Below are 266,541 nucleotides of genomic sequence, written 5' to 3'. Positions count from 1 at the left end.
TCTTGTACATTCCTGGTTGTGAGATAGTAGAGTTAAAATTAAAAACTTAATGAATGTGGCTAAATAGTACAAGTTAACACTGATTTCATTTTTTTGAGATGGGGTCTCTGTTGCCCAGGTTGGAGTGCAGTGGCACAATCTTGGCTCACTGCAACCTCCGCCTCCCAGTCTCAAGTGATCTTCCTGTTTCAGCCTCCCGAGTAGCTGAGACAACGGGCACGCACCATCATGCCCAGCTAATTTTTTATAATTTTTGTAAAGATGGGGTTTTGCCATATTGCCCAGGCTGGTCTCAAACTCCTGAGTTCAAGCAAACTGCCTGCCCTGGCCCCAAAGTGCTGGGATTACAGGCATGAGCCACCACACCTGGCCTAGTTAATACTGATTTTGTATAAGCTATGGGTAAACTAGCAGTTTTGGATTTCTTTTGACATTTTCAGTAGGCTTAAAATCACAACAATGATAAGTTTGTAAGGGTATCTAATGACTGTTTCAAACTTTACAAAATAATAGAATAACTCAGATAATCTTTGGGAGAGCCAGACTCTGGGTTTGAACCTGCACAATCAGAAACAATGTCCAAACTATGCCATGGAGCATCTCTGACAAATACCCCATTGATGTCCCCACTAGGTATGGACTTACAGCCTGCACTGTCCCTACTTAGGTGTGGACACTAGCCTGCACCATTATCACTGGCCACTAGATGCCAGTCTCTGCCACAGCACCTCAAAAGCTAGCTACATTTTTAGCTTTTTACTGAAGTCCTTTAGTAGGTTATCTCATTTAATCCATAAAGCAACATGGAGAAAGTGATTGCAATTAAGAAGTATGCCAGAAATATTTCAGTATTCTTTAGACCATGCCACATAAGCTCAGACAAGTTCAAATAGCTAGTATATAGCAAGTCTTTCTCTGGATTGCATTTGCAAAAATTCTGCATGCTCAGCAGTGCTAGGAAGCTCTATAAAATAAAATGATAGTGCAATGAAAAATCATCCCAATGAGGTTAAAAAAGGAGATGCATCCAAAGAGTTCCTACCTAATGAATTTTCTGAGTTTCAGATGTATATATATGTATGAAAGCTATGAGTGATCATGGACCAATACAACTGAAGAGAACAAGAGAATCTCAAGGTCACAGCAAAAAATGTAAGATGCAGAAAGGATTGACATTTCCTGGGACTAAATGCATTTCACTTGTTTTAATCATAAAACTTATTTGCTTCTGTCAAAAAAAAAAAAAAAAATACTGAAACTGTTGGAACTAATTTGGAAGCCCAAGATTGGTCAGATCATCCTGCAAATCCTTTTCTAGAAGAGTTCAAACTTAAACCTGTGGAGCACAAATTGCTGAGCCTCTCTCAGTTCTGTTCAGTAATCACAGTGCATGCACTTTTTGTCCCATACTGGGCTGTTGACAGATGACTCAAGGAAGGCTCTATCCTCATGGAGCTTATAAACCAGTGAGAACAGACACATACATAAATTTATAGTTGTAAAAGGCCATAAGTGCAACAAAAGTTAAAGGTAAGTTGCGGGCTCTAAGCTTAGTGTGAGGCAGTCAGAGGTGGCTCTTTGGAGAAGACTTGAACTTTAAAAGATGGGCTTGAACTTTTAAAAGGCTTGAACTTTAAAAGATGGGCAACTGCATAACCAAACTTGTAGCATAGCTTATGCAGGGAGGTGCAAGTATAATATTACTAGAGGGTAGATTTCAGTTGGACAGGCAGATAGTGGTTAAATCATACAAAATAATTTGGGAGTTTTGCCTGTAGGTAGGTGATGGGGAATCTGAAGGATTTCAAGTAGTAAATGTTTTCATTTTATTTTATTTATTTATTTGAGACAAAGTCTCACTCTATTGCCCAGGCTGGAGTGCAGTGGCTCAATCTTGGCTCACTGCAACCCCTGCCTCCCAGGTTCAAGCGATTCTCCTGCCTCAGCCTCCCGAGTAGCTGCGAGTAGAGGCATGCGCCACCATGCCTGGCTAGTTTTTGTATTTTCAGTAGAGATTGGGTTTCACTATGTTGGCCAGGGTGGTCTCGAACTCCTGACCTCAGGTGATCCACCCGCCTCAGCTTCCCAAAGTGCTGGGATTACAGGCATGAACCACTATGCCCGGCCTAAATGTTTTCATTTCAGATGGCTCTGACAGCCTAGGGGAAACTGAGGATAAGAGGGGGAGAATGGGGCAGAGAGTAGCTCAGAGTAACAGGTAGTATGGACAATTGTTAAATTATGGGGAAGAGGAAGGTTAGAGATAAGCAAAAGTACCCTTTTTTTTTTTTTTTTTTTTTTTTTTTTTTTGGAGACAAAAAACTGGTAGAAAGGCCACCGCAGCCAGCTAATGGTTTGTATTTTCAGTAGAGACGGGGTTTTGCCACGTTGGCCAGGCTGTTCTCGAACTTCTGACCTCGGGTGATCCGCACGCCTCGACCTCCCAAAGTGCTTGGATTACAGGTGTGAGCCACCTTGCCTGGCCAAAAGTACCATTTTAAATAAAAGGAGGAATTCTGCCAATACAAATCTGTGAGCTTGCCATGGGTCACTTGGTTACAAGTGACAAACCCATTAAACTGCCTATAGTGCTTATTTCCAGCATCGCTGGTTTCCAGCTGTACAAGCAAAGTCAAACATTTATTTGTTTCCTTTTATCTGTTTTCTTCTTTGTCTTGCTTCATTTCCAAAGTAGCTCTCCCTGCATTGTTGCAAAGATGGTTGCCAGCAACTCCAGCCTTTCTACCAGCTTAGCAACATAGCGGAAAAAGATCAATGTCTGGGAACAACAGACACTGGGGAATACAAGACCGGGAAGGAGGAAGGGGGTAAGGGTTGAAACTCCCTGTTGGGTACTATGCTCATTACCTGAAGGACGGATTCGTTCATACTCCCAACCTCAGCACCATGCAATATACCTCTGTAACAAGCCTGCATATATACCCCCTGATTCTAAATTAGAAGTTGCAAAAGCTATATACCTCTGTAATAAGCCTGCATATATACCCCGATTCTAAACTACAAGTTGCAAAAGCAATATACCTCCGTAACAAGCCTGCATATATATCCCGATTCTAAAACAGAAGTTGCAAAAGAAAAGGATCCATTTGTTTTTTTTTTCTTTGAGACAGAGATTCGCTCTGTCGCCCAGGCTAGAGTGCAATGGCGCCATCTCGGCTCACTGCAACCGCCGCCTCCCGGGTTCAAGCGATTCTCCTGCCTCGGCCTCCTGAGTAGCTGGGATTAGAGACATGCGCCACCACGCCCGGCTAATTTTGTATTTTTAGTAGAGACGGGGTTTCACCGTGTTGGTCAGGCTGGTCTCGAACTCCTGACCTCAGATGATCCACCTGCCTCGGCCTCCCAAGGTGCTGGGATTACAGGCATGAGTCACCATGCCCCGCCAGGATCCATTTCTTTAGTTCCAGAAAAGTCCCTCTACCAACTCTCATTGGTCTGGCTCAGATCATGGGACCAACCCTAAGCCAATCTCTGATTAGCCAGACTTGGGTCCTGTTTCCATTCCTAGAGCTGGGGATGGGTGTGCCTCATCTAAACCATGCTGTCTGAAGAGCAAGGGAATGGTTTACCACTACTACCCTGCTTGAGAAAAAACATTTTTTGACAGTTTAAATTGCATCATTGACCGCAATGAAGAAAACTTAGAAGTTAGCAAATCATCTCTAAACATTTTAAAGGAATGAAGCAGAAAATGTAAGACAGGCTAGTAATTGATCCAAAGGGGAAATTCTGAAGGCCAGAAGATAGGAGTCAGCTAATACTGTAATAAATAATTTAGATAATATCCATATAGAACAACTGTAGGTCCAATCCATCCAAGTGCAACGCTGAAGGGACGTATTGATTGCATAGGCCAGAAAGTTGGCAAAAAGCTGATAAATCCTGCAGGGTGCCACCTGACCACGTGCTGCAAACAAATAACAGCTATAGAGAGGAGAGGCTTGGTTCAATTTCGGCCTTGACTGGTCTGAAGACTCCAGAGGCGGGACGAATTTGCGGACAGTTCTACCCCATCCCACATGGCGTCAGCTTCCCTTCCATTCTCATGACTCCATGGTCCATGGCTCCAACCTGGGCCTCTGTTAGGCTGTGTCCTGTGGCATCTTAAACTCAGGCAAATTAAAAACTGTTCGTGGACTCTACTCAGCTCCCACCTAACCCTCCATCCAAGTCATTGTCCAAGCCAGAAACGGGAGTCATCTCAGATACCTTTCTCACCCTCACCCCACATGCAATCGCTGGATTCCATTCACCTCCCAAGTGTCTCAGTTCATTCTTCCATCCCTCCCGCCACTGGTTTAGTTAGGCACCTCCATTCTCACCTGGACCATCGCTGTAGCCTCGGAGCTTCTCACTGTGTCTCTGGTTGCAGCCCCTACACGCCCTCCTTCTCACAGGAGCAGAGCGATCTTTCTAAACTGCGAATCAAATCCTTCCACGAGTCCCAGCACCTGGAGCGAAGGCCAAGCTCCTCAGCTTAGAAGCTAGGCTGCCAGCATGTGGAGTGGGAATGGAAGAGTACATCGGGGCACGAGGGGTATTCGGATGAGGGAAGGCCGGTATCGGGCGCTGAGACCTTAGAGTGTTTCCGAGCTGAGGAGGAAGATATTCACGCGGGCAAGGGGACCCCATCCATGAAACAGGCCCTGGGGAGGCTGAAGGAGCGCGGCGCGAGCGAAGGCAGAGGGCGGGGCCCCGAGGCCGGCAGGCGCTGCAGTGTCGGGGGTGGCGAGTCAGCCAGGGCCAGGGGAGGCCTGGGCGGGGCCGGGAGGCCGGCAGCCTCCGGGGGCGGAGCCAGGCGACAGGAGGCCTCCGGGGCGGGGCCTTGAGGACTGGGGCGGGGCCGGGAGGCTGATGGCCTCCGGGCGGCAGGGGGCGGCCTCTCCCAAGGCGGCGGCTCTCGGTTCCCTGCTCCGCGTCTTTCGGGCATACAGTGACCTCGGGCGGCGGGTCGCGTCGGCCGGGCATGGCGGCATGGAGCCCGGCCGCGGCAGCGCCTCTGCTTCGCAGGATCCGCGGGGTGAGCGCGGGCAGCGTCAGGGCTGCTCTCCCCGGGACGGGAGCTGCGGAGGGACCGCGGGTCCGGCGGCTGTCGGGGCTTGAGGACCGGCTCCCGGAGGGCGCGCGCAGCACCTGCAATGGGGGGGCTCCTCTTCCTTTCTCTCATTCATTCATTCTTTCGTTCATTCATTCACTCAGCGATAATGGCATTCGAAATTTCAAGCTCCGGCGCGCTCTGGGGGAGCTCCCGAGCTGGGTGGAGGTTGAAGGTCAGGCGGACGAACACATGAACAGTCATAGTACAGCGGGCAAAGGATTGATTTACGGAGCAGAAGAGAGGAGTCATAGCCCCAGAGTCAAGGCGTGGGTGCGGGGGACTGCAGCGGGGCCAGGGCCTTGGGGAGGTCGACTGGGCCTCTGACCTTGATCCTCCTCCAAATCCCACACTACCGGAGCAGAACCCAAGCAGGGGGCACTTCCCACGCGCTCTCCTAATCTCTCTCCGTTTCTGATCCATCCTTTGCTTCAGCTCATACCCTTCTTTCTCTTTCCTTTCATTTTCCTTCTCCCCTGGTTCTGAACCTGCTTCTCCTGTGCATGAAAAGAAGTTCTTCCACTGCGGTGACTTTCAGCGTGGACAGTGATCATCTGGGGATGTCAGTTGATTGTTCCACTAAAGGCCGCTGCCCACAGATCCACTAAGATAAAAGGCTTCTCCCAAGGATTCTGCAACGCTCACCACTCTCACCCCTTAGTAGACGATTCTGCCTGCCATCTGGTTACTCTCCGCCTTTACCCCCAAGATTGTGCCCCCAGAAGCAGCTCCATCCCACCCTCACTCCCAGCAATCCTGCCCAGCCTCTGAACATCAAGTTTCTGTCCCTCCATACAGACCATCACACTCTGGGCCTTTCTCCCGTCCTGCATTTCTGTCCCTAATTGAATAGTTCTTCCCCTGCTCATTCATTCATCCAGCACCAAGTGCCTCTGAGGGCCTGCCCTGGGGTCAGCTCTGGGATGCTGCCGGACTCATTTCTGGCCTGTAAGACCAGTGGTGAGAGAGCCAGTGCACAGCACATTTTAAAGGAGTGGTGCTCTGAGATTCTGTGACACAGGACCCTGCTCTGAGCTATCAGGAAGGACTGAGGGGTAGAGGGGTGGGACCTTCAGCACCAGCACCCATGAACGGCCCTGGTGTCCTCCAACCTGTCATCTACGTCTAGTCAGGGACCAGTGCCCGGTGCTTCTGTCATTGTAATGCCTCTTACTTGGGCATCTCTCCTGACTCGCTCCTGAAGGCACTGTTTCCTGCAGGTTACTTTGGTACCATGAGACTGGGTTCCATCACCTGGAGTCCCATCTCCTGTCTGATACAGTCCACAATCTTTAGCCTGGCATTCAAGGCCTGCCACACTCCATTCCCAGTCTGCCTTTTCAGCATGCACTCAGCCCAGCCAAGTGACTGCCGACCTGCTTTTCTGCTCCTTCACTACTAAATGTTGAGATGTGTTCCATCAGAAACACGGGCTCCCCTGGCCAGGCGCGGTGGCTCACGCCTGTAATCCTAGCATTTTGGGAGGTTGAGGTGGGTAGATAACCTGAGGTCAGGGGTTCGAGACCAGCCAGGCCAACATGGTGAAACTTTGTCTCTATTAAAAATTCAAAAATTTGCCTAGCGTGATGGTGGGTGCCTGGAATCCCAGCTATTCAGGAGGCTGGGGCAGGAAAATCGCTTGAACCTGGGAGGTGGAGGTTGCAGTGAGCTGAGATTGTGCCACTGCACTCCAGCCTGGGTAACAGAGCAAAACTCTGTCTCCAAAAAAAACACAACCATAGGTTCCACTGGGGAAGGGGTGTTGTTGCCAGTGATAAACAACCTACAGATGTTCCTTCTTCAGGTTCTTTCATAGAATTCTGACTTTGCTCCCCAGTGAGAAGGAGTGCATGATGAAGAATAGCTGGCTAACTGAGCAGTGGGCTGTGAGGTCACATCCCACTGGGGAGGGCGAGACATGTTAATCAGGCCTAAAGAGGATGGGAGTGTGGAATTTGGCCCCACCATCCAGGGCAGTAGATGCTGAATGACCTAGTGGTATGGATCTGAGGCAGGTTGTCTAGCTTTTCTGGCTCTATCTTCTTAACGAATTCTACCCTGGGCACATTACTGTGTGCCTCAGTTTCCTTACCTATAAAACTATCGGCATAATAGTGTCACACGACATTATCATGAGGAATCAAACATCTCTTGAATTAGGTTTGGGGCCTCTTGTCTCTGGAGTCAAATTGAGTTATTAACAATCATCCTCTCCCCGCCAATAAAAGTTTATTCTGTGTTCCGGGGCACTTACATGGACTCCTGATACCACAGAGCCCCTCTGACATAACCCATGGCTATGCTGGCGAGGGCTCAGGGGTCTGCCTTGCAGGGGAATGGCAGACAGGCCTGCACAGTGGCCCAGCTCGGGGCAGCAGCATCTTCCTTTGCCCTGACCTTCCTCTCTGTTCTGTGGCAGCTTCCACTTCACCGTCGGATGTTTGCCACCCAGACTGAAGGGGAGCTCAGAGTGACCCAAATTCTCAAAGAAAAGTTTCCACGAGCTACAGCTATAAAAGTCACTGACATTTCAGGTAAGGTTTCTCTCATTCTTCCCACGCCACTTTGATCAGATTTTGCCCTTTGGAAGGACAGAGGGTCAGGGGCTTGGAGGAGGGGGCTTGCTGCTGGTGAGTGGCTTCTCAAGATGTGTTGCTGCTGGACAGATGGAGCTCGGCTGTCCCCACCTCATGGGATGGCAGTCAGGATTCAGAAACATCAGAGGGAAACTGAGGACAAGGCACAGTTGGGAGGACTCAAGGTTGCCAGCCTGGCTCGGCTCGGACAAGGTCCCACTCTGTCACCCCAGAGCTCAGGTCCATAGTCTGTCATTTGACTTTGAATAGGTTTTGCTTTCATTTTCCCCCATTCTTCTGACGCCCTACGATATCAGAGCTGGAGTGGACCCCAGAAAGGTTTTCTTCAGCTGCCTTACTTTCCCCAAGAAACGAGCCCAGAGAGGCCAAAGGAACTGCCCAGTTCTTCATAGGGAAGAGACAATGGAACTGGAACCAGAACCAGGACTCAGGGGAGACCCTGTCCTAAGGCCAGTTACCAGCCCCAGCCAAGCTCTGTCCTTCTCAGGCGGCCACTGGCACCTAGAAGTTCAGGCTGGCAGTGTGTTAGGAGCAGGCTGGAGAAGCAACTTCTGCACCCGCAGGTTGGGGAAGATAGGCCCTTTATCCACACATACACACGCACATACACACAGAACGACCCGTGGCATGGGCCGCTGGATAGGCATCAGCCTGAATCTCTCCACACCCAGAAGCAGCCTTTGCCACTCAGCATTGCCACAAGGGCTCACTGACTTTACTGAGAACATAACATTTCCAAGGATTGGGGAGAAAGTTTAGAAAGTAGATTCTATTCTGGAAACTACAGGGAATAAAATGATCTAAAGATCTGCTGGGGTTTGGGCGCAGTGGCTCACGCCTATAATCCCAGCACTTTGGGAGGCTGAGGCAGGTGGATCACGAGGTCAGAAGTTCAAGACCAGCCTGGCCAACATGGTGAAACCCCATCTCTACTAAAAATACAAAAATTAACCAGGCGTGGTGGTGCACACCTGTAGTCCCAGCTACTCAAGAAGCTGAGGCAGGAGACTTGCTTGAACCCAGGAGGCAGAGGTTGCAATGAGCCAAGATTGTGCCACTGCACTCAGCCTGGGTGACAGAGTGAGACTGTGTCTCCAGAAAAAAAAAAAAATCTGCTGGGGCTGGGCACAGTGGCTCATGTCTGTAATCCCAGCACTCTGGGAGGCTGAGGCAGGTGGATACCTGAGGTCAGGAGTTTGAGACCAGCTTGGCCAACATGGTGAAACCCCATCTCAACAGAAATACAAAAAAAAAAAAAAAAAAAAAATTAGCCAGGCATGGTGGTGGACGCCTGTAATCCCAGCTACTTGGGAGGCTGAGGCAGGAGAATCGCTTAAACCCAGGAGGCAGAGGTTGCAGTGAGCTGAAATTGCACCACTGCACTCCAGCCTGGGCGACAAGAGCAAAACTCCGTCTCAAAAAAAAAAAAAAAAAAAAAATCTGCTGGAATGGTACATCAGGTAAGGGCTTTGCAGGGGTCTGGGGACAATGCTGAGGCCTTGATGTTACCAGGTCCTGAACTTGCCCCAGGCCCAGGGCAGAGTTAAAGCTTGATCCAGCTCTGGCTCTGCGCAGTCCTGGACAGAGTGCAGAAGGGGAGTTGAGGCTGAGAACCTGGGTTTAACCAAAACTTGGACTCTCTAACATTATAAGAGAAACAACAGGCCAGGCGCGGTGGCTCACGCCTGTAATCCCAGTCCTTTGGGAGGCCGAGATAGGCAGATCACGAGGTCAGGAGATCGAGACCATCTTGGCTAACATGGTGAAACCCCGTCTCTACTAAAAATACAAAAAAAATTTAGCCGGGCATGGTGGCGGGCGCCTGTAATCCCAGCTACTCAGGAGGCTGAGGCAGGAGAATGGCATGAAGCCAGGAGGCAGAGCTTGCAGTGAGCCCAGATCGCGCCACTGCACTCCAGCCTCGGTGACAGAGCAAGACTCCATCTCAAAAAAAAAAGAAGCAGAACGAAGCCTGTGGAGTACATTGCACCTCTCGTACAATGGCCTGGCTGTGTTAATCATGCAGGGGACATTTTCTTGCCCATGTTATTTCATGCTAGAGCTATGTGTTTATCATCATTCATCAGCACCAGCTCTCCAACCAGGTGGAGGAAAGCTCAGGCAGGGGGTGGATGGTCCACCAAGCTCTGGCTCGACTGCTTCACCAAAAAGTTCCCCCCCAAAACCCAGGATGAAACCCTGGATGCTGTGCTGTGGATCCAGCAGTGCTAGAGATAGCCACGAGCAGCTCCATGCATAGCATATTTGCTGTGTCCCCGGCTCTCATACTCCCCTGGTTCTTTCTTTTCTTTGGATAGTATTACACAGTTTTCAAACCAAATTGTGGTGTATTTTTTTGCCCTTCAAAAAAAATGATCATCGGTCCTTTGGAAGGTGGAACACTGAAATTCCATCCTTCTCATCCTCTTCTGTGGTGTTTATTGGCCTCGTGAAAGGAAACATTCTCCACTCCCTAGATTATCCATGCTTTATGCCTTATCTTTCCTGCCCACAAGTGATAACCCTGGGTGGTGCAGCTGCCTCACAAAAGGAAGAGCACATTTTGGATTGTGGCAACCTGTCAGGAGGAGCATGTGGTCAGATTGGAAGCCATGATCTTTTCCTAATGGTCTTAGCAACTTTCCTTTGTGCTGAATGATAATATTCAGACCTCTGGATTGTACAGTACTTCGAGGACATATGGGACCATGGCTGCCATGACTTAATAATTGAAATGCTTTTGAATCGTGTTTATTTTAGGAGGTTGTGGGGCGATGTATGAAATTAAAATTGAATCAGAAGAATTTAAGGAGAAGAGAACTGTCCAGCAGCACCAGATGGTTAATCAGGTCAGTAGAGGCAACAGTGCCCCTTGCCACTGGCCTTCAGCCTCCAAAAGGGCCTGCCAAGCAGGGATGGTGGTTTTTGCTATCAGTTGCAGGAAAGAATAATGCAGTACCACAGTCACGAAACAGGACTCAAGACCTGAGAAAAATCGAATCTGGGAGTATCTGCATTGTGGCAAATAGGAATTTTATTCAAAATTGAAGCCAGGCCTCCCAATAGTGATTTCGTATGTCCTTGTATAATGCTACTAATGTTTACTGTTATTGTCACATATTGATGAGGATATCTAAACACAGACAGTGCTAAAAGATGCATGTTTTTGTAGATCTGAAGAGGGGTTTTTGGCCTCTCTTTGGGACCGCTTTACAGATGGGTCAGTTGGTGCATGGCGTGAGTGAGAATGGCTGCAGCTGCCCCAGGCCCAGTGACAGAACATTTGGGTTCTGGAACATCATGGTCAACCAGCCTAAGGCTCAGTTTAAATATTATCCATATTTATTTTAATTGGAACTTATAACAACTTTGACCCTTGTTCCTGTACCTATGACTTTGCCCCCTCACTGGGTGTGTTTGGCATCATTCTGGAAGGTCTTGCCATTGTGAACTAGTGTTATTTTTGTAAAGCACAGCACTGGTAATGAGCGTCTGTTCGGTGGCCTCTCATGCATCAAGTTCAGGTGTCCTAGACTGCTGTTCACGCGTTTCCCCCGCCCTTCTCTGTGTGCACCCTCCCAGCCGGCCTCTGCCTGCTGGTCTCTCTCTATCTGGGCATTTGCCCAGAATGGACCTCCTGTCTGGGTTGCCCTTCCTTCCGTCCTCCACTCAACTCAAATGCTGCCTCCCCTCCCTCCCCAGCAGGGAATGAATGCCCTTCCCCCGCCCTCCCTGGCTCCCTTTTTTGGCTGTTGCTGGTTTCCGTTTGTGTCCTGAAAACTGACATTCCTGCTGTCTGACCCTGCAACCTGTCAGCCCTCTGTGGACCAGTGCCCTTTGGGATCCATCTTTGTGTTTCTCATGGAACCTAGCCCTTTGCAGTGGATGTGACCCCTACAGCCCTAAGGCATGCTGGTGGTCTGCTGGGTGCTCCAATCACTGAGCCCTCCTGGAAACTCTTCCAGCCCCATGTGATCTCTGGGGTCAGAATCAAGGTAGAAGACGAGACAGGGAAGACCTGGCTGACCCAGATGATCCCCAACCCGTGGCACTGTGGGTTTTATTCTCAGATCTCTGTACAAGCCACCTGGTGAGACTGGACTCATGGGTGCTGGTAATTTGAGTGTGTCCCTTGGCCTGAAGCCACAGTTACAAGTGGCTAAGGAAGCAGATTCTGCAATTGGACTTCCCACTTTCAAATCTGGGCTTTGCTACTTTCTAGCCATGTGACCTTGAGCAAGTTTTTCAACCCTACCCTTTGCCTCAGTTTCCTAATTGAGAGTAACAGTGCTTGCTTCAAAGCGTTGCTGTGAGGATTCGTGATAAAGTACACATTGAGTACTGACAACAGTGCCCGACACAGAGTAAGCCTTTCATAAATGTGACCACCATCACCATCATTGTCATCTCCAACACTGGAAGGAAGCTGCAGCAGTCTGGGGTGGGGAAAGGCTGTGATTCCCACAGTTTGGGGGAGTGTCAGCTCACGGTCTTGGGATTAAAGTGTCTTCTGGTCCCCTACAGCAACATGTGCGTCTCCTCACACTTCCTGAGTAGACAGCCCAGCCACTGTCCTTCATTTCCCCTCGAAAGCAGGCTTAGTGCAGGGGGGGGCTGTGTCCCCCACACCTAACAAAGGACCTGGCACATGGAAGGAGCCCAATCAGTATCTCTTGAGAGTTTGCAGACAGTGAGGAGAGTTGGCTTGTGTTTTCTTATTGGCTTACCCATAGAAATTAAATTTTAGTATCTCAAAGGCGCTCCGTTTTGGAGAACTCACATCCTGACATTGGGGCACTTGTAAAAATATATACTTTTTTTTTTTTTTTTTTTTAATTCCCATGGAGTCTCACTTTGTCACCCAGGCTAGAGTGCAGTGGCGCTATCTTGGCTCACTGTAACCTCTGCCTCCTGGGTTCAAGCAATTCTCCTGCCTCAGCCTCCCAAGTAGCTGGGATTATAGGCGCCCACCACCACGCCCGGCTAATTTTAGTATTTTTAGTAAAGACAGGGTTTCACCATGTTGACCAGGCTGGTCTCGAACTCCTGACTTCAGGTGATCCACCTGCCTCGGCCTCCCAAAGTGCTGGGATTACAGGCATGAGCCACCATGCCTGGCCTTAAGAATATACATTTTTATATTTATGTAGAGATGAGGTTCCACTATGCTGCTCAGGCTGGTCTTCAACTCTTTGGCGATCTTCCTGCCTCGGCCTCCCTAAGTGTTGGGATTACAGGTGTGAGCCACTGTGCCTGGAGCAGCTGCATCCTGAGTTACTCTAGAGGCCTCTCCTCCACTCCCAGTCAGAACAGCCCTTCTGGCTCAGGACTTGGGGTGTCATGCAGCTCCACACTGGGTGTCTGCAGGCAGCTGACATGAGGGGGTCCCCTGAGCCTGGCCACAGTATATTCTTAGGGGGCTGACACTTGTGTTAAAATATATGGACTTGGTCATAGGCAATTTTAGATGATTTAAGTTTGGGGATATTGGCTTTGACAGTCGCATGAGAATGATGAAAATGAAAATCTTCAGGAGCAAGTCTGTTGGCTGGCAGGGTCTGAGCCGGGACCTGGAGCTGCCCTGCTCAGGACAGCTGTTGGGAATGGGATTCTGACAGGCACTGCCCTAAGAGAAGGCAGAGACCTGGAATCAAGGGGAAGGCAAGGTGGTAACTGGACTCCACTCCCAGGGCCAGCTGGTCTCTTCAGGAGTGAGGTAAGGGTGGGGTAGGTGCCCCATCCAGATGCTCTCATGCCCAGGCTGTTTGGGTGGGGGGCTGGTGTCCTGCTGGAGTGAAGCTTGCCTCATCTATTTTGCCTACTCACCCTGTGCGTAGTAATGTTCATCCTGGTGCTATAGAATCAGAATTTTCTGTCCAAAAGGCCTGAAAATGTCACCCAACCCATCCGATACTGGCATCCCTCCTGAGCTTCCCATCAGACGGTCCCTGTGGGATTCCCTGGAGGGGGCCCCCCCCTGCCGGCACCCTCAGGAGTGGACTCGTTCCTCTGGGACCCTGCTGCATGGGGCTTGGCCTCTCCCAGTTCCCAGTGCATCTCTTGGGAAATACTCACTGGGCATTTGCTGTGGGCCAGGCCCCAGGAGGCGTAGATACTGAGGGTTCTGTACCAGGAGCACCTCCCTACCTGTCCTCCTGCCATCCTGGGGGGGTGGCAGCAAGGGCAGAGTAGGAAGTCGTGGTGAGCACTGAGTTGCCTTTTGAGGTGGACAGAGGTGAGATCTGAGCCTCATATTGGCAAATATTGCATGAGGCATTGACCACAGGTGCCCAGCGTCGTGCCTGCCACGTGGAAGGCAGTTGCTAAACAGTTATTGCCGTCTCCCCGCCTCCGGCCTCTTTCCAGCTTTGGGGATTACCCTCCCCTAAGGTGCCTCCACCAATGTCTTTCCCCTGCTCAGAGCCTTTACTTGGCTCCCCTGCTTGCCCAGAATCCAGTCCAGTCTTCCTAGCCTGGGATTGACCATCCTTCATGTGATCTGCCTCAGTCTCCCTGACATGTGCCTACCTCAGTGAATCACGGGAGCTTCTCAGCCTCTCCTCACTTTCTGTCCTGGGCCAGATGCCCTGTCGCTCTTGCCTGCTCCATTTCTGGCTGTCCAGCTCCAGGGCTGCCTCCTGTGTGTGGCCCTCGTGCGTCCACCCTAGTCACCAGTGCAGTAGCTTACCTCGAACACCAGAAGCAGGGCTGTGCTGGCTGGAGTCTGCAGTCCACTGCTGCCCGCATTCAGTCCATTGGTGTTGGACTTGTGCTACTCTCTCTTACCTTCTTCATTACTTTCCCACGCCTTTTCCTCTGCGTCCCCAGCACCTGCTATAGTGCTGTGGGCATGGCAGGTGCTTAAGATTGTTTATCTAAGCTGCTTCTTATTACCTATGGGACTTCGGCCAAGTCACTTCCCCCAGCAGGGCCCGTTTCCTTAACTGTGGAGTGACCGAGGTGATCTCTAAGACCTTGTGTGGCTGTAAGGGACTGTAGTGTATATTGGGAAGCCCTCAGGGGCTGCACAGAATGCAGGGAGAAGGCATCAGGGAGGCGGAGTGTGCAGGGCCTGAGGGGGTGAAGCCCAGAAGGTTCCTCTGTCCAGGGTCAGTCATGTGAAGGTGTGACTGGGCCCTCACCCAGCCAAGTGGACGTAAGGAGGAGAGGCTGCTTGTGGCCCAGGCACAGACACAGTCTCTAGGGAGCATTCCACACCTGCAGAGAGCAAGTGGCCCAGGGACCTTCGCCCAGTGATAAGAGGCTTTTTCCAGGGACATTTCTGCCTGTTTGCAGAGTTGAGGGCCCTGCACTCGATTGTGGAGTTGGAGGGTGTGCCGTGTAGGCCAAGTGGGGCAGCTCATTGTCCCCCAACACAACAGGAGCTCCTGGATCAGGGCAAGTCAGGAACATGATGGAAACCAGGTGTGACCAGGACCTCAGGATACCTGGGTTCATATCCTGATTCCATTACTCACTTGTTTGCCGACTTTGGCGAGGAGTAGACTCTATTTTTTTTTTTTTTAATAAAATACGGGGATAGGACGAGATTGTATCTAAGGATCTACAAACCTGACCACATATATTAGGATTCTTTATATTGTAAGTGACAGAGACCAAGTTAAAATTAGCATAAGCAAACAAAGGGAATTATTTGGCCCATGTAACAAAATTATCTGGTTTCTGGTATATCTAGATTCCTGTCTCTCTCTCTCTCTCTCTCTCTCTCTCTCGGCCTCTCAGCTTTCAGCTTCTTTCCCTGTGTTGGTCTCCTTTTCTCATGCTAAAGATGGGCTTTCTCTCCTTGGTGGGAAACATGGTCCATGGCCACCTCCAATTGATATCATAGCATATTGGCCCAAGACACAAGGCTCCACTCTCAAAAATCCCAAGGGAGATTCTAAGTGGCCCAATTTGGGTCATGTGCCACCCCGGTCCAGTCATAGGCTGGGCCAGTGGCACATCATGACCTCAATATTAGACCAATTGGTAGTTCCACCCAAAGTGTACAATAAAGTAGAAAAGGGATTATTCCCCAAGAGAAGGAGCTCACTAAACAGACTGGAAAAGAAAAATGTCCACTCTACTATGATCATCAGATTTTGGCCTAGTATAAAAGGATCTTATTTTTCCTCTGTACTGATTATAAACTTGAGAGGTCCAAGCCCCTCTCTGATTCTGTAACCTCTCTCCCAGCACTACAGGGGCCACATATCTATTTGACTCTGGTGGTTCCTTCAGATGTGGGCTCTGACACCATTTGTAGCCTGAAACCAAGTCCCGTAATTCCTTTGAAACTTTATTTCCTGCTCTGACCATTGGGGAATTTGTGCTAATTGGTATGATTTTAAAGAACAGCTCATTTTAAAGAATGCTTGATGCTCGAAATAACAAAATACAGGAAGCAGCATGAAAGTTCACTCGGGGACAGGTTGAAAAGTTATAATACATTCATATAATGGAATACTATGCTGATGCAAAAAAGAATCAGGACACCCATACATGCCTAACATAGAAAGATCTCCAAGGTGGATGTTTAGGGGAGGAGCAAAGTGTAGAGCAGGGGTAGAGCAGGGGTGTCCAATCCTTTGGCTTCCTTGGGCCACACATAAAATATACTAACACTAATGATAGCTGATGAGCTTTAAAAAAAATTTTTTTTTAATCTCAAAATGTTTTATGAAATTTTACGAATTTGTATTAGGCCACATTCAAAGCTGTCATGGGCTGGGCCGTGGGTTGGACAAGCTTAGTGTAATGTGTTTGAAATGTTAACCATTTGCATTTTAAAAGATCATGGGGTAAAATATATTAGCTTGAATATGCCTGGTGAATATGCATTTTTAAATCCTTGTAAAGATACACAAGAAACCAGCCAGGCACGGTGGCTCACGCTTGTAATTCCAGCACTTTGGGAAGCCAAGACAGGCAGATTGCTCCAGTCCAGGAGTTCAAGACCAGCCTGGGCAATATAGTGAGACTCTGTCTCTACAAAAAATAAAAAATTAGCCAGGCGTGGTGGCCTGTGCCTGTAGTCCCAGCTACTAGGGAAGCTGAAGCAGGAGGATTGTTTGAGCCCAGGAGGTTGCAGTAAGCCGATATTGTACCACCGCACTCCAACTTGGGTGCTAGGGTGAGACCCTGACTCAAAAAAAAAAAAAAAAATACACAAGAAACTAACAACAGTTCTTTTGGGAATGGGGGGTGGAAACTGAGAAGATGGACAGGTGTAGGAGGGAGACTTCCCTGTATGCCTTTTTGTACTTTTGGATCTTTAAATCATGTTAGATATTATTGATTAAAAAAATTGTTTTTCAAAAAAAGGAAAAATTGCTTAAACAAAGCACAAAGTCTCCTTCAGATGTAGAGCTGTATAAAAATACTCTCAGAGAATTACTGTAACCAATGTCAAATACACAAAAACTGATGATGCTGTTTTCTTACTTAGGCACTAAAAGAAGAAATCAAAGAGATGCATGGATTGCGGATATTTACCTCTGTCCCCAAACGCTGACCACGCCCTGGCTGCATAGATGCTGCTGCTTAAGACCTCGGATGAACTTGACTAACATCATTCTTCCCTAAGCATTCACCAAAAAATGTATATATTTTGCTCATATACATTTCCATATTATAATTATAGAAGATGTATAATCTATTTAGATGTTAATTAAAGGAAACAAACAACTGAAGCTTTTGAAGGGTCATTAGTAATATTTCAGGTTCCTTTACTTTGGCCAAAGGGGTCTTGTCTTTAGACAGTTCTGTCCTGCTGCTACAGAGAGAGAATGCAGTGCCAGCTTTTTGTCTTGTGAAGAGGTTTTCCTGTTTCTTCCCCCCACGAAACTGCTGAGGCTTCTTCATCTTACTGAAACAAAGAAAAGATCCTTTCCTATTGCTGTTCTTTTCCTTTATCATTCTTTTCTTCCCCCTCTAAACTTCTTACGTGAATGATCTGGGACCCTCAATTTCTTATGCTGTGAAACGGACTCTGAGGATTTGGGGATGCCAGGATCCGGGTTCTTTTCCTGTGTTCGAAGATCCTCCACCCCTTGATTTTTGGTAGGAGGCAGAGCCCACCTCCCACGACAGAAGCTGAAAAGGCTTGCTTTCCCTGCCTCCCTCACAGCTGAGGCACAGGCAGACGTTCCAGACTCAGCCAATCAGATGGACCTACCCTGAACTTGGGAGCAAGTGACACTGAGGAGCAGGGACAGTGGGACATCCATTCCTGCTGCAGCCATGGCTACAACATCTGGTGTTCTGCATGGTGGTGGTGGCAGCTGATGGAGTGCTATAAGCTGCTATCTCTGGAGTCTGTGGTGGTGGTTGTGGTGTCTGTGGTTTGGGCTCCAGCCACGGAGCCTTCCTTGTCCCTGTTTTCAGCAGCTGGCCCGCCAGTGTTCCCAGACATCTTGTGACTGCCCCCACACCCTTTCATTAAATTATTTTCTGCTCCCATCAGCCAGCACCCCTGTTACCATGGCAGTGGGAGGTAGACCATCCACTCCTCTCTCACACTCCTTTGCCTTTCAAGGAACCGACCACCAGAGAAGTTAGCGGTCACTATTGGTTCTGAAGGTACCTCCCTAAGAAATGAGGACATGAAGATATAACAACCTTGGGCCCCGGGTTTTTGGGGGCAGAAAAAAATTTCAAATATTCTGTTCATATACTGTGCCCCCATTTTGTAACTGTAAAATATTCTCTGTCTGCACAGTGGGGTTGGGAGGGATTGGCACCTGCCAGGGGAGAACTGCCTTTCTTACCAAGAGTAGAGTCACTCAGTTGTATCAGAGCTGAGAAGGATGGGACAAAACAGAACGATGCCTGAAGGCCCGAGCCACCTCTGAAACAGCTAGACACCCCAGGGATGGCTTTCAGGTGATGTGGTGAGGAAACACCCAAGCTTGGAATCCCGGAGGCCAGCAGGATGGCAGTGGTCAGTGAGAATGGAGAGACCTCAAAATTAGATACACTGATTCCCTGCGTGGAACCTATTTGTCTTTCTCTTAAGAGTGGGCTCAACATAGTGATCTAAAGAACAGAATAGGCCAGGTGTGGTGGCTCACACCTGTAATCCCAGCACTGTGGCAGGCCAAGGGGTGGGGGGGCGTGGATCACAAGGTCAGGAGTTCGAGACCAGCTTGACCAACATGGTGAAACCCCATCTCTACTAAAAATACAAAAATTAGCCAGGCATGGCGGCACGCACCTGTAATCCCAGCTACTCAGGAGGCTGAGGCAGGAGAATTGCTTGAACTCAGGAGGCAGAAATTGCAGTGAGCCAAGATTGTGCCACTACACTCCAGCCTGGGCGACAGAGCGAGACTCTGTCTTAAAAAAAAACAAAAACAAACAAACAAACAAACAAAAAAAAACAGAATAAAGTGAAAGTGACTTTCAGTTTCAGAGAATACATCATGTAATGCACAGTGGCTTTCTCCTTGCTCTCTCCCTTGGCTTGTTTGCGCTGGGGGAAGGCAGCCATGTTGTGAGGACACTCAAGCAGCCTGCGGAGAGGTCCATATGGTGAGAAACTGAGGCCTTTTACCAACAGCCAGCCAAACGGGCCTGCCAACAGCCAGCACAGAATGAGGTCTTCTGGCAGGACAAGAGCCATGTAGATGAGCCACCTTGGAAATGGATCCTTCAGCCACAGTCAAGCCATCAGAAGAGTACAGCCCCAGCTGGCATCCTGACTGCAGGTTGAGCCAGAGCCACTCAGCTGAGCCACTCCCCAATTTCTGACCAAGAGAAACTGTGAAATACATATATGTGTTTGTTGTTTTAAGCCACTGTTTGGGGTTACATTTTTATGCAGCAATTGATAATTAATATATTTGTTCATTACTGAAGGAACACAGGGGCCTCTCATTTATTGACAGAAGGGTTGAAAAGTCAAACTTTAGGCCAGGCGCAGTGGCACACGTATGTAATCCCAGCACTTGGGAGGCTGAGGTGGGTGGATCACTTGAGGTCAGGAGATGGAGACCATCCTGGCTAACACAGTGAAACCCCGTCTCTACTAAAAAATACAAAAAAACTAGCCGGGCGAGGTGGCGGGCGCCTGTAGTCCCAGCTACTCAGGAGGCTGAACCCGGGAGGCGGAGCTTGCAGTGAGCTGAGATCTGGCCACTGCACTCCAGCCTGGGTGACAGAGCAAGACTCCGTCTCAAAAACAAAACAAAACAAAACAAAAAACACAAAAATTAGCCAGGCATAGTAGCATGTGCCTGTAGTCCCAGCTACTCAGGAGGCTGAGGCAGGAGAATCGCTCGAACCTGGGAAGCAGAGGCTGCAGTGAGCCAAGATCGTGCTACTGCACTCCAGCCTGGATGACAGAGCCAGACTCCATCTCAAAAAGAAAGAAGAGAAAAGAAAAGAAAAGAAAAAGAGCCAAATTGCAGAAAGGACACAGGTCCAACTAAGAGTCAGGAACACCAGTGCCACTGGGTCTCCCCTTCATCTGCTGTCCATTCTTCTCTGCAGATCAGCTTTATTATCTCTCACTCTAGATTGGCATCTGCCATACAGTGGTGACTTGACTGCCTGTAGCTCTTAATTTATATATTTTAATGTCCAGGCCAGCCAGATGTGGTGGCTCACATCTGTAATCCCAACATTTTGGGAGGCAGAGATGGGTTGCTTGAGCCCAGGAGTTTGAGACCAGCCTGGGTAACAAGTAAGACACTGTTTCTACAAAAAATAAAAATTAAAAAAATTAGCCAGTTGTGGTGACATGCATCTGTAGCCCTAGCAACTCTGGAGGCTGAGGCAGGAGGATCACTTGAGCCCAGGAGTTTGAGGCTGCAGTAAGCTGTGATTGTGTCACTGCACTCAGCCTGGATGGCACACAGTGAGATCCTGTTCAGGCCATGGGAAGAGCAGACTTTCTTTTTAAGTTCCCAAGAGGGCCTCTGATTGGCTCATCTTGAATCAGAAGCCACCTGGACTAAACCGTTGCACGAGCAGACTTTCTTTTTAATTTCCCAAGAGGGCCTCTGATGGGCTCATCTTGAATCAGGAGCCACCTGTACTAACGTGTTGGAAGAGCAAACTTTCAAGTTCCCAGGAAGGCCTCTGATTGGCTCATCTTGAATTCGGAGCCACCTGGACTAACCAGGTGGAGTCCAGGGATGGTATAAAATTGCAGTCTTTAGCTGAACTCCGGCTTGAAGTGGAGAGAGGAGGCGTTACCAGAAGAAGAGAAGGTTCTATTCTTCGAAGAAGGGCTAGGACAAAGCAGCAGATGTTCTTGACTGGAGGAAAAGGTAAGTGTGGCTTTGTGGGCCAAGCCGCCTAGGAACCTCTGGGCACCAGAAGACGGGACTCTTCCTTCCGCTTCACCCCACCCGCACCCAGGGAACTCTTCGGGCTTGTGAAATGTGTAATCCCCTAAATGCCTCTAAATCTGGAAACAAGTAACCACCCCCCCCCCCCCCACCCAGTTGTTCTTTCCCCCAAATTAAAAGGAAAGTTGGGAGAGGAATCACAGGTTTTCTTTTTAATTGATGGATTAGAAAAGAAGAAAGTGTTTAATCCCAGTGGCTAGAGTATAGCATTGCATCGGACGCAGCCACCTCCTAGCTTTTTAAGTGTTGCTTGTGGAAAGTGCTAGGTTCACCTGAGAGGTCTTCTGAGCTCAGTGTCCTTTTAAAAACAATGTGCAGTTTTCCAGTGGAAAACCCAAAGTGCCCTGTGGTGCCTGCTGACTGGGCAAGTCAGTGTAGGGGAAACCGCCTGCTCCACAGCCCTCCCCTGGGCACATTTCGTTCCTGGGTTCCTGTAGTGCCCCTCAGCCCAGACACAGACTGGTTAGGAGCCAATGGTTTCAATTCCCTTTCTTGGGAATCCAGAGTGGGAAAGGTGAGTGAATGACTCGCGGAGAGCCAGTCCACGACCAGACAATGGCTGCTGGAGCGCTCAGGGCAAACGGACCTGGGAATCCAAATCGGGAAGTGCGGAGATAATGGACTGGAGAGGCCAAAGTTGAACAAATGGACTGAGAAGGTAATGAATGAAGGGTTGTGGCAAGAACGTGCTAAGAGAAAGCAGGCACTGAAATAAAGAAGATACAGTGATTCCCATTCTGGCTGTAAATTCGAACCACCTGGGATAATTACAAATATCCCTTCCTGGGTCCCTGCCAGGTTTAAGAGTCTCATTAGTGAGGGGAGGGGAGAGCGGAGGCACAGAGACCAGCTAAGTCACCGCACGGGTGGACTCTCCTCTCTATCCCCTACCAGCCCCCCAGGCCTTCCCTGCCCACCGCAGTTCCCCTCCGTCCAGCCCCTTTTCCCTCGATGGGGCTACTGTGCATCCATTAATTCGTCTGCTCGCCTCCACCCCCTCACCCATTTGCGGAGAATTGCCCCCCAACCCCTAATTCCGCAGAGTGAACAGCGAGAGCACTCCCAGGCAGCCAGAGCCCGCATAAGATGCCTGTCCTGGAAAATGGTCGTAGCCGGCAGTGGTCTGTTAATCCTCTCAACAGAGAGCAGCCCCACGAGTCTGCGGTCCCACGGGCCGGCTCTATCCACAGGGTGCACCCAAGCACAGAGAAGGTGGAGGTGGAGGGACGGGAGGGGGTTCCGACGCCCTCAATCCCAGGGTCCAGTTGTTGTTGGAGAGCGGCAAGCGCGCCCTAGTCCGTGCTGCTTCTTCGCCACGACTCTGAAATGTTTTAAATAAGACACTCGCTCACAGCTCAAGTCCGCCAGCGGTGGCTTCTGAGCTCCAGCTGCCTTCTTCGGGCCACCTAAAGGAGCGCAACCCGCAGAACGCGCACTCTTGCACGCCCACCGCCTCTCCACTCCCTGCTCGATCAGCCAACATTTGTACCTGCACTGGCGCTAATGATGCTGGTCGGGCTATGCTAGGAGTCATCTCCACCCTTAGGCACCTCATTCCAGGAAGCTGACCTCATTTCTCTGCTCCTGGTAAGATACCCTGTGGCTGTGAATTTAAAAGAGCATTTGTGTAATTTATTTTTTCTGTAAGGAAAAGGTGTTTAGAGTGGCAGATGAGAGTGCACCTAAAAGATGCCCCACAGGTTCTTTTCTTTTATAATAAGACTACAAAGAAGCAATCATAGAAAGAAACAATCATAGTGACTATGGTCAAACAAAACTGCGAACCCAAGTGTCTATACTAAAGCCAACTTGTTGTTGTTGTTGTTGTTGTTTTGAGATGGAGTCTTGCTTTGTCTCCCAGGCTAGAATGCAGTGGCACGATCTCTGCTCACTGCAACCTCTGCCTCCGGGGTTCAAGTGATTCTCCTGTCTCAGCCTCCCAAGTAGCTATGATTACAGATGCCTGCCACCAAGTCCAGCTAATTTTTGTGTTTTTTAGTAGAGATGGGGTTTCACCATGTTGGCCAGACTGGTCTCGAACTCCTGACCTAAGGTAATCCACCCACCTCAGCCTCCCAAAGTGCTGGGATTACAGGCGTGAGCCACTGTGCCTGGCCTAAAGCCAACTGTTAAAGCAGCCACCAGGGAATTCAGTGTGAGTGCAACAACAGACTCCCGCCTCTCTCCGGAAGATATAAAAACAAGTCATTGGGGGCACAAAGACAAGCACATAAAAGAATAAAACAACTGATGTTCAAGTAATGCCTTTAAGGTTTTTGCAATTTATTTTTTTGACACAGGGTCTTGCTCTGTCTCCCAAGCTGGAGCACAGTGGTGCGATCTTGGCTTGCTGTAGCCTCTGCCCGCTGAGTTCAAGCAAATCTCCCACCTCAGCCTCCCGAGTAGCTGGGAATACAGGTGCCTGCCACCACTCCCGGCTAATTTTTGCATTTTTAGTAGAGACAAGGTTTCACCATGTTGGCCAGGCTGGTCTCGAACGCCTGACCTCAGGTGATCTGCCTGCCTCAGCCTCCCAAAGTGCTGGGATTACAGGCGTGATCCACTGTGCCTGGCCGGTTTTTGTTTGTTTTTTGTTTTTGTTTTTGAGATGGAGTTTCATTCTTGTTGTCCAGGCTGGAGTGCAATGGTGCGATCTCAGCTCACTGCAACCTCTGCCTCCCAGGTTCAAGAGATTCTCCTGCTTCAGCCTCCCGAGTAGCTGGCGTTACAGGTATGAGCCATGAGCCACCATGCCCAGCTAATTTTGTATTTTTAGTAGAGACGGGGTTTCTCCATGTTGGTCAGGCTGTTCTTGAAGTCATGACCTCAAGTGATCCACCTGCCTCGGCCTCCCAAAGTGCTGGGATTACAGGTGTGAGCCACTGTGCCCAGCCCTTTTTTTTTTTTTTTTGAGACAGGATCTCTGTCACCCAGGCTTAAGTGCAGTGGCGCATTCACAACTCACTGCAACCTTGACTTCTGGGGCTCAGCTGATCCTCCCAAGTAGCTGGGAGTATAGGTGTGCACCACCATGTCTGGCTTTTTTTTTTTTGTAGAGTTGAGGTCTTACTATGTTGCCCAGGCTGGTCAAATTCCTGCCCTCAAGTGATCTTCCTGCCTTGGCCTCCCAAAGTCTTGGGATTGCAAGCATGAGCCCAGCCTTTTTTTTTTTTTTTTTTCCTAATAGTCTTTATTATTTTTTAAATAGTCTTTATTGTTTTAGAACAGTTCTATATTTACAGAAAAATTCTGAAGACAGGGGAGTTCCCATATGTCCCACATTCAGTTTCCCTGATTATTCACATCCTACCTGAGTATGGGGCATTTGTTACAATGAATTTGTTACACTATTATTAATGACAGCTCATACTTTATTCAGGTTTCCTTAGTCTTTCTTTAATGTCTTTTTTCTAGGTAGCCCCTCCATGAAACCAGATTACTTTTAGTCATCATGTCCCCCTGGCTCCTCCTGGCGGTGGCAGTTTCTCCGATGTTCCTTATTTTTGGTAAGCCTTAGTCCATACGAATATATTCTGGGGGAATTATAGATGGGTTTGACAGAAAGCATTTTTAAAACCAAAAACTACAAAAGAAGAAAGTCACAATCAGTTGATCAGTTGAAAGTTACTCTATTCCAAACATCTTGGCAAACATTAAATAATCACATTTCAGAATCACACCAAGCCAAAAACAACAACAACAACAACAACAACAAAACTGCCTTGAGTTAGGGACAATCAGGAAGCAGTAGCTTGCACAAAAAGGATAAGTTTAAGGAGAACGTTGTTTGAGGTGAGGCTTGGTAGATTTATAAACAAGGTTAGAGAAGGTTTCTACACACATTAACCTGTGACATTAAATATATCTCTAAATAAAACTTTATAAACAAGCAGAGACTTTTCCTTTTATTTAACAGAGCTGTTGGAAGAAAACAAACAATACTTTGAGTAGAAATGGAAATTCCTGATGCTTTGGGAATTGTTTCAGTACTTTTTCTAATACTTCAGGCATTGACTAGAGGAAGTGAGACTAGAAAATATTTTTACCTATTTAGTCAGTATCACGTATCTTCATCTGTTTGTTCTCACTGCTGAAGCACACACTTAAAATAATCATCATACATTTATGCACACAACCCCTTCTCCTGTGCTCTATACAAACCTATTAAGCTATTTTTCTGAATCAAATTTCCACAACTTTAAAGAAAAAAATCACGGAATAACATGTTTTTCAAGGCAGGCATTTTAAAAGCTAACCCCAGGTTGCCCTGTTTTAGGCTTTGTATTACAGTGTTTAACTTGCTTTCTTGGGTAGTTAGTCTGGAAATGAGTTCACCTGATATAGGATGGCTGGATTTTAATATTTTCTGTCTCTAATTCGCTTGGTTAAATGCCTAAAGCTAGTAGTCTAGTGCTGAAGGAAGAGGGGAAGCATTTATGGCTCATTAGAACCAATCCCCATGGTTTCCAGGTCAGCTGATTTTCTCACTACAATACTTAACAGCAAGATGAGAGGCTTTAACCACATCATGTCAGTAAAGCCATTAATAATTCAGAAGAAATTTTAATTACAAACTTAAAATAATTACATAGTTGTAAATTAGTCTGTCACTAAGTAAAGACCACTACATTTCACTTTGGGAGACCTTGTAAAATGTAAGCTAACTCACTGCTGGAACCTTGAAACAGAGGTCATCCAGAACAACAAGCATGAGTCAGTCCCTTCTGCTAGCTTCTCATCCCCCGATTTGAGTTTATGAGATGAGCCAATAATGTAGAGACCAGAAGCTCATTTTTTCTACCTAAAACTAAGTCTCAGTCTGTCACTTTCCTTCTGACCCAGTTACAGCTGCTTCTCTGGTATGTGCTTCAATCCTCTTCACTGGGCACCATTAAACACTGGACTTGGTAGCTGTCCATGCATGTGACCAATTTCACTATCCATCCTCTGGCTTCAGTGCCAATTTTAAGAATGCAAATTCCTACGTGGCCAGATTTCTATAAAGAAGGCAAATTATTTTATTCTGGCTAAAGTTAATCATATTATTAACATCTTCTAAAATTAGCCTTTAAATTTACTGCTTTAAAAAAATTCCAGGCCGGGTGCAGTGGCTCACACCTGTAATCCCAGCACTTTGGGAGGCCAAGGCGGGCAGATCACGAGGTCAGGAGATTGAGACCATGCTGGTTAACATGGTGAAACCCCGTCTCTAACAAAAAAAAATACAAAAAATTAGCCGGGCGTGGTGGGGGGGGCGCCTATAGTCCCAGATAGGCGGGAGGCTGAGGCAGGAGAATGGCGTGAACCCGGGAGGCGGAGCTTGCAGTGAGCAGAGATGCTCCACTGCACTCCAGCCTGGGCAACAGAGCAATTTTTTTTCCGTCTCAAAAAAAAATTCCAGCAGACATAAAATTTAGGTCTAAAAGATGCCAATGATTTAAAAATCTACATAGATCTAAGATCAATGCTTATGTATGAGTGTAGCTACTGCCACAAGGCATTCTAGTCATAACCAGCCTAGGGAAGTGTGAGCTGAATACAGGTCCTGTGCCACAAAACCTCTGACTGAAACAGAACTACAGAAGTGAGAAGCATTAATAGAGGTGCACTGTATTTATATAACCTGCTCTCTTCAGCATTAAAACAACTGATCTACTGTGTCAATCTGGTAGAGATCAGTTGGTGCCATACGTAAAAACCAACAGGTTAACTGACCAAACTTCTCCAGATTTCAATTGGTTCTATGGGATCAAATAGACATGATATGTTAATCATGATGAAAACAATAATCTTAACCATGTTTAAGAAAAAATATATAAAATTTTAGTACAAGTACTTATTTTACTTCTGTACTCAAATAGGGTGAGAATCCCAGCTACTCAGAGACTGAGGTGGTTGGATCACCTGAGCCACAAGTTCAAGACCAGCCTGGACAATATAGCAAGACCCCTGCCTCAGAGAAAATTGAGATTTAAATTTTGTTTGTGATTTCCTCTAAGTGAATAATGGTAAAACTTAACAAACTAGCATAGCTCAATTTACTGAGCTACAAAATATAACATTCAGCTGGGCATGGTGGCTCATGCCTATAATCTCAACACTTTGGGAAGCTGAGGCAAGAGGACTGCTTGAGGCCAGGAGTTTGAGACCAGCCCGAGCAACACAATGAGACCTCATCTCTATAAAGTTTTTAAAAAAGAGAAAATCTTAGTATACTTTAATTTATGGCAGGTGCTATATATGAGAGTTGAAGTCTTCTGTACCTCCACAATGCCACATTTTCTTACTTACAAAGGATGGTTAGAAGCTAGAATACAACTTTTTTGTTATTTATAAATGCTGCCAAAAGAAGAAATGTTTATTGAATTTCAAAGGACACAGTTGTAAATTGGCAGTTAGCAGCTTTCCATGTAAAGCTTCATCTCAGCATGAAAAACTTGATTAGAGTCCAAACTAGCCAAGGAAAATTCAAGTGTATGATGCCTAAAAGTCTACTGTGTGGCTGTCTGAAACATGTATTGTACCATGGTGTTATACATCCAGTCAGGCTTTTGAAGCTACCTGTAACAGTCACTGTTGTAGGGAGAAACAGCTCCACAATTAAAAAATAATCTAAGTGAGGCCAGGTGCAGTGGCTCATGCCTGTAATCCCAGCACTTTGGGAGGCTGAGGCAGGCGGATCACCTGAGGTCAGGAGTTCGAGACCAGCCTGGCCAAGATGATGAAACCCTGTCCCTACTAAAAATACAAAAATTAGCTAGGTGTGGTGGCAGGTGCCTGTAATCCCAGCTACTCGGGAGGCTGAGGGAAGAGAATCACTTGAACCCGGGAGGCAGAGGATGCAGTGAGCTGAGATTGCACCATTGTACTCCAGCCTGGGTGACAGAGCAAGAATCCATCTCAAAAAAAAAAAAAAAAAAAAAAAATTCAGAGTGATATTAAATATACATGTTAGCACCTTTGGCATTTTAGTCCAAATCAATGTTGACAAAGTAGGGACTTAACTCTTTTCATCTTCATTTTTCCAAAAGCAGATTCACCCAGCACCTTCATCTTCCTCTATAATATACAACATTTTTGCTTCAACTACTGAAATGATTCCTTCATTCTGAACTTCAAACACGTAGAGGGCTTTCCAAGTCCCTAAGGCAAGAAGCAGTTCCTTATCAAATTCATTATCAAGGCTGGGTGTGGTTTCTCATGCCTGTAATCTTAGCACTCTGGGAGGCCAAGGTGGGTGGATCGTTTTGAGTCCAGGAGTTCAAGGCTAGCCTGGGCAAAATTGTGAAATCCCATCTCTATAAAAAATGCAAAAACTAGGCTGAGCGCAGTGGCTCATGCCTGTAATCCCAGCATTTTGGGAGGCCAAGGTGGGCGGATCATGAGGTCAGGAGATCGAGACCATCCTGGCCAACAAGGTGAAACACCATCTCTACAAAAAAAATACAAAAATTATCTGGACATGGTAGCACATGCCTGTAATCCCAGCTACTCGGGAGACTGAGGCAGGAGAATCCCTTGAACCTGGGAGGCGGAGGTTGCAGTGAGCCAAGATCACACCACTGAACTCCGGCCTGGAGACAGAGGGAGACTCCGTCTCAATTTAAAAAAAAAAAAAAATAGTAATTAATTAATTAGGTGTAGTGGCACACGCCTTTAGTCCCAGCTACTTGGGAGGCGGAGGTGGGAGAAGAGCTTCAGCCTGGGAGGTTGAGGCTACAGTAAGCCATGACCGAGCCACTGTACTCCAGCCTGGGTAACAGAGTAAGACTGTCTCAAAACAAAACAAACAAAAAAAAATATATATATGTATTTCACTATCAAAATCCACAACCAGAATTCCTCACCCCACTCTCTTGACTGGCTCCTCTATGTAACTGCCTTCTGAGCCCTTCCAGTCTTGTGCAAACCTCTCTGGGATTTTGGATTGGGTTTTTGTACATTCCACTCTGTTGTCAGGCCTGTTCACTTGATTGTGTGAGCCTGCCTTCAACCTCAGGCAGCTAGACTTCAAATTTCTAGGCCTCTTGTTTTTCTATATTTTTGTCTTAATTTTGTTAATTTGTGACTCAGACTGGCTGTGTCTCCCATTTGAGGGTTCCTTTCATACATGTTTTTCATTTTTGTTAAGCCATTTCTTTGATCCATCTCCATCTGTATTTATGTCATTGACTTTCTCTTGTAGTTTTTTCCTTTACAGTTGAGGTGGAAGCCTGCCAACATCCTCTGGGGTTACACCCCTTACACTACAGACTTTTGGTTTTAAGATAGTCTCACTCTGTCACCCAGGTTGGAGTGCAGTGGCATGATCTCAGCTCACTGCAACCTCCACCTCCTGGGTCCAAGTGATTCTCCCATCTCAGCCTCCCAAGTAGCTGGGATTACAGGTGCACACCACCACACCTGGCTAATTTTTGTATTTTTGGTAGAGATGGGGTTTCACCATGTTGTCCAGGCTGGTCTCAAACTCCTGACCTTGACTGATCCACCCGCCTCAGTCTCCCAATATGCTGGGATTACTGGCGTAAGCCACTGTGCCCAGCTGACATTACAGACTTTTGAAGCAGCCAGTTTTGGGTTTGATAATGAGCTCATTGAAGCAATCGGTTCCTTTTGCTGCTTCGGAGCCTTACTTATACATTTTTATGAACAGTCAAAAATTTCCTTTCGATTTGCCATCACAACTGACCCTGGTTTGCCTTCTCCTCAGAAATCTGAAAGACTATTATCAAGCACCTCATTGGCAGAGTATAGTCCTTAGATGTCTCCAGGAGGCGCATACTCTGACTTGAACGTTTTTATTACCAGCTGTGACATTTTTCTGATCATTGATTCATCTGCCTTTACTATTCTCTCCAAGCATCTCCTATTGATTGCTATCACCTGTTGACCAATCTCTACATATGTCTTCACTGATTCTCCCATTCTCACTATCCTCTTTCCCTCTATCTCTTGTATTTTCTGGAAGTTGTTGGAAATATTAGGATGGTAAAATTCCTGCAGTTCAGTGTCAAATTTCTTGAAGAACTGATAAGTACTTCAGTTCTCATTGAGTAGTGCTGTCTTCTGCCATTGGTGATGTTTTCTCAGCTTGGTGTGCCTTTTTCAACATTGACTTTTAAAAACATGTATGTTTTTAAGACATATGGCATCATTTTCTCGAAATACTGATGTGCTCAGCAGTCTTTTTATAATCTCAATTGTCTTTTACTTGACTCAAGTTACTTCCATCAGGTCTCTGTTGGTGGTTGTGCCTTCTGGGCATCATGAAAGTGACATTTCCTCTCCTGTTTTTGGTTTTGAACATGCCCTTGTAACTCCACGGTGATCTGAAAGTTCAAGACCTCAAAGAAGGTAACTTAATGCTGCCCAGCGTGACCACTCATTTTGTTCACAGAGAGGAAAGGAGAGTTTTACGTAACGTATTCTTTCTCCTTCCAGTTCTTTTTAGGTTGGCATTTCTTCCAAAGATTCCTGAGTTGTTTTGTACAGCTGACTTCAATCTCAGTCCTTTCCTTGGCAGATATGATGAATTTCTCAAGACTACCAATTTTCTAAGTTGTCAAATTGATTCCAGAGTTCTGGGTCCAGGTAGGGACGCGAGTCCCTATCCAGCCACCCACTTGCCTCCTGAGCTTCGGGCGGCCGCTGCCCAGCTCCGTATGCTCCTCAGCGGCTCCTCTTTCCGGTCCCTCCTCACCAAAATGGCCGAAGGAACCCGCGCAGAGGCCTGCAGGGCCGCCGGCCTTGGGTACTTGAACGTTGTGAGTAACCCGCCATTCGCGACTCCAGCAGCGCAGGCACACGTTTCCCCAAGGTAGGGGTGTGGAGTGGCCCGGGCGTAGCCACGGCACCAGCCAAGGAGGGCAAGACAGAGAGGTCCGGACGTCGCTCGCCATCTCTCCGGAAGCTCCAGCCGGGCCGGGACCCGAGCAGAGAGCCGCGCTGAGAAGTCGCCCCCTGCCGCCGCGGAGGCCGTCGGCCAGGCCCACGGACTGAGCGACCGGAGGCGGAGCCTGCAGCCCGGCACGGGGAATGGAGCGCTCTGGGGTTGCAGGGGCTGGGGAGCCGGGAGCCGGGCGCCCGGAATAGAGTTCTCCCAGGAGTAGTCCGAAGCAGTGTCCTCCCGGGAGCGCCCAGGGAAGAACCTGGAGGTCCAAGCTGTGAGCTCTTAAGGGAGGCGGCCTATCGAAGGTCCTAGAGGCCCGAGGTAACAGGGCTTCAGGGACCACTAGTGCGTCTTTCCTGCTGGCACCTCAGGCTTGTAACTGAAAACAAAGCAGCACCCAAGGAATGTCAGAAAGCCACAGGAATAAGTTTGAAGGGGCTGCCATTGGTTGAATTTTGTACAATTTGACAAGTATTTATTTTAAAACATTCAATTAAAAATAATCCATGGGTTCATATTACCACGACTACTACACTAATAGTAATATAAAAGGAGAGATAAGTAAAGGTGCTTTTTCAAAACAGTAGAATGACAACCAAAAAATACAGGAATTATAACATTGGAAATTCACCATTTTGCAACAATCGTGGTAATAATTGATTCAGCCTGCCGGATGCGGTGGCTCACGCCTGTAATCCCAGCACTTTGGGAGGCCGAGGCAGGCGCATCACGAGGTCAGGAGATTGAGACCATCCTGGCTAACACGGTGAAACCCTGTCTCTAATAAATATACAAAAAAATTAGCCGAGCATGGTGGCAGGCGCCTGTAGTCCCAGCTACTCAGGAGGCTGAGGCAGGAGAATGGTGTGAACCCGGGCGGCGAAGCTTGCAGTGAGCCGAGATCGTGCCATTGCACTCCAGCCAGGGTGATAGAGCAAGACTCCATCTCAAAAAAAATAAAAAATAATAAAAAATAAAAATAAAAAATGATTCAGCCAAGAATCACCAGTGGAAGCTAAAACTCTTAGGTGAAAGACTGGGAATAGGTTATTCCCACAGTCTTAAAGTAGTACCTCCTAGATTACTTATTAATTATAAAGGGGAAATTTTTCAGGCAATGGAGATATTTGCTGGACATTGCTGTAGCCGAAAGTCAAACTTAGCATTTCCAGTAATAGGACAAACTGAGACTGTGTGCCTCGTGTGAGGAACGGGAAGAACACACATCATCTGGGTAGTATTTCTAATAGGCTTAACCTGATTAATGAAGAAACAATCAGACAAATCAAAATTGAGGAACATTCTGCAAAGCAATTGACTTGAGTTCTTAAAAGATGGCTATGTCTTTTGTATTTTATTTATTTGTTTTTTGAGACAGGGTCTCACTCTGTCTCCCAGGCTGAAGTGCAGTGGTGCAATCTTGGCTCACTGCAACGCCTCCGCCTCCCAGGTTCAAGCAATTCTCCTGCGTCAGCCTCCCGAGTATCTGGGATTACAGGCACGTGCCACCATACCCGGCTAATTTTCGGATTTTTAGTAGAGCCAGGGTTTCCCTGTGTTGGCCAGGGTGGTCTCAAACACCTGACCTCAAGTGATCCACCCGCCTCAGCCTTCCGAAGTGCTGGGATTACAGGCGTGAGCCACCGCACCTGGCCAAAAGATGGCAATATCATGAAAGAACAAAGTGATAGGGCAGCAGTCTGCAGATCAAAGAAGATTCAAGAAACTACAACTTAATGCATGGTGTGATTCTGGACTGGATCTTGGTTTGGGTCTTGGTTTAGGAAGAAAACACAATTATAAGAGACATTATTGCAGAAGTTGGATAAATTTGAATATGAACTCAGTATTAGATAATATATCAGTTTCCTGGGTACAATAATTTTATCGTAGTTATGAAGGAGAATGACTGTTCTTAGGACATATAGACAAAAGTATTCACAGGGGAAGTGTCTTGATGTCTGCAACAAATTCCCAAATGGTTCATATATATATGTAATATATATACATTTATATACACGTAAATGTAGACATGTAAATATAAGTGTGCGTGTGTATTCAGAGAGAAGCAAATACAATGTGACTTTTGAACAAAGTCAAGCATTCTGACTAACCCACATATAAATTTTGAATCCCCAAAAACTTGACTACTAATAGGCTACTGTTGACTAGAAAAGTCTTACTGATAATATATTTTGTATATTATATGTTTTATATACTGTATTCTTACAATAAAGTAAGCCAGAGAAAAGAAAATATTAAGAAAATCGTAATGAAAATACATTTACGGTACTGTACTGTACTTACTGATACTGTAAGTTTCAGTTGTCTTTATAAGATGAATCGTCTGTCTGAAATGGTGGGCAACCACAGCTGAGACCTCAATCCATGGTACGTATCAAGCAATTCAACTTGTTCTTGTAATGTCATGACTTTTCTTTGCTTCTTAGGAGCACTTCCACGATTACTAGAGGCATTCCGTGTGGGTCCCATGGTGTTATTCAAGATTTACAGCATTGCACTAAACACGATGAAAGACATGTGAAAACCACAAGTGATCACTTTTTGCTATAGTATGCAGTTTACTGGAGATAGTAACTGCTCTTGTGGAGATGATTAGCGTCACAGGCATTTAAAGCAGGTACTTGGTTTTTATAAATTTTAATTTTTTATAATAGATTTGTGGACTGGGTGCGGCGGCTCATGCCTGTAATCCCAACACTTTGGGAGGCTGAAGTGGGTGGATCACGAGGTCAGGAGTTCAAGACCAGCCTGTCTAACATGGTGAAACCCCATCTCTACTAAAAATACAAAAATTAGCTGGGTGTGGTGGCGGGCGCCTGTAATCCCAGCTACTCAGGAGGCTGAGGCAGGAGAATCGTTTGAACCCAGGAGGCAGAGGTTGCAGTGAGCCAAGATTGTGCCATTGCACTCCAGCCTGGGCGACAGGGCGAGACTCCATCTCAAAAAAATAAATATAATAGATTTATGTATATTTTATGGTAGAACATGATAAAATAGACTAATATCTACATGTATTTTATGCATTCTTGACAAACTAGTGTTGTTCAAGGGACAACTATATAACAAAATGCTAAAAAATGGTGAATCTAGGTGAAGAATATGTGGGTGCTCATTGTACTATTTGTGCAACTTTTCTATAAATTTGATATGTTTTAGGACCAAAAGGTCTGTAATCCCATGCGCGCCTGTGGTCACAGGGACTCAGGAGATTGAGGCAGGTGGATCGCTTAAGCCCAGAAGGCGGAGGTTACAGTGAGCCAAGATTGCACCACTGCACTCCAGCCTGGGAGAAAGAGTGATACCTTGTCTTTAAAAAAATAATAAAATAGGCCAGGAGCAGTGGCTCATGCCTGAGAGGTCAGGAGTTCGAGGCCAGCCTGGCCAAAATGGCAAAACCCCATCTCTACTAAAAATACAAAAATTAGCCAGGCATGGTGGCACATACCTGTAATCCCAGCTACTTGGGAGCCTGAGGCAGTAGGATCGCTTGAACCCAGGAGATGGAGGTTGCAATTCAAAACCAAATCCTGATTTATGTCTCTACCTTCAAAACACAAGCACAATCTGACCGCTTCTTACTACCTCTTCTGCTCCCAATCAGAGTTCCCACTGGGTTCTTCCACATACCCCTTACCCATCCCCCCGCTCCCCTCTCCCTTGCCCATTTGAGGTGCTTCCCTGAGTTCCCTGGCTGCTGCTCACCTCCCTCCTGGCTTCTCTTCCCTGCCAGTCCCTTAGTGTCCGAGCCCCCTTCTCCCTCCCTGGAGTGTCTCATGCACAGCTGGGGCTTTGCTCAGCATGGACTGCTGACAGCTCCCCTAGTTGCACCCAAAGTGCCGGGATTGCAGGCATGAGCCACCACACCCGGCAAGATGCTCTTTTTAATCTTTTTGTTCTTTTAATTTTATTTTTTAAATTGACAAATAATAATTGTATATATTCTTGGAGTACATTGTGATTTATTTTTATTTTTTTTAATTTATTTTTAAATTTGAGATGGAGTCTCACTCTGCTGCTCAGGCTGGAGTGAAGTGATGCTATCTGGGCTCACTGCAACCTTCATCTCCCAGGTTCAAGCGATTCTCATGCCACAGCCCAGCTAATTTTTGTATTTTTAGTAGAGATGGAGTTTCACCATGTTGGCCAGGCTGGTCTTGGGTGCCCGACCTCAGATGACCCGCTCACCTCAGCCTCCCAAAGTGCTGGGATTACAGGCGTGAGCCACAGTGCCCGGCCTCATAGATGTTTTGATATATGTATAGTGATCAAATCAGAGTGGTTAGCATATCCATCATCTAATTTATCATTTCTTTGTGTTGGGAATGTTCAACATCCTCCTTCTGGCTATTTGAAACTAATGTCTTATTAACTTTAGTTGTCCCACCATGATCTAGAACACTAGAATTTATTCCTCCTCTCCAGCTGTAATTTTTTTTTTTCCTTTTTTTTTTTTTCTTTTTTTTTGAGACAGAGTCTCACTCTGTTGCCCAGGCTGGAGTGCAATGGTGTGATCTTGGCTTACTGCAACCTCCACCTCCTGGGTTCAAGCGATTCTCATGCCTCAGCCTCCCGAGTAGCTGGAACTACAGGCACACACCACCATATCCAGCTAATTTTTTGCATTTTCAATACAGATGGGATTTCACCATGTTGGCCAACCTGGTCTTGAACTCCTAACCTCAGGTGATCTGCCTGCCTTGGCCTCCCAAAGTGCTGGGAATTCAGGCATGAGCCACCGTGCCCGCCCAGATATCTCTTTGATATAATGATTTCCTTTCCTTTGGATAAATGCTCAGTAGTGGGATTGCTGGATCCTATGGGAGTTTGATTTGTAATTTTTGAGGAACCTTTATACTGTTTACCATAGTGGCTGAACTAGGTTTACATCCCCACCAACACTGTTTAAGAGTTCCCTTTTCTCTGCATCCTCACCAGCATTCATTATTTTTTGTCTTTTTGTTAATAGCTATCCTGAGATGACATGATACCTCAGTGTGGTTTTGATGTACATTTCCCTGATGATTAGCGATGTTGGGCATTTTTTCATATATTTTTTGGCCATTTGTTTTCTTTTGAGAAATGTCTGTTCAGATTATTCCCCCCAGCCCCCGCCTTTTTTTTTTTTTTTTTTTTTTTTTTGGACACAAAATCTCACTGTCGCCCAGGCTGTAGTGCAGTGGTGTGCAATCACATCTCACTGTTGCCTTGTCCCCCAGGGCTTAACCAGTCCTCCCACCTCTGCCTCCTAAGTAGCTGATACTACAGGCATGTGCCACCATGCCAGGCTATTTTTTTGTATTTTTTTTGTAGAGAAAGGGTTTTGCCATGTTGCCCAGGCTGGTCCTGAACTCCTGGGATGAAGCAATCTACCCACCTCAACCTCCCAAAATGCTGAGATGATAGGTGTGAGCCACTGCACCTGGCTCATTTGCCCATTTTTTAATTTTTATTTTTGTTTGCTTATCTATTTATTTATTTATTTATTTATTTATTTATTTATTTATTTATTTTTGAGACGGAGTCTGGCTCTGTGGCCCAGGCTGGAGTGTAGTGGCCGGATCTCAGCTCACTGCAAGCTCCGCCTCCCGGGTTCACGCCATTCTCCTGCCTCAGCCTCCCGAGTAGCTGGGACTACAGGCGCCCGCCACCTTGCCCAGCTAGTTTTTTGTATTTTTTAAGTAGAGATGGGGTTTCACCGTGTTAGCCAGGATGGTCTCGATCTCCTGACCTCGTGATCCACCCGTCTCGGCCTCCCAAAGTGCTGGGATTACAGGCTTGAGCCACCGCGCCCGGCCTATTTATTTTTTAATTTATAGAAGCAATTGCACCTTTAGCATATTCCATTGAATCATCTTCAACATTAATTTTTTTTTTTTTTTTTTTTTTGAGATGGAGTCTCGCTCTGTCGCCCAGGCTGGAGTGCAGTGGCTGGATCTCGGTTCACTGCAAGCTCCGCCTCCTGGGTTTACGCCATTCTCCTGCCTCAGCCTCCCGAGTAGCTGGGACTACAGGCGCCCGCCACCTCGCCCGGCTAGTTTTTTGTATTTTTTAGTAGAGACGGGGTTTCACCGTATTAGCCAGGATGGTCTTGATCTCCTGACCTCGTGATCCGCCCGTCTCGGCCTCCCAAAGTGCTGGGATTACAGGCTTGAGCCACCGTGCCTGGCCATTAAAATTGTCTCTCAACTAGGCGTCTCTTTTTTTAACTCTATCCAAATTAACAAAATTTTTAATATTTCAACAGTTTTAGGGGTACAGTGGTTTTTGGTTACATGGATGAATCATACAGTGGTGAAGTCTGGGCTTCTGGTGTACCTGTTCACCCAGATAGTCTACCTTGTCCCCAACAGGTAATTTTTCATTCCTCATCCTCTCCCATCCTCCCCTCTTCTTGGTCTCTAATGTCCGTTATATCCCTCTATATTCCTTTTTATCCCATGGCTTAGCTCCTGCTTATAAGTGAGAACATGTAGTATTTGGTTTCCTGTTCCTGAGTAACTTCACTTAGGATAATCATTTTTCCATTTTTAAATAGCGTTGCTTCGTTTTTTTGCTATTGAGATATTTGAGTTCCTTGTATATTCTGCATATTAGTTCCCTATTGAATGAGCAGTTTGCAGATCCTTTCTCCCATTCTGTAGATTGCCTTTTTACTTTGCTGATTGTTTCAACTTTACTGTGCAGAAGCTTTTAGTATGATATAATCTCATTTGTGTAGTTTTGCTTTTTATCGCCTGTGCTTTTGAGGTCTTATTCATAAAATATTTTCCTAGACCAGTGTCCTGAAGCATTTCCCCTGTGTTTTCTTCTAGTAGTTTTATTGTTTGGGGTCTTACATTTAGGTCTTTGGTCCATTTTGAGTTGATTTTTTGTATAGGGTGAGAAATGGGGTTCTAGTTTTATTCTTTGCCTATAGATATCCAGTTTTCCCAGTGTCATTTTTTTTTTCGATCTTGGCTCACTGCAATCTCCACCTCCTGGGTTCAAGCAATTTTCCTGCCTCAGCCTCCTGAGTAGTTGGGATTACAGGCGCCTGCCACCACACCTGGCCAGTTTTTTGTATTTTCAGTGGAAATGGGGTTTCACCATATTGGCCAGGCTGGTCTTGAACTCCTGACCTTAAGTGATCTACCTGCCTCGGCCTCCCAAAGTGCTGGGATTACAGGCGTGAGCTGCCATGCCTAGTCTGTTTTTTTGTTTTAAGTTTTAAGAGATTTGGCTGGGCGTGGTGGCTCAAGCCTGTAATCCCAGCACTTTGGGAGGCCGAGGCGGGTGGATCACGAGGTCAGGAGATCAAGACCATCCTGGCTAACACAGTGAAACCCCGTCTCTACTAAAAAATACAAAACACTAGCCGGGTGAGTTGGCGGGCGCCTGTAGTCCCAGCTACTCGGGAGGCTGAGGCAAGAGAATGGCGTAAACCTGGGAGGCGGAGCTTGCAGTGAGCTGAGATCCGGCCACTGCACTCCAGCCTGGGCGACAGAGCGAGACTCCATCTCAAAAAAAAAAAAAAAAAAAAAAAAAAAAGGTTTTAAGATATTTAATTTTATCATGGTAAAATATACAGAACATAAAATTTAATATTTTAAGTGTACAATTCAATGGCACTAAGTGTATTCACATTATTTCAATAATTTTTGGCATACAGGTGGTTTTTGGTTACATGGATAAGTTCTTTAGTTGTGATTTCTGAGATTTTAGTGCACCCATCACCCAAGCTGTGTACACTGTACCCAGTAGGTAGTATTTTATCCCTTACCCTCCTTCCAGCTCTCCCCCTGAGTCCTCAAGGTCCATTATATCACTTTTATGCCTTTCTGTCCTCATAACTTAGCTCCCACTTATAAGCCAGCAACATTTGTTCAAAAGATGGTCATTTCCCCAATGAGTATTCTTGGCACCTTTACCAACAATCAGTTGGCTGTAAGTATGTGGATTAGTTTCTGGGTTCTCTATTCTGTTCCATTAGTCTTTGTGTCTGTTTTTATGCCAGTACCATGCTGTTTTGGTTATTACAACTTTGTAGTATATTTTGAGGCCTGATAGTGTGATACCTCCAGATTTGTTCTTTTTGCTCAGGATTGCTTTGGCTATTTGGGGTCTTTTCTGGTTTCATACAAATTTTGGGATTTTTTTTTCTATTTCTGTGAAGAATGTCATTTGTATTTTGATAGGGATTGCATTAAATCTGTAGCTTGCTTTGGGTAGTATTGTTATGTTAATAATATGAATTTTTGCAAATCCGTGAGCATGGGATGTCTTTCCATTTGTATCCTCTTCAATATCTTTCATCAGTGTTTCGTAGTTTTCCTTGTAGACATCTTTTACCTCCTTGGTTAAATTTATTCCTAGGTATTTTATTTATTATTTTATTTTATTTTATTTTTTGACAGCTACTGTAAATGGGATTGTCTTCTTGATTTCTTTTTCAGCTAAATTTGTTGTACATGTATGGAAATACTACTGATTTTTATATGTTAATTTTTTTATCCTGCAATTTTACTGAATTGATCAGTTTTAAGAGTTCTGTGGTAGAGTAAGTTTTTCTATATATATGATCCTGTTATCTACAAACAGGGACAATTTGACTTCCTCCTTTTCCATTTGGATGCCTTTTATTTCAAGTTCTTGCCTAATTGCTCTGTGTAGGACTTCTAGTACTATGTTGAATAAGAGTAATGAGAGTAGACATTCTTGTCTTGTTCCAGCTCTTAGAGGAAAGCTTTCAGCTTTTCCCCATTCAGTAAGATGTTAGCTATGGGTAACTTTTTTTTTTTTTTTGAGATAGAGTCTCGCTCTGTAGCCCAGGCTGGAGTGCAGTGGCGTGATTTGCAGTCACTGCAACCTCTGCCTCTTGGGTCCTGGTTCAAGCAATTCTGCCTCAGCCTCCCGAGTAGCTGGGATTAAAGGAACATGCCACCACGCCTAGCTAATTTTTGTATTTTTAGTAGAGATGGGGGTTTCACCATGTTGGCCAGGCTGGTCTTGAACTTCTGACCTCATGATCCACCCGCCTCAGCCTCCCAAAGTGCTGGAATTATAGGTGTGAGCCACTGCGCCCAGCCTGCTGTGGGTATTTTTAATCTTTTTGAAAGTAGATTGTAGTCACTGTCTAATCTCTTGTATTTCTTGCAAAGCACTCATTGCTAGTCTTTGAGTTCTTAATATTTGTTTTTTCATATAATTTTTTAAAATTTCATACCCTTAGATATGCATATTGTTTTTTATGTAGTAAAAGGTTTTATATGGCTTTAGATAACTTGGTTAACATGGTTTCCTGTTTATTTATTTATTTATTTATTTATTTATTTTTTGAGGCGGAGTCTTGCTCTGTCGCCCAGGCTGGAGTGCAGTGGCACTATCTCAGCTCACTGCAAGCTCCGCCTCCTGGATTCACGCCATTCTGCCTCAGCCTCCCGAGTAGCTGGGACTACAGGCGCCTGCCACCACGCCCGGCTAATTTTTTTGTATTTTTAGTAGAGATGGGGTTTCACCGTGTTAGCCAGGATGGTCTCGATCTCCTGACCTCGTGATCCACCCACCTCGGCCTCCCAAAGTGCTGGGATTACAGGCTTGAGCCACCGCGCCCGGCCTCCTATTTATTTTTTACTTCCTTGAGTATAATTTTGCTGATGTCTTGGCTCTTACTGATAATTTTCTTTATTGGGAGTAGTTTTATAGTTTATGTAAATTTTTTTTTTTTTTTTTTGAGATGGAGTCTCGCTCCGTCACCCAGGCTGGAGTGCAGTGGCGCGATCTCAGCTCATGCAACCTCCGCCTCCTGGGTTCATGCCATTCTCCTGCCTCAGCCTCCCGAGTTGCTGGGACTACAGGTGCCCACCACCATGCCCGGCTAATTTTTTTTTTGTATTTTTAGTAGAGATGGGGTTTCACCGTGTTAGGCAGGATGGTATCAATCTCCTGACCTCATGATCCACCCGCCTTGGCCTTCCAACGTGCTGGGATTACAGGCGTGAGCCCACCGCACCTGGCCTTATGTAAATGTTTTAATGGATTTCAAAAGGAGTTAGTTTCTTACAGATACTTTAAAAGCAAGTAAATAAGTAAATAAAGGAGTGGGTTATTGGTGGTATTACTGGCATTACCATCAGAAGGCCCTTCATATTTGAGAGGCCACATGGGGAGGTGCACCAAGGACATAATCAGATAAAAGACACCAAGTGGCCTGCAGTAGTACTAAAGATGCAAACTGGGGCCAAGTCCTGTGGGGCCCTGGGACAAAGTTAAAATGTTATGTCTTATCCTGAGAGCTGTATCAAACGGGGAGTATTGAGGAGTATTACAGGGAAATAGTATCATCTGATTTGGTTTTTAGAAAGATTATCTGAGTAAGGAGATTGGCTTTGGTAAGCTGGGCAGGGCAATCAAATGGGGGCTAGAATTCAAGTCTTTCAAATAACAATACATGTTGAAGATGCTCTAAAGAGCCTAAAGTCTTCCTGTAGAGCCACTTTGTTGCACCTGTGCCTCTTGTGCCCACAGACCCACAGACTTAGGTCATGCCCTAAGCTTTACTTGTAGGTAGATTCCCACCAGTGAGGACAATGTCCCTTGGATTTGTGGGTCTTAAGGTACAGAAGAAATGGGGGTATATTTGGATAGGGCACAGACTTTGGCACCAAATACAACCTGGGTTGATTTTGGGCTCTGCCATTTCCTAGCTGGATGGTCTTGAGCAAGCCATTCAACCTTTCTGAAGAGTCTCATATTTAGACCAAGACATGAGAGGCCTCTGCCCTGGGTCCCCAGCTTTAGAGGGCTATACTGTGGTCCTCATCCAATATGCCTCTGTCCATAGCAGGAAGGAGTCCTTATCTGTAATTAAGGCTTACACATGATAGTCTGTATGAATAGTGTTCCCCAGAGTTGTGCAGTGCACAGCCTGTACGACTGTACAATGTGGGTTGCTAATAAAAGTAGCAAAGAGAAGCAGAATTGAGAATGCTGAGGATGTAGAATCTAGACTTGGCAGGTGTCAGGATATGACTGGGAGAAAAATGGGAAATTTGGTGGAGAGTTGAGAGGTCAGTTTTAGTTAAGACTTTGGCCTTACCAAAGAGCCACCCAGAGCTATCCAGCAGCCCAAACTCATGAGGGAGGTCAGGGCTAGACATGGCTTTGGAAATCATTGGCATTAGGGTCATAGTTGAGGCCTGGTGGCTGAACAAGTCCTTTGAAGGAAAGCTGATAGTCTGTGGAGAAGACTGGGTGAATTCTTTTGGGGGCATTTGTGTTTAAAGGACAGGAGGTCACAAAGGGGCTCATGAAAAGGGGCGGGGTCCTGGGACAATGGAATGTTCCTGGCTATGCAGTCTGGGAGCAGAGGGCTTCTAAGGCTTCACAGAGGTCAGTGAGGACAAGGATCCCTGGCCTAGAAGCTGACTGTTTCTGGAGAAATAAAGGTACAGGTAAGTGAGTGGTATGGACCTTGAAGCTAGGAGGTTGTCTACACCTGCAGATATGTGCTGGTGACAGGAAGGAGTGGGAAAGGTGTATGAGGCAGAGCAGGGTCAGGCTGGGGTGAACCTGAGAGCACGTGATGGGGAGAAGCCACAGGAAAGGGTTAATGGATGAAGCACGTTCCACAGGAGCAGCACAGGGTGTACATGGAGAGTGAGAGTCGGGAGTACCGAGCAGCAGGGGTGTGTGTGTGGTAAAGAGAACAAACATACAGGAAGATGGTTTGAAGTGTAGCGAGGGAAATTTGGCAGGTTCTGTGGACCTGGGATTGGGCTTCTCAGTAGAGGAAAGCAGATCTCTGCTAAGACCTCTGGAGTGGGGATGAGACGCTGGGGGTATCTAGAATTTAACAAAGCTTTGTCTTTCACGTCTTCTGTGTTGTCTTCATGGCTCTGACAAGAACATGCACTGGATTATGTGTGTTGAACGTGTCTTTAGGGCTTCATGTCCCCCTGCATGGACATGATGTATGTATGGATGCACCATTCCATGGACATGGGATGTTGAATGCCTATTATTTTCAGAGTGCAATGGGAGACAAAGATGACTAAGAGTTCTCCAAGCTTAAGAAGCTTTCAAGAGCATGAGAACATACAACAAAGTTGCTGACTAAGTTGTGTAGCTGGGTTGGGTAAACTAATACTTTGACAAAATTAAGATTCAAAATAGGCAGGAAGAGTGGGTTAAACAGTTCATTTAAGATGGCTACACTTCAACTGCTGTGTGAAGCATTAAAAAAAAAAATTGCATGAATTGCATGAAGACTGGAGTTAGTGGACCTGATTTGGCAGAAGTTCACAAAAGAGGACACTATGTGGTCCAAGACTAGTCTTGGACTCCTTAGTGACCTAAAGCTTTGCATATGTCAAGAATAATAATGATAGCTCTTATTACTGCTGTGTCCCGAATGCCTGGCACTTTCACTTATGTAGCAATTGTTTTATCCTTATATCAACCTTATGAGGTATCATCAGCCTGTTTTATTGACAAAATGACACAGGAAGATGAAATGGCTCATCAAATCACACAATTGGGAAGTGAGGGAGCCATGTTCTTTCCAAGCCACAAGCTCTCAGTAAAACTCAGCTGCTTAAAAAACTAATAAACCTTGGTGTGCATTTATAAAAATAGCATGTCCAGATCGTGGGGCTCCTTGGTGTCTTTGTGCTTGGCTTGCATGAGCCGGATCCCATCTGGAACAAATTGCTCATTTCTAGAGATCCCAATATGAATAATGATGCTCTAGGTGTGAACAGACGGGGGCGCAGTGGGGAGTAGTGGTGGACGCGGCCTGGACCTGTTACAAGAAGGTTCATGGAATTCAGAATGTAGTCATGTGGCAGAGGGGAATTTACTGCAATGCTTCTTAGCATAGAAAGAAATAGACTGAGTGGGATTTACATGGAGGTACATTTAGATTAGTTCAATTAATGATTGCAACAAGTTGGGATGTTAAAGAGTTTGATGATTAAATGCTTCTACATTCGTACTAAAAAAATTGCTAGGCAACTATTTAAAAAGATGCTGTTCTGCGTACTGATAAAGATTAAGTGCAAAAAGATTACAACATTGTATTATTGTATTCCATTTGAAAAAATACATATGGGTCGCATTTACACACTCAGAAAATGTTTGCAACCAATATGTGGTTCTCTTGTGGTGGGATTTCAGATAACTTTTAAGAACTTCTGTCTTCTAATTTTCTATATTTAACATGGAAATTGTGTAAGAAGAGATGGCAGCATATTTATAGCTAACCAATAGTGAAACCAGTCCCAGCGGAAGGAGGAATGTCCTGGCCCTCCCTTCAGGCTCTGCAGATGGCACCATCATGACGGGCGCTCAGGAAGGGGACAGACCTAGGTCTCTTCCAACTCAAGGAGGGAAAGCAGGTTACAAAACACAGTGTGACCCCACTTTTGTAAAACATATAAACATGTTTGAGGATCCCTGGATAGCCGGGTGTGCCAAGGCATTTCCAGTGGGTTCCTTTGCAAGCAAAGTAAAAGGGAGATAAAAACCTCCAAGCCAATCACCTGGCACTCATTATGATCATGGTGTTTTCACTCAGATGCCCTCAGAGATGAACTTTCCCGTCTAGAGTGACTTGGGATGTTGGGATATTGCCGAAGTCCTTATCAACAGCTGGGCTGGTTGTCCCTCAAAGACACTGGATCAACTTCAGTCAGATGTTTCACGCAGAAGGAAGGAGGAAGAGTGAGCAGATTCACTATTCTCTCTTCTCCTTCCTCAATTCCTATTCCCTTTTCAAGAACAGCCACCTCCAGAATTGGCAATCTGAATTAAAGAAGGTAGCTCCAGGCATGGGATCTTACGGGAAACCTCTGCCTCTGGTCAGCAGAATCTCCGGTTCCGTATTAGCCATTCCCTACTAGACTTGCTGTTCAAGCCATCCCAACCAAGCAGCATTTGGTGATCCTTTAGCAAACCTAACATCAGAAGTTAATTTTAGTAGGAGGGGAGTATCTCCCAGTGGAAAGAAAACAAACAAAAAACGACAAAAAACATAAAAGGGAAAGAAAACAAAAAGAGCAACATAGATGAGAAAAAGGCCATCTCCACTTTCCCCCTTTAGATCCCGTTTTCACAGCTGATAGCCTTTGAACATTCCTTTATCCAGGTGGCAGAATGGACAAGGTCAGGTTCCGCCACTGCTATTTTTGAGGGCTTCATTTGTGCATCTACAACATATGGTGGGAGGGTGAGGTTACAGGGTACCTGACAACACATTCCGGTCCTGGTTCAAGGAGGGGAAAAAAAGAACCCACACTGAATTTGAGTGCAAAAAATAAATATAAAATTTATTAAAACACCCACAATATTTTAAAGATACCAGGAGTAATACAGTTCACAAACCCAGCTGTTTGTGTAAATTATAATAAAATACAAATCAAAAAGGATACATACTTGCAATTTCTAGGCACCCTAAATTAAATTTACTGAAACACTGAGGGAGAAGGGAGGGTAAAGGAGGGGTAGCTCAGGAGGCAAACCAATAAAGTGGAAGGAAAAAATATTAACAAAAAGGTAAAAATTATACAAAATAAAATTATCAGCATAAATTTACTGTACTAAGAATATCTACAGTTTAATACACATCCTATTGCCTTGAGACATTGCAAAAATCTACCATTCATCCATCAACCCCAGATAAACTTCATTTCAAGTAGCCACAGTTTACAAAGTCAAGACGGAATATTCAAGTATGGTTGTTAAGTTCACCTCCATTGGAAGCCAAGTAACCAAACAGGAATTCAAAGAGATAAGAAATAAAACACATCAAAAAGCTACAGGGGTTCTAGATTAAGTCTAATGTATTAATATGCCATTATACGACCTGCCCTTGTTTCTTTAATTGGAATACATGAAAAAGAAATGACATCACTCCTGTTTTTCTCCCCTCTTTTCCCCTCAAAAGAAAAAAAAGGGTATTGAAACCAAGAAAATTTGGAATGTTCAAATGAGCCAATTAGTTTCTTAATTTAAATCCCCGTGTGAAGAGTGATGAGTTACCCCTGAATGACGGGTAGTCAAAACGCGAAGAGGGAGCAAACAATACCACTACAAAAAGCATCCCTGATATCAGAATAGAAGCCAATGAGGAAGTAGGCCAAATCACTCGCTGATTCTTAGGCAAAAAGCAACTTTAGACCTTGCATTTCTGTGCTGCGGTCTCTGCTCAGGGGAGAATCCTATTGCTCTGCTCTTGCCCGCAGCTCTGCAGGAGGAAGGGCTGGGAGCACCAGAGGGGGCCGCCCCTCCCCCCGCACTCGCGGAGTGCACTTGCACTCCGTGCACCTGGATGTGGGACTGTATAACTCATGCTGGGGGTATGCACCTCAAAAGTTTTGGTCCAGGGTATGTTGAAGTTGACCATATACTACAGCAGAGGCAGCTGGCTAATAAAACTAGGTTTTGAGGGAGTCATTTCAAATGACAGCAACAATGACTGAGAAAGCTCAATGAGATGGGCATAGGAAATTCACATTTTATTCAAAAGCAAAACTTAAACATGAAATACAGCCAACTACGCTCCTTCCTTTCGGCGTTCCGCTATCTTAACTGCCGAAGAATGAAAAAAAAATGACCCCAGATTTTTCAAGGTCAAGTACGTCATCAGACGGACAACCTGCAGGTATCAGACCCTCATGGAATCTACTTTACTGAAGTTGTCATGATGTCCTGTTTTTGAGGTATTTAAAAAAATTATTTTGACAGTGGATGACACAAAATGGAGCTTCCTGTTGAGTTTTTAAAACATCAACTTCTGTGGACCCAAGAAGAAATTTAGGTTAGCACCAACTAAAAAGCAGCCTCAGTGGCATCGAGTGAGCAAAGAAAGCTCCTTCCTTTAGTCTGAACATAAGGAGTTACCAATGAGAGGCAGAAGCAACGCTGGGTCAGAGAATGAAGCCCCTGCCCACCATGGTCCTGGCCAGTGCCAGGGGAGGAAGGAGATCCATCTGGTCTCTCTTGGTGTGCCCTTGGGACTCCCAGAGATGTCTGCTTAGCACCCTGGGCTGCAGGAGAAAATCTGTGTCCCTGGCTATGAGAATGCCTATCATGCTAGGAGAGGCAGGAGTACCCAACTCCCCTTCCTCAAAAACAAAAACAAACTAAAAAAACCCTTTGCCCTTTCTTTCACATCAAGCCTGAGAAGACAGGTGTGGAACCAAAGCACCTGCCAAGCCAGGCAGGCCTACTCCCGATCACAGAAAGGGAGAGAGCTGCCTTCTCGACTTGCTTTGTTTGGCCACCAAGGGAAGAATAATACAACACAACACAACACTGCTCAGAGCAGATTATAGCACGGTAAACGGGTCTAAGACAGCACCAAAAGAGGGGAGGGGAAAAAAAAGCCAAGAGACTGGAGCCCACCTTGTTTTTGGTTGGTTGTGGTTTCAGAACGTTGATAGCACCTCAGCAAGACAGGATCAGGGACAGTCACATTAAAACACCATAGCACCATTTTATTTAGACTATTTCAATTCATAAAAATGCTTCCTAGTCCACAAAACACACTTCAGTAACAAAAGGAAAGAGATACTGGTTGAGGCACGTCAGGGATATCATAGTTTTCCACCAGCTTTGCCTTGGTTTGAGATCTCATGGTGATTAAACCTCTAGAAGCAAGTCTGGCTGGGTTTCTCTCAATGAAATTAGGCTATCATCGACTCATTGTCAACCATCCTTGCACATCTACTGCTGTGTGGTACAAAGCAGTTAAGCTCTGCTACTTCTTTCCTTTAGCGCTTTAAAAATCCCTTGCTCTCCAAACTACTGTTTCCAAAAGAGGCTGGTGGAAGGACCAAGAGGGGGTGGTGGGGTATCATCTCTTTCCACGCACACCATCGTCACCTGGGTGAGAAGGCAAAGCAGTACCCATGAAGCCGGGGCGTGGGAAACATTGGCCCTGCTAAAAACCAGACCCAAAACCAAAAACCAAAAAACCCCCAAATCCATGCAACGCCTTTAGTCAAGATTTCTGATGGTCAGATGATGAGATTTCTTGAGCTAGCACCAGTTATTTTGTGAGAACCTGCTGCGAAGCGATTTTTATTTTAAAAATCTCGTAGCACAGAACTTTACAAGCACTTCCCTTGCACGCAACAGGCAGGGAAAACAAAACAGAGCAGAAAAAGGAACCAAATGTTTGCACTGCACATGGATGGTGTCCGTGGACAGGGCACACTGGGGAGATGACTAAGACGCCATCGGTTTCCGTTGCTATAATATGACTCTTCGAACTTGGTCATGCTGTTAGGTTCTTTAGTTGCAATGGCTTTATTTTTCTTCTCATGATAAAAATGTCTGTTAATCATCTTTAGGACTTAAAAAATGATAGTGCCAGTAAAAAATAAAAATTTGATTTTTCTCTTTAAGAAACCTTCAGCAGCAAGGGGGGGATAAAGAGCTGTGCATAGTTACTTTTTAAATATATGTCTAAAGCATGCTAATTTTAATGACTGAGATTTGAGGTAGGTTAGACATGTAGTGTACAAATCAGCATGGGCTTGAGCACGGCAACTGCACCGCCTAACTCTGGAAACGCCATTCTGAGGGGAGTGGGGACATCCAATGGAGACTGCCTCTTGACTCACCTCTCAGCAGCCTATTTCCTACTGTAGAAACTGATGAACCAAGGCTGTTTGGGCTGGGGGACAGACGTCGCATGCTTTTAGCTTGTATTGGTTTCTCCTTTCATCTAATGGCTTTCCTACCAAAGGGTGATGAGGGGAAGAGTTTATTTAACATACATCAGGAAGATTCACACATGCCAAGTATCAGAATCACCTGGGTTACACTCGGGACCTTCCAAACCAACAGCCAACCTGGGGCTTCCACGGGTCATACAGACGGTCACATTCTCCAAATGTTTCGTAAAATATTGTATTTCTTGCTTAAGATCATTTAAAATGAAGTTTTCAAGGCACCCCCGCATCTACCTAAGCACGGAGTCAAATGAGACCTGCATAAAAGTACTGATGCGATAAGCAAAATAGCATTTAAAGGACCCAATTTTTCCTCAAAACTAGAAAATTAGCATGCTCATTAAAGACTCTGCTTCCTTTAGCTTGTCAAACTGAAGGTCAGAGGTTTTCCTATAAATCTGAGTTCTGAATAATTCTAAGTCCTGATAAGCTCTTGGGTATTTATTTCAAAAGCAATAATATTTCATTTTTTGTCCTGTAAAATAAATGCAACTTTACAGAATATGGTAAAAGTGGAGGATAGACAAAGCACGTTAAATATTCAGCTACTATTTACAATTTCTCCCACAATTACATGTTAAAACATACTTTTTTTTTCAAGTTGCTGTTTAAATCTAGGCAAAAGTGCTTAAAAAATCTTTCACTATTTACAGTTAAAACCAGACCACATAAATGCTCAGGACATCTTACAACGACCCTCCGCCAGTGCCTCCAAACAGATACAGTAAACACCCAGCAGGCCGGTTCTCAGCTCTTACTCAAGGCACCCGGAAGCTCAGGAACTTGCCTATAGCGGTCATCTGATTGTTAAACATGATTCATGAAGACCCATATCTGAATACAACTGCTCAGTAAACACCTGTTCATCTCAGGGCTTGGTGGTCATCCACCGTGTGGCCACATTCCCCTCTGTGTGTCCTGATGAAGCCCCCCATTCACCACACACACATCCACACGGGTAGCATGAGATCATTTCTGCTAACATCACAAGAAAAACCAACACTCCAACAAAGTTTGACGTGGTGACCGTGAGTGTTGCTCCCATCAGGCCCAACCTCTCTCAACAACGTCACAAAAATTAAGCACCACATTCTCATTTCAAAGAACCGAATGAATGCACCAGAATTTCAGAACAGGTCTGTTAAGGTGGATGAAGAGGGGAAGAAAGGAAAAAAGAAAATGATCAAATGGAGAAATGGCACCAATTAGGGAGGAAAATCATAGCAACCTGTTGAAAATGTTTGACTCTTGCACTTTAAAATTGTTAAGTGTAGGCCCCCGAACCCGATGATAGCATGGAAGAAGCAGGCTCAGGTGTGAGGCATGCACCATTGTCCAATGTGGAAATTCAGGGATCAGGATAGATGCATTAACTGTTGTTACACTGGTCTGCTGAGCTCCTGTAGGATGTGACCTGCCCAAGAGTCAAGAAAGTCCCAGCACAACACTACAGCACCAGGCTCCGCACAGCACCATGCACAGAGCACCACTGGCTTTTCACAGCTTGGGTTCAACTTCCTGTTTTTAAAGATACAGTAGCCCTTTTTCGATATCAGCATAGACTTTGGGGGCATTTTTTAAAAAAAACCTGCCACTAAGACAAATTCCTTCAGCTCAGCATGCATTGGCTTGGCAACGTGGTGGGCGCAGCCCCTAAGAACCTCGCACTCCAGCTCCAGCGTGAGGTGCTGCCTAGTGAACCATAACATCGTGTGACTCCATAAATAACGGACAGAGGATTCAGTGTGGAGACTAGCAAGCTTGAAGCCATCTACTTCCAACCTGGTTTCTGGGGAAAGCTATGCCAGCATCTCGCAGGGCTGGCCTGGGGTCCATCTGCCCCTCGACTCCAAGCTGGGGACTGGAAAAGGGACCCCAGATGGTTTTCTGCAGACTCTCCCATCCTATCAGAGAGGACAGAGGCTGTCCTGAGGCTCCCTTCCCCAAAGGGAAAGGGTGTGTGTCGGGAGGGATGAACTGGGTGGCTACCGTCCTCGATTGGCTCTCGAGGGGCAGATGGTGAGGACCTTGCCAGTGCCCGAGGGGCTTGGCTCGCCGGACCCAGCGAGACTGGGTGGGGGAGCACTACTGGCCTTTCCTGCCCATCCTTTACCATTACTATTGTCGCTTTTAAAAAATCCAATAAATACACATTTTAAATGGAATTTAAAACTACTCCTTTGTGAAAGGACACTATAAACTTTCTTTCCATTATTGTGATATACAAGGATAGAGTTTTAAAAACAAAGAGAAAATAAAAGCCCCCCAAACAAGGGGGGGGGAACAACTTGGAGATATAAATATTAAGATCACGGAAAAATCACCCGACAGCCGTAGTTTCTTCTTCAAAGTGCTGGGGAAGTGGGGGTAAGGGAGGGGCGGGTCAGTTCTGAGGTTTGGACCATAAATACATATATATGATATGCGCATCTATATATGTATATAGAGATAAAAAGACTTCTGCACCCCCAACCCGCCCCCAGGTATGAGGGCAAAAGCACCACAGAGACAGCTCGGGCCGGGCCCGACGCTGAGGTACGCTGGCTCCCTGGCACCTAGATCCAGCGGCTGTAGGGGCCAGTGACCTTCGTGTAGGCATAGGAGGACACGGTGACCGCCGAGTCTGTGGGCACAGCCAGTGCCTGCCGGGTGGGGACAACCCCCTTCTTCTCCTTCTGCTGGGGCTCAGCAACCATGGCGCCCCCCCACTTGCGCTTCTTCCCGTAGAGCTTGGCCTCCTGCTGGCCCAGGCCCAGCCGGGCGGCCTCCTCCTGCCGTGCCCGTGCCCTCTCCGCCAGCTGCTTCATCTTGGCTTCCCAGAGGGCCAGCCCGTGGTTGGGCTGGTTGAGGTTCTTGTGCTGGTAGAAGACCAGCGAGATGCGGGTGGGGTGGCAGCGGTTGGGCTTCTTAAGCGGTGTAGTGGCATGCAGCTCCCGCCGGGCACACTCGATGAGGATGGAGCCATGGGCTGGGGCCACGGCCACACCGCCGATGTTCTCGTCCAGGAAGTTGTGTTCACTGTCCGACCACAGCTCCTCCTCTTCTTCCTCCGCACCACCACCACCCTTCTCCTCCTTCACTGCTCCCTTGCTGGGGGGCTCCTCGGCCGGCCCCTCCTCCAGGCTGAAAGGGTCCCACAGCTTCTCCTCCGACTTCAGGGCCCCAAACAGCTTCTCGCTGGATCCCAGGGGCAGACCAAAGGACTGCCAGGCCTTGTCCAGCTGGCTGGCCCCTGCGGCTGGAATCCTGCCCTCCTCTCCTTTCATGGGGTTCCACAGCTTGTCTTGGAACCCAGGACCACCTTTCAGGGCCGAGTTGAAATCCCCTGCCCCCAGCCCCCACGGCTTCTCAGTCAGGCCAGGCCCAGTCAAGGTGGAGGTGCTGTTCCCAAACTTGCAGGGGCTCCACGGTTTGCCTCGCAGCCGTCCTCCAGAGTGGGAAGCCGCCTGCTGCCCCTCGCCGGGGAACAGCCCCCACTGCCCATCTGTGAAGTGGGAAGGGGCCAGGCAGCTGGCCCCAAAGGAACTGAGCTTGTCGGGGATGATGGCAGGACTCTCCCCAGACGAGAACACACCCCAGCTTCCACCCACACTGTTAGTCCTCTTGGGGGACATGCTTGGGCCTCCTGAGTACTGTCCCCAAAGGTGACTGGGTCCTCCATTCTGAGACACCTCAGGCAGAGGTGTCTTGCCCATCTTGCCAGCGTCTCTGGGCACAGGCTCGGCCTGGGTCAGCGGGTCTACTGGCTCTTGCTTGATGGATCTGTTGTAGCAGTTGGAGCTCTGGGCAAAGGGGGAGGGGTCCCTGGACACTGAGTGGATTGGGGGGGCCTTGGGAAGTAGATACTCCTTGGGGCCTGGGTACGCAGGCTGCTGGTGGTGAGGAGTGGGGTGGTGGGCGTCTGTGGGAACAGCCTGGCTGGGCAGCTCGGCAAACTCAGCACCACCGTAGGCCGGGCTCAGGCTGTTGTGCAGAGCATGGAGGTCTGGCTTCTTCTCAAAACTGCCACTGCTGCCACTGTGCCCCCAGGCACCAGGACCCAGGAACTGAGAGGGGAAGACAGGGTTGCTGGATGGAAAGCCATAGTAGCCAAAAGACGGGAGAGCGTACTTGGAGTGGAAGCCATTGACGGAGGTCAGGCTGGGCTGTGCATAGTAGGAGTGGTAGGAGTACACGCTGTTCATGCTGTAAGGGTCAGAGGGCCGGCAGTTGCCCAGCACCGAGTAGCTCTCCACCACTGCGTTGCTGCTGTACTTGAAGGAGCTGAAGTGGTTCTGCGGCTCCACCTTGAGGGAGGGCTTCAGGCCTTGCTGGGACAATCCACCCTTCAGAGACAGGCCTGGGGAAACAGAAAGCAAGATGGCAGAGGGGCAGACAACACCACACCCTGGAGAGGCCCTGGTAGGGAACTGGGGATGGACCCTCCCTTTTTCCCAGGGATGTTTCCTCTTTTGGGACAGGCAGGTGAGGTGCTAAGGCATGTCCAGCCCAGACCAGGACGTGCTTCCTGGGCCTCGCTCAGCACAGGCCCAGCCCCATCCCCACTGGGGGTGGGAGGAGGCAATCCCTGGTGAGAAGCAGCTCATGCAGGGTCCACAGTACCCCACCGACTCCTCTCCTCACCCTAGAGAACTCTAGAATTTGCACTAAACCACCACCACCCACTCTCTGCCCAGCCCGGTCAGGATCACTGCAGGGACCAGGGCGAAGAGAATGAGAACTCAGATGCCTGCCAGCAACTGCCTCTGCCCATAAGCCCTGCTGCCCTGGCACACACCCACGTGCCCTGAAGTCTGCTACTCACCTATCTCAGAGGGGAGCAAACTAGAGCACAGAGTGGGGCCTCTGATTCTTCAGGGGATGCAAACTAAAGGAGAAACCCAGTGCTCCCCTTCTACCAAGCTCAGTTCCATGCAGATAACCAGTCCTGCTGTACTTGTGTCCCCATGGCCTCCTATCAGGCTGGCTGTCCTGTGGCTGCTGCAGATACCTTTCTGACTGACAAATAAGCAGAGCCCCCAGTTCCAGTGTGATGCAGGAGGGTGCGTGGAAGAGCGAGGGCCCCCATGAGGACAGCACCAATGTGACTCCCAGCAGGCACCCTCCCCCCGCCACACCTGGGTCCGACGTAACGCCCGCCAGCTCCAGGGCCTCCTGCTTGATCTTCTCCGGAGTGCTCAGCTTCTCCTTCTGAATCTTCTTCTTCTCGGCCGCTGCCTTTCTGGCTTCCAGCTGCCGCTGGCGGCAGGACTTGGCAGGCTCGGGCAGGCGTCGGACCTCGCGGGGGAAGGCGGTGAGCACCTGGATGGCTCCGCTGCCAACCTTTGCATTCTGGTTCTCCTCGCTCCCAAACTCATCCGTGCTGGCCATCTTGTACAGGGGGAGAACGTGCAACTGCTCATCCTCGGGAATCTTGCCCACGCAGCGATTGTCTTCCTTGGTCAGGGTGCAGACCTGCCCCAAGCAGTAGGGGAGAGAGGACATGGGGTTGGGGGACCAAGTGCTGGGAGAGAGGGGTCTGAGCACCCAAAACACGTGACCTCGTCTTTCCCCACACAATCCCAATACCAGCCACTACTACTTGTGAGAGTTTCTGGAAAGCACACTGATCTTGGTTCACGGGGCAACAGTATTACCAGCATTTACAGTCCACTCATCAACTTTCAATGCACATTATCTCCTATGATCCTAAGAAGGCTGAGAGGAGATGAGATACCTGACAGGGGGCCTGGCCAGGACCCGGAGGCTTGCTCTGCCCTCTGGCATAGCACTGACGCCACAGCACCACGTTGCCCAGTGAAGCTCAGACCGGCCACCATTATCTTCCTGGTTCTAAACACTCAGTCTCCTTTTGCTCTTAAAATACATTTCCTTTTGGGAGGCCAAGGCGGGCGGATCACCTGAGGTCAGGAGTTCGAACCAGCCTGACCAATATGGTGAAACCCTGTCTCTACCAAAAATACAAAAATTAGCTGGGCATGGTGGCGGGCGCCTGTAATCCCAGCTACTCAGGAGGCTGAGAAAGGAGAATTGCTTGAACCCGGGAGGTGGAGGCTGCAGTGAGCTGAGATCACGCCACTACACTCCAACCTGGGCAACAAGAGCAAGAGCAAAACTCTGTCTCAAAAAAAAAGAAAAAGTTTCCTTTTATTACAAACTCTATGTGCTGATTGTAGGAAATTTAGGCAAGCAAAAAGGAAATAAAATCTCCCATCCCAGAAGTAATCACTTTAAATACCACGGTCATCTAATTGTGGACATACACAAGTACACAATTACTTTTTGGTAATTAAAGGGGATACTATGCCTATGGTCATACAATAGCTTCATTTTTTTCTTAACATAGCATAAATATGTTCCTGTGCATTAAATATTCTCCCCTAATATGATTAAAGAGTTGTGTGATATTATTCTACTGTATCAATGTGTTAATCTCATTATCAAATATTTTAACTTGTTTCCGATTTTTTATACCATAAACAATACCTTTTGAAATACCCTTTTAGCTAAATTTTGTAAGATTCTTAATTGCTTAGAATGAATGTCAAGTAGAACTGCCACATATTGCCAGACTACCCTCAAAAATGATTCGGTTTTTCACTCATACCAGCAGAATGTGTTTCAACTTTCCTATATTTTTCCCACTAATTTCTTTAAAAACTTTTTGCTCACTGTTAAAATCGATCTCATTGTTGGTGTACATTTCTCACAAGATTTGCCTTTTTATTCAAGTTTACTCTCTACTCTTGTGCTGACTGTATTTTCTTATTTTCTATATTCTTGATGCTCTGGCATTTGAGGTCTTGATCCCAGAGAGGCTGCCCCTCCCAGGGCTACTTAACTCCCAGAGATAGCAAATGGCTCCCTGCAAGTGTGCCTTTGCTATATGAACCAGCAAATCCAGAGCTCACACCCCCAGCCATCTCCTTTATCAAACTTACACACCAAGCCAGTATTTCCCTGGCCTTATAGAGAGAGGGCCATGAGGAACCACCCTATAGCTCAGAGCCTGCAAAGTATTCAAACTGTCCAATCCTAAACTTCCCCAGTGTAGCTACCCTGCATCACCCATTCTTTCCTGCAAAATCCTACTAAAGACTCTGGGCCATGCTCCCACCCTTCCTCTTCTGTCTCCTGACTGGCCCAGTGCTCCCCCGAGTGGCCCTGGAGCATGACCTGCCTTCTGTTTCTAGGATCTGAGTATAAACTTCTTTCCTGAAAATTATCCAGGTTTGCATGTCTTATCATATCTGATTAAAATAAATCCTTGGCCCATTTTAACACAATTCTCTCACTGTCTTCCTTCTTTTGTGAGTTTTATGACTTTTGCCCACTACTATATATGACTAGTCATTTTTTAAATCATGAAGTCATCTTTGTATATTAAGGTTATCATTTCTTTATCACTTGTTGCAAATATTGTAGCAGTTGGAGCTCTGTGAATTATTAGCCACTGTTAGTGTTTAGATGACCACCCAGACATCTGAATGTATGTATGTGTGTATGTGTGCATGTACGGCTATATAAAACTACAAATGGGATCACATTACATATACATGCTATTCTGTGATCTGCTTTTCTTTTTCTTCTTATTCTTTTTTCTTTTTGAGATAAGGTCTTACTCTATTGCCCAGGCTGCAGTGCAGTGGTTTGATCATGGCTCACTGCAGTCTCAACCTCCTGGGCTCAAGTGATCCTCCCATCTCAGCCTCCCCAGTAGCTGGGACTACAGGCATGCACAACCACGCCCAGCAAATTTTTGGAACTTTTTATAGAGAAGAGGTTTTGCCTATATTCCTCAGGCTGGTCTCAAACTCCTGGGCTCAAGTGAGCCTCCCACTTCAGCCTCCCAAAGTGCTGGCATTACAGGTGTGAGCCACCGTGCCCAGTCTGACCTGCTTTTCTTTTTTTTTTTTTTTTTTTGAGACAGAGTTTTGCTCTTGTTTTGCTCTTGTTGCACAGGCTGGAGTTCAATGGCACGATTTTGGCTCACTGCAACATCTGCCTCCCGGGTTCAAGTGATTCTCCTGTCTCAGCCTCCCAAGTAGCTGGGATTACAGGAGCCTGCCACCATGCCCAGCTAATTTTTTGTATTTCTAGTAGAGATGGGATTTCACTATGTTGACCAGGCTGGTCACAAACTCCTGACCTCAGGTGATCCACCCACCTCGGCCTCCCAAAGTGCTGGGATTACAGGTGTGAGCCACTGGACCCGGCCTGACCTGCTTATCTTAACTCAAGGATAACTCAAGGTATCCAGTTTGCATTGGCCTTGCAATTGTTATTATGGTACTTTATTACACTGAACAGAAACTTTATATTTTTATGGCACTAACTTTATTAACCCTTTAACTTAGAGGCATTCTAAGTGAGTTTGGTGTCATGCCCTACCCAGCTTGTTTCTTCCCAGACTAATGTGGGTCTTCGACTTCCTCTGCTCTGACCAGCCTCCTGTATACTTTCTGTTGGATTGGCCAGACCTGCTTCCTACCAGTTTGTCAGACTAATGCTATAAACAACAGACCAAAGGAAAAATCCAAAGGATGAGATGTGGCAGAAGCTGTATTTCCTACAAGAGATACTTTGAAAATATCAAAAGGTAAGGGTAGCCTGATTAAAAAAATAAGTAAAGTACACAAATAGGATAGTCACAAAGATGAATTTCAAATGTGTAAGAAAAAATACGAAAAGAATGTTCAACCTCTCTAGTAATAAAATAAACACAAATTAAAATAAGATCGTATGTTTCCCACTCAGGCAGCAGGCAAGGATGAAAGAGACTGACAAAATCCAGTGTTGCCAAGTAAGCAGGAGAATTAGCGCCCCAAGCCTGTAAAAGTAAACATCAATGCAATCTCAAGGAGGTTACTGCGCCACTGCACAAACATGTGAGAAGAATGGCCTCTCCCTGTGGTTTACAGAAGGGAAACGTCTGAAAGCACTTACTGTCCATTGATAGGGGACTGGTTAAATAAATGATGGCAGAGCCATACATACAGCCTCAGAAAATGAAGTCCGTTGACACAGAAAGCTTAAGAAAAGCAGGTCACAGAACAGCAAGTATATATAATGTGACCCAGTTTGGGTAAAACTTCATAAAGTCATACATGCACACATACACATTAGGGTGTCTGAATGGATGGTCATCAAACTGCTAACTGGTTATCTCTGAGATTTCAGGCAACCTTTTTAACATTATTTAAATTTTAAAAAGAATTGTTTAGGAAAAAACAATACTTTTCATTTTGGAAGAAAATACTCCTTTTCTCCACCCCAAACTCTAGAAGCTCTGGGATCCAGATCACCTCATAGTGCTCTTGCTCTCGCCCACTTTCCAGGGTCCCCCAGCTCCTTCGCCTCTCTAACACTGTGGGCATGCCCTTTCTGTGTGTGTTTCACCTAGAGATCCTCACAACAGCGTGCCAGCAGGAGCTGTCCCTTCTTGCTTCTCAGTCTTGGATGCAGGGATAGAAAGCAAGTGGAGAAATGAAATCCCAAGGTGGGTCTATCCATCCCCAGCGGGAATGAGCTACACCCGGAATCTGGGAGCCCTCTTTCCAGGGGAATGTGCTGGTGCCTTTGCCTCATCCTCAGCCCCTGGAAGCCCTGTCTGCCCAGAACCTGACTAAAAGGCAGAGCAGACAGCCAGCATCATCCCTTCAAGGAAGCCCCTACCCAAGTCCAAACCTCCTCTCTTCTCCATCTGCACTCACTCCCCTGGTGATGGCGTCAGCCTCACAGCTCTAACTATAAACCATGTGCTCTCCAGACCCTCCTTGCCCCCTGCCTACTCCACATCTCCACCTGCACATCTAGCAGGCATCTTGAAACAGGACTCTTGTTTTCTTACTCCTAAATTCAGCCTTCCCCTGTTACTCTACATCTCGGTCCATGTTACCAACACTCACCTCGATGCTCAAGCAAAAAGCCTTGGAGTGCTCCTTAAGTCCCGCTCACGTAACAATCCAGCCCGTCTGCAAATCCTCTTGGCAGTCCCTTCCACATCATCCAAAATCTGTCCCATTAACACCTCCCCCGACTCCTGCCCAAGCTGTGTCCCCTCCGGACTGGATGGCGGCCCCAGCCTCCTCCTTTGCCTCCTTCCTCTTATTTCCTCCTGTTCACCTCATTCTGCCCCCACCATCACACACCTCATTCTCTAACTGCAGCAGCAGGAGTGTATCTAACTTTACAATGCAGTCTTACTGCTGCCCAGCTGAGACACCCTCAACAGCTTCCATCACAACCCCACAACCCTGCCCTGGCCCTCAAGGTTCCCTGTGAGCTGGTCCCTGCCGGCCTCTCCAATCCCACTCTCCCTGCCCCTTGCAGTAAGTTACTCCCTTCCTGTTGTTCTCTGAACATACACCCAGTCTGCTCCCTGCTCGGAGCCTGCACGCATGCTGGTCCCTCTGCTTGGAGCACTCTATCCCCAGAAAGTGGCTCCCTCACTCTCTTGCGCCGTTCACATCTCAACTTAAATGTCCCCTCCTCAGAGCAGCCTCTCATCTAAGATAGCATCTCCTGTTGCTTTATCCCTCACCCTACTTCATTTTTCCCTCTTGGTCTTCATTGCTACAGTACATTCCCACACACACTTGGGCAGAAACTTTGTCCATTTCATCCCGCAGCATGTAGAGCAGTGCCTGGGCACAGCTGGTACTCAATACACATTTGTCCAAAGAATGAATCAAGTGTTTGTTTGCATTTAAATCCAAGTGTCCACAGAGACCAGGGCCCACGCTTTAGATAACTGGGCACTCCAGGTGCTTGAGGGGCTACATCCTGCAGCATCCCCCTAAGACACAGACACAAAGCTAGCCTTGTCTGTTCAAGGGTTTTCTGGTGATGGTTTTCTCTGGGAGGCGGGTGAGGGCAGGCCATCTTGCAGGGAACCTTTCAGAGTTCTAAGAGTCCTGTCTCCAGGTCCCTCCCTACCCTCAGCCCACCTTTCTGAACAGACCACGGTGGACTCCCTCCCACAGTTGCCCCACAGGTGGCGCTATGACAGGGCACAAGTTTCCTTACCACGGTGCACCCATTGTAGAGGTTATGCTGGTCCTTGTGGGCGTGGGCACAGAAGTCCATGCAGGCCGTGACTCCTGCGAAGGGCCGTCCTTCCTTCAGCCCCAGACGGCAGTCAATCGCTATTTCCTCGTTGGTCACCTATGTAGATGGCCAAGGAGAGGTGCTCACATGACCTGAGGTGAGTGGCCCTAATTCTGCACCTGGGGAGGCTGGGTCTTGGAAGGAGGGATTTTTTTTTTTTTTTTTGAGACCGAGTCTCACTCTGTCGCCCAGGCTGGAGTGCACTGGCCGGATCTCAGCTCACTGCAAGCTCCACCACCCAGGTTTACGCCATTCTCCTGCCTCAGCCTCCCGAGTAGCTGGGACTACAGGCGCCTGCCACCGCGCCCGGCTAGTTTTTTGTACTTTTTAGTAGAGACGGGGTTTCACCATGTTAGCCAGAATGGTCTCGATCTCCTGACCTAGTGATCCGCCCGTCTCGGCCTCCCAAAGTGCTGGGATTACAGGCTTGAGCCACCGCGCCCGGCCGGAAGGAGGGATGTTAAGGATGATAGTCACCTTGCCCTACGACTGCAGGAGGGAGGTTTTCTGGCTGAGAGGCCCCAGCTACAAAAAAGTTACTTTCAGGCTCCTGTAGGAATTACTTCCTTCTTTGTTATCCCAAGGTCCCTTGCCTTATCTAGGAGATACAGGGGTGACAGGGGAAAGAAACTCGGGCCTCACCAGTGGATACCAGACCAGAGGAGGTGGATGGGTTACCAGGGGAAGGGGGAAGATCAGGATAGAAGAGGGACAGTGTGGGATGCAGGTAGCCTGGTATAAAAAAGGGGTTTTTATCAAAGAACTACATCATATTGCTTTACTTCTGGACTGGGCTCTTCCCATAAGAGAGCAAGAGAGCCCACTCTCCTACTTCCCAACTTCAGAGCCTGAGCAGAGATGTGGACGGTGACATGTGGGCAACAAAAGGCCCGGCCGGGGCCCATTACCTGGTTCTGATAGGCCTGAGGGGCCAGTCGCTTGTACAGGGGAGCGACTTCGGTGGCCAGGTCCTGGAAACTCTTCCGGAGCACTTCTTCCTGCAGAGAGAGGAGCAATCACACATCCAGAGCAGCCCCGCCTGGCAGACCCTGCACCCCGGAAATGGACTGGCATTCCTGAAGCATCGTGGGCGAGGCTGGGAGGGAGGTGTCATCCGGTGTCTTTCCGGTCTTTCCTTCAGGAAGGTGTGGTGCTGTGTCCACTTCACAGCTGGGGATACTGAGGCTCCCAGGAAAAGCTGTGGAAGCCACGGCCTGAAGGTCTAGTCATCCTGACGGCTAAACTACTGCTCCTTCAGGATCCCGCCCAGTTCAGCCCAGAACACATCAAACAGTTTCTTGCTTTCGCGTGCTGAACACCCTAAGTCAGAGGTGAAGCATAGTGGGAATGAAAAAGCCAAGAGCAACAACTGTGGATCCTTCCTCCCAGGCTACAGACAGGAAGAGAGAGGCAGGCAGGATCCATGCTAGAAAGTCCATAGCCAGTGCAGGCCAGCCCAGCCCAGAGCCTGTCAGGAGCCAGGGATACAGACTTCAAAGCTCCAGCTGCTAGACTTGTACTACATTGTGTTATTCACAAACCACACGTAGCTACAGAAATACAGATGAATTCTAATTTTTTTTTTCTTTGAGACAGAACCTTACTGTGTCACCCAGGCTGGAGTGCAGTGGCACGATCTTGGCTCACTGCAACCTCCATCTCCTGGGTTCAAGCAATTCTCCTGCCTTAGCCTCCCAAGTAGCTGGGATTAAAGGTGCCCACAACAATACCTGGCTAATTTCTTTTATATTTTTAGTAGAGACGGGGTTTTGCCACGTTGGCCAGGCTGGTCTCAAACTCCTGACCTCAGGTGATCTACCCGCCTTGGCCTCCGAAAGTGCTAGGATTACAGGTGTGAGCCACCATGCTCGGCCTGAATTCTAATAAAAATTAAAGAAATTCAGTCCCTTAGTTACACTAGTCCCATTTTAAATACTCAGCAGCTACACGTGGCTCCTGTATGGACAGCAGAAAATGTTTCCACCACCACAGAAAGCACTGCGGGACAGCACTGCTCTACGTGAAGCTGCAGCCCCTGGTGACATGTGGCAGAGAGTTCCAGGTATCCACAGCCTCTGTCTGGCCCTCTGAAAACAAGCAGGGCTTGAAGGGCTCCTAGAACACCATGAGCACAGGCACAAAGGGTTTATGAAGCAGCAAGCAGGAAGACAGGAAAGAGAAAAAGAACCAAGCACACAGAATGAGAAATGGAAGGTGGAGACCCACAGCTCAGTTGTATATCCAGTGGGGTGGCCAGGGCTGCCAGCCACTCTTGATCAGGCCAGCCTGGGCCAGTGAGGCTGGGCTACCTCCCTGCCTGCTGTCCAGATACTGCCACCAGCACAGCAGGCGGTGAGGCTAGTGAGCTCTAGGGACACATAGGCCTGGGTTTCAATCCTGCCTTCACCATGAACTAGCCACATGGCCTTGAGGAAGCTATCTGCCTCATCTGTAAGGTGAGGGGTAACAGCACCTAGATCACTGGGGTGGGGGGATCATGAAATCATCTGAGAAACCTGTGAGGGGCTTAGCACATCGTAAGAGCACAGGAAGTGGCGGTTGGTAGAATAGGGAAAGAATTTGAGAGAAATTAAGCCAACGTCTTTCCATTCCTGGTAGTTCTTAGGTCCTGGTGGCCCCAGGGCTCCATTCATTGAAGCAACCACATCTGCTGCTTGTGGGGGAGGGTGAATCTTATCATAAATAAAAATCTAATAACAAATTAGACTATCTGAAGGTCTGTTAGACTATTTTGAAGTCTAAAAGCCAGGTCTGGGGTAAATAAAGAGCTCTGAATTTGAAAATGCTTCTTTTTTCTTATGAGGACCCAAGCTTGGCAGCCAGAGCACAGAAGGTGACAGGGGCTTTGGTGTACAGAGGGTGACCCTGCGCCATGGGAAGTGGGAAGTCCTTCTGGTACTAGGAGCTTGCAGAGATTTGGAAGGTTGCGACTTGAGTCCAGATATTTGGATATTTGTCTATATTCTAGCAAAGGAAGCTAGCACTCCACCCACTCAGGAGCCCAGGCAGGAGGGAGGTGAAATGGCAGACAGCCTGGACAGGCTTGTATCTTCCTTGCATTTGGAGCTGAGTGGAGACCATCGCTTGGGAGGGCTTTTGCCATGCAGGCATCAGAGGACGAACAACAGTGGGGAAGCGGCCTGAGCAGATGTTCCGGCTCCCATAGCCTGAGGGTGCCTTCCCCTGTTGTCTTGGGGCTGGGGGAGGCCCTGCAGGGCAGGGGTCTGGGTAAAGAGCCTGCAGAGAGGAGGTGCTGTGCCTAGCGGTCGTGCTGTGCCTAGCGGTCTTACTGTGCGGACACTAGTCCACAGCCCAGGGACCAGGCCAGGCTCCCAGCATGGAGACTGCAAGGGCCCGGACAACTGCCCTGAGACGTCTGTCTGGCAGCCAGGCAGGGTGGGAGATGCCTCGGGAAGTACAGCAAAGACCCAGAGGGTGGCCCACATGCCGGAGATGACCTTTTCTGCTAAACCTCACACCCAGAAACGTGTCCTGGGAAGATGGGGGGGAGAAATGACTTCTGAGAGGGCCAAATTCTGACAAGGAATTTGAATATGTATCTTCGATATCTGGAATATTTACCTAAAAGAGATGGTTTAAACTGGAAGAGCCTGGGGGCACCCGTAACTGCTAAGTCTAATTTTTCACATTTGGTGCCCTCCACACACCCCTTATTTCACAGCAAGATAAGGTGAGCTTTTAAAAAAACGAAAACAAGTTCCACTTCCTGCGCATCTGAGTCATGGCGTGCCAGTCCTACCTCCCGTTGGACTATGAAGGGCGCCAGGTGAGAAAGGGTGGGAGGCAGCGTCCCTGCCCAGCTCTGCTCACCTCTTTGGGATTGTCCCCTGCGAGGCGGAACTTGCGAGGTGTCTTGCTCCGAGCATATTTGCAGCCGTTGAAGTACATGCTCCAGGAACAACCAAAGGAGAAGGAGGCACCGCAGGTGTTGGGGTCTTTGCCTTGGCAAGCGCAGGTCCGGCTGCAACACACAGCACAGGTCAGGGATACAGATGCAGTATCGCTTCGTTCTGGAGTATTCCTCCTCCCTCAAGAGGTGGCTCTGCTGAGCCCTGGCACCCACCAGCCTCCCAGTGACTGAGACCCATCCTTCCCTGCCCCCAACCCTTTTCTCAAGTTTCCTTGAATAGAAAGCCAGATCTAAGCAGCCTCTTCTGCCCCCACCACTGAGAGCCTGTAGGTTTAACACAGTCTGTTGCTGGGAGCAGCACATGGATTTACTGAAATAAGGGGGAAGAATCTGGTAAAAACCTATTAAGGTTTATACTTTCCCTTAACTCTAATATCTTAACCAGCTCCAACACAGACTACATGAACAGGGAGATGATGTGAGCCCCAGGGTTTGAACGTGCCTATTTCCTATAGCCCAGATGCCAACAGACCTTTCAACAAAATATACTGAGATGAAAATTAATGCTTAATACAATCTGGAAACAACTCAAGTGCCCCAAATTGGGGAATGGATAAGCAAACTGTGATAGATCCACACAGTGGATTACGACTCAGTGATAAAAAGGGACGAGCTACTGACACACACGTCAACACAGATGAACACTGAAAACACTATGTTCAATGGAAGAAGCCAGACTCAGAAAGCGACACCCTGTATGATCCCATTTATGTGACATTCTCACAGAGGCAAACCTACAGGAACAGGAAACAAGACTGGTGGCTGCCCAGGGCTAGGAGAGCGCTTGCTTATAAAGGGCACAGGGCACTTGGGAAGATGGAACTGTTCCATATCCTTTTTTTTTTTTTGAGACAGAATCCTGTTCTGTTGCTCAGGCTGGAGTGCAATGGCACGATCTTGGCTCACTGCAACCTCTGCCTCCCGGGTGAAAGTGATTCTCATGCCTCAGCCCCTGTATTTTTAGTAAAGACGGGGTTTTGCCACGATGGCCAGATTGGTCTCGAATTCCTGGCCTCAGGCGATCTACCCGCCTTGGCCTCCCGAAGTGCTGGGACTCCAGGCATGAGCCACCATGCCCGGCCCTGTTGTATATCTTGATTGTGGTAGTGGCAGCTATGTGACTGTAAACATTTGTCAAAACTATATACCTAAGAGGATGAATCTTCTTGTAAATAAATATATCTTCATTTTTAAAAATGGGAAAAACTCTAACAAGGGCAGGGTTTTTTTGTTTTTGTTTTTTTTGAGACACAGTCTCACTGTTGCCCAGGCTGGAGGGCAGTGGTGCAATCTTGGCTCGCTGCAACCTCTGTCCCCCGAGTTCAAGAGATTCTTCTGTCTCAGCCTCCTGAGTCTGAGTAGCTGGGACTACAGGCGTGCGCCACCACGCCCGACTAATTTTTTTATTTTTAGTAGAGATGGGGTTTCACCATATTGGCCAGCCTGGTCTCAAACTCCTGACCTTGTGATCCACCCACCTCGGCCTCCCAAAGTGCTGGGATTATAGGCATGGGTCATCACCCCTGGCCAAGGGCAGGTTTTATAAATATCTTCGATACCTTCTATTTGTGGGGCACATGTACTTCAGAATCGCTAACATCATTAGTGCCAGTATATCGACCTGGGGTTTAACAGTGAAGTCAAATTAGCAGACCCTCCAGAGCCAGAGCTAGAACCCAGCTCAAGCAAGATCTGTGGATATGCCTTCCTCAACCACAGTCCTAACTGTGCAAGACAAACAGTGCCGCAGAGAGGGCCCCTAGGAGCCTTCCCCCGGGTTGCCCGCAGTCTCCTGTATTTGCTGCCCAGGACCCTATAGGTGGGCCCTGGCCCTGCAACCCCCTGCTACGTACTCATCGTTGAGGCCGCATCTCCGGCTGGTGGGGTTCCCATACTTCCGGAGGGTGTCAGTGAGTTCCTGGTAGAGGGTGTCTCCGAGGCTACGGGGAATGCCCTCCCAGGCCAGGATGAGAATGACGATCACAGCGTTCTGGCAGTGGTGGCCTGCCCGGTGCCGCACCAGGCAGAGCAGCTTCTCCTCCAGCGTGTGCCTGCGGATCACCTGCAGGGATGCAGGTTGTGAGGGGCAGGAGCCAGGTACCCATGCGCCTCTGCATGGTGCCACCCCTCCCTCTGTCACACAGACCCAGGGCGCAGGTCTTAAGGGCAGGGTTCTAGGGACGTCATGCCCTGATGACAGCAATCTCACAAGCTAAGAGACCATTATTAGGGAACAAACAGGGAACATTACTGGGGAACAAATGTTTTGTTAGGGAACAAAAACATAAAAGTTATTTATTTAGAGTGACATAAAAGATAATTACCACAAAATCTAAGGTGCTGATGACTTACATAGGCTTAGGAATAAAAGTACACAGATAAAAACCGTAAGTCAAAATACAGTCAGATTGTTATGTTATCCTAAAACATTTGCAGAGAAAATGCCGCATACCTGTGTGTTTTTAGTTAACATGCAAGGGGCTTGGCACTGTGGAAAACAGTCTGGCAATGCCTCCAAAAGCTAAACATAGGATCACCATATGATCCAGCAATTCCAGGCCTAGGAATACACTCAAGGGACCGAGAGCAGGACTCAGGCAGATCCCTGAATACCCACGTTCACTGCAGCACTATTCACAACAGTCAAAAAGTGGAAGCACCCCCAGCGTCCATCGGTTGATGAACAGGTAAGTACGACACGGTATAGACAGACAACCAAGTATTACTTAGCCTTAATAAGAACAAAATTATTAAGAGAAACAAAATTCTGATCCATGTTACAACATGGATGAACCCCAAAAACATGCTAAATGAAATAAGCCAGACACAAAAGGACACATAGTGTATGATTTCACTGATATGGGCACCCAGAACAGTTCCATTCAGAGAGACAAAAAGTAGATTAGAGTTTACCAGGGCCTGGGAGAAGGGAGAATGGGGAACTATCGTTGACGGGTGCAGAGTTTCAGTATGGGATGTTGAAAAAGTTCTGGAAATAGACTATGTTGATGCTTGTACAACAACGTGAATGTACTTAATGCCACCAACCTGTACACTGAAAAATGGTTAACATGTTAGATTTTATTTCTACACACACACAGTTTTTTTTGTTTTGTTTTGTTTTAAAAAAAGTCAGGGTCTTACTCTGTTGCCCAGGCTGGAGTGCAGTGGCATGATCATAGCTCACTGCAGCTTCGAACTCCTGGGCTTAAGTGATCCTCCCACTTCAGCCTTGTTGAGTACCTAGGATACAGACACATGCCACCATGCCCAGCTAACTTTTTAAAAATTTTTAAGAGACAGGGGGTCTCACTATGTTGCCCAGGCTGGTCTTGAACTGCTGGGGCTCATGTGATCCTCCTGCCTCAGCCTTCCAAAGTGCTGGGATTACAGACATGAGCCACTGCACCCAGCCTGTTTATACACTGTTACCACAATTTAAAAATGTACTACACCAAAAACCATTGAATTGTATGCTTCAAATGTGTGAACTGTATGGTATGAGCATTATATCTCAATAAAGCTACCTTTTTTTTTTTTTTTTTTTTTTTTTTTTTTTTTTTTTTAAAGCGAGAGTCCTGGGCATCTACTGCTCTGCTGCTCAGGATCCAGGTCTGAGGTCTGGGTTCTCATTCACTCCCAAACACTGTCCTGGTTTAAAAAAAGATGTCAGGGCCAAGAGGCCTGGGAGCTGGGGAAGGAGGTGGCTGAAAATTGCCAGAGAATGCCAGATAATTCCGTGGCCAGAGAAGATGCGGGGGCCTGTGGGCAGGGGAAGGATGAGGGTTGACTGGGAAGGGCTCCCAGTGTCAGGCTCAGGGGCAAGGCCTTGAGGCAGGGGCTCCACGCAGGACAGTGAGCAGGGGTCTTACATAAAGAGTTTCATGCTTTAGAAAGGGGGCGGGGCAGAAAAATCGGGAGAAGGGCAAGAAGGGGAGACCAGCTGGAACACCACTGACATAATGCAAGCAAAATGAATAAAGTCCTAACTATGGTGGGGGGTAATGAAACAGGAGAAAGAATGGATTCCTGAGGCTGAGGGACAAGGAAAAACCCTGAGTGACTTCCACACCTTGTGGCTCAGGAGACTGTGTGGGTATGGGTGTGGTTTACTGGCGAGTTAACTGGGAGCACCCTGAGGTTGAGGTACTTTAGAGCAGGAGTCTCTGACCCCCGGGGTGCGGACCTGTACTGACTGGGTCTGTGGCCTGTTACGTTGTTAACTGGGCTGTACAGCAGGAGGTGAGCAGCAGGCGAGCACAGCAGGAGGTGAGCAGCAGGCGAGCATGCGTTACTTGAGCTCCACCTCCTGTCAGAGCAGCAGCAGCATTAGATTGTCATAGGAGCACGAACCCTGTTGCGAACTGCGAATGTGAGAGACCTAGGTTGTGCACTCCTTATGAGAATCTAATGCCTGAATGGTCTTCCATGAAACCAGTCCCCGGTGCCAAAAAGGTTGGGGACCACTGCCTTAGAGCACCTGAGTGGTCTCTAAGGATACCCCCTCCAAGTGGGTCTGGAGGTCAGGAGATGCTGGGTTGCAGACAGACCTGGTCACAAGTGGGTCCGTGCTGGGAGACCCTGAAAGGGGTAGCCAGGCAGGTAATACATATGAGGAAGGTGGGCCGGATGCAGGACTAGTGGGTGGTGCGGACGGCGGCAAAGTGAAAAGCACCTGCCCGTGAACAGGGGGAAGCCAGGCCTTATTGCCATCAACTACCATGCTGGGGAATTCCAGCCCAGTGAGGCTAATTCTTCCAATTTTGCAAGAAAAAAATGGAAATCCAGATTTTACATAAAATCCCTCTCCAAAACCGTGAGTGCTCCATTTTTTTTTAACTGTGGTAAAATATATAATTTATCATTGTATCATTTCAAAGTACACAGTTTAGTGGCATTAGGTACATTCATACTGCTATGCAACCATCACAACCACCCATCTCTAAAATTTTTTCATCTTGCAAAACAAACTGCTCATTAAGGAACTCTCCATTCTCCTCTCCTGAAACCACTGTTCTACTTTCTGCCTCTGTTTCTCTTTTTTCTTTCTTTTTTTTTTTTTTGAGACCGAGTCTTGCTCTGTAGCCTAGGCTGGAGTGCAGTGGCGCCATCTCAGCTCACTGAAACCTCTGCCTCCTGGGCTCAAGCGATTCTCCCCACTGTCTCCAGAGTAGCTGGGACTATAGGCGCGCACCACCATGCCTGGCTAATTTTTTGTATTTTTAGTAGAGATAGGGTCTCACCATGCTGGCCAGGTTGGTCTTGAACTCCTGACCTCAGGTGATCTGCCCGCTTGGTCTCCCTAAGTGCTGGGATTACAGGCGTGAGCCACTGTGCCCAGCCTACTTTCTGCCTCTGAATTTAACTGTTCTAGGTACCTCATGTAAGTGGAATCATACAGTAATTATCCTTTTATGACTTGCTTATTTCACTTAATGTAATGTCCTACCCATGCTGTAGCATGTGCCAGAATTTCCTTCAGACTCTGAAAGGATACTCTGCATGCTGAACAAAACACATTTCTGGCCATGAATTCCTGCTCTGAGGCCCAGCAAGAATGGTGCTTCCCCACTAAAGCATCAATTATATCATTCTTTTGAAATGTGTATTTTGGGTATCAGTAACACCTGAACACAGTATTAAATCAGATACTGTGTAGAACTCCCTGTGTGACTGCCTGGATTCCTGCAGATTAGGCTGAGTACATCACGGGCATTGACACACATTTGTGGACACTGATAAGGCCGTGGTCTCTGCGACTAGGGTTTGCGAGGCACTAAGGTCAACTTCCGCTCCTGGCCAGGAGGAACACAGCCAATCACACTCATGGGAGAGGGTTCAGAGCGCACAAGTCACCCAACCAGTCATGGTTGTGACTGAGGCCATGCTATTTTGGCTTCCCAAATGGCAAACACGCAATGTCATTGGACACAAGCAGACAGCTATCTGTGGCCCATCCTCACAGGCCCGTGGGTCCACTAAAAAAACTAAGAAAACTGCGCAGAGGAGTTCCCTACCCACACACCTATGAAGGAGCCTGGCAGGGTAACACACACAAAAATGTCCAAGTCAAAGGCTGACAGAGGCACAAAAACATCCATACCTGAGTAGAGCAACAGAGACGGCTCCAACTCAGCCACAGACTCCTCAACAGCTCATCCAGCTTCTGGGCAGAATTCCCTGAGCACCAGACCAAGAGTAACACAACCCCCAGCAGAACCCCAACCCTGTCTTCCCACAGCTCCCACCATGGTGCTTGGTTCTAACACCTGTGGCTTCCTAAGTCTGTTTCACTGTGTCCCTAATGAGCCTACAAATACCTGCCTTCTGACCTCTGTGACCTTTACACACCGGTACAGGCAGCATCTCTGGAGTTCTTTCCCAGAGCCCATCTTACTGTACCAGGTGTTGCCTTTGGCATGCCTCTGTTGTTCTGAGCCTTCAGAGTGCAACCAGGGCACGCCTGGAATCTCCCACATTTTGTACAGGCCACCTTAAAATCACAGATGACCAGAGGGCTCTCTGGGCTGACCCACTGCTTCCTAGGTCATCCTATCAACACACATTTGCTGGGTACCCATGATGTGCCTTCACTGTGGCCCCGAATCCTGGCCAGTCAAGTGTAGAACATGTGAGGCACACTGCTTTAAGCTGAAGGTATGGTTGGGGGCTAGGGAGAGGCTGAAAGAGGCACAAATCCTGGTTGGAAAACAAAAGCCAGGCTCTGGACACGGGACCAGGCAGGGTGGGGACATGCACAGGAGGCACTGGATGCCTGTACTCACGTATGGCCACAGAACTGGCTCTGGGCTCCTGACACTACACTGCCACCAAGAATAATCCGTCCTTCTAAGGATCTGTGGGTCACTTTCCCCACAGGGCAGGAAGAAGGAGCACCCAACCCCTCTCCAACTTCCAAAGGAGGTGGAACTCTCTAAACCAAGCCCTCTTATCAAAAGACAGGGTATTTGGCAGCTCTGTAGCCAAAAGAAAACCCCAGAACTCCACCACACTAAAGGAGATGGCTAGGAAAAAAAAAAAAAAAAAGCCCTCAGCACTGCCATTTTCTTGCCACTACAATAGTTCTGTGATTGACCACCCATTTGCTCCTCCCATAAAAAAAAAAGATATTTCCTCTCCTTTTCTCTTCATTCATCAGACATGGGAAGTCCCACCCTCTGCAAACACTATCACAGCACCTTCTATACTCACCCACCAGGGCTCGGTGACACCCATGAGCTATTCCCTACTTGAATGTAACTTCCAGTTCACTGCACCCCACGCGCCCTGATCTGGACATCCGTCCACAGACCCCAGAGCAATGGCATACTGAGGACCAAGTTCCTGCCTCTCCATCCTCCTGCCTTCCTCTCCTAGCCCCAGGAACTGGCCCTGCTCTCTAGGCAAACATGCTCTTCCCAGCCCTCAGCGCAGCCACATGAGCCCTGGGCAGGGCTTACTGCTTTACCACTGTATCCGGGGTCTAGAAATGCATCTTCTTTAATGCCACCCACAGGACCAGCTATTCTTTAAGGGGCCAACTGTCTTGAAGCTGGAAAAGTCTCCAACTCTACCTATGCTCCAAGATCTTCATTTTTATGTCCAAGACTTTGGAATTCCTCAATGACTGCATGAATTAGCAGGAGAAAGTGGCAGCTGTCACTCTAGGGCTGACATCTTTTTTCTGATGGGTTCTCTGGGGAGGTTACACCCCACCATGATGAGCCACATCAGACTTCTCACTGCAATGACCACCTCTCACGACGGTGGGGGCAGCCTGCTTCTTCATACTTATGAATACATGAAGTGATTCCAGATTCTTTGGTTGTACATAATTCTGCAATGCTGACTAAAAATTGCTAAAAATAGTAAACTTGGTAGTTCAAAAGTTCAGACGCCTTTTATTTTCATCAAACACAAAGACACAAAGGCACAGAGTGTATACCAGGTAAAAACAGGCACATATGTCCTATGTATGCTATAGCATATGTCAGAATTTCCTACAACATGCATGGATGGACGTACACTGACAGGGGTTATCTTATCCACCTCCCTCACAGCCAGCCATGGGTCTGTCCACCCAGCCCCTCTGCCTTTGCCCACACAATTCTCCTCACTGGGAATGCTTCCTCCCTCTCCTCAGCCTGACTAATAACGGACCAGTCAGTATTCATGGCCCCCGGCACGCCCACCTCGGGAAACCTAGCCTGAGCATTCCTCCTCCTCTGAACTGCAGCATCAAGTCTGCCTCTCAATGACCCCAGTCTCCACGACTTTATTTCATGTGTCTCTAGAGCACAAACAGGCTGAACACAAGGACCGAGCCCTCGTCTTCCACCCATACCCACTGCCCAGCACAGCACGAGGCTGAGCTTGCAGGCACCCGAGGAACCTGGCTGCTCCTCCTCAGCACTTGTTCTGCAGAGGCAGATGCTCTGCTATTTAAAGATCTCCCTGTGGACTGGGAGGGCAAGGTCAGAAGGACTCTGTTTGGTGACTTAGGGTCTGAGTCACTGATGTTCTCCCTGCGGAGATATCTAGGCTGCCTGGTAGGAAACTGCTTAGAAGCAGGGCAGAGGCAAGACTGGCCCACAGTGCTGCCCGGAGCCCTGGCCTCTCCCCTCAGGTTGGATCTCAGCATGCCCGCCTTCAGGTTTGTCTCTGGCTTCCAAGCAGCAGACAAAAGCACTGGCAGCTCCAGGGCATATGGAAGGGGACGAGGAGTCTGACAGTCCACAGTGGGGTCCACCATCGGGTCATGACAGCATCTCCAGCTTCCTCTTTCCTACCCCTCCGGCCCTGAGCCACAGGGACAGGATGAGCCGAGTGTGAAGACTAACACAGTTCCAAGGCCGGCCCAAGACCCGGGGACTGGCATTTAAACAAGATGAGGACAAATGGCTGAGGCTGGGGGAAATGACCCTAACCCTGAGCCAGATTCCAGCTCTAAGGCTCCCCTGGACAGCCAGCATGCTGTCTCCTACACACCCACCTGGCCCCCGCCCCTGCCCGCTCAGCTACACGCAGCAAGGGGAACCAGGCACAGCCGTGGCTCATGAGTGGGCTCGACACTCACCCACTTTGCAATGGGGCAGCCGCGGGAGCTCTTTCCCTCCTTCCCCGTGTAGATGACCTTCTCGATCCGGATGGCTTTCCCCTTCTCTCCATACCTGAAGAGGGAGACAGAAGCCACCATTAGCACAGCAGAACCCCAAAGGAGAACAACTTTTGGTCAGAAGGCAGCCTCAGTGTGCTTTTGTTTGAGTTTCTGGTTGCTGTTGGGGCAACAGAAAAGAAAGACAAAGGTTTAAATGTTATTTGGTACCTAAAGGCTCTGGAGACACAGTGGCCACTTCCAGGCTTCCAGGTTCACCTGCCCCTTCTCTGCTCCTGCCCATCGGGCCCCCTCTGATCCAGGGCAGAAGGAGAGTCGAGCAGAATGTCCCTGATTGTTACCTCCTAACTCCAGAAGGGAACTGAAACTAAAGGCTAAACACGGGCATTTGTATCTAGCCGTTAGCTGAGTCACCCTGAGAGTTAGCTATTTATAAATATAACAAATACAATAAATGGGGGAATCCTTATTATTCTCTTTGAATAATCCCCAGCTGACATTTGACCATGATGATGACAAACAGCTGAGGCTGGGGAGAAGTGGCTCGACTAAGCCCAAACACCAGCTCTGAGGTTCTCCTGGACAGTAAACACATCTGGTTCCTGTACATGCCACCTGCCCTGGCCCCCATACACACTCAGGGCATCAGAACCCCAGCTCTCCAGGACCGTCTAATCAACCACACTATATTCAGGATGGTGCAACTGCGGCCCCTGGAGTTGAACTGACTTATCCAAGGTCACACAACTACAAAGAGGCAGCAGTGGTCTAAGCACAGCCCTGGACGTCAGACAGACTGGGTTTGAGTGCCAGCCCTGCCATTTTCTTGCTATATAACTGTGGCCAAATTACTGAACTTCTCTAAGCCTCAGTTTTCTCATCTGTAAAATGGAAATTAAAATGATCCCCACCTCCTGGGCTTGGTAAAGATCAAACAATAGTCCACAGGGAGTATATTATTTAAAGTACTCTGAAGTTCCTGGCATGAGGGAAGAGTCCAATAAACAGTAATTATTTTTAATAATGTAAAAAATCTTACAGAATCTTATTTTTAACAGTTTTTTAGTTTCAGGTGCAATGTCATATCACCTGCAGATAATGGTCATTTGCCACCTACTCCTTTCTATTCTTTATATCTCTAGCCTGACTCTTGTCTCTCTGAGACGGCCAGGTGCTTTCTTTTTTTTTTTTTTTTGAGACGGAGTCTCACTCTGTCACCCAGGCTGGAATGCAGTGGTGCGATCTCAGCTCATTGCAGCCTCTGCCTCCCAGGTTCAAGCAATTATCTGCCTCAGTCTCCCGAGTAGCTGGGATTACAGGCGCCCGCCACCACGTCCAGGTAATTTTTGTATTTTTAGTAGAGATGGGGTTTCACCACGTTGGCCAGGCTGGTCTTGAACTCCTGACCTCATGATCCACCCGCCTTGGCCTCCCAAAGTGCTGGGATTGCAGGTGTGAGCCACGCATGGCAGGCCTGGCCAGGTTTCTGAAGGGCTTGCAGGCATCTCTGCTTACTTCCCGACTTTAACTGAAAATGTTTCCAACAATTCATCACTGAGCATGAAACTGGCTAACTTTGGGAAAGAGACAGATATGAAGGGTGCTACTAAGATTCTCCTGTCCTAAGGATTTTAATTAAGAATTATTTTTATAAAATGTATTTTTTTTTTAGACGGAGTCTGGCTCTGTCGTCCAGGCTGGAGTGCAGTGGCACAACCTCGGCTCACTGCAAGCTCCGCCTCCCAGGTTTACGCCATTCTCCTGCCTCAGCCTCCTGAGTAGCTGGGACTACAGGCGCCCTCCACCTCGCCCGGCTAGTTTTTTTTTTTCTTCGTATTTTTTAGTAGAGACGGGGTTTCATCGTGTTAGCCAGGATGGTCTCGATCTCCTGACCTCGTGATCCGCCCGTCTCGGCCTCCCAAAGTGCTGGGATTACAGGCTTGAGCCACCGCGCCCGGCCTATAAAATGTATTTTTAACATATAAGGAGACAGATGATTAAATGTTTTTTATTCGATCAATTAACAGCATACTATTTTAACAGCTTGTCTGAATCTAACTATCCTTGTATTTCTGTAATAAATTCAATTTGATCATGGCATATTATTTTAATATACTATTTCATAGAGCATTAACGTTATCACAGCTTCTACAGTTCAGAATACACATATTCTTTATCTTATCCACTCCACTTCTAGGAATCTCCACCCCACAAATAACTGTACAAATGCACCAAGCTTTAGGAACAAGATAATTCACTGTCTCATCAACAACAGAAAAATGAAACAACTTATATGTCTACCATGAGACTGGTTAAATACATTATAATAAACCTCACCAAAAAAACCATCAATTTTCATGCAATGAAAAACCATGTCCCATCAAAAATGATTAGGTAGAATTGTATGTACTGACATGGAAAGAAATTAAGTGGGGGGGAAAAGCAAGCTACAGACAGTGGGTATATTATAACGGACTACATTTGGTTTAAAACTTCTCTATATACATATTTAATACATTTATATCTGTATATATACAAATATCTTTGTAAATGCTTAGAAAATATTGAAAAATAACATCAAACTTTAGAGCTTTACTCATTCTTTAGACTTTTAAAGCCTTTGGTTCATTTTTGTAATTGAAAAAGAGAACAGAGTTTATAATTTTTTTAAATTAACTAATTAATGTTTTCAAACAAGCTCTTGTCAGCCCACAAAGATTTTTTTTAAATGCTGATCTAAGGTTCCTCTGAGTTCCATGTTCTCTATTTCACTCAAGATCTTAGCAAAAGGATGAAAAGTGTTTCTGATAATTACAACATTAAAATTCTAAGGCTCTGTTAGTCTCTTATAGAAAGTGTTTGGAGACAGGACTCAGGAGTTTATATAGCGTGATCTGGATGAAGAGTTAAAGAACACATAATGCTGCTTTTGTCTGGTTCCTGGACAACTTTCATTTCAACAAGCATTTATCAGGAAGCCACCCATAAGGGCAGGGCCTGGGCCCCTGGTGTGTCCTGGAGATCTCTGTCGGGAGAACAGCCTGAGGTGACCACACTCCTCTCGCTGAGACGGAAGCACTATCGCGTTCCTCGCAGGAGGGTGAGCTGAGGACACTGCCACCGCTTTCCAACCAGGTCCTTCCCCACCATCCCGCCCCTGTGAGAAATGTGTCCTGCAGTGAACCTCGCATTAGACAAATAAAAGGGCCAAGCACTGTCTCATCAGCTAGACTTAAAAAAAAACAACAACAACAAACAAAACAGAACTGACTGTCTCTTTGTGTTTAAAGACAGCCAATCAACTCTCACTTTAGCTCTTTCTTCTTAAGTGCCTCACTTTTTGGCCTATCATGAAGAGGCCCTTCTAGTATTCAGATTAACTATCAGACCCTCAACTAAGTCTGCATAGATAGCCTGAAATCTTATTCTAAAGGATAACTAATTATCCAAGCCAATCATCTTATTCTAAAGGATAACTGGCTCTCCAGGGGTGGTCCCAGAGCCAGCAGCATCAGAATCCCCTAGAAATTTGGTAGGAATGGAACACAGATTCTCAGGTCCCATCCCAGACCTGCTGGGTCAGAAACTTAGGTGGGGCCCAGTCATCTGTGTTTTAACAAACCCTCTAGAGACTCTGAGGCCCACTGAAATCTGACAACCACTGCTCTGAGGCTTTGCCTGTTCAGGATTGTCTCTACCACACAGTAACAAGACCAGTTTCCCCAAATCTCAGAGAACCTGCTAGCACAGTGTTGGTTCTTTGTTTCTAGAACAAGCTTTTAATGAACTCCTAGGCTGCAGGGAATCTCCTTCCCAGACAGAACACACAAGGCTCTGTGCTGGGCACCAGTCTCAGATACGGGTTTGACAACTGACTCCAATTATCTATGAAGATAAGGACTTGGGTACCCACAAAGTATGAAGCTCATAAATAAGTTGGGAAATTTTAGGATCTGCTTTCAACCTTCCCCTCCTTTCTCCAAATCTTTACTGAAAAAGCTAAGAGAACAAGGTTTTCCTGATTTCAGTTTATTTCCCCTCCCTGCCTTCAGCCAACTCCTGACAGCAGAGCAGTCCTGAAGAGAAAGGGTTGAGGAACAGTCTAGGAAAAGAGACAGCCTAGACCTGCCATTCACAAACTATACCCACCATTCACAAACTAGATCCCTACCCAGGGGATATGCATCAATCACTCATTACTCCCCTTGTTCCAGAAAGGATCTTATGAAGATATCTACAAGATAAGGGCAAAAAAAAAGGTACGCTGGCATACAAAATACAAACAGTGGGATTTTGTGTGTATTTTTGAGAGATAAGCCTGGAATATCTTGTTATATGAGAAATCCAAAAAAGGCTTGTTAGGGTCATGTCAAAAACAAAACAAAATAAAACAAACAAACAAAAAAACCCAGAGGAATAAACCTGAATAGGTTCTATGGGCCAAAGATGAGAAATTACCTTCCTCCTGATGGGGTACACAAATCTGGCTCCAAGTTTACTAGCAGGCAACATAAAGATGGAACTGCAATCTGTTACATGATTTGCAAGGTCCTTAAGATAAAAATAAACCAGTTGCTAAGGAAAAACACAAGTATTCCTGGTCTTGAGAGGAATTCCTCCCTTGGATCAGTTTCTGAAGAATCTACAGCTGGCTGTTATTTTTAAAGCAATTGGGGGGTGGGGAAAAAGACATATTTCAACCTTATCTTACCAAATTTCAAAGATCTCTTGATCCTTGTTTCAAAATACTTTTCTATAATGAAAAGTTGTTTAAGAGAGCTGTCTGGAAATCTTATAAAATTGTTACCCCAAAATGCCCCAGAACAAAAAACCTGCCCCAGATCAAACTTGTACATTTGACTCCCCTGCAGCAAATGATAGTGTCAGGATTCCTTACAAAAATCACTGGCCCAGAAGCTGCCTGGTCTAATATGCAAACTACAACACACAGGGATATGAGCACATGCAGGCAAGCATGACAACACTTACACAGCTTCAAATCTGTCTTATGCTCATTGACTCAGAAGTGCCCTCATACCAGGCTAGAATTCACAGATTGGTGAATATAAATGTTCCCAGATGGTCTAGGAAATTAAGAGTGATGACTGTAGATCACTGTCCTCCATGTATCTTGCTTTTCATTTATTCAGAGAAGCTGTTGTAGTCATTCAGTTCAAAATCATGTTCTGTGCTACACAGACAAGAGTATCTGGCTCCTTGCCAGGCATGGTGGCTCATGCCTGTAATCCCAGCACTTTGGGAGGTCAAGACGGGCGGATCACCTATGGTCAGGAGTTTGAGACCAGCCTGGCCAACATGGGGAAACCCTGTCTCTGCTAAAAATACAAAAATTAGCCGGGAGTGGTGGCGCATACCTGTAGTCTCAGCTACTCGGGAGGCTGAGACAAGAAAATTGCTTGAAACTGGGAGGTGGAGGTTGCAGTGAGCCGAGACCATACCACTGCACTCTAGACTGGAGGACAGAGCAGATTCCATGTCAAAAAAAAAAAAAAAAAAAAAGTATTTGGCTCCCACGGTCAGACAAAATCTTGTTCCCAAATTTGCAGCAACTCTAAGCCACGCAGCTTTTAACGTATTTGTATGTATATGTATGGGCAAGCATATGCTTATGTCTACATCATCTTAGCTTTCATTATTAAAATACTAACGCGGCCGGGCGCGGTGGTTCATGCCTGTAATCCCAGCACTTTGGGAGGCTGAGGCGGGTGGATCATGAAGTCAGGAGATCAAGACTGTCCTGGCTAACACGGTGAAACCCCGTCTCTACTAAAAATACAAAAAATTAGCCGGGTGTGGTGGCGGGCGCCTGTAGTCCCAGCTACTCGGGAGGCTGAGGCAGGAGAATGGCGTGAACCCGGGAGGCGGAGCTTGCAGTGAGCTGAGATTGCATCACTGCACTCCAGCCTGGGCTACAGCATGACTCCATCTCAAAAACAAAACAAAACAAAACAAAAACTAATGCTTGTTTGAAAAAATGCAATTAGTGCATTTGTCTGTGAGGTAGTTAATGACTATCTACCTTTTCTGTAGTACTCATGACAAACACTAAGTCTTTCCACACATCAATTCAGTTTATCCTCACGACACTCCTACAGTCTAAGTATTTTTATCATCATCTCTATTTTGCAGATGAGAAAACTGAGTCACAGAAGAGCAGAACAACTTGCTAGGGACTCAGCAGTGAGTGGCAGGGCCAGGACTGGGCCTCAGTCTGGCTCAAGTCCCTGCTCTCAGCCCGGAGCCATAGACTGGAACTCAGAGAGTTTACTAACTGCTGTGGACATGCACATGGGTTTCCAAGTCTCCATCTATATGAACTGCTCAAAAACCACAACTAGTAAACAGAAACCCTAGAGTCCTGAATTTGAATTGGGAGTGTCAATATAAACTCATGATGTATGTAATCACTAAGCAATAACAAGAATGAAAAATCCACAGATTCAACATAGCTCTTTCTACTTTAGCAGCCTAAAAACAATGAACAACCCCGTGTAGTCATGAGTGCCCCTAGTAGGCAGAGTCTGTTTTCTAAATACTTTTTCCTCCAAGAAAAAGAACCGGGACTTCTTGGATAAATGTACAATGTGAACCCAGGATATCTTGTCATATGAGAAATCAAGAAAGTTATGAAAGACTCCTATGATCCTGTCCAAAGGATTTAGGGGACAACCTGAGTAGGTTCCCACTGGCCAGGAGTGAGACATGACATTCCTCTTAGGGGAGGTAAAAAATTCTACCTATGAGGCAGTTTTGGAAAAAAAGGAAAAACCACCTGATCCCAATCAAGGCTTTTGGTCTAACTACCAATTTACAGGACACAGAGGCATGCGAAACATTATAAATGATACCACAATACCACGGGAAAGCTGTCAGCAAAATTCAGGCTGTAGGAAACTAACTCTACAGGACATAGAGCCATATAACCATGTTTCTTCAATAAAAACATTTCAAGATAGACAGAAGCAGGGGTACATGAATTGGGCAGACCTACAGAATGAAAGAAACCCAGAAACAATGGAAGTGAGGATCCCACAGTCAGCCTTCCATAACCCAGTTATCAGGGCTTCCTTTCTGTATGCTTTCTATTACAAGGCAATGAAAAATGAGAGGTGCTTAATATCCACTTCCATTAACAGCACACCCGTTTCTCCTTGGACATCTGTGTATCACTCACCGCTCCTCCATGAGTTCCCGGATAGAGGCGACTGTGGGGCCAGATCCCAGGTGAGTATAATATGGACCTTCATCTTTCTCCACTATTTGTTCTGCAGAAACACAAAGAGTAAACATTTTTGGAATATTAATTAGTCAATATTAATTTAGAAAGGCAAACCACCAACAGGAAAGTTAATAGGCATGCTAGAAAACAGGAAACCCACATGCTTATGAACACGTGAAAAGGTGTTCAACTCCAGTAGAAATCAGGAAATACACATTAAAATCACAATAAAACACCATCACACATGGACCAAATTGGCAAAAATTTAAAACTCTGATAAAACCAAGTGCTGTCTGTGATCTAAGCACTTTGGGATTCCGCCTACCATTATCCAATAAAGGTAGAGTTGCATCCTGCATGACCCACTAATTCCATTTCTAGACACACACTCAAGACCAGCGGTCAGCAAGCTACTCTCCTCCAGTGAGCCACCGCACCCGGCCAAAAACATTTTGTTAAGTGACAGAAGCCCTCCTGGGTAAATACCCAACCAAACTGAAGACAGAGGCTCAAACAGATACTATGCCAATGTTCAGAGCAGCATTTATTCACCACAACTAAAAGGTGAAAACAACATAACCATCCATCACAGCAGGTGGTTGGATATATGAAATGTGTATGTCCATATGACAGAATATTAGCCAAAAAAGGAATGAAGTTTTGATACATGCTATTACATGGATGAACCTTAAGAACATTATGCCAAGTAAAATAAACCAGACACAAAGGACAAATACTGTAGGATTTCACTGATATGAGTTATCTAGAAGAGGCAGGTTCCTGGAGACAGAAGGTAGATGAGAGGCTTGCAGGGGCTGGGAGGAGCAGGAAATGAGGGGTTATTGCTTAATGGGACAGAGTTTCTGTTTAGGCTGATGAAGTTTTGGAAACAGTGATGACAGTTGCACAATATTGTGAATGTAATTAATGCCACTAAACTGTACACATAAACATGATCAAAATGGCAAATTTAAGTTATACATACTTTACCACAATTTAAATAAGTTCTGATACATGCTACAATATGGATGAACCCTGAAAACATTTTTTTTTTTTTTGAGATGGAGTTTTGCTCTTGTTGGGGTGCAATGGCGTGATCTCGGCTCACTGCAACCTCCGCCTCCCAGGTTCAAGTGATTCTCATGCCTCAGCCTCCCAAGTAGCTGGGATTACAGGCATGTGCCACCACACCCGGCTAATTTTGTACTTTTAGTAGAGACAGGGGTTTCACCATGTTGGCCAGACTGGTCTTGAACTCCTGACCTCAGGTGATCCACTCACCTCGGCCTCCCAAAGTGCTGGGATTACAGGTATAAGCCACTGTGCCCCACCAAAATCATTTTGTTAAGTGAAAGAAGCCAGATACAAAACAGGTCACACATTGTATTCTTCCATTCATATGAAATACTCAGAATAGGTAAATCTATAGAAACAAAAAAGCAAATTGGTGGTTGTTGCCAGAGGCTGGGGGCTGGGGGCGTATGGGTAGGAATGAGGAGTAACTGCTTAATGGGTACAGGGTTTTTTTTTTTTTCCGAAAAATTTTAAATATTTTAAAATATCATGAAAATATTTTAAAACTGGAGGGAGATGTGGTTGTATAATATTGTGAATGTACTAAATGCCACTGAATTGTTCACTTTAAGATGGTTAATTTTATGTGAAGCTCAACTCAACTTGTAAAAAGGAACAAACCATTCATGTAACAACACGGATGAATTATTAAATGAGTTTTTCTAAGTGAAAGAAAATAGACCCAAAAGGCTACATAGCAGCTGCTTTGGAAAACAGTGATTTGGCCGGATATTAGGAGGCTAAAAACAAAAAAACTCTACACACAGTGTGCACCTACTGTACTACAGCTGGCAAGTTTGCTTCATATCTAAGATACGACAATTACATGTAATAGAGTATCCTACACTGGGTCCTATGACAGAAAAAGGACCATTGGTGGAAAAACTGATGAAATCCAAAAAGTCTATAGTTAACAGTACTGTACCAACATTAATTTATTCATTTTAAATATACCATAATTACGTAAGACATTTACCAAGCAAGAGAAGGTATATAAAGTATATACAGGAACTCTCTGCACTAACTTCATAACTCTCCCATAAATGTAAAATTATTTCAAAATAAAGTATTTAAAAAGTAAAAGAAAAAAAACACACAGTGAGCCATAATTTGCTGATCCTTAGGAGAAATCATAGTCACACACATTAAATCCCACATACAAAGATTTTCACATCAACACAGTCTGCAAGAGTCAAAGCTGTAGACAGCCTGCTGTGGACTGAATGTTTGTGTCCCTCCCAAATTTGTATGTTGAAGCCTAATCCCCAATGGGATAGCATTTGGAAGTAGGGCTTTGGGGAGGTAATTAGGTCAAGAGGGTAGCACCCTCCTGAATGGGACTAGTGTCCTTATAGGAAGGGATACCAGAGAGCTTGCTTCCCCTTCCCTCTCCCCTCCTGGCTATGTGAAGATACAGCGAGGAGCTGGCTGTCTACATGCTAGGAGGGGGTCCTCGATGGACACTAGACCTGCTGGTGCCTTGATCTTAGAATTCTCAGCCTCTAGAGCTGTGAGAAATCAATGTTCACTGTTTAAACCACCCAGGCTATGGGATTTTTTTTTTTTTTTTCTAGAGACAGGGTCTTACTCTGTTGCCCAAGCTGGAGTGCAATAGCACGATCACAGTTCACTGCAGCTTCCACCTCCCAGGCTCAAGTGATCCTCCCACCTCAGCCTCCTGAGTAGCTGGGACTACAGGTGTGCACCACCATGCCTGGCAAATTTTTGTATTTTTTGTAAAGACAGGGTTTTGCCATGTTGCCCAGGCTAGTCTCCAACTCCTGGGCTCAAGCAATCTGCCTGCCTCGGCCTCCCAAAGTGCTAGGAGTACAGGCTTGAGACACTGGGACTGGCTGGTATTCTTGCTAAAATAGTCCAAATAAAGACACAACCCGTAATTCAGCAACAGTGGAATGGATTTCTCTTGAAATGCAGTAGTCATATTATGGAATATATTCAGCAATGAAAATCAGAAACCTGCAACAGCATGGTTGACTACAACAGCACCGTAAGTGAAAGCAGCACAACACAGATGATATGGTCTAGCTGTGTCCCCACCCAAATCTCATCTTGAATTGTAGCTCCCATAATTCTGTGTTGTGGGAGGGAGCTGGTGAGAGAGAACTGCATCATGGAGGCAGTTTCCCCCATACTGTTCTCATGGTAGTGAATAAGTCTCAGGAGATCTGATGGTTTGATAAGGGGAAACCCCTTTCACTTGGCTCTCATTCTGTCTCACCTGCTGCCATGTAAGACATGCCTCTTACCATGATTGTGAGGCCTCCCCAGCCATGTGGAACTGTGAGTCCATTAAACATCTATTTCTTTATAAATTACCCAGTCTCAGGTACATCTTTATCAGCAATGTGAAAATTGACTAATACAGCAGAATACAGTTAAGATTCCATTTAAATGATATTCAATAACAGACTCAAACTATACTAAGAGATCCATACATAGTGAGTAAAAACTACTAGGTTGAAATATGAAATTGCAGACAATGATTTTTGACCTATCAAAAATGATAATTTTATATGGTTCAACTTCATACAAAGAAAAGCAGGGAAATTACTGTCACAAATGTGGGGAAAAGAAAGATCAGACTGTTACTGTGTCTATAGAGAAAGAAGTAGACATAAGAGACTCCATTTTGTTCTGTATTTGAGATGCTGTTAATCTGTGACCCCACCTCCAACCTTGTCCTTGCAAGAGACATGTGCTGTGGTGACTCAAGGTTTAACGGATTTTGGGCTGTGCAGGGTGTGCTTTGGTAAACAAGTGTCCGAAGGCAGTATGCTTGTGAAAAGTCATCACCATTCTCTTAATCTCAAGTACCCAGGGACATGTACACTGCCAAAGGTCGCAGGGACCTCTGCCTAGGAAAGCTAGGTATTGTCCCAGGTTTCTCCCCATGTGACAGTCTGAAATACGGCCTCGTGGGAAGGGAAAGACCTGATTGTCCCCCTGCCTGACACCTGTGAAGGGTCTGTGCTGAGGAGGACTAGTATAAGAGGAAAGAAGGCCTCTTGGCAGTTGAGATAGAGAAAAGCATCTGTCTCCTGCCCGTCCCTGGGCAATGGAACATCTCCGTGTAAAACCCGATTGTATGTTCTGTTTACTGAGAAAGGAGAAAACCGCCTTAGGGCGAAAGGTGGAACGTGCTAGCAGCAATGCTGCTCTTTATGCACTAAAAAGGTTTATGGAGATGTTTACATATGCATATCAAGGCACAGCACTTTTCCTTAAACTTAGAGATCTTTATTCATATGTCTTACTGCTGACCTTCTCCCTACGATGATCCTATTATCCTGCCACTTCCCTTTTTCTAAGATGGTAAAGATAATGATCAATAAATACTGAGGGAACTCAGAGACCCGTGCCGTGCTGGCATGGGTCCTCTGTATGCGGAGCGCTGGTCCGGAGCGCTGGTCCCCTGGGCCCACTTTTTCTTTCTCTATACTTTGTCTCTGTGTCTCATTTCTTTTCTCAAGTCTCTCATTCCACCTAATGAGAAATGCCCACAGGTGTGAAGGGGCAGGCCACCCCTTCAACAAAAGTTAAGAGAATGGTTACTTCTGGGGGATGGAAGAGGAATGTGGTTAGAAAGCCATACAGGTCTGGGCATGGTGGCTCACACCTGTAATCCCAGCACTTTAGGATGCGGAGGGGAGAATCACTTGAGTCCAGGAGTTTGAGACCAGGCTGGGCAACATAGTGAGACCTTGTCACTACAAACAAACAAACAAACAACAGTAAAAACCTAGCCAGACTTGTTGGTACGTGCCTATAGTCTCAACTACTTGGAAAGCTGAGGCAGGAGGATCACTTGATACCAGGAGTTCAAGGCTGCAGTGAGCTATGATCGCACCACTGCACTCCTGCCTGGGTAACAGAGCAAAGACCCTGCATCAAGGATCAAAGAAAAAAGATAAATAAATAAGAAAGGGCATAGAGGTGACTCCTGGGGGACTAGAAGTGGCCTATTTCTTGATCCAGGTGGTGGTCACACAGGTTCATTTTACAAAATTTCATTAAGCTTTACATGAATGTTTTGGGTACTTTCCTATGTATACAAATCACAATTTTTTAAATGTAAAAAATAAATTAATTCCATACCTATTTTATCCAGATCATTATGCTCAACTTTATGGGGCATACAAGATAGAATAATACCTGACTGTTGCCTTTTAAAAGTGTATGATCTAGCCAAGCAGACAAGACCCACACGTAAGATACCTCATGGCACTTCCTATCAATAGGGAAAGATAAAACTTGCAATGCATAGTGTTAGGACAACTGGGGGAAAAAAGTTTGATCCATACTTAATACCTTATCCCCCAAATCCATTCCAAATGGCTGAAAGATTAAAATACACAAAAATTAAACTATACAATACACATGCTAGAAGGAAAAAAATGGAAATTTTAAAAAATAATCAGGAAGAAGGGTCTTTAAGTATGACACAATTCCGAAGCCACTCCCAAAACCAAATAAATTAAACCCTGATAAATCAACTAAAGAAAAACTTAGTAATAACTACTGAAAGTCAAGCTGAAAGACAAACATCACACTGGGAAGAGAGATCTGGAACTGACATCAGTCAAAAGGCTAATTTCCTTAATATAGCAAGAGCTACTACAACTAAACAAGGTCAACAACACAAGAGAAAAATGAAAAAAAGATACCAATGGTTCTCGAAAAATGCAAATGGCTCAAACACGCATAAAACTACAATGAGATGTCATTATCCTTCTTTCAGAGGAGTCCCTACCAAAAAGTCTGATAAGTCACTGTGTTGGTGAGGATATAGGCAGTATAAAGAATAATTTAGCAATACATTAAAATGACAAATGCATAATCTGTTTGAACTAGCAATTTCAAAGAATTTCAAAATCCTCAAAAAATTTATTTCTAGGAATTTGGTTATAATTGTATATGTAAAAAAAGACCTATGTAAGAACACTCACTATATCACTGTTTGTAATGGAAAAATATCAGAAATAACCTAAATGTCCATTATTATGGACTAGTTAAATGCATTACAGCATATCCATATAATGAAATATTGAGCAGTTGTCAAAAGGAATTAAGTAGCTTCAGATTTACTGACAGAAAATGACCTCCAAGATATTTTAAGTGGGAGAAAAAAAAATTTCAGTACAGCATGTATAAGATGCTACAGTTCGTTTACACACAATCACACATACATTTGTACATAACACACATGTACAAGCATAAAGGTATATACATATGTCATTATGAACTCTAAGAGCAGTAGAGTAAAAGCAAGTTCAGTTGCGTTCCAGTTAAAAAAAAAACAAAAAAACAAAAAAACAAAAACAGTTAGCCATGGAGTGTACAGCCAAGCAGATGACCTGATCGAAGTGGCTTGCCACTGACGGCGTCTACTCATGGAGGCACCTCACCCCTCCCTACTGTCCTGGGTCAGGCTCTTGCCTCAATTATCGCCATTGTCTCCTAACAGTTGGTCTGAGCCCTCCTAAGTCATCCTACCCAATACTACCACAGTTATGTTCCCCAAACAGAAATCTGTTTACATCACTTTCCATTGATGATGCCACACTGGACAGACGACACAATCCAAATTTCAGAACGTGGTCCACAAAGTCCCCATCATACCATCTCTACACACCTCCCTGCCTTGCAACCTGTCCCAGCCACCAGGGGCTCTGCTACACAACCACTTGGTATCCCACATCCTTAAATATGTTTTCTCATTGACAACAGAGCCTTTCTGGATCTCTCCTTTTGGAAAAACTCTTTTTTTTTCCCTTTCTTTCCTTGCAGCTCCAGCTCCAAGAAAGGGCCTAGTTTAAATGCCACTTTTTCTGTGAAGCCCTATTGAACTTTCTCAGGGTGTTTTCCCTCTGGACTTCTAGAGCATCTTGTATACAATGTCAATTATTGAGGCATATATATATACATTATATACTTGTTATGTAACTGTTAATGTGGCACAGAATAACAAATGCAGATCTTGCAGACAGAAACCTGGGCAACTTAACCTCTCTAATCCTCATGCCTCTATGCGTAAAATACACAAAGGGCTTAGCACAGTATTTGGCACATAATATAAGCTCAATAGGCAGCTGTTGTCTAGGCTCCACCAAACAAATTATGTGACTGTGGGCAAATTACACAACCTTTGTGAGCCTCAACGTAGTTAAAATAATGTTTTTACATAATAGGATTGTTGAAGATTAGATGAGATTCAAGGTACCAGTGCTTAAACATTTCATGAATGAGTATATTCAACTAAAGAGTTAGAAATGACTCATTCCAAATGGGCACTATTTTGAACCATAAAATGGAATTACAGAAGGATGCATGTGAAGAGGTGGGGAGAGGAGAAGGCCAAGGGAGAGCAGGGGGAGGGAGAGGAAGAGAATATGAGAATGTGGGTGCTGGAGGCAGTGGTCTGAACTCTTTATAGGTGCTAGGAGACCACATGGTATACAGAAAATAGAACACAAGAATATGCCAGAACTTCTGGGCTTTGTTCCAGTTTCTATTGTCTGGAGAAAATTCAAAGTAACAAACTGACTGCAGGGTCTTATGCTGGGAACAGAAACATCATGTAGCTTTTGCTAATCATCTTCTGCCTAACTCACAAAAACTCAAAACTTACATAGTTAAGGTTAGAGAAAGGAAATTTTCAAGAAGGCACAAACTAAATCTTAGCAACTCCATCCCAATAGCTGGAAAACAAGATACGAAGATCTAAAACCAAGACAACCTAGAACTGGCTGGTCAGGTTTCTCTGGGAAGGCCACTAAAACACAAAGGGCAGAGAAAGCTCCAAGTGCCAAACAAAACCAAAGCCACTTTCAGCAGTTTACAGGGCAGCCCAAGGAGTCTCTTAAAAGCATTGTTTCTTTTACTTATGTCTCCTTCTGAGTATAAGTCTGTATAAGGGAGAAGATATTCTAGAAAAGAAATTTGACAACAAAGTTGCTGACTTACAAAGTTATAAAACTAGTATACATGTACAAATTATCCTCACATAACATATGATAGATATATTATCTTCTGTGTATGCATATGTGTAACATATATATACACTACCACCATCAATTTCTTGTTATGTAAATGTCTCATTTTCATATAGTTTTCATTTTATATATTGAATAAATGTTATGTATGGTACTTAAAGGATCCTGAGCTAGGAACTAAGATTAAGTATCTTATTAAGTATAAGATAAAGAAGATATAAGTATAAAAATCAAAGAAGTAAAACCTATGTACTATTAAATCCGAATTATAAATATCAGGTCCTGTCCACTTGAGAAACACAAAAGCAATGACATTATAGTAGCTGTAAGTACCCCTAGCTCTCTGGTTTTGATTTTTAAACACCATTATCCTTTAAAAGGAAACAGGTGGGCCAGGCGCGGTGGCTCACGCCTGAAATCCCAGCACTTTGGGAGGCCAAGGCAGGCGGATCATGAGGTCAGGAGATCGAGACCATCTTGGCTAACACAGTGAAACCCATCTTTACTAAAAACACAAAAAATTAGCAGGCGCAGTGGCGGGCACCTATAGTCCCAGCTACTCAGGAGGCTGAGGCAGGAGAATCACTTGAACCTGGGAGGTGGAGGCTGCAGTGAGCTGAGATCATGCCACTGCACTCCAGCCTGGTGACACAGCGAGGCTCTGTCAGGAAAGGAAAGGAAAGGAAAGGGAAAGGGAGGGAGGGAGGGAGGGAGGCGGGAAGTAGAGAGAGAGAGAGAGAGAGAGAGAGAGAGAGAGAGAGAGAGAGAAGAGAAGAGAAGAGAAGAGGCCGGGTGTGGTGGCTCATGCCTGTAATCCCAGCATTTTCGGAGGCCGAGGCAGAGGGATCACAAGGTCAGGAGATCGAGACCATCCTGGCCAATATGGTGAAACCCCGTTTCTACTAAAAGTACAAAAAAAAAAAAAAAAAATTAGCCAGGCTTGGTGGTGCGTGCCTGTAATCCCAGCTACTTGGGAGGCTGAGGCAGGGAAATTGCTTGAACCCGGGAGGCGGGGATTGCAGTGAGCTGAGATCGCACCACTGCACTCCAGCCTGGCAAAAGAGCAAGACTCTGTCTCAAAAAAAAAAAAAAAAGAAAAGAAAAGAAAAAGAAAGAAAGGAAAAAAAAGAAAGAGAAGGAAAGAAAGAGAGGAGGAAGGGAAGGGAACGGAAGGGAAGGGAAGGGGAAGCGGAAGGGGGAAGGAAGGAAGGAAGGAAGGAAGGAAGGAAGGAAAGGAAGGAAGGAAAGGAAAGGGAGGAAAGAAAGGAAAGGAAAGGGAGGAAAGAAAGGAAAGGAAAGGGAGGAAAGGAAAGGAAAGGGAAGGAAAGGAGAAAGGAGAAAGGAGAAAGGAGAAAGGAGAGGAGAGGAGAGGAGAGAGGAGAGAGGAGGAGACAGGAGGAGAGAGGAGGAGAGAGGAGGAGAGAGGAGGAGAGAGGAGGAGAGAGGAGGAGAGAGGAGGAGAGAGGAGGAGAGAGGAGGAGAGAGGAGGAGAGAGGAGAGAGGAGAGAGGAGAGAGGAGAGAGGAGAAAGGAGAAAGGAGAAAGGAGAAAGGAAAGGAAAGGAAAGGAAAGGAAAGGAAAAGGGAAAAGGAAAGAGAAGTCAGGTGACCAAGCCAAAAAAAAAAAAAAGGAAACCAGGTGGCCTTGGAGAAATGGTTAATTCAAGGTCTGAGGCAGGAAAAGTATGATGTGCCCTGGATATTTCTTGCTGAACAAAAAGCAAAGAAATGATCAAAGAATGATCTGGGGTGAGGTATATCCAAAGACCACAGGAGCTGGCCTGAAGGGGCATCCCACTAGCCAAATTTGGGACAATCTGAGCAAAAAGAACGCCTGTAACTAAAACACATTAAATATATAAATATTCATCAGGCCATAAGAATGCTTAAAAAAGAGAAAAGAGAAAAAAATAACAAACACTCCATTGTCCTTGAAGATGATTATTCATTTCATTTTCATTTGAACTGTTATAATATGCATAGTTTTTATGAGTTACCACTTAAAGTTAAACCTTGTCACTTAAACCATAGCAATACTATACATAATCACTTTCACTTTTGATCTCATATTCATTGAAAAAGCTTTTAGACTTGCTTAGACATATCTGATATATCACCATATATACATAAAAAGAAAAACATAAGCTAAATACAGTAAATGTGTTGCATGTTTTCCAAGAATACGTTGACTCTTGAGCAACACAGAGGTTAGGGGCACCAACTCCCAGTGTGGTTGAAAATCTGCATGTATCTTTTTGGCTTCCCTGAAACTTTACTAATAGCCTACTGTTGACTGGAAGTCTTACTGATAACAGCTAATTAATACATAGACTAGTATCTACATATATTTTATGCATTTGTGACATACTTACCATTTATTAAGAATTTTTTTCAATATTTCTAGGCTATGTATTTTGTCAGTTTTTTCAAATTTTTTACAAATCTCCAAAAAATGTTCCAGTATATTTATTGAAAAAAAAATCTGGGCCAGGCGCGGTGGCTCATACCTATAATCTCAGCACTTTGGGAGGCTGAGGTGGGCAGACTGCTTGAGCCCAGCCTGGGCAACGTGGTGAAACCCCACCTCTACCAACAAACAAACAAACAAACAAAAATTAGGCAGGCGTGGTGGCACGCACTCCAGTTGTCCCAGCTACTCAAACGGCTGAGGTGGGAGGATCACTTGAGCCTGGGAGGCAGAGGTTGTAGTGAGCGGGGATCACACCACTGCATTCCAGCCTGGGAGACAAAGACCTTGTCTCAAAAAATTAAAAAAGAAAAAAAATGCTCATTAGTTTCCATGTTTCTACACACAATAACTTTGTTTCAATACTGAATCACACTGTACTCTTTTTGAAGATAATTTAAACAGTATTTAATCTTAACGCACATAATACTAACAATATTCATAACTCACCGAGATAACAATATGAAAATCTGTGACCAAATTCATGCATGTATATGGTGCCATAATGGCTGCCTGGCCAACAACTAGTATAAGACATCATTGATTATAAGCTATATCCTGACTTCGGAGAGCTTCAAGATGTTTTTAAGTAGTATAAAGCCACATATGCTCACACTTCTTCCAACTGATGAAATGTGATATTAAGCCAACTCTTATATTCTGACAATTGGTAATTAAGGGGAAATTATGCATTATCCTTGCTTTCTTACTTAGAAAGTAATCAAATGAAGAACAGCACTTTTTTTTTTCTTTTTTTTGGGAAAGAACTCTAAAGATAAGATCTACCCCTCTTTTACAATCTATTTCACTTATTTTTTTGTCTTTAGAGATGGCCTTTGTTGCCCAGGTTGGTCTCAAACTCCTGGGTTCAAGTGATCCTTCCACTTCAGCCTCCCAAAGTGCTGGGATTGTAGGCAGAGGTATTGCACCGGGCCAGATCTCCCTCTTAAACTTCTAAGCGCACAATATGGTATGTTTACTAAGTTGTACAGCAGATCTCTAGGACTTACACATCTTGCATAACTGTAACTTTATATGCACTAAACTCATCTCCCCCTCCCCCATCCCTTAGCAAACACATTCTATTTGCTACTTCTATAACTCTATTTTACAAGATCTCATATAAGTGGAATCATGCAGCATTTGTCCTTCTGTGACTGAATTATTGAGCATCTTTCAGGTTTTGTAAGGTATTAAATGTAAAAAAGGATGGACAGAATTAGAATATCATCAGTTTGCAATCCCTAATGAAAAATTAACTTACACAAGGATCATCAGTAGACATGATATGACTAAAGATTGATGGGGAACTGGATAATCACATGGTGGTAAAGTATCACCTGATAAATTATTTGCTGGACACATAAGGGGAAAACATAACTTTAGACTGGCAAGACCTGGCTCTCGCTCTTACCACCTTAACCTAGTGACAACTGGGCTTCACCAACAGTGGGACAATTAGACTTCTCAATGTGATTTTATATGAGGAGCCTGGCATACTCCATTAAAAAAAAATTTTAGGCCAGGCATGATGGCTCAGGCCTGTAATGCCAACACTCTGGGAAGCTGAGGCGGGCAGATCACTTGAGGTCAGGAGATAGAGAACAGCCTGGTCAACGTGGTGAAACCTCATCTCTACTAAAAATACAAAAATTAGCCAGGCGTGGTGGTGCGTGCCTGTAACTACAGCTACTCGGGAGTCTGAGACAGGAGTATCACTTGAACCCAGGAGGCGGAAGTTGCAGTATGCCGTGATCGCGTCACTGCACTCCAGCCTGGGTGACAGAGTGACACTCTGTCTCAAAATAAAACAAAACAAAAAAACTTTCACCTGAACCTAACCAAGTATTTAGATCTTTCAGTATATGATTCTCTTTTTTCTCATAGTGAAACAAGGTTTACTAACCTTCTTAGTGATGCTTAATGCTATTCGATCTTAAATTCAACAGGTGATTTTACCCTACTTATATTCATTGTTATAACATGTATTTCTGGCATTTTATGTTTTCCATGTTTAATGCTTCCTCGTCTTCTTCGTTTGCTGCAGATGTTGTATTTTCTATTTCCTCCACCAGCACCATCCCTGGTAATCTGGAAAAATCTATAGTATGTTTTTAGAAATGCTAATGGTACTTCTAAAGAGAAAAGTTAGTACCTCTACAATTTCTCCCACCTCCTCCTTTACTTCTGCTTTTCACTGGCATCCTCAGGAACGTATTTCCCTCTGCTACACGTTAAGATGTTTAACATAAAAATATACCTTAAGTAGAGTTTAAGTAAATATCTTTTGTTTTAGAAAAATAACCGTCATTTAAAGTTAGACTTTACATTTGAACAGATTTAGTGTTCATTGCCAGCCTCTCCATACTACAACTTCCCCATCTATTATCATTTTGATTCATCTCTAGAAAATTTGAGTTCTTACATATTCAAAAATGTTTTTATGAAGACTTTACATATGGATGGTGACTTAAGTAGGTCGAACTTGGATCAAACTTTTAAATCTCAATACTCTATTCAGAGAACTGCAATACATATATCCAACAAAGGACCCATATATCCAAAATAAAGAACCCTTACCACTCAATAAGAAAAATAAAAACAATAGAGAAATGGGCTTGAATAGCAACTTGAATGACTTGAACAGGAACTTGAACAGAAAGGACTTGAAGAGGAACTCTACAAAAGATGGCATATGAAAAACTGCTCACCCTCATTAGGCATCAGGGAAATTCAAATTAAAACCACAGTGAGATACTATTATACGTCTACACAATGGCAAAGACGGGATGGCACCATTTGCTGGTGAGAACGTGGAGCAATGCTGGTGGGAGCCTAAATTGTAACAACTACTTTGGAAGACCAATGGTACCTACTAAAACTGAACACACACAATTTCAGTCCTAGGTAAGTACCTAAGCATATACATGTACACATAAATGCACCAAGAGACAGGTATAAGAATGTCTTATATCAGCATGATTCATAACAACCCCAAGTTGGAAACAACCCAAAAGACCATCAGCGACCTACTGGATACATTGTGGTGTATTCAAAAAATGGAATACTGTACAGCTATGAGAATGAATGACAGGGGCAGATAACAAATGTACATACATACAGATAACACAGGGCCAGGCACAGGGACTCACATTTGTAATTCCAGCACTTTGGGAGACCAAGGTGGGAGACGAGCCTGGGCAACAAAGAGAGACCTCGTCTCTAAAAAAAATTTTTAAATTAGCCAGGCGCAGTGGCATGTGCCTGTAGTCCCAGCTACTTGGGAGGTGTGGGGATCGCTTGAGCCAAGGAGTTCATGGTTGCAGTGAACTATGATCACATCACTGCACTCTGGCCTGGACAACAGTGACATCCTGTCTCTCTAAAATTAAATAAATAGGCCAGGCAAGGTGGCTCATACCTGTAATCCCAGCAATTTGGGAGGCCGGGGCGGGCGGATCACCTGAGGTCAGGAGTTCGAGACCAGCCTGGCCAACCTGGCGAAACCCTGTCTCTACTAAAAAAATACAAAAGTTAGCCAGGCATGGTGGCGCATGCCTGTAGTCCCAGCTACTCTGGAGGCTGAGCCAGGAGAATCACTTGAACCAGGGAGGCGAAGGTTGCAGTGAGCTGAGATTGTGTCACTATGCTCCAGCCTGGTCAACAGAGCGAGACTCCATCTCAAAAAAATAAATAAAAATTAAATAATAAAAACATAGATGAATCTCACAAACACATCATTGAGCAAAAACCAGAATATGAAAGAGCGTATGATACATATTCATGATTCCATTGCATGAAGTTTAAGAACAGGCAAAACTGATCAGTGTGCTAAGAAGTTAGAATAGAGTAGTTACCTTAGGACAGGGGTCAACAAACTTACTCTGTTAAGCACCAGACAGTACACATCTTAGGTTCTGCAATCTCAGGGGCAACTACTCAACTCTGCTGTTGTGGTGCAAAAGTGGCTATAGACAATAGATCAACAAATGAGCATGGCCATGTTTTAATAAAACTTTACAGACTCTGATATTTGGATTTCATATAATTTTCATGAGTCATGAAATGTTATTCTTCAATTGACTTTTTTTTTTTTCCAACCATTTAAAAACATAAAAACCCCTTTTATACATGAATGTGGGCCCGGTTTGGTCTGCAGCCTGCCAGCCTATGCTTTAGAGGATTGGGTGGCACGTGCCGGGAGGGGTGGACTTCGGAGGCTTCTGAGGTGCTGGTAAAATTCTGTTCTGCTGTTTACATGAGTGTGTGTCTTTTTTTTTTTTTTTTTTTTTGAGACGGAGTCTGGCTCTGTCACCCAGGCTGGAGTGCAGTGGCCGGATCTCAGCTCACTGTAAGCTCCGCCCCCCGGGTTTACGCCATTCTCCTGCCTCAGCCTCCCGAGTAGCTGGGACTACAGGCGCCCGCCACATCGCCCGACTAGTTTTTTGTATTTTTTTTTTTGGTAGAGATGGTGTTTCAACGTGTTAGCCAGGATGGTCTCGATCTCCTGACCTCGTGATCCGCCCATCTCGGCCTCCCAAAGTGCTGGGATTACAGGCTTGAGCCACCGCGCCCGGCCTGTGTGTGTCTTTTATAAAACTGTACGGAGCTGTACACTTGTGATTCACATACCTTCCTGTACGTGTATTTCAATACAAAATGTTTTTTTAAAGTGTTTTTAAAAAAGCAAAAAAATGTAAAAATTAAAAAAACATTTGTTTACAAAAACCTAATATATGTGACCAACTTTTTTTTTTTTTTTAAACTTGTAGGTGATTCTTCACCCTTGAAATTCAATAAGTTAATCAGCATTATTTGTCAAAATTTCCTCATTTTCCCTGGACATGGTAACTTCTTCTTATAACACTTTGCACTTCAAAAACATTTTCTATTCTACCTTTGACTCTCACGTTTGTTCAGTTTGCACCACACTCTTCGCCGGGAACACTGAGTGTTCCCAAGACTGTTACCAGAATGAATCTGTGTGTGGGGTCCCTACTGTCCCTCTCTTCTGTTTCCCTCGCTGTACGCCACAGCGATACTGTTCATTTCTACATTTTCCCGTTTTGGGGTAAACTTTCAAGACCTTGCCTCTTCCTCACCAATCTGCTTTTTCTGTGAACTCTGATTCTGCTTTTCATAGCTTCTTAATGCACTTTTTATGTGCTTTGTAATGGCAAAGTTCTTCTGGAATTTAATCTATAACTCTCACGACTTCTTTATAACTTAGCACCTCACCTTTCATTTTTTATTTCATAGTGACTGTTTTCTTCAACTTCCTTGAAGATTTAAGTCAGCGGTTTAAACAATTCCTGTATTTTCTCATGTAAATTTCTTTTTTTAGCTTAAGTATTTGTAAACAAAGCTTGTTAACACTAATGAAAATGTACAAAGAATTATAAATTTTCATATTAAATGTTGTATTAATCCCTCCACTTTTCCTACAGAATTTGAATGGCTACCATGTTGTTTGTTTGTTAAGCAATCTTCTTACAGAAGAAGTTGATCTCTAGTTTCTTCCCCTTGGCAGAACTGACATTTTGGATCAATTAGTTCTTTGCTGTAGGGGCTGTTCTGTGTGTTATAGGAGGCTTAGCAGCATCCCTAGCTTCTAGATGTCAGTAGTACCACACCACTTGTGATGACCAAAAATGTCCTCAGATACTGCCAAATGTCCCCCGGGGGAGAGGAATGGAAAGCCTCCAACTGAAAGCCACTAGTCTATACTCATTTGCCCAAAAATAGAGCGGGCAGAATTTCCTTACTCCTGTTTACCTGGACACTGCTCAAATTCTTCCCTTAAAAATTCAGCTACAGGCCAGGTGCGATGGCTCAAGCCCATAATCCCAGCACTTTGGGAGGCCAGGGCAGGTGGATCACAAGGTCAGGAGTTCCAGACCAGCCTGGCCAAGACGGTGAAACCCCGTCTCTACTAAAAATACAAAAATTAGCTGGGCGCGGTAGCACGCACCTGTATTCCCAGCTACTCAGGAGGCTGAGGCAGGAGAATCACTTGAACGTGGGAGGCAGAGGCTGCAGAGAGCCGAGATCGTGCCACTGCACTCTAGCCTGGGTGACAAAGCGAGACTCTATCTTTAAAAAAAACAAACAAACAAACAAAAAAAACTTCAGCTAGATAACTGGATGCTGTAGAGGTTTCAATTATTAGTTTGAAAGTTCAGCAGTCTGAGAGGGGACAGGAGAACTGGGACTAGCTGTGGACACCTGCGACTGGGAAACTTCATCTCCAAGCCCCTCTGTCTGTTGGAGCCAATGCCTCTAAATTTTTATGTGTATGTTGAGGGTTGGGTTGTACTCTGTCCTGATGGGGAGAGATACTCTTAGGATTTCGGTTCATTCCCTTGAAAGGGACTGAGTTAGTCACTCTGATAAGATGTCAAGTTAAAATAAAGCCCCACAGTTGGCAGGATTTTTGTTTGGTGGTTCAGTAAGTATTTTTTCTTTGCACAATAGCCTTTTCGGTACTGTTGGCCCTCAGCTACAAAGCCAGCTCTTAGGATATGATTTCCCATCTCTCCAGCCCACCATCCTCGGCCCAGACCTTATCCCCTTCAAAAGCTGGAGCAAATGGGGAACATGCTCTGCCTGCATTCCCTGGTTTCCACACAGCATGGCTTCTAGGCAGTGGTCACCCATCTTCCAGCCCATTTCTCCAAGTTGTGGGGCCCCTCTGTTATTTTTCCCAACACTGGGAGTTGTGTACTCAGTGTGTCATTCTTTAATTCAATTTGATCTCAAAGTGGCAGACAGCCCTTGGAATTCATGGTTGAAGATTGGGGCTATTCCCAAATTTCAGCTGATGAAACCTTTTCCTCTATTTTTATTGATTTGGTTCCTTTCACCAGGTTTCAGGAAAGGAGTATTTTACCATCTTGCTGTTAAGTCACTATTTTACCTTGTAGTCCCCAAGGCAGTATTTCTTCCTTCTCCATAAAGGTAAAGTGGCATCACTGGGAAATGGCTCAACTCCTCTTAAAGAAAAATCTATTTTATGTCTTGTTTTGATCACTGAGAGAAGTAGTGAAGGGGTTTTTTTTTTTTGTTTTTTTTTTTTCCCCCTCTCTAAAATACATGGTAGAAAGCTCTGGGGGAGAGCTCAGGAGAGCAAAATCCAATTTTTGAGAAAATGCTCGTTATATGGCTTTAGGTCTTTTTCTTAACCCTGTGCACTTAATTCTATACTCATTAAAATATAAAAATATGTTCTGTTCCATTTCTACTCTAGGCTGGGGAGAGAATGAATATATCCTTTCTGCTATCAGCAAGAGACACTTAACACAAGAAACCACGCATTACTACCTAACAGAAAGAGATGCTTAATTTCTAAAAGAACCTTCCACCTTTCTGCACTCTCTACACACAGACTAGGGCATCCACATTTTTCCAGGATTATACACAGGAGTACAGCTGAGGCATTTCTTTTTTATGACATTAGTACAGAAAGACAGTATACAATTAATGTACAGATGTCAAGATCACACAAAGGTTCCATTTGTACCTATCTACTCTTTCCAAACAATCCTGTGCAATTGCCTCAGTTTCTTAGTCCATTTTCTGTTGTATAAACAGAACACCTGTTCTATAAAACAGAATACCTGAAACTGGGTAATTTATAAAGGAAAGGAATCTATCTCCTACAGTTCTGGAGTCTGAGAAGTCCAAGGTCAAGGTGCCACACCTAGTGAAGCCCTTCGTGTTGATGGGAACTCTGCAGAGTCTCAGGTGGTGCAGGCCACATGGTGAGGGGCTGGGTGCGCCAGCTCAGGTCTCTCTTCCCTTTCTGAATAGAGTCACCAGTCCCACTCCCACACTAACCTGTTAATCCATTAACCCATTAATCCATGAATGAATTAATCCATTCATGAGGATAGATCCTGCATCACCCAATCACCTCTTAAAGGCCACTCCTCTCAATACTGCCTTTAGGGGATTAAGTTTCTTTTTCTTTTTCTTTTTTTTTTTTTTTTGAGACGGAGTCTTGCTCTGTCGCCCAGACTGGAGTGCAGTGGTGCGATCTCAGCAAGCTCCGCCTCCCTGGGTTCACGCCATTCTCCTGCCTCAGGCTCCCGAATAGCTGGGACTACAGGTGCCCATCACCAAGCCCGGCCTTATTTTTTTTTTTTTTGTATTTTTAGTAGCGACGGGGTTTCACTGTGTTAGTCAGGATGGTCTCAATCTCCTGACCTTGTGATCCGCCCTGCCTCGGCCTCCCAAAGTGCTGGGATCACAGGCGTGAGCCACTGCACTCGGCCGGGGATTCTCGGCCGGGGATTAAGTTTCAACCTAAGTTCAGGGAAACAAAAACATTCAAACCACAGAACTCAGTTTTCTGATAAAATTTTAGTGGACTTAATGCTGAAGACCATAAGATTATATAGCTAATTAGATTCCACTTTAATGACAGTCAATGACTGCTAGTATGATGCCTCCTGAAAGCCACAGCCACAGGTAGGTAGAATGTTAGGCCTTACTCTGGATCAGGTGTGCTAGATGAATTTTTTAACACTAAACTCTCAGGTCACTTGCCTGTGAAAACATGTACAGCATGCTGGGCCTTTATAATAATGGGCAAATTCACGATGATAAACATTAAAGGTAAGGAGATCATTCCTAAACCCATTTGACACCTTAACAGAGTATAATATGGAGGTAGAATAAGGCTGACCGGTTGACCAAAAAATATGAAGGGTACTTGCCATAGGCTTAGCACCAGTCTAAATGCTTTATAAATACAAGCGGCCAGACACGGTGGCTCACTCCTATAATCCCAGCACTCTGGGAGGCCAAGGTGGGTGGACTGCTTGAGTCCAGGAGTTCAAGATCAGCCTGGTCAACATGGCAAGACCCCCATCTCCCCTACAAAAAATTAAAAAAATTAGCCAGGCATAGTGGTGCATGCCTGTAGTCCTGGCTACTTGGGAGGCTGAGGCAGGAGGATCGTTCAAGCCTAAGAGGTCAAGGCCGCAGTGAGCCATGAGTGTGCCACTGCTTTCCAGCCTGGGTGACAGAGTGAGACCGCATCTCAAAAAACAAAACAAAACAAAATAAAACATGCAGTCCTTGTGCTTAAGGAACCTGGGATTTAACTGCAAAGACTGGTGCACACAGAACAAATAATGTAAGACAAGGAAGAATCCAGCATTAAATCCTAACCCTTCTTTTCTGATGCTGTTAGCCCTCTCAACCTTGAAACTACTCATTGGTTCTTTAACCTACCCCTCTCCTCAATTTCTTCCCACATATTTTCCACACTTTCTTCGAAGCCTCCTGTTTGAGCTCCTCTCCCCTAAATGGTGGTAACTTCCATTCTCGGGCTTCTTTTTGATCTATACAGTCAGCCTGGTGAAATGACCAGGACTGAACATTTCAGTTACCATCAGTCTGCCAAAGACTACCAGTTCACAGATCTGACCCGATGGACACCGCCAGGTCCCACAGACATCTCAAAAGCCAGGTACCCAGACTTGCTGCCCTCCCAGTATTTCTAACCTTGGTGACAGGCAGCACCATCAACCCAGTCGCCCAGCCTGGAATCTCAGAGGTCACCTGTGACCACTCCTCCTCCCTTACTACTACATCCAACTGGTCACTGGAGCAGTTAATTCTTTTCTTATTCTTTCTCTTATCTGCCCCTCCCCTCCTCCTTTCTACTCAAGGTCACTCTAGTTCAGAGGCCCTTTATTTCTTGCCTGAACTACATCTGAGCCTACAAACTGGTTTCTCTGGCTTTGGTATCATCCCCTCTTCCCCTGAAACTCTCCTCTCCAGCCACTCCCAATCTTTCATCTTCCACACCCGTCACACCGGCATGACCTGTATTTCCCCACGTTCTCTCATCTTCCGCATCTTTATGTGCCTTTCATCTGCATAAACTTCAGGTCCCTTCTCCTTGTTCCTCTATTAAACGTCTATCTATCCTTTAAAACTCAGTAAGACATCCTCTCCTGCAGGAAGTTCTCTCTGACACCCTGCTACTCACCGCCAGACTCCCCATCCTTTATATGGTGTCCAAATAGTCATTGTCTCAAAAAATATTTAAAAGATAGGAAGTTTCTCTTCATCTCAATGCAGTGGGGTGGGGGATTTGTGTGATACATTCTCATAAAAATAAAAACTGTAGAAAATAGACTTTATGTGATTGTAAACAAATAACTTTGTGTTCTCCATTCAGGACTATGTCCCATTTGAAATTCCCTGATGGACACACCATCGGCCACATTTGCTGGACAATGCCACTGCCTCACTCGGACTTTCACCACGCTCCAGGCAAAGGAGATATTTTCCCTGTGGCCACTTCTTCAGGGAAGAACAATCAACTGGTTAAAAATACAACATATTTCTATGAAGGCAACCACTAGCATCTACACCTCCTAACCTCCTGCTTTTGCTGTGGTTTAGTCTCTGCAGCTTCCTGTTGGCTGCTCCTCGGAGACATCAGGACAACACTTACAAACTAAAACAGACTGCTTCCTCATCTCTAAGATGGTGACTAGATGAGCACAAAGGATGCTTTTCCCACTAAAATGTCATTTGGATTCATTCTCTGTCCTAAACTGGCTCCTCTTGGGAATTTCCCTGTTACTGAAAATAGACAAAATACACAAAGCCGTAGGGAACAACAGTCTCTATAGCTCCTTGTCCCATTCCTGACAATGGTGTTATAGGATGGTTGTGGGGGGACTCTCCAATGTGCATTTTTAAATATCCACACCTACAAGTCACTTGCAATAATTCAATACAGAAATTCAACTTGTGATAAATATTCTCAAAACTGTAAACATCATATTACCTTTTAGAGAATGGCATTTCCTTTCATGGCTTATAAGTTTACTTCTTTGAAGCTTTAAAGGGGTGCCTTTAATACTTCAAGATTCAGATAAAAAAATCTGTATGAGTCCCATCCAGACCTTCAGAAACCCACCATTTTTATATAAGGGGATTGGGGACTTTGGTTACGTGGTGATGCCCATATTCGCTAAATTGTTTATTTGGCAAAATTATCAAATAACCTTGAATAACAGACGTTTTGTTTTGTTTTTTGAGATGGAGTCTTGCTCTGTCACCCAGGCTGGAGTGCAGTGGCATGATCTCAGCTCACTGCAACCTCAGCCTCCCAGGTTCAAGTTGATTCTTCTGCTTCAGCCTCCAGAGTAACTGGAATTACAGGTGCCCACCACCACGCCCGGCTAATTTCTGGATTTTTAGTAGAGATAGGGTTTCACCATACTGGCCAGGTGGTCTCGAATTCCTGACCTCATGATCCGCCTGCCTCGGCCTCCCAAAGTGCTGGGATTACAGGCATGAGCCACAGTGCCCAGGCCCCTCCCCTGCCCCCCACTCCCCCCCCCTTTTTTTTTTGGCTATAGGAACTTGTATGCTTTTATAAAGTTGTTTCCATATTCAGTTATCAGCTATTAGGTGGCTTCATGGAGTCTCCACATTTCACCCCCACTTTTAAGGAAAATTCTTCCTGTAACTACCTACCACTGGTGAGGGGATGAATTTCTAGAGTATGGGATTGTCCCACTGTCACCCCAGAGTGAGTACCTTGATTTCTAAGCCTTGTTCTGAGCCTGGATTCACAAAGACAAATTCTACCACACCAACTGAAGAAGCACCTGTTCAGGCATGGCGGCTTACACCTATAATCCTAGCACTTTGGGAGGCTGAGACAAGTGAACTGCCTGAGCTCAAGAGTTTGAGACTAGCCTGGGCAACACCATGAAACGCTGTCTCTACTAAAATACGAGAAGTTACCCAGGCACGGTGGCGGGTGCCTGTAATCCCAGTTACTCAGGAGGTCGAGGCATGAGAACTGCTTGAACCCAGGAGGCAGAAGTTGCAGTGAGCCAAGATCATGCCACTGCACTCCAGCATGGGCAACAGAGTGAGAAGCACGTGGCCAGACAATTCTGGAAAACAGAATGGGTTCTCCTAACACGAACCTCAGGCCCTCCAGAAACTTTCAGAGCAAATCTCTTCGTTGCCTCTCTTCATTCTACTACCATTGTTTTAGTGAGGACCTGTTTCCCAACTGACTAATTTCAAACACAATATGACATGGTGGTTAAGAGTCCAACTGCCTAGGTTCAAATCTCACTTTCACTAGTTTGTATGACCTTGGTAAATTACTTAATCTGTTTCCTCATGGCTAAAATGGAGTCACTGACAGTACTTACCTCATAGGGCTGCTATGAGGATTAAGTGAGGTGGTAACTATAAAATACTTGGCAGGGTGCCTAGACCTGAGCAGGTGCTTCATGAACACTTTTACTCTCAACAGCTTCCTAATGCGTCTCCTACCACAGGGTTATCACCCTCCACCAATCCACCTTCCATGCTATTGCGAGTGTGCACTTTCACAAATATTTCTGGGTTATAAAATACAAATTTCATTGTAGAAAATTCGGAAAACACATGAGGGAAAGGTCATCCATATCCCAATCATAGAGACAATCCACTGTTGATATATTTCCTTCTAGTCTTTTTTCCATTTTTTAAAACTTAACTGAGATGATCGTTCAAATTTGTTTCACGTAAGTATTTTCCTCTAATTTAACAATACAAAGTGTTGTTAGCTCCCAGTTTCTGGAGGTCTGGTTTCTCTGATGCTGACAGATGCCTGCACTTTTGCTCACTGCCTACAAGCGAAGATGTATCCTCTCTGGTGGGGGCTCCTCATCTGAGGAATGCAGGAGAACAGAGGTTTCAGGTCATCCTTGCAACATCCCATCCTGCAAGCTTGCTCCTTATGCCAAGACTGTGCTTATGCACTCCTCAGTCTGGAAAGCCTTTCTGCCTCTCCCCATCTGTGTTCACGACAGTTTTCAAAACCGAGCTCTAAACAAGAGTTTCCTAGATAAAACATGACCTCCCATGATGACAACCAAGTCTGTGCTACAGGGTACTCCTGCGATACAGCCACTTCCATACAGCAGCATGGGCCTCAGAGGCAAAAGGCACTCGGCACACACTGGTTGAGTGGGTGTCTAAATATTTTATTGTCTCTTTTTTTTTTTTCCTTAAGTAAACCATAGGCTAGACGCAGTGGTTCACAACTATAATCCCAGCACTTTGGGAGGCTGAGATGACAGGACTGCTTGAGACCAGAAGTTTGAGACAAGCCTGGGCAATACAGTGAGACCTCGTCTCTACAAAAAAATTTTTAAAATTAGCCAAGTATGGTGGCATGCACCTGTAATTCCAGCTACTCGGAAGACTGAGGTGGGAGGATTGCTTGAGCCCAGGAAGTGGAGGCTGCAGTGAGCAGAGATCATGCCACTGCATTCCAGCCCCAGCAACAGAGTGAGACCCTGCCTAAAAAAAAAAAAAAAAAAGTAAACCATAAAGTCCTTTAGTGATGAACCGTTTCTCTTAATTTTATGCTTATTGGCAGTTATACATGGCTAGGTAATTAATATATGATAAATAAAGGAACAGTCAACTTTTTTTTCCTTTACAAAGGTATGGTTTTACTTTTCTTGCCCTATTGGACTTGATAGGCTTGATAACAGCTGACACTCTTGTGCCAACACAACACTAAGTGTTAAACTCATTACTAAACACATAGTAATGAATTTAATCCTCACAACAGTCCCGGTGAGGCACGTACTATTATCATTTTCATTCTACATATGAGGAAGCAGAAACTGTAATGGGTTATGTAAAGTGCCCAAGCACTCCCAGCCAGTAAGTGGAGTTGGGATGCAAATTTAAAAACTAGTTTGACCACACATAATATCCATGTAATTAAATTCAACAATTAAAATCTTGACTAAGGATCAACTATGTCTTAAAACACTAGGTAAGGATATTTCCCACGTTGCAGAAGGAGAAACGAGGTGCTAAACACAGGCAGATGGGACACACACATACACGCATGGAGAAAAGGGTAGGCGGACCCCATGATCAAAACAAGTTTCCCCCATATGCTGGTAAATAAGAGGGCCCTCGAAGTCATGTCATTATTATACAAATGGATAATATACATTTTTTATACAAATGGATAAAAAATTATTATTATTATTTTTTTTGAGACGGAGTCTCGCTCTGCCGCCCACGCTGGAGTGCAGTGGCCGGATCTCAGCTCACTGCAAGCTCCGCCTCCCGGGTTCACGCCATTCTCCTGCCTCAGCCTCCCGAGTAGCTGGGACTACAGGAGCCCGCCACGTCGCCCGGCTAGTTTTTTGTATTTTTTAGTAGAGACGGAGTTTCACCGTGTCAGCCAGGATGGTCTCGATCTCCTGACCTCGTGATCCGCCCATCTCGGCCTCCCAAAGTGCTGGGATTACAGGCTTGAGCCACCGCGCCCGGCCTATTTTTTTTTTTTTTTTTTTGAGACAGAGTCTGGCTCTGCCACCCAGGCTGGAGTGCAGTGGCACAATCTCAGCTCACTGCAAGCTCCGCCTCCTGGGTTCACGCCATTCTCCTGTCTCAGCCTCCCAAGTAGCTGGGACTACAGGTGCCCACCACCCACCCGGCTAATTTTTTGTATTTTTAGTAGAGACGGGGTTTCACCGTGCTAGCCAGGATGGTCTCGATCTCCTGACCTCATGATCCACTTGCCTCAGCCTCCCAAAGTGCTGGGATTACAGGCATGAGCCACCGCGCTGGGCCCAGTCATGTCATTATTAGTCATATCTAAGAATGGACAGGGCCAGTGGGAACCACCATCTCGGAGCATGTCTGTGAGTGCCTGGCAGCATACCTGTTCACCCCCAGATAAGAGCCCTGGGGCCAGCTTTTCCTTGTTCTGCACATGGCTCCTTGTCACCCACCCCTCTGCCTCATACCTCAGGAGTTGGGGAGGGATAGCTGGAGCAGGCGGAACAGCCCAGCTCTCCTCACTGACCAAGAGACAACATCCCAGCAAGTCCATGACTTATTTGATGTTTACGTATTTTTCACAAGTAGGGAAGACAGCCTTTTCCCCAAGACCCGTCTGTGTATCATAAAATCACAATAATTCAATATGCTCATCGCCAGCATCACCGTGTTTTCTGTCAACATCTGAAACGCACATAGCTTTTACAGAACACTCCATAAACAGAGCGTGGGGGCCCAGTGGACCTGGAGCTTACCCCTGCGTCTAGGACTTCCCAGAGACAGTACCCTTAGAGGGGAGTGGTCCTCAGAGGCACTGCACCCTGCTCTGATTCCAGAAGGCAAGGCTTAGAAGTGGACTCAACTCCTCAACGCGTTTTTATGCAGGCACAGCTTCAACCATGACTTGCAGGCTAACTACGTCCAAACGTGTAACTCAGACACTGACCTGGTCTCCTGGCCACTTCAGATCTGGTTCGTCCAATGGGAACTCACTTCCCGTCCTCCCAATCTGAGTTCTCAGTGAACACCACCACCTCAGGCAGAGACCTGCAGTATCTCATTCCCTCCTCCCACAAGCCTTCCTCTGGAGACCTTCCAACCCCTCCCTCTGCCATCGGCTCTTTCAGGCCAGGCCCTTGTCATTTCTTGCCTGGTTCATGACAACACCTTTCCTACAGCTATGCCTCCTCAGCGCCCTCAAGCTTCCCTACCCACCATAAGCCAGAAGTCTTTCAAAAGCATGAGGTGACAGGGCATTCCTTGCTTTAAAATCCTCAGGAGCTCACTATTACCTATGGGGTCAAGTCAAACTCTTGGCCGTGGCTCCCTGGGCCCTGCGCAATCTGGCCCCTGACCATCCTCCCCACCCACCAAGCCACCTTTTGTTCATCCCCACATATACCCAAACCCTTTTGCTCCTGCCTGAACCAAGAATAGTCCAAGTAAGTTCCACTCCCTCACAGCCACTAAGCTGTTGCCCAAGCTACTCCCTCTTCCTAGAATGTGTCCTTTCTACCTGATGGCTCTGTAGGGCTCGGCACAAGTACTACCTCCTACAGGAAGGCCTCTATTATGCCTTCAACTCCATTTGTGTATTAAAGCCCCTTGCCCATCTCAACCGACGTGACATACACCAACAGTATCAGGTCAATTTCTTTCAATGTCTTTTCCACTAGGCTATGAGCTCATTTCTATGTTTCCAGAACCCAGTGTCGCAGTTGGCAAACAATAAATGTTTGCCAAATGAAAGCAGAGCCTAGAAATCCCTAGCTTACCAGGCCACAGCCATTTCTCTGCCTTTTCCTGACACCCAGGCGGACTTACCGACGCAATCGCAGGTGGGGAACTCGGCCTGGGCTCTCTTGGCAGGTGTGTCCAGCAGACTCTTGGTGGGTGTGTCCAGGTACTTAAGAGGTGACTCCAAGAAGCCACTGAGGGTGGGTGTGAGTGGGTTCTCTGCCTTGGTGGGTGTGGCCTCCTGGCCTCCCTCCTCTGAATGGAAGCAGGTTGTTGAGAGCACAGTCACAGCCCCTGAAGACTCAATCTTGATTTGCTTGGGGGAACGGGTAGCAAAGGGGCTCTCAGGGGCTGGGAGACATGTTTGCTGGTTCTCGGGGTCCTGAATGGGCACAGAAGGGGGGCCGGGAAGCCCAAAGCTATCTCCAAATTCAGCCTCAAACTGCCGGATGAGCTCTTCCAGCTTGTCATCGGCAGGGGGAAGAGGGCCGGTGGAGCCTGGCTGCAAGGTTGTCATGGGGCTGGGGGACCTCATTTCCTGAGTAGGGGGCAGCAGGCTGTCCCTGGAGGGACTAGGTGCAAATAGCGCAAGAGAAGGTTCTGGGGGCAGGGACACAGCAGAGCCCTGTGAGGCAGGTAGAGGGGCCGGTGGATGAGCCTGTACTTCCTGGGAGGCCGGGGACCTGAGCCCTTCCAGGACAATCTGCCGGACAGGCGGGAAGAGTGGCTGTGCTTCCCGGGGCCTGGACTTCTTGATCTGAATGGGCTTTCGGACACTGGGCTTGATCCCAGGGGCAGCTTTCTCTGTTCCCACGGGACCTCCAGCTGGTGTTGGGAGCTTCTTCTTCTTCTCCTTGGGTGGTCTGTCTGGAAGCCGTGGGGCAGGTGAGCTTGGTGGGGGCCACCAGCCAGGAGCAGAAGGCTCCGAAAGAGCAGGGAAGGAGGTGTCGTGAGCCTGTTCTAGGAAGAGGCTGCGCTTGTGATGGAGGTGCTGCTGCAGGGCGGTCTGGGCCTTCTGGTGGGTGTCGGGCTCCGAGGATGGCGTGGGAGCCTCCCTCTGAAGCACAGGGGATGGGGCCAGGGCTGGGGAGGAAGAGGGTGCCTCTACCTTGACCTTGGGCTTGGTAGGCAGGGCCTCAGGCCGCTTGAATACTGACTGGATGTAATCACTGGCGCTGCCCAACAACTGCTCCAGTTCAGCCATGGGGTCGTGGCTTGGGCGAGGCATGGGCCAGGAGCTCCGGGGCGTTGCTGGAGGGGTGTCGGTGCCCCAGACTTCAGGGAACTCAGTTCGAGGAGTTGCTGGAGGGAAGGCAGAGCTATCAGGAGCAAAAGATGAGTGCTCTTCAGGAGGAACCACAGGCCATGAGGGAGCCCGGAGGTAAGACTGGGGAGATCTGAAAGGGGCAGGAGGTGACAAGGCCTCAGGAAGGGGGCAAGAAGCCTGGGGGGTGGAATGAGAAGGCTGCGGGAGGGCGGAGGAGAGCTGTGTGAGGGCCTCGATGGCAATGGCGGTCTGCAAGCTGATGTTTTTTTCCTTGGCGATGCTCAGGGCACTCTGGGACAGGGGCAGGCCCTCTTGGGGAGAGATCTGGGGCACCTCTGAGCTGAGGAGTGGCCTGGTGCTTGGTGCTGGGAGACCGGCCTCACCAGGAGGCAGAGGCCCTGGGAGCCTGGGCCGCTCCTCCCCTCCTTCCATGACCACAGACTTGATCTTCCCCTCCAGCCACTCGAGGTAGTCAGGGCATTCTGGGCCATCGCAGTTGCAGTTGGGTGGTTTCATACCATGCCGCGCGAGGGCCAGGGCCGTCTGCAGTGTGTCAAGGTCTTCGCTGCCAGCAGAGCAGCCCTCGGGCCCTGGCCGGGATCCCCTGCTGTTGTTCCCAGCCTCACGACTCATCTCACGGTTGAAGGTTTCATAGAGCCGGGTGCTAAGGGCCCCATAAGAGGACACAGCTTCGGCCACAGCCGAAAAGGCCACCAGATCGTGGGCATCTTCCAGGCGAGCAGTATGAGCTGGGCCTGGGGCAGCCTCCCAGTCGGGCTTTTGGTCTACCCGCCAAGGACCCCCAGTCCCCAGCAGACTGGGTCCAGCGGGCTCTCTAGCACCATTGACCGGCACCCCTGAGGCGCTTAGCTGCCGTGAGTCCCCATGGTACACTGGCCCTGAGTCCATCTGACCTGGAACAGGTCCATCAACTGGGCTGAGCTCTGAGCCTGTCTAAAGAGAGAGAGAAGGGGGAAAAAGGAAAAAAATGAACCACACTATTTGAAAAGCATTTCCCTGCTTCATACCACTCAGGTGCACATCTGACCCCCAACTTTTCTTGCAAATCCTCTCTCTGGTACTTCTTGAGCCTTCAATTCATCTTCCCATGGCTTTGGTTCCCTAGCGAGCTTCACCAGCAGAAATAAAAAGAAGATCTTCAAGATATTTTTAAAGAGAAGATCCTAATGTGACATTCTTAATGTTGTTCAGAAACTTTTGGAGCCTCAGATCAATCACACGAATGAGGCTCTCCTAAAACCAGAGACACACAAAAAAGTCCTTAATTCACAATGATCAAAATCACACTAGGACTTTATTTTGTTTTGTCAAGATGGAAAGAAATCCAACCAAGCCTGTGTGTACACACGTGCTCTAAGCGTGAAGTGTGGGTTCATAGGGGTAGGGAAAGAGGAGCTCTGATTAACAAATTTAGCCTGGACCATGGGTCAGCCACAGCTTCCTAGTGGGAACCCACAGTTCTTTTCTCCCCCTAAAACTGTCCTCACTTAAGCCCAGGCCGAGCACAGAAAGCTGGCAACAGACCACATTCCCACACACAGCCCCAGGCCTGAGGGAAACGCCGATGATCTGACACAGCATGCATTTAGCCCCATGCCCGGTCAGTCCTGCCAAAGACAAGCAAGTTGCTGCTTAGAGAAGGAGTCAGGCCTCTCCCTGAGCACAAGAACCAGCACTATATACCTCATATCCCCAAAAGCACACCAAAGGGGGAAGGATGAGAGTAAGAGGGCCAGGAGGACCTGGCCCAGCAAGTGAAAAGTGAATACAAAGATGTGAAATTGAGTTTGCAGACCCATCCCTTAGGAAAGGAAAGCTCTTCCTTACTGTAGAATGCTAAGAGAAAACATAGAAGGACTGATGGATTTAGAGAGTCATCAGTGGCAGCAGGTGAAAGCATGGTGAGGTACAGGATGTATGTATGCATGGTCTCAAAGCATCTCCTCTAAAATTACATAATTACAATAGTAACTGTAGTGGAGAGATCTAGTAGACAGACACCACCTTAACCCAAATGACCAAAGTTACCATCATCACCAATACTGAGACAAAACACCACCATGTGCCTCTTGATGTAAGACACTGCGGAAGACTTAACACCACTCACATAGAACTCCTGCCAAAATGTATAACCTGAATCTAATCACAAGGACACATCAGATAAACCCAAATTGAAGGGTGATCTAGAAAGTACCTGGATTGTTCTCTTCAAAAAGTTTCAAAGTCAAGAAAAACAATCTCTTCCCTCAAAAAGAACAGCTAAATGCATGTTCATGGGTTAGACCTTAGACTGGGGAAAAATACACTAGTTTTACTTGGGACAAGTCATGAAATGTGAATATGGACGTGGATAAGATAATATTCTGTCATTCCTAATCTTGACTTGGATCATTAGACAATGGGTTATGTAACAGAATGCCCTTGTTCTCAGGATACACATACTGAAGTATTTAGGAGTAAAGGGACAGTACAGACAGTCCCCAACTTACGATGGTTCCACTTAAGATTCTGACTTTGCAACAGGCATTCAATAGAAACCATACTTTGAATTTTGATCTTTTCTGAGGCTAGCAATACTTTAGCGATGCTGGGCAGTGGCAGCAACCCAGAGCCCCCGGTCAACCACGCAATCACCAAGGTAAACAACTGAGGCTCCACAATGTTCCATGCTGTTAGGGTTTTCTGGATATTGTGTTCTGTGTTTTAGCATCCCATCATGTCTATAAAATGCCCATTTTTGACTTACAATACTTTCAATTTATGATTAGTTTATTGAGACATGACTCAGTCATAAGTTGAGGAACACTGTGTACTCAATCTCAAATGATTCAGAAAAAAACGATATACATATGGAAAAACATGTCTCTATAAACAAAATGATAAATACATGAGGCAAAACCTACACATTTGGGGTATGTGAGTCCCCAGTATGATCCCTGCTATTTTTCTATAAATTTTTTAAATTCTGTGGAAATAAAAAGCTAAATAAGAAATCAGTCCCTCAAGTATAACACAAAGTGTTTTTTTTATTTTAGAGACACACTCTCACCCAGGCTGGAGTTCAGTGGCGTGATCATAGTTCACTGTAGCCTTGAACTCCTGGACTCAAGTGATCCTCCCACCTCAGCCTATCAAGTAGCTGGGAGTTGATGCATGTACCACGCTCAGCTAATTTTTTTTTTTTTTTAAGAGCTTGAGTCTTGCTATGTTGCCCAGGCTGATCTCTAACTTCTGGCCTCAAATGATGCTCTGGCCTTAGCCTCCTAAAGTGTTGGGATTATAGGTGTGATATACTGTGTCTGGCCTCAAAGTGTTTTAAGTAGGTGGCTAAAATGATGCCAGTCCTAAGACTGTCAGACAAGGCCATCACGGGCTCCTAAGTGTGGTGGAATACTAGGGTTTGGGATGAGCTCTGTGGGAGATTAGCAGAGGTTCCAGCCAGCAGTTCCTGCCTCATCCTCACCCTTGCCTCCATTCTGGCCACAAAAGACCCTCATGCTTTTCTAATAGGCCATGTTCTCTGACGTCACCAGGCTTTGTACACGCAGTTCTCATTGCCTGGAATGACCTTCTCAGCCTCTTAGAGTGGCCTCTCTGGCTTATCCTTCAAGCATCAGCTCAGTGTCACCTCTTCCCCTACCTACTTCACAGAATTATCTGTGGCTCCTTCCCCGGGTTCCCAGGGCACCTTCATTAGCACTTATCACATGCCACTACTGTTATTTGTTCAAGCAGCTGCCTCCCTCCCCCACTAGATGGTGGCTCCTGCCAGGCAGGGTCCAAATCTCCATGACTCCTGTGCTTCCTGCCCACAGCTGGAGCAGTAACACTCAGGTAAATGAAAAGCCTGCTATCCCTACTGGCCACAGAGTGTATCAGCTTTTCCCTGACCCCAGTGGAAGACTACCTTTCAGAAGTCTAGGAATGTGGCAGATCACCCAGCACACTCTTCTTTCTTAGAAGTCTAAACTAATGTGGCTAACAAGGCTATACAATCTGAAGTGGTCAAATCTTACATGCTTATGTAGGAAGATGGAAGGAGCATGCATAACCAAGAAGAAACAACAGAGAGTAGCACAGATTTACAAAAACAGTGTCAGGAAGACTAATGCTACATGAGTGAAGGCTTCCCCAAAATGGTCAAGACAACTAAAAGGGATTTAAAAAGTTATTTTTGGTGTGTGAAAAAGAACAAGGAAGGGCTAGGATGGCTCTTGTGCCTCTGAATTCCCTGGGAAGGAAAATGCTCCTTGGACCAAAAAGAGGAGAAAAGGAAAAGCAGACATAGATATGAGGTAAGTGAAGCCACTATGGATAGGGAGATCTTAAGAAACTCTAAATTCCTATTCCCAACCAAGAGATCCCACTGATACCTTTCTCAACACCTGTCAGTGATGCTGGAGGAAACCTGCCAGCAGGAGACGGGACCAACAGGCAAGAAAAGGAGAAGCGTCCTTCCAACTCTCAGTTTGCTGCGTTTAAGAACAGCCCGGGTAAGAACCACAGGAGTCAGGTTCCACAGAAGGCCATTAACCTACCAACATCCAAACAATCTTAGTGCTTTGAGTCATGGGGTCATTGGAGAGCAGATGGGGAGATACTGTGGCTGACAGGTCACAAAGCCGAGAGCTTTGGGCCAAATCTGCCACAGGTTTGTTTTACTTGCCTATACGGTGTTAATGTTTTTGTTTTGCTAACATTCGAAAATCAAATTCCACATGAAACCTGGATTTTCTTGAAGGCCCATGCTTCTACGGGCAAGTTTGCCTGTAACTGAGCAGTGGCTCCTGCTTACATAGAATACAACTACTCCAACTCACCCCCAGCTTCCCCACTCCACACTGCCTTCTTGAAACCAAGGCTGGGGTCAGGAATTACTTATTAATTGCTTGAATTAATTATCACTTCACTCACTTCTGTTACCTGCCAACCCCCTGTAAGCCTTTGACTTTGCAACTTCGGCTGTGGATGTTCAAGTTTCACAAGGTCTGCCATGACCCTTTTGAGGTCAGCTACAGAGAACTACAGGCTGGAAGGGCTGGTTCACCACTGGTTAAATGACCATGCTCAAACGGTACAAGAGGTGTATCAACTGGGAGAACGGTCTTTAGTGGTCTGCCACAGGGCTCTGTTCTTAGAACTATCCTGTTCAACATATTTATCAATAATGATAGAGAAGGCTCACTTAATAAATAAGTAGATGTTGAAAATAGAAGGAATAAAGCTATGTTGAGTGACAGAACCAGGTGCCAAAAGGTCAACAGACCAGAGAGAAAAAAATCTAAAAGGGTAAACAGGGTCTCATACTTAGGCCCCAAGCCACATCTGTGGAAATAAATTAAAGATGGGAGAAGCACACAATAGCAGCAGCGGTACCCATAAAAATGTCTTAGGAATCAGAAGAGGTAAAACCCTGAGAGCCAACTGATGGCACACCCAATATGATGTCATGTGGCAGCTTCAAAAGGCCTTATAACCCAGATTTTTTCAAAAATTTTCACTACAATCCACAGTAAGAAATACATTTTACACTGTGATCCATTAGCTACTTATATACAAGTTTTGTAAAACAGTACTTCCACTTAATAGATACATTAATGTATCTTTCTTCTTTATTTTTAAATGCAGGTTGCAACCTTCTACGTTGATTTCGGGGTCTACTAATGGGTTTTGACCCAGTCTGACACACACAGCTATGACCTGACCTAAACAGGACGACAGCACAGGCAGTGACAGCCCTGCTTGTGACCCAGAGAGTCCCCACCTGAACGCAGGCTTCCCTGTGGGGCTGCACCCTCTGGACGCAGAGGACGCAGAGCACGAGGGTTCAAAACCACAGGAGGAACAGCTCCCTTTTGGTTCTGAACAAGATACAACTCCAGAAAGTCTTTAAACATCCGCAGGCCTACTATTTGGGAAAAGAATGAGACTTGTTCTGAGTGGCCTTAAGGGATGGAATTAGAAAATGGGTAACGAGAGAAAAGCTTAAGTTCCATCTAGGGAGGGATTTGCTTAATACTTAGATACTAGAAAATGCACTGAAACCAGTCCCCCTAAAAACCAGAGGAAACAAGTTCTTATCAATGGAGATGCGGAAAAGAAAAGCAAGCAGCTATTTGGCAATTATCGGCAGGGAGGCAGGACAATGCCAGACGAGGATGGGGACTAGTTTAGCCCTTTCGAAGCCTCAGCTTGGACCCGTCCCAGCTTAGAAACCCTCCGCTTTCCCCCTCGATTCTCATTCCCTTCTGGGCTCCAGCAAACATCACTGTGAGATGCTCCTTTTTTTGAGACAGGATCTTGCTCTGTCGCCCAAGATGTAGTGGAGTTGCGCGATCACGGCTTAATGCAGCCTCAACTGATTCTCCCACCTCAGCCTCCCAAGCAGCTGGGACCACAGGTATGCACCACCATGCCCCGCTGATTTTATTTTTAGTAGAGACAAGGTCTTGCTATGTTGTCCAGGCTGCTGTCAAACTGCTGAGTTCAAGCAATTTTCCTGCCTCGGCCTCCCAAAATGCTGGGATTACAGGTGTGAGCCACCATGCCTGGTCTAAATGTCTGTTTTCTGTCTGGACTTCTCAACTACCCTCCAGTTAGCTCCAACCCCTAGACCATGCCACAAGTCCACTGAGAGTCAGCTTGTCTAAAACAGAACTGAACTCTTCCTCCTGATAGCAACTTTCCCAACTTTCCTATTTTTGCATTAACGAACATTCCCAACCCAAATGTTACCCATATTCTTCCAATGTGTGCAGTCATTGGATCCAAACAATTCTAAATGTGAACTGTTTCTCAATTTTGTCTCCTCCCTTTCCATCCCTGCCTTCCCAATCGGGGTCTTTCTGTGTGTATGTTTTAATTGTCTCACCTGACAGTGGGTCCTCTAAGCAACTCTATGTACCCCCAAGCCCCCTCCCTGACCACACATATGTGTGTGCGCGTGCGCACACACACACACACACACACACACACACACTCTTCTCCACCCTACGATCTCTTGAACATACCCTCTCTTAAGACTTCCAGCCGCCAACTTCATAACTCTTCCTCGTCGTCCACCCTGGCTTCAATCTTCAGTTGAAGAATGCCATTCATATGCATCAAGTGCTTAATACATGTGACAGACTGTGTGTTCCAAAGATGGCCACAACATTCCCTCCATCCCACATGCTCTTCTTACTGTGTGACTTGGACACTTCCCCCACGGAGAGGTGGGATCTATGTTCCCTCCTCTTCAATCTGGGTGGGCTTGTGACAATGGAAGTGACGTTACATGACTTTCAAAGCTAGATCACAAAAGGCAATTCAGTTTCTGCCTGGTTCTCTTGGGACACTCACTCTTGGAGCCCAGCCACCATGCTGTGAGGAAGCCCAGGCCATGTGGAGAGGCCACATGGAAGAGTCAGCTGACATTCCCAGCTGAGGTCCCAGGCAACAGCTGTCGTCATTTGCCAAATGTGTGAGTGAAGGAGCCCTTCGAGGATTCCAGGCCAGTCATCAAGTTACCTCCAGCTTTTATGCCTTCCCAGCTGAGACCCTAAATATCAAGGAACATATAGAAGCTACCCATGCTGTTGTCACTTCTGACTTCCCAATCCACAGAATCCCCTGGGCATAACAAAAGGATTACTGTTTTATACCACTGTGTTTTGGGGTGATTTGTTACCTCACAATAGACCACACTATATATTTCAGGAACCCCAAGAAGTTTTAAAATGAAAAGGAAGAAAAAGGCCTATAAGTCAATGCCCTAAATCATATCAGTGCTGTGAAAGCAGTATCTACAGGGGCCTGCGGGGGTTCAGTATATACAGCTATCTGGGCAGGTGGGTGTCCAGGAAGGTTTTATCTCAAAGAAATCTCAGAGAGGCTGGAGAGAGCGGCAGGTATTTTGGAAGAAGGCGAAGAATTCTGCAGGAGTTCCAGATGGAAGGAATAGAATGTGCAAAGGCAGAGAATCATAAGCCCTGGCAGGCTTGGAGATGGGTAAGCTGTTGAGTGTATCTTGATCGCAAAGGCAGGGGAGGCAGGTGTGTGCACCACAGCCTGAATGCTACAGAGAGCAGATTTACATTTCAGGAGGGGCATTCACGCATCCTGCAGAAGACAGCCTGCAGGGTTCAAGGCTGGTGAGCCAAAGATGAGTTAGGAGACTATGCAACTGTCCAGATTAGTAACAATAAGGACCTGAACTAAGGCACTAGCAGAAAGATGGGGATAAAACGTGGTTATGGAGGTAAGTGATTAAATTTAGCAGTGAGACAAGGAACAGAATCAACCCCTCCCTGAGAAAGTCCTCCTTGACCAGTCCTGTCCACCACAGACTGCCCCAGAGTCTACAGTCACCGTGCACAGTCACGTTCTGTTAGGGATCTTTAATAAGAGCGTATGGTCAACTCCACCATTTGCTCCTAGGGAACCAGGCATCTGCCACACCTTCAAAACTCACCGGAGTCTCTAGAAGGCGTTCAAAAAGCTCTGGCACTTCTTCCTCCCCAGGGACCTGGCTGGTACAAGCCTCATCACCCCCATACTTCTAGCTGATCCATGGAGGTTCTAGGCAGAGTTGGTGATCTCTCTGCTATTATGGCACCCATTACAACGCACACATGGTAGAGGTCTGCAAAAGCTGTAGGGGGCCTCCAGAGAAGTCCACCAAGGTGCTGGTGCTGCACATCTTACTGCCAACTTCCAGGTGCAAACCCTTTTTCCCTGCCCTCACTGGGGTCCTCACACCCAACCCCATCAGGTTTCTTCCCTGCTTCACAGTATCACTGAGAGGGGGTATGCCCATCCCAGGCTACGTCTTCCCCAAGTTGGAGGTGTGTTCCCATCACCTAGGGGAAGCAGGGATTTGTTACTAGGAGACTGAGAGGCAGGAAACGTTACTTAGGCAGAGAAAATGTCCTTCTCAGATCCAATAAGAGACATGACTCTTCACTACACTCCATGAAGAGTTCATATGTGCATACAGCATCGCCAACCCCAACGCATTTCCCACCTTCAGAGGGCTGGGGGCCCTGTGCTGAAGGTGACTCTGAACCCTGCCCGGCTAGCTCACAAGGTCCCCTGCCTCCTCCTCCACAGTGCACTCCCTTCTTAGACTCCCAAATCCCCAGAGCTGGTCCTCCAGACATCTGCAGGCATTCAGCAGCAGCACCCTGCCCTCCCCACCCAGGGGGCTCCAGAGCCCCCCAGATGCCAGGCAAGGCGGGAAAAGTGTGGAACACCACTCCCCAAACACCTCATTCAGTCAACAACACAGTGAAGGATGCAGATATGACACCAGGTTTTCCAAATCCTTCCTGACTCTCAACACATCAAAACCAGATCAGCAATTCTCTATTAAAGGAAAATAGGGAAGAGAGAAGATGAAGAATGTTATCTTGAAAGAGCAAAGTCCTCATTCGTTATACCTTCTTATGGCCTCTAAGAAAGGGGAAGTTACAAGAGGAACAGAGTCTGGAGGGCTGTTTTGCTGACCGTCAGCAGTTACATACCATATTAGAAGAACCATGTCCAAGAAGGTGTTTTGGGCCAGAATGAACTAGCCTGTAGTCAACCTTCAGAGCCCAGTAGCCCATTCTCTGCAGGGGAATCTCCTGAAGCGAATTCTAATGGGACTCCAAGATAGTGGTGACTGCTCCCCACCCTGCTGGCCAATAAACTCCACCCAGTACTTCCCAACCGCACATACCACCAGCTCAGCTAGTCTGATCCACAGCAGCTGTTCAAGGGGCTGCTCTTTCTAGCCTCATCCTTTATCTCAGTCCTAGAGTTCAGAATCCACCTCCATACAAAGCTAGTTCCTTCTTCCTTGCCACCAAATGGATGGCCCCACTCTCTCTAATAGCAAATGGGTTGTATTTATGGCATGTTCTGTCTAGGGTTGATCAATTATTCATTCCTTAAGAGGATTCTCCCTTCGGAAGATTTATTGATAAAACTAATCAGCGAGTGTAGAAAGATTTTTAGAGGAACCCTTGCAGAGGATGTGCACATCTGCCTGTTCTTGGCAGAAGCGAGTGTATGTCCATGGCACACTGGCTAGCCCAGTCCCATGTCTGCACCCTCCATACCCAAACTGGCCCTCTCTGCAGACAGCAACTTCAGGATTATGTCTAACTTCTTGAGAGCATTATATGTTGGCAGAGGGTATTCTTGTATGAGGTAGGGAGAGGCAGTTGTTCTATGTGATTACTACATGCACATCAGTAAAACATTTTAAAATCTAATTTTTTTCCTACTACAAAATGGGCAGATACAGCAAATCTTTCAGTGGCTGGGGTGATACTTAGGAAAAAGCTGAAATGGGCCCAATTCCCTGAGGTCATCATATCTGGCAGAAGCACAGGACTTTGTTCATGTCCTCTGACCTAACAGCAATTAATGTGGGTTCGGGGAAGAAAGGAAAAGAAAAGAAACCAGGAAAAGTCTCTACATGACTCTGATGGAACCCTTTTATGATAGGCGGAGTATCATGCTAATTGTCGCACATTCACTTATCTCATTTAATCACCAGACACTCCTCCAAGGTGGAGATCAGAGATGAGGACACCAAACACAGAGAGGGGAAGTAATTGCCTCAAGATCACAAGGCAATGTGGAAGAGCACAGCCATTTTTAACCACTAAGTACTCTTAATTTCACTGGAAATGTAAAAGTAAACAAGCCAACAGAAGACATAAAAAAGCTACATGTGCCAATGATTTTCCCTCAACACGAACAGTAGACAATTACAAACAACCTGAGTGCCCCAACAATAGGGAGATGATTTTAAATTTTATATTTCTTCTTCGTGAAAAGAAAATAGGGAATAAACATGTGAAAAAATACTCGATAGCATCAGTAATCAGAAAAATACAAAATAAGATCACAAGAAGATTCCATTTTATACTTATTACGTAGGACTGAAGAGGAAGAACATTTAGTTTGAATCTTGGCCCCACCACTTACTAACTGTGTGACCATAAGCAAGTTAGCTAATCTCTCTGTGCCTCTGTTTTGTCACCTGTAAATTGGGGATGAGTAACAGTACCTACCTCACAAGATTATTATGAAAATTAAACAATATATGAAGAGCACTTATAACAGTACCAGGTACATAGTAAGCACTGCGAGAGGGTATTTTAGTTTAATACCAAGTGCCAATGGGGTTTAGCAAGAACTTTTTTTTTTGAGACAGTCTCGCTCTGTCGCCCAGACTGGAGTGCAGTGGTGGGATCTTGGCTCACTGAAACCTCCACCTCCAGGGCTCAAATGATTCTTGTACCTCAGTCTCCCAAGTAGCTGGGACTACAGGCGCACAACATCACACCCAGCTTGCTTATTTATTTACTTACTTATTTAGTAGAGAAGGGGTTTCATTATGTTGGTCAGGCTAGTCTCAAACTCCTGGTATCAAGGGATCCACCCACCTTGGCCTTCCAAAGTGTTGGAATTACAAGTGGTAGCCACCACACACTTTTTTTGAGATGGAGTCTCACTTTGTCGCCCAGGCTGGAGTGCAATGGTGAGATCTCAGCTCACTGCAACCTCCGCCTCCCGGGCTCAAGTGATTTTCTTGCCTCAGCCTCCTGAGTAGCTGGGATTACAGGCGCCCACCACCATGCCTGGCTCATTTTTGTATTTTTAGTAGAGATGGGGTTTCACCATGTTGGCCAGCTGGTTTTGAACTCCCGACCTCAAGCCACCGTGCTCGGCCCCAATAACTACTTTTTTTTTTTTTGAGATGGAGTCTCGCTCTGTCACCCAGGCTGGAGTGCAGTGGAGCGATCTCAGCTCACTGCAAGCTCCACCTCCTGGGGTCATGCCATTCTCCTGCCTCTGCCTCCCGAGTAGCTGGGACTACAGGTGCCTGCCACCACACCCGGCTGATATTTTTTTTTGTATTTTTTAGTAGAGATGGGGGTTTCACCATGTTAACCAGGATGGTCTCGGTCTCCTGACCTCGTGATCCACCCACCTCAGCCTCCTAAAGTGCTGGGATTACAGGTATGAGCCACTGCGCCCGGCCCCCAGTAACTACTTCTCATACCTCACTAGCATGAAGGCAAAACAAAACAACTACTTTGAAAAGGTTTGTGGTGCTATCTTTCAATGTCAAACACGCACATCTCCTACAGCCCTGCAATCCGACTCCTAGGAAAGCTTTGTACATGTGCATCAGGAGACATATACGTAAATTTTCATAGCAGCATTACTCATAAAAACCACATCATGGAAATATTTCCAAGGGCCCATAAACTACAGAATGGACAATGGAATATTACAGAGCAGTGTCAATGAATGAGCCACAGGAACATAAATGAATCCCAGAAACGACAAACGGGGGTTTTTTTTGTTTTTTTTTTTTTTAATCAAGGCTCGAGGACTACATATGTCCTACTGAGCCTACAAACCTCAAGCAAGCAAGCAAAATTAAATGTATTATATAGGAATGCAAACTTACATAATGAAGACTTTAAAAAGCAAAGGAATGATAAGAACAAAATTTAAGGTAACGGTTACCTCTGGAGGTGAAGAAGGGAGATAGGGCTGTGGGAAAACACCCAGGTAATTTCAATGATGTTGGCAATATTCCAGCTAACTTGGGGAGCTAGCATGTGTTTATTATTATGCTTTATCGTTTAACATACAAAAAACACTAGGGTCAAGTATGGTTCAAGCAATACATAAAAAAAAAAAAACTGTAATACAGCCATACCTAGTTTTATTGTGCTTCATTCTATTGTGTTTCGCAGATACTGGGGGTGATTTTTTTTTTTTTTAATGACAAATTTAAGGTTTGTGGCAACCTCACATTGGGCAAGTCTCTTTTTTTTTTTTTTTGAGATGTAATGTTGCTCTTGTTGCCCAGGTTGAAGTGCAATAGCACGATCTCGGCTCACTGCAACCTCCACCTCCTGGGTTCAAGCAATTCTCCTGCCTCAGCCTCCTGAGTAGCTGGGATTACAGGCGCCCATCACCATGCCCAGTTAATTTTTGTATTTTTAGTAAAGACGGGGTTTCACCACGTTGGCCAGGCTGGTCTCTAATTCCTGGCTTCAGGTGATCCACCCACCTCAGCCTCCCAAAGTTCTGGGATTACAGGCATGAGCCACTGCGCCCAGCCACATTGGGCAAATCTTACTGGTGTCATTTTCAATAGCATGTGCTTACTTTGTTAGCATTTATTGGCAAAAAAGTATTTTAAAATTAAGTTATGTACACATATTTTTTTAGCCATAATACTATCACACACTTGCTAGACTACAGTATAATGTAAACACAACTTTTATATGCACTGGGAAACCAAAAATTTCACATGACCAGCTGTACTGCCATATTCACTTTATTGCAGTGGTTTAGAGCTGAACCTGCAGTATCTCCAATGTATGCCTGTTTATAGTATTTAAATAGTAGATGTACACAACTGCTTAACATGATATAGAATAAGAGCATAAACAAAACTAAATGTATTAAATGAAAAAGTGAAACTTGAGAATGTACTTATTAAATGAATTCTTTCAGAGGGTTTTTATGATGGAGGAATTACTATTTGAAATGGGGAAAAGAATGGGATTCAAAATATTGCCCAATTTAACAATTCAATTCAATCACAATGCATGCCTGTGTACACACACAAAACAGCAAGGGGAAACATACAGAAATGTTAACAGTGCTTATCCGCTGCATGATAGAGAATGAGTAACTTTCTTGTTTATAGTTTCCAAAATTTATCATAGGTATTTTCATTTTTATTTAGGGGAAAAAGATTTAAGAATAGAACACCTATAAAACACTTGAAACTGCAAACTACACATGTCTGTGAACAAGACGAGAAGGGAGCAGTCAGGGAAAATTTCTGGGTATTTTTTGTGCTATTTCTGTTGTTAGAGAGTTGTGTGCAGTTATAACACACAGAGGCAAATCACACATAATGAAGAAAGAAAATGGAGAAAATTTCTAAGAGATGAGACGCACTGGAAGGTGAAGATGAGCCTGGTTGAGACGGGGTGCCAAACGTGAAACTCCCACCCATTAAAAGTTCTATGTAACTCGCTGTTCTCGACCAGAACTCCAAACTACAGCCCTGCAACTCTGACCTACGCAAAGCTATTGCCTGGGCAGCACACGCTCCCCTGCAGCAGGTGGGGGTGAACAGGGAGCACAGCTGCAGGCTGCTCTGCAGGCTCCCCATGCCCCACCCCCAGCCTCTTGATCAGCAGCCCAGATCAGGATCCAGCTCTCCTGACGGAAGCCCCTGCCTCAAGCAGCCGGTGGCGGCCCGGCCAGAGGCCAGCCGGGAGGAAATCGAGCCTAACCACATCTGAGGCCTGGCAAAAAGCAGCAGCAGCTGCTCTGAAGCTGCCAGCACACAAGAACCAGGTCATGACGCGGAGGCAGCTCCTCAGCCAGACCCAACAAGAGCCCCAACTCCCCCTAATACACACACACACACACACACACACACACACACACACACAGACACACCCCTCCTGCAGCCGCTGGTGCCATCACCCAAGACCCGCGGTGCATGTCCCATGGCCAGAAAAGCCCCCATCAGTTCCCAGCGAGGCAGGGCATTCCTACAACTCCTCCCACCACTTCTCATCACCCACCTCCTACCCCAAAAGTCTAATAGGCTAAGGAAACAGAAAGCGTGCATTGCTAACACCACAGTCCCCCGCAGAGCCAGTCCTTCACTAAAGGCTCCATGCACTTTCCCTAAAGAAGCCCCCAATCCCTCAAAACCCACTGACAGCTCAGGTGTGTCAAAGGGGCCAGGTTTAGAGAAGGAGGACAGCAGACCATAGTTTTGAGTGCTGGGTGCAAACTTTAAATAAGCACCTTTATGTTTAAATGTAACCTTTCTATTCTTCCAACAACTCCACATCCATTTTAGTAGATGAGGTACAGAGAAGATAACACACTCCAAAGCTCAAAATTGGTGAGTGGCAAAGTTGAATCCAACATGAGAGTCAATAGTAGATGTCCATGGCCTCCCAGGTACCATGGTTCTCATCATTCTTTTGGAGAATGAGCTCCCACATGTGCCTCAATAATTATTCTTGGATTTCATCTTTTCACAGGAACCCCCGTGTGTTTGTCCCCACTCAATCCTTTCTCAAGTACTTAAGACCTAAGTTTTTCATTCAAATAAATATTTAAGCGACCACCCAAACATCTAGAGGAAAATTAATTTTTGGCAGAGGGTATCCATAAGATCAACTTCACAGAGTAAGCTAGGAAATGTCATTTAGGGAAACCTGCTGCTGTCCAGAAGGCAGGAAATTGGGGAGCACAAATTAATTCTCTTTATCCTAAACTTCAATTCCTGGAAAAGTCACACAACTCACCTCAGTGTGTAAAGCTTCATTATCCGCAGTCACTACTGGTTTATTAGCCCAGATAACTGAAAGATGCCAGTAATCTGGGTTTGTACATATTCATCCGAAAGGCCTGTGTGCAATGCTGGAGCAACAGAACAGGAACCTTGGCATTTGCACAGCCATTATCTGTTTCTGAGGGTCAGGGTGATAAGGAAGGCCACAGGGGTCCCTCATCTCTCTGGCCTGTCTGTGGCAGCAGATCACCCACTCACCTGCCCACCCCGGGTTTCTGTGACCCTGCCGATTACTGGTCTTCCTCCATTCTCCTTTTCCTCCTCCATCCCCTCAACAGAGCTGTTCTCCACTCTCCTACCCTCACTGCTCTCCATTGCCCCATGCTCCCCTCAGAAGCCTCCCCTCCAATCAAGGCCCCACCGTTTAGCCTGCACCAACAGCCCCAAAGTTTCCTTTTTCCTTGACTGCTTTCCAGCTACCAGACACACTTCCACTTGGATGCAACTTAAGCCCATTACATTTAAAACTTAACTCAACGCCTGCCTCCTTTTCCTCAGCAACTCCTCCCCTGGACATCCCTTTAAAAAAAAAAAAAAATCATGTTAAGAACCATTTCCCTGGGCATCCTGGCTAAAGCTTTCCATCCCCTCTGATGTCCTCTTGATGCTTCCATATGTAAGCAAACCCGAGTCCTGCCAACTGCTCCTGTAGAGCATTTCAGATATGCCCTTTTTTTGTTTTCTCCTCATTTACCTCTCACAAGGACAAACAGGAGATGGCTCCTTGACCGGCCACCTGCCTCTGCTTCCACCCCAGAACACTACTGTTGGACTCATATTCAACCCACTGAGCCTTGAACCCCCATCACCCAGCTCCCAGGCCAGGGTACCCTCTAATTCACAACTTCCATCTTCTGTCTTGGGTCAAACAGTAAAAATAAATAAATAAACGAATCTGTAGATAAGCAAATAAATGAACACATGAACAAATGTTATCAAGAGCAATAAAGACTACTTCCATCAAGCAGTGCTGCTCCTAGAAACTTGAGCTTATAAGTTTGCATTAAAAAAAATCTTTCCCACACATTAGTGAAAGCTGAAAACTCAGTATGAGGGGCATGGTTTGGTAAACTATGATACAATTCAACAGAGTATTATGCACTCATCTAAACCTGTAACTATAAACACTAAGGAAAAAAGCTAGATGAAATAGGAAGAATAGCTGAATACCATACTGTATGAAGGTTAGATTGCAACTATGTAAAACCAAGCACACAAATGAGAAAATTAGTTTTTTTAAAAAGTGAAAATAAGTATTTGTAGCCCACAGAATTATGACATGTCACCTACTGATGCTATCAGCACATTATAACAACCACTCCTTTCCTATATGCATACATAATTATGTATTCGTTCATTTATCTCTCAAACAAATATATATTCAGCATCACTTCTTTGTGGATAGAGTAGTGAATAAGCAGAGTCCTTTCTCTTGGATAGGGACTTTTTAGATGTTTGAATTTATCTTAGATCCTATCAAAGGCAAGTTCCTTTAGGTACTGATACTGTACCACTATCACTAACATGTGCAGGGCAACATAAACCTATGTTACATACATACTCTGTGGTTTTAAGTATGTGATGGAAGCAATGAAAACTGATATTAACTGTGACTTCATCTCCAAGTGAAGCTGCCTCTACTGTAGTTACTGATAGGATATCAAAGACATACTACAAACTCATTATAGAGCCAGAGAAAACCCTGGTGGATGATCCAAGAGAATAGAGGTCATAGGCACAGAATAAGGAACAGAAAGGACAGCTTCAGTAGAAGTTGCTGAGAGAGACAGACGAACAGGAGGTTCTTTTCACTGTGGAAAATAAAAAAGATGTAAAAATCTCCCACTGCCCAAAGATGACTAGAGTTTATATTTGGTATCTTTTTTAACTATGCAACATACACTTAATTTAGAAAATTGAGATGACTGAGTATATCAGTGGTTTTTTTCTCATATGCTAATTTATTCCCTAACTATATAAACATTGTCCTATATTGTTAACTATTTTTCAAGAATTTCATTTTTAATAGTTGTACTGTTTTCTCCGGCATGTATATAGCATACACAGGGTCCCGGAGGCTGAATATCTAGGTATTCTCCTGTTTGCTATATTCCCAAGGGACATTTTGACTGTTAGAGTAGTGTCTTTCCTCCTCCTCCCATGTCTATTTGGGCTTATTATTCCCTTGAGAACAGGGATGGCAAGTTGGGCTGAATAGATGGATTCTACTCAACCCTGAAGGCTGCAGGAAACAACCTTGATAACAACAGGTAAGGGTAGGATTTTACTCACATTAGCACAAGGGCTTTATCTTATTTGGGTGACTACAAATATAAAAGGTATGTGTCTAGTAAGCCTTTGGGGACAACTGCCCCTCTCAAGATTGGAAGAGAAGCAGTAGTAATGCTAGTATTTGTTGTTCCAGTACCCCAAGGTAACAATGATGAGACCCCCAAGGCCCATGGTTCTAGAAACACTGGTTGAAGACATGCCCAGCAAGAGATAAGCAGATTGAGCATGGCCGGCTGGGTCTTGGCCAGGACTCCTGTAAGTGTGATCTATGGACTAGCACCATTCTGCAATCTCCGTTAGTCCATGACAAGGTGAGTACAAAAGCTAAGAGTAAGTGTTAACTTTAGAAACTTGTATCCCAATTTGACATTGTCAAGGCATCTAAGCACATCATCATTTTTCTAGTAATTCATTCTTATTTTTACAAAATTGTCAGTCCATGATGAATTAGAAATTTTTAAAACTTAGTCCTTCACCAGAAATTTTGAAGAGAACTGATGTACATCACGTAAATGTTAATACCAACCAATATATGCAAGTAACCAATAAAAAAGCTATAATGACCAATCTAGCTATCTTATCTAGTATAAACATCTACAAAACAGTGAGAAGACACTAAGATAACTCAATGGGAAAATAACAATCTTTTAATTGGGACAACTGGATATCCAGTTGCAACAGAATGAATGTGAACCCCTGCCTCACACCATATACAAAAACTCACTCAAAAGGGACCAAAGACCCAAGTGTAAGAACTAAAACTATAAAAGTCTTAAAAGAAAACAGACATAAATCTTTATTACCTTGGATTAGGCAGAACTTTCCTAGATATGACACCAAAAGAAAAAAGATAAACTGTACTTCATCAAAATTAAAAACTTTTGAATTCCAAAGGACACCACCAAGAAAGGGGAAAAAAAAAAAAAGCTAGGCATGATAACTCAAATCTGTAATTCCAGCACTATAGGAGGCTGAAGGAGGACTGTTTGATGCCAGGAGTCTGAGACCAGCCTGGGCAACAAAGCAAGACCCCGGCTCTACACAATTTTTTTTTTTTTTAATTAGCCAGGCATGGTGGTGGCACACATCTGTAGTCCTAGCTACTTGGGAGGCTGAGGCAGGAGGATCTCTTGAGCCCAGGGGTTCCAGGTGCAGTAAGCCATGATCACTCCACTGCACTCTAGCCCAGATGACAGAGTGAGACCCTGTCTCAAAAAAAAAAGTGAAAAAAACCCACAATGGGAAAAAATATTTATAAATCATACACATATGTACAAAATCATATTCAAGGGACTCATATAGAAGAGATAACAAACTCTTACAACCCCTTAACAAAAAAATCCCAATTTTAAAATGGGCATGTTCACACAAAAACGTATATACAAATGTTCATAGCAGCATTATTCATAACAGCCCAAAGTAAAAATAATCTACATGTGCAATTACTAAAGAATGGATAAACAAAACGTGGTCTGTCCATATAACCAAATATTATGCAGTCATGAAAAGGAATAAAGTATTGACACAGGCTACAACATGGATGAACCTTGAAAATGTTATGCTAAGTCAGTCAGACACTAAAGATATATACTATAACATTCCATTTATATGAAATGCATGGATTGGGTAATCCACAGAGACAGAAAGATAAGTGGTTGCCAGGGGCTGAGGGGGTTAGGGGAACAAAGAGGGGTGAATGCTACTTGCCACAGGGTTTCTTCTGGGGATGGATAAAAATTTTGTGAACTAAGAGAGTGGTGTTGGTTGCACAATCCTGACTATACTAAAACCACTAAATTGTACACTCCCAATGGGTGAACTGTGTATTATATGATTTATATCTCAATAAAACTGTAATTTCAAAAAAAAAAAAAAAAGTCACTTCTCATCACCCACTTTCTACCCCAAAAGTCTAAAAGGCTAAGAAAACAAGAAAGCACACATTGATCCTTCATCTGCATCTCCACAAGCAGCTTTGAGGCAAAAGCAGAAACTGAACACAAGCTCAAGGAGGATAGCTGAGCTGGTGAGCTCACCCTCAAACAATGATTGGGAGACAGGGACAGAGGAAAGGGAAAGGCAAGAGTGTCGTGAAAATGTTCTCTGCCACTCGTTCATCAGCGTTTCTCTCTCCTTTTATTTCCCTACTGGGTTACAAGTGAAAGTGAAAACAGGAGGGTCTTATCTCAGGGAAAGTAGTGGTGGTCCCTTTTCCATCAAAGAAAGATGGGAAGAACACCTCACATGTCACTGCAGGGGACAGCAGGAGTGGTGGCAACTCTTGAGTGGGTAGGAAAGTAAGCTGGGGCAGCCCTGAGCTCTGGGTTGGGGAAGACAGAGATGAGCTCTCGAAATGCATGGGCAGGGGGTCTAGAAACAAGAACCACTGACTTAAAACCAGCTGATCCCCTGGGTAGAGTCACAGATAACTAGAAGATAGGAAATGGAGCTTGGTTCAAAAGGCCCTTAGAATTTAAAAAAAAAAAAAAAAAAAAGAAAAGAAACGTTGGAGGGGAAGAGTTTGCGAGCAATTCAATAAAATAAAAATAAGCGAGACAAAGAATGTATAATACGCAATAAGCATGCCCTTAAAAAGCTAAATGCAAATCATTTGTTAAAAAACAAATCATGTTTTAATATCTATTATACAAGGGAGTTCTGCTACTACACGATAACCTAACAGTCAATTATCCGTTAAGCACTGCCCTTGTAATGCAAATAACCACTCTGGAACCTCTTTAGGTATTCCACAGCAAGGAGGTCCGGGAACAGGCGACCTGCTCCCTCTGGCTCACCCTCGGGACATACCTCAGTTGGGACACACACCTCTGACTGGGGATTAACAATTCCCAGCCACTGGCCTCAAAGTTGTGGGGTGAGAGAGAGGGGGGTGACAGGGGTGTTAAAACCCACACCCCCAAATCGAGTGTATTACTCTTCAGAAAGCAGCGGCTGGGTCCTACCCAAGGCAGTGATCTCTGTTCCTCAGCCGTGATCTCAGGGAGAGGCAGTAGCAGACCAGTGTCAAAGTCCCTCTCTCCCCGCGGCGATCCCAGGCTAACACCAAACCATCCAGGGAATGGGTGGAGTAGGGTGGGGTGGGGTGCTGTGGCCTGGCATTACAAAGACAGAGGGGCAAAGGGGCGAGCAGAAGGCAGCTTCCTGGGGAGCTGGGCCCTGCCCCACCTCTCTGACTTAGGCTTTGCTGATGACACACACCTAGGAGCTGAGTGTTCACTGGGAGCTACGAGGACAAGGAGTCAGCTTCCTCATGTGCTTATACACAATTTTTCTTTTTTATTTTTGAGATGAGGTCTCACTCTGTCGCCCAAGTTGCTCTCAAACTCCTGGCCTCAGGTGATCTTCCTACCTTGGCCTCCCAAAACACTGGGATTACAGGCATGAGCCACAGCACCTGGCCAAAAACAATTCTTTAAAAGTATCAGGAAAAACTGAGGATCTGCTCCAGATTAAAGGAGACTTCAAACAGACAAACAAACAAACTGAACCCCGGACACAGCATGTGATCTGGGGGGGTTTCTCTCACAAGAGACGTTGTGACGATTGGTAAAATTTGAGTAAGCCTAGGTTAGCTGGAATAATAATGCTGCATCCACATTAACTTACTGATTTTGATCGCTCCTTTGTGTTTATTGACGATTTTAGAAAACCTACATTCGAGTATTTAGCAGTAAAGGACATCACGTTTGCTACTCACTTTCTTCCTTTCTTTTTTTTTTTTTTTTTTTTTTTTTTTGAGATTGTCGGGCCGGGCGCGGTGGCTCAAGCCTGTAATCCCAGCACTTTGGGAGGCCGAGACGGGCGGATCACGAGGTCAGGAGATCGAGACCATTCTGGCTAACATGGTGAAACCCCGTCTCTACTAAAAATACAAAAAAATAAGCCGGGCGAGGTGGCGGGCGCCTGTAGTCCCAGCTGCTCGGGAGGCTGAGGCAGGAGAATGGCGCGAACCCGGGAGGCGGAGCTTGCAGTGAGCAGAGAGCGGGCCACTGCACTCCAGCCTGGGTGACAGAGCAAGACTCCGTCCCAAAAAAAAAAAAAAAAAAAAAAAAAAAAAAAAAAAAAAGAGAGATTGTCACCCAGGCTGGAGTGCAGTGGCGCGATCTCGGCTCACTGCAAGCTCCGCCTCCCGGGTTCATGCCATTCTCCTGCCTCAGCCTCCCGAGTAGGTGGGACTACAGGCGCCCGCCACCGCGCCCGGCTAATTTTTTTGTATTTTTAGTAGAGACGGGGTTTCACTGTGTTAGCCAAGATGGTCTTGATCTCCTGACTTCATGATCCGCCCGCCTCGGCCTCCCAAAGTGCTGGGGTTACAGGCATGAGCCACCGTGCCCAGCCTGCTATTTACTTTCAAATGGTTCAAATACAAATTACAGAGAAAGAAAAGAATAAAGCAAATGTAGTAAAATATTAACATTTGGGTATCCAAGTGAAGATAATTCTTTGTACTATTCCTGCAACTTTTGTAAAACTCTGAAATTATACCAAAATAAAAAATGTTTTTTAAAAGAGTAATGTTTACTGTATGGTATCTATCTATGGCTCTTTCAGTTTCTGTGAAAAGGTAACATTCCCCAAATCTTTTTTTTTTTTTTTTTTTGAGATGGAATCTCGCTCTGTGACCCACACTGGAGTGCAGCAGCGTGATCTCGGCTCACTGCAAGCTCCGCCTCCCAGGTTCACGCCATTCTCCTGCCTCAGTCTCCCGACTAGCTGGGACTACAGGCGCCCGCCACCACGCCCAGCTAATTTTTTGTATTTTTAGTAGAGACGGGGTTTCACTGTGTTAGCCAGGATGGTCTCAATCTCCCAACCTCATGATCCACCCGCCTCGGCCTCCCAAAGTGCTGGGATTACAGGCGTGAGCCACCGCGCCCGACCACACTCCCCAAATCTTACAACGAGGAACAGAAAACAGTGAAACAAGCAGTCACTGACAAATGGCTGGTTAGAGGCAGGAGGGGCTCCAGAACTCAAGTTCTCTGACTTAATCCCATCCGCCCTCAAGCAGTCCCCAGTTCATCTAACACTGAGGGACACTGAGCCCCAGACACCAACCTGGGTACCGGATGACCACTGCAGAGCAGAAGGCAAGGAAGAAGGGGGCGGCCTGGATGGTCTCCAAGCTGGGCAGCAGCCTGAAGAGGCAAGACTGATAGAAGAAACAGAGAGCCTGGGAACAGGGTCCACCCACTCTCCTCCCAAGACCCCTTCCCTCCACACACACAGGGCACACACAGTCAGTCCCTGTCATGTGCATGCCAGAGAGCCAACTCAAAGCTTCAGCAACACACCTGCACAAGTTCCCACCATGAACATACAAGATCACGCAGAGCACAGACTCACAGCCTGGCCTGCAAACGAGCGGGGCCCTGGGACGGCAGCCTTCAAGCCCTCGCTAACCAAAAGGAACACAACATCTGGAAATCCTAAGCGAGTCTCCTAAATAACTCCAGGATGAAGGAAAAATATAATCAAAGTCACAACTACGTATCTAAAGATTTAATATCAGTGAGAATAGTATCTATTAGAAAAATTCATGTTTTCATAAACACTTTTACTAAATGAGAAGAAAGTAATTAAGGCTTCAATCCAAGAAGTTAGAAAATAAAAACAAAGAAAGGTAGGAAAAACTGAATCAGGAAGGATAAAGACAGAAATAGTGGATTAGAAAACAAAATGTAGTGGTATTTATAAATGAATCCAAGAGATGACTCTCCAGAAAACCAACAAAACACACTGACAAGACCAGTTATTTTAAAAAGAAAAAAACAAATATTAGAAATATAAAAGGAATATAACCACCATCTGTGAAATGCTTTACTAAAAAACTTCGAAAATATGAATTAAAGAACAATTTTCTAGGAAAACATATTCAAGAAGTAGTAGAAATACTGACAGTATCAATCACCAGAGCCACTGGGAGCCACTGTCTCAAAGTCACCCAACCAGATGTGGCTAAGCTAGGCTCAGTCCCACAGCCTAACGTCTCTGGATTAAGGCGTAGAAAAACTCTGAGTTCCAAAATGCTCTTCAACATCATAACTAAACTGGACGCTGTGGCTCACACCTGTAATCTCAGCACTTTGGGAGGCCGAGGCAGGAGGATCACGTGAGTCCAGGAGTTTAAGACCAGCTCAGGCAACATAGTGAGACCTCATCACTACAAAAAATAGAAAAATTAGATGGGTGTGATGGTACATGCCTGTAGTTCCAGCTACTCAGGAGGCTGAGGCAGGAGGAGTGACTGGGCCTAGGAGGTGGAGGCCGCAGTGAGCCATGATCGCACTGCTGCACTCCAGCCTATGTGACACAGCGAAACCTTGTCTCGAAATAAAATAAAAATAAAAATAAATCACAACTACATATCTGAAGATTAATTAATATCAATGGTCATGACGTACCTCTGAAGATCACCCAGGTTTGGAAACTCCTGGCCCCTTGCTACTCAAAAATGTGGTCCAAGGAACAGCAGCATCAACATGACCTCAGAGCATGTTAGAAATGCAGAATAAGGGCCGGGCGCGGTGGCTCAAGCCTGTAATCCCAGCACTTTGGGAGGCCGAGACGGGCGGATCACGAGGTCAGGAGATCGAGACCATCCTGGCTAACACGGTGAAACCCCGTCTCTACTAAAAAATACAAAAAAAACTAGCCGGGTGAGATGGCGGGCGCCTGTAGTCCCAGCTACTCGGGAGGCTGAGGCAGGAGAATGGCGTAAACCCGGGAGGCGGAGCTTGCAGTGAGCTGAGATCCGGCCACTGCACTCCAGCCTGGGCGACAGAGCAAGACTCCGTCTCAAAAAAAAAAAAAAAAAAAAGAAATGCAGAATAAGGCCGCACGCAGTGGCTTATGCTTGTAATCCCATCACTTTAGGAGGCAGAGGTGGGCAGATCACTTGAGGTCAGGAGTTCAAGACCAGCCTCGTCAATTTGGTGAAACCCCATCTCCACAAAAAATACAAAAATTCGCCAGGCACGATGGCAGGTGCCAGTCCCAGCTACTTGGGAGGCTGAGGCATGAGAATCTCTTGAACTTGGGAGGTGGAGGTTGCAGTGAGCCAAGATCATACCACTGCACTCCAGCCTAGGTGACAGAGCAAGACTCTTATCTCAAAAAAAAAAAAAAACAAAAACAAAAAACCACAGACTCTCAGGCCTCACCCCAGACCCACTGAATTTGAAAATGCATTGTAGTAAGACTCCCAGGTAATCTAGATGAAGACGATCAAGTGGAGAAGCACTGGTCTGGCCTATACCTGCCTCATTGCCCCTCAATTCCTCTTAATTTGCAAAAGCAGTGCCTGTTCTGTGTTCTGTCTGGCACAACCAAAAGAAAAAATAATAGTAATAAACTACTAGAGCTAGATTTGATCACACAAGCATGTAAAAAAAAAAAAAGGTTTGGCAAAATTAAAAAAAAAAAAAAAACCCGCCAGCCTGGGCAACAGAGTGAAACTCCATCTCAAAAAACAAACAACAACAACAAAAAAACCCCAAACATATGTTAAAAGAAATTTGCAACACTTGCCAAAGCATGATAAAGTGTTAATACCACTAATATATGAAGCTGTCTTACCATTCACAAAAAAAGCATACACACAAAAAAAGGAAATAAAAATATATTCACAAAGAAAAAAAGATCACAACTAAACATAGCAAGGGAAGATTTGCAACTCTAACATTTTGCACTCATTTTTATACCAATCAGAAAAGAAACCATTTTATAATAAACATGTATTATTTTGATAATCACGGAGGGAAAAGACCAAAGATATTTAAAATGGAAAAAAAAAAAAGGTGCCCTAGAAAGACTGAAATAGTAACAGGAGTCCTCTCTGAGTAGCAAAATTATGGACTTTTTAATTTTTCTCTATCTGCTTATCTGAACTTTCTGATTTTTCTACAGTGAGTTTTTATTCTTTGTAATAGACAATGGCAAAAACAGTTTTAACTATTTCCTAGAGTTTGATCATATCTGAAATGTCTTCCTGTGTTTTCACAAGTGTTTGCATAGCACCTGGCCTTTTCACAAACCATCATGGCATTTAAAGGCATGTCTTTTCAGTCCTGATCAAGTACTGGAAGCCCCAAACAGGCAGCCTCTTTTGTTACATTAGTCCACAGGCCAGCAGTTCTCAAACTCCAGTGGGCATGGGAATCACCTGTAGGAAGCTGGTTACGGATGCAGATTCCCAGGTCCCACCAGAGATCAACCCTGCCTGACCACGGAAGGGATTCTGACCCAGGTGGCCCCTGAACGACCTTTTGAGAACCCCTTCCCATAACCCTATGGGGTTGAGGGTGAGTGCAGATGACGGGAAGGCCTCAGCTGGTTCAGAAACCAGGTGAACTGAGGTTCTTACAGGCTGACCAGGGACAGTAGTCTCTTTCCACCTCCCATATGCACATGCAGGCCTGGCTAGTCAGTGGTCAGTGCTGATGCTCTTTGAGAGGCCAAAACATGGCTAGAGGAGGCAGTGTAGAAACGGACTTTGTCCAACAGGTGAGCTGAAGCCCTAGGCAGCCCTGCATCGCAGCCTCACTGCCAGAATGCGCTCTGCTCTGGGAGGAGGCATCTGGAACAGCTCCAAGGACTCATGGAGGTCCATCTGTCAGAGTCTCCGCCCAGCACCCCGAGAAAGCAGCTCCTCCAGAGCTCGCAGAGATGCAGCTGTGGATGCAGCTGGGGCTTCTGGGGAACCTCAGGGCTACCTGGCTGGGGAGACTCACAGGCCCCAAGTTGGCACTGGGAGATGAAGTAAGAAACCAACAGCAGGGGATGGGGGCAGAAAGAGCAATACTTCCAGATCTTTTCCCCGATCCAGCATTTCTTGAGTGTCCTCTTGGTTCCACTGTTTCCCAGGAATTAAAACAAACCAGCAGAGGAGCCAGAGAAGCATTTCTACATCCTCTGCCACCCTGAGCATGGCAGATGAGTGAGTGGGAAGAGGAGGGTGAGCACAGACCACGGGATAAAAGAGTAACAGCTCACCACTGTGGTCAAGCAAAACCCAGGGAAACCCCGAGACACACTGAACCAGATGCACAACTGCTACAGAGGGATTAGAAATCAGCTCACATCCTCACTCCCACCTTCTTTTTATGCAGGTTGAGAGGCAGAAATTCTGACCCCTGCTTAACAACAGCAGGGATTCCCATCTCTCCAAGGGCATAGCCCTCAAGCCCTTGAACAAGAGGTGGGAGTTCCCTTGTTCCTGTCTACCTCCAAGGCAGGTAGACATCACCATCCTAGCTCCAGGGGCAGCAGAGACCAGTGGGGGCGGGGATCTGAGGGTCTGGAATCACTGCCAAGGGTACAGAGTAAATTGGCATGCCCCAGACAGCTCCATCAAGGAATAGTGCCTGCCATTCCCCAATTACAAACAAAAGCTTACATATAAAATACAAACACCAAGACTGGGCACTGTGGCTCACACCTGTAATCCCAACACTTTGGGAGGCCAAGGCGGGCAGACTACTTATGCCCCAGAAATCAAGACCAGCCTGGGCAATATGGTGAAACCCCATCTCTAAAAATAATACAAAGAATAGCTGGGTGTGGTGGTATGCACCTGTAGTCCCAACTACTAGGGAGGCTGAGGTGGGAGGATCACTTGAACGCAGAGGCAGAGATTGCAGTGAGCTAAGATCATGCCACTGCACTCCAGGTTTGGTGACAGAGTGAGACTCTGTCTCAAGGGAAAAACAAATGCAAATGCTATGGTAAAGATTAGCACATGGATAGGAATAAACTTCACGTAGGACATATTGGGTTGGGGGGATGCATATACTCTGGAGAAGAACAGTAGAAGAAGAAAGAAAGGCACTACTACATGAGAGAAGGTGACTGGGCACATAAGTGTGAACCAGTTTCACAATGGTCTGTACAAGCTCTGCTTCCAGCCTTGATGAGTCCTCATCCCCTAAGGGAAGTTGCAGATAGGTTTATTTGTTCTACCTTGAAATGACTGGGAACTAAGGAAGCAGTTCTCCCAACTAGTTAGCACTAATGAGAGTTAATGACAAGTGCGCTGTGCGTCTCAGGATAATAATGAGATAGAGGCTCAGAGGGCTCCTCCCTGATGTCTGCACGTGGGAAAATGGCCCAGGACCTCCTTTTTCCTGTGGGGACAAGGCCAGTGCCCCATCTGTTATCCGGACCACAGCCTGCAGGCTTGGAGCCAGGGCTGCTTGAGATTCTGCTCCTCACACTGGCCCAGGCTGTCACATTTTGAAGAGGTGAAGCTCACTGTCTCTCTCATCAATCTGATGCCACAGCATTTATTAAAAGGATTTACTGCACGCTAGGCTTTGTGCCAGGCACTGGGGACATGAAATGGAGTGAGATGAGCACCCCACCACTAGGAACTCACACTCAGGCATACAGTATTGCCACAGAGGTACAGACAATGTACCATGAGGACTCGAGGGAGAAAGGGGCAGAAGTGTCAGAGGAGGCAGCACAGAGCAGCTGCATTTCTAATACACCGGCAAAGATGGGATACAAAGTGTAACAGAAATGATCCCATTCCCAACAGCAACAGCAGCAGCTACAGCATACCTAGGAAGAAACTTCAGAAGAAATGTGTTAAGAAGAAAACCTTAAAACATTTCATTTATTTTGTTTGTTTGTTTTTTATTAGAGACGGAGTCTGGTTTCTGTCGCCCAGACTGGAGTGCAGTGGCCAGATCATAGCTCACTGCAGCCTCCAACTCCCGGGCTACAGCAATCCTCCCACATCTGCCTCCCAAGTAGCTGGGACTACAGGCATGCGCCACCACACCCAGCTAATTTTGTTTTATTTTTTGTGGAGATGAGGTGTGGGGGGTCTCACTATGTTACTCAGGCTGACCTCAAACTCCAGGCTTCAGGCAGTCTTCCCGCCTCAGCTTCCCAAAGCACTGGCATTATGAAGCATGAGCCACCACACCTGGCCTTAAAACTGTGATGAACACACAAAAAAGACTAGAATAAATGGAAAGGTCTACTTCCCTTTCTCTGGATAGGAAGATTCATTGTAAAGCTATCTATTCTCCCCCAAATAACCTGTAAGTTTCATGTGATTCCAATTGAAAAATCCCAGTATTTTTCACAGAACATGGCAAGTTGTTTGTAAGCTTATTTGGAGAAAGAAATGCAAAAAAAAAAAAAAAAAAAAAAAGCAGGAAAAAGTATGTTTTAAACCAAACTATTATATAAAAATGGTAATTAAAACAATGAAATACACAGAATCAGACAAATAAGTCAATGGAGGTGAAAAGAGGCCTTAAAACACCCATGACTGTAAGAGTATTTATGAAATGCTTAAGGTAGAATTCATACACCACAAGCGAAGCTACAAATAATAAATAGATTGGGGATAATAGGCTTTCTATTTAGGAAAAGTTCAATGCCTATCTTATATCACATACAAAAATAAATCTCAACTTAGAAATCTGAACATCTAAAATAAAACAAGTAAAAACAAGCCAAAATATTGATGAATTCTGGTTGTACAAAAATCAAATTTTTATGATATACACAATGAAAGACAAATAGGCCAAAATTTTTTCCAAAATATAACAGAAGTTAATATCAAAACCCTCATAATGATGAAAGCTATACTATGTTTTCTCACTTAAGATGACAGAAGAAGGCTGGGCACGGTGGCTCACACCTGTAATCCCAGCACTTTGCGAGGCCAAGGCAGGTGGATCACCTAAGGTCGGGAGTTCAAAAACAGCCTGACCAACACGGAAAAGCCCCATCTCTACTAAAAATACAAAATTAGTTGGGCACAGTGGTGCATGCCTGTAATCCCAGCTACTTGGAAGGCTGAGGCAGAAGAATTGCTTGAACCTGGGAGACGGAAGTTGCAGTGAGTCAAGATCATGCCATTGCACTCCAGCCTGGGCGACAAGAGTGAAACTCTGTATCAAAAAAAAAAAAAAAAAAAAAAAAGACAGAAGAGGTATCATCTCAACCCAGTTAGAATGGCTGTTAAGAAAAAGACAAAAAATAGGCCGGGTGCGGTGCTCACACCTGTAATTCCAGCACTTTGGGAGGCCGAGGCGGGTGGATCACGAGGTCAGGAGATCGAGACCATCCTGGCTAACACAGTGAAACCCGGTCTCTACTAAAAATACAAAAAATTAGCCGGGCGTGGTGGTGGGCGCCTGTAGTCCCAGCTACTTGGGAGACTGAGGCAGGAGAATGGCGTGAACCCAGGAGGCGGAGCTTGCAGTGAGCTGAGATTGCGCCACTGCACTCCAGTCTGGGCCACAGAGCAAGACTCCGTCACAAAAAAAAAAAGAAAAAGAAAAAGAAAAAAAATAAATGCTGGCGAGGACGTGGAGAAAGGGGAACTCTTACAGACTGTTGGTGGGAATGTAAATTAGTACAGCCGTTATGGAAAACGGTATGGAGGTTTCTCAAAAAACTAAACCTAGAACTACCGTATGATCTAGCAATCTCACTTCTGGGTATATGTCCAAAAGAATTGAAATAGGTGTGTCAAAGAGATATCTGCACTCCCGTGTTTATTGTGGCAGTACTGATAATGTCCAAGATATGGAATCGACCGAAGTATCAGTCAATGGATAAAGAACACATGGTACATGCACATAATGGAATACTAGTTAGTGATTAAAAAATATATATATATAGTCATTTGTGGCAACATGGAAGAACTTGGAGGATATGTTAAGTGAAATAAGCCAGGGACAGAAAGATTAAATACCACATGTTCTCACTCAAATGTGGAAGCTAAAAAAGTTGACCTCATAGAAGCAGAGAGAAGAACAGTGGTTATTGGAGGTTAGGGAGGGTAGGGGTGCAGGGGAAATACCCAAATGTTGGTTAACACATTAAACAGTACAGCCAGATAGGAGGACTAAGTTCTGGTGTTCTATAACACTATAGGGTGACTATAATTCACAATTTATTGTTTGGTTGTATCTGTGTGGAGTGGAGTGCAGTGGTGTAAACATAGCTCACTACAGCCTCAAACTCCTAGGCTCAAGCAATCCTGCTACATCAGCCTCCCAAGTAGCTGGGACTACAGGCACACAAGGTTGTACAGGGCTAATTGCAAATTTTTTGCTATAGAGAGAGGGGTCTCGCTTTGTTGCATAGGCTGGTCTTGAACTTCTGGCCTCAAGCAATTCTGCTGCCTCAGCTTCCCAAGTAGCTGGGATTATAGGAGTGTGCCACTGGGCTTGGTTTCTTATATATTTTCAAATAGCTAGAAGAATAAATTTTGAATATTTTCAACACACACAAAAAATAATATTAATAAATGTTTGAGGTGATGGATATCCTCATTACCCTGATTTAATGATGATACACTGTATACTTGCATTGAAATATCATACTGTACCCCACAAATATGTATAATTATGTGTCAATTAAATAGTAAAAGCAAAAAAAAAAAAAAAAAAAAAAGACAGGAGAACCTATACATTTTTATTGGATTTGTGGGTTTTCTTTTTTTTGTTTGTTTGTTTTTGAGACAGAGTCTTACTCTGTTATCCAGGTAGGAGTGCAGTGGCACCATCTCAGATCACTGTAACCTCTGCCTCCCAGGCTCAAGCAATTCTCCTGCCTCAGCCTCCCAAGTACCTGGAACTACAGGCATGCACCACCACGCCTGGCTAATTTTTGTATTTTTAGTAGAGACAGAGTTTCACCATGTTGGCCAGGCTGGTCTCGAACTACTGACCTCAAGTGATCCTCCTGCCTCAGCCTCCCAAAGTGCTAGGATTACAGATGTGAAAGCCACTGTGCCTGGCCTACATTTCTGGATAATGTTTATCATAATGCATGTAAGAATCATGTCACTCTTTTTTCTTTATCCCTACCTAACAGCACAGTGCCTGGCATACATGAGTTAGTAACAGTTCACTGAATTTTTTTTTTAAGAGACAGCGTCTTGCTCTGTAGCCCAGGCTGGAGTGCAGTGGCCTGATCATAGCTCACTGTAGTGTCCAACTCCTGGGCTCAAGCAAGTTCATTTTTTGTAGAGATGGGGTCTCACTATGTTGCCCCCACTGGTCTTGAACTCTCGGCCTCAAGCAATTCTCCTGCCTTGGCCTGCCAAAGCACTGGGACTATAAGCGTAAGCCACCACACTCAGCCTGAATTTTTTTTAAATAAGTTAATATTAATAATGTATCTTAATATACTGATAATACATTGAGAACTTTTGTGGATCAATAAAAGGACAATCTAAGAGTAATATGGATGTAATAGGTAATGGACACAGGTAATATACAGAATAAATGCAAAATGGCTAACATTTTAAAACATTCTCAACTTTACTAATAGAAGATACTAAAATGAGATATTTTACCTAGCCAAATGGCAAAATTAAGGACTGATAATTCCTCATTCAGTGTTGGTGGGAAGGTAAATTTGATAGACATTATGAAATTACCTTTGGGGAGGGTAACCTGGTAATGTCAATTAAAATTTCATTTTTATGATTTTGTTCTATACAAACACTTAAGTAACCAAAAAAATCTATATACAAATATATTGATAATCTCATCATTTATAATTGCAAAAAAATTAGAACTGTAAATGTCCATCAATAAGAAGCAAGTTAAATTATAATACAGAAATAAAATGAAATATTCAATAGTCATGTAAAAGGCAAAGACAGATATACTGACATGGAAAGGTGTCTTCAACATATTTATGAGAAAATAAAAGACTACTCAAAAATAAGTATGGTACAAACACACTACCGCAGGAAGGCAGTAAGTTCATGTACTCATTTTTAAGTCTGGAAAGATATATATAAATTGTTAATAGTGATTTTACTGGGGTGGAGAAGAAATAGGGATTCTCAGTTTCTAATTACATACTTTTATATTGATTTATTTAAACGGGCATATATTATTCTTATTTAAAATTCAAAACTTTCTCCATTTTGAAAAGAAACAACCCACTACCATTAGTTTCTAGGTTGAACTCAAAAGTCCATCCTTTCTTCCTCTCCCTGCCCATCCCCCTTCTCCTAACCATCATGACTCTCCAAGGAGTTAGGACAAAGGGTAAGAATATCTTCCCCCAAGGCACTGAACCTTCTTCCTTGGGTGTGACCCATGGGCCAAGTCATTTTTCTGATGGCTTGAACAGGTTCAGTCTGGGACACAGAGGGCCGTCCCTACTGCACCAGACCCTGCTGGACCCAGACAGGGGAGACTGTGCCTTTACCCCACGATCAGTGTTACCCTATACTCTGCGCTCTAAGGGAGGAATCCAGAAATGGGTTTTCAGTGCAGCCCAAGAGGTGGTGTCTAAGAGATGTCCACCATATTTTTCCTGGCACTGTGGCTTTCTCTTCTGCTCTCTCCATCCTGGGACACTCTTCATGGACTAAAGGATCCCAATTGGACCATATTTTCTAGAGAGTCATGAAAGATGCAGGGAGCAAGGCTTTAGCCTGCAGCCTAGACCAGCTCAGCAAGGCCATCAACTCTGGGTCAAAGTCTCAGTTTTTCTTCTCTCACCGACCCTGGCATATAGCTTCATTTCTTCTGGTGCTAATGTATGAGGCTTTTCTAAATGCCACCAAAACTTCCATTTGGGTCTAGGATATGCTCTCATCCTAGGCAATAAATTCAAACTGATTTTGCTTAGGGTAAAAAAAAAAAAAAAAAAAAAAAGAAAAGAAAAAAAAAATTCCACAGGTCCTAGTGGCTAAGCTGGTAAGCTATTACTAGGGTCCCTACTTGGGGGTTTAGAGACAAAGCCCAAGGGAGTCACCAGGTGCCGCACTGCCTAGCTGTGCCACCGAGCCATGCGCAGGGACTCTCCTCAGGGCCCTTACTGTGAGGAAGGGAGTTCAGGCTAAATCAGGGCTCGGAATTCTCATGCTGGGTATACCATTGAAACTTCTCCAAGAACTCCAGACATAAAATATCAAAACCAAGAGAATCAGGCCACAGTGGAACTTAGAGAAAGTCATATTTTAAATGTATTTGCTATCAAAGAAGAAAAAAATAGAAAAAATGTGCTAAGGATCCAACTGAGAATCCAAATAAAGGACATACCAAATAAACCTAAGGAAAAGATAACAATTTATATAAGACTACAGTAGAAATTAATACTTTAGAAAACAGCACAACTGACAGGTCTGTATGCTTTTAAATTGCATAAAACTCCAGCAAAGCTACGGAAGAAAAAGAAAAAATATACAATATTAGAAATAAAGAAAGTTAAAAAAAAATCACAGCTACTGAGGGAAGTGAAAAGCAGTAACTGTAGACACAGCATGCTAATAAATTTGAAAAGGATCTCTTTCATGGAAAATTCAAAGTAAACATTTGATAACATTAGTTATGGGGAGTAGAGGGGAGATCAGAAAGCTGCGAACACCCATCCCTCAAAAAAGAACGGAATTATTATTTTTTTTTGAGATGGAGTCTCGCTCTGTCACCCAGGCTGGAGTGCAGTGGCACGATCTCGGCTTACTGCAAGCTCCGCCTCCTGAGTTCAGGCCATTTTCCTGCCTCAGCCTCCCAAGTAGCTGGGAATACAGGCACCACCACCATGCCCAGCTAATTTTTTTTGTATTTTAGTAGAGATGGGGTTTCACCGTGTTAGCCAGGATGATCTTGATCTCCCGACCTCGTGATCCACCCAACTCGGCCTCCCAAAGTGCTGGGATTACAGGCGTGAGCCACCGCACCTGGCCCCAATAAAAATAATGGAATTATTATTTAAGCAATACTATTTAAATTATACCAAAGAATAAAGAAAAAAAGCCTTCACGGTTCATTATATGAAGTTACTATTATTCTAATACTAACATCTGAAAACAAAAACACAAAAGGAAAATTACAGGTCAATCTAATCCATAAATATAGATGCAAAACTTCTGTTAATAAATGAAATCAAACAGCATGTTAAAAAAAATACCCCATGAGGTCAGGCGCAGTGGCTTACGCCTGTAATTCCAGCACTTTGGGAGGCCAAGGTGGGCAGATCACAAGATCAGGAGATTGAGACCATCCTGACCAACATGGTGAAACCCCGTCTCTACTAAAAATACAAAAAATTAGCCGGGCGTGGTGGCGGGCCCCTGTAGTCCCAGCTACTCGGGAGGCTGAGGTGAGAGAATCCCCTGAACCAGGGAGTCAGAGGTTGCAGTGAGCCAAGATCATGCCATTGCACTCCAGCCTGGCAACAGAGCAAGACTCCGTCTCAAAAAAAAAAAAAAAAAAAAAAAAAAAAAATCCCATTACCACACATAGTATATTCAAAGAATGCAAAGACAATTCAATAGGAGAAATACCATCTGATCTTCGAACCATGCTAAACAAACATGACAAAAGCAAACATCCACTACTAATTGGAAAAAAAACTTCTTAATAAAATGTAATGAAACCATTTCTTCAACATGATATAGAAGAATTCAAACCAACAACCAGAAGACCTCAATCAATCAGCAATACCCACACTTAAACTTGAACACTAGAGTCATTCGCATTAAAGTGGAAAGGAAAAAATACTAAGGAAAAAGATGTCCTCTACTCAATACATATTTAGTAAATGAATTCAACATGCAAAGATGGTCCTAGGAGGGAGGCAGCAGTCTACAGACACAAGCATCAGCTCTAAAGTCAAATATCCCTGGTTTGGATTCCAGCTTCATCCCTTGTGAAACATCAACCTCTGGTCAAGCTCCTGGCCTGAATCTCAGTTTCCTTTCTGAAAGGTGGGGCTACTACCACCTGCCTCAGAGCTGTCCTGAAAACTAAGAGAGAACTATGAAAACTTTACCCCCGTGTGCCTGCCCCACACATGGTAAATGCTCAATAAATGACTGCTAGTTATTACATAGAGGAGAGTGTGCTGCGATGCAGCATGACTCCATTTCTATAAACAATACTAAACAGATGTATAATATGCATAGAATAAAGTCTGGAGAGATATTCTGGTTAACAATGACTAATGGGGCCCGAGGAAGTGGCTCATGCCTATAATCCTAACACTTTGGGAGGTCAAGGAGGGTGGATCCCTTGAGCTCAGGAGTTCCAGACCAGCCTGGGCAACACGGTAAAACCCTGTCTCTACAAAAAATACAAAAATACAAAAATTAACTGGGCCTGGTGGCATGTGCCTATAGTCCTAGCTACTCAGGAGGCTGAGGCAGGAGGATGGCTTGAGCCTGGGAAGTGGAGGCTGCAGTGAGCCAAGATCGAGCCACTGCACTCCAGCCTGGGTGGCAGGGCCAGATCCTGTCTCACAAAAAAACAAAAAACAAACAAAAAAACCCGACTAACTGGACTGTGAAATTACGGGCAAAGTCCTCCCTTTTGCTCCCTATTTTTTTTTTTCCTTTTGGTAGAGACGAGGGTCTCGCTATGTCACCCAGGCTGATCTCAAACTCCTGACCTCAAGTGATCCTCTCACTTTGGCCTCCCAAAGTGCTGGGATTATGGCATGAGCCACCACACCCAGCCCTATTTCTATTTTCCAATTTTTCCAAAGAATATGTATTACTTACATAATCAAAAAAGAGAATACAAGGCCAAAAAAAGATATGGATTTTTGGATTCACCGAAGATAGGGGACTGGGACACCTAAGGCCCAGGTGGAAAAGAAACTAAAGTGATAAGAGAGACAGTGACACTGGGGAGGGGCTAGAAGGGTGCCCCTACCCTGTGCTCTATCACAGGGAGAACCCACTCAGTTTCAGGAGCACCCACATAGGTGTGAAAAGTATTTAAAGGTATTCCAGTGGAGGCCAAGCTGAAGCCCTCCAGGCCCAAAGCCAGCACGTACTATGGCCTGGCCTGACCTTTGTCCAAATGCCATAGAAATTCTGGGCAATGGCAACGGGGCGAGGGTACTTGCTTCTTGATCCAGGTGCTGATTACGCAGGCATTTACTCTGAAAATTCACCAAACTGTACACAGTATGTGCCTTTCTGTGTGTATACTATACTTCAATTTTTTTTTTTTTTTTTTTTGAGACGGAGACTCTCTCCATCGCCCAGGCTGGAGTGTAGTGGCGCGATCTTGGCTCACTGCAACCTCCGCCTCCTGGGTTCAAGCGATTCTCCCGCCTCAGTCTCCTGAGTAGCTGGGATTACAGGCACCCACCACCGCGCTCAGCTAATTTTTAGTAGAGATGGGGTTTCTCCATGTTGGCCAGGCTGGTTTTCCACTCCTGACCTCGTGATCCGGCCGCCTCAGCCTCCCAAAGTGCTGGGATTACAGACATGAGCCATCACACCTGGCCTTAAAAGTTTGTAAAAATTAAAAACTGAGGAGAAAATTCAGTTTCTATCATTTGCTATAGTTTCCCGCTTAAGTTCTGGTTTTAATAACTATGAACTCATGGAACAGTCTCATGGAACAGAACACGGAATCCAGTATTTTGTCTGACATGTCGGTCTTCACTTTCGCAAACTCTGTATTGATTATCATTAAAAGTATCAACAAATGAGAAAAAATTTCTGGGGCAACCCAGGGATATGGGAGAGACAGGGAGACCCAAACTAGATACGGCAGCTGCTCTCAAATCTGACTGCACATTCGAATTACCTGGGGAACTCTGAAAATGTTGGGCCCAATAACAGCAGACTCCCAATAACAGCAGACTCTCGGGGGATGGGGCCTAGGCATTGATAGTTTCTTTTCTGAAATCTCCTCAGATGATTCTAATATGCAGTTGGTGTTGAGAACCACCCAACTCGTTGAACCAGAGGGACCGGCCCCTGGAAACACTCTTGGCAAGTTGAAGCATAGCCCTGCCTGTCCCGGTGGTGGCCGTGGGGGTGGGCGCAGTTACGTGAGGTGAGTTTAGGGATGAAGTACTCTGGCACCCACCCAGGTCCTCCTCCACATCCGGCTTCCCCAGACCTCGGGCAAAGACCCAGCAGGGAGCAACGCCCCCCACATGGAGGCAGCAGAATCCGGAAGGTGACGGGGAGGAGCTTCCCAGGCTTCCCGGGTTGGACACGGAGCCCCAGCTTCTGGCTCCTAGCCAGGGTGTTCAGACTGCTTTGGCCCACTTGCCAGTACAGCCCTAAGACACACGCCACTCCAACCACACAACCCCAGAGCTCAGCCCTAACTACTACCCAGGGTCCAAATGACGCCTCTGGGAACCCGCAGCTGGAAAACAGGAAACCAAGCAGAAATAACAGTGGGAGGAAAGGCCACAGGGCCGAGGTCCCCATACAGCTCAACCATCAGGTAGCACCTGACTCAGGGACAAGTGGCAGGGCTAGTAAAGAGGGGGATGCCACATGGCCCACCTGCCCAGAGCTTCCAGCCCTCATACCTGAGGCTCCTATGCTACCCTCATCTTGAGCCCATTCTACCTAACTATGCAGCAGGAGCCCATGGGTTTGACTCTATCAGACAGCTACCCTGGCATCTTACACCTTCCCTGGATGATTGACATAGAGCCCTGGGCACATGCTTCACAAAGCATGTCCTTAGAGGCCCTCTCTGCTCAGTCTAGGTCTTAGAGCTGAGATCAAAGCACAAGGGGCAGGACTAGGGATGGACTGAAGCCATGAAGAGTGTCCTAGGATGGAGAAGACAGCAGCAGACAGATCCGCAGTGCCAGGAAAAACATGGTGGACATCTCTTGGACACCACCTCCAGGGCTCCCCTGAAAACCCATTTCTGTATTCCTGCCCTAGAACTAGGGTGTAAGGCAACAATGATCCATGTGGTGAAGGCACAGTCTCCTTTCTCTGGGTCCAGGAGGACCGGATACAGTAGAGACAGCCCTCTGTACCCCAGCCTGAACCTATTCAAGCCATCAGACGAATGACTTGGCCAAAGGGTCACACTCAAGGGAGAACATGCATCAGAGAAAGTTGGTCTTTGGATCCAGGCAGGGTTCTAAGCTCAGAATCCCTTCCAGGGCCTCTCTCTGCCTCCTACAGGAGTTACCAGTCTCCCCTGGCTCTTCCCCATCTGCAGAGTGGCCAGCAGGAGTCAGAGATGGAACCTCCCTGAGGTACAGGAAGGTGGACTGGCAGGAAATGGCTCCTTCTGTAAATTCCATCTGCTTAGCAGGGCTAGGAACCAAGGCCTGCAGGCTAGAAAAACAGACTCCTGGGGCCAAGGATTTTGAGAGAGATGGTGGATGCTGCAGAGGAGGCAAAGGAGGAAAATTCAGTCGGCAGGGCTCACAGCTCAGGAGCTCAGTGTTAGGGACAAGTTGCAAACCCTTTCAATGCCTTTGTTTCCTTTGCAAAGCCCATGAGGTTAGGATTACATGGGGAAAAATGCCTGGAGGCGGGGTTGAGAAATCCAATTACTTAAGCACCAAGGGCGTAAGAGTTCCAGGCCACAGAGGTAACCAAGATTTCTTTAGACCCTAATCTTCCTATCCTTGGAATGTTTGCCTCTTAAGGAATATTTCTGTGGCAAGATACTGTTACCTCCCCCCTACCCCTCCCTTCCTACTCTCCTCTAGCTAAGGCAGCCGGAATAGAAGAAAGGTAGTCATTTTTACTTTTTGTCTGATCTTTAGCATCTCAAATAAAAAGGCCATAGATCCTCAGCAAGAGAAAGTAGGGAGAAGATGGTCAAACTCATACTGTCAGAAATATTAAGATGTCTGTATTTATAGAAATCAGGGTAGAATTTGCAATCAACCCCCAGAGGAAAAAGGGTATATCTCTAGGTTATTAAGAGCCACTGCATGGAAAAAGCTCAAAATTCAAGGTGCCCCCCTGCCTGTGGCAATGGAGCTTTAGTCTCTGCAGAGTCCAAGTCCACACCAGCATCTACAAGAGACTTGGCCTCCTCCCCAACTGTTCTCTTCTTCCAAGGCATACAATTCACACATACACAGTCCTGCCATTTCAGGGGCTCCAAGGGCTCTGAGGGGCCTCCATCAGACTCCCAGACTTGCAGAAGTGAAAGAGAAGGCAGGAGCCATCCTTATCTACAAAAGCTGAGATGCAAGTAAATCTTTCGGGGTACTCGGAGAACTTCTGGGACAAAAAGATCTCTACTCTTTCAAGCAGAAGCTTTGTCCCCAAGATGGAGGGTAGAGAAGAGTGGAAAACTCATGTCCAGAAGGGGTGGGGAGGCATCAAAACAGAGACCCTATGCTCTCCCAGAAAAAAGTTCAAAAGCAGTGCTATTCAGGATATGGCCCGTAAACTGCTTAACACCAATCCACCACAACATAAATGCAGCAACCAAGAGGAAGTCTTTAGGAACCTTTATAGCAATTTAAAGTTATCACGACATCCAAGGGCATGATCACTTGGCTTGCCTCACTGAATGTCTCACAGACCACTTTGGATGGTGCTGGGCCACACGTGCAGCAGCTGCAAACTCGCTGTACAAAGTAAGTGGGACCATGTTTTGGTTTTGCAATCTTTTGGGAACACTGAAAAAAACAAAAACACAAAAAGTGGTCCTTCCCCAGATTTAGTCTGAGAAAAACTTAACTTCAGAAAGCAACCCCCTTACTTTACCCAGAAAGCTGAAGTCCAAAGGCAGTAAGTGACCTTCTCCCCATGGCTAATGACAGAACCCAAGAGTAGGAGTAGCATAGAAAACAGGGTGAAAGGAAACTAACAACCACACTTCTCACCCTCCTCCTCTCAGTCAGTGGACCTCACTGAAGTCCCTGAAGCAGTAAGGGCTGTGGGACCCACACTCTAAATGAGTCAAAGGCAATTTCAGCTTCATGGTAGATTGCTCAGGCACAGTATTTCCATCCAGCTTTCAGAATCTCAAATCCGAAACATCTAACACCAACATGTGCCTTTCAAAACTAAGCTCCCTTCCCAGCTAGTCCATTTCTGACCCCACTGGCCTCCTCTGTCATTGCTAGATCCCGGAAACACTGACTTATTGAAAACAAACTTGGCATGTTGAATCTTCCTTCAAAGTCCCTTGAGGTTTTCTGAGCCAGAGAGAAAGCAAATGTAAAGTGCTGGGTGCATCTGGGGTGAGGATTCTGTCTGCCATGTGCAAGTTCACAGCCCCAAACACAACGCTTAAGTCAAAAGCATTCAATATATAAAACACAAAAGCTGCCAGTGCTGGCTTTTCCACTCAAGAGTTATAATTTTAGGTAATAGTTCAGTCAATGTCTCTTCCAATAGTTTCATGAGATCAAATAATAATGATTTCTCTTATTTTTCAGGACCTAATGCTGTACCTAGAAAATGATAAATGTTTGGTGGATGTTGAAAGACAAAGGTAAGAAGAAAGCGGGAGAAAATAGATAGGGATGGGGATAATAGTCCTAGAGAGTACAATAATCTACAGATTTTAATCCTCCAAGCTTTCCTTGCCTCCTATTTGCCTAAAGGCTTCCTAATCTAGCTCCTTCTCCGAAGCTATAGAGACATTGAGAACAAGGGGGAGTCCTCAGCTAACTGCCAGATGCCCGGGTGTGAGAGGAAATGAGGCCGAAAGCCCAAGAGGTCAAGGGTAGGAAAGAGGACTTAAGAGGATTGGGAGACCCAAAAACTGAGCCAAACCATAGTCCCTCCCATACTCCCTGCCCCCATACCCATCCAGCCAAACCATTTGCTGCAGCCTCTGGGGTATGGGAGGGGACTTGGCAAGACCACAAAGCCCATTTCTAGCAGAAACCTCCATCTGCAGCTGGAGGGAGCCCAGTGCCCAGGCCCCTCCTCACCAGGCCCAGCAAAAAGGCTGTAGTCGTCCTCACGGTGGTCCCTGAGGGCAGCTCCAGGGCCCCTGCACCACTGTGGACAGGAAGGCTCTCCCTTCAGCTCACTCATGTGTATATCATACAAGGCTCTCTCCCTCTCCCATGACATTCAAAAAGGGTGAGGGTCACCAAGGGAGATGAAGCTGAGCTCTGGACTCTAACTCCAGTTCTTATCAAGGATGGGGAAAGCCCCCTCTTCCTCTCCATCCTCAAATTCAACTGTGGAAATCTCTTGCTTAGTTCCTTCGCTTCTCTAGCTTGACATGCTCACCTGCTTCCATATCTCCCCAAGCTGGCTGCTGCTTATAAACACACCCGAGAGAGAAGTGGCTGGAAGTAGGAAGAGCAGGCAAGAAAAAACTAATGGGAAGGACCCAGTGTATAGAAAGTCAAGGATCACAGGTCCTTGAGAACAGGGAACTTTTTGCAGTGGTAAAAAGGAGAGACAGAAGGCAGAGATCCTGGGCACAATCCCAAAATAGTTTCCAGACATCCTCAGCCAGTCAAGGGTTCCCATGGGGCAGAGTGTGGGAGCCGTGTGGGAGCCTTGAAAGCAGGACGGCCCGGTGTTCTCGGCACTGGACACTCACTCCTCTCCAGGCTGCCAGCGAGGAGGTGGCAGCAACAGTGTCTGCTATAGCATGTTCCTTGAGATATCATGGGTAGACACATAATGCACCAAACAATAAAACGTCAATTTGCATTTGCCAAGCTCAACTCTGTGCCTATGCTAGGCACTATGTGGACTCATACACACATCGTAGGTATTCTTGAAACCCTGGCAGGACTTAGCACACAGTATACGTGTCTATTCCCACTGGCTACTAGATACCATTCTCCCACGGAGCTTCCTCAACCAGCACCCATCTCGTGGGAATATATAGCTGGTGACACCCCCTTTGTCCTGTGTCCCAGAGTCTTGGTCTGATCTCATACCAGACCAAGATGAGCTCACCTATCAGACATATCCATCTTACACCATGACCTGAAAATGGGAGCGCCTCTGGCAAAACTGCCTCACCCTGGGTATATGGGACACTGCAGCCAACTGGCTACCCAAGGAAACTCTATGTGTGGAGGTGGCACCAGGGACAGAAGACTCAGACCTCAGTGTTTGTTGGCAGTGCCTGAGCTGCATATGATTCTCAGACAACTGAACAATAAAAATAAGCAGAGATACAACCTCAGAGTTTTAAGAACTCAGCTGGCTCAGGCCCTACTCTGAGAAGGGGGAAGGAGGAAGACTTGTTAGGAAGGCTTCCTCTGGATTTTCAAGTAGCCCTTGCCACACGTCCACAACACTAAGGGCTGGGGTATTAGGCTGGGAGCTTCCAGCAGGACTGCGGAAAACCAGCCTCCATCTGGGGCCAACAGGCAGGGAGACACGGAGAACACACTTGGAAAGAGCTGAAGAGAAGCGGGTCTGCCAGGGAGAGCCATCACTACAGCGGAAGGGGGTGCTTTCGGGAGTAAACAAACCTGCCAGCCCGTCCTTTCTCCCAGCAAAGTGGGAAGCTCTAGGCTGACAAGGCTGGAGATACAGAGGAGGGAGGGGCCTGCCCCCTCCCTGAGTCCATCTGTCCTCATCCCCTTGGCCTGCTTTCCCCAGGCTGGGAGACAGAGCAGGTCTACTCTATGATCTCTGTGCCCACACCCCTCCAACAGCACATGAGGTGATTACAACTCCTCCAGGCAGCAGCAGGAGGCAAGGGGAGGAAGCAGAGGTGGAACCTGGGGGTTCTGCTCCGGAGAAGAGTGTAGAAAAGAGTGTGTAGTGAGAGCCAGCTTGAGGTGAGCTCAGCTCTCTCCTCCCCACTCACAGTATCACCCATATCAATTGCCCTCTGTCACCTCCGGACCTCCCACCACCTCATCCCAGGTGATCATCCACTACTCCCAGTCTCACCAAAGCACACCCACTAGACAGGGGAGCCGATTTCCCCTGGCTCTTCTCCTTCCCAGAAGCTGCTCTAGAAGCAAAATTCACACCTTTCCCCAAGCACTTCCTTGCCTCAAGTTCCTTGGGACAAAGCCAGAGAACTATCCAGGCCCTCCTGATACACCCTGCAGCCTTGCCCAGAAGCCCCTATCCCCCACGTGGGAAGCAGAGCCCCTCCCTACCAGGATCCCTATCCAGTCAGTGAGGTGGCAGGATGCCACTTCCAGCACCTCCATGGAGCTTCCCACAGCTTTCCCAGGGGGTGGGAAGAGAATTTCCAGGGAGGAAACTAAGGGCATCTGGGGACACTCACAGCTCACCCACCTGCTACCCAAGCAACCAAGATCTCCAGCTCCCTGAAGACTCCTGCGGCTGAGGGGACAGGTGGGCTGAGGCAGGGGCAGGAACACGCTTCCTCTCCGCTAGGAAGAGTCCCATAAGCCCTGACCCTGCCCACCTGCCCCATGCTCCCTTCCAGCCTCTCTGCTCTTGGACTTGAAAGGCAGCCACACAGAGCCACCTCCCAATCTGTTTTCTCCGCCCTGGGCCAGCAGAGGATACTGCTGAGTAATCCCAAACTCACGGTGGCTCCTTAGCCCTGAAAAGGGGGACAAGCTCAAGGAAACCTACTGATAGGATCCATGCCAACCTGGGAGGAATATCTGTGATTTCCTAGTAATGGCTGATACTCCAATGGACTCTCCCCTCCCCTGCCCCAAATACCCCAGCTCCCCGCCCCCGCCAGACAACCACAAGGAGAAGCTCAGTGCCCCCTTCTGTGCTTCCCACGCACCTGGGAACACTCTCTTCCCAGTCCCCTAGACACTAAGTCACACAGAGTAACAGCAGACGCCCGCCGGATTCTCAGTCATGATGTTGCATCAGCCCCCACCCTACCCAAAATATCCTCACCCCCACCACCTCCTCTCCTCTCCAGCCATCTCCATGGTGACAGCAGCATGACTAATGACACCCTATCAGCTTCAGACTCAGGAGCGCAATTCTCCCTCCCTCTTACGCCCCCCCCCCCCCCGCACACTGCCCCCCCCCCCCGGGATTTCTGCAGATTGGATGCAAACCAACAGTGCTAGGGACATTCTCGAGAGATTTCCAGAGGCAGGGGTGGGGAGTGGGTTGCATGTCTTAAAAAAACAAAACAAAACAAAACAAAAAAAAACAGTTCAACAAACCAAACCCCAACTGCACCCAAAACCATCCAGCTGAGAAAGCAAAAAGAATCCAAACAAAACCCACACAGGCCTGAGAATTCATTGGCCGCCCACACCCCCGCCGCCCCTCCCCCTCAGCTGCTGCTACACACACAGTGGGAGATTAAGGGATCACCAGAGGAGACCCTTTATTTTTATCCAATCCGGTCAAACACTTCACCGCCACCACACACACGCACACACACACGCACGCACACACACAAGGTACCTTGACAGCCGCTCCTTGTCCCCACGGCCCGGCTCCTTCACCAGCCTTTATTTCCACCTGCAAAAGAAGCCAGAGGAACGTCTGAGCCAGGCGGGTACCGGGAAGGCAGCAAAGTCCTCCTGCTACAGCCCCCCAAGCCCGGCCGGAGAGAAAGGAGGCGAACGGGAGGGGATGCAGCCTGGGAAAGAAAGGCTATCGGGGACCATCTTCCTGCCTCCAGCTGCCTCCCGGGTCACAGCAGACGGGCTCCTCCGCCTTCCAGTGTGTTTTTGTTTTCATTTCTCCTCTGAGAACCCCCCCCAAGATCCGAGAGGACGGTGACCCCCGGCCCGCGTCCGCCCGGCCATCCCTGGCCCCGCGCGCTCTACCTTGGCCGGCCTCCTCTGGTGCATCGGCCGGCGGGCCTCCCATTATCCCCGCCGGAGGGAGCGCGCGGAGGGAGGCACTGCAGAGGAGGCGGCGGCCAGCTGCCGGCTGCGCTCCCCTCCCCGCTGCCGGGCTGGTGTGCGAGGGGGCGGCGCGCTCGCTAGCCAATCCCCGCGGCCGGCCCTGCCCCCGCCCGGCGGACCTGCCCAGCCAGGAGGCGGGGGCGCCTCTGAGGGTGCTGCTGAGCCGCGCTGGCTGCTTCCCAGGCCCGCCGTGCCGCTCCCCGGCAGGCTGGGGCATCCCAGGGCACCCCCGGCCTCCTCCCGCGGGGACCCTGAAGGTAATACCCAGAAGGCATCCTCTGCGCCTCCAGGATCAAAGATGACAGACTGCGCCTCCGGGCGGAGCGGAGCAGACGCTGGGGGGATTCCCGCTTAGCCACTATCTAACCCCAGCATCATCCTGGCAGAAGCTAGGATGGCACCGGACCCTGTCACAAGCGCATGAGGTGCAATAGCCCCTTCATCCTCAAAAAAGAAGAAAAAGTCCAGGCAGCACGAACCTTTACTCCATTCTGCAGATGAGGAGATAAAATAAGTGAAACAACTTACCCAAGGTGACGCAGCCAGGAAACAGTAGAGCCGGGACTCTGAGCCAGGTCTGTCAGCTGTGAAGACCATACTCTTAACAGCTATGCAGCTCTCTGCTCCTCCCTGCTCCAGCGCCCACCTCAGAAAACAGGCTCCTCGGAGCCCACACCTCCTGTGTCAACCCTGCCCTCCTCCACACACACAAACACCCACACCTCACTCTAGGATCACCCCCCAGCCCCGCCAGAACATACCCATCCAAGACAGCCTCCCCACCAACAACCCACAATGGGTTCTCCACTCTTGGAGAGGCTACAGGAGGTAACCCCCAAGATCCCAAGGGTCCCCAGACCTCAGGGCTTCCCATCTCTGGGAAAGGCAGAGGAGGGGAGGTAGCCGAGACCCCAAGAGCTCTGGCCTTCCAGTTTCCAGACTCAGCCTTTGAAAGCTGCATCAGGAGACTGAAAGGAGGGCAGGATGAGAAACAACAGAGAAGGGAGAATTGGGCCCTGCAATCCGCTCCTGGATTTACTTCCTGGGCCACCCGGGGCACATCATTCCCTACCCCAGTCCCTCCCTGTAGCTGAACACCCCAGAGCTTCTACCTCCCAGGAAGTGACTTCCACACACTTCGGTACCCACAAACTCCAGGCTCCATCACTAGTTAGTTGTAACTTACCTCTCATAGACTCTCTTTGCTCATCTTATAAAACCAAACTAGAAATAGCAGCTACCTCATCCAGTTGTGAGGATTCACTGCAGGTGAATCAATTTCTGGAAGAGCTCACTGGGTGCTCCTTCTCATTCTCACAGATGAATAAGCTGAGGCCAGGGAGAAGTGACTCACAGGATGAGTTAGGATGTTTGAGATCCCCTGACCCAGTGATTCGCTCTCCTGCCCACTACACCACAGATGCCTAATTGCTGTCCCCTCCCCAGGGGCCCAAAGCGGGTACTCAGAACAGGATGAGCTGCCTTTGGAGAGACAAGAAAGCTGGCCTCCAGTGAGGAGACTCCAGGAGGCATCAGGGCCCACATCTGCCTCCCCCTATGAACAAAGGGTAGCCCTCCTGGGCTCCTCCCAGGGCAGGGAGGGAGGCAGGTGGCAAAGCATGGCAAGGAACAGTGTCCTGAGCATGGGTCAGGTGGAACAATGGGTTTCTGTGCCCCTCAACTTTGACAATGACCAGGCCAAGTGGAGTCCCTCCTTTATCCTGGTCCCCAAAACTCCTGCCCTCACACCTACCCCCCATACAGTCTGCTGCTGGATAGGAGAGACAAACACTGCTTGGACAGTAACAACTAGTAGGATTGCTGCAGCGGCTGCCACAGTGTATCAAGCCCCTGCTACATGCCAGGCCCTGTGCCAAGCATGTTGTAGGATCATCCTCATTTGACTTACTCCACATACAACCTCATCTCTAACAGGGCAACAGAAGGACTTCGCGATGTTAACTTACTTGCCTGTCAACACAGCTGGTGAGTGGTGGGCTGGAATTCAAATCTAGGTCCTTCTCTTTCCAATTCTCTAAGTTCTGTCCGCCTCTGCCAACCCCAGGGAGATACAAAGAAGACCGAGGTCACTTGAACCCAATCACTTCCCTTTAAGCTATGGATCTAGCAATGTTTTCATGCCACAGAGACTTCCTGGTGCTGCTCTTTCTGCCTGGATCCCTCTCCACCTCCCCCGACCTGGCAAGCTAATGTGGTACAAGACTTAGTTTAAACATTGCCTCCCCCTGCCAGTTTCTCAGATCGCCAAGCTCCCATGAGCATCATCCGCTCCTCCCAGGTCCTGACAGAGCAGTGTACTGCTTCTTCCAGGGCACCAGTCACAATGAAGCGTAGTTATTTATTTACACGGCAGTCCTCCCACGTGGGCAGGGGCCCTGTCTTCCCTACTTTCCTAGGCTCTGCACAGAGCTGGAATGTGCTGAGCCAAGTTTCTACACAAGGAGGGTGGAGAGGCAGGGGGCTGGGCACTGAGATGTGGAGGCCCCCTCCTGGTCAGTCTTCTCCCTGAGGTCCTCAAGGTTCTGAGGGACACCCGCTGTCCTGGGAGGGCAGGACCTGCCAGAACTGAACTGTGATCTACTCCCAGACTTGCTCAACCAGCACCTATCTTCCTCAGCAGCCTGAAGGAGCCACAGAGCCCAGTTCCCACCCCAACTCCTGGCTCCACTCACTTCCCTGTGTAATTCAGTCCTACCCCAAACACAGGTCCCCACCCTGCCCTCCAGCAGCCCTCGGCTACACCAGAGAAGCAGCCCAGAAGAGGAGCCCATAGTCCCCCAGGCAGTCCACCTGCTCCCGACCCCATCTCACCCTGGCCTCATTCCCTCTTCTGAGGCTCATGGAATGCCTGGGCTCAAGGGAGTCACAGAGGTGCATGCCAGGGCTACTCTGCCTCCAGCCGGTATGCTCTCCACTCCCCTCTTGATCCTCCTCCCATCTCTATCTGCCCCCTTTTCTAAATTTTGCACTTCACAGTGACCACTCACAGGTACTTAGAACCCCTCTGCAAGGGGGCCAAGTGTCCCTCCCCTCCGCACCTTCCATCACAACCCCCAGACCCTACTGTGCTCCCAGCAGGAGGAATGGGGCCACAGCCCTCCCCACTGGAGAGGTGAATGGATTTACTCGCTTCCAGGACACACAAAATGTCCTAACACTGAGACCCTCAGGAACATGGATACCCACAGGCTGGATTCCACAGAGGTATTCAAAGACCACGGAACACAGACATGACCAGACACATTCTTGGGGGGATTTACAAGAAATCAACCAAGCACCAACCCCACGTCAGGCCCCACACCTACAGCATGATACACTGTACATCTTACTTAACTCTCTAAACAAACCAATGAGACAGGAAATATTTGTGCCCATTTAACTGATGAAGAATTGGGATACAGAGAGGCTAAGTACCTTGCCCAAGATCACAGAGCCAGAAAATGAATGCACAGGGTTCTTGCCACCCCTTCACTTGCAGCAGCACAGCCAAGGCTGCTCTGTGTTGCTCTATGATTTTCATATCCACCTACCTCTTCTAGAGCTGGTAGAGGGTAGAGAGAGACAGGCTTCTCATCCTCTCTCACCATGGCTGTGTCCTGAATGAGGTCACTCTTCACAGGGCTTTACTTCAAAGCTCAGTTTAAGCCCTGCTTCCTCCAGGAAGCCTTCTCTGATTACACCAGTCTTCTGCCAACCAACAGCACTTCTAACATTTCTTATCTCACCCCTGGTACTGTTATTTGTCTCTCTGTGTGTCCTGCATCCCCAACCAGAATGACTGGAGCTGTGCCTCTCCAAAGCCCCTGCAGGGCTATGCCTACGTTCCACACACTGAAGGCACTTGGAATTGACTATGAGGGAAGTCTGTGACCTCCTTTTCTCTCCATCACACAAAGGATCCTGCCAAAAAAAACCCAACACCCCCTCCACCTTCAGAGCCTATGTTTGAAGTCCCCGGTGTCCACGCATCAATTTCCACCCAAGTAATTGCCGCCCATCACACACACATCATCCCCTATATTTGAAACTCTTTGCGGTTGTCATGGGAACTGCCTTTGCCTTCATTCACTGATCAGGCCTCACAATTAGCTTTGGCAGCGGAAGTCTGTGTCAACGACAATCACAGGGAGGAGGAGGCTGAGGAGGAGGAGGAGCAGCAGCAACAGAAGAAAAGATGCTCCTCTCCTTGGAGATGCAGCAGAACCAGACTGAACCAAGGCACCCAGCAACACTCAAGGGAAACAAGTCGGAGCCAGCCAACAACTCCATCTTCGTGCTTCCTACCAGCAAACAGCATGCATCCAGGGCCTCCCAGACTGACAGGTAGCAGGTGACACTCTGCCTATACCCTACATGCCCTTCAAGATGCTTGTGAAAAGGTCTTATAGTCTGTGAACCTTGTCACGGTCTCCTCGCCCCAAATTCAACAGCCTTGAACCACCAAATGTTCTAGGACCTAAGCAGATAACAAGCGGCTGTATGGCGCTGTTGAGAAGGTGGGGCATGAATGCTGAGCTAGAAACCTGGGTATAGCCCTAGCAGAAGACTTTCAAGAGGAATTAACACAAAGCATCTAACCTTCCACCTCTAGGATCCTCAGGCGGTACCCAGCAATCTGTCCTCATCCTTCCACACCCCTGCTGCCAGCATCAGGTAGCATCTCTACACACTGCAAGATCAGGGAGGTGCTTCCCCCTCCTGGAAGACCTTCTCCTCCTCATCCTTCACATGTCACTATACTCTCAAGACATGTCCCTTCCCTTCCTGGCTGGGCTCTATGGCCCAAAGGTAACTAAGCCCAGTCTCTGCCCTCGAGGCATCCCTCCCTTTTAGCCCTATCAGAATGTACTGTAATTATTTGTTTCCATGCTTGTCTCCTTCCCCAGACGGCAAGATCATTAAGGACAGACAGACTTAACATGCCTCCCTTTACTTACCGCTCAGACTCAGTGCGGCACCCGGCAAACAGCTAGTCCCAGCCAAGGTTTGCTGAATGGGGCCAGGAGAGCCACCTGCCTGTCTGTAGGTCAAAGCAGATGAGGTCCTGCCTCGGGAAACTGAAGCAGCACCAGGGAGAGGGGCTGGCCACCTCCAGTACAAGGGACCTTGTAGATCCTGGGACCCAGGATACACCAAGAAGGTGTCTCTCTCTCCTTGTCCTCCTGGCACCAGCTCTTCTCCCACTGGCCCTCACACCCCCCTCTCCCCTCACTGCACCTCACCCCATCCTGCAGCATGAACACAGTACAGGCGGGACCCAGCCCTCACAGTAAGAATCTGCCGTCCCTCTCTCTTCTAGAGCTCCAGGATCATTCCCAGCATCATTAAGGGAACTGGGGCACACAGAGCTTACCTTAAAGGGTGGATCAATCAATAAAAAATAAGACAGGAGAGAGCCACCCATGTTCTCCCCACAAGAAAAACTCAGCAGTGGAGCAGACTCTAGTCTAATACTTTGTTACTTCTTTTTGACCCAGCATCTCCATACTCCTTTCCTGAGACTTCCCCGAACCAGCAGTAATTAGGAGGGGCAGGCGGCCGGGCGCGGTGGCTCAAGCCTGTAATCCCAGCACTTTGGGAGGCCGAGACGGGTGGATCACGAGGTCAGGAGATCGAGACCATCCTGGCTAACACGGTGAAACCCCGTCTCTACTAAAAAATACAAAAAACTAGCCGGGCGAGGTGGCGGGCGCCTGTAGTCCCAGCTACTCGGGAGGCTGAGGCAGAAGAATGGCGTGAACCCAGGAGGTGGAGCTTGCAGTGAGCTGAGATCCGGCCACTGCACTCCAGCCTGGGCGACAGAGCGAGACTCTGTCTCAAAAAAAAAAAAAAAAAAAAAAAAAATTAGGAGGGGCAGGAGGCATGGGGGACCTACAGTCTGGCCAATACCACCAAATATTTCCATCCAATGCAACTCCCCATCCATTCTGAGAATCTAGAATTGCTGCTGTAACAGCAGTGAGAGGTGCCTTATTTTGTCTACTAACACCCTCGTTAGGTATGGTAGAGGTAGGACACAACAGAGCTAGAATTCATACAAGTCACAGCCAGCAGTGGAGGAACGGCCATCAACAGTGCCCCAGCTGCATACCTGTGCTACCTGAAGCAAGCAGGCAACAAACCCCCATACCTGTGGCCACCCGAAGGCCAGCCAGTGATCCTACAATGGGCTGCCAGCCTTCTTTTTGACCCTTCCCTCAGTGGTTAACAAAAACTTAGGTTATCCAGCCAGTCATGGTGGCTCATGCCTGTAATCCCAGCACTTTGGGAGGCTGAGGCAGGCAGATCACCTGAGGTTCAGGAGTTCAAGATCAGCCTGGCCAACATGGCGAAACCCTGTCTCTACTAAAAATACAAAAATTAGTCAGGTGTGGTGGTGCCTGCCTGTAATCCCAGCTACTTGGGAGGCTAAGGCAAAAGAATCGCTCAAATCCAGGATTGGAGGTAGCAGTGAGCCAAGGTCATGCCACTGTACTCCAGCCTAGGAGACAGAGCGAGACTCTTGTCTCAAAATAAAAAAAATAAGAATCTTAGGTTATCAGATTTCCTATGCAAATGACAGGAGACAAGGCCACCAAGGGATTTGTCTACCCTGGGTGTGACAACTGTGCAGTGCCTATGCCCTGCACAGACAAAGGCAGACGCCCACAGTAACTCTAAAGGGCTCTCCCAGAAACAGCCAGCCAGGTTGCAGCAGGGCTCAAAAGGAAGATGAAGGGGTCTCTTTCCTTTCCAATACCCCCTCTCTTCCTGAGCATCGTCCCCTCATTCCAAAAAGGAGCTGTAAAGAAGTGAAGGGGAATGGAGTGGAAAATTAGTGACAACTCCTGAGACCCTGGACCTGGTCTTCTGGCCCACCCAGTCACCACATTGTCCTTTCCAGAACAAGAAAACCCACGACAGAGAGGAAAACTCTGGCAGGACCCAGGAGGTAAGTTTGGAGCTGTAAGTCAACATGAACACAGCTCAGTGGGGCTACTGACCAAGACTGTAGGTAGGGAGGAGTCATTTTCCCCACTAGGGATCCAGACAGCCTCTGGGTGGTGCACATCACCTCACTCCTGTCCCTGTGCTCTCCCATAGCAGACAAGTAAAGCATGGCCGTGCCTTCAAGGAGAAGCAGTGGACTGTGCGGTGGGTTAGAACCCAGGAAAGTACTGTCCAGAGACCTCACCACTTACGTTGGGATGGGGGCTGGGATCCCAAACCCTGAGATCTGCCAATTCAGAAGCTATTTCCCCAACCTAAAAAGAGCCCTTGGTGAGGGTTCAGGGACCACATAGGGTCACTCTAAGGCTGGCTCCCAGCACTGTCCTATAGAACCTCCTGTGATGGCAGAAATGCTATCTGCACTGTCCAATACATAAGCCACAAGCCACTAGCCACATGTGGCTGACAAGCATTTGAAAGTCGACTAGTATGACTGAGTCACTGAATTTAATCTTAACTAATTTAAATTTAAATTTAAATAGCTATCTGTGGCCAATGGCAACTATATTAGACGGCTCAGGTAGAGCATGCTTCTTAAATCTGGGGAGGTCCTGAACACTCTTGACAATCTGCTAAAAACCATGGCCCCTCTCCCCTGAGAAAACACACTCCTGCACATTCACATAACATTTGGCTGAAATTTTCAAAAAAGTTCACAGACCTTACCCCAACAGAGGTCTGAGATTAGGTCTAGGGCTAAGATTAAGTCTAAAAGTTTACCAAAATGCTACAGTCTAAGATAGATGCCTCTCTTGCATGTAGTTGTCTAAAAAAACATGAAAATAGGCCGGGTACAGTGGCTCATGCCTATAATCCCAGCACTTTGGGCGGCCAAGGTGGGTGGATCGCCTGAGGTCAGGAGTTCAAGATCAGATTGGCCAACATGGTGAAACCCTGTCTCTACTAAAAATACAAAAATTAGCCAGACATGGTGGTGTACACCTGCAGTCCCAGCTACTTGAGAGGCTGAGGCAGGAGAATCACTTGAACCATGAGGCAGAGGTTGCAGTGAGCTCATATCATGCCACTATACTCCAGCCTGGGTAACAAAGCGGGACTCTGTCAAAACAGACAGACAAAAAACAAAAACAAAAACAAAACATGAAAATAGACCTGATAGGCCAGGCACAGTGGCTCATGCCTGTAATCCCAGTGCTTTGGGAGGCCAAGGCGAGTGGATCACCTGAGGTCAGGAGTTTGAGACCAGCCTGGCCAATACGGGGAAACCCCGTTTCCACTAAAAATACAAAATAAGCCAGGCATGGTGATGTGTGCCTGTAATCTCAGCTATCCAGGAGACTGAGGCAGGAGAATTGCTCGAACCTGGGAGGCGGAGGTTGCAGTGAGCCGAGATCGCACCACTGCACTCCAGCCTGGGGGACGGAGGGAGACTCCATATCGAAAACAAAACAAAACAAAATATAGACCTGATAATATACTTCACATAATCTTAGCAAGAGACCGCCAAATGTGAATCTCCCTCCCCACTTCCCCGCAACCCAGAAGGCATCCTCATAACTTCCCTGCTAGGCAGCATCCAGACTCGTGCTGGCACTGGTCACACAGGACCTCTCAGGGCTAGTTCCTTAGTGCTGGAATAGCCACAATTCTTTTTTCTAACGTGGGTTCAGTCTGTCTAATAACTTTCACCCACTAATAAAACTCCTGCGTACTCCTTCCAGTGAGGGAACTGACCTCCTCTTCATATAGGCTTTGCCTGAGCCTGTGTTCCTCTACTCATCAGCAGCTGAACAGCCCTGCTTCCTTCAGCCGTCCTGCATGCGACCACTCTGACAGATTTCAAGACAGACTGTCAACATTCCTTTTTAGAGTTTCAGTTCTTTCTACCTGCTAGGAAGCCAGAGTTCATACATTTCTTTTTTAAAACAAGTACAAGCCTTTGCATTTGCCCTGATTAAATCCCACTGAGTCTTACTGGGACTCACTGTACTTGACTGCCCCAACCTCCTTAGCCCCTTGTTCTATCATTCAACGTAATAACTGCATCATCACTGCCACCCACCCACCCACACCCACAGATCTGACTTGCCTACTACCTCATCTTGTGAAAAGGGCACACATCCATTCTACTCCATAAGCTTCCAGATCCTTCCATGAGACCTAAGATTCTATGGACACACCCCCTCCTCTACACAACCACCACTACTGCTGTGTCATGGAGCTCCAACCTCCTGAATCAGGCTGAATGAGCAGCAAACATCTTCTGAGAGCCCTTTCCTGACTGTTGTCAGAACAAATACATGACTTCTCTGATAACTCTGTAGATTAGTTTTATTGATAGGTTTTACTGATAACTCACTAAACTAGAAGGAAACAAATACCAGAAGAACAAGCAGAAACATGCAGTAAATCTCAAGAGGTCCTTGTCTCCCCGGCTTAGAGGGTCAGGAAATGGGTTGGGTCATGCTCTTTACCCTTGCTGGCACTTCGAATTCTTTGCCTGTTCATCACAGCTTATTTATCACCACCCCAGCCCCTGCCCCACTCACTCCATGTCCCATGCCCTTCTGGTCACAGAAATGCTGTAGACAGCTCCTCAAACTTTCATGAACATACAAATCACCTGGGGATCTGGTTAAAGTGCAGATTTCAATACAGCAGGTCTGGGGTAGGGCTGGACATTCTGCAGTTCTATCAAACTTGCAGGTGATGCCAGTGCTGCTGGTCCACTGAGTAGCAAGGTGGAAGTGAGGCTGTGGACCATGCAGGTGTCCCAGGACTCAAGTGAGTAATTTGCCATAGAAGAGTCCAGGTAGGTGCCCATCACCTCACCGTCTCTCATCTGCATCAGAGGGTTTCCATGCTAACTACACATTAGGTACACATGGGAGCCCCAGACCAGTTTGGTCCACCCTGGATCAATTAAATCAGAATCCCTTGGGAGTGGGGTCTGGGCACCATGTTTGTTACATTTCCCAGGTGATCCCAATGTGGAACCCCTGATCTACATGGTCGACAGACTGAATAGGGCAGTCATATCAGTGACCTCCCTCTAAGATGACTTTAAGTCAAAAATTGAACTTCTCATCTGTCCAACCTGGCAGGAGATGCCATCATTTATTTACAGAAATCTAGATCTGTTCGTTTGCCTCAGCTGCTTTGAAAAGAACCACAGGCACCCTCAAAGTTTATCACTTGCCTTTCTGAAGTTTCACAAAACACCTTTTAAACAATCTGTTCCAGAACTGTCAAAAACTGACATTAAGCTTATATATTTACAATTTTCAAAATCTCTTTGAGAAATTGGACTTTTAGCCTATCTCTGGCCTTTTGGCCCTCTTTCAATCATCATAATTCCATAAAAATTGTAATTCACCAGGAGTTCAAGACCAGTCCGGGCAAAATAGCGAGACCCTGTCTCTATTCAAGAAAACAATAAGGGCCGGACGCAATGGCTCATGCCTGTAATCCCAGCCTTTGGGAGGCCAAGGTGGGCAGATCACCTGAGGTCAGGAGTTCAACGCCAGCCTGGCCAACATGGTGAAACCCTGTCTCTACTAAAAATACAAAAATTAGCCAGGCGTGATGGCACATGCCTGTAATCCCAGCTACTCAGGAGGCTGAGGCAGGAGAATCGCTTGAACTGGGAAGGTGGAGGTTGCAGTGAGCCAAGATCATGCCATGGCAGTCCAGCATGGGCAACAGAGCGAGACTCCGTCTCAAAAAAATAGAAAAGAAAAAAAGATCGTGATTCTGCGAGCACATCTGCAGGTGTTCAGTAGGGAGCGAATGACTCAGACTCAGGTAGGGTAACCGGCTGGCTCTGTTTTCCCCAGGTTATATCTTCTGACACCACAGGGACCCAGTATCTGTCCACTCTCTCCATCCCTAGAAAGTTGTAAGCCTACCTCTTCCTTCTCACTCTTGTTAGAACCTTATACAAAACATTATTACCAGCATTTTCCAACAGCCTTAGCACATTCTGGCCACTGGACTTCCTGATGCTCCTCTAAGGGCTTAGACCACACTCCTGACTCTGCTTCAGTGCCATGTCTCCACTTTCCACATAATGTGCTTGGCCTTTTACCCCCTCACTCACTAGAGAACAGCCCATACAGCCACACAGATGGCTCAGTCCTTCCCCAGTCCCACCAACACCTTTCTCCTGAAGCTATCATTCATGACTATTCTACCAGCGTTTCCTTTTTTTTTTTTTTGAGACCAAGTTTCACTCTTGTTGCCCAGGCTGGAGTGCAATGACGCAATTTCAGCTCACTGCAACCTCCGCCTCCCGGATTCAAAGTATTCTGCCTCAGCTTCCCGAGGAGCTGGGATTACAGGCACCCGCCACCACGCCTGGTTAATTTTGTATTTTTAATAGAGACGGGGTTTCTCCATGTTGGTCAGGCTGGTCTCGAATTCCTGACCTCAGGTGATCTGCCTGCCTTGGTCTCCCAAAGTGCTGGGATTACAAGCATGAGCCACCATGCCCAGCCAGATTTTGCTTTTTAACAAGCAATTCTATCCCTCCAGCTAATTTTCATTTAGAATCCGTGGTCCGTGGGGTTAAAAACTGCTTGCATTTGAAAGATGATATTCTAAAGACTATGGTAAATACTCCTCCCTGCCCAACCTCTCAAGCTTGACAAATGCTCAGATGGGGTCCCTTTCTCTAAAGATTCTCATCACTTCCACTTCTCTAGTCAATTCTCCCTTTGATGCCGAGACCAGCCTGAATGCATTCCTCTCCACAGCCTCCATCTTCAGGATGGGCAAGGATTAACCAGGTGTTCTGATATTGTTGAAAGATTCCCGATTCCAAGGTATCTTGACTCAAATCTGGCAGAGATCTGTTTCAAGCTGTTAATCCACTCGGCTGAGGGCTAGAAAGTATTCTCATAACCTATATCTTTCCATTTCTCTCGTTTTCACCCATAATATCCTCAGTCATGCTTTCAAACTTATGCATACATTTTTCTCTGCATTTTTTAAGGTCATTCTCCTGCTCTAACAGTTATTTACTTCCCTCACCCATGGGCAATTTTTCAGTCAGGCCTAGGACCACAGTGACTCCTTGATGTCTAGCCTCCTCCCCCAGCACAGAGGTTGGCAAACTCCTCCCTCCCTCTGCCTGGCTCCGCAGTTCTGCCCCACGGTTCTTCTATGAGCAAGTGAGGAGAATGCCTTGAGATAAATGCTTAATTTGTATTGCATCTGGAGTCGTACGCAGGCTGGAGTGCAGTGGCTCGAATATGGCCCACTGCGGGCTCAGGCGATTCTCCCACCTCAGTCTTTCCAGGAGCTAGGACTACAGGCACATGCCACCATGCCTGGCTAATTTTTCTTTTTTTAAGCAATGGGGTCTTGCTACATTGCCCAGGCTGGTCTTAAGTGATCCTCCTGCTTCAGCCTCCCAAAGCTCTGGGATTACAGGAGTAAGCCACCACACCTAGCCCTTGTATTGCATCTTTACAGCTCGAAAACTAATGCACAGTTGTTTATGCATAAAGATTCATCCTTTTCTACATGTTTAGGAATGTTTTGTCATCATGCATTGATTACCTACTATGTGCCAGACATTATGCATATTTTATCTCATTTAATCCTCATGACAACCCTACAAAGAAGGGTTACGCCCATCTTACAATTGAGAAAATGGACACAGAAGGGATGGAGCACTGGTTGCCCAAGAGAGGAAGGGCACAGCACTTACTCTGGGTTCTGAGCCCTACCTAGTGTGCTGCCATACTCACCAAACCCTACTTTTCTAATCAGTCATCTTCATTGTCCTACCAAGCCACCACTCAGGTAAAAAGAATATGAAATCAAACAGCCTCCTCTAAATTCTTCCTGGAATAGGAAGGAAGACCACAGCTACTACCAACCTGCCCCAACCTCACATTAGGACCCAGAGAAGTAGTCACCTCCCCCTAGGGCAGGAAGGCCTATCCCTGGGGGGAGCCTGTCTTTAGTCCTAAAATGGTGAACTTCTTTTCTGAGGGATTCCCCTGCACCCTTCCTCCCCAGCCACAAAGCCCAGAGAAAAAGAGTAAGGAGCAGGGAAAGAAGATGGAAAACCCAAGATAATCTCCTCCTTACAGGATGATATAAAGTAACTGTAGGCAGACAGTTCAAAGGAAGCCCTAAAGGCAACTAGGAGAGATGGAGACAGAAGGGAAGTAAGGAAGAGTTCCCAGAAGAGTACAGTGCTCTCACAGAGGAGGAAGTGCCACGCAGCAGGAATGCAGGTAGATGGTCTGATGTCCGAGAGGCTCCTAGGATACTGCGTCCCACCCCACCTGAACAGTCATGGCCAAAACAACCTCCCCAATCTTGGAACATGTTCCCTCTGCCACACGGCTACTAAGATCCAATGGTTACGGTCCCAGCAGTCCCCAGTATCTGCTAAATGCTGGGCTGGTCTTAGGGTCTCATCCACTCTGGCAGTCTCTCAGGCACCTCTCAGCTTTTCAATTATGACAGAGATATGCCCGTTAAATGCAGTATACCCTAGACAGTGACTCTCTGGCATTCAGCTTTCATGGACCAAAAAATAAAAAAAACCTTTTTTTTTCAGAGAGAGGCACTGGTTACCATTTTGTATTTTACCAAAGACTTAAAAAAAAAAAAAAAAAAAAAAAAAAAAGGTCTACTTTCTATCACACCTTCATAAAGCACATTTTAAGAAAGCATATTTTAAACATCGAGAAGTAGAAAAGAACCTATCATTAGAAAAAAAGTACCACTCTTTAAGTCACAGAAAGTTAGCTTTATGAAAAAAACTCATTCCGCTGTCCCCTTTTGTTTCTCTAGAAACACAGAACTCTACTGATCCACAGATCAGCATGTAGACCCTCTGTCCTCAGACACCCAAGGCCGTCCAGCCTCACCTTACCTGACCCTGGGGCTTAGAGAGGCAGTTGGCCAGGGTAAGGTCAATAGGGATGCAGGCATCTCTCAGCAGGGTTGTCTCTAAGCCTCAGCCACCCCAGATCCATGATATCTTAACCAAGACCACCCGGCAGCCTGGGCCGACAGCTTACACACAGGATGACAAGGCCCTGGCCTCACTCCCAGCCCCTTTCACTCAGGTATGTTCTGTTGTTGCCAAAAGCAGCACTTCAACTTAGTTCACAAGGGCCACTGCTTCCAAGAACATCTAGCCCAGGAAGCTCAGCATCCTCATCCCTCTGGTTTAATTATGGGAGGAACTGAGTAAGACAATGGGGGCTGGGGAAGAAAAGCAATGCTAGAAGCAAGGGCGCAAAGGAATCAAGCTTTACAAAGTAGACTCAGCAGCTCCTCCCTACACCAAAGCACCAGCTCTTACATCCAGAAGTAAAGCCTCCCCCGCTTCATACCACCCTGCTTTCAGTAGCGACCCATGTGGCACTGGGCCAGCAGGACCATAACCACCCCCAACACCAGCAACAGAGAAGTCTCCCAGGCTGGGGCTGGGGGCTGCATATGTGATCCAGATGTCTGCTTTAACAAGAGACAGGGGAAACACGCCCCTGTGTCTGCAGTCCTTGGGTCAGGACATACAGCTTCCACAGGGCACGGACAAGACAAGGTGAGAAGGGGCAGAAATATCCAGCAACCCCACCTCCCTGTTCTCAACACTTGAATCTTTCTTCCTAGCCACGGGACCAGTCCCACCAGCTCGCTGTGCGGCTCTGCACTCAGCGGTCAGGGAAACCCTGAGCACTAGCCGCCAGCGCAACAAAGTCGCAGGGACCCGAGTCCTCAGAAGCAAGCAGCTCCCCGACCAGTTGGAAGGGACTTTGAAAGACATCAAGTACAACTCCTCCACTTCCCCCAAGGAAAAGACAGCCCCAGAGAAGGGGCCCGAGTTGTCTGGACCCTTGGACAAATGAGTGGCAGAGCCGGGGGAGCTCGAAGACAGCACAGGCCTCCATCTCTGTCCAGCGCCAGTTCCACTGCCTGGAGCAACCTCAGCGGCTAGACCGCTCCTCCTAAGCTGCTCAGCTTCGCTCAGCCCTACTTCTGCCAACTCTCTGCTGTCTCGGCTGTCACCAACCTCAAGCCGCCAGTCCGCCACTAAAATGGGAGGGAAAGACGGCCAATGCAAGGTCACCATCTCTCCCTTTCCTTCTCACCCTGCCTGCTCTCATCCCAAATCTCCTTCCCTCCTCCACCTTACTACCCCCAAATAAAGGGAGTACACCTCCCTGGGGTTGATAGTGTCTCAAAAGCATGTCATCCATTCATGCAATTAGTACCTGAGTGCCTACTACCTGCCAAGGAACTGTGCCAAGTCCTGAGAACACAGAAATAAAGTTTTTGACTGCAAGAAGAACTAAGATAGAAGAACCCAAATCATCAGTTTATCATTAAGATTCCCAAACGGTTTCAACTGGCTCTCTGGCCATCTGAGAAAAACGATGAAAGAAACATCCCATTCCATCAGGGCAGCATAAAACCACCCTGTCAATCCAAAACTTTGTCTCCAAATCCATCAGCCTCCATCCCTTATCTTACACTATCAAAGCCCAAGTCATCCAAGCATTAGCATGAGCTTGAAATACAACATTTGAGGCTTCAAGCAGCAGGACAAGAAACTTCTAGAGGTAAAGGTAGACATCACAGTCCCGCATCAAATGCAAACATCAGAGATTAGGGTGCCTGCTCAGATCCCCCTTCTACCCAGTTACTCTCATACAAATTGTCAGCCCTGCAAAGTAGCCCAAACATGTCAGTTACACTCCTACTTAAAGTTGGACCAAGAGGATCAGAAATGAGAGAATGGATTCAACTGGACGAGCCTTGCTTGAACAAGACCCCCGTGATCACCATGCCCTCAAGGAAGGGACAGGGTAGCCTAGCAAGGGCCAGCTTACCTCCTTGAGAAGCCCCACTTTTTTCTTCAGCACCTCACATTTTCGCAGTTTGCAGATCTGGTGCGTGCGGCGGTTGGTACAGCTAGTGCAAGCCCCACAGTTTTCCAGCCGCCGGCAGGGCTCACAAGTACCACACCGTTTCCGTTTCTTCCGGCCATCTCCACCCCCTCGGAGTTGGGACTCACTCCCAGCCATGGAGAGCTCAGGCCCCGGGAAGCCCCCTACCATTACCTGGCCCTGAGGGAAGTCATAAAGGCCTGGCAGGTCCGGCTGGACGGCCAGGGGCACCTGAAACTGGCTCATGATGCTGCCAGAAGTGGGGGCATAGGTGTTGGGGCAGAACCACAGTCCAGTTTCCTGACACCTCCAAAGGCCACCAACAGGTCCTTCTCGCCTAGAACAGCCAAGAATCACAAGGATGAAGGCAAGTGGCTTCAGTCTCGTGGATGGATGCCTCTTCTCAACCCCTCTTCACCTCCTCTGCAGCAGTCTGATCGGGCTCCGTAGGGGGCCACTCTCCCACCTGCTGGGGCCCGGGATCTGGGGAAGGACACCAGCAGCAGTCCCCAAAAAAGGGATCATCTTGGTCCGGTGGGTTCTTCACCCTCACCCACCCTGGACCCAGGCATGAGGTGAGCAGGTACGGTGTGGTGGGGGCAGAGTTGAGTGAGCAGTTTCTCCTGGTATTTTTCCTCCAGGGTCTGGACGCTGGAGAAGGCAGTGCTGCCTGAAAAAGACAGAAAGGGGAAGCGCATCACTCGGAGCTCAGGGACAACTTTCACGTGTCACTTCTTCCTGCTTCTGGGAAGAGAAAATGGGGGAAGAGATGGGGCTTGCTCAAATGAGGTCCTGCCCAGAACCTCAGGCAGGACGCACCCAGCACCCACTCCCTATCTGAGGGAGGCGGCCCTGGACTACGAATTCAAGGGGGTGGTCAAGGTGAGATTTCTAAGAAAGTTGCCCTCCTCCCATCCCCCACGGGCTGGTGAGAGTTTCACCAAAATTCCCCCACACAACCTGGCTGGAGGCCGCCGGGCCCTCCCTCAGGGAGCTGAGCCTTCAAAATAAAGTTTGCTGAGAGCTTCGCTCCGCGGGACTGCCCCGGCGCCCCCGGCACGGAAGCGGCCTGGAGGTGGGGGCGCGCCCGGGGCAGCCCGCGCGCGCTCGGCGCCCGCCGCCCGAGCGCAGCCCGCCAGCCCGACTGGGGAGGGCGGCCCGCGCCGCCGAGGGGCGCGGGGAGGGGGGCGCGCTCGAGCCGCGGGCCGGGCCGCGCGCGCGCCGCCGCTCCGGCTCCTTTGTTCTGGGGCCTCCGCCACTCGGCTCTGGCGGCTTCGCAGCCCCCGCCCCCGCCCCCGCCCTGCCACCCCCACCCGGCTCCACCGCACAGCGCCCCGCAGCACCCCAGTCCGGCCCCCTGCACCGGAGGAGCGGCCCCCCGCCGGCTCCGGGCCGCCCCCTCCCCCTCCCCCGGGCCGGGCCCCCAGCGCCTCCCGCCGCCCCTCCCCCACTCCGGAGCCGGAAAGGCACCGACTGCACCGACCTGCCCGCCGCCTCCGGGGCGGAGCGCACAAAGGGGCAAAGTTTCCCGGCCCGCGCCGCCGCCGCCACCACCGTCGCGGCCGCCGCCGCCGCCGCCTGGGGCGCCCGCCTCCCGGAGCGCCCGGCCCGACCGAGCTCGGCGCGCGGAGCCCCCCGCCCGGGCCGAGGAGGGGACGGCGCAGGAGGAAGGAAGAGGCAGCGGCGGCCGCGGCGGCAGCAGCAGCAGCAATGAAGGCGTCCGCGGGACTCCCCGCCCCCCGCGCACCGCGGCACGTGCTCGCCCGGGGACTCCCCCGCCCGGGAGGGCGCACACGTGCGGCCCGGCGAGCCCCGCCGGCCCTGCCGAGCCCCGGGCCGGGCGAGAGGGGGGTGTTTCCCGCGGAGGGGAGGGGTCGGGCGGGCGGCCTGCGAGCGGCTTGGGGCAGGCTCCGGCCCGGCCGCCGCTTCTCTGCACCTGCAGTGGCTCCCACCCACGCGGTCGGCCCTCCCGGGACATGGCCGCCCCCTTTGGGCTGGCCACCCTCGCCCTCCGGCGGGGCTGCAGCCGGGGCCGGCGAGGCGGGGTGGGGCACGCGGACCTTCCAACCTAGGCCCTCGGCCGAGCCGCGCTCGGTGTCCCCACTTCCTGCCACTCCCTGCGGGCCAGATCGGTCCGGGACGGCCCCGGCGCTCCTGGGAGGCCTGAGCGCCGGGCCCGACTGACCCCCCTGTCCCAGCTGCCGCTGGCTCATTCCGAGGCAGGACAATGGGGGACATCGCGCGTTTGCGTACCGAGTCAGCCTGGCCGGCAAGAGGGGTTGCTCGGGGGCAGAGGCTAAGGGCACCCTCGCAGGGGTCACGGCCGAATGCCCTGTCCAGGTGGACCCCACGGCCCTGCCATCGCCAGCCTCCCCCGCGCCGCGCTCGGCTCTTTCGCGTCGAAAACAAAGACTAATCCGATACCCCCGCCCTGCCTCCCGGAGGAGGGGGAACGGGCGCGTCGCGGAGGGTAACTGAGGAGGACAGCGTTCAGGAGGGGCTCGGACAGTCTCGAGGGGGCCGTGGCGCGACTGAGCCCTAAAACCCGGCTCAGACACTTTGAAGAGTCACCCTGGGCTATGTTCCAGGCAGGGGGTAAGGGACAAGGCTCAGGAATATTTCCAAGTTGCCAAACTGCCCGTTCTCTCTGCTGCTTTTTTCCCTCACCTGTTGTGCAGGCCAAGTTGAAATTCCAGGTTAGATTAATTCAGCCCCACCCATCTGGCCTGACTGCCAGGCTGGTGCCTGCAACTGCTTTCCACCTACCTGGGTTGCAGGGGAGCAGGGTGGGTCTCTGACACACACGCGCATACACACTTGGGCGAGTCCTGGCAGAAACAGCCACAGAACGGACTGGCCTGACCAGTTTGGGCGGTGCTCACGGAACCAGGTACCTGGCAGGCGTCGCCGCCCGGCTGCAGCTAACAACTCAGCCAGAACTGGAAAATGAGCATTCGGCCGGCTATTTAGAAAGAAAGAAAAAAAAGTAACTGATCTAAAGTAGCGCTGTCCAGAAAGAAAGCCCTAGGCGGTAAAGCAGCCCGGGTTCTGTCTGGAACTTCCCTCTGATTTTGACAGCCTGCTCCAGGGTCCAGGTTGTCAGAGAGGGAGTGCGTGGGGGTGAACATGGCTGCAATATCTGCTTCCTATCATGGCCTTTGGGAGGAATGAAGAGTTTCTGTTAAGGGTGGTAAGACTAGAACCGAGACGAAAAACCAAGGGAGTGTAATTTTCAAACAGGGGAACAGGTTGTAGAGTCGTAATTGTTTTTGATATATTTTTAATAAGTAACTTTTAATAAAAAATGCGTATAACGAAAACGTGGAAAATACAGATACTAGAGGGGAAAAATCACCAAATTACAACCATATTTAACCATTTGCTATATTTCCTTGTAGCTTTTCCTATTTGTGGATTTACTCACACTAAGTATACAATTTGCCATCCTCTTTTAACTTAACATTGTACCATAGGCATTTCCCTATTTGGTATACAGTTTTCAGAAAGTGTGACAGTGAGGTGAAGAAGATGGCTCAGGAGCCAGAGAACTCTGGCTTCCAAGTCTGAATCTGCCACTTATAACAGTGTGACCTTGGACTAGGTACTCCATCTTCGAGGGAATCCAAGTAAAGGACTTAATATAGGGCTCAATGAATGACAACAACTAATATTATTTAATCCATATGACAACCTTGTGAGGTAGGTACTATCATCAAACCCATTTTATGGATAAGAAAACATTAAATAACTTGCCCAAGATCACTCAGCTAGTAAGTTGTGGACTGTCCGAGGAGCCCAGCAGCCATCCTCTGGTATTCTGTCTGGGTAAATGGCACCAGCAAGTTACTGTGTCATTTACTCTTCACCAGCAATCTATGAGAGCGTCATTTCATAAAGCCCTCTCGTTTAGGTAACTGGGTGAATGCTGGTGCCATTCACCATGACAAAATGCAAAAGGAAGGATGCCTGGGAATGCGGACATCCGTGTGGAGGTGAGTGTGCAACTGAGGGGGTGAGGCCTGGGCTTGAAAGAGATTTGGGCCCCATCAGCGAGCAGACAGCGAGGCCTCAGGTGTGGAGGAGCTCATCAGGGGTGGACATGGGAGTGCGAGGAAAAGGCTGCCAGGACAGAGCCCCAGAGAATACCAGCCCATGAGGGACAGGAGCTGAGAAGGGGCCACCAGAGAGGTTGGAGGGAACCCAGCCAGGCTAGAGAGCTGCCTGTCAAATCTTCCCAGCCTCTGGAACCTTACACTTCGGCAGTCCTGTTGCTCATTCGTTCTGCCTGGGGAAAACCCTTCCCACCCCACCCGTTCTCAGCTACCCCTTGTACCTGCCAAATTCCCACTCATCCTGCAAGTCATAAGTGCCAGTTCTTCCATGAAACCTTCTCCAGCTGCTCAGACGATTCCAGAGCCCCACCCACTCTCCCTCCACAGAAGTTTGACTCTCCCTCCCTAGGAACAGTTATCTCATCGTCGCTGGGCACTGGAATGGTTTGCATGTTTCCTTCCCAGTTACTACAAACTCCTGGAGGGCTAGCACGCTGGCTTTCACCTCATAACCCTAGACCTAGCACCCAACCACTGTGTTGAATGAAGAGATGAGGTGAGTAGAACCTGGATGAATGACAGACCTCAAGAACACTGAAGACCCATAGGCTTCCATAGGCTTCTTTCCTGCCTGCTTTACGACTTGCACAAACTGGTCAGGGGCGCCCAAGATAAAACAGCCTAAATTCCTCAGGTCCTGCCTTCTGGTTCTCCAGTCTCCTGGGCTGCTGGGGCTATTCTGTATTCACACTGTGCTCAAGGCAGGAGAGCAGTGGGGGTGTGCGTGGGGATGGGGAGAGCCCCTCTCTCCTGGGGCTGCATTAGCCTAGACTCAGTGGTTCCGCGAAGAGAGCTCCAGCACTGGCAGCATCACCATCTCCTGGGAACTGGCTAGAAATGCAAGCTCTCGGCCCCATCCTAACCCCACTGAATCAGAAACTCTGGGGGCGGGCCCAGCAATCTGTTTTAATTAGCCCATCAGGTGGTGTCAAGTTAGAGCAGCGCTGGACTACTGCAAGCTGGGGAGAAGCAAGTTCAGCACCCAGGCGGAGACCTTGATTAGGCCCCGAGGCACATAGAGTAGACAAAGGGAGAGAGGCTCCTTTTAGGAGCGGGTTTGGTGGGAGCCACCCCAAGCGGCCAAGGGCGGAGCCTCTTTTAGGCGACTGTTCCTGCGAGGTCAGAGCTGGGCTGTGCTGCTGCCCCCAGGACTAGAAAGGGAAATCTCCTTGCTAGAGGAGGAAGCCCTAAGGACTCAAGGGATGATGGGGTGGCAGGGGCATTTCCCTGGATGCCGGAGCATGGAGGGAGGGCTGTGAAATAAGGAGCCTTTCCTACCCCATAGATGAGCTGAAGTTAATTCTGCACAGGGAAGGAAAGGGGCAGGAAGCATTATTGGATGTGCAAGCCTGTGTTTCTTCAGAAGTTAACACATGGAACTAACACTGTTGGATGCTGCTGAACTCTCAGATGATTGATGTGACTAACCTCCTCTGAGGTACTTGACCTGTCTCCTCTTCAGCTAATAAGTAATTTGTCCTTATTTAAGAATGAGATTTGTGTATGGCGACCTTTTACAGAAATGTAAATACATCCCGATATCCATACCTGGGCTTGGCTTTAAAGACTGAAGGTATTGGGAGGTTTATTTGATTTTGGATGTGTTACTTCTTTGGTCATGTATTGGCTAACCATATTATCAACTAATATTTGCATAGATCTTTCCCTTTTCAAAGCACTTCCACACACATCCTTCTGTCTGCACAGAGTGGCAAATACAACAAATGTGCAAATGTTAACTTTCCTTATCTATGACATAGTTTTTATTATCATCACTATTTTACAGATAAGAGAACTGGGGCTCAGTGAGGTAATTTGTCCAAGGTCATTCACTACTACATGGCAGAATCAGGCCTACAATCCAGGGCCTCTAAAATTAGCCCACAAATGCTAGAGCTGATACTGGGAAGAAGCTGGCATTTTGCTCTCGGGAAAGGGGAGGTTCATTAGTGGGTTGCTTGTGGACCTGCATTGGTGAGTGTGAACGTGTAGGATATCTATGCTATGTGTTTTTGGGTTTTTTGTTTTGTTTTTTGGTTTTGGTTTTTTTTTTTTTTTTTTTTTTTTCCTTTGAGACGGAGTTTCACTCTTGTCACCTAGGCTGGAGTGCAGTGGCACCATCTGGGCTCACTGTAACCTCTATCGCCCAGATTCAAATGATTCTCCTGCGTCTGCCTCGAGTAGCTGGGATTACAGGCACCTGCCACCGTGCCCAGCTAATTTTTGTAGTTTTAGTAGAGATGGGGTTTCACCATCTTGGCCAGGCTGGTCTTGAACTCCTGACCTTGTGATCCACCGCTTCGACCTCACAAAGTGCTGGGATTACATGTGTGAGCCACCGTGCCCAGCTGCTGTGTTTTTAAATAGCCCTGCAAATGTTCTCATGTTTTATAGCTAGTTTTGTGACTGCATTCTGAATTTAGGTTGAATCAAATAGGCTTCATTACTTGCAAGGAGAATGCAAAGATACCCATCATAATGGAAGGAATACCCAACAGGGATAAAGGCCTTGGTGCCCCTGAGCCTTGGTTGACAGGGTGTATCAGTCAGGATCAGTTAGATTGTGCTAGAGTAATAGACAGTCCCCAAATCTCAGTGGCTTAACATAACAAAAGTGTATTTCTCAATCACGAAATGTGTCCATTATGAGTCATTAGGAGCTCTATTTCCCGTAGTCACTCAGGCATCCAGACTGCTGCAACTGGACATGCATCTCCTCAACCCTGAAGGCAGGAAACAAGAATGGGGCAAATCTAGCACTGGCTCTTAAAGCTTTTACCTGGAAGTGACACACATCACTCCTGCTGTCATTTCACTGGCCAAAGAAAGTTACAAGGGGGCAGGGAAGTGCAATAAGTACAATCCTGCTATGTGCAGGAAGGATAAGCGGAAGTATTTGGTTAACAGCACTAACACACAGAGAGTGTATGTGAATGTGTGGTGAATGTATATGTGTATATTTGAGGTATGTGCAATTACACGTACTGCCCATTTCCAGAGCATTCCTCCCTCCTGGCAACGCATGTTAGAGATTCCTACTGTAAAAGACTGTCATTCCTTGCACTAGAGCAGGTTAAGAGATTTTAACTAAAGTGAAAAAAAATGGGAGTTGAAGGAAACATGGTAGAAGAGGTGAGTGGCTGTGGGACAAATTCAGTAGAAATTCGTTTGTAAATAGAGAAAGAAATCCAGTAAAGGAAGGTACTCAGGGTGTATGTGACACAAGGAGCCTGCCTACTAAAGGAAACTTCTAAAACAGCATAGCTTTAGCAGAGGCGTTTCCTGCCGCCTTGCCATTAACTCTCACTCATCCTTTCTGGTTAAACTCAGGTGACACTTCAGGAAGCCTTTGATAATCTCTTGAGATTGGGTAAGGGGTCCACCAATCAGATCACCGGCATGCCTGGGTCTGTCCTATCCCCTCAGCTGTGGACAAGGACCACATCTTACTCAGTGCCGGCTGCTATATAGAGAATGCATTAGAGGAGGGTGTCAGAATAGAGGCAGAGAGAGCAGAAACCTAAGTGAGAAAACAAAAATGATGGTCTCCATTAGGGTAGTGGTGGTGGGGAGGGAGAGAGGTATCAAGAAAGATTTACGAAGTCAAATCCACAAGACAAGGGCATAGGAAGGGAGGTTTCTGGAAGAACAACAGGGTAGATGGTAGTGCCAGGGGGCCCAGAGAAGGTGCAGGTTGATGAATGAGGTCAGCAAGAACACATTCCATTTGAGGTCCATTTTGACAGTGCCCACAGAGAGACCCAGGAGCAGCCCCTGTCACAGCCTGAGATTCCAGTGGGGAAAACCAGGTCCTATGAGCTGCCTCTTGGTTAAACTCCAACATCAGATCAAAGTTAGTATTTTCTTGTTTAAAAAAATATCAGACTGGGCCTAGTGGCCCACGCCTGTAATCCCAGCACTTTGAAAGGCCAAGGCAGTCGAATCACTTGTGCTCAGGAGTTCAAAACCAGCTTGGGCAATACAGTGAGACCTCAACTTTACAAAAAATATTAGCCAGTGCAGTGATGCACACTGACGTGAGAGGATCACTTAAGCCCAGGAGGCTGAGGCTGTCAGTGAGCCAAAATTGTGCCACTGCACTCCAGTCTGGGCAACAGAGTAAGACCCTGTCTTAAAAAAAAAAAAAGGCCGGGTGCGGTGGCTCACTCCGGTAATCCCAGCACTTTGGGAGGCCGAGGCGGGTGGATCACAGGGTCAGGAGATTGAGACCATCCTGGCTAACATGGTGAAACCCCCATCTCTACTAAAAATACAAAAAATTAGCCAGGCGCGGTGGTAGACGCCTGTAGTCCCAGCTACTCGGGAGGCTAAGGCAGGAGAATGGCGTGAACCTGGGAGGCAGAGCTTGCAGTGAGCTGAGATAGCGCCACTGCACTCCAGCCCAGGCGACAGAGCTAGACTCCCTCTCAAAAAAAAAAAAAAAAGACACTAAAAATATATATATATGTGTGTTGGGGGAGGGGGAAACAGAAAATACACATAGTATAAAAGTGGTGAAATTCCTGAACTACACATCATAGGGATCCATTCAGAACAGTGCTTTATAGAAAGAGCTGAGCATCCCTGAAAGATTGGTTCAACTTCAATTGGCTTGTCTCCTGATCTTGTTTCCATGTGTTGCTTCTCTCCCATCTCCTGCTAAGTAGGAACCTGCTTGTCCCATTTGAGACTTGAACATGATATCAATCCCTTTCATCTTCGAGGCTTCCTTTCTTCATATCCTTTTGTGGATGAGGATTGAGCCCCATTTGTAGGTGCTTTTTTTTTTTTTTTGAGATGGAGTCTGGCTCTGTCGCCCAGGCTGGAGTGCAGTGGCCGGATCTCAGCTCACTGCAAGCTCCGCCTTCCGGGTTTACGCCATTCTCCTGCCTCAGCCTCCCAAGTAGCTGGGACTACAGGCGCCCACCACTTCACCCGGCTAGTTTTTTTGTATTTTTTAGTAGAGACGGGGTTTCACCGTGTTCGCCAGGATGGTCTCGATCTCCTGACCTCGTGATCCGCCCGTCTCGGCCTCCCAAAGTGCTGGGATTACAGGCTTGAGCCACCGCGCCCGGCCTGTAGGTGCTTGACAGTGCTGGGGCACCCATCCTCAGAGATCCTGTTCTTTCCACTTGGACGTTGTGCTCCCCTCTCCCCTAGGATGTCTTCCCCATTCCCCATGCACTGAGATGCTCCCGCTGGTTCCTCGGGTTCCATTTTCAGCTCCTCCATGTACCAGTTTTTGACTGTAGGTGAGGTAATTCCCCCTTCCTGGCCTCCTTCCAATCTCTAAAGATGGGACTCATGATACCTTCTAAGCAGACGCCTTTGCAGGGGATCGAATGAGTCAACCTATGGCAAAGTCCTGCCTCAGACCTTGGTGGACAGTAGGCACTCAAACTGTCCTATACTTTCATTTCCATTCAGTCCCCTGATTCTTCCTGCCACTTCTCAGAGAAATGGTCTTACCCTCGTCTAGCCATATGTAACCATGACAACCAGAGTTAAACTATATACAACAATCAATGCAGACATTATGTATTACAGAAGGTCATTGGATATAATGGCATTCAGGTGCCCAGGATGAGGTTTGCTATTAAGTAGGAGCCCCTATCCAGCCTCCCCAGGTGGAGACAGTTTGCGAAGTGCCTCCCTTGTTCTCTCTCTGCCTCCATATTCAATCAACACTAGGTGGTCCTACCAGCTCCAGACTAAACTGTCCTGAACTGGTACCCTTTCTCAGGCTTCCTGCCCTCCCCTTTCCAGCCTGCCTCCCTTCCCCTCAATCTGTGGTCTCCCCTCTCACAGACACGGATTTCATTGCCGTTGATTCAGACCTCCTGGGCGTGGGCAGGCAGGGTCCTGGAATTTAGATGATGAGGTGTCTGGGCCATCCTGTAGCCAGCCAGGAATAAAAGTTTCAAACTCCTGCTACTCAAAGTATGGTTAGTCTGTGGGCTTGCAGCAGCGGTACCACTGAGAGTTTCTATAAGTGCACTATCTCAACAGGCCTCAGAGCTACTGAATCAGAGTTTTTTTTTTTTTTTCCCCCTCAAGAGACAGGGTCTTACTCTGTTGCCTGGGAAGGAGTGCAGTGGCCTGATCATAGTTCACTGCAGGCTTCAACTCCTGGACTCAACTGATCCTCCTGCCTCAGCCTCCTCAGTAGCTGGGACTACAAATATGTGCTAACTACCCTGGACTAATTTTTAATTTTTTTGTAGAGACAGGGTCTCACTATGTTGCCCAGACCAGTCTCAAACTCCTGGCCTCAAACCATCCTCCCACATCAGCCTCCCCAGCTGTTGGGATTATAGGTGTGAGCCACTGCACCTGGCCAGAATCTGCATTTTGACAAGACTTCCAGGTGATTCCTAGGCACCCTAATAATTAAGAAGCTCTGCTTTAGAATCCCTCAGAAGGTAGGGTTAGTTAGGGTAGAGATGAAAAAAGACACAGGCATCCCTCGTAGAGCTGGGAGAGGCCTTCTTGGAAATGCCTGCACTAATGGATCGAGTCATAAGGTGTTACACCACCATCATTCTGGGGAGATAAGCTGTATTCTCAACATTGTACTATTTATCTGCTAAACCAGGGAGGAATGTGATTAGCAGATGTCTCAGTCTTCTTGCCATTCTTTAGGACATCCACATGACACTCAGCCATCTCAAACCACATTAAAACTGAATTTTAACATCCAGCCTCTGGAAAACATAGTGAATCAAAAATCTGTAAGATACACCAGGCGTGGTGGCTCACGCCTGTAATCCCAGCACTTTGGGAAGCCAGGGCAGGCAGATTGCTTGAGGACAGAAGGTCGAGACCAACATGGTGAACCCCCTGGCCAACATGGTGAAACCCCATCTCTACTAAAAATGCCAAAAATTAGCTAGGTGTAGTGGTACGTGTCTGTAGTCCCAGCTACTCAGGAGGCTGAGGCACCAGAATTGCTTGAACCTGGGAGGCAAATGTTGCAATGAGTCCAGATCGCACCAGTGCACTCCAGCCTGGGTGACAGAGCGAGACTCTGTCTCAAAAAAGCAAAACAAAACAACAATAACAACAACAACAAAAACCTGTAAGATAGAAAATAGGGTGTTAAAGACCGAAAGAGGCCAAAGGGGAACTGACAGATTGGCCACTCCAACAGGAGCATGCAGTGAACCAAAGGCATGTGTGCGAGGTGCTGGTGGCCATTCAGATCCATAGACCCATGGCTGCTAGAAAAAAAGAGGAAGAAGGACAATGAAGTGCAGGAAGCCTGGAAGCAACTCATGAGGTCTGGGTGAAGAGCTTAGGTTTGTAAGCACATGGCTGATCTGTGTAGAAAACGTAAATGCAGTGGTTTTTTGTTGTTGTTTGTTTTTGTTTTTTAATGTCTCGGGGGCACAACAGGGAGCGTGCCCCTTGGCCATGAGAACCCTCTTTGAAGGTAAACAGGTAAATTCCTTTATGCAGCATGGTGCCAGGTCTGCTGCTTCCTGTGGGCGCTCCTGGGGCAAGGGCACCAACATTAAGACTGAGAAAAACCATAGGTTTAGGGTTGTCAGATTTAGCAAATAGAAACACAGGACTTCCAGTTGAATTTGAGTGTCAGATAAACAACAAATAACTTTCTGGTATACATATGTCCCAAATATTACATGCCAGAGTAGCCCTACTCAAGAGCAGAGCCGGCCCCCAAAGCACTCGACCAGCAACTTGAGCTAAAGGAAAGTCTCTCCCCAGGGCTGAGAGAGCCCAGCGGTACTATCCTAGGACCCACCCTATTTTTGAAAACAGGATGGAAATGGGCTTTGTTAGTTTTGGGGTGGGGCAGTCTTTTGTGAGAGGCTATGCCATATTGTTTGCTTTGTAAAATGTTTTGCCCTGCAAAATGTTTTTTACATTATCCTGTATTGGGCAAGGTAGTTCAAGGAACATATACTATAAAAGTAATGTAGTTTTGATAATTCCAAGTCAGATTCCTACAGGAGATGGACAGTTTCTTAGTCCGGAACAATAAAATCCCGTGTAGCCAGATAAACTGCTTCCATATAACCAGGCATTTATTTATTGAGACCTGTATAAGAAAATGTTGGTAACTATTTACCTCATCAAGGAACATTTCTAGGCATAAAATCAATAAATCCTTTGTATGTCAACAAACCAAATTAAATTATAAACTGAGGGAAAATATTTACAAGACAAATAAACAGGAAAGGTGTTATATGCTTAATAGGTAAGAAAAGATGGACACTCGAAAGGGAACAAAAAGGCAAAGGATGTGAACATTCACAAAAGAAGGAATACAAATGGCCAATAAAGACATAAAAAGTCCAGGCCCGGTGTGGTGGCCCACGCCTGTAATCCCAGCACTTTGGGAGGCCTGTAATCCTAGCACTTTGGGAGGCCGAAGTGGGCAGATCACCTCAGGTCAGGCATTCGAGACCAGCCTGGCCAACATGGTGAAACCCTGTCTCTACTAAAGAAAAATACAAAAATTAACCAGGCGTGGTGTTGCTCCCCTGTAATTCCAGCTACTCGGGAGGCTGAGGCTGCAGAACTGCCTGAGCCTGGGAGGCGGAGGTTGCAGTGAGACAAGATTGTGCCACTGCACTCCAGCCTGGGCCACAGAGCAAGATTCCATCTGAAAAAAATATATATATATATATACACACACACACATATATATATACTTTTTATATATACAAATATATATTATATATATAAACTTTGTAAATAACTATAGCAAACTGGCAGATCACAAAATAAAAATACTCAGTTTTGCAAAGACTGTAAGGGTCTAAGTACAAGGATCATCTTGGAGGACTTATTTATGACAGCAAAAAAATAAAATAAATGTTCAACATTAAAGAATGATTAAGGCCAGGTCCATGGCTCACACCTGTAATCTCAACACTTTGGGAGGTCAAGGCCTGAGGATCACTTAAGCCCAGGAGTTTGAGACTAGTCTGGGCGACATAGGGAGACCCCATCTCTACGAAAAAAAAAAAAAGAAAAAAAATTAGCTGGACATGGTGGGTGTGCCTGTGATCCCAGCTGCTCTGGAGGCTGAGGTGAGGATTGCTTGAGCTCAGGAAATTGAGGCTACAGTGAGCCATGATTGTGCCACTGCACTCCAGCCTGGGTGACAGAGCAAAATACTGTCTCAAAAAAATTACATAAAACATACGTGAAGATTGGAAGCAAATATATCAAAATACAAACATTGAGTCTCTGGATTATTTTTTTCTTCTTAATACCTTTTTTTCCCTAAAATTTCTACAACAAAGAGGTAGTAGCATTCCTATCGTTGAAAAATAGAAAATTATGTTTCAGAAAGAAGACAAGTGGAACATCAATGCCTTTAAGTAGGTCTTTGAGAGAGAAGGAAGTAAATTCTGATAATTCTCTAACAGAATGACCAAGACTTTTCACAGTGGAATCACCTGGAGAATTTGAGGACTACCAATGTTAAGGCCCCACTTCCAGAGATTCTGGTTGTACGGACCTGGTGCCCACCCCATGGGGTCTTTGGCAATGTCAGGTCATGCCCCAGGGTGTGGGTACGCCAATGTGAAGCCAGGCTGGGAACCACTGCTTGCAGGAGTGATCAGGAGTTTTGGAGTTTAGGTCCCTGTGGCCTGTTGGAGGAGCGCTGCAGGAGGAACGGCAAGACCTGATTTCAAGCCTAATAAGTGGTCCTTTAGGCACATAATTTAAGTGAATCTTTGTGTGTCTATCTGTAAAATGAGAATATTTAATGTCTACCACAAGAGTTGTGGCCTTGAGGAGAGGATAAATGAGGAAGTACTGTGTGAAATAGAAAGCATATACAAATGTCCTCTTGTTAGAACCTGGAAATTCAGACTCTAGCAATGACCTTTGATCAATGGAATATCCTTGACAGCACTGGGACAGATGCAAATAAGCAGGTTTGTTTCAAAACTGTCCATCTTATAATTTGATTTGATTTGCAGATCTTTTAGGCAGGTGCTGTCAAACGTGGATGCCTGGGGCAGTCCTAGCCAGAGGGCTCATGAGCAGGGGACAGCAGTCAATAGATCTGGGTTGGTTCAGATCATTTGGTCGCTCCTGCTTTGAAAAGTGACTGGCCTGCAGGAGTCAAAGCCTTTTTCTCCTGACAACGTGCCTTTGCGCTTTTAACAAACACACCAGAATGTCTACTTCCAAATAAATGTTCTTATCTAAATTGTTTCCTTGTGAGGTTGTATTACCATAGCTTAAAATGTCTTGGGAATTCCTCGTTTGAGATTGCCTTTTGTCTAAGCTACATTTTTTTTTCTGGATATTTTCAATCAGTGAATTTATTCTCCATCCTCTGAAGAAGAGCATAATTTTAGAAAGCAGCCAAAAATATCTTTCAGAACCAAACCTGGTGATTAAGGTGGTAGTCTAACCTAGGTAAGACATTTTATTTTTTAAGCAGAAAGGTCACTTGTAAGGTACGTGTGTATCTATCTTGCTACTCACTGTACTCAGTGCCTGACATACAGACACTCAGTGTGTTCTTGTGGAATGGTGAACAGAGCCTGGCTCTCCTGGGACCCACAAACTGGCTCCTAAGGCAACTCCAAAGAGGCTTTTGAGCAACGCCAGCCTATTTGGCACTAATAATTTTTAGCCCGTATGTTGATTTGATTCAGTCTCTTTCCTTTATAAGTATTCTACCTCTATACCTTATGCATTTGATCAAGGAGAAACTGGTAGTTCCTTCTACCTTACTGAGGCTAATGCTGGATTTAGTCTTCTAAAGCAACCACTAATCAGTGACGTTGGACAAATCCAGGCATTTTTGGAATTATTTTGCACGCCAACCCAGACCACAGAACATCTAAGCATGTGGTGGGTTAATAAGGACAATGCCTGAAACCCAACTCACTTTTTCACACAATGATTTCAAGATGCTGACATTAATCTTGACTTGCAAATTGACTAGCTGAGGTCCACACTTCCATGCCTTCATACATGTGAGGTGTGCAGAGTTAAGCAGCTCATAGGCAGGGCAGCAAGCACCAGCTTGAGTGTCAGGACACCTGGGCTATTCCAGCTCTGCTGCTAACTAGCTGTGTCTGCTTGGGAAAACCGTGTCTCACACGCTCCCATCCGTACAAACACACCCTTAGTCCTTATTTATTTACTTACCTACACAATGATCTAGCACCATTAAAATCATCATTCTAAACTGAGAAAAGGCAGACAACAGTAGACACCCCACCGGCAAGGTCCTGCCCAAGTACTGGGGAGATTTGTGGAGCTGCAAAAACCAGTTTGAGGCTGGGCTCCATGGCTCACGCCTGTAATCTCAGCACTTTGGGAGGCCGAGGCGGGTGGATCGCTTGAAGGTCAGGAGTATGAGACCAGCCTGACCAATGTGATGAAACCCTGTCTCTACTAAAACTACAAAATTAGCTGGGTGTTGTGGCGCACGCCTGTAATCCCAGCTACTCTGGAGGCTGAGGTGGGAGAATCCCTTGAACCCGGGAGGAGGAGATTGCAGTGAGCCTAGATCGCACCACTGCACTCCAGCCTGGGTGAGAAAGTGAGACTCCATCTCAAAAAAACAAAACAAAACAAAACAAAAAGCCAACAACAACAACCGCCACAAAAAAACCCAGTTTGAGCAGAGAGAAAGTCTCTGCTTTGAAGGAGAAAAAAAGCCAAAGATGAAGCTCACTGCTCCTGGCACTGGAACTGAAGGGAACACGCAGGTCATCTGAGGTCAAGTTCAGGGCAGGCAGCCAGCCACCAGGCGGGAAGGAAGCAGAGTGAATGCCTGCCTGCTCTCCCAGCCCTCCACCTTCTGAGCAGAAGTCCCACAGTGGCCCCCTTTGCTGGGTCTCCCAAGGGACCTCAGAGACTCCTTCCAGACCTGGGCATTTGGGCTCTGGCCTCAAAGACACAGCCTACGTAGAAATGCTGAAAGAAACAGGTAAAAGAACAGTGTGAGTGACGGAGGCTTGGCTGGCCTGGCTTGTCTTTGCCAAGCACTCTATTTAAAACATTTGAGCATTTCTTGCCTGCTATTGCCCTCTACTCCAGCCTTGCGGTCTCCATGCCCAACCCCACCCCTCCACAGGCTCTTTTCTTAGCTCCCTGCCTTTGCTTATGGTGTTTACTCCAAATCACCCAGTCTTGCTCTAAAAATCCTACTTCACTTAATGCCCAGATGGAATGCATGTAATCCAAGAAGCTCCTTAGCTGGAAACAGCACTCATTTCGGTCCGCAGTGGTATCACACTTAGGGGCATGCGGTCTGATCCCATCAGGACCTCAACACACCCCACCCTTCACCATCTCATCCTGTGTATCCCTTCCTTTGCCCATGCTGCTCCCCTGCTTGGACCGTCCTTCCCGCCCTACCTGCCCAAATGGTCCTCACCTCACCCTTCAAGGCTCAGCTCAGCTGTACTCTGTGAAGCACTCTCCAGCTCTTTCTGTCTGTCCACTCACATGCACCTACCACTTCCATTTACTGAGTGGCTACTCTGCCTAGAAGTTTGTCTACAAGAGTTCTAATTCTTGGTACCACTTGAAAAGTAGTTGCAAAATTAGTTTCATTTTGAGATTTAAGGAAAACAGAAGCTCAGAGAGGCAAAGGAACTTGTCCAAGTCGCACTGCTGGTGAGTGGCCCAGCCAGGATTTGAACCCAGACTTGCGTGATGTCTAATCCCAAGTCCTCCATGTACTCCATGCTACTTATTCATTCGTAAGGCAGATATTTTAAGCAGGAGACTGTCAGGACCTTAAAGATTGTCTTGCTTGCTTTCGAAGCAGGAACCTAAAGTATAGAGATGTTCAGTGACTTGCCCAAGGTGATACAGTTTCTCTCAGCCCCCTTCTCTGATTCCTCCCATCTGCCGGCTCTGGTGGCCAGGGAACTACCTATCACTGCAGAGGCTGTCCAGTACCAGGTAACATTTGTCTGGGGTCCCCAGTCATAAGCCATGGGGCACATACCTGCACTGCAAGCAGGGCCCCAAATTAGTCAAGAGAGAATGTTGCAACAAGCTCAGAGCCACAGGATATATTAGCACAATTGTATACAATGAAAAAATCCTAAACAGTGGCTTCAAAGTTTATAGCTTTCTGACCAGGCATGGTGGTGGCGCACGCCTGTAATCCCAGCTACTTGGGAGGCTGAGGCAGTAGAATTACTTGAACCCAGGAGGCGTAGGTTGCAGTGAGCCAAGATTGCACCATTGCACTCCAGTCTGGGTGACAGAGCAAGATTCTGTCTCAAAACAAAACAAAAGAAAAAAAGTAGTTTACAGCTTTCTCTAGAAGTCTGAGGAGTGAGTCCAGGGCTAATGTTGCAGTTCTACGAAGTCAGGGCCTGGGGCTTCTTCTGTGTTTTGTAATTCACTCTTTATGAGGCACTTCGTGATCCAAAGTGACCCCCAGGATCATGGGGAAGGGGGTGGCTCTGAGGGCAGAATCAAAGGACTCATCATTATCTTTTTCTACCATCCGTTGTAAGGAACTCACAGTCATAATCTAGTCCAGAGTCAGAGAGGCTGCTCAGAGCCCACCTGCAGCTGGCCTGGGACTTAGCTAGTATATAGCTAAGTATGTTAGCAAGTATGTTGCTGGCAGCATGGAGGGGTAAGGGCGTGGGAGGTGTTTAATTGCTTAGTGCCAGGGGTCTTTCTCAGGCTCAGCCTGCTTCCCTTTTTCTTCTTTCTTCCTGCTTTCCATTTGTCCAGTATCTATTGAATTACTCACTCCCATGTGCCAGGCACTGGAGATACAAAGTGGGATAAGACATAAGCCATGCTCTAATAAAGAGACAAAGAAAGAGATGATTTTAGGCCGGGCGTGGTGGCTCACGCTGGTATTCCTAGGACTTTGGGAGGCTGAAGCGAGTGGATCACCTGAAGTCAGGAGTTTGAGACTAGCCTGGCCAACATGGCGAAACCCTGTCTCTACTAAAAATACAAAAATTAGCTGGGCATGGTGGCGGGCACCTGTAATCCCAGCTACTCTGGAGGCTGAGGTAGGAGAATCACTTGAACCCAGGGGGCAGAGGTTGCAGTGAGCCAAGATCACACCACTTCACCACTCCAGCCTGGGCTATAGAGCAAGATGCTGTCTCAAAAAAAAAAAAAAAAAAAAAAAAAAACCAGATGATTTTAATGCTACGTGTAAGAGCAACAGTAAGATAAATGCAAAAGGCATCTGACAGGAGCTCGAAGGGAGGCACCTGACACAGCCAGGGTAGAGTCAGCAGAAGCTTCCTGGAGATGACAATTGTGGATGTCAAGGGGCTTAGAGGTGAACGGTGCTCCAGGGAGAGCACACAGCATGAACAAAAGCAATGAGAGTGCGGGGAGTGTGGGGCAACCATGAGTTGAATGTAAACGCAAACAGAGGAGGGTTTGGAAGGATGTGTGCCTGCTCGGGGCCCCCCCCTAGGCACATTCTGGAGGCACCTGGTGGTATTCGAGGCCCTCTGGCTGCTCTGAGTAGGGATTTGGGAGAGCCATAGCAAGAGGCAGAGAGCCTGGGTGGGAGGGCTGGGTTGGAGTGGAGGTGAGAGAGCAGGTAGATCTGAGAAATGTTAGCAGGAAATTGGTAGCACCAGACATTTGGCTGGCTGTTGGAGATGAGTGACAGGGAGGAGTCAGAGGATCTCAGTTTTCTAGCTGGGTGGCTGGAAGGATGATGGGGTCACTGCTGATATAGAGAATACAGGATCTACTGCCATACCATCCTGAATGTGCCTGATCTCTTCTGATCTTGGAAGCTAAGCAGGGTCGGGCCTAGTTAGTATTGGATAGGAGAATAATACAGGGTCTTCTCCCAGCAACCTTTCTTGCCTTGGGGAATACTCCCAGCTTCACAGTAGGATATAACCTTTCCTATGTTGCCTTTTGCATAGCTGATCTTCAAGACATGCACATGAGCCCTTTTCTTTCTTTCCTTCCTTCCTTCCTTCTCTTTTTTTTTTCTTTTTTTTTTTTTTCGACGGAGTTTTGCTCTTGTTGCCCAGGCTGGAGTGCAGTAGCACGATCTCAGTTCACTGCGACCTCCACCTCCCAGGTTCAAGCGATTCTCCTGCCTCAGCCTCCCAAGTAGCTGGGATTACAGGTGCCTGCCACCACGCCCAGCTAATTCTTTTTGTGTTTTTAGCAGAGATGAAGTTTCACCATGTTGGTCAGGCTGGTCTCAAACTCCTGACCTCAAATGATCCACCTGCCTTGGCCTCCCAAAGTGCCAAGAGATTACAGGCATGAGCTACCATGCACAGCCAGGCCCTTTTCATTGGAAAGATTTTAATTCAAGTGCCCTCAGGAGATGAAGTTCCCTTCACTCTGGTGTAGTGAATGAAATATAGGAACACAGTTTATACCGTGGAGTCTCCAGGCCAAAGCTGAAGTTTCAGCTTAGGTAACAAATGTTACCTAAGCCCAGTGGTTCCTAGTGGAAGCTTTGGTTCTAGAAAACCCACCTGTAGTAAACATCTGCCATTCTTTATGGAGAACTAGTAAATCACTCCCTTTCCTGTGTCCGAGGACTTATTCACCTTGTTTGGGGATAGACCCCACTTCTCACAATGAAGATGTGATATCAGGTACTGTATTTCTCAGACTCCCTTGCAGCTACTTGGCATGTCAAGGGCATGTGGCCTAGGCTCTGCAAGTCAGATGTACCTGCCAGAGTCTCGGGTCCATGAAGAGCATTCTCTGACAGCAGCAGTAATGACAGGGAAATCACATTCTCATAACAGCCATGGTGGACCCTCCTGGGGACTTGCAAGTGATGTGCCCTAAAACCTAAGCTTCCTTAGGTTCACAGTAACATCCTGCTGTTTGCGATTAAGGACTGTGACTAGTTCTTTGGTGGCATATCAATCCAACAGAGTACATGGCTAAGGCAAAAGCAGAGTCTAGGAGAACACAGACATTGTTCAGAGGACAGTCAGTGAAACCATTTAGCAAGAACAGAGGGTTCTTTCACAGGGGTGGGTAAGGATAAGGTTGGAGGGCTCCAAAAGCCCACTTAAGGAGCCTGGTCATCACCTTCTAAGAGGTATCAATATTGCTTTAATGATTTTTGTTTTGGAATAATTTTGTATTCACAGAAAAATTGCAAAGACAACATAGAGTTTCCATGTATCCCTCATCCAGATTCCCCTAATGCTAACATCTCACATGACATGGTACATTTGTGAAAACTGACAAGTTACTATCAGTTAAACTCCAGACTTGATTTGGATTTCACTAGTATTTTCCACTAACGAACTTGGTCTATTCCAGGATACAATTCAGGATACCACTATGCATTTGGATACCAACTTTTTTTTTTTTTTTTTTTGAGATGGAGTTTCACTTTTGTTGCCCAGGCTGGAGTGCAATGGCGCCATCTTGGCTCACCACAACCTCTGCCTCCTGAGTTCAAACGATTCTCCTGCCTCAGCCTCCCAAGCAGCTGGGATTACAGTCATGTGCCACCACACACAGCTAATTTTGTATTTTTAGTAGAGACAGGGTTTCTCCATGTTGGTCAGGCTGGTCTCGAACTCCGGACCTCGTGATCTGCCCACCTCGGCCCCGCAAAGTGCTGGGATTACAGGTGTGAACCACCACATCCAGTCACCGACATTTTTAAAGAAGAATATTAACATGATTAAAGGTTTTTAGGCTGGGTGTGGTGGCTCATAACTGTAGTCCCAGCACTTTGGGAGGCTGAGGTACGTTGATCACTTGAGGTTAGGAGTTTGAGACCAGCCTAGCCAACATGGTGGTGTCTACTAAAAATACACACACACACACACAAAATTAGCCAGGTATGGTAGCGTGCACCTGCAGTCTCAGCTACTTGGGAGGGTGAGGCAGGAGAATCGCTTGAACCCAGGAGGTGGAGGTTGCAGTGAGCCAAGATCGTGCCACTGCACTCCAGCCTGGGCAACAGAGCAACGCTGTCTCAAAAAATAAAAATAAATTTTTAAAAAATAAAGGTGTTTTAAGAAAATCATCTGATAGCAACAAAAAGGGTGAGCTGGGAAGTGGAGTAGAAGGCATCTGTAAAGACATTCCAGAACCTTCACCAAGCTTCCACATACATTCTAATGTCTGTGCCTGAAGGGCATTTTATGAAGGTGCAGTTGCTGAGAAGAGAAAATCTAGCCCCCCAGAAGCATCTCTGTGCCTGTTCAGGGACCCAGAGGCCAAAGGCACAGTGAGGATGCACCTGGTGGCCTCCACCTAGCAGAGCTGGCAAACTAGGTTTTCCTGCCTAGGCTATAAAAGTTGACTGATAAATCCAGATAGGCAGCCAAGGAAATGCACGCTTGCCTCCTTTTCCGAAAGTCTAGTCTTATCTCCCTTAGGTAATGGTTTGGTGTTATGCAGAGAACAGACTCTGGAGTCAGGATGGACCTAGGTGTGAGTCTCAGTGCTGTCAGTTACTATGGGACTCTAGTTGAGTTATTGAACTTTGAGCTTCAGTTTCCTCACTAGTAAAAACTGGCACCTTAAACCTCCTTCACAGGATTATTGAGAGGATTAAATAACATTTAGAAAGTGTTCAGTAGGGTAGCTGGCACACAGTAGGCATCTGATAATCATCAACTCCTTTGACAAGTTAAGAGTAGAGTCCGGGCCCCAAATTTCTTACATATTCTCAGTACACCGAAGGAACTTCCTCAATTGATGATCATAATATAGAGCTCACAAATAACCCAGGAACCTGAGAAAGGGCAGAGCGTGTCTCCAGTCAATAATTTCTTCATTTAAGAAGTCTATGTTGGGCACTCATAAAACAGCAATAAAGAAATAAAGGCCAGGCATTGTACTAAATGACCAAGACATGGTCTGTGTCAAGAAGGTCAAGGCCAAGGACATCAAAGAGCTGTCTCCAGACAACTTTCATTCAGGTATGACCCATTTGACAGAAGTTTAATAAACAGGGTGCCCAAGGGCACAAAGACTGGCCATGGTGTGGGGTGAGGGAAGGGCTCCACAGAGAGAGGAATGGTGGGCTTGGGACCGGCAGGATGAGCAGTTCTTCCAGTGTAAAAGCTTGGGGTGGAGGGTGGGGGAGAGAGAGAGAGAGAAACATTTTGTCACGTGGGAAAACACAACGTCTGAAGCTATGGGTGGTCTTGTGGGGTTTATGGTAGGAGTGATGGGAGATAGGATTATAAAAACATGGCAGCTCTCTAGTGGCAGGGGTGGGGCAGGTGATCTGACTTGAAGTTGTGCTTCTGCATAGCAACCACTATTCTTTTTTGTACATCATTTAGTTGATGTGGCTTGGGGAAGAAATGATTACTGGTAGTAGTAACTGGGGGGCAGGGGAGGGGCCATTCCTGCCACTCCTAGGCATAGCCACTGCTACAGAGGGGACCATATGACTGCTATGGAAGAGGAGGAGAGGTGGGATGAATGTTGGGGAGTCAACCACAATTTCCACTACACCTTCAACTAGAGAAACAGAAATGGGTGCAGAGAAGATTTGAAAGATTTTAGAGATGAATAGGGAGAATTTGTTGAGAATGAGTATAAGTGGAGGGTCAAAGATAACACCAAGGCTTTTAATGTGGCCAACGGGGTGAACGGAGAAGCAGGGGAAATAGCTTTGCTGGCTGGGGTGCGGTAGGGTTGGTGGTGGGCATGAGGGTGGGGAGGAGAACTGTTTTGTACCCATTGAGCGTAAGGGATCCGTGTTGTGAAATCCATAGTTTGATACAGCTCTAGCTTTAAAAGACATCCTCCTGTTTGGGATTTGCTTCAGAATAATGAAAGTGGGGGTAGGCTGTAGGTGAAACCAGACTGGTTCTGAGTAGATAACTCAAGTTGGTGAGAAAGTCAAAGTTTGCTCATACGAAGAAGGTAAAAAGCTGCCCTGCGACTCAACAGGCTGGGAGGACATTACGCAGCTAAAGCCAGTCACAAAAGTTACCATGAAACAGTATTTCTCCCACAGGCACATTGTAGCTGTAAAGTGTCATAACGACCACTTTCCTTGTGTGACTACTGCCTTCTGACTCATAGAGAAACCTTGTTCTTTAAAATAATGAACTATTAGAAACTTTGCTGTATGAAATATTAAATGTTATCAGTAAAAATGAAACATTCCTTTTTTTTTTTTTTTCTTTTTGGCCAGAAGATTCTAAGTCACTTTGACACAGAGAAGTTGTCTTGGTTTCCAATCCAGGTTCAGTTTCACGTAAGGAGCTTCTGAACACAAATTCTATGTTTGTCTTAACTTTGTACTTTCTAGGGAAACAAACCTGGCTTCACTGCACAGTTCAGAACAGACTCCTTTATACATGGTGGACTCCTTTATACACAGTTCTGCTTTGCTTTGCACCTATCCAAACAATACTTCATTCAACTTTACCTAAACTCTAGTTTTCCTTAAAATCCTGTAACAGTATCTTTTCCTGTTTGGTGAGATGTCCCACAGTTCCTCTGGTATGTGGTTTTCCTTGTTGCAATTTGACCTTCTCAAACTCAAGGTTTGTTTCTGGTGATCTTAGGCTGAGTGGGCTAGAATGTGGGTATGGGGGTACAGGGGTGCTTGATACCATTCCCTCTTGCATATGATTCACATTTTCCATAAAATTTCCAAGTTCATAAGAAGTCTTCACCCCATGAGAATAGTAGGAAACATGATAGTGTTTGAGATCTGTAGAAGGCAGAATAATAGCCTCCCTCCCACCCCACAGCTTGGATTTCCCAGAGGAGGCCAGTGTAATCGTGTGGGTCCTTAAAAGCAGGGAAGGGTTCCTGGCTGTGGTTAGAGATGCAACATTACTGGCTTTGAAGATGAAGGGGCCACAAGCCAATGAATGTGAGCAGTTTCTTTTTCTTTTTTTTTTTTTTTGAGATGGAGTCTCGCTCTGTCACCCGGGCTGGAGTGCAGTGGCCGGATCTCAGCTCACTGCAAGCTCCGCCTCCCGGGTTTACACCATTCTCCTGCCTCAGCCTCCCGAGTAGCTGGGACTACAGGCGCCCGCCACCTCGCCCGGCTAGTTTTTTGTATTTTTAGTAGAGATGGGGTTTCACCGTGTTAGCCAGGATGGTCTCGATCTCCTGACCTCGTGATCCGCCCGTCTCGGCCTCCCAAAGTGCTGGGATTACAGGCTTGAGCCACCGCGCCCGGCCGAGCAGTTTCTAGAAGACAGAAAAGGTAAAGAAACAGAATCTCCTCTAGAACCTGCAGAAAGAAAAGCAGCCCTGTTGATAACTCGATTTTGTCCCAGTGAGACCCATGTCAGAGTTCTGACCTCCAGAGCTATAAGATAATAAATGTGTGCTGCTTTAAGCGATTACATTTGTGGTACTTTGATAATGGCAGTGATAGAAAACAAATCCAAGATCACGCAGAGGGAGTGGACGAAGACAGAAATGAGCCAAGGGTGCCTTGGGGACACCAACACTTTTGAGGAAAGGAGAGAAAGATGTCAGCCCAGGAGACAGAAGGGGAGGCATCAAATGTAGGGAAGCCAGGGGAGAGTCACAAAGGAGAGAGTGGTTTGGAGAATGTAAACTGCTGTTTAAGTGAGGGCTGAAGAAGGTTAAATAGTATTAAAATTTTAAAGTGCATGTTATTTCGTTGCATCACTTCTTCTGTGATTCTGGTAGTTGCATATAACAAACAGCCTCTTTTACTTGAAACTATCACCTTCTCTCTCACGTTGAAAGCCTGAGAGTTTGAAAACTTTCACAACCTTGATCTTTGTTATAAACCCATCAAGGTAATATTCAGGTTCCAGAACAGCAGGTTTTACCACATCGTAAACCAGAAAGAAATGCAGCTATTTTTTATGTGTTAATTCAAACTTTTTGATGCTGGAAGTCGGCCTAAACCAAGAATAACAGCCATCCAGACTGGCCTGACAGTGTAGAGTAGGGACCATTTTAGTGCGACCTCCACTCTCTAGCATTCCCTTTAAAAACCCAAGGTGCCCAAGGTTTCAGCCTGGCTTCCTGCAGTCCTAATCCACATACTTACAGGCTCCACCCAGACCTACTTGCCCCTCCCCTGCAATTTAAGTTTCAAAATTACTTCTGTTCATTAATATGTTTACTCTCTACAGATGATCTTAGCTACAAATTTGGAAAATGACAAATTATATCACCTAGGTTAGACTGTTAATGGCCCGCACTATCCTAGAAGACATTTACTTTTTTTTTTTTTTTTGAGATAGTCTCACTCTGTCACCCAGGCTAGAGTGCAGTGGTGCTATCTCGGCTCACTGCACCCTCTGCCTCACAGTTCAAGTGATTCTCCTGCCTCAGGCTCCCGAGTAGCTGGGACTATAGGCCTGTACCACCATGCTCAGCTGATTTCTGATTTTTAGTAGAGATGGGGTTTCACCTTGTTGGCCAGGCTGGTCTCGAATTCTTGGCCTCAAGTGATCTGCCCGCCTCAGCCTCCCTAATTGCTTGGATTACAGGCTTAAGCCACTGTGCGCAGCCAACGTTTAGTTTCTAAAAGGTAATGTTTATCAGTAGAGATGCTGAATTTGTAGACTTTCAGACTTTAAAACTAGGTGAAGAGTGTGGTGGCTTACACCTATAATCCCAGTGCTTTGGAAGGCCAAAGCGGGAGAATCACTTGACACCGGAAGTTGGAGACCAGCCCGGGCAACATAGTGAGACAGTCTCTACTAAAAATAAAATAATTAGTGGGCGTGGTGATGTGCACCTGTAGTCTCAACTACTCAGGAGGCTGAAGTAGGAGGATGGCTTGAGCCCAGGAGTTCGAGGCCACAGTGAGCTGTGATTGCCACCACTGCACTCCAGCCTGGGCAACACAGTGAGACTGTGGGGGTAAAAAAAAGGAATGAAGTAAGTGCTACCACTTGGAAGAACCTTAAAAACATTATGCTCAGTTAAAAAAAAGAAGTTACAGAACACAATATATTATGATTCTATTCTTATGAAATTGCAGAATAGGCAAATCTACAGAGACAGAAGTAGACTGGTTGTTGCCTAGGGCTGGGAGTTGGAGGCAGGGGAACTTGGGGGAGATGGGGTATGGGCTTTCTTTTTGGGGTGATGAAAATGTTCTGGAATTGTGGTATTGGTCATACAGCCCTGTGACTATTATACTAAAAAACCATTGAATTATATACTTTTTAATTTTTTTTTTTGAGATGGAGTTTTGCTCTTGTTGCCCAGGCCGGAGTGCAGTGGTGCGATCTTGGCTCACTGCAACCTCTGCCTCCCGGGTTCAAGCGATCCTTCTGCTTTGCCTCCTGAGTAGCTGGGATTACAGGCACACACCACCACATGCAGCTAATTTTTTGTATTTTTAGTAGAGATGGGGTTTCACCATGTCGGCCAGGCTGGTCTCAAACTCCTGACTTCAGTTGATCCACCTGCCTTGGCCTCCCAAAGTGTTGGGATTACAGGCGTGAGCCACCACGCCTGGCCTGTACACTTTATTTTTCAGAGATAGGGTCTTGCTCTGTCACCTACAAGTGCAGTGGCAGGATCATAGCTCACTGCAGCCTCCAACTCCTGGGTTCAAGTGATCCTCCCACCTCAGCCTCCCAAGTAACTAGGACTATAGGCTTACTCCACCACACCTGGCTTATTTTTTAAATATTTACTTTTTTGGAGAGCTGGTCTCTCGTTATGTTACCCGGGCTGGTCTCGAACTCCTGACCTCAAGCAATTCTTACTTTGGCCTCCCAAATCTCTGGGATTACTAGTGTGAGCCACTATGTGTGGCCTGAATTGTACAGTTTAAATGAGTGAATTGTATGGTATGTGAATTATATATCAATAAAGCTATTAAAATGTTTTAAATAAGTAGGATAAGGAAATTGTCATACTTCTATATTAAAACACAACTTTTTTTTTTTTGAGATGTAGTTTCGTTCTTGTCACCCAGACTGGAGTGCAGTGGTGTCATCTTGGCCCAATGCAACATCCACCTCCTGGGTTCAAGTGATTCTCCTGCCTCAGCCTCTCAAGTAGCTGGGATTACAGACATGCACCACCATGCCCGGATAATTTTTGTGTTTTTGGTAGAGACGGGGTTTCGCCATGTTTGCCAGGCTGGTCTTGAACTCCTGACCTCAGGTGATCCACCCACCTTGGTCTCCCAAAGTGTTGGGATTACAGCTGTGAGGCACCTTGCCTGGCCTACGTATTTGTTAGAAACCAATCTCACATTAATTTCCCCTAGGCATAAAGGTCAGAAACACAGCTTTCTGTCTTCTGGGACACTCTTATGTCCCCAGATCATTCATCTTCCTGTGTACCTGCAGAACTGTCAAGGGTTCAGTGCAGGAGGTCCGCTCCTGTGAATCACGGACCTGCAGGCTTCTGGCAATGAAGCACTTGAATCCTATAGAGCCATGTCTTTTTCTTCCCTTAACAATAAATTCTATTTGAAGGTTAAAGAGCACAACAAAAAATTATTTTCTTTTTTTTTCCTGCACGGAGAGATCCACTCCATTAACGTTATGTGAAACTCAGTGGGTAAGGTATTTAGACAAAGCTAGAGTGCCCGGCTGGCCAATCTTAAATGTCAGATGCTTAACTTTTGGGTTCTTGCTGTTTTCTCCCTTTCTTTTAGCCAGGTTCTTTAGCTCTAGGACAAGGGATTAAGTTCCCCACACCTGTCCCCCATATCAAGAGTGGCAGATGGTAAGAGATAAAGAAGCTTCCTAGAGTTCAAGCTCCATTTCCTGCTCTTGGGGCTCACATTTAAGATCCCACCCACTCTTGAGCCACTTTTCCCTTCTTCATGCATGGCAGGTAGGGCTTGGGGGAGAGTTCTGGGAGCAATTTGAAAATTGCTAGTTGATATGGTTAGGCTTTGTGTCCCCAACCAAATCTCATCTTGAATTGTAATCCCCAGGTGTCAAGGGAGAGACCCGGTGGGAGGTGACTGTATCACCGGGGCAGTCTCCTCCATGCTGTTCTCATGACAGTGAGTTCTCATGACATCTAATGGTTTTATAAGGCAGTTTTCCCTGCTCTTTCTTGCACTCGCTCATTCACCTGCCACCATGTAAGATGTGCCTGTTTCCCCTCTGCCATGATTGTAAGTTTCCTGAGGCCTCCCCCACCATGTGAAACTGTGAATCAATTAAACCTCTTTCCTTTAGAAATTACCCAGCCTCAGGTAGTTATCTTTATAGCAGTGTGAAAACGGACTAATACACTAGTCTAGAGGTGAATTCAGAGCAAGCACCAAGAAACACAAGCTGAAATAAATGAGCAACTGAATTAGAAAAACAAGCAAAACTTAAACTTTATTTTCAAAATGCTTCAGATACAAAAGAAAACAATGGTAAAGTCTAACAATAATTAACAAACCAGCCCTTGAGCGGCAGAGTGCTCCAGGGATGAGAGGGGCTGGGAATGGAAAGGTGGTTGAGAGACACAACATTTTTCTAGTTTCAGAAAGTCAGGGAGCCCAGATCACAGCCTGAACATCATGGTATCAGTTACAGATTCTTTATAAAGGTGTTTACCTGTGGGAAGGAGAAAATCAAAAGTTTAATTTCACATTTTTAACAGAATTTTCAATAGTCCACCCCCAATGCATATGCAGTCAAGCCCATGAGGTTTTTGTGAGGAAAGGAAAATAGGCATGGAGAAGAAATGTAAGAAGCCCAGGGTCGTATAGCATCAAGGGGCAGAGTTGGGAAGAGAATCCAGTAGTCTCGTTTCCCTAGTTTTAGGATGCCTTAGAGAGGAAAGTCAGCTGGCAAGCACATGTTACAAGTCAATTATTTAACAATTATTAGTCCAGCATACTTTAGAGAATAGGGATATATTTGTAATTTGCACAAGATCCCATAGGCCTTGGAGTGTGAAATGCAACGTGAGATGCAAAGCACAAGACCCATGATATTGAACTTTGAAGCAAAAGCCAGAAAGATGAAAGTACAACAAAGGAAGCCACTAGAAAGCAGAAGTTAAAGTCCTTCCCACCTCTCTCATGAGGTCTTCTTGTTTGGTTACTTCCTCAGAAAAATCATCATTGACATCCAACACCAGCACTGGAATGTTCATCAGAGCCTCAAAGTGGAGTCTATAAGAAGCGTGAATGTTTGGGGGACAGAAAAAAAGAAAAGTAATTTGAGTCAAGTTTCACATACTTGCCAAGTCTTACTTACTCAGAGAATAGATCTAAATTCAACATGACTTTTCAATGAAACTGTGTGTAAACTGCATTAAAAAAAACAAATTCAATAAAGTTGGCTGGAAACAGAAAGGTTGAGGTTTCTCTTCATTCTTGAGAGTGATACTAACGGTCAGAGCACCAAACATTTTAAGTGGACAACAAACCAAGCCAAAGGGAGGACAGGCAGAAACTAGGAATGTCAACTTAGTAATATTGACAATTTCTCTAACATTTTCAGCCCTTCATGCTGAGCCAACTACCACCATCGATCACAACGTTCAATCTAGGGAAATGTTAAGAAACAAAGAAAAAGCTGGAGAAATAGAATCTAATAAAAAGGCCCTTGGAATGTAAAGATTACACTCAATATTAAACAACTTCTGGGCGTCTCACTCTGTCGCCGAGGCTAGAGTGCAGTGGTGCGATCTTGGCTCACTGCAACCTGTGCCTCCCAGGTTCAAGCAATTCTCCTGCCTCAGCCTCCCGAGTAGCTGGGATTACAGGCACCCGACACCACACCTGGCTAATTTTTGTATTTTTAGTAGAGATGGGGTTTCACCATGTTGGCCAGGCTGGTCTTGAACCCCTAACCTCAGGTGATCCACCACCTCAGTCTCCCAAAGTGCTGGGATTACAGGCGTAAGCCACAGCATCCAGCAATATTAAACTTCTGAGTTGGAAAATGCTTGACATTTCCAACCATTTCCAGTATATTCTGAAACTTCCTATAGGGGGCTGCACGCTGAACTTGTTTTTAATAACTGGCTGTTGGGAGCCAGGTCTGTCTGATACATTCTTTTCTCCACTTACTTCGTGGTCTTGTGAAGAAGCCAGGCTTCGTGTTGGCCATGCAGCTGCTCTAGATAGGCCAGCTCAATTCCTTTCTCTTCCTCCCTGGCCCTCCGGTACAGTCTCTTCAAACAAACCTAAAAGACAGTTCCCAGGCCCTGATGAGCTCATTTGCTGTTGTGGCTGCTACAATGCAGTCTTAGGGGGCTCTGAGGCCCATCCATAATGTCTATCTTGGGCATTACAAGCCATACCTTTACTTCTGCTGTCTTGTTTTCTTATGCAATCAGAGGATCTACACCATTCTTTTCCCATCTCCACCTTAAACCTGCTCTTCCTCTGGAGTATCCTAAATTGGTTAATGGCGAACATCATCCATCCAGTCATCCAAGCCATGGACCTGGAATTTTCCTTGTTCTTCCTTCTCCCTACTATATCTGGAAAGTCACTCAATTCTCTTTCATCTCACTAGATGGTTCTCTCCCTGCCTCTCTTCTCACCTCTGCCCTTGTCGGGTCCTCATTACCTCTCACCTGGATTAAGGCAGAAGCCTTCTGATTTTGCCTCCCAGAGGCAGGGAAGTATATGGACAGAGTACAGGCCTTAAGGTCAGAAAGTCCAGGAGTAAATTCCTGCCTTCATCAGGTACCAGCAGTGCAATCTTTGTGGGCTTCTATTTCCTCACTGTCTACCCATCCACAGGTAACTAAGGTAAGTCGTATTGAGCTCCTGGCAAAAGCTGTTCCTTTCTTCCAGTTTGTACCCTTCACTCCACCCTTCGGTAGTACAGCAATATAATGACATGACTTTCCTTGCTGAAAATACTTCACAGGCTCTTTACCACCTACAGCCATAGTCCCAGGGTTCAAAGCAGTATGTATGAGTAGCACTGTATTTATAAAATGTCAGTTCATTTGAAATATCTTTCATATCATACCAAACATTCACTCAGGAATAGAATGTAAAATCTGCACAGGTCAAAGATAAAACAAAGAAGTAGAAAAACAAGTGAGGCTTGAGACTAACTCTCCTCCCCCACTGCTTTGCAGAGTGTGCATAATTCTATTTTGCATTCATCTGGTAGTGAAGTTTGATGCACACTGGCTCAGAAAATGACATCTTCCTTACCTGTCACACAGAGCTACCCCTCCTACTTCTCAACTGCCTTAGCTCTTCCCCTGGACTCACTGCTTTAGCCAGATTTGACCTCTTTCCTGGGGAACAGGCCAGGCTCTTTTACATCTCAAAATTTTTGCTCCAAATGTTTGTTTTGACTGAATTATTTTCGGGCTTCTCTCTGCTTGACAAACATTTCATTATTCAATATCATCTGTCCTGGAAGAATAGATGGATTAACCCACTGATTTAGAACTTCCCTCTTATTTTATTTTTTTGAGACAGAGTCTCGTTCTGTTGCCAGGCTGGAGTGCAGTGGCGCGATCTCAGCTCATTGCAACCTCTGCCTCCTAGGTTCAAGCGATTCTCTTGCCTCAGCCTCCTGAGTAGCTGGGACTACAGGTGGGCGCCACCACGTCCAACTAATTTTTTGTATTTTTAGTAGAGATGAGGTTTCACCATGTTGGCCAGGATGGTCTCGATCTCTTGACCTCGTGATCTGCCTGCCTTGGCCTCCCAAAGTGCTGGGATTACAGGCATGAGCCACCGTGCCCGGGCCAGGACTTCCCTCTTTCAATAACTTAAGAAATGAAAACTTAATTTCCAAATGTAGTACACAATAATCCCAAAGACTTGGGAGTCTTTGCTGTTTCTCTCTTACCTTTTCTCTAAGGAAATAAAATTATAGAAACAAATTTCATTAATGATCAAAAGGTATATGCATTTGCAATTATATACTGCCAGACTGCCTCCTTAGAGGTTAACCAATTCATGTATTTATTTATTTATTTTTGAGATGGAGTCTTGCTCTGTCGCCCAGGCTGGAGTGCAGTGTCCGGATCTCAGCTCACTGCAAGCTCCGCCTCCCGGGTTTACGCCATTCTCCTGCCTCAGCCTCCCGAGTAGCTGGGACTACAGGCGCTCGCCACTTCGCCCGGCTAGTTTTTTGTATTTTTTGTAGAGACGGGGTTTCACCGGGTTAGCCAGGATGATCTCGATCTCCTGACCTCGTGATCCGCCCGTCTCGGCCTCCCAAAGTGCTGGGATTACAGGCTTGAGCCACTGCGCCCGGCCCGGTTAACCAATTTATATTCCCACCGGAAAGGTAGCTGTAGGATTTCTAAGCATAGCAAAGCTATCTAATTTTCCTTTCTGAGAAAAAAAATGTCTGATTCATGAAAACAATTTTATTTTTAAATGTGGCTTTATGCTTCCAAGTACACACAGAAAGGCAGAACAATTCTTTTTAGGAAAGCTAATTATTCATTCACTGCTTGCAGACAAACACTGACACTAACATTGATCTATTAAAATAGGCTAACATATCTCTATTTACTATTAATTTCCTTAACAGAGCAAATAGATTTCCCCTAGAAGTCTAAGTCTTAACTGGTAGCAGTGTTGAGGGGGAAAAAAAAAGAAGTTGAAGCAAACTCCTACTATGAGCATTTAGCATAACTCTTGCTTTACTGATACGGTTATAACACATTGTATTTTTAAAAATCCCGTGCAAACAGTGCTTTAATCTGGCCCCCCTTCACCTCAGTCCTCAGGAGGAAGACACACCTGCATGTGCACAGGAAAGATAGTGTAGCTGCGAGTGGCAGAGGAGAGACCCTGTACTGGTCTTCTTAACCTGCCCCACCCAGGAAGAACTGCTGTTCTGATTGCTTGGAGTCAGAGACAGGAAATGGAAAGTGACTGCTAGTGGGTCTTTTCACTATGCCTCTCAAGCCCAAACCCAGGTGCCATCTGTCCCCATGCACCTCCTGCATGCTATCCCCATGCTGTGCCGGTCCCAGGCAGGGCCTGGCTTTTTGATGTACACTGATCAGCTGCACTCTCTTCTTGATTCCATGGGGCTGGGTAGGAACACTGAGGCCTAGCCATTTCTCTTCTGAGTTTTAAAATTGTTAGCTTGCTTTTTTTTTTTTTTTTTTTTTTTTAAATTTTTAGAGATGGGGTCTCCCTATGTTGACCATGCTTCTCTTGAGCTCCTGGCCTCAAGCAATCCTCCCATCTCAGCCTCCCAAAAGTGCTGGGATTACAGGCATGAGTGAGTCACCATGCCCAGCCTGACTTGCTTTTTTTTTTTTTTTTTTTTTAAGTTTTATTTATTTATTTGGGACAAGGTCTTGCTTTGTGGCCTAGGCTGAAATGCAGTGGTGCAATCATGACTCACTGCAGCCTCAATCTCCCAGGCTCAAGTATTATCCCACCTCAGCCTGCTGAGTAGCTGGGAATACAGACACACCACCATGCTTGGCTAATTTTTAAATTTTTCGTAGAGGGCAGGGGGCTCTCACTATGTTGCTCAGGTGGGTCTTAAACTCCTGGGCTCAAGCAGTCCTCACACTCTGGTCTCCCAGAGTGCTGGCATTGCAGGCGTGAGCCACTGCACCTGCCTGGTCCGGTCTGGCCTAGCTTGCTTGCTTTTAAGAAGTTAGGGGGCCGGGCGCGGTGGCTCACGCCTGTAATCCCAATACTTTGGGAGGCCGAGGCGGATGGATTACGAGGTCAGGAGATCGAGACCATCCTGGCTAACACCGTGAAACCCCGTCTCTACTAAAAATACACAAAATTAGTTGGGCGTGGTGGCGGGCGCCTGTAGTCCTAGCTACTTGGGAGGCTGAGGCAGGAGAATGGCGTGAACCCAGGAAGGGGAGCTTGCAGTGAGTCGAGATCGTGCCACTGCACTCCAGCCTGGGCGACAGAGCAAGACTCCATCTCAGAAAAAAAGAAGATAAGGAAGAATAGGTAGAAAGGAGCAGAAGGACCTACGAAATCCATTTGACATGCTCGAAACTCAGTATTTACTAGGGCTCTGAACTAGAAGACTGGGCACCTGCACAGTTTTTTACATAGTGACATGTCAACTTGTATTCTGTTCTTCCCATGGGCACAGTTACCTCTGAACTTCACAGAAGAGGTCAAGTGTGACTTCAGGGAAGAAATATAGGCATTCCTGCATCTCTAGAACTAATGCCATCAAAACAGCATTAAAATCCCCATCTAATCTCGAAATGAGTAAGTTATTTTTCTTTTCTGCCATTAAGTTGCAATAATTCTTCAACTCTTCTCATTCTACTCCAGCTGAAATATTTCAATTAGCCTCTCCAAAAAGGCAGATCTGCCCCCAAGTGACGACGATGACGATGATGATGAGCATCATCATCATCATTACAAAGTGCTGGGATTACAGGCGCGATCATCATCATCATCATCATCATCATCACCATTTGCTATGGTTTGAGTGTATCCCCCAGAATTCATGTGTTGGAAATTTGGTCCTTAGTGTGGTAGTGTTGAAAGGTGGGGCCTTTAAGAGGTGATTAGGTTGTTAAGACAGATTAGTGCCACTCTCTTGGGACTGGGTTAATTCTCGCCAGAGTGAGTTCTCACTCTCGTGGGACTGGACCAGCTGCCGTAAGAGCAGGATGTTATAAAGCAAGGCTGCTCCTCCCGTCTTGCCCCTTTTGCACATGCCTGTTCCCTTCCACCTCATCACGTGATGAGGTAGCAGGAGGTCCTCACTGGAAGTTAAGGCTGCCCAATTTGGACTTCCCAGTCTCCATAACTGTGAGCCAAAATAAGCCTCTTTATAAATTAACCAGTTTCAGGCGTTCTATTACAAGGTCATTCAGAGTGCACAAAGAAGAAAAGCAATTAAGACTTTCTTGTTCTCCCTGCTGGGTCCAACTTCCACTCCCCAGAAACAAGAGCCTCTTCAGCTGGCCCAAGTAGCCCCATTTTACTCCCAGGAATGAGTCACTCCACTTCCTCTCTCACTCCTCCCCAGTGCTGGCTTCAAGGCACTGAGCTGATTGTGCTGAAGTTCTGTTCTCTTGGAAAAGGTTAAGTCAGCATTCTCACTTCTCCTAATGCTCAGCTCCTCAACCTCCTGCTTCTTTCAGTCCAGCCATCCCAAGACTCCCATAGGAAACCTGTCACCTCTTCAAATTCCAACCAGGATCTTTACTCAGTCCAACCTCACAGCACTCTCACTCCTCTTTGGCCCAAGCCACAAACCTTCCTGGGGCTCAGGACTTCTCTCTCAACGTGAACCCTACACTTTGACACTTCAAACTGCCCTCTCTGAGAGGGGACTCGTTTCCCCATAATCGCTGACACTAATCTCTACCCCTAAAGTATAATCCCCTTCTTCTACTCCGGTTCTCAGGCAATGAAGACTACTGAAAGAAGTCACATAAACATGACCCACCTGGTCAACTTGCAATCAATGCATCTAACTTTAGTGTGCTTCTTTCCATGGAAGGTTATTAGCCCTCTGGCCTCACTGAATCTTTAGTTCAGTTTTATTTTATTTTAGAAACAAGTTCTTACTCTGTCACCTGGGCTGGAGTATAGTGGCACGATCACAGCTCACTGTAGCCTCAAGCTCCTGGACTTAGGTGACCCTCCTGTCTCACCTCCCCAATAGCTAAAACCACAGGCACACATAACCACACTCGGCTAATTTTTAAACTTTTTTGTAGAGATGGACTCACACTATATTGCCTAGGCTGGTCTTGAACTCCTGGTCTTAAGTGATCCTCCCATGCCAGCCTCCCAAAATACTGGGATTGTAAGCCTGAGCCACTGCACCCAGCCCAGTTTCATTTTAAACTTTAACCCTTATTTCTGTAGAATCTCTTATTCCCTCCTATGATCTAGCTTTTGCCTCAAAATGTCCAAAAGCTCTCAACACAAAGATCCCCAATATCTGGTCCCAGTCACATTCAAGGGCCTCTTTTTTCCTGGTTGCCACCTTCTTAAGGTAAGACCCTTCTTTCCAGTCCTCTCCTCGTTGGCTGGTGTGAGGCTCTGTGATGGGAGCTCTCCCACTCATCCTCTGGTTCTGCTCAGTCTGTTCTCAGGCTCCTTTCTGCCCACAAGTCTCAGTTCCATCTCTAAAAAGCACAGCCTCTAGCTTGGAGACAGCTTTCCTTCCTTCTAACAGTATGTGGTCTATCTGGCATTTGACTATATATTGGATGTATGTCTCAAAAGCTGAGAGTGATATATCTCTGAAAAAAAAAACCTCTCACCTTGACTCAGAATCCCACTCCAGAAGAGCCCTTAGAGATCATCTAGATTGAGCCAGTGGATTTTACAGGCAAGGATCTCTCCAGTGGAATGGTCTCCAGGGGCTGCCCAAGGTCACTCCAGTCACCAGAAGCCACAGCTCTTCAGCCTCCAGAGACTCTGGTGCTCCTGCCATGACATCATCCTACTGCATGCAGGATGGCACCAGCCTGAGAGTCACAGAATGGAACTACTGTAGTCCATCTTGCCTTCCCAATGGCATCAGGGTTCAAAAAAGGGCCATAAATTAGGGCAGTATCATGATGAGGTGAGAAAATTCTCCTTCTCTTCCTCCTCACATCTTACTCAGGAAACTATCAAGACTACACACTCTGATGACCCAGTCAGAGTGAAGGAGGAGCTGAGGCAAGTGGCTACAGGTCAGAGCATCCCACCTGCAAACCCTAAGTGATAAAGATGATGCTCGATTTGCTCTGTTGTTGCTACATCAACAGCGATCCTTTCATGCATAGTCAATGGCTTTAGCACTCTGCTACACGAAGCCAGTGGGGAACAGGGTGCTCAACGCTGGGACACGAGGGTGTCCTGCACTGCTCTCCGTGCTGCAGGTAATGTCTACGCTCTAATTTCTCCAACCAGAAAATCAGGGGCTTGGAGAATGTTACTTCTTAGGTTTCATATGGCCCTAAAGTCTAAGGTTTTAGGTTCGGTGTTACCTGGGGAGAAGCCTGGAGGTAGATGAAGCCATGTAATGTGAGCCGGCTGGCAAACTCCCACAGGAGAAAAGAATGCCAGTCCTGATAGATATGCCACTCGATGTCACTGAGGGAACCATTTTCAAAAAGATTCTTTGCAAAGATATACCTGGTTGGAAGTGGGATGGGAATGGGGAGGGGAGGAGAATGGGAAATGGAATGAAAGGCACCAGAGAGAGAGAGAAGCAGAAAAATCAATAACCAACTTGTTCCATGTCTGTTCAAACCACTTAACCTTTCAAGCTCCTCATCAATCCTTAAGAAATCTGAATTCTTAACCCGTATCTCCCTCCCTGCTCAATAACTAAGATGGGAAATAGGATCTAGACTTTGGAGGCTGAAATCACACCTTTCCAGATGGATTGATTCACTGGAAGAAAAGGGACAGAAGATAGTATCATTGGTCCCTAACAATTTTCTCTGCTAGAAATCAGTCAGAACATACAGCAAATATATGTAAACTTGAACTTTTGAGATTTCCTTATTATTATTATAGCAAGGCCCAAAACAAATAAACAAGTGAATCCAGTGTAAATCCACCCACTCAATTTCATACAAGGACTGAGGACTTCTGACTCTCCAGGGTACTGAGCCATCCTTTTGTCTAGCTGAGACATGCAGAACAAATAGTTTTTATGTGGTGTCCTCTATGGAGCAGAAAATGCATTTCCCACTAATTTCAGTATTACCAAGAAAGCAGACTCTCCTGCAAAGTGCATATGAGCTCTTGCGTGCTTGCTTCCTCTGCTGCCGAGTTTCTAGTTCAGATAAAAGAAAGCTAAAGCTAATAATCAAACCAGCTTTGCCCCCTGCTTATTTCTACAACCAAAAGAGCATCTGGTAAACAGGAAATCAGAGCTAAACACAAACCATGGCTTCAGACAAACCAGGGATCAATTCTGCTTTCAAACCTCAGGCATTTTAATACAAAACACAATTTGCATCCTAAACAAGGTACTCCAGTTTTCAAGGTAATGCTCAGCAAATGGCCACTTCAGCAACTGGCCACTCGGAGAAAATAACATTCAGAACCCTTGCATATGATGGCTCAGGAAAGTGCAGACTGCAAGGCTGTGAGTGTCACCATTAAGGGAATACCTCAGAATAACATTCCAGGGTCTGATCCTGGCTGAAACATTCACTAGCTATGTAACCTCCGGCAAGTCACCTAAATCCTCTCAGCCCGTTATTATGACGTCTTGTAATAATCCTCATAAAGTGCTTAGAATAGTGACTGGCACATGGTATTCTAGATATCTTAGTTACTATTATAACTGCTTTTTGTTAAGCTATGAAGAAGCTAACTTAGAAACTCCAAAAGTAAACTTTCCCAGGCTGGAATGGTTTAGCCATAGTCTAGTTGATGAGAACAAAGAAAAGGGTAACATTTTAAACTCAAAATATTTTTGAGTTCTTCACAGATAACTAGAAGATGAAAATAAGATCCTATAAAGTGGCCATGCACTGTGGCTCACACCTGTAATCCCAGCACTTTTGGAGGCTGAGGCAGGCGGATCACCTGAGGCCAGGAGTTTGAGACCAGCCTGGCCAACATGGTGAAACCCCGTCTCTACTAAAAACACAAAAATTAGCCAGTTATGATGGCGTGTCCCTGTAATCCCAGCTACTCAGGAGACTGAGGCACAAGAATTGCTTGAACCCAGGAAGCGGAGGTTGTAGTGAGCCGAGATTATACCACTGCATTCCAGCCTGGGTGACAGAGCGAGACTCTGTCTTAAAACAAAACAAAAAGGATCCTAAAAAGAGAAATTAAAGATTTGCTAATAAGCCCTATGAAAGGGGTTCTTGGCTTTCTTGAGAAAGAGCACTTCCTTTACTTCTTCAAAGCTCTTGGTGGTGATGGGGTGAGGGGTAGAAGGGTGTGGTGCTGAGTGGGAGGGAAGTACTGCAGACTGAATGCAGGGGCTGTAGGACAGAACAGGGCATAAGGATCTAGGAGTCAGGGTCTCTGCTCCAAAATCATATGCTAATGTTTCCTTTAACTCAAACAGAAAAGACTAAGATTTCCTCCTCCCTATAATCAACTCTCCCAGATAACCTGTGTTCCTCCTTTGGAACAAATACCACACACGTGAGCATGTGTTCAGTCCCTGTTAGGCAGGGACTGGGTCTGCCTTATTCACTGTTGCAGCCCCAGGGCCAGCCTTGGTGCTTCAACACGGGAGGCATCCAATAAATCTGTGTGAGTGAAGAAAGTCTAAATTACCCTCAGGATTGGAACTTGTAATTAGTTTTCCTTTCTGTCTCAAAAATGCCCTCAGTGAAGATAGCACCTGGAATGTTGTATGCCCACAGTGTAATCAATTCTTACCTCTTCCTTTAGAAGCAAAGGTTAAGATCCATGTAGCTTCTTAATGCATTTCTAATTAACAAAGTGTTTCTACTTCTCTATTTTCCTCTGAGGGTCTCACATGCCTACTTCATGAAGGGACTAGAAATAAAGACTATGTTTCCAAGCAACCCATGTGGTTATATGTAATTCAACTTCTGAGTCCGAGAGGCATGGCTTGGGAGAAAAGAGAGGAAAACAGGCACGTGGCATACCCAACAGCTGAAAAAGAAGTAAAACCTATAGCCCAGCCATATGTAATTCACATATTTAGCTTTTATAAAAAGTAGGCTCCCTCGGGGTACGTAAAGAAGGGATGGATAGCCTATAGAGTTGGTTTAATATATCTTCCAAGATTTTAGCGTAAAGTCAGAAAAATCACTTGTCATTTACAAAAGTACCCTTATTTTTTTCTTCTAGGAGGCTTTCTGGAAGCACTAAGAAATAGAACTAGTTTGTCTAATTCGGAATTAAAAGAGTAACCAACTGAGCGTCTTCAGCAGTGACAATGAAAATGTACCACTTTCCATTTTGATAATTCAAAGAGCCTTAAGAAAGACCATTTTGCTTGAAAGCACCATTTCACACTGACACTGGTCATCCATAGGCTTCAGATAAGAAAAACCCCAGCAGTGTCCAGATCAAGCCATCCTGACTTTGTCTCTAGGCGGCTTAACCTCAAGTCACAGCCTGGTCTCTGCGGCAGAGCCAGGCATTCTGGAGCCTGCACGGCCTAGCTCTTCTGGAGCAGATGGGCTAACTTCCCAGGGTGCTGCTAGCCTGCATTAAAAGTGACTTCACATCTCACTCCCTCAGGTGGTCAGGATGATGCCCATCCCTGATCTGACACAGGCACTGATGTCCACTAGACTCTGGCCAGCAAGAAGCCCTCTCACAGCAGAAGGGGTCAAAAAGGGCTAAATCTGAGACAGAAGCCAGTTTCACAAAATGTGCTATTTCTGCCTAAGCATCCTTTCTTGAAGAATAAAAAAAAGGCTGAAAATATCTCTTATATCATTTTTAGGAACACAAATTTTAATTTTGTCTGCTTTTTTCTTAAAGGGGATAACCAACCACTGAATCATTTGATTTCTTAGAATATACACTGCTACTTCAGTGTCTATTCTGTGCCTTTTAGCATGTGATGGTTACATTAGGTGGCTACCAGCTCGCTCCATGCCAGAAAAGAAGGAAACATAAGATAATCAGTAGCAATGTAAGAAATTCAAAGCATTCAGTTGATGAAAAACACAATTTCCTTTCTTGACATAGATGACAATTTGGTACAAGTACAATTCTGGACAAATCTGTATAGTGTTGTCTTTAAAAAAGAAGACAATTTTTCAAAGTATAATTATCAGTGACCAGAGCAGTGCAGGATCTGTGCAAGATCAAACAGGCAGCACTGAGCATGGGGCTTGTGACTGGTGGAGAACTTGGCATTTTACCTGTCACTGTACACAGACCTCTCAAAGATCTGTACTGGCTTCCTGGCCTGTAAGAGTTTCTCAGGGAAGGGCTCCAGCTGTACTTTCAGGCGGCTCAAAAAGGAAAATGTCTGGAATGTGTAGGACCATCGTGCTGGCTCCCGGTACATCATATCCAGCAAGTTTCCAAGACTTTGGGCAGTGCAGGCCTAGAGGGAGATGAAAAAAAAAAAGAGAATTTCCTAGAAAGCGTATTTACTCCATGGAGAACACCCCTCCACATACACCCCTACCTCCCCAAACAGGTTTAATAATCAACGAAACAAGGAATTATAAAAGTTTTCTTCCACCAAAAAGGTAGAATCAGATCCCCAGTTTAGTCAAAATTTCATAATCAGGGATGCGATTTTCCTACCTATTAAACAAGACTCTCTAAAGGGAGATGACATGCCACTTCAATATAGCAAAAGCAGAGGAAGAACCATATACAGAATTAACACGATCACTGATTGAGGGATTTGTGAAGTCTGTCTAGGGAGGAGTTAACAGTCAACAACCATCTAAAATTTAACTTTGAGTCAAATCTTTCCACTATAACACTATGTTGCCTCTCTTTTGAGTTCCATCTGTAGCTATTTGTTTATAAAATGTCAAGGCAAACCAGAAAGCAACTGCTTATTTGAAAATCCAACCAATCAACCACCAAATAGAATTCTGTATCTTTCATAAAAGGACTACAATTTGTTTGTTAAAACAAATAAAAACAAAACCCTACTTAATTCTAGAGACTTTATGAAACATAATTAAAACATTTCACTTGCTCAGCATGTGCAAGTGGGCACAAGTGTGGGATGTTCAGCAGCCCCGGATTCTTTTTTTTTTTTTTTTGAGACAGAGTCTCGCTCTGCCACCCAGGCTGGAGTGCAGTGGCGCAATCGCAGCTCACTGCAACCTCCTGGCTCACTGCAATCTCCGCCCCCCTCCCCATCCCAGCCGAGTTCAAGTGATTCTCCTACCTCAGCCTCCTGAGTGGCTGGGATCACAAGCGCCCGCTACCATGACAAGCTAATTTTTGTAGTTTTAGTAGAGACGGGGTTTCACCATGTTGGCCAGGCTGGTCTCGAACTCCTGACCTCAGGTGATCCACCCATTTTGCCCTCCCAAAGTGCTAGAATTACAGGCATGAGCCACCATGCCCGGCCCCAGATTCTTTTCTGGATCTGCCATTGACTCAACAATGCAAAAGTGAGTTTTGTACAAAAGCACTTTGGAGCTGTATTTTTCATTCAATCGCCATTAACTGAAGGCCTGTGTGGATGACACGCTACATGGACAGGGTACCGTAAGGGTAGAGAAAAAGGAATTAACATTTATTTTAACCTTTACTATGGTATGTTATCTCACTTAATCTTCAAAACGGCTTCATGAGGTAGGTACTGCTGTAATGCCCCTTTTCCAGAGGGGAAAATCCACTCAGAGGTGAAGTAACTTACTTGTGCAAGGTTTCATGGTGAATAAATGTTGAAGGGACTCAAACCTGGCTTCCTCTAACCTCGTCATTCCAACACCCTCCATCTAAAGGTGAACAAGACAGTTCTTGAACTCAAAGAGCTCACAATGCAAAAAGGAAGAGGGTGATGAGGATATGCAAAGCTGGAATGTAAGGCAGAACATGTGATGAAGGGATGATTACTGATGGTGGAAGGAATCTCAGGGAGTTTCTGAAAGAAAGTGGCATTAAGCTGGGAAGTAACTGATGAGTTGAATTCTCACAGATGGAAATGGAGATTAAAAAGACTGCACTTCAGGTAGAGACAACAGTACAGGAGGAGAAAAAAGATTAAACAACAATAAGTAGTCCAATTTGGCTAAAAAGCACTCTTAGATTCCGAAGAAGGGTCCTAGCCCTTTGAAAGGCTTCAGCAAGAGCAACACATATAGAGCAGAGTGGACCAGAAAAACATTTCACTTGGAAGTATTTTTGGGATCTCCCTCCTTCCGACCCCGCAAGCCCACACATACTAGCCTCACACATGGCTCCTGACTAAGAGTTGGGGTAGAAGCAGGAGAACAAATTTGAGTCTCCTAGAGTCTCTGTGGTATCACTAGAGATGGTAGGGAGCAGCCACGGGCCTGCAGCACAATTCACACACTGTATGTAGAAACAGGAGAAAACAAAAGATACTGCCTTGCTGACAAAACAAGAATAGGCTGTCATAAAAAAGGAGGAATAAGAAAAGAACTTTCTTAGAGTTGAAAAATGCAGGCCGGGCGCGGTGGCTCAAGCCTGTAATCCCAGCACTTTGGGAGGCCGAGACGGGCGGATCACGAGGTCAGGAGATCGAGACCATCCTGGCTAACACGGTGAAACCCCGTCTCTACTAAAAATACAAAAAAAAAACTAGCCGGGCGAGGTGGCGGGCGCCTGTAGTCCCAGCTACTCCGGAGGCTGAGGCAGGAGAATGGCGTAAACCCGGGAGGCGGAGCTTGCAGTGAGCTGAGATCCGGCCACTGCAGTCCAGCCCGGGCTACAGAGCAAGACTCCGTCTCAAAAAAAAAAAAAAAAAAAAAAAAAAAAAAAGAAAAATGCAGTTGCCAAAGTAAAACACCCAATGAAGATAATGAAGATGGTAACTAGCAGACTATATAATGCAGTAAACCTAATTAGTGAATGAGAAGATCCTTACAGAGTATCACTTTAAGGGCTAGGTATGGGGGCTCACACCTGTAATCCCAGCACTTTGGGGGGCCAAGGCAGGAGGACCGCTTGAGGCCAAGAGTTCAAGACCAACTTGGGCAACATAGCGAGACTGTCTGTACAAAAAAAATTTTTAAATTACCTGGGCATAGTGGTGCATGCCTGTAGTCCCAGCTATTCTGCAGGCTGAGGTGGGAGGATTTGCTTGAGCCCAGGAGTTCAATGCTGCAGTGAGCTATACACTTGATCTTAGCCAAAAGGCTGAGAAGCGATGGTGCAGTGAGCTATAATAGGGCCACTGCATTCCAGCCTGGGTGACAAAGTAAGACTCTTTAAAAAAAGAGAAAAGAGTATCAGCTTAAGAAATTCTCCCTAGGGGCCAGACATGGTGGCTCATGCCTGTAATCCCAGCACTTTGGGAGGCCAAAGCGGGCAAATCGCCTGAGGTCAGGGGTTCGAGATCAGTCTGGCCAACATGGTGAAAGCCTGTCACTACTAAAAATATAAAATTAGCTGGGCATGGTGGCGCATGCCTGTAATCCCAGCTACTTGGGACGCTGAGGCAGGAGAATTGCCTGAACCCGGGAGGTGGAGGTTGCAATGAGCCGAGATCGCACCATTGCACTCCAGCCTGGGCAACAGGAGCGAAAACTCCATCTAAAAAAAACCCAAAAAAACAAAAAACCCCATGAATAACTGAGGCAGAAAACAGTTGTCCAATAATGATTCCTCTCAAACAGCAGTGAATCCATATAATCTTAAGGATGATTTCTATCATACCTTCAAGGAATAGATAATTCTCATGCTAGAAAAGAAGAAAAATTTCTCCATTTATTTTCATAACATTGATGGTAAAACCTGTCACAAACTACACATGGGCCAGGCATCACAGCTCACACCTGCGGTCCCAACACCTTGGGAATCTGAGGTGGAAAGATTGCTTGAGCCCAGGAGTTTGAGAGCAGCCTGGGCAGCAAAGTGAGACCCTATCTCTACAAAAAAAAATTTTTTTTAAGTAGACGGGGACAGTGGTATGCACCTATAGTCCCAACTACCCAAGAGACTGAGGTAGGAAGATACCTGAGTCCAGGACTTCAAGGCTGCAGTGAGCTATGATCATGCCACTGCACTCCAGCCTGGGTGACAGAGGGAGACCCTGCCTAAAAAGAACCCAAAAGACAAAACAAACAAAAATCACCATACACACAAATAATACCACCAACCAACTGAATAAATAAATATACATGCAAAATTCCAAACAACACATTACCAAATTAATGGAATAGTACATCATGACAAAAAAAAAAGTTCATTCTAGAAATGTGAGGACGGTACCATTATTAAATCTATGACTAATACTAAGAGATTAAAAAAGAAAAACCCCAGCTGGGCGCGGTGGCTCATGCCTATAATCCCAGCACTTTGGGAGGCCAAGACGGGCGGATCACGAGGTCAGGAGATTGAGACCATCCTGGCTAACACAGTGAAACCCCGTCTCTACTAAAAAATGCAAAAAAACTAGCTGGGCGAGGTGGCGGGTACCTGTAGTCCCAGCTACTCGGGAGGCTGAGGCAGGAGAATGGTGGGAACCTGGGAGGCGGAGCTTGCAGTGAGCTGAGATCTGGCCACTGCACTCCAAGCCTGGGTGACAGAGCGAGACTCCGTCTCAAAAAAAAAAAAAAAAAAAAAAAAAAGAAAAACCCCATGTTTATCTCACTAGATGCTAGAGGTTGCTGATGGAAATTCAACATTTTATCATGATAAAAACAGTTACTATTCTAGTAATAGAAGGGTATGTCTACCACACGGTCTATTGAAATGAATAATAAACACCAAACTTAACACTGATATATTAGAGGCAGTTTCATTAATGACAGAACAAGATAAGGAAACTACCCTCACTGCTATTAGTTTATATGGCTCTAGAAGTTCTACCCAATGAAAGAAAACAAGAAAATAGAAATGTGGTACAGATATTAGAAAACTCTTCCAAATGATGACTATTTAGAGACAACTATTATTTTCTGAAACTCCAAATAAAAAAATAATAATATGAGAAATTAAGTCATATAAGATAAATATAACGATCAACTGTTTTCCATTAAAACAGCAATAACCAGTTTCAGAAGATGACATGGAAAAAAGATCTCAGTCACAATAAAAACAAAATATATGTTCTGCTCAAGAATAAACAAGAATACTACTGGATAAGTAGATAACCATTTGTGAAAAAATTAAAGTCCTATAACTTGTAACGTCACATAAAACATAAAACCACAAAAGCAACAAAAAGAAATAAAGATATTTTCATACTCTTGGGCTACAATCTTAACATCAAAGGTGCTAACTATGAGGAAAAAAGGACAGGTTAGACTACATAAAAACTGAAATGTATAATATTGTAAAAATATATTATATACTAAGATAAAAGAAAAATGACATGGCCGGGCACACTGGCTCACGTCTGTAATCTCAGCACTTTGGGAGGCCGAGTCAGGCAGATCACCTGAGTCAGGAGTTCGAGACCAGCCTGGCCAACATGGTGAAACCCTGTTTCTACTAAATATACAATAATTAGTTGGGTGTAGTGGCAGGCACCTGTAATCACAGCTCCTCAGGAGGCTGAGGCAGGGAGAACTGCTTGTACTTGGGAGGTGGAGGTTGCAGTGAGCAGAGATCACACCACCACACTCCAGCCTGGGACACAGGGCAAGACCCCATCTCAAAAAAAAAAAAAAAAGAAAAATGACAAACAAATATATGAGAATTAATATACTTAACACACAATGAGTTTTTATGAAGCCATTACACAAAGATGAAGATTTCAATAGAAAAAAACAAGGCAAGCGGTTTGGACAGGCAATTCATTGAAGAATAAAAAGATAAACAAAACATGGTAAAAAACAAACAGTAAAGCTACAATGATACTCATCATTGCAACATTGTTTATAATAGGAAGAAATTAGAAAACTATTCAAAATAGAGGACTGGATAACTAAATAATAATATTCATATTATGCAGTACACTACAACCATTAAAATGACATCACTGTGAAAGGAAGATCTTGTCTATTAAGTGACATACAGGTGGCAATCACAATTTTTGTTTCAAAAAGTAAATGTATACATATTTTATACATTTATGCAAGTGCATGTAAATCTATACATTTTATCTGTAGAAAAATGTCCATTTTACCTCTGAATAATGGGATTACAGGATGATTAGTTATCTATTGCTGCCTAACAAATTATGTCAAATTCAGTGGCTTAAACAAAAACGTTCATTATCTCAGTTTCTATGAGGCGAGAACTTGGGAAGGAGCTTAGCTGGGTGGCTGGGACTCAGGGTTTCTCATGAAGTTTCAGTCAAGCTGTTGGCTGAGGCTACAGTTGTCTGAAGGCTGAACTGTGGCTGAAGGATACAATTTCAAAAAGACTCACATACCTGTTCACAGGTGGCCTCAGTTCCTTCCGTGTGGGCCCCTTGAAAAGGCTGCTTCCTGACACGGCAGCTGGTCTCCCCCAGAACAAGATGGAAGCTACCGTGTCTCTTATGACCTACCCTAGAAAGGTATTTCTTATTTTTGCTACTTTCTATTTACTGGAAACAAATCACAAAGCCCAGCCACGTTCAAGGCAAGAATTAACGCCCTACTTCTTGAAGGGAGGAATACCAAACAATTGTGGACATGCAGTCATGTATCCCTTAACAACAGGAATATGTTCTGAGAAATGTGTCATTGGACAATTCTGTCACTGTGTGACCATCAGAGAATGTACTCACACAAATCTAGATGGGATAGCCTGTTACACACTTAGGCTTTAAGGTACACCCTACTGCTCCTAGGCTACAAAGCTGTGTCACATGCTACTGTATTGAATACTGCAGGCAATTATAATACAATGGTATTTTGATCTAAACATAGAAAAGATACAGTAAAAATATGTTGTTATATTCTTACAGGACCACCATTGTACACATTGACAGAAACATCATTATGTGGCCCACCACTTTATTTTGAAATCTCAACAGGTGACCTGTGGCATACTCAGAAAAAGATACAATTTATTCCTGCATAGGAAAGTTAATTTCACAAATACACACAGAGGCACACATACAGACATATAAAGAAACAACTTAAGAAGCAAAAATCCTCAATAGGCATGATATGCCAGCCACAAAAGCTAACACAATTCTGGGTTGGAATAAAAAAAAATGGCACCCAGAACAAGTTCCATGATACTCTGGTCCCACTTAGACTACATCCAGAATGTCCTGTTCACCTCCAAGTAGCAGTCTTAGTAAATTCAAAGTGGAAAGTGAACAAACTAGGACTCATCACTTAGGTAAAGTTACTTCGGAGTAAAGAATAGCCTGGAGGAAAATCGGAGGTGTTTGGCTTGAAAGAGAGAAGACTTGACCAGGCATGGTAACTCATGCCTATAATCCCAGCACTTTGGGGGCCAAGGTGGGTGGATCGCTTGAGCCCAGGAGTTTGAGACCAGCCTGGCCAACATGGCGAAACCCTGTCTCTACTAAAGATACAAAAATTATCCCAGTATGGTGGCATGTACCCATTAGTCCCAGCTCTCAGGAGGCTGAGGCATGAGAATCGCTTGAACCCAGGAGGTGGAGGTTACAGTGGGCTGAGATCACACCATTGCACCCCAGCCTGGGTGACAGAAGGAGACTGTCAAAAAAAAAAAAAGGAAAGAGACTTGAGGGGGAGAAGGAACAGGAAAATCATCACCTTCAACTATATATAGGTTGTTACGGGGAAAAGTTAAAAGACTTAGGGGGTAGAACTTGAACCAATGAGTCAGAGTCACAGGGGTGCAATGTGGCTCATTAAAAGGCAGAATTGTTTAGCAATTAGAGTTAAGAACCGGAATATGCCACTCAGTGAATATTCCAGGTGGCGGCAAGAGGAGTTCACGGTGCCTGAGGAGGCATGGTGCTGCTGCTCCCTCTGAGGGTCATGTCCAAACAGGTCCTTCCTTACTCACACTGATGTGGCTGGAAACCAACCCTACGGCCTCGGCCAAAGCCACAGTCTTCACACCATGGCCTAAGCCATGAGGTATAAGTGAAATGTACTTATACGTCATAGTACAGTGCCTGGCACACAGTACAGTGCCTGGCACATAGTACGTGCTCATAAATGTTAGCTGTTACCTCTCCAATTGACTCAAAGTGTGACTGGAACATCTCTAACATCCCTTCCAATTTCTAAGACTTTATTTAAAAAGTTAAAATCACTATAATTAGCTATTAATCCTAGTGGTTAGCTTCAGTAATAATATAAATACTTAAGTGTAGGAATGACAAAATTCATCTTCAAAGTCATCCATGATGGTTGGACATGCTTTGGGAAACCACAAGCAACAGAGGCAGTCACTTAGACAGACATATAAAAACCACAAAAATCAAAACTACACATATTCAAACAAGTCATATCCTCTCTGGTGTATGTGGTCTGCTTTCTGGAATGAAGCTATTTTAAAAAGGATACCCAAACTGGGCTACTTTACCCACTCAGAGTAAATTAAATTACGACAATTAGATTATTCACCCATGCCTGCCAACTACCCACCACAACTAAAAACTTACTTTTTGGGTGCCAGCAGCCTGGATATCCTGCCATGTTGCTACAGGTTCTGTAGCGACGTGCCATTCTGGGTAAGTTTTAGCGAGTAACTTCACAAACGTGGACTTTCCCACAGCTGCAATGCAAACAGCATGTATTGGGATGCTTCCCAAATCAGGGCTGAAGGAGAAGGCTGCTACTAAACTCCGCCACAAATGCCCAACTCAAGGGAACAAGTATCGGTTTCTGAATTTCAAACTCAGCAGCCATACCATTGTTAGACTGATAACAGATCAATCCATGCCAACCAGAGCCACTATAATGAATACAGCCAACAGGGAGGAAAAATTCCTTCAAGATTTAATTTGCAATTTCCATGTCTCAACCTTCCAGAGGCAGAGCATTTAATAACAGTTGAAAATGTAAAAGTAGATGAAATCAGTTCTGTAAGTTCTATCACTCGAGTCACCATTCTATTTGTGCTGTGACAGTGTAAAATTTCTTAGTTTTTCAAGATAAAAAATAAAAATGATTATAATCTCATTCATTCAACAAATCTAAAAAATATTCATGGAGTGCTGACTATGTGCTCAGGACTGTCAGGCACTGTGGGTACAATGGCAAACAAAACACAGAATGGATTTTGCCCTCACAGAGCTTGTATGGGTGACAGATAGTAGACAAACACAAAATTAACTACTAACAAACTGTGTTAGGTGCTAGGAAAAAATGCAGGACGGCACTAATATAGCCCAGGAGGTCAAAGAAGACTCCTTCGAAAAAATGAAAAGATGACAATTCATGCAAAGGGAGTAGCATGCACAAAGACCTGAAAGAGAGAAAGAAGTTGACATACAATACAGAAGTTTGAGGCCCTAGAAGAAGCCATACAGTATGGCTACAGCATGAGTAAGTGATGGAGAAGTGTCTCAAAATGGGTGTAGCCACACAGAGAGGGAGTCCGGGGCCAGGTCACACAGGGCTCTGTAGTCATGGTAAGAAGACTGAATTCTATTCTAAGGGCAATGGGAAGTTAGTGAGGATTGGTTTTAAGTAGGAAAATTATAAGACTCCTTCTCATTTTTAAAAGATCACTCCACCAGCTACGTAAGAATGGGATGAAGCAGAAGCAAGCAGGCTAGTTAAAAGATATAGCAGTTTGCCCCGGGGTGATAGCAGAGGAGTGAAAAGTAGTGGTTGTTTCAAGAAATATTTTGGAGATGGAATCAACCTAGTAACACAACATTCAAGTTATCTTTTCCCATTTATACCAATGTTTGGCCCATACCTCCCTGAGCTCCAGAGACTCTATTCAAGAACCCTCCAGACATCTCCACTTGGGACATCCCACAAACACCTCAAAGTCAACATATTTCCTAAATGAACTAATCATCTTTCCCACGAAACTGAGCTTCCTCCTGTATCCCAGACCTCAGGGTATGAACACACCATCCACTCACTGACAGAAGTCCCTCCTCTGCCAAACCTCGGTGGCCACCAAATCCTTCTGCATTTGCTTCTAAATTTTTCATATTTGTCCTTTTCTCTCTATTCCCACCTCCATGCTCAAGACCAGCCTCTTATCATCTCTTGCCTTTCTGATGCTGGCCTTGCTCTCTTCAATCCATGCTCCGTACTGTGGCCAGACTGAACATGAAATAACACTGCTTACAATCTTTTGACAACTCCCTATTGGCTACAGCAAGGGCAAGCGACGGAGGAGTGGCTCAAGATGGGTGTGGCCACATGGGCAGTCCAGGGCCAGGTCACATAGGGCCTTGTGGCCATGGTAAGAGGGTTGAATTCTATTCTAAGGGCAATGGGAAGTTAGTGACATCTGAGCTAAGACCTGAACAAGTTTCATGACAAACTCCAAACTCTTTAACATGGTCTGCAAGACACAACAAGATCTGATCCCTGTGTATGCCTCTCTGGCCTCAGCTTTCCTTTAGGGAGCCTACACTCCTGCAGGACCAAACTCCAATCATGCCATGTTCTCTTGCAAATATGACTTTGCATATGCTTTCCCATTTCCCGAAGTGCCTCCTCTCCTCACCTAACCAACGCCTACTCAATCCTCAAGGTTCTGTTTAGATGTACCTCCTGTGTGAAGCCTTCCCAGATCCTGATACCTCTGAGCTGGAGTAGCTAGTCCTCCTTTGTGCTTGGCTTGGTATTCTGGGTGAGACTCCATCACTGCACCTGTCATTGTGTTTCTCCAGCTAGAGGATGGGGCTCCTCCAGGGTAGAAAACAAACTGCAACCTAATGACCTGGCCAAATGTATAAAATACACCGTATATTACTAATTTCAGTTCTCTCTGAAACCTACATTTGTGAAAAACAAAAAAAGAATCTTAAGACTATATCTGGACCTCAATCTCCTCTATCAGAAGTAATCTATCTCAAGGGAAAGAAGGGGGGCATCCTTCCACTTATGGTTACCGATTGGGGTGCTGATGTCTCAGCACAAGAACCCACACATTTAATAGATGACATTTACTATATGCCACCCCAACTCCTCTCTGAATAGGCAGGATAAGAACAAACAGCATGAATCTGTAGATTTGTACAGTCACGCTCATCTCTCAGTCCCCACCTCCACCTAACTTGTGTGTGCTTCTTCACATCTGTTCAATCCCTGCTCTTCCCACACTCCAATGAATAAATGCCCTCCCCTGCTCTTCCAGGCCTGTGTCTAAATCCTTTCCCCCAGCAAGCCTGAGGTCCCATTTCTTCATTACTTCTCTAGCTCTGAATTCCTACCACACTGGTTAGGTGCCAAGTGGTTGAATGTGTATATTATCAGATACCTGTCTGCCCTGAGTAAGCCCTCACTTAAAATATTTGGCCAGATGGTCAATATTTAGATTGTAGGTTGTTTAACAAGTCTAAAACATGGTCCCTGCTATTTAATAGCTAAAAAGTTATTTTAGGCCGGGCGCGGTGGCTCAAGCCTGTAATCCCAGCACTTTGGGAGGCCGAGACGGGCGGATCACGAGGTCAGGAGATTGAGACCATCCTGGCTAAAACGGTGAAACCCCGTCTCTACTAAAAAATACAAAAAAAAACTAGCCGGGCGAGGTGGCGGGTGCCTGTAGTCCCAGCTACTCGGGAGGCTGAGGCAGGAGAATGGTGGGAACCCAGGAGGCGGAGCTTGTAGTGAGCTGAGATCTGGCCACTGCACTCCAGCCTGGGCGGCAGAGCGAGACTCCGCCTCAAAAAAAAAAAAAAAAAAAAAAAAAAAAAAAAGTTATTTTAATGAATATGAAAAGATAAACGTAGCTGATCTGTTAGATGGCTGGGATTGAATAATTGTTAGAATTACATATATACATACATACATACATACATACATATATATATATATAGTTTTTTTTTTTTTTTGAGATGGAGTCTAGCTCCATCACCCAGGCTGGAGTGCAGTGATGTGATCTCAGCTCACTGCAAGCTCCGCCTCCCGGGTTCACGCCATTCTCCTGTCTCAGCCTCCCAAGTAGCTGGGACTACAGGCGCCCGCTACCACGCCTGGCTAATTTTTTGGTATTTTTAGTAGAGACGGGGTTTCACCGTGTTAGCCAGGATGGTCTCGATCTCCTGACCTCGTGATCCACCCACCTCGGCCTCCCAAAGTGCTGGGATTACAGGCGTGAGCCCCCGCACCTGGCCAGAATTACTTATATTTTTTAAAAGTTAAAAACAATTACCTTAAAAAAACTGTTGCAGATGGAAAGGAAGGGCTCTGAGGTCAGACACTATTAGTTCATTTAAGAGCAGTCAGGACTCCAAGAAATTGACTCATGCAATTTAAACACATAAATTCTGGAATGCCAACAAATTAGATGTAATAGGAAATACACAGTTCCAATGACTGGAACAATAACATCTAATACCCAGGGTACTCTGTAACCCATTCTCCATTCCAAGGCTTCTGGAAAGCCAGTTTAGTAATCAGAAGGCAGCTTCAGCATACAATGACAGTATATGGTGGTGAAAGGTCCTAAGAGCTGTGCCATCCCGGTTTCTGGGGCTTGGAGAGCCTGAGTAATTCACTACAGGGCAGTATTTCTTAAACTAATTCCACTGGAACTGAGCTGTGCCAGGTACCACCCACAGATGTGGAATAATTACTTTAAAAAATAATTCAAAGTTATATGTTTTTATTAAAGCCAGACACAGTATAACTTTCTCAGTGCTGTGATACCTGATCATAATATATATTTTTTTCCTTCTTGCTGGGGTGTTTTTTGTCTGTTTTGACAAATGTTTCAAGGTGTTCACAGAGGGTTCGTAAGAGTGGTGGTGTTTGGCTCTCCACTGCTTCAGAGGCCTCCTCCTAGTGATCAGAACACCCCTGTCTAGAGAAAGCCTACTTCTTCAGTCAATCTCTTATGATATCATTATCTCAGACTTACTGCAATTTAGTTAGATCCCAGCTTAGCTGCTATCTTTCCTTTTGAGATGGGGGTCTCTCTCTTTTTACCCAGGCTGGAGTGCAGTGGTGTGATCTTGGCTCACAGCAACCTCTGCCTCCTGGGCTCAGGTGATCTTCTCACCTCAGCCTGCTGGGTAGCTGGTCCAGTATGTTTGACCTGCCCAATATATTGTTTGTTTGTTTGTTTATGAGATGAGTCTAGCTGTCGCCCAGGCTGGAGTGCAGTGGCACAATCTTGGCTCACTGCAACCTCTGCTTCCTGGATTTAAGTGACTCTCCTACCTCAGCCTCTCGAGTAGCTGGGACTATAGGTGTGTGCCACCATGCCCAGCTAATTTTTGTATTTTTGGCAGAGACAGGGTTTCACCATGTTGCCCCGGCTGGTCTCAGACTCCTGAGTTCAAGTGATCCACCTGCCTTGGCCTCCCAAAGTGCTGGGATTACAGGCGTGAGCCATTGCTCCGGGCCACTGCTGTTATCTTTCTTTTCTTTTCTTTTTTTTTTTTTTGAGACAGAGTCTTGCTCTGTTGCCCATGCTGGAGTGCAGTGGGGCTATCTCAGCTCACTGCAACCTCTGACTCCTGGGTTCAACTGATTTTCCAGCCTCTCAGCCTCCCGAGTAACTGGGACTACAGGCATGTGCCACCACACCTAATTTTTGTATTTTCAGTAGAGACAGGGTTTCGCCATGTTGGCCAGGCTGGTCTCGAACTCCTGACCTCAGGTGATCTGCCCACCTCAGCCTCCCAAAGTGCTGGGATGACAGGCGTCAGCCACATCGCCCGGCCTATCTTTCAATATACTCTTAGTATTATGAATTTTGGAAGGTATCGGATCTTACAAGCAGCATCAAACCTTCCCTTAGGACCTTGGCCACCGGTGTTCTCTGTTGTTATATTGCCAGGACTTTCAAAAAGGTGGAAGGTACTTTCTTAAGAGTATATTACTTCAACATGTTGATTTTCATTAGCTCCATGATTCTCATTCCACAAGCTGGGCCAGACAGTTCTGTTGTTACCACTCATCTTTTCCTAAGGCATGGTTTTTTCCCCCCACAAAATTTTCTATAAACTGACAATGCCTACCATAGCTATGTAATGCTAAAATCTAGTAGTAAGATAGCATATGATGTTAATACCCAAAATAACAGATCCCATTATTTTACGTCTAATACAGCTGTATTTCACAGTAGCCTATATTTATCACCTCTAGGCATTTTCATCTCCTGAACAAGATGAAAAACATGAGAAAAAAAATCCAATTCTGAAATCTTTTACCAAAATCCAACAGTCAGAACATATAAAACTGTCTAATGTCTCTTTTAAAAAATCCTTCCAAAAAAAAATTAAACTCTTGATTTCAGATACTGTATTTGATGCTGCATTCATTCACTTACTCATTCATTCAATCAACAAATGTTTATGGAGTAGCTACCAAGTGGTAGGTACTATAACTGAAATGATGACCTAGGCTGAGAGCTTGCCCTCAAGTTATATTCCAACCCCAAGACTGAGTACTCAGGATCACACAGGCTCTAAGCTTAAAAGCATTCTAGGCAAAGTTAATAAAAATCAGTCAGCAGGCTTAAAAAAAACTTAATACATTTTACTTTGATGCCTTTTTTTCATGAAAAACTGTTTACGAAAAAAAAAAAAGGCCAAAAAACTTCCTCACACCTTCCTATGATCCAAACTCATCTGTTTAGCACAAAAGACTCTTACTGATCTGGCATCCCCTCCTCCCTGCCTTGCCTACCAGGTGATTCAGCTTTCCACTGCCACCTTCTCTGCGAAGCCTCCTTGAACTCTCTCCAGCTCCGCTTCATCTCTAGGCAGAGTTAATTACTGCCTGCTCTGGTTTACCAAAGGATTACACTGTAATTATTTGTTCACTCATCACTCCCTCCAGCTAGACTGGGAGCTCACTTTTAAAGACAGAGACTGAACCTTTGCATCCTGAGTATGAGAACAGTGATAGATGGATGAAAGGAGGTGAGTCACAGGCACAGAGAATCCACTACACAGTATTTGATATAAATAGGCTATTTTTCCCCAAGGATTCTTTGCCCAACCATTTATACTCAAAATAAGTAAAAGACACATATTAGTGATGTGAAGTCACTAATTTTGAATGCTGGAGGAAACATGTTATTAGGGAAGCCCTCTACTGCTTTATGTTTAAGTCTCTTGACTGAAAAGTGCAAAAGAGTTTCCTCTTCTCTGGTTGGGTCTTTGAAAATCAAGTAAAAATGCTGAGATGACTCACTGACAGTGAGATTTCATACAGCAATCTTTTCTTCAGTTTAGGCTTGTAATCGTAAGATAATCACAAGAAGATGATAATACACAGTAGGGATGAACAGTCTTAGAAGAGAGGCTAAGTGTTTTATGTTTTAGATTTTCAGGGGTTCTAGGTACCAAGCTTTTGACTTTCAATCACACATCTTATATGGCTTCGTAAGTCATGCTAGATGCCATTAGTTGCTACTTCACTGATCAATTTTCCTTACACGCCACTGTCTGCACCTTCAGGATCAGAATAACAGGACTTAGAGCAGAAGGAATACAAGAAAACCCCCTCCAAACATACCTAATTTTGGTTAGGACAGGGGTTCACCTTCCCTGTTCACGTTTCCTGAATGGGTGCTCTCAATCTGATTTGCTTGAGGATGTTACCTGTGATTAGAGAAGATGCTCACTCTTGATTTAAAAAGCAGTTTAATATATTCCCTGTGTGGGTACCAATGCCTAACTTCCACATGGATATCACAGCACAGGATTCAAGAATCTGGTCAGTACTGAGTACACTGGGTCAAGGCGGGCGTTAGGTGTCAGCAATACAAAGATGAACAGCACACTGAGTGGTCAGAGCCCAAGGAAGGTGGTGAATGTGCAAACAAGCTCAGCAGAACTCAAGTGCTGCAGCAGTTGTGGGTACAAAATGTTATGTCAGCCCACAGAGGAGGCAGTGACTAATTCTGTCTAGGGAGAGTCATCAGGGTGTGTGGGGTGATGAAGAGTAGTGGGAGATGAAAGGAAAAAAGAGTCAGATTAGGTTCCCCCATTCCACTTCGCATCACCCTTTTTTGGGGCAACTGCATTTACTTCCAAGGCTTCAACAACTACCCCCCATCAGTCAACAACTTCCACATCTGAAACCTCAGCACCCATCTCCAGACTCTCTTGACTTCAGGCATATATTCCAATCTGTCTCAGAACACCTCTATGTCTCACAGGAACCTCATACAAAACATATCACTCTACCCTCCCCAGACCGCCTCTTCCTTTATTCCCTTTATTCCTCATGAACCTCAGTGTCACCCTCCTCTACTCCTCCTCATCCCTCGCCTCCAAGTGGCCACCACATCCTGTCAATCCCACTTCCAAAATCTCTCTCACACCATCACTTCTCTGTCTCTCCAGTTCTTCTATTCAGGCCTGCATCTCTCCTCCCTCCAATTACTCCAATAGCCACAAAACTAGTGCACAGACTCAACTCTGTTCCAATTCATCTATTCATTCATCCAACAAACTGGATGCAAGGCACTATGGGTACTGCAGCAAACAAAATATACAAAGAAAGTGCCTGTTTTATGGAGCTTTCTTTCTCATCCTACACAGTTTCCTTTTTAAAATTAATCTGGTCATGGCACACACTGGCTTCAAGTGTTCAACAGCCTCCCACTGCCAACAGGACAAACTAGCATGGTCCACAAGGCTCTTCGACATATGGCAAATCCCACCCTTCCAATCTCTTGTTCTGCCACGCTTTCACAGGTCCCTTCAACTCCAGGCACATCCAACTATTTCTCTTCCATTAAAACTGCATGTGTTAGTCAGGCATGATGGCACATGCCTGTAGTCTCAGCTACTTGGGAGGCTGAGGCAGGAGAATCACTTGAACCTGGGAGGTGGAGGTTGCAGTGAGATGAGATCACGCCACTGCACTCCAGCCTGGGTGACAGAATGAGACTCCGTCTCAAAAACATAAACAAAAACAAAAAACTGCATATGTTTCTTCAGGCTTCACCACCTTGGCACATGTTGCTTTCTATGCTTGAAATACTGTTTCCTCTTCTTCCTCTTGGGAATTCCTACCCCAGAGATTCTGGCTTTCCATGCCCAATCACGGATCTCACCACACAGTATGAAAATTATGTCAAGTCAGAGGGGCGTGGTGGCTCACGCCTGTAATCCCAGCACTTTGGGAGGCCAAGGCTGGTGGATCACAAGGTCAGGAGATCAAGACCATCCTGGCTAACACGGTGAAACCCTGTCTCTACTAAAACATACAAAAAATTAGCCAGGCGTGATGGTGGGCACCTGTAGTCCCAACTACTCAGGAGGCTGAGGCAGCAGAATGGCGTGAACCCGGGAGGCGGAGGTTGCAGTGAGCCGAGATCGTGCCACTGCACTCCAGCCTGGGTGACAGAGTGAGACTCTGTCTCAAAAAAAAAAAAAAAAGAAAAGAAAAGAAAAGAAAATTATGTCGAGTCTGTTTCTCCCATTTGGTTGTGAGCTCCTTGAAGGACAGGAACTGTAACCCATTCACTGCTATGCTTAGCATGAGAGTGGAGTCTTAGTCCTCACTCAATAAGCCTCTGTTGCATGAGAAAGCAAGAAAGAAGCAGAGAAATTTGAGAAGATTAAGAAGCAAAGGTCAGGAAAATAGAGGGAGTTCAAACTTTATCTGATGACCTGTCCTAAGTTACTTTGTGATATACCCTGTTCTCTCTCTGGGCTTTGAGGACAGAGCTTCCTTTAGGGGTGTGTTTCTCAAAGTACAGTACAAAACATATTTAAATAATAATAAATAATCATCAGGCAAATAGCAGGACTCTCCTTTCCCATTCCTTTCAATGTTTCCGATTTGGCTGGAGAAAAACACGTAGCCATGGTCACTGGTCTCACTTTAAATTCATGACCACTAACTCAAAGTGGGTCCTAAATGGTACCCAGCAATTTAACATTTCTCTTGCTTATTCACTAGAGTATTTCAAGTCGTGTCTCCACATTCACTCTTAGCTGATGACCTTTCTTCCTATTTCACGCTGAAAACAGACACAACCAGGCCAGGCGCGGTGGCTCACGCCTGTAATCCCAGCACTTTGGGAGGCCGAGGTGGGCAGATCACAAGGTCAGGAGATTGAGACCATCCTGGCTAACATGGTGAAACCCCGTTTCTACTAAAAAAATACAAAAAAACTAGCCGGGCGAGATGGCAGGCGCCTGTAGTCCCAGCTACTCGGGAGGCTGAGGCGGAAGAATGGCGTGAACCCGAGAGGCGGAGCTTGCAGTGAGCTGAGATCCGGCCACTGCACTCCTGCCCGGGCGACAGAGCTAGACTCCGTCTCAAAAAAAAAAAAAAAAAAAAAAAAATTAGCCAGGCGTGGTGGCAGGTGCCTGTAGTCCCAGCTACACAGGAGGATGAGGCAGGAGAATGGCGTGAACCTGTGAGGCAGAGCTTGCAGTGAGCCTAGATGGCGCCACTACACTCCAGAATGGGAGAGAGCAAGACTCGGGCTCACACACACACAAAAAAAACCAGACACAACCAAAAGACCTTCCCAAGTTCCCACCACACCCACTCAAGTTGGTGCTCATATATTTTGCTATCACTCCTGTTACTAGGGACGAATTGTGCTCCTAGCTAAGGCTAAATTCTTTCCCATTGGGCAATAGATCCCATTCTTTCTTGCTTAAAAATCACGCCAGCAATTCTATCCTCTGTCCCAATTTACCAGTTTTCCTCCTTTCTACTAGACCACTTCCGTCAACTTATAAACATGCTCTAATTCTTCTTACAAAAAGAAAATTAAAAATGTTAAACTCTCATACCCTCTTCTAATTTCAGCTACCACCCCATGACTTCCCTTTCTAAAAACTTCCAGTTATCTTAACCCACTCTCCTCACCTCCCATTCTCCTTGAACCTATACAGATTAGGCTTTCACTCCTAACACTCCTAAAACTGTTTGAGTTCACCAAAGACCTTCATTTACTTAAACAGTATAACACAGCTGATCACTCCCTCCCACTGAACACCTTCTTCACTTGGCTTCCAGGATATCATTCTGTTTTTTTCTCCTGTCTCAGTGGGCATTCCTTCTCTGTCTCTGCTTATTCCTTCCCACCTCCCCAGTCTCATAATATTTGCATGCCCAGGGCTCAGTCCTTTCCATCAACACATAGTCTTCTAGCACTAAATACCACCTACATTTACAGCTCCAGTCCAGGAAGACCCTAATTCTGAACTTACATATCCAACTACCTATCCAACACCTCTACTTGGATATTAACAGGCATGTAAAAACCTAACATGCTTAAAACCAAGGCTCACGCCTGTAATCCCAGCACTTTGGTAGGCCAAGGCAGGAGATCGCTTGAGCCCAGGAGTTCAAGAACAGCCTGGGAAATACAGTGAGACCCCATCTCTACAAAAAATATAAAAAATCAGCCAGGCATAGTGGCAAACACCTGTGGTTGCAGCTACTCAAGAGGCTAAGGTGGGAGGATGGCTTGAGCCTGGGAGGCAGGCTGCAGTGAGATGCAATCGCATCACTGTATTCTAGCCTGGGCAACAGGGCAAAACCCCACCAAGGGAGGGGAAGAGAGGGGAGGAAGAAGGAAAGGAGGAAATAAAGAAAATCAGGAGTCTATCATTCAAGTACTCAAGTCAAAATAACTGGAGTCATCATTGGCCCCTCTCTTTATCTTACACTCTGCATTCAATCTGTCACCAAATCCAATTGGCCCTACCTTAAAATATAACTAGAACCCAATCATTTCTCAACACTTCCACTGTTAAATTTTACTTAAAATGTAACTCAATTTTTGTTAACGTATAACTAAGTATAACCAGAATCCAATCACATCTTACTACTTTCACAAAGGTCCAACATACCATAATTATTGCAATACCACTGAACACCCTTTACTTTCAACATATCAGCCACAGTGATCTTTTTATAATCTAAGTAAAACTGTCGCTTGACTCCTCAAACCTTCCAATGGCTACCCATCTCAGTAAGATTAAAAACCCATGATAAGGCCTATAAAATCTGGCCAACCCTTGGGCTTCTGCCCTCATTTCCCTACCGTCCTTGCTCACTCAACTTCAGCCACAATAACTTCCCTCCTGTTCCCCGAACACACTTTCCACCTCAGGGCCTTTCCAATTGCTTTTCACTGTGTTTAGAAGATTCTTCTCCCAGGCATCCACATGGTTTGCTCCCTCACCTTCTTCAGTTTTTTGCTCAGATGTCACCTTCTCAGTGAGGCCTTGCTTATTTTATTTAAAATGACAACTTCGGCCAGGCGCGGTGGCTCACACCTATGATCCCAGCACTTTGGGAGGCCGAGGCAGGCGGATCACCTGAAGTCAGGAGTTCAAGACCAGCCTGGCCAACATGGTGAAACCCTGTCTCTAACAATAAAACAAAAATTAGCTGGGTGTGGTGGCGGGTGCCTCTAATCCCAGCTACTGGGGAGGCTAAGGCAGGAGAATCGCTTGAACCAGAGAGGCTGAGGTTGCAGTGAGTCGAGATCAAGCCACTGCACTCCAGCCTGGGCAACAAGAGCGACACTCCATCTCAAATAAAATAAAAGCTTCCCTCAATTCTTCATCCTTGATTTTTCTCCATCATACTCATTACTCTCTAACATATTGTTCACCTTGCTTAATTCGTGTTGTTTATTGTCTATCTCTCCCTACTTGAGTTTCATGAGAGCAGAGATTTTTATTTCTTCTATTCACAGCTGTATTCTCCAGGCCAAGAACAGTGCTGGCATATGGAAGTGGCTCAAAAGGTGATTTGTTGAATGAATAAAAAAAGAAATTCTCAGTTTGCTGCTAGAATGTCTTCAGTACTCAACACTTGCTAAGCCCCTTTTAGGGCTCAGTACCTTGGCAGGTAAAAGTATCAAGTCAGAATTTATTAATATTAAATTGAAATGCTTTGCCTTCATTTTGCTTTTTGACTACTTTTTATTCAAGATACTGGGTCTCATTCTTGTAACGAAATTATTTTTAATACATGTTTTTAACTTAAGAAGTGAGGTTCTTCTAAGAAAAGCCTTAAGAAATTATCATGCAACTAGCACAGGCACAAAAACTGTGAATGTGGTATCTGAACGACTTAAGTTTAGGAACTCTCTTAGAATAGGGTTGCCAGATAAAATACAGGACACAGTTAAATATGAACTTTCAATGACTGATTTCGTTGTTGTTTTGGTGTAAGGATGCCCCAAATATTGCATTGGACAAACACTAAAAATAATTCGTTATCTTAAATTCTACTTTAACTGGATATTATTTTTAATTTTTGCTAAATATGGCAACCCTATCTAGGAGAACAAATAAACTGCACCCGTTTGTCGCTTCAATTTCGATCTATTACAAACAGCTAATAAAATTCTTGTCCTAGCCACTAACTGCGTGGCTTTTATGCCCCAACAAATGTGTCCCTGTGGGCGGGTAATGAGGCCCGATACTCTAAAAATCAAGGAGGCAAAGATCCACAGTGCACTTTGCGAGGGGAAAGGCCCTCCTCGCAGCCCAGAAAGAGAGGCCGGCCGCATCAGACGCGGGCCATTCCGAGCCCAGCTCCTTTCCCAGCCTCCGTCACCTACGTGGCGGAGGCCAAGGCTTGGCAGCCGCTTTCCGGCCCTTACCAATGTTGCCTTCGATGGAGAGCCTTCGGGGCCCGCGACCCGCGTGCAGGCCCCTGGAGAAGGGAACGCCCTCGAGTAGGCTCTGGGCCATGGAACTGAAGGGTGCTCGAAGCCGACTTAGAAGGAGGCGGCCCGCGGCCATCCCACCCACGATTCGCACAGCGATCACTTCCGCGGAGAGCACTTCCGCCCTAGGTACCGCTGTTCACTCCCTCCAGCGCACCGCTGACGTAAGGAGATCGTCAGGCAGGAAGTGGGTGGGGTTGAACATGCGACGGGGTACGCCCAAGAGACCGCTCTGCTCTCGCGATGTTTGTAAAGAAGCGTTGCGAGAAGGAAGGGTTTTACAAGGGTGCAGAATTTGCTAGTAACAGGAGTTGCAGTGTGAGTGGCTCCTCGGTTTTTGTTCATTGGATAAATAACATTTTAAGAGACATAACTCCACAATCCAACCACCTCATTTTTGTATAACTTTAAAATAAATTTTATAATTGAAGACAAATTAAAAACAGAAACTAATTTTAAGAGGGGATTTTTTTCTCCCCCAGGTGCTTGTTGTCTGATTTTTAATACTGGAAGAAAATGGAAGTTTTAAAGTAGGAAAATGACTCAATCTGATGATTTACACAAATTTAACTTTTTCCTATTCCCTGTAATTCCCTGCACAATGCTGGCATATTATTGACTAAATTAACAAATTAATCAGTTACACCCCATCTCTTAGTTTGTGTCTTGAGTAAGTAAATAAATATTCGGTCAATCGATTCGCATTATAGCCAAAAATCCCTTCAGGATAAGGTGGTGGTGGCTCAGGTATGTGACTGGAAATCGTTTAAACCTGGTAGGTTGGGTTCTGTGCACGTAAGCAATGGCGGGTAGAGACTTGCCGGTGTATAAAAGTCCTGCTGTCGGTGAAGTGTGCTCTACAGAAGGGCAGGGACCTAAGCTGCGGCCACAGGTGAGGCCGGACTGCCACACCCCGTCGTCATAACAACCTCAGAACTAATGATTTACGAAATGTTGTTAAATGGTGCTTCTAGTTCCAGTCGCTTGAATCACCAGAGTCAAAACCAGGAGTCAACAGGCCAAACCGGCCTTCAGGCAGAACTCAGGTATGGTAGGTTTTAGAAGACAAGGATCTGATGGCAAGGGGGCTGGAGAAGGACCGGGGCTGGGATACCTAAGCTGTTCCCATAGAAAGCACAGGACCTTTTTCTTATGTTGATGTGTATATAGGATGGCTGAGGTCATGTTTATATATTAAGAACATTATTTTTTTAATACACCGAATTTTGTTAGGAAATCAGGGTGGGGCGTTAATGGCTACTGGAGCGGCTAAAGTCCTACCCATTCCCATCTCCACTCCAGCAGCCACTTCTGTAAAAAAAAAAAAAAAAAAAAAAAAATACTGCTTACATTTATTTTACTTATGTAAACTCAGACTTGGAAATATTCATCCTAAAAAGCTTGAGAGGCTCTCTGCCTCTCCAGGATCTTGCTGCCTCAGGGGCATTGTGAAAGTTAAATGAGTAAATTGTCTGCAGGCAGGTATTAATCTCCTAAAAGTTACCAGGCAGGAAAATAGGGTCTGGAGACAGGGAACCTAAGGCCGATTCAGGTTGACTTCCTAGAACTAAATCAAAAGGAAAATCCCAGCTTTCCAGCCCAAGTAACAAAAGACCAGAAGCTAATCACTTTGCAACCCCGGCTTTTCTGGGTGGCAGATGAAAAACTGAAAGTCCCTCTGATTGGTGTCCTCTGGCAATCAATCAGGCTGGTGGCAGGCCAACTCTTACTAGTTGCATAGGGTAAAACGTCGTAACTTCACTTTAGTCTCTGATTGGTCCCCTCCTGCAACCAATCAGACTGATCGCTGGCCACTACTTCATTTACATAGGGTGTACACCAAGTAACCAATGGGAAACCTCTAGGAGGTATTTAAACGCCAGAAAATTCTATAATCGCTGCTTGCTTGGACTCTCTCCTACAGTGGGGAGTGTTTTTTGGTTTGCAATCAATCTGTGCTTTGTTGCGTCATTATTTCCTTGCTTTGTGCGTTTTGTCCAATTTTTTGTTCAAAATGCCAAGAACCTGGACACCCTCTACCAGTAACAGAGCTCCTAAAAATTATTTTAAAAAATTTTATGGTGAAGTGGCCAGGCGCGGCGGCTCACGCCTGTAATCCCAGCACTTTGGGAGGCCAAGGCAGGCGGATCACGAGGTCAGGAGATCGAGACCATCCTGGCTAATACGGTGAAACCCCGTCTCTACTAAAAAGATACCAAAAAAATTAGCCGGGCGTGGTGGTGGGCGCCTGTAGTCCCAGCTACTCAGGAGGCTGAGGCAGGAGAATGGCGTGAATCCGGGAGGCGGAGCTTGTAGTGAGCAGTGAGCCAAGATCGCGCCACTACACTCCAGCCTGGGCGACAGAGCCAGACTGTCTCAAAAAAAAAAAATTTTGGTGAAGCATAGTATGTAGTGAGGAAAACAGGATGTATTGTAAGTGTACAGTTCAATGAAGTTTTCGCAAATGGAACAGTTCCATGTTACCTGGATTCAGATCAAGCAACAGCATTTTCCGCATCTCCAGAATCCCCCATGTGCGTTGCCTGTTACTATTCCTCAAAGATAACCATTAGCCTGACTTCAACAGTAGAGATTAGTTTTGCCTTTTCTTTATATAAATGGAATTATATAGTAAATACTTCTTTTATTTAACATGTCTGTGAGATTCATCCGGGTTGAACATATTAGTTGTAGTTCACTCATTCTCGTTGCTATTTAGTATTCCACAATGTCACTATACCACAATGAACTCTGAAGTTTCTAGATTTGAGCCATAATGAATAGAGTTGTGATAAATAGTCTTGTACATGTCTTTTGGTGAAAAGAAGTATGCATTTCTCTTGGGTGTATACCTAAGAGTGGAATTGCTGTGTGATAAGTTACATATATATGCTCAACTTTCATGGATATTCCCAAATAGTAGACAGTTCCACAGTGTTTGTTCTAGTTGACACCACCATCATCAGTGAGAGAGAGTTCTGGTTGTCCCACATTCTTACCAACAGTTGATATTGTCAGCTTTTTTTCATTTTATCCATTTTGCTGTGTGTAATTATAACTTATTGTGGTTTTAATTTACATTTTCCTGCGGGTTAATGAAGTCAAACATCTTTTCATGTGTTTATTGATCATTTCAGTATCCTTTGTTGAAGTCTAATGTCCATTTTTCTATTTGTTGTCTTTTGCTTGTCTTATTCTTCAAATATTCTGGATGAGTCCTTTGTGAATATTTCCTCTCTGTGGTTTGCGTCTTTTTTTTTTTTTTTTGAGACGGAGTCTTGCTCAGGCTGGAGTGCAGTGGGGCGATCTTGGCTCACGGCAACCTCCATCTCCTAGGTTCAAGCGATTCTCATGCTTCAGCCTCCTGAGTAGCTGGGATTACAGGCATGCGCCATGCCTAAGTTTTTGTATTTTTAGTAGCGACGGGGTTTTGCTATGTTGGCCAGGCTGCTCTTGAACTCCTGGCCTCAAGTTATCCACCCACCTTGGCCTCCCAAAGTGTTGGGATTACAGGTGTGAGCCACCGCACCCAGCCTCTAAAAGCATTCAAAATTTTTTTGATGTGGAGTAATGTAAGAAACTAAAATATTTTTTGCCTAAAATGCCTGTCAGTTATCTTAATTAATTAGTAATAATCTTTCTATTCTCCTTTACTTATTTATGCTTGTTTTGTTAAATGTTATTTTTTGGTTTTTGGTCCCAATTCCAAATTCCCAGAAGGGAGCATCTGATTTGCCCACCTGTGTTCAGGTGTCTAATCATGGTTCAATCAGCTGTGGCCAAGGAAGAGGGTTGGGGCCCCACTTTTGTGCATGAGGAAGTACAATTAAGGCGATCATCATGAGCAAAGAAGACACCCCAAAGAGGTGGTGATCAGTTCCTCTTGGAAGCAGTAAACAGGGAGTTTTCATCCCACTTGGGTGCTAGCCAGAGACTGAAAGTGGTGGCATACTGGTGAGTAGAATTACCTCCCCCTTACTTAGGAGAATGAGGCCACTTCCTGTCCCTGGGCAATTTTCAAATATCTGCTAGAGTTGATAAGTAGGAGTTGATGTTGCCCTGCAGGAACTCTAGTCTTTCAGCATCCATTCATTCATCCAATATTTGCTGAGCATCTACTGCATGCCGGACACACTGCTTAGTCCTTGAAGTGCAGCTCTGAAGGAGTTACTATTTTTCCAGTGTTTGTAAATGCTACTGTATACATAAAATACTGACCAATATTATATAAAATGTCATGCAGCCATTCAAAAAGGGAGATAAACATATAAAAATGTGGCCCAAACTTTCTTCTGCAGCCTGGAATTTTAGTCAGCTATATCTCACCTACATTGAAGATTTTCTGATGTGCTGGATTGTGCTAAATCGATTAGTTAAACTGGAAAGTACACTTTCAGAACGCACTACCAACAAGGCTCTGAGTTAGAGTTGGCCAAAAGAGGACCTGGGGTGAGATTTGGAAGGCAGAGTGGGAGTGTCAGCCAGTGCTCTGTGGAAATCTTCTAGTCAGATGCTATGACAGACAGAGGTGCCCGGCAGATAGGTTTCACCTAGTCCTCCACTCATTTGTGACTCCTCTCAGATTATCCCACAGTTCCTTGCAGACTTTCACTTTCCCAGCTCCTTCAGGCTTTGGATAAATCTCATTCCTGTAATAAAGCCCTTATTCCCATAATACCCATAGTGGCTCTGCTCCCCTGAATGAACTGTACTGATACACCTAATCATAAAGGGAGACATATCAAAAGGTGGTTAAGAGTATGGGCTCTGGATTCCAGTGACCTGGGGGTGAGGATTAAGAGAGAGAATCCACTTGCCACACCTGCCACACAGTTACCACCCAATAGACATTATATAATACATAATAAGTAATGACTGCCTTCGTGGGCCCTCAGTGCCTGGGACATTGTTTCTCTCTCTCTCTCTGATGGGGTCTTGCTTGTTAGAGGCTGGCTTGAATTGGGTTCAAGTGATCCTCCCACCCCAGCCTCCCTAGTAGCTGGGATTACTGGAGTGAACCATCACACCTGACTTTTGTCGATCTTTAATAGACTTCCAGTTGGATTTCCACTTTCCTCAAGCCACTGTCCCTCTCTCTATCAGTGGATAACTCCACATCCACTGAAGAATTTAGGACAGCATTTTTTAAACTTGAAGTGGAGTAAGACTGGAGTAGGGGTGGAAGCTTGGGGAAGGGAGGTTGGATGGGTGCCGGGGGTTGGTGAGAATGGTTTGGGCAGCCTGCCCTTCTCCACGTGGAGGTCCGGATGTCCCTCCATCGTGCAGTGTCAGTGCCCTACATCTCCTCAGATCGCTCCCACCTCCTCCTGTGCTTTCTCTTCCAGCAGCCAGAGCCTGCAGCTCTTCTTTGGAGGAGGCCTTTGCTAATACAGATGGAAAGCCTAGGGCTTCAGTCCTCCCAGGGAGCACCCTCACCAATCACTGGCAGGTGGGACTGTGAAAGCCTGGCTCCCTGGCTTCCACCAGGCTAGCTTTAGACTCCAGAGCTCCCAGTGGGCGAGGCCAGGCTGAAGCTGCCCTCTCCAGGACTTTATCTGCCATTGCCCTCTTGCCAGGTTTCCTCCCCTTTCCTCTTCTGAACCCCCCCACCCCACTCTGCTTACCAGCTCTCCTCAGAGCACTTCTTTAATAAGTCATTTGCAGGGAATCCTCATTTCCAGGTCTGCTTCTGGGAAACTGGTCCTCACACAGAAATCCCCTAAGGGCTTATGAAAGCCGCTCCTCCGTCCCACCCCACCCCCAGAGATTGAATGCTGGGAGGGTGAAAGGAGTGTCTGACATTGAGGTCTCTGCGCTTAATCACTGGACTCCACTGTCTCCAAATGGGTGTGTCTGGGAAGCTTCATGGACCAGGTGGGATCTGATAGGGGCACGAAGGCTGGGACTTTGCTAGGTGGGGAGGTGAAAGGTGCACCAGCCCAATGTGAGGATCTTGTTCTAAGGTGAACTAGCTGGGTGACCTAGTAACCAGTAACCTAACTATAAAATGGGAAATGATACTAATACCCGCCTCATAAGGTTGTGGTGAGGATTAATTGAGGAAATCCATGCGAAAATTTTAACCTGGCCTATTGAAATCACTGAATAAATGTTAGCTATTATTATCATCCCTTATTTTATCATAGTACTTTTAGGCGCTTTTGTTTCACTTTGTGTCACTGTCTTGTATGCATGTGTCTATCTCTGCCTGTATGCAGTGAGACCCTAATGGGCAGGAATCATCTTTGTTGGAAATATAAATCCCTTGCCGCCTTACCCGGCAATTCCAGATGCCAAAAATTCAGTAAATACTTGTAAAATTAAACAAAATTGACCTAGAGCAGTGGGTAGGGAGGAAATTAATAAGGAGGGGAGGAGGAGGAGGAACGGGAGAGGGAAGGAGAGAAAATGTCTTTCCTAAGGATGCTACTCCTTTCTTAATTAATTTTGGGGCAAAATACAACCTGGCTGGGCATGGTGGCTCACACCTGTAATCCCAGCACTTTGGGAGGCCGAGGTGGGCAGATCACCTGAGGTTAAGAGTTCAAGACCACACTGGCCAACATGGTGAAACCCCGTCTCTACTAAAAATACAAAAATTAGCCAGGCGTGGTAGTGCATGACTGTAATCCCAGCTACTCAGGAGGCTGAGGCAGGAGAATTGCTTGAACCCAGGAGGCAGAGGTTGCAGTGAGCCAAGATCGTACCACTATACTAGTCTGGGCAACAGAGTGAGACTCTGTCTCAAAAAAAAAAAAAAAATACAGCCTAATCCTCAATAACAACCTCATAGAGATCTTAAGCCCACAGTGACCCTTCTTCATGTGAGTGACAGTAACATCGTGTGTGAACTCCTCAAGTCACATCCCATAAGCCTGTGTCATGACTCTGTGTTCATGTTCCCTAGTGAACTGCCCTGGAGTACAAGGACTTACATCACTGAAAGCCTGTGTTTCTACCCCCATCCCAAGAATCATCTAGCCTCATTCTTAGTTATATTCAAGGAAAAGAAAACAAGATGACATAGTAGAAGGAGCACTCGCTTTGCAGTCAGATACTTGAATTTTAATCTTGAATCTGTGTGATCTTCGCAAGTCTTTGACTTCTCTGAGCCTCAATTTCCTCATCTGAAATATGGGGATAATGATAGCACCTACCTTATAGCATTATTGCATGGATTAAAAGTAATGTGTGAAAAGTCCTTAGCACTGTGTATGAGACATAGCTCAGGAAAAAAGAGCCCCACACAGAGAAGTAAGGCTTGTAGGTTTTAATGTTTCATTACTGGTGACAGAGTAGTCTCGAGGGGATCCTTGGATAACCTGTTCTGACTTTAGAAGCACTTCCTGTGGACAATGGAGGGTCCTGCCTCATCATACTCGGGCTTGCTGATCCACATCTGCTGGAAGGTGGAGAGAGAGGCCAGGATAGAGCCCCCAATCCAGACTGAGTACTTCCGCTCTGGGGGAGCAATAATCTGCAAAGAACAAATGTGGTGAATCATGATCAGTCCCCAAGGCAATAAGCAGGGTGGTCCAAATATCTATTTATCCCAGAAAAGGGGAACCCCATGGTCAGAAAAGAACAGGAGAAACATTGTGATAGATTAGATTTTTGCTCAAAACCTTCACTTCCCCACTCTTCCCTTAATCCCTCCTTAGAAAGAGTGCACTGCTCCCTGTGACTCTGGGCTGGGCATTGTGTTTGCTTTGACCAATGGGATATTAGCAGACATAACACAAACAGGGGCTTGAAATATGCTTGTGTACTTGGGCATGTTCTCTTGCTCTGCCATCTTCATGAGAAGAGCTGCCCCTGGGGACCTCTTTCAGCCTGGGCCCGTTAATGAGAAATATGGACTTGACCTGAGCTGGCTGGACCTGCAGTTAATTCAGAGCCACTTACTTAGCCAAGCCTGACCTTGATCAGCTAACTCCCAGCTGATGCATGAGCAATAAATGCTCACTGTTATGTGCCCTTGAGATTCCATAGTTGTTACTTGGCAATAGCTGACCAATACAAATATCTATAAGAGGAACCTTGTTCTGTTCTCGCCTGAAGTTTGGATGCATGGGCAGGTTGGGCTGGGCTTCCTCCATTCCTGAGTACAAACCAGTCTACCAAAACCCTGTTTTGAGCTATCTGTCATCATCCGATTATATCTCAGAAGTCCTCAAATTTATATCTTACATTGTTCATGCTTTCCGCTAGGAATCCTGGGCTTAGCTTTTAGAAATTCGTTGTCAGGTCAAACAACTTTGAACTCTACCTCAAAGGGGATCCAGGACTATGATTCTTCAACTAATTTTCCAGTTTTTGAAGGGTCTAAGAATTCAGTGCTAGAGCAAACCAGATAATAAATTGATTTTTTTTGTTGCCTTAGAATCTCTGTACATATTCCCTAAATCACAGAGATCATGGAATTGTAGAATAAGAAGGATCTTTAGAAGATATTTTATTATCCAGGCAGACAAAAGTCACCTAAATGCTCCTTGAACAGATTATTTCAAGGACTGGGAATGCACAGCCACTAACAAGGTAACAGATTTTGTTGTTGGACACTTCTCATGAGAAAACTCTGGCTTCTCTTAGGTTGGTGGTCCTAAATGAGCCCCACCCCCACCCCAAATCTATTCTTTCATGTCCTTGAGACTTGCCTCATCTCCCCCAGTTCCCCTATACAAGTCCTGCTGTCCAGTTTGGATAGGTGCTCAGATAAGCACAGACCCACCTGGACATGTTTGCTTCTTCTGCTTCCTCTGCTTAGAGTGTCCTTTCCCTTCCGTTTTTCTTATTTAGGTTGTCCTGGTATTGATCATGTTTACTAATTAGATCCTGAACTCCATGAAGGCTGGCACATACTGTTAAAGTCAGAGCAGTGGCTCATGAATTGGGAAATGCATCAGATCACTGGTGGTTGTTTATCAGTGTAGGTGATGGGGGCAATTCAGACTTATTGGACCACAATCTGGGAGTGAGGCCAGGCATGGTATCCTGACACCCAGTCCTGGTAAAATGCCCCTGCCCCAGGCCTGGCACGATGCTTTCCATAGGACAGGCCTCAGTAATCACCATTCCTGTGGTTCTGGGTGAGAAGAGCCCACAAGTTCTCACCAGTTTCCTGATGGTCTGCTCCATTTCTCTGTGATGAACACCATCTGTTAGGCAGGGGGAAGGCCCGGGGCAGCCTTCCTTCATGAAGGTTCTTAGAATATTGACTGAGAACACATTTCCTCACATCAGGCCTACTCCCCAGAGATCAGCTTTATTGTGAGACTTTGTAACTTTCAACCAATGTGTTATTTCTATTCCCAATGCTTTCTCTAAAACTGTTAGCAGCAAAGTTCCTAGAAGGAGCTAAAAATGTCTGTGTGACTGCTTGGAGACCAGAGGCAGGGGAGAAGCTCCCATCCTGCAGATGCCCAGGAGGTGAGAGGCTCTGTTGGGAGGCAGTATGGGGAAGGGCATGGCCAAGATGGGACAGTAGATCAGAGATGTTCAGGAATCAAGGAATGTCCCTGTTGAGTTTGAAGCAGAGCTGGCCCTATGACAAAAACATCCACTCTTTGGAACTTTCAACCTCCTCCGGAGCAATAAAGTTTAAAGATACCATAGTGTGACCTTCTTTTCTTTTCTTCTATTTCCGGTCTCCTGATTATTTATTTATTTATTTTTAGAGACAGGATCTATCTGAATTTATATTTAGAGACAGGCTAGAGTGCAGTGGCACAGTTAGAGCTCATGTGGCCTTCAACTCCTGGGCTCAAGTGATCCTCCCACCTTGGCTTTCCAAAATGCTGGGATTACAGGTATGAGCCATTACACCTGAATAATATTCTCATCATCCCAAATTCTTTCAGCCTCTTCTTATGTGACATTCCTGTGATTATGTTTGAGATCCATGCTAAGTGGGTCTTTAGCCCATCAATGCCCAAGGAACATAATTCCCCAGGATAAAATTGGCTCTAGTCCAGGATGATACTGAACCCAGGAGACCAGCAAGTTACCAGGCCTGGCAGCCTGCCTCCGAGGAACTCCCAAGTAGGCAAGACTTTATACAAAGAACAGGATGGAGGGAACTGAGGCAAGACCCACCTTGATCTTCATGGTGCTGGGGGCCAGGGCTGTGATCTCCTTCTGCATCCTGTCAGCAATGCCAGGGTACATGGTGGTGCCCCCGGAGAGGACATTGTTGGCATATAAGTCCTTACGGATGTCAATGTCACACTTCATGATGGAATTGTAGGTTGTCTCATGAATTCCAGCGGACTCCATGCCTAATGGAGATCACAGTGTCTAGTCAACAGGCATCACTTCATAAATACGCACACATGCAGCTCCTCAAATGACCCTTCTTTGATTGTTGCAACTACCCTAGTTCAGAACCTTAATATCTCCCAAAAGGATGATAAGATCAGACCCCCTCCCTTGTCATGGCCTTTCCTTTATTGTCCCCTGTTCTGATTGATCTTTTTTTTTTTTTCTGAGACGGAGTCTCACTCTGTCACCAGGCTGGAGTGCAGTGGCGTGATCTCAGCTCACTGCAATCTCCGATCCCTGGTTCAAGCGATTCTCCTGTCTCAGCCTCCCAAGTAGCTGGAATTACAGGCACGCGCCACCATGCCTAGGTAATTTTTGTATCTTTAGTAGAGATGGGGTTTCACCATGTTGGCCAGGATAGTCTCCATCTCCTGACCTTGTGATCCACTCCTCTCGGCCTCCCAAAGTGCTGGGATTACAGGCTTGAGGCACCGCGCCCGGCCTGATCTTTTACACTGTTGCCTGAGGCATATTTCTAAAGGAACACTTTTGTTATATCATCTTTCTTTTTTCATAACTTTTTGAGATATAATTCAGTCGTTTTCAGTATATCCGCAGAAGCAAACATCACCAAAATCCAATTTTAGAACATTTTTAATGCCTTCAAAAGAGATCCCCATACCTAATAGTGGTCACTCCCCATTTTCCCCTCCATCCCTGCCCCAGCCCTAGGTAACAGTGAATCCACTTTCTGTCTTTAGAGATTTGCCTATTCTGGATGTTTCTTGTCAGTGGAATCATACACCATGTGGTCTTCTGTGTGTGGTTCCTTTCACTTAGTATAATATTTTCAGGGTCACAGCATGGATCAATACTTCATTCCCTTTTATTGCCAAATAAGATTCCATTGTATGGGTATACTCATCATGTCACCTGACAGTCCCCCATTGCCTGCAGATTGACATCCAGCTACTGTAGCCTGGCATCACAGTCTCCTGGAGCAAAAGGTCCTGCATACCAAACTAGCTCTTGCCATCTGCCTGGTCTCCTTGCCTCTAGTCTTTTTTTTTTTTTTTTTTCTTTTGAGACAGACTCTCACTGTGTTGCCCAGGCTGGAGGAGTGCAGTGACACAATCACGGCTCACTGCAGCCTTGATGTCTCTGGGGCTCAAGTGATTCTCCCACCTCAGCCTCCTGAGTAGCTGGGACCACAGGCATGCACCATCACGCTCTGCTAAATTTTGTATTTTTCATAGAGACGGGGTTTCGCCATGTTGCCCAGGCTGGTCTCAAACTTGCAGGCTCAAGTGATCTGCCTGCCTTGGCCTACCAAAGTGCTGGGATAACAGGTGAGTCACCGTGCCTAGCTGCCTCCAGTCTTTTTTTTTTTTTTTTTTTTGAGACAGAGTCTCACTCTGCAACCCAGGCTGGAGTGCAGTGGTGCGGTCTTGGCTCACTGCAACCTCCATCCCCCAAGTTCAAGCAATTCTCCTGCCTTAGCCTCTCAAGTAGCTGGGACTGCAGGCACCTGGCTAATTTTTGCATTTTTAGTAGAGATGGGGTTTCACTGTCTTGGCTAGGCTGGTCTTGAACTCCTGACCTTGTGATCCATCCGCCTCGGCCTCTCAAAGTGCTGGGATTGCAGGCGTGAGCCACCGTGCCCGGTCAAGTCTCCGGACTTTTATCCATGCAATATGATTCCACACTGTAGATAGAGGAATCTTGCTAAACTACAACCTGACCTTGCTATATTGCTGCCTACAAACTTTCTGCGTTTTAACTTCATTCTTAGTTTCATGTTATATTTCCTGTTCTGCTTTTCCGGTATCTTGATTTCCTTTCCCATTTATTTAAAATGAGATTTTCTCTATTTTTTTTTAAATACACTTTTCGCCTTTCCTAGGAAAATGTGAGGTATGCATATGTAATTAACAAAGTGTCCATGACTCCTGGCATTTCTCTCTCCATACCTCACCCACCCTTCTACACTCCCCTCCTGAGATTGGCAGGGACTGTGGGCAGCACCTCACCGATAAAGGAAGGCTGGAAGAGGGTCTCAGGGCAGCGGAAGCGCTCATTGCCGATGGTGATAACTTGCCCATCTGGCAGCTCATAGCTCTTCTCCAGAGAGGAAGAGGAAGCTGCTGTGGCCATCTCATTCTCAAAATCCAGGGCCACATAGCACAGCTTCTCCTTGATGTCTCGCACAATTTCTCTCTCAGCTGGAAGGAGCAGAAATGACAGAAGGTGAATACTGACCCTGTTAGTTTGGTTGTCCCATTCTGATCTCCATGAAAACCTCCTTCTCACATCTACTTTATTCTTTTTTTTTTTTTTTTTTTTTGAGACACAGTCTCACTCTGTCACCCAGACTGAAGTGCAGTGGTGCTGTCTTGGCTCACTGCAACCTCTACCTCCTGAGTTCAAGCAATTCTCCTGCCTCAGCCTCCCAAGTAGCTGGGATTATGGGCGTGTGCCACTATGCTCAGCTAATTTTTGTGTTTTTAGTAGAGACAGGATTTCACCATGCTGGCTAGGCTGGTCTAGAACTTCTGACCTCAAGTGATCTGCCTGCCTTGGCCTCCCAAAGTACTGGGATTACAGGCGTGAGCCACCACGCCTGGCCTCACATCTACTTTAGATTCAGTCATAGGATGATGATAGACTTGCCCCGAAGAGGGTCAAGGGTCACTCCATTCAATCTTAATTCTTCTACTCCCCTTTCTAAAGAGGGAGTCTCAAGTCTTGATTCCCAAGCAGGACTTTGTATGAGATTTCTGACAAAGCCTTAGGTCTTCCTGGGGGCTTTGCAGGACACATTTCTGGTCTAGACTCAGACTTAGATGTTTGATCTTACAGAATCTAAAGAGGCTCCCACCTAAAAATGCCAATTGCCCAGGTGGGCCACATGACACCTTCCCCTTAGAAATTCGGGCCTCACTTATTCAATTTGTCCTCAAACCAAAGGTGCCCCTAGGTCATGAAATGCATCAGCGGATCTTCACTACCATTCAGTCCTGTGAAAACTAGCCCTAGTCCTGGTGAGGACATGGACAGAGGCAGTTGGTCCCTGAGGAAGGAGGGACTGCTTCTATGACTATCTGGTCTTATCCAGAGGCCCAGCCCCAGCTTAAGGCCTCCAGGTCTATCTCAGGAGAGTTTAAAGACACAGAGCCACAGAATTCTCATTGGTTCTGAGAGCTTCTGGTCCTAAACCAGTTTGGTTCTGAGCTCTAGTCAGAATCAGGAAAGGGGCTGGATACCTGTGGTATCCACAAAGGGGCTGGATACCTGTGGTCACAAAGGAATAGCCTCTCTCTGTGAGGATCTTCATGAGGTAGTCAGTGAGGTCGCGGCCAGCCAGGTCCAGGCGCATGATGGCATGGGGCAGGGCATAGCCTTCATAGATGGGGACGTTGTGGGTGACGCCATCACCTGAATCCAGGACGATGCCTGTGGACAGAGAGGATCAGGCTTATAAAAATCTTATTCTTGTCTTTCATCAGTCTCTTTCTAGGACTGTTACCAATGAGATCTAACTACCATATTTTCCTTTACCAGTTAAGGATATTCACCCATCACAAGAATCATCAATCATATTTTTTACTTTTTATGTATATCACTTTTTTTTTTCCCCCCCCAAATGAGACTGTAGGCCTCTGGAAGGCAAGTAAAATGTGTCCTTTTTTTTTGTATTCCTTGAAACACATCACTGGTAATGCATACTTGTCAATTTGTCATTAAGTCTGTACTGCATATTCTTTTTTTTTTTTCGAGACAGAGTTTTGCTCTTGTTGTCCAGGCTGGAGTGCAATGGCACAGTCTCGGCTCACTGCAACCTCCAACTCCTGCGTTTAAGCAATTCCTCTGCCTCAGCCTCCTGAGTAGCTGGGATTACAGGTGCCTACCACCATGCCTAGCTAATTTTTGTATTTTTAGTAGATGCAGGGTTTCACTATGTTGGCCAGGCTGGTCTCAAACTCCTGACCTCAGGCAATCCACCTGCCTCGGCCTCCCAAAGTGTTGGGATTACAGGCGTGAGCCACTGAGTCCAGCCTCATATTTCTTAATCTAAGAGCCACGTCATAACTGATGAGAAAGCATTACAATATCATCGCTATTATTTAATATTGTCCAGGATGTCCTAGCCAATTGCAGTGAAACAGAAAATAGAAATAAGAGGTATGACTACCAAAGGGAAACAAAATTGTCATTATTTGCAGATAATGTGGTTTTATATAGAAGACCCAACAGAATCAATTAAGAAACTATTAGACCCAGTTAGATGGTTCAGTAAGGGCCAGATGCAAAATAAATGTCCAGAAACCAGTAATTTACTCTTGTATAAGGATCTGAATCACGGCATATTTTATAATAAAAATGAGAGGCAACCTAAAACTCCAGCAATGGAGAAGTGGTAAAATAAATAAATAATGAAACCATCATACAATGACTACCACGTGGCCATTAAACATGATGTTTGCAACAAAACAAAGTGCAAGGTCAGGCACGGTGGCTCATGCCTGTAATCCCAGCACTTTTGGAGGCTGAGGGAGGCAGATCACTTCAGGTCAGGAGTTCAAGACCAGCCTGGCCAACATGGTGAAACCCCGTCACTACTAAAAATACAAAAATTAGCCGGGTGCAGAGGCTCATGCATGTAATCCCAGCTATTCAGGAGGCTGAGGCAGGAGAATCACTTGAACCCGGGAGGTGGAGGTTGTGGTGCACGAAGATCACGCCATTGCATTCTAGTCTTGGCAACAGAGTGAAACTCCATCTCAAAACGAAAACAAAAACAAAAATGCAAAGTGCAGGATGTGAAACTGTATATGCCATGCATTTCTCCATCATTGTCCTTATCATGTGCAGTGAAATTATCTTTTGCTTTTGTCTATCTCCCACTAAACTGTTAGCTCCATAATGACAAAGTCTGTCTTATTTGTCAGTGTATACCCATGGCCTGGTACCATGCCTGTGTGGCACATTGTAGGGAGTAATGGAAAATATATGATGGATGAATGAATGGATAAGTCAGTGAATAAATGATGAATGAATGTTTAAACAAATGTTTATGGAAGCTGTCAAGTCCCTATTAAAGACCATTTTATTTTGAGATTTTCTCTGTTACCCTGAGCACACTTCTATACCAAGGCCACATATAGTCATGTCCACATAGTGACATTTTGGTTAACTTCAGACCACATACACAATGGTGGTGCCATAATATAAGAAGGAAGCTGAAAAATTCTTATTGCCTAGTGACATCATAGCTGACATCACGTCATAGGGCAACGCTTTACTCACGTGTTTGTGGTAATGTTGGTATAAACAAACCTACTGCGCTGCCAGCTGTATAAAAGTACAGCACATACATTATGATGATGATAATAAACGACTATGATACTAGTACTGGCTTATGTATTTCTTATACTATCTTTTTTTTTTTTTTTCTTGAGACAGGGTCTCACTCTGTCACCCAGGCTGGAGTGCAGTGGCAAGATCTCAGCTCACTGTAGCCTCTGCTTCCTGGGCTCAAGCAGTTCTCCAGCTTCAGCCTCACAAGTAGCTGGGACTACAGGCGTGAGTTACCAACGCCCGGCTAACTTTTTGTATTTTTTGTAGAGATGGGGTCTAGCTATGTTGCCCAGGCTGGTCTTGAACTTCTGAGCTCAAAGAGATCCGCCCACCTCGGCCTCCCAAAGTGCTGGGATTACAGGCATGAGCCATTGCGCCCAGCCTCTTATACTATGTTTTTAATCATAGTGTACTCCTTCTACTTATTAAAAAAAGGTTGATTGTAAAAAGGCCTTAGGCAGGTCCTTCCGGAGATATTCCAGAAGGAGGCATTGTTATCATAGGAGATGACTGTTCCATGCATGTTATTAACCCTGAAAACCTTCCAGTGGGGCAAGATGCGAAGATGAAATACAGTGGTATTGATGATCCTGAAACTGTGCAGGCCGAGGCTAATGTGTATATTTTAGTTTTTATCAAAAAAGCTCTGAAAGTAAAAAATAAATAAATAAATTTAATAGAAAAAAGCTTGTAGAATAAACAATATAAATAAAGAAAATATTTTTGGCTGAGGGTGATGGTTCATGCCTGTAATCCCGGAACTTTGGGAGGCTGAGCTGGGCAGATCACTTGAGGTCAGGAGTTCGAGACCAGCCTGACCAACATGGTGAAACCCCATCTTTACTAAAAAAAAAAGCAAATACAAAAATTAGCCAGGCATGGTGGCACACTCCTGTAGTCCCAGCTACTTGGGAGTTTGAGGCACGAGAATCACTTACACCTAGGAGGCAGAGGTTGTAGTGAACTGAGATTGCACCACTGCACTCCAGCCTGGGTGACAGAGCGAGACTTCATCTCAAAAAAAAAAAAAAAAAAAAAATCACAGAAAAAAGAAAATAGTTTTCTGTTACTACAAAGAAAGTAAAAATGGCTTAAAAAATTTAAAAGTTTATAAGGTAAAAAAATTACAGTAAGCTGAGGTTAATTATTAAAGAAATAATAATTTTTTTATTGTGCAGTGAATAATAAAAAATAATAATTTTTTATTATTTCTTTAATAAGAAATAATAGGTTGGAGGGCAGTGGCGTGATCTTGGCTCATTGCAACCTCTGCCTCCCAGGTTCAAGCGACTCTTCTGCCTCAGCCTCCCAGGTAGCTGGGATTACAGGCGCCTGCCACCATGTCCAGCTAATTTTTGTATTTTTAGTAGAGACGGGGTTTCACCATGTTAGCCAGGCTGGTCTTGAACTCCTGACCTCATGTGATCTGCCCACCTTGGCCTCACAAAGTGCTGGGATTTCAGGCGTGAGCCACCATGCCTGGCCAAGAATAATATTTTTATAAATGTAGTACAGCCGATGTGTACAGTGTTTAGTCTACAGTAGTGCACAGTAATGTTTTAGGTCTTCACATTTTCTCACTACTCACTCACTAACCCACCCAGACAACTTCTAGTCTTGCAAGCTCCATTCATGGTAAGTGCCCTATACAGGTGTACCATTTTTTATCTTTGATACCATATTTTCACTGTAACTTTTCTATGTTTCAATATGTTTAGCTATACAAATAAATAACCATTCTGTTACAGTTCCCTACAGTATTAACCATGGTTAAATGCTATACAGGTCTGTGGCCTGGAAGCAACAGGCCATGACATACAGCCTGGGCATGTAGTAGGCTATAGCATCTAGGTTTGTGCAAGTACACTCTCTAATGTTCCCACCGTGACGAAGTCACCTAATGACACACATTTCTTGGAACATATCCCTGTCATTAATCTATGTGTAACTGCACTTACATTTCCACCACCACAGGTTCTACTCTTTCTGCTTCATGAAGCAGAAACATTCCAGTACTGTTGGAATGTGTGTATGTGTAGAAGCTCCTGGAATGATTACTGTGAGGGAAACAGTTCTCGCTGGATGTTTTTTCCAGCTATACCAGGTAGGCTCACATCTGGCATTCCACACAGGCATTCTCACCTGTTATCCCTAAGCAAGATTTTGCCTGGACTTCAGCCGTCCCTTTGATTCCTCTGAGCAGGAGCCTCTGCCAGACCCCAGCTTTTCCCCACCTCCCCTGAAGTCAGAAAAGGAATGGATTACAGGATTACTCACCTGTCGTGCGGCCAGAGGCATAGAGGGAGAGCACAGCTTGAATGGCGACGTACATGGCAGGGACATTGAAGGTTTCAAACATGATCTTAAAGGACAATGAAGAATAAAAGATTATCTGGCAAAAATCACAGCACTTCTTGGCCTGTAGAATGGTTTGTAATCTCATTAAGGGCGGGAACTATGCCAGTTTGGTAGTTCATTATTCCACACCCACTCCCCCAGGGCCTGGCATGGACTATGGACATAGCAGGTCCTCAGAGAGTTCTGTTGCCTTGATATTTGAAGGGGAGAAGGTATCTGGCCAGGCATCTGTGTTGCCTTCTTGTGCCAGTGTTTAAGTCTTCCTGGCTTCTTACCTGGGTCATCTTCTCCCTGTTGGCCTTGGGATTTAGGGGAGCCTCTGTGAGCAGGGTGGGGTGCTCTTCAGGTGCTACACGCAGCTCATTGTAGAAGGAGTGGTGCCAGATCTAGTGGAGACAAAAGCCAGATGAACCTGGCAGACTCCCAGTGGCTGGAACATTCTGACTGACATTCCCTTGCTGGGAGAGTGTGGCACCATGTTACACAGGACGGGATGGATCTGGAGAGGAGAATGATCAGCCCTGGAAATTTCTGATTGACATTTAAAGGGTATATTCCTTCTCAACAGGGCCCCAGGTAGGACTCAGACCTGGAACCAGTATTTTCTATGTGTTCATTATTTCCATTTGACCTTCCCTCTTCTCCACTCTGCTACAGTCTCTCCCCTGCCTTTGTGCACTGGGTGATGCAAGGCACATTGTCACTCAAGTGTTCACTGCTTTCTGGCTTCTGGCTATATTTGGCTGATAGAAGATACCTGCAAGAGACTGGAAAGTAGGAGGGCAAAATAAGTCAGGGTTTATCTCCTGACAATAGCGTGGCCCTCCATGAGCACAGTTCCTGTTGGGCAGCCCCTCTTTCAGGGCTCAAGCTCTCTCTAAGCTCCAGTGACACTGCCCTCGTCACCTGGCCCCTTCATGTTTAGGGGTGTGAGAGCTCCCTCTGTTGCTGGTTCTTGGGTGCCTCGACATCCCTTTGCAGTTGCCTTAACCCTATGCACATTTCTGTAGGACATTCATTTAACCAATTGTAAAACCCCAGCTGAGTATACATGTCCATCAATTTCAAAACCCCAGCTGAATGTACACTGTCTCCTGCTGAGAATCTGACAGAGGCACTTGGGCTCAATTTTCACTGTCTATTATTGGCCAGCCTGGTGCTTTAAAGCAGGGTTTCTCAATCGCAGCACTATGACATTTTAGGTTGGATAATTCTTTGCTGTAGAGGGCCGACCAGTATCCCTGGTCTCCACCCACTGGATGCTAGCAGCAGTTTTCAAGTTGTGACAATCAAAAATGTCTGCAGACATTGCCAAATGTCCTTTGGGAAGCAAAATCATCCCGGTTAAGAACCACTGCTTAGCCTGGGCAACATAGTGGGGGCCTGTCTCTACAAAAAGATAAAAAAATAGCCAGGCATGGTAGTGCCTGCCTGTAGTCCCAGCTACTTAGGAGGCTGAGGCAGGAGGATCACTTGAGCCCAGGAGGTCAAGGCTGCAGGGAGCTGTGATCATGGCACTGCACTCCAGCCTGCGCGACAGAGTGAAACCCTGTCTCAAAATTTAAAAAGAACCACTGTTTTAGAGGAAGTTAATTTCTTCCCGTGTCCAGTTTCTTCTTCAGTGATCAAGTACAACCAAAAAGGAGTCTTGTAGAAGGATTGGGCAAAGTGTAGCAGGGACGTGGGGCTTTGGTTTCCTCAGAGGTGAGGCACAGGGTCATTTGATGCCATTGGACCCATGTATTTATGGACCACCAGGTTTGTGCTAAGACGGTGGTAAGTGTGATGAGGGTAGATATGAATCAGACATGGCACCCAATTCTCGGTTGCAAAGTCCAGAGGGGAGAGAGATGGTTAAAAAAGACCAAAACAAACAAAAAGAAAAACACAAGCCACATTTTAAGTGAAGGAAGAGGTAGGAGTAATTCATTTTCTGAGGGATTTAAATGGGCCTTGAGAGCAAAAGAAGGTCTCCAGAGGCTGCCGTGAAAGGCATCTGAGGCAGAGGGAATGGCACAGGCAGAGGCCCTGGACTGTGAGCACTGCACAGGAGCCCAAAGGACAGCAACTGGTCTTAAGGAGGGGACCCCATGCTACTTAAAATGTGCTTCCTAGAGACCCTCTCCCGGAGTCACCTTGGATCATCTGATCCACTGAACCAGAATCCTTGGATGTTGGGCTCAAGCATCTGCACTTGATTTTAGTTTATTTTTTGGAGTTTTTATACTTTAAAAGTTAAAGATGTTGATAATTTTTAAAGTTAGAAAAATATTTTTAAGGTTGAGTGTGGTGGCTCATGCCTGTAATCCTAGCACTTTGGGGAGCTGAGGAAGGCAGATTGCTTGAGCCCAGGGGTTGGAGACAAGCCTGGGTAACAAAGTGAGACCCTATCTCTACAAAAAATTTAAAAATCAACTGGATGTGGTGTGCACCTGTGTTCCCAGCTACACCAGAGACAGAGACAAGAGGATTCCTTGAGTCCAGGAGGCCGAGACCACAGTGAGTTATGACTGCACCGCTGCACTCCAACCTGAGTGACAGAGGAAAATCCTACCTCAAAAAAAAATTTTTTTTTTTTTTTTTTGTCGACCAAGCTGGAGTGTAGTGGCGCGGTCTCAGCTCACTGCAACCTCCACCTCCCGGGTTCACGCCATTTGCCTGCCTCAGCCTCCCGAGTAGCTGGGACCACAGGCACCTGCCACTACACCCGGCTAATTTTTGTATTTTTAGTAGAGACAGGGTTTCACCGTGTTAGCCAGGATGATCTCGATCTCCTGACCTCGTGATCTGCCCGCCTTGGCCCCGCAAAGTGCTGGGATTACAGGCTTGAGCCACCGCGCCCAGCCAAAAATTTTTTTTTACTGGAATAAAAATCTCTCCTATGTCCATCACCTAACAACCAACAGTTAACATTTTGACTTTTTTCTTTTTCCTAATCTTTTGTCTTTATGTATTTTTAAATTTATCACTATCATTATTTATTTCATATCCTTTTATTATTATTAGACTATGTTAAAATTTGTTTTTATAACATAAATCATTTTACTTTTCATAATAAATATTTGTTTTTAATAAACTAAACAAACTTTTAAAAATGCTTATATAACATTTTATCATATACTATCATATATTTAATCACATTACTATTCATGGTGTCTTTGATTTTTGGTTATAAATAATCCTATGATAGTTATCTTTGGCATATGGCAACTTATTTTTTGTATTCAGGATATTTTCCAAAGAAGAAGATCCTAAAAGTGGAATTACTGGGCTAAAGAACATGGCAATTGGAAGACTTTCTGTTTTCTGTTATTAACAAATAGGCTAAACCACTCTTTACTTCAGAATAAAAAAGTGGCTGTTTTACCCCATCCTTACCTGAATTCAGTGCTCTCACTCTTAAAATGTGAAATAATTTGATAGGTAAAAATCATACCTAGTTATTTTGATTTTTTTGTTTCAAATGAGTTTAAATTTTTTCACATTTGCAGCTTTTCATAATTTCTGTTCAACTAATTAAGTGTTTGTTTTTTATTCGTCTGGGGTACACTTCATATTTTTAATTGTCAATTTGCATTAACTGTTCATATTAATTCTTCATTGTACTTTTTTTTTGCAGTTTGTTATTTGGCTTTTAAATTTGGTTATTTTTGAGATATTAAAAGTTATGATTCTTTAAGAAGTCAAATTTGTCATTCTTTTTCTCTATGACCACTTTTACCAGAAGTTTGATTAAATGTCCACATTAACTGTATTATATTTTTGGTAATTTAAATGTTTACGTTTAACTTTCATATTTAATTGACATGGTTTTGGTGAAATAGTGTGAGCTTAGGGCTATAAACCAAGATTCTCCGGTTCCCAGAATAACTAATCAGTTGTCCCAGAATAATTTGTTGAATAGTCCTTTCCTCCTCTCTTGTGTTGGAAGTTTCATTTATTATATATTTCCTCTTTACCTTTTTGCTGGTATCAAATTGTTTAACTTTACAATTTATATTGTATTTCATTATATTATGTCTTCCTTCATAATTTAAAAAATTCATTTTGTTTCATAATTTTTGCTTATTTATTTCTGCAAACATACTTTAGAATTATGCCGCATAATTTTTATTGGAATGCAATGAGCCTATAAATTAATTTGAGGACATTTGACACTTTTACCCAATATGGTTTTTAAGGCACATGAGATATATATATACATATATAATGATTTGTAGATATATAATGAAATGATTATATATAATGAAATGATTTTATATTTATTTTATATATATATATTTTTTAATTATATGTAGAGTCTCACTCTGTTGCCCGGGCTGGAGTACAGTGATGCGATCTTGGCTCACTGAAACCTCCACCTCCCGGGTTCAAGCGATTCTCCTGCCTCTGGAGTAGCTGGGTGACAGGCGCCCACTACCACACCTAACTAATTATTGTATTTTTAGTAGAGACAGGATTTCACTATGTTGGTTGGCCAGGCTGGTCTCGAACTCCTGGCCTCAAGTGATCCGCCTGCCTCAGCCTCCCAAAGTGCTGGGATTACAGGTATGAGCCACTGTGCCCGGCCTTAAGGCACATAATTTATTTTTAAGGGTTTCTTTAAAGAGTTCACACATTGTCACTACTGTGAATAAAATAGTTTGTCTATTATGTTTTCTTCCTTCCTTCCTTCCTTTCCTTCTTGGTTTTCTTTTTTTTGTTTGTTTTTGAGACATGCTCTCAGTCTATCACCCAGGCTGGAGTGCAGTGTGGTGTGAACACACAGCTCACTGCAGCCTCCACCACCTGGGCTCAAGTGATCCTTATGCCTTAGCCTCCTGAACAGCTGAGACCACAGTCATGTGTTACCATGCCCAGTGAACTTTTAAATTTTTATTTCATAGAGATAGGGTCTCACCATGTTGCCCAGGAAGGCCTCAAGCTATCCTCCTGCCTTGGCTTCCCAAAGTGTTGGGATTATAGGCGTGAGCCACTGGCCTCTATTATGTGTGTGTGTTTTTTTATTTTTATTTTTTATTTTTTGAGACGGAGTCTCTGTTGCCCACGGTGTTGTGCAGTGATGCAATCTCGGCTCACTGCAACCTCTGCCTCCTGCATTCAAGCGATTCTCCTACCTCAGCCTCCCAAGTAGCTGGTATTACAGGCGCCCACCACCACGCCCAGCTACTTTTTGTGTTTTTAGTAGAGACAGGGTTTCACCATGTTGGCCAGGTTGGTCTTGAACTCCTGACTTTGTGATCCACCTGCCTTGGCCTCCCAAAGTGCTGGGATTACAGGCGGAAGCCATCATGCCCAGCCTATTATGTTTTTAAAGTAGATAATGTTACATATCTATGAATCGTACGTGTCACTTATCGAGCACATAAGTATGTTCCATGCCTTGGGATTATACTAGGCATTTACCTAATTCAATCTCCAAAGCAACCTAAAGCACAAAGTGTTTTTTATCTTCACTTTACAAATGGGAAAACTAAGACTTATAGGGTGGGTTTTGCACCTGGATTTCCTGCCATTGCCTCTAATGTCTGTGCTCTTACCCTCTCCACTGTGTAACGTGAAATCTATTGCATTTTATATGCAGTACTTATCTCACATCGAGTGATTCAATCTAGGATTTAGAGAAAAGTATAAATGAATTACAGACTTCAAGTCAACATTCCTCATTTCCAGTTGCAGTCTGCTCAGTAAGCCCTGTATCACATTTCCGAAGACAGCCATTGCAGAAACAAGAACACTCAGCCAACTGTCAGCAGAGTTAATCGCAAGAATATTAGAAAGGCTCTATTAGCATTTTGCACACATAATTTTGTTGACCATGAGCTCCACCATTTAAAAATTCCGCCGCCCCCCCGAACCATATTTTCTTAAACAAAAAGGCTTCTAGAAACCCTGAGAGAGTTCTACTTAAAAACTTTCACTGGAGACTCATCATCATACTCTAGCATCAGTCCACCTATGTGAAGTCTTGACAGGGAAGATAAGAATGAGAGACGGCTGTTTGCCTCTCTTGAGCCAGCACCAGCATTTTAAAGACGGGGTGAGCACTGGCCTGAGTAAATATTGCAGGAAAAGATGATCATGGGGATTAGGCGGGGACAGGTCCTCCGATGCCAAGACAGGGAGTTAGGAACCCCCTGTTGGTTAATGAAGAGCTACTGAAGATTTCTGAGGAGGTGAGTGACATGAGCTGACCTGTGTTTAGAAAGATCAGCTTTGCAGCAGTGTAGAGAATGAATTCGGTGAATGAGGGCAAGAGACCAAGAAATCAGCCAGGAAGTCATTGCAATAGTCCAGGGAGAGATGTTGGCAGCCTAGGTTGGAGAAATGGTTGTGGGGCTGAAAAGAAAGGAAAGACGGAAGTGAGAAGCATTTTAGATTGAGAGTTGACAGAGCACAGTGGCCTATGGATATGAGGGTCGTGACGATGGGTGATCATTAAAGCAGGCTCATTAAGGGGGAGTCTACAGATACCTTCTCCATGTCATCCCAGTTGGTGATGATGCCGTGTTCAATGGGGTATTTGAGAGTTAGGATTCCTCGCTTGCTCTGAGCTTCATCCCCCACATAGCTGTCTTTCTGGCCCATTCCCACCATCACACCCTGCAATGCAAAGAGAAGAAAAGAGAAATGAATTGACTGAGGGCTCCACACAGAGGGATTCAGGCACTGGAAGGTCTCTGAAGAAGGATGAGGATGGGAAAAACAGCTTTCTTCCCCTGGAAACAGGACAGCAGGAGACAGGATGGAGCAGATACCAGTGAGTGTGGAGGTGTCAGGAAGAGAAGGTGGAGGATTTCTTGTGGGTTGGCCTTTCTTCTTTCTCTTCAGACAATGTTGTTTTCTGAGATAAAACAAGCCCCACCCATACACTTCTTCCCCTCATCCTACTACACACAGACACACACACACACACACACACAATTTGTATGTACCCTCCTCAAATCCTCTGTGCCTGCACTTTTAGATCTCCAAATCTTTGCTATTCTCTCCACCTGCTGAAATCCTTCTTATTCTCAGGTACTCCTTTTTCTGTGACACCTTTCCCTTCCTGTGAAATATTTTACCTCTATCACAGCCCATGATCTCTGACTAGTTAAGTGTATTTCTTCACAAAGTGTAAATTTCTTAAAGGCAAGAGGCTTGTTCAATTAATTTTTCCAAACCTAGCAACCGCCCAAATGTAAGCCAGACATAATAGTGTCATTGTGTGTCCGACGTATATTGGTTTTGGCCCTGGATATTTCTACTTAAAGGGTCCTGCTCTCTCAGTTAATCAGAAAAGAACTTCCTACACCTGGCATGCATGCACGCATGTGCATGCAGACACACACACACACACACACACACACACACTCCCTTCCCCTAACCCCCAGCTCAACAGGGTCTCACAGTGCAGCGCTTACTCCTAGTGGCTCAAAGCCTGGTATCCAGATAAGCACACACCTGGTGTCGAGGGCGACCCACGATGGAGGGGAAGACAGCCCGGGGGGCATCATCTCCTGCGAAGCCTGCCTTGCATAGGCCAGAGCCATTGTCACACACGAGTGCGGTGGTCTCCTCTTCACACATGGTGTGAGTGGCCGAGTGAGCTGGGGACTGGAGCACCTTGTGGTTTGTGGGAGAAGAGAACTTGTCAGCCACTTGTCAAATCAGTTTGGAGACAGTTTCTTGGCTTTGGGGCCTGATCCTACCTGCAACCAGGGCACACTTCCAGGAGGGACAGGCATGGACTTGGCCTCCCACTCTCTGGCAGTTGAGCCTCTTCCCTTTACCCGAATTGTGAATTGTGTCCCTCAAAGATTCATGTTTAAGTCCTAACCCCCAGTACCCAGAAGATGATTGTGTTTGGAGATAGGGTCTCTAAAGAGATAATTAAGTTAAAATGAGATTAATGCAATATGGCTGTCATCCAATATGAATACTCCAATAGGATGGGTGTCTTTATAAGAAGAGGAAATTAGGATCCAGATGCATGCAGAGGGTAGGCCATGGGAGGATGCAGTGAGAAGGTGACCACATACAAGCCAAAGAAAGAGGCTAAAAGTTCTAGAAGGATACCTAGCAAACCGATTATAGTGATTACCTCTGGGAGTGTGGAGAAGAACTGGGAGAGGAAGTGCTGTGTTATATCTACAATATTTTAATTTTTTTACAAGGAGGCTGCATTTGCATATAGTTTATATAATTAAAAATCACTAGCATAGGCCGGGCGCGGTGGTTCAAGCCTGTAATCCCAGCACTTTGGGAGGCCGAGACGGGCGGATCACGAGGTCAGGAGATCGAGACCATCCTGGCTAACCCAGTGAAACCCCGTCTCTCCTAAAAAAATACAAAAAACTAGCCGGGCGAGGTGGCGGGCGCCTGTAGTCCCAGCTACTTGGGAGGCTGAGGCAGGAGAATGGCGTGAACCCGGGAGGCGGAGCTTGCAGTGAGCTGAGATCCGGCCACTGCACTCTAGCCTGGGCGACAGAGCAAGACTCTGTCTCAAAAAAAAAAAAAAAAAAAAAATCACTAGCATAACATATCACTAAGGAAAAAATAGGCAGTGGTTATAGGTGAAATGCACACTCCTAAGGGTAGAAGCACCTTGACAAGGAAGGGGCACTCTGGGAAGAGAGAGGAAAAGAAGGAATTCCACGACGGGACTCACTGTATGCTGCCTGGACAGATGGGGACAACAGAGGATTCCCTCCCCCATGTCGAGATCCGAATTAGGATGGATGCAAACTAATGAAGAAATTAACTTTCCCAACATCTGCTGCATGCATTCTTTCTTTCTTTTTTTCTGCCTTCCTTCCTTCCTGTGTCTCTTTCCTTCTCTTTCTTTCTTTTGAGTTACAAACAGCAGCTGACAAATTCCTGGAATTTGGTGATGAAGGAGAAGCAACAGAGCCTCGGAAGATGGTGAGAGATTGCCTCCTAGCCTGGGAGGACCCAGTGGGGCGGGGCAGAAGTGGGGAAGGCCCCAGCTGAGGGGCTGAGGAGGCAGACTTCCAGAAGTCCAGAGAAAAGAGAAGTGCCAGGCACAGAAAGAGAAGGCGGGCTGAAGTTTTATCCGGAATGTGTGACCGCAGGTGCCTATGACATGGAGCGGGGAGAGGGGAACTTCTGAAACCTGTGATCCTGGTCCCAGACGGCCTCATGCAGAAGCTGGACAGAGAAGACTGTGACTGAAGCAGAGAGGAGACAGCACCACAGGCCTGAGAATGTGAGGTCTGAAGGCTAGGTAGACACTGAGCAGAGGCTTGTTAACATTTTCAAGAGTAAAACGAAGCCTTTCCCAGTTATATTCAAAGCAAGGCTCACACTAGGGGAGAGGCCTGCTGTGACTTCTTAAATCCAGCTTTGCCTCTGTCTCTGCTGATCCTTATGTCTCCCATGGCGCCAGTGATGAGTCCTCATTCTCTAAACCAGCCCACAAGGTCCAGAATAGGATATCCCTCCTGATAAAGCCATGTACTAAGCAGTAATACAATTTGGTATATTTGCAGCTGCCTCAGTCAGTGTCAATGAGGAGGCAGCAATATGTCTCAGGGCTCTACTCTCGACCCTTTCTCATGTGACATTTTTATAAATGAATGAAAATATAAAGCACACGTTGATCAAGTTTTCAGACAAAACAGCAGGGACAGAGTAATATTAAATACACTGGGTGAAAGAATAAAAATCCAAGAAGATCTCAAAAGGCAGAGAAAATGAGCTGAATCAAAATAGTTTTTTGTTTTGTTTTGTTTTGTTTTTGAGATGGGGTCTTGCTCTGTCACCCAAGCTGCAGTGCAGTGGCAAGAACACGGCTCACTGCAGACTCGACCTCCCAGGCCCAAGCGATCCTCCCACCTCAGCATCCCCAGTAGCTGGGATCACAGGCACGCCCTGCTATGCATAGCTGATTTAAAATTTTTTTTCTGTAGAGACGGAGTCTCCCTCTGTTGCCCAGGCTGGTCTTGAACTCCTGGGCTCAAGTGTTTCTCCTGCCTCAGCCTCCCAAAGTGCTGAGATTACAAGTGAGCCACCACACACAGCCAAGGTTAAATTTAATGAAATGAATATGAATTCCTATATTGTGAGTTTCAGTAACCAAACTCTGAAAGCTCTTGTGGCCAGGAACATTGGCTCACACCTGTAATCCCAGCACTTTGAGGTGGGCGGATCACGAGGTCAGGAGATTGAGACCATCCTGGCTAACACGGTGAAACCTTATCTCTACTAAAAATGCAAAAAAAAAAAAGAAAAAAAAAATTAGCCGGGCATGGTAGCAGGCACCTGTAGTCCCAGCTACTCAGGAGACTGAGGCAGGAGAATGGCGTGAACCCGGGAGACACAGCTTGAAGTTATCCGAGATCACGCCACTGCACTCCAACCTGGGCGACAGGGCAAGACTCTGTCTCAAAAAAAAAAAAAAAAAAAAAAAGAAAGCTCTTGTTTAGCATCTGTGAGCAGGACTTGGCGTCTTGTTGATCATTAGTAGTGTGCTATGGCCGGGATAAAAGCTACCTCTGCCCTTAGCTGGGGTACTGTGTGTGGTTCTTGGGGCCACCCTTGCTGGCAAAGGTGTGGAGAAGTGGCTTCACATTCACTGCTTGTGAGTGTCAAATTGTACTACTTTTCTGAAAGGGAATTTGAAAATACTTATTAAGGCCGGGCGCGGTGGCTCAAGCCTGTAATCCCAGCACTTTGGGAGGCCGAGACGGGCGGACCACGAGGTCAGGAGATCGAGACCATCCTGGCTAACACAGTGAAACCCCGTCTCTACTAAAAAATACAAAAAACTAGCCGGGCGAGGTGGCGGGCACCTGTAGCCCCAGCTACTCGGGAGGCTGAGGCAGGAGAATGGCGCAAACCCGGGAGGCGGAGCTTGCAGTGAGCTGAGATCCGGCCACTGCACTCCAGCCTGGGCGACAGCGCGAGACTCCCTCTCAAAAAAAAAAAAAAAAAAAAGAAAATACTTATTAAAAGCCTTAAAGATGTACATACCTTTTGACTCCCCAAAAGCACTTCTACAAATCTATCTTTGTGAAACAGTCATGGGTGAATGAAAAGATTTGGCCTGTTTTCACACCTTTGTTTAAAATGATCAAAATTAGGAACGATCTCAATATCAAAAAAAAGTTACTGAATAATAAATAAGTTGGCTTGTAAACAAATTGCTGGAAGCCTCCATACAATGGAGAAACTAAAATATTTAATGCAATAGAAAAGGTGCAAGTTGCTTTGGTAGGTGAAACAGCGGTATGTTCAGTGTTCCCATTTTTGGTATAAATGGATTTTTAATTTTAAAAAACATGGGGTTTTCCACATATATTATCTATTTAATCCTCAAAACAGCCCCGAGAGAAGATATCTTTAATTCCATCTCATAGATTTGGAAGCCAAATCTCAGAGAAGGTAAAGAACTTAGCCAGAGATCTCTTCACTGAGAAGAGGCTGGGAGAGGCAGGCCTGGCACCCACCGAGGACACTTCCCAAGCCTGAGATGTGCCTTCCTCACTACTTTGGGGAGCTGTCATAACTTCTCCATGTTTGGTGTTTTTGCTTCAGCCTGTCTGTCCAGAGCTGTTGGCAGCAAGCACCCTAAAACAAAAGGGTCTGTGTTCTTTTCTCTCTATGAAATGGAGTCCCTCCTGTGCCAGGGCCACGCCTAGATTTACTTTTTACAGCCCCAGCACCTAAGTGGGTGTTTAACACATAGGCAGTGCTATGGCTGGAATGTTTGTGCTCTTCAAAATTCATGTTGAAATTTCGTTACCAATTTTAGCAGCAGGGTTCTGCCCTCTTGAATGGACTAATGTCCTTCTCAGGAATGGGTTTTTTATAAAAGGGCGAATTTGGTCCCTTCTCGCTCTCTCTTGCCCTCCTGCCACGTGAGGGCACAGCAACAAGGCGCCATCTTGGAAGCAGGCTCTGGGCTCTCACCAGACAGACACTGAATCTGCTGGTGCGTTGATCTTGGACGTCCAGCCTCCAGAACTTTGAGAAATAAATTTCCATTGTTTATAAATAACCCAGTCTTACATATTCTGTGGTAGCAACAAACATGGATTAAGACAGTAGGTGTTCAATAAATATTGAATGACAATGTCGCCATCTGAGTGGCCCCCTCCCAGACCCGGTGTGCTCTGCCACCTGAGTCCCCACAGTCCAGCCTCATGATGGTTCAGTCACAAGGGCCTGACTTAGAATCACATGGGCAGTTTTCTCTCGAAGCTGGCCAGTGAACAGCAGTGCTGCCCTGCTCTAGCAGGTGGTCCACTTTGAGGGGAAAGCAACCTCCAAAGCGAGGAAGTAGCAAAAGAGGCAAAGCTGTGCTCGGACACTGTCTCCCTCTAGGGTGCCTCAGCGTCCCTCTCTCCTGTGTCACTTATGGTTCAAGCCCGTCTGGGTTTTCAATGAGCCCTTTTGTCTCCCTCCCCAAACTCACTCCAGCGATTCCCACACACAGAAAGAGGCAGAGCCTGGAACTTTGTTTCCAGTGCAGAGCAGCGGCTGGGACAAGCCACAAGGCGGCTTGAAGCTGTCAACAACGCTGTTCTGCAGCACTTCAGGTGGCTTGGAGTTTACTATTTTGAAGGCAAAATCCAATGTGAAGCGAGGGCGGGGAAGGCAGAGGAAAGGCAGGGGGAGGGCTGGTGGAGTCGAGCCTCCGAAGGGTCCGTGCTGCTCTGAGAAGAAGGTGTTCACCCTGGAGCCAGACTCCTGTACTGTCTCTGCCAGGAGAAATTCTAAACTTTCCTCAGCTGCTTTCTGGTAATTTGTGGCTAGACTCGAGCATGTCAGCTGAACCAGAGCCAAAGTCACTGTGGTTTCCTGGGGTCACAACCGCTTCATGCTTGGCGGGGAGCAGAGAGTTGCTCTGGTTCCTTCAGCACGAATGACATCTGGGCTTCATTGAAGCTCTCACTGACTCAAGAACGAAGCTTTTATTCCCTTTGCCCCGAAGGTGCCCAGAAACCAAAGACATAATGAGTGCAAGTCATTTGCTCACTCACCCGTCTGTCTCCCTGGCCACCCCAAACACCATGTGAGGGCAGAGCTGTTAAAATCCACCCACCCCAGTACCTAGAAGGAGACAAATTTGGCTCTAGAAATCTTCTCACTGCTCCTTCCTTTACCCTCTTCTCCCTCCTGGTTCCCCCTTCCCACAGCCCAGTCCCTTTGTCCTTCCCTGGGCCTTAGTTTCCTCCGCTAGAACACAGAAATGATAGTATCTATCTCACAAGATGACGGAATGGAAATGAAGGTGCCGTCGACATTGTAAATGTAGGCAAATTCCAGCCTATTTCTATATGGCCTATATCTCAGGATGGTTTTTCCTTTCTATTTTTTTAAATACTGGGCCTCACTCTGTCACCTAGGCATTGAGTCCAGTGGCATCATCAAGCTCACTGCAGGCTTGAACTCCTGAGCTCAAGGATCCTTTCTCCTCGTCCTAGGAGCTGGGATGACAGGCATGTGGCTGGCATGGTCACTACATTCTGCTAATTTCAATTTTTTTTTTTTTTTTTAGAAACAGGGTCTTGCTATGTTGCCCAGGCTGGTCTCAAACTCTTGGCCTCAAGTCGTCCTCCTGCCTTGGCATCCCAAAGTGTTGGGATTACAGGTGCAAACACTGCACCTGGCCCTACATTTTCAAATGGTTGAGAAAAAAACAAAAGAGAAAAATATTTCATGACCCATGGAAATTATGACATTCAAGTCTCAGAGTCTAATAAATAAAGTCTTACTGAAACACAGCCACACCCATTCACTTACATATTATCTATGGCTGCTTTTGTTACAATGGTAGAATTGAGTACTTGTGACAGGGACCTTCAGGCTCTGAAAGCCTAAAATATTTACTTTCTGGGCCTCACAAATCCCTGTCATCAAAGGCTGCAAAGAATAATAATTCTTATTAATCTCTCTTATTCTTCTCCATCAAAACTTGCTCCCAGGATGAAGCCTGTCATATTGAAAGGAATTGAATGATCCGCTTCACACATCAATGACTATTGAAAGTTGAATTTATGTCCGTTCTCAAAGACATTTTCATTTTGACAGAAAGTGTTAGGCCTAAAAGGAGGGCCTCTGTGATGATGAGATTTCAAACAATAGCTAGGGACAGGTTTTTGGGTGAGGGCTTCAAGTGACATGTAAGCAGCTGCCTCTCTGCCTTTTATTATTTGCCTACGGGTATATACAAACCATCAGAAACCCTGGCAGAGAGAAATCATCTATGAAAAACACTGCCATGGTGGAAAATTCTAACAGCACCTCTAATTAACTTTGTGGTATCTTCACGAGGTTCATATATATACATGAGTTCAATTAAAAACAACTCTGTTGAGTAATATTTTGGATCCTCCAGAATCTGTCTCGGGTGCCTTCTCTTTTGGCTCTTACCTGGCCTTCCATTCACTCCCCTGGTTCTGCTCCTGTCCAGACCCCTCTCTTGAGCTCTAGGCCTGCAGAGCCTGCTGTGCATCTCCCCCACCAACCCCCCCACCCTGGCACCCCAACTCCACACCTCCAGGACTGCTCTCCTCATCACCAGCCTCTGCCTGGAGCTGCCCTCACAGACTCACACCACCCACCCTGAGCCCACGCCCAATGCCCTGGTGCCGCCCTCTTCCCTCTCAACCTATCACCAGCCCTTCTTTCTTCTACCTCCACGGCACCCATGCCACCAGCTCAGGACCACCGCATGCTGCAGTTGTGCTCTTGCCCTGTTTCAGTCCACTCTCCTCACAGCTGCCAAAGCAGCCCCTTCAACAGATACCCTCCAGATACCCTCCAGATTAAAACCCTTCCATGGCTCCCCATAGCCTGATCCTTTAGAGTCTAAAGCTCTTGTAATCCAGCCCTGTTGACCCCTCTGAATTTAGTTTTACCTGATTCTTGCCTTGCCATCTAAATTCAGTGGAGTTGAGTCGTTTGAGTCCCAAAAACCATGCTCACTCTTTACCAGGACTACCTTACTTCAGGACCAAGCTCAGGCACCTCTTCCTCCAGAAAGTCTTCCCTGATAACTCCTGGGCTGAGTGATGGGCTCCTCCTGGGCTTTATCCCTTTCATGTACTTATTTGCTCCATGGTTCTTTTTTTTTTTTTTTTTGAGATGGAGTTTCACTCTGTCACCCAGGCTGGAGTGCAGTGGCATGATCTCGGCTCACTACAACCTCCACCTCCCGGGTTCAAGTGAGTCTCCTGCCTCAGCCTCCTGAGTAGCTGGGATTACAGGCACCTGCCACCACGCCTGGTTAATTTTTGTATTTTTAGTAGGGACAGCTTTTCACCATGTTGGCCAAGTTGGTCTTGAACTCCTGACCTCAGGTGATCCGCCGCCTTGGCCTCCCAAAGTGCTGGGATTACAGGCGTGAGCCACTGTGCCTGGCCTGCTCCATGGTTCTCATCTGTTTATCTGTCTCTTCCAGTAACTGCAGAAGCCTCTCCACTGTCCCTAAGGAACAGGGACAGTGCCTGGCCCATAATAAGTGCTCAGTAAATGTTGGCAGAATGAACAAGGGGAAAGTGGAAAGATATCTTGCCCCAAGTTCATGATGTCACACAGCCCATCCCCTTTTCTCAGGCCTGGCATGTAGGATCTTACTGTTCATTGCAGTTTCTCCAGCACCCATCCATCTCTGTCACAGGAAGCTCTGCCTCTTTTCAGCCCAAGGGTTAGTATGAGAGTCCAAACCCACATTCAGGTAATCAAAGTGAGCACTTAGAGCCTCGCTGTACAAAGTGTGGTCCCAGACCAGCAGCCTCAGCATCGCCTGGGAGCTTGTTAGGAATCCCAAGTATCAGGCCACATCTCGGCCTACTGGAATCAGAATCTGGGGTGGGGCATAGGGCAATCTATGTTTTAACAAGCCCTCCAGGTGATTCTTAAAGTTTGAGAACTCAGGGCGGGGCCCTGACAGCCTTGAGCTGAGTGCCATAGATATGCATTCTCTCATTTAATCCTCACACCATCGCCAAGTAGATATTGTTATTCTTGCCCCCATTTTCCAGGTGAGGAAGCTGAGGTCGCTCAGTAATTTGGTTAGCCTGACAGTCTGCCTTCAAGGCCTGCACCGCCACACCCAGCCTGCCTCATCTGTGAAGAGATGCTAGTGAGTTCTGATGCCAAACGTGGAAGTGGCCCCTTAATCTCATCTTCCTCTTAGTTCTTTGTGCACGTGTGTCTGTGTGTGTTGGGTGGGTTGGGGAGTAATGACATCTGCAAATGGGTCACAGTTGGGTGTGAGTCTTTTGAATGAGTGGCTGAATGTCTCTAGGCCTCAATGTCCTCATCAGAGGAGGAGAATGAACTAGATGGGCCCCAAGGTCCTTCTACCCCAAAACCTCATGATGCCACAGGGCAAGTGGAATTTTCCCCATCCCCCAATGATCCTAGAGCCTTCAAGGACTGCAAAAGCCCTCCATTCTCCTCAGCCAAGCACAAATCAGAGGACAGAGAGAGACCCAGGGGATCTGAAGAAAATACCCTCCCATTCCCAGCACAGCCATTTCATGGACTAAACAGCTCACGGACGCCAGGACCACTGTTGGCTTTAACTCAAGTATTCTGAAAAGAAGCTGTTTTTCTGCAAAGTATATGATCCCCTAAAACAGCCTCCCAGACATTCTAACCCAAGACAAAGGACATCAGGATGTGGACCTTCACTGACCCCAGGGAGCAGGGCTAGTACAGACTGCAGGCATTATATCCCACCAGCCCCTTCTGAGGCAGGGAGCACGGTTCCAAGCTGCCCCTGCCCCAGGATGTCCCATGGCCAGCGATGCCTTTTCCCGGCAGGCTGCAGTATGTTCGCAGGTGCTGCTTCCCACCAAGTGCCCTGGCATGTGATCTGGGCCAGCGCCACAGAAGTCAGGCCAATCTGGAGGCACCTCCCGCACCCAGGAGGCCAGGCAGCCCCGGAAAGGAAGAGGTGGCAAAAGCTGTACAGTACTCACCGAGGGTACGAGAGGTTCTTCTCCCAGTGACTGAGGGCTGGTGTGTCTTTGGCATGAATACCAGAGCAATATAAAACCCCAGAGGCGGATCTTCTTTAAACAAAGTCCCTAAAAAGGCCAGCTGACGGTGTGTTAGCAATATTACCATATAAGGTGGTTTTTTCAATAAATCGCCTTGGGGGTAGGGAAGGGGGTGGGTAGAGTGAATTATCACTTGAAAAATGTATGCAAAAGGACTCAGTGGCAACAGCCCCAGTGCTGGTAGATTTGTTCCTTTTATGCTGCACTTGCATAAACAAAACTCACAGCAGGCCTTATAAGTTGCCCAGAGTGAGACCAGATGCAGCT

General features: G+C 46.1%; 4 protein-coding genes across 13 annotated transcripts; 1 reads left to right on the top strand and 3 right to left on the bottom strand.

The window, feature by feature from the left end:
- Positions 1 to 4,845: 4,845 nt before the first annotated feature.
- Positions 4,846 to 17,405, top strand: BOLA3 (bolA family member 3). Of its 2 annotated transcripts, XM_007970188.3 has the most exons (4): positions 4,890 to 5,041; positions 7,536 to 7,650; positions 10,474 to 10,562; positions 17,162 to 17,405. In XM_007970188.3, exons 1-4 carry the CDS (start codon positions 4,988 to 4,990, stop codon positions 17,225 to 17,227), a joined length of 324 nt encoding a protein of 107 aa, XP_007968379.1. In that variant the 5' UTR covers positions 4,890 to 4,987; the 3' UTR covers positions 17,228 to 17,405. The 2 variants fall into 2 exon arrangements, with proteins under 2 accessions (XP_007968380.2, XP_007968379.1); XM_007970189.3 differs by lacking the exon at positions 10,474 to 10,562 and having other exon boundaries at positions 4,846 to 5,041.
- Positions 17,406 to 47,979: 30,574 nt separating this feature from the next.
- TET3 (tet methylcytosine dioxygenase 3) lies at positions 47,980 to 170,691 on the bottom strand. Of its 3 annotated transcripts, XM_038007127.2 has the most exons (12): positions 170,601 to 170,691; positions 169,061 to 169,787; positions 152,779 to 152,835; positions 106,834 to 108,967; positions 80,067 to 80,157; positions 72,833 to 72,926; positions 65,610 to 65,818; positions 63,657 to 63,807; positions 60,713 to 60,802; positions 59,724 to 59,861; positions 53,813 to 54,149; positions 47,980 to 53,034 (listed from the first exon to the last, which is right to left on the bottom strand). In XM_038007127.2, exons 2-12 carry the CDS (start codon positions 169,361 to 169,363, stop codon positions 51,251 to 51,253), a joined length of 5,388 nt encoding a protein of 1,795 aa, XP_037863055.1. In that variant the 5' UTR covers positions 169,364 to 169,787; positions 170,601 to 170,691; the 3' UTR covers positions 47,980 to 51,250. The 3 variants fall into 3 exon arrangements, with proteins under 3 accessions (XP_037863055.1, XP_007968385.2, XP_072879187.1); XM_007970194.3 differs by lacking the exons at positions 169,061 to 169,787; positions 170,601 to 170,691 and adding an exon at positions 153,147 to 158,809; XM_073023086.1 differs by lacking the exons at positions 152,779 to 152,835; positions 170,601 to 170,691 and having other exon boundaries at positions 169,061 to 170,224.
- Positions 170,692 to 197,433: 26,742 nt separating this feature from the next.
- Positions 197,434 to 231,435, bottom strand: DGUOK (deoxyguanosine kinase). 7 transcript variants are annotated; one of them, XM_007970196.3, is made up of 7 exons: positions 231,212 to 231,435; positions 218,130 to 218,242; positions 209,860 to 210,029; positions 206,005 to 206,152; positions 199,148 to 199,263; positions 198,145 to 198,244; positions 197,434 to 197,681 (listed from the first exon to the last, which is right to left on the bottom strand). In XM_007970196.3, exons 1-7 carry the CDS (start codon positions 231,351 to 231,353, stop codon positions 197,655 to 197,657), a joined length of 816 nt encoding a protein of 271 aa, XP_007968387.1. In that variant the 5' UTR covers positions 231,354 to 231,435; the 3' UTR covers positions 197,434 to 197,654. The 7 variants fall into 7 exon arrangements, with proteins under 7 accessions (XP_007968387.1, XP_007968386.1, XP_037863053.1 ...); XM_007970195.3 differs by having other exon boundaries at positions 209,842 to 210,029; positions 231,212 to 231,434; XM_038007125.2 differs by lacking the exon at positions 218,130 to 218,242 and having other exon boundaries at positions 209,842 to 210,029; positions 231,212 to 231,384.
- Positions 231,436 to 238,532: 7,097 nt separating this feature from the next.
- On the bottom strand, positions 238,533 to 266,302 carry ACTG2 (actin gamma 2, smooth muscle). Its single transcript, XM_007970198.3, has 9 exons — positions 266,194 to 266,302; positions 256,700 to 256,861; positions 255,728 to 255,856; positions 249,529 to 249,639; positions 249,173 to 249,257; positions 244,829 to 244,990; positions 243,568 to 243,759; positions 241,373 to 241,554; positions 238,533 to 238,754 (listed from the first exon to the last, which is right to left on the bottom strand). The coding sequence occupies exons 2-9, from the start codon at positions 256,823 to 256,825 to the stop codon at positions 238,611 to 238,613; spliced, it is 1,131 nt and encodes a 376-aa protein (XP_007968389.1). The 5' UTR covers positions 256,826 to 256,861; positions 266,194 to 266,302; the 3' UTR covers positions 238,533 to 238,610.
- Between the last annotated feature and the right edge of the window lie 239 nt (positions 266,303 to 266,541).

This window comes from Chlorocebus sabaeus, chromosome 14, assembly GCF_047675955.1.
Source record: "Chlorocebus sabaeus isolate Y175 chromosome 14, mChlSab1.0.hap1, whole genome shotgun sequence".
Taxonomy (NCBI): domain Eukaryota; kingdom Metazoa; phylum Chordata; class Mammalia; order Primates; family Cercopithecidae; genus Chlorocebus; species Chlorocebus sabaeus.
This window is presented reverse-complemented; position numbering and strand designations above follow the sequence as displayed.

What these genes read in the sequence shown, in the direction of transcription:
- DGUOK (XM_007970195.3), bottom strand. Translation starts at nt 231,353, where the DNA reads ATGGCCGCGGGCCGCCTCCTTCTAAGTCGGCTTCGAGCACCCTTCAGT. An exon ending in AGGTCTGTGTACAGTGACAG is followed by an intron (nt 206,153 to 209,841) that starts GTAAAATGCCAA and finishes ACTTCCAACCAG; the next exon opens with GTATATCTTTGCAAAGAATC. An exon ending in ACCTCCAGGCTTCTCCCCAG is followed by an intron (nt 199,264 to 206,004) that starts GTAACACCGAAC and finishes ACTGTCTTTTAG; the next exon opens with GTTTGTTTGAAGAGACTGTA.
- TET3 (XM_038007127.2), bottom strand. Translation starts at nt 169,363, where the DNA reads ATGAGCCAGTTTCAGGTGCCCCTGGCCGTCCAGCCGGACCTGCCAGGC. An exon ending in GCTGCCCCATTGCAAAGTGG is followed by an intron (nt 65,819 to 72,832) that starts GTGAGTGTCGAG and finishes GCATCCCTGCAG; the next exon opens with GTGATCCGCAGGCACACGCT. An exon ending in TCTACAATGGGTGCACCGTG is followed by an intron (nt 54,150 to 59,723) that starts GTAAGGAAACTT and finishes TGCTTGGGGCAG; the next exon opens with GTCTGCACCCTGACCAAGGA.
- ACTG2 (XM_007970198.3), bottom strand. Translation starts at nt 256,825, where the DNA reads ATGTGTGAAGAGGAGACCACCGCACTCGTGTGTGACAATGGCTCTGGC. An exon ending in ACTGGGATGACATGGAGAAG is followed by an intron (nt 249,640 to 255,727) that starts GTATCTGTAGAC and finishes TGTCTCCACTAG; the next exon opens with ATCTGGCACCACTCCTTCTA. An exon ending in ACAGGGAGAAGATGACCCAG is followed by an intron (nt 249,258 to 249,528) that starts GTAAGAAGCCAG and finishes TTGTCCTTTAAG; the next exon opens with ATCATGTTTGAAACCTTCAA.
- BOLA3 (XM_007970188.3), top strand. Translation starts at nt 4,988, where the DNA reads ATGGCGGCATGGAGCCCGGCCGCGGCAGCGCCTCTGCTTCGCAGGATC. An exon ending in AAAAGTCACTGACATTTCAG is followed by an intron (nt 7,651 to 10,473) that starts GTAAGGTTTCTC and finishes TGTTTATTTTAG; the next exon opens with GAGGTTGTGGGGCGATGTAT. An exon ending in AGCACCAGATGGTTAATCAG is followed by an intron (nt 10,563 to 17,161) that starts GTCAGTAGAGGC and finishes TTTCTTACTTAG; the next exon opens with GCACTAAAAGAAGAAATCAA.